Source organism: Metopolophium dirhodum, chromosome 5, assembly GCF_019925205.1.
Source record: "Metopolophium dirhodum isolate CAU chromosome 5, ASM1992520v1, whole genome shotgun sequence".
NCBI lineage: Eukaryota > Metazoa > Arthropoda > Insecta > Hemiptera > Aphididae > Metopolophium > Metopolophium dirhodum.
The window spans coordinates 16,541,966-16,761,968 of record NC_083564.1 but is presented as its reverse complement, the minus strand read 5'-3'; the positions used below and the strand labels follow the sequence as shown (position 1 = coordinate 16,761,968).

General features: G+C 29.9%; 9 protein-coding genes, 2 long non-coding RNA genes and 1 pseudogene across 17 annotated transcripts; 7 read left to right on the top strand and 5 right to left on the bottom strand.

Moving 5' to 3' along the window:
* Positions 1-5,894: 5,894 nt before the first annotated feature.
* Positions 5,895-8,329, bottom strand: LOC132945508 (uncharacterized). Its single transcript, XM_061015281.1, has 4 exons — positions 8,213-8,329; positions 7,924-8,079; positions 6,421-6,588; positions 5,895-6,146 (listed from the first exon to the last, which is right to left on the bottom strand). Exons 1-4 carry the CDS (start codon positions 8,327-8,329, stop codon positions 5,970-5,972), a joined length of 618 nt encoding a protein of 205 aa, XP_060871264.1. The 3' UTR covers positions 5,895-5,969.
* Positions 8,330-14,483: 6,154 nt separating this feature from the next.
* On the bottom strand, positions 14,484-28,164 carry LOC132944260 (espin-like). Of its 3 annotated transcripts, none has more exons than XM_061013511.1 (3): positions 28,050-28,164; positions 18,337-18,495; positions 14,484-16,733 (listed from the first exon to the last, which is right to left on the bottom strand). In XM_061013511.1, exons 2-3 carry the CDS (start codon positions 18,482-18,484, stop codon positions 15,925-15,927), a joined length of 957 nt encoding a protein of 318 aa, XP_060869494.1. In that variant the 5' UTR covers positions 18,485-18,495; positions 28,050-28,164; the 3' UTR covers positions 14,484-15,924. The 3 variants fall into 3 exon arrangements, with proteins under 3 accessions (XP_060869494.1, XP_060869493.1, XP_060869495.1); XM_061013510.1 differs by lacking the exon at positions 28,050-28,164 and adding an exon at positions 23,786-23,995; XM_061013512.1 differs by lacking the exons at positions 18,337-18,495; positions 28,050-28,164 and adding an exon at positions 23,786-23,995.
* A 1,854-nt stretch (positions 28,165-30,018) lies between these two features.
* LOC132945567 (uncharacterized) lies at positions 30,019-31,307 on the top strand. Its single transcript, XM_061015341.1, has 2 exons — positions 30,019-31,164; positions 31,281-31,307. The coding sequence occupies exons 1-2, from the start codon at positions 30,019-30,021 to the stop codon at positions 31,305-31,307; spliced, it is 1,173 nt and encodes a 390-aa protein (XP_060871324.1).
* Positions 31,308-31,984: 677 nt separating this feature from the next.
* Positions 31,985-45,644, bottom strand: LOC132944262 (kelch-like protein 2; annotated as a pseudogene).
* Positions 34,908-38,026, bottom strand: LOC132944257 (uncharacterized). Its single transcript, XM_061013509.1, has 8 exons — positions 37,702-38,026; positions 37,396-37,618; positions 36,837-37,100; positions 36,391-36,762; positions 35,797-36,327; positions 35,553-35,647; positions 35,240-35,442; positions 34,908-35,167 (listed from the first exon to the last, which is right to left on the bottom strand). Exons 1-8 carry the CDS (start codon positions 37,846-37,848, stop codon positions 35,056-35,058), a joined length of 1,947 nt encoding a protein of 648 aa, XP_060869492.1. The 5' UTR covers positions 37,849-38,026; the 3' UTR covers positions 34,908-35,055.
* A 12,637-nt stretch (positions 45,645-58,281) lies between the features above and the next one.
* Positions 58,282-78,531, top strand: LOC132944256 (uncharacterized). The gene is made up of 3 exons (XM_061013508.1): positions 58,282-58,781; positions 72,176-72,367; positions 75,107-78,531. Exons 2-3 carry the CDS (start codon positions 72,176-72,178, stop codon positions 78,248-78,250), a joined length of 3,336 nt encoding a protein of 1,111 aa, XP_060869491.1. The 5' UTR covers positions 58,282-58,781; the 3' UTR covers positions 78,251-78,531.
* LOC132945339 (uncharacterized) lies at positions 64,172-66,648 on the top strand. Its single transcript, XR_009664550.1, has 3 exons — positions 64,172-65,643; positions 65,775-66,026; positions 66,103-66,648. It is a non-coding gene; the product is annotated as an uncharacterized LOC132945339 (long non-coding RNA).
* A 7,919-nt stretch (positions 78,532-86,450) lies between the features above and the next one.
* Positions 86,451-92,137, top strand: LOC132945475 (probable vesicular glutamate transporter eat-4). 3 transcript variants are annotated; one of them, XM_061015232.1, is made up of 11 exons: positions 86,451-86,559; positions 86,659-86,693; positions 88,095-88,230; positions 89,635-89,708; positions 89,827-89,903; positions 90,327-90,438; positions 90,522-90,675; positions 90,755-91,032; positions 91,139-91,394; positions 91,470-91,597; positions 91,672-92,137. In XM_061015232.1, exons 6-11 carry the CDS (start codon positions 90,370-90,372, stop codon positions 91,837-91,839), a joined length of 1,053 nt encoding a protein of 350 aa, XP_060871215.1. In that variant the 5' UTR covers positions 86,451-86,559; positions 86,659-86,693; positions 88,095-88,230; positions 89,635-89,708; positions 89,827-89,903; positions 90,327-90,369; the 3' UTR covers positions 91,840-92,137. The 3 variants fall into 3 exon arrangements, with proteins under 3 accessions (XP_060871215.1, XP_060871214.1, XP_060871213.1); XM_061015231.1 differs by having other exon boundaries at positions 88,095-88,307; XM_061015230.1 differs by lacking the exons at positions 86,451-86,559; positions 86,659-86,693; positions 88,095-88,230 and adding an exon at positions 88,394-88,477.
* A 2,802-nt stretch (positions 92,138-94,939) lies between these two features.
* LOC132944261 (kelch-like protein 38) lies at positions 94,940-98,441 on the top strand. The gene is given in 5 exon segments (XM_061013513.1): positions 94,940-97,414; positions 97,478-97,494; positions 97,497-97,699; positions 97,776-97,955; positions 98,031-98,441. Coding segments are annotated over 4 exon segments (396 nt in total). The 5' UTR covers positions 94,940-97,265; the 3' UTR covers positions 97,803-97,955; positions 98,031-98,441.
* A 652-nt stretch (positions 98,442-99,093) lies between these two features.
* Positions 99,094-149,428, top strand: LOC132945483 (uncharacterized). Of its 3 annotated transcripts, none has more exons than XM_061015241.1 (10): positions 99,094-99,331; positions 145,872-146,008; positions 146,090-146,173; positions 146,245-146,355; positions 146,814-146,968; positions 147,073-147,234; positions 147,365-147,480; positions 147,977-148,088; positions 148,953-149,080; positions 149,169-149,428. In XM_061015241.1, the coding sequence occupies exons 2-10, from the start codon at positions 145,907-145,909 to the stop codon at positions 149,366-149,368; spliced, it is 1,170 nt and encodes a 389-aa protein (XP_060871224.1). In that variant the 5' UTR covers positions 99,094-99,331; positions 145,872-145,906; the 3' UTR covers positions 149,369-149,428. The 3 variants fall into 3 exon arrangements, with proteins under 3 accessions (XP_060871224.1, XP_060871226.1, XP_060871225.1); XM_061015243.1 differs by lacking the exon at positions 99,094-99,331 and adding an exon at positions 145,225-145,432; XM_061015242.1 differs by lacking the exon at positions 99,094-99,331 and having other exon boundaries at positions 145,716-146,008.
* LOC132945482 (vesicular glutamate transporter 1-like) lies at positions 100,579-193,751 on the bottom strand. Its single transcript, XM_061015240.1, has 14 exons — positions 193,596-193,751; positions 189,593-189,708; positions 122,362-122,430; positions 121,982-122,145; positions 119,737-119,807; positions 116,121-116,201; positions 115,875-115,984; positions 115,332-115,449; positions 114,646-114,820; positions 110,878-111,164; positions 109,700-109,943; positions 108,869-108,996; positions 108,064-108,204; positions 100,579-106,829 (listed from the first exon to the last, which is right to left on the bottom strand). Exons 2-14 carry the CDS (start codon positions 189,655-189,657, stop codon positions 106,629-106,631), a joined length of 1,854 nt encoding a protein of 617 aa, XP_060871223.1. The 5' UTR covers positions 189,658-189,708; positions 193,596-193,751; the 3' UTR covers positions 100,579-106,628.
* On the top strand, positions 175,729-180,064 carry LOC132945494 (uncharacterized). The gene is made up of 2 exons (XR_009664574.1): positions 175,729-175,910; positions 177,456-180,064. It is a non-coding gene; the product is annotated as an uncharacterized LOC132945494 (long non-coding RNA).
* Positions 193,752-220,003: the final 26,252 nt, after the last annotated feature.

Sequence of the window (220,003 nt, the reverse complement as noted above, 5' to 3'; positions counted from 1 at the left end):
AAAATGGAAAAGACGTAATGGCTTATTCAACCCGCATCGAACAATAACACAACTTAATCTTGGAACAGGAAAAAAGTGGCAAATCAGTGGAGGTGTCGAAAGCACTTGAAGCTAGTCTAAAGGCCCAGACTGTCCAAGTGTTTATTGAAGGGTTGGGGGCATTAAAAGACTTCATAAAAACCCGTAATCCTCCGACTCTCGATAAGGCGATACAAGCCGCTAGAGAAGAAGAAAGAGTCAGAAGATCTAACACTGATTCAAAGAAACTCTACATTGGAACCCCGAAAGCAAAAAATTTCCCGAAAGTCAAGTTAACGTGTTTTAACTGAGGAAAAATTGGACATTCAGCTAAAGAATGTCGCAGCACTAAAGATCAGAAATCTTCAAAACCACCTAACGGACCATCTGAGAGTGGTAGTAGAACAATGATCATATGCAATTATTGTAAGAAGCCTGGACACCTACTCATAGAATGTAGGAAGCGTCAGTATGCAAATTCAAAGAAAACAGAGAATCAGGGAAAACAGCAACCACCGGCAGTCAACGGGAGACGTCCGGTTGGCGAAATCCGAATAGCCATTCCAACCAAATCCTCTACTTCCAGTCAGAATTAGAACGAGACCATGTAACATGCCATATTTCTCAGACTATCCACGGGGAACCTCAATGTTACTTCTGGACTGAGGGAGTGAACTGAACCTCATAAAAATATCATCGTGTTTGAAGATACAGTATTCCAACTTAAAAACATCAATTACTCACTGGTGTCTACAATTGGACTCACCCATCTATATGTTAAATTAGGAGAAAATATAATCGTGACAGATTTCCAAGTGGTACACTCCGATTTTCCAATACCACATGATGGTATTCTCGGACGGCCGTTCTTAGCATCAAATCGGATCATCATAAACTATGAAACAAACAAGGTAACCATTCCTAACAAATCAGACATAGTTCTTAAGCCACGTACAGAAATATTGGTCAAAGTTAGAGCTGAAGATCGGTTAGAAGGTGAAGAAGTAGTAATAACAAACCAAGAATTAGCTGACTCAACCATTTGTTGCAACATAGTCACTAGGATCCAGAACAAGGATGCCTTGGTACTACTCGTCAATCCAACAGAACAAGCTGTTAGATTCCAAGTTCCAAGTCTCAAAAATCTCGAATACGAACCGTATCATGAAGCGTTGGTGCACACAATACTACCCCAACAGCAATCAGAATCTCAGATTAACGGGAACCGAATCTCCCTGTGGAACGAAGCCCTTCGCACAACGCATTTAAATTCCGAAGAAAAGGTTTCATTAGAAGATGTCTATCACGAATTCTCAGACGTATTCTTCTTGGAAGGAGACAAGGTCACAGCAACTTCTGCCGTATCCCATGAAATACGGACTCCAACGACGATTCCCCCAATTCATGTGAAACCATATCAGTTACCCCAACGGCATCGTCAAGAAATCACAGACCAAATGGAAGATCTTAAACGTGAAGACATAATAGCACATAGTGAGAACTAACGCGCCCCTACCGGTCGTCCCAAAGAAGCCGGACATAAACGGGAAAATAAAATATCGAGTTTGTGTTGACTTTCGTCGCTTAAACGAAGTCACCGTAGGAGATGCATTTCCGCTTCCGAACATCGTAGACATATTGGACCAGCTAGGTAGGTCCAAATAATACACTACGCTGGATTTAGCACATGGATACCATCAGGTACCAATGAATCCATCAGACTGTGAGAAAACGGCTTTTTCCACAAACAAAGGTCATTTCAAGTTTTTAAGGATGTCATTTGGTTTGAAAGGAGCACCAGGGACATTTCAAAGACTAATGAATAAGGTTCTGACTGGTTTAAATGGACTCAGGGCCTTCGTCTATTTGGACGATATCATAATCTATGCAAAAGACCTCAAAGATCATTCTCAGAAACTCTCAGAAATCTTTAACAGACTTCGTTGGTATAATGTGAAATTACAACCACTTTAGTGCGAATTTCTTAGGAAAGAGGTCACTTACCTAGGTCACAAAATAACTGATGAAGGGGTTCAACCAGATCCTCAAAAGATTGAATGTGTTCAGTCCTTTCCAGTTCCAAAGAATGTCAAGGAAGTGAAGTCGTTCCTTGGACTATCAGGCTATTACAGACGATTTATACACAACTATGGACAACTTTCTAAACCATTAACGACGTTACTCAAGAAGGACGATCCTTATAGGTGGAGCGATTTATGTCAGACGTCGTTTGAAACATTGAAGAACCTCCTAACTCAAGCTCCGATTCTATAATACCCAGACTTCCAGAAGCCATTTAATCTAACATGTGATGCAAGCAAGGATTTACCAATAGATTTCGCATCACGGACACTAAACAATTCTGAAATCAATTTCAATACTACGGAAAAAGAATTGACCAGTGTTGTATGGTTAATAAAAGTATTTAGGCCGTACCTATTTTGACAACATTTTAACATAATGACGGACCATCGTGCATTAGTTTGCTTATTCAACATAACAGATCACGTTTAACTCGATGACGTTTGAAGTTAGAAAAGTACCAGTATACTATTCATTTCAAACACGGAGTAAATAACACGAACGCAGATGCACTGAGTCGTATACATGTTGTCTCTACTAGGGGGCATACCAGGTCATCAGAATTACCAGAAACTCAAGAACCATCAGATTTACCAGAAAGTCAAGAACCTACAGTTTCTCAAGAAAATCAAACACATCTAGAAGAAACAGAGTTTCCAGAGACTTGCCCAGAATTTCTGAAAGCCGACACAGCACAGCTACGCCCGACGCCGAACGTTGTTGAGCTGATAGGAGACATATTCGAAACGGAGTTAGGAACTTCTTTAGCTCATTGCGTGTCAGTTGACATTAAAATGAAAAAGGGAATAGCTTTGGAATTCAGTTGCAAATATGGATGACACGACGAACTCTGGCTCCAAACCATTCAGTCATGGATATCGCTTCCATACGGGAAAGAAACCGGTACATCTTCTATTTGTAGACCAAAGAACTTCAATGGCAAAGACCATCGTATGAAAACCTGTTTAAAAGTCTTCAGAATCTCAAGGTACGTTGCAAAGAACTTCAAGTAACCAAACTCGCTTGTCTTCGTTTAGGCTGTGGCTTAGATAGACTTAAGTGGGAAACAGTACGAAAAATTATGAGATTCATCTTCCATGATTCTTCTGTGTATATTCAAGTATAGACCAAGAACGAGTTAACCGAAGACAACAATGAGCAGATCATCAAAGAGTTTCATGAGAATCCTCTTGAAGGACATCAAGGAAACACCCGTACTTACAACATAATATCGCAACAGTACCAATGGCAAGGCATGAGAGCTCAGATCAGGCAGTACATCCAAAAATGTCCGACTTGCCAAGTAAATAAGACACCCCCCAACCGTACTATCAAGGAACCAATGGTTATAACGACCACAGCGTCGAAACCTTTTGAAAAGGTATTTATGGATATAGTTGGACCACTACCTCAATCTTACAGTGGAAATTCATATATCTTGACCTTGTAAGATGATTTCTCTAAGTTTGCATGGGCTTCACCTATGAAGGACCACGAAGCCAATAATGTGTCACAGCATTTTGTAACGTAATTCGTATGCCTGCATGGGCAACCAGAATCACTAGTAATAGACTGCGGAACGGAATTCCTCAACAAAATTTTTAAAGAAGTTTGCAAAATTCTCAAAATCTCACAAACATCTACTACACCATATCACCCACAGAGCAACGGAAGCATAGAACGTAGTATTAACAATATAACAATTACGTATTGTGTCATCAGTTGTATAAGCCTTACATCTGTCCGACCACTAAACTTGTTGTTCGCGCCGCCGTCACCGCCAGGCGCATGTACGCAATAGTATATTTCACTGACCGGATCACACACACACACAACACATCTTTATGTTTATATTTGTATTATTTTATATCTGTTTAATTGTGTCAGTTGTTTATTGTGAGTTATATAATATGTAGATTGTGCGCGACTCGATACCAGCCGTCACCGTCTAGCTGGAACGAGAGCAATTATCACGGCCGCCTATACAACCAGCTCGTTGAACACAGTTATACCTATTAATTGTACGCGAGCGCATATCGTCAGTATTTTATTATTATTTACCATTCTTGGCTCGAATAGCCATCAATTGTTATACCATTCTGTGGGCGCTAATCGCCACCTTTAAGTATCATTGTAAAGTGTGAATCACCACAAATTATATTTTTAATTTAACTAAGCATTTTGTTAATTGTGGGCGCAGAGCGCCAGAAATTATATTGTATTGTTTTACCTATTATTTTATTATATTGTTGTTTTTTCTTATATACTGTTAGTGTGCGCTAATCACCTCCACCACTAGTATTATTATTATAGGATAGGAGCAGCTGGCCAGCCGTGCTCCGTCTAAATTGTGAGTTTTTATTATTTTTATTATATTGTTGTGTTGTTGTGCATATATATACATTTGTCCGTTTACCAAAAATACAGAAATTTAATATCATTATAATTTTAGTTACCATTATTTTGAGTTACCTTTATTTCTATAGTTTTAGGTCTACGCACAAACACCTTTACACACATTTACACAACCACCCAGACTCTAGCACTCACATGATTTGCTCTGCGACCCTGTCCACTTTCTGTTGAGTGCTATACATAGATACACACATCATAAAACAGGCCGGTCGGTGTGTACAGAGTGCGTGCGAAGTATTTAGGTGACCGGGCATCATGAACTATTTCTGTTCGTACCCGGCCCGTACACTTGTTGTAAGGGTCGACTTTTTTTAAAATTTGAATGTTTATAATATTATGTACAATATGTCCTAGTTTGAATAATTTGCCTTTAATATCACAAGGGTCGGTTTCAGGTTGTAATTCACAAATTACCACCCAAACTTTTTTCTGTTCTAAGTTGGTTTCTGTGATACTCAATTCTCTTCTATTACTTTTATAGGTCGTCAAAACTGTCAAACCACCAAAACCGGATGGGTAAATTTTCATCCAAAAATGAGACACATTTTTCCTCCACTGTCCATTTTTCTCCAAAAAAAGTTTGGATTCTATTTTCCTCCAAATTTTTATTGGACCATTTTCGATAACAGTAACTGATTTCATTAAGTTTAATTAATATACGTACAAACAGGTATTTTATGTCCATTGTACCTAAATATAAGATAGTGCTATGTTTATGTATATTGACTATTTATGAGATACGTAGATTTCCGAAAACGCTGCATTTTCACCACTTATTTTGGCAGAATCATCATCTTCGTTATTAGGAACTAGTGAACTACCAATGCATGTGAATCATTTAATTCACATTTTAAAAAAAAAATTTTATAAAGAAAAACCAAATATATTTTTGTGGATAAATATTGTGAAAAAAGTTCAAACTGATATTTAATGTAAAATAAAAATCATACATCTTACAAAAAAATCTAATGATTAGGTATCAAGGAAATAAACGGCGTATAGCAAGTAGCAACCGACAATGAAATTAGTAAATTATAAAACGAAGAAATTACTTGCTAATACAATATAACTTGTATTATTTACTATGTATCAAATTTACCTATTGTTTTAGTTAACAGATTCAAAAAAAAAAAAACTTTATTTTTAAAACAAACAATCTGTAATTTATTTTTACAATAAGCCTGTATGCAGGTTTTTATATTTAATACGTGAGGCATATGAGAAAAGTAGTCACACAAGAGCAACACATTACATAAGGATTTGTATATAAATAACAACCAAATAACGAATTCAATTTAATCAAAAACTGATTACAAAATGTATTAGTTTGATTATAATATGTATAATTTATGAGTATAATAATATTTATTATCGCTAAAGAAAAGAATAAATGTTGTATATTTTATGGTTCTAAAATAAGTCAATAACTTTAATTATTATTTAGAATAATTTAATCAAATTGGTGTTTCCCACGGTCGTATCAAATTAACCTCCGCAACTGTGCAGCCAACTACTTCATTTTCTACATTTTTAAAGCTAATCGAAATCTTATATTTTCCATAAAAATATACTTTGGGAAAGTTATTATCTTCTAATTTCTTAAAGTCAACCCCTGATGTAATATATGTACCCTGGAAAAATTTATAAAAAAAATCGTTACAAATACATAATAATTTGATAGCGAAGCACACACATTGTTAATTTTATAATTATTATATTTTAATGCTTAATAAAATGATCTCACATAATAGCATATCAATATTTAATGCATTTGTATTATTAGTACTTAATACTAACTTAACAATTTCAAGTCATAAAATAATATTATATACCTAATACAAATCCAATTGTAGTTATTATATAATTATAGGTACAATAGGTTTTAATGTGTTTATAATATATTACCACTGGTACTGGACAGCTATCTGATGTCATATTAAAACCCTTGGCAAGTATAATCCAACCATTACCAAACAAATATTTTACACTACTAAATGCTTTTTTTGATTTGATGATATTTGAATTTGGTATCCAACCACCAGTTGAACCCCAAGATGCAAAGTTAATATCAAGCTGCAATTAAATATTATATCACTAAGCTGACTATAAACATCAACAATTCAAGGGAAAATTAAAATAACAAACTCATAGACTATACCTTATTAGTTATTACTATAGTATTATGCAATATATAATATTTCTATACTTAAATAAAAGCATGGGATAACTACGAGCCTTATGGAGTGTGGGGTGATTCATTATACATATACATCATACTAGTCATATATGTGCATTCCTTATATACACATGCGACACATTCAACACATAAAATATAATATTTAACACCTCTCTGATCAGACGTTTAGTAAAAACAACACAATCAATAATTATCAGCGGCTCTAGATGACATTCACATTATAAAATTGTTGAATGCATTGTAATTTGTAAATCATATTATATATTATACTTCAAGACCCCTCCGAACATACGTTTAACAAAAATAACACAATACATTTAACACATTTATCACACCGCACAAAAGTAGTAGAATAATTATTATACGCGTACCCTTTAAACTAATGAAATAAAATCACTATTCAACGTTGAATAATATCAGAACACGTAGTATACCCATAATATATACACCATTTTAATATAATATTTTTACCATTTTTACATTTAATCCTTACTTTTCATTTTCTCCTTTATCTTTTTGTATTTTTCTCTACTACAGTTATGTTTACCAAGACTTTCCACTTCAGTTAAAGCGGGTAATCATTTTATGATAATTTATTATAATCACAGTAATGACTAATATAATTTATGTGTTTCGATAAAAAATAACAAAGTTTTTAGACATTTAATAGTTAGTACCTAGGTAGTTAATTCCAATCGATTGATGATAGATAAAAATAAGTGACGTGGGTCATTTCATAGAAATGAAATATGCACTCTATATGATCTAACTAATGGAGTTGGTATTGTAATGTATTTATGGTACAAACATAGTAATACATTGAAACCTCTATATAACGAACTTCCAATTATTTCGTCAGTAAAAATATTTTTTAAAACCATAATCAGGTACATATGCAACTAACTAAGCCTGCCCAGGCGTCCCCCGAAAATGCAAATATTTCAAAATCCATTATTATACATTATGGTAATAATAGTACCTACATCTCCTCAAAATCTCAAATGAATCAGTTCGGTAGAATTGGCGGTACGTTGGTTACAAGTCAGTCAGGGCTTCTCATATCTATTATAACATTTTATACAGATTAAATTTAATAAATTTCTCTAAATAGTTATAATTTATATTTTGCTTACGAGATATCATAATCTGGAAGTTTCAATGTATTAAAAAAATCTAAAATTAATGATTATAATATGTACTTACTATAAGACTATAAGAGTATCGTCAAGAGGTCTCATAAATGTTAGATTCCCTTTTAACTCCGTTATGCTAGATGTCTTTTTACTAATAAACCAATTCAATTGAATTGGATTGTTTTTTTTTGGTTCACAATGATATAGTTTATTATACACCAATTTATATTCTCCCTGTAATTAGAGTAATATATTATATAGTTATCCTTACTAAGACATGTCAAATATCAATTATGCACATAAATGTTATTCATAGGGAAAATTTATCATGTAATATGTTTAATAAATAAAGCAGATTATTGCTAACCATAGGCAAGTTTGGCCTAAAAAGGTATTCGGATTGAGACAATGAGAAAAACAAAATAAGTCCGAACGTTTTCATCATAATTTTTCCTGTGATTTCAACAATTATAGAGTGTTTCATACGTTTTCAACAATAAGAATAAATAACAGCCATGAGTTATAAAATATATTTATATATTATAGGTATGGATAGACACGCTTGAGCTGTAACCTCTAAATATTGCTGGAAATATTTATATAAATATATTTAATAGGAAAAATGTGATTAATTTGTCACGGAAATTATAAATTTACATATTTAAATAAATGGCACAAGAGTTTTAAAAAAAGTTACCGGTGATTCAATGTTCACAATATTAAAATCATTGTAAAATGAATAAAAACAAAAATTATACCTATCCTATATATCAGGGGTGGCCAAATCATGACTAAGTTAAAATAGAATATTGATATATTTAGAGGGACTGACATACTTGGAGCTGAAACCTCCAAAAAATTATGAAAATATAATCATGATAATTTATTATAATCACAGTAGTGATTAATATAATTTATGTTTTTCGATAAAAAATAACAAAGCTTTTAGACATTTAATAGGCAGTACCTAGGTAGTTAATTCCACTCCTTCTACCATTGATGATAGTTTAGTGAATCACATAATATGTGTGACACCGTTACATGATATACTGTTAAGTATAAATAATAATAAGGAAGAAGGCTTGTATACACAGTATAGTTATCCGGGTAAACATATATACACATACAATTGTTAATATATAAAATAGACACACAATGTTAAGTTAGCCTAGTGATGATCAAAACAAGACCAACACCAAGACTTTCAAAATCTTGGTCTTGGTCTTGCGCAAGGCTCTTGCAAGACTCTTGCTATTGTAATATATTATATTTATATTTAAAATAAAACACGAGATAACTTATAATGACTGACTATTTTATGAAATGTGGAGTGACGCATTAGGTATATATATACATACATTATTCGCACTCCTCAGTCCTCTTACACATACGCGACACATGCAACACATAAAAAATATTCAACACCTATCCGATCAGACGTTTAGTGGAGACAACACAATCAATTATCAGCGGCGCCAGTAAAACACCGTATATTATAAAACTATGAACGTATTCTTACACATATACATACGTATATATATTATATACTTCAAGACCCCTTCGATAATTCTCTGATTATGACGTTCGGTCAAAACAACACAATAAATTATTAGCGGTAGCTTTGTCGCACTGCACAAAATAAGAAAATATATCAATACTATAATATCACGTATTAATCGATGCACATCAAAAGAAAGGATCACACAAAGTCATATTATATAAGGACCATAAGGAATCGACTCGTCGTCAATGTTATTCCAGAGAAGTCTCAATACACATTGTCCATGCCAGTCAACATCGCGATACACCTACAATGATTATTCGTATATGCTCATACATTACTTTTTGTGTTATGAACTTATATGTATATTGTATCATTCGAATATTCAGGCATTGTCACTAAGTTATTTGTCTCGTATCGCTGATCAAATACACCTTGTTAATTATTATCCTCTATCATCATATCTCCAATATAAATAATCGATTGCTAGTGGTAGTGTGATTAGAATATTATAATTGTAATTATACTATGTTAAATTGATGCTATAACAGTTCATAGGTTAGGTTGTATTCGGGTCGTTATCAATGTCCGTAAGAGGTCCTATATGGTGACGGCGAATAAAATAAACCTCTAGGTGTAAAATCATAGTATATTAGCAGTTCATAGGATAGATTACGTTCGAGTAGTTATTAATGTCCACAAAAGGTCTTATATATGGTGACTTCGGACGTAATGGATTTAAAAGAGAACTAGGCTTAACTTCCACAATTAAGGTAATTACATAATAATCACATTACACTGCGATTTACGAATAAAGTTAAGGAATGTACCGTAGAAACTATATAACTGAGTAATATTCAAATTATATAAATATCATCAAACGAGATATAAATTAAAAGAAAATCATCTTAGCTCATTGGTATAATTAAAATCACGCGGTACATACCTAGCATATATAAGTCAAAGTGATATCGATCGTCAAACACCGCCCCGAAGAAATACAATTAAATCGCAGAAGGCAATCATCACAACCCACGCACGAGGTAAGTGATTTCACATATATTATAATAACGTAGATAATATAAATATCATTAGGTAAGTATAACACAGTAGTAGAAAGATCTTACGTGGATAAACGAGCAATATAATCACGTAATTTTACACGAGGTTAGGTTGATAGATATACCCTAACGATTATATTCCTTTTTGCATTTTGCTCCAAATTTGTAAAGTGTTTTATTATATTTTTTGTCGTGTCAATAACTTATACTTTTTTACCATTGTGAGCCATAGAGGCCTTTTAGTTAATCATTTTTGTTCGAGTGTGCGTTAAGCGCCGAGTATATAGCTCGTATGGACACTACCGTATTAGCAGATCCGCGCATCAACTTATCTATTATTATTGTAAGCCATAAGGGTAATTTATACTTATATTATTGTTATTATTATTATCTTTTTTATTTGGGTGTACAATTCGTCATTGTGTAAACCACATACTATTATTTATTTATTTTATATCATTCATTATAATTGTATATTATAACAAACTCCCAATTATTTCATCAATAGAAATATTTTTTAAAACCATAAGCAGGTACATATGCAACTAACTAAAACTGGCTAGGCATCACCCGAAAATGCAAATATTTTAAAATCCATTCTTAATTTACTTATAAGTTAAAGTAATATAATAGTACCTACATTCCCTCAAAATCTCAAGTGATTCAGTTCAGTAGATTTGGCGGTACGTTGGTTACGAATCATTCAGGGCTTATCCTATCTATATATTATAATATATTATACAGATTCAATTTAATTTGCCTACGAGATATCATAACCTGAAAGTTTCAATGTAATTAAATAATCTACAATTAATGATTAATGATTATAATATGTACTTACTGTAAGAGTATCGTCAAAAGGTATCATAGATGTTATATTCCCTTTTAACTCTGTTATGCTAGATGTCTTTTTACCACGAATACAGGATGCCAAACGACAGCCCGTTATCAGTATTTTTGCGAAGTCGAAAGTTTTCAGGTTCTTGAAGGTTTCAGGCAAAAAGCGATATAAGTCATTCTGGATTTTTGGAAACTTCCGTCTTAACCTGATAAGCTCTCGTTCGGCATCCTATATATCTTAATTCGTGCTTTTTACTTATAAACCAATTCAAGTTTTCGGATTGAGACAATGAGAAAAACAAAATAAGTCCGAACGTTTTCATCATCATTTTGCCTGTGATTTCAACAATTATAGAGTGTTTCATACGTTTTCAACAGTAAGAATAAATAATAGCCATGAGTTATAAGATGTATTTATATATTATATGGATGTCGAGCTGTAACCTCTAAATATTGCCGGAAATATTCAAATAAATATATTTAACAGAAAAAATGTGATTAAGTTGTCAAGGAAATTATAAATTTACATATTTAAATAAATGTTACAAAAGTTTTTAAAAAACTTACCAGTGATTCAATTTTCACAAAGGAAACCGTTGTTAATTGAATAAAAACAAAAATTATACCTATTTTATATATCAGGGGTGGCCAAATCATGACTAAGTTAAAAAAGAATATTGATATATTTAGAGCGATTGACATGCTTGAGCTGTAACCTCTAAAAAAATATGAAAATATAATATATACAATTTTATTGAAAAAACATATCAAATAATGTGCGGAAACGATAAATATCCAAATGTTTATTAAACCGTAAAAAAATAAACCAATATATGGGGTCATAAAGCATATATGAAATGTGAATGATTTTAAGAGAGCGTCACAGGCTCATTGGTCGTCTTACACATGTACAATACAGACAAAACTTGTTTACGCAGCCCGAGTATTATCACTCAATTTTGGTTCTAAAGTAAAAATAGGTGCCTATTACAAAATTGAATTGTGGCAATATTTCTAAGGGCCAGTCGTTTTTTTTCAATTATACCCAATATAACGTTCATTATGTCGTTTAGAAATACCAACAATTTCAAAATTTTGAAAATACCTACTTATAACTTTTCAAAATTTAAATTTTTTAAAAAACCTTCTATCTTACCCTCTAAAATATTGTTATCTTTTAATTTTGTGATAAATGTTTTTATTCTAACACCAAAATTGAGCAAGTTATACTCAAACTGCGTAAACGCGTTTTGTCTATGTCGTACGTGTGTAAAATGGAGACAACACATGCGTGTGTGACGTCCTCTGATTAAAGATATCGTGCATTAAACTAACTATCTATTTATATAACAATATAACACCTATGCAATGTTATATTTTTTGATAAAAAATTAACGTTAAAAAATAAAAATCCAAGTTTTGTAGAACTATGTAAGTTGTAAGTATTTATTATTAACTAATATTCATAAATTATCATTAGTGATTTAATTTTTACCTGGTGCCAAAATCTTAAATGTAGCCCTGCGTTTTGGTATAATTTACTACTTATGGGTAGGTACCTTCATAATGAAGTGTTTAAACTTCAAAGTATTTAGGAAATAGACTGTTTATTATACACCATAATTATATGGGTACCTACAATTTATTTTAAAGGTCATACCGTGTGATGGTGACAAAAAAAAATTACGTTAGGTAATAATATATTAATATTATGTGTTAAAAAAGTTCTAGAAATAAGCAAAATAATAGAATTTACATAAAAAGGTTAACAACTTTTTAGAGACTTGTCTAGACACTTGTTGCTCTTAATTTTAAATTAAGTAAATTTCGGAACATGAGATGAATCAAAAATGTTATAAATTATTGACGTAAGAAACGATGGTATATGAATGCTAAATCATGTGAAAACAGTACAAATCCTATGTAGTAATGACATATGGAAAAAATAAGGTTCAAAACTGAAAATAAAAGTTTAAGTTAAGTTAGGTTAGTAACCTTAATCAATTTTTTAATATAATATTTCTTCGGAAATTAGAAGTCTAATCTAACTATGTAGTATCTACCTAACCAATGAATTTTTATTTATTTATTTAGTGCTGTGTATTAATTTTTATGATTTGAGGTGGTTGTTTACAAATTACAATAAGATAAGAAGTTATAAGTAATATATTTATATACATATTTTATTTTTTATTCTAGAAAAACTGTTGCTAATTAAAAATCAGTTTTATAAAGAAATAGACTAAGTACAAAAAAACCTAACAGTATATTAATTATTATATTTAATTTTAAATGTATATAGTATATATTTATGGTTTTTCGTTGTTTTTAAATGGTAAGGTAAGAAATCATACGTCTAGAGTGGAAACAGGCAACAGCAGATGCTACACGTAGAATAAGGGATTTTATCAATATATTAAATGAGGGTGGGAACATCTTAATTCAAAGAGCAGGCCATATGATGGACAGTTATCTCCATGGACAAGTTGGGCCACAATCATGGTTCACCTAATAAATTATTTATTTTATATTGATAAATAAATTATTTATATTCACATTTTTTGACAATTTAATTGTTTATTTTGTATTATTAGATTTTTAAATATTCACGTTGTACAAATTATAAGTTGTATTTTAGATTCATGGTGTAGTGACTGTTTTTTTAACTGGATAAAAAGGGGGTAATCTTATTTTTTATCTAGATACATTTTTCGCACAATTAACTGTTATCTTATCTAGAAAATTTTAAAGTTATCTGCAGTGCACAACACTGGTCATAGATACTTATATTGGTGCAAATTATAAGTAGATCAAATGATTCAAAACATTTTAAACACTATTTTTGGCTTACGAATGCAGCGAATGCTAATATAAATAATATTTGTTAAAAAATGAACGTTATTACAATTATAAATTTTTTATTTAATAATTTAGGTTTTTTAATTGTTTTTAGATTATTATTTTCAAAACAGCGCTTCTCTATAATAAACACATTTTGTTGTGGTAATAATTAGATGAATTTAAATTTTAAATCCCCCTTAGTATATACTATTGTTTATTATAGGTACTGTTTATTATGCACGTACTGCTTCTAATAAATATTATGTGAAATTATTAAGAAAATAAAAACCATTCCACTAATAATATTGATTCATAGACCTTATACTGGTTAGGTACTGGTACAGTGTACTCTCGGTAACTCAAAGCTCTCGGGGGAAAAAATAATTTGACGTGTTAAAAATTTCGAGTTATCAAAATCTTAATGTTTGATTGTTATTTGAAGGGGAATTTTATTAGTTCGAGATTTCGAGAATTTCGAGTTATCGAGGTTCGAGTTACCGAGAGTACACTGTATACGATCTATGCATTAATTATAAATAGTTCAATAAATATACATACTTATAGGTATAATAATACCTAGTGCGCGCATGCGTTTTTTATTATCAATACAGTAGTACAATACTGTGTTTTGACCTATATAATATAAAATGAAATAATGATACCAAACACGGTTTTATTATTATAATAAATCAATAGGTAGTTAGATTTTAGGTACAACAATAAGTAGTCGACGTGTAATAGAAGCACAAATGTCAAACATATATATTATTATAATTGTTATTAAGTGATGGCAATTAACAAATTAAAAACAAAATTCAAATGTAAATAGCATTTTTAATTATCGACGCATAATTATATAACATATGACCCTTCAAAATTCATAAAATATAAAGCCTATATGAATCATATTTTAAACGTTACCCTTAAAATATCCCCTTTTTAATAAATAATAAAAATAATTAATATCAAATTAGTTTAAAATATAATATGAATCAATAAGGTTTTGACTGCAGAGGTAATTTTTTTCTAATAATTTAAATATGTCATATTAATAAAATAAGAATAATAATATCAAAATAATATCAGTACCTATATCATGTTTGAAAATTCCTAATCATACTTTTATTTTTGCAGAGGTCGACTATGCGGATGTAAGCTGCGGGGGCTGCGACTATTCATCGCACTGACATGTTCGCGGGCATACAGTAGAGTTCAAGAATTTAAACGTTTTCTTTTAATTTAACAAGGCCATGTCTAATTAACAACATGATTGGTGATAAAAAATGGGAAATATTATTTTTGTATTCAATTTTATAAACCTTACAATCTGAATTTAATTTTTTTTTCAATTTCGATTTTCATTTTAAGACACGTTGCACAGAAATTTGTTGTCTTCGTCTTACAAGTTCGTGACATAGGAAACTTTCCGCTGAGTAGATCACGTATAACTCCGTTAGTTTACAAATTAAAGTGAATTGACATCTTCAATCTTGTACATTTTAAAGGTAAGTTTATTATCTAGGCAATGCCGTAGGCTTTTTATTATATTTTAATTTTAAAATTGAGTATTTTAAAATTATAAATTGTTTGTAGTTTGTTAATATTTATAGCTCTCAATAAAATTAAAATATAATAAATAGCCTATGATATTGTCTAGGTAATAATCTTACTTTTAAATTGTATATAAGACATTCACTCCAATTTTTAAACTAACGGAACTTAACGTAAATTGCTGAGCGTAAAATTTGATATGGTACACACTAGGAAGACGGCGAAAACAAATGTTAGTGTAAAGTCCTCTTAATTATTCTTTGTCCGGCCAGATTTGGTACTTGGTCACCACCACTCTAGACAGTCGAAGTGGCCTCCAGCCGCAGCTGCGTCACACAGACATCCATTGTCATGGGCGTACTGCAGACAGTCCAGGTGGCCACCAGCTGCAGCTGCCTCGCACGTCGTGTAGGCCCACAGACAGCCGTTTTTGTGGGCATACTGTAAACAGTCAAAGTGGCCTCCAGCTGCAGCCACCTCGCACGTCTTATAATCCCACGGACAGCCATTGTCGTGGGCGTACTTCAAACATTCGAGATGGCCGCTAGCTGCAGCCGCCTCGCACGTCGTGAAGTTCCACTGACATCCGTTGTCGTGGGCGTACTGTAAACAGTTGAGGTGGCCACCAGCTGCAGCCGCCTCGCACGTCGTGTAGGCCCACAGACAGCTGTTTTCGTGGGCGTACTGTAGACAGTCGAGGTGGCCACCACCTGCAGCCACCTCACATGTTATGTAATCCCACGGACTTCCGTTGTCGTGGGCGTACTGTAGACAGTCGAGGTGGCCACCAGCCGCAGCCGCTTCGCACGTCGTGTAGTCCCACGGACATCCGTTTTCGTGGGCGTAGCGCAGGCATGCTAGCTGACCGTTGGCCGCGGCTTTGCAACACACCTCAACATCCCACGGACAGCCACGGTCACATGCGTATTGCAGACAGTCCAGCTGTCCGTGGGCTGCGGACAGGACACATATCGCACGTGTCCATGGGAACCCGCGGCCTTCCGCAAACGTCAAACACCGAACATGTCCACTGGCTGCGGCCTCTTCACTGATTGATTGATGGGCCGCAATAAACATTTGATCGTCATTGGAAACTGTGGAATGGAAAACAAGCAAAACAAAATTATAATATTATATTAAACGATGTAGTGATATTATGTGGTACCTAATCGGAAAATCAGTCCAACACTAGGAAAATAATTTACCAAAATTCTTATTCTTGTACAGTTATACAGTACTGTAGTTTTAGTGGGTATTGTATGAAAGGCTTGTGCATATAATATATTTGCTATCCAAAGGTGGGCATTAACTTAACTAGTTATTCATTTTTGTTTTTGACTTATTAACTTATTCAATTAAAATTTGTAGTGTTCTAACTTAACTTTTTATAGTTAATTATCATTGCCGTGCAGTTTAGTTAATTATATTTTTGTGTCATGCAAAATCAACTAAACAATACTGATTCATTGACTCTTTTTCAATTTTAGTAATTTATTTTATAATTATCTATTATAATAATCTAATTTTTTACACATTGCAGCTAAACGTATTGGTAAATATATGTGTAAATCAACATACTAGGGCAGTTTAATACTTATATTGTAACTGAAAAATAAATTTACTTCTTTTAACTGAATTAAGTTTATTTAATTTTCTATCTTAGTAATTTATCTAGTTAATTTATTTATGTTAACTTTTAACGTTTAACTGGAGGCAGTTGAACTGCATTAGCTTAACTTGTCACAGTTAATTATTTTCATTAACTTAAATATTTTTATTGTTATCTACCACAATTCATAAGAAGAAAGAGGTGTAATTAAAATATTAGGATATTGTTAATAGCATTATTATAATAATTATTAATTATATAAGTACTATCCTACTATTGTATTTGTTGTTTTAGACTTTTTTAATTAATTTACTTTTTTTTATAATGTGACACCTTTGGCTTTTACAGTGTTGAACTAGTTTTCCTAGTGTAAGATTTTTTTTACTGGGACTCTTTTCCCTCGATTCGTTATAATATGAGTGCATTGTACATGCACTATACATAAGTAACGGAGGTTGGGGTTAGATACCCCATCCGTAGTTTCTGAGTTATTAAAATGTTTGTACTAAGGATAATAATCCTTAAATATGGTTTTAAAAAAATATAAGCAATATTATGTAATATTAGATGTAGTATTCATTATACTTGAATAATTTTTACAAATTATTTATATTTATAGAACAATAGTATAATTATTAAAATTTTCAAATCATCTAAGCCCCAAATCTACTTGATCCATTACTACATAGACATATTATCATTAATATACAAAGTTACATAACTCAAAAACTACTCGTTCTAATTTTGATTTAGGTACATCAAAATTCTCAACAAAAATATTTGCTGAATAATTAAAAGTGAAAAAGAGAGGTTTCTATTTGAAAAACAGAAATTTGTATTGTCGTGGTATCATCTTTAAATGGTGCAAAAAAATTTAAGTACTCGAAAAACATAATATGGTCTCTATGTGTATTTAAAAATTCTGAAAATCAGAATTTGAATATAATTTTAAGCATAAAAGTTGGGGGAGCATGCTAAAAAAATCACCTTGTGTATTCGAATATAAGATATTTCCTTACAGCCACTTTATATTGATTCAGTCCATATCATGTACGGTGTGCCTACGATGTCTTATGTCTAATATTTACCGTCATAGTCAGCATTTTCTGCCCTAAGGTAGAGTATCAACAATAGGCAACATGGTCTAACGCTTATTTCCAACGTCTCCAACTCGTCGTAAGCAGACCTTTCTTCCCCATTGCACCAATTATACGCCAGCTTTGTTAAAGAAAACATTTTTAGTTTAACTGAAAAAATTCAATATATTTTATACTCAAATTATAATAGGATTTATGCCCATAAATAGAACATTCAAAATATTTTAAAAATTGAATGATTTATAAAACAGAAAAATAAACATCCAAATTTAAAATATTTACGGTTATTGGTTTACTAGTTACAAAAAACTAAATTGATTTTGTCGAAAACGGGATTTCCTTATTTTTTTTTAATATTCCTAACGTTTTTAAAACCACTGGGAAATTTTAACATTTGACCCCCAAAAGTACCAACTAGAATCAATTTCCTATCAAAAAAGATGCTGAAGTTAAAAATTAAAGCATTATTTCTAATAGAAAAAATATTTACATACAACATAAACACACATCATTGTAAAATCATTACATTAAACGCTCCTCTTAGAATCTAACATTACAAACAATTGCAAAACTAGGTAGATAATAATAATATTGTTGAAATATACAAATAATACTATAGTATTCTATCATTATAAAGTATAAACAGTAACACGTGTGTGCACGTAATAATATTTTATTTCCTATTAACTTACTACATACTCAGTGACGTAGCCAGGGGGTATCAGGTGTTCAAATCCTCCCCCTTAAAATCCCCCCCCCCCCAAAATAAATATATTATTTATGTATGAAAACTGTAAAAAACTTGGTTTAATACTTTAATTTATACTTAAACACCTCTCCTCCATTTCATAATCCTGGCTACGTCACCCTACCTACTTATTAGGACTTAAATGTCCATTCTGTTATTTGGATATAACATGGCCTCAATGATGACACATAAATATAAAATATATATCGCACTCCTAGAACAAGACTGCCACAACTCAAAATTTATAGTTTTGAGAAAAATTAATTTGAAGTTTGGACCTAAGATATTTTAATGAGTTTTTTACTTATGCGTTTGAAATTGAACACTTAAATACTTACAATCACATTTTACAATATTATTTTTTCAAATATTTTGAAATTCACTCTTAAACCCAAAAATTTAGGCTTGATCTCTATAGTGGCTAAATGAAAAATGATATTGAATGTGGCGTTCTTGCATTTAATAGAGCTTATTTTTCTCTATCCAAAAGTAGTCATAACTCAAAATTCATGAATTTTGAGTTGTGGCAGTCTTGTTCTAGGAGTGCGAATTATCTTCGATTTACGTACAGACAGTAAACGGAATAAAAATCACGGAGAAAAACTCCCCGACCCAAGGAAAAAAATCTCCAGACTACAATATTACTCACAACCACATGAAAATGATTGAACAAATATTTTTTAAACGCTAATTAGTGTAATTAGGTACCAGTGTATCACATTATTAATATTTAATTACAAATATATACTTATATCATTAAAAAAATTAAAAATCAAGTACATATATGTATATAATTAAAAAACCAATCTACGTTCAAAGTTTAAAATATATACCTATTGAATATAATTTAACTTACTTTTATAGATATTTATATTATAATTTTCAAATATTAACAATAATATTTTATATTATATAAGAGATATTATGTAGATATAATTCAATAAAAACTAAATCCCTGAAATAAAATATTACGTTTTCTAATAATATTTTTACGATACCACTGCAAATATTAATAAATAAAATTATTAGAAGTTATTTGAGTTTTACTAATAGATACAATATTATTTAAAATATTATAAATATAAAATACAAATATTTCGATTGATCGATACGTTAAATAATACAAATAATAATTATTAAAAATAGTTAATGAATGCAGGTACTTATTCTTTTAAAAAAACCATTAACATATGTTGTTTCAAATCGTAATATAAAACAAAATAATATTAGGTATTGGTAATGTTCGAAAATTATTTAGTGTATTATATTAATATTTTAAATGATAATTATACCTATCTATATACTATATATTTGTAATTAAATATTAATAATGTGGTAATTACACTAATTATCTATTAAAATTCTCTAGTATTCGAAGTAATCCGAGTAATTAATCTAGTAAAATCAATGTCTTGTTGTTGTGAGTAATATTGTAGTTTGGGGACTTTTTTCCGCAATTCGTACAAGCAAACGCGCTCACAAACGGTCAGTCTACCCAAGCTTCAATTTCAACAATTAATATAATAATTTGTTTTATTTTTTAAGTAAAAAACAAAAACTACCAGGAAATTATATACCTGACGAGATTTTCCGAAGTAGTACTAAAGTACTTACACACATTTTAATATCAGAATAATAATTAACAATATTAAAATACGCTTGGATATAAATGGAATATTAATCTCCTAAAACTGTTCAAATATGTAAACAAGTTTAATGATCAAAATTAATAGTACACTATTAAAACATTTATAACTATTGAACGAACATTTGGTATGTTATACGTGAGTAAAGGTCCCTACACACTGCACTAAGCCGGACACAATTTTACCAAGTACATATTGTACAAAAAATTAATGGTTAGCGTCCTCTTAATTACCTACTGATAATATCACTTTTGAGTTTTTGGTAGAAATGTAGAAATGTTTAAAGTGGAATCCGGTAGGTTAGAAACCTCAATCAGCAAAAATAAAAAAGGTGGGTAAGTGGATGTCGCTCTGCTGTACATTAGGTTACAAGAGGGTCACTGTAATGGATGGTGTTAAATTTGAATTTAATGATATGATATCATTGTATAAGAAAAACGATTCTGAGCGAAAACGGTCAGTCAGCCTATGATATTACCAAGTATATTTGATGATATTATTGTGAATAAATTAATTTATATATAACCTATTTACGTGGAGCCTTGTTTTAAATTTTCAATCCTTAGCCATAAAAGTTAAACATTTTATACATTTTTAACTACAAAATAATTAATAAATTATAAATTTGATAAATGTTGTCAAAATTTGAACTTTAAATGCTTATAAAAAAAAATTGTGCCCATGTATTTTCTACTGCTATTGTAACTTTATATCAGGAGCCTCGAATTAAATTTTCACGCTTTTTTACCCAACAAATAAAATTTTAATGATATTTATAGAAAAAAAAACTAAAAATATTGAAAACTGACAATGTCCGTAAACAGCTCAAAAAGAGTCAAATTATTTTCAAAATTTTATCGTGTATAGAAAATGCTAATACAAACATTCAGTGAAATTTTCAAGTATCTACAGTCATACGTTTTTTAATTACAACAAAATAAGAAAATCGTTACATGAGATATCGAGTGAATATCAAATGTTGTAAAAATATGAATTTCAAACGCTCATAAAAATTTAATTTGACTTTCTTGTAGACATTTTTTTTTTGATAAAGTTAGACTAACTTATGGATAATCTTGTATTATATTTTCAAATCTTTGATTTAAAAAGAAAAATTTTAATGAATTCTCAACTCAAAATAACTTTAAATGCTTATAAATAAAAACTGTGACTAAGAATTTTTAATTTTTTTCATCTGCCTTTGAAACAATAATCTAGGAGCCTTCTATTAAATTTTCAAGCTTTTTTACTCAACAGATAAAATTTTATTGATATTTATAGAAAAAAAAACTAAAAAAAATGGAAATTGACAATGTCCCGTAAACAGCTCAAAATAAGTCAAAATATTTGGAAAATGTTACGGTGTATAGGAAATGCAATTATAAACATTCAGTAAAAATTTCATGTCCCTACGATCATTTGTTTTAGAGTTACACCAAAAACCAAAATCAATTTTCTCAAAAACAGATTTTGCGTAAAATTCCCGGTTTTCCTTAATTTTTCTTTTGTTTTTCACATCGCTTTTGAAAACTACTTGAAAATGTTTACTTTTGACACCCCAAAGTACCAACTAGATTTCCTATCAGAAAAGTTATTGTTGAATAAAATCCAAGCACTTTTACTGTCCTAAAAGGTAATGACAGACACAAAAATAAAAAATAAAAATAAATTTAAAAAAAAAACACACATCATTGTAAAATCAATACATTCATCGTTCCACTCAGAATCTAATATTTAAAAAGGATTTTCATTTGAATGAATTAAAAATCGTTTATGTTCCTTAAAATTATGACGTTTACGTACTTTTTAGAGAGAATGTCGTTCATGTCCATATTTAGTAACGATACGTGAACGTCACTCATCATTTTCAAATAAATCGTAAACGTGAACGACGTTTATATATTTAATGCATTTGAACGATTTTTAAGACGTTCAAATGTATTTATTGTTTAATAATTAATATTGTTTGATAATAATACTATTATGATATATATAATATGTTATTACGAATTATAAAAATAAAATACATGAAATTCCAGTGGCTGGACATAAAACAACAATAATATCATCTAATAAAGTCTTAGTCTATACCTAAGTATAGTATTATCAATAAGTCGTAGTAAATTGTGCATAATATGCGTCATTGCGTCAAAAACTCTTTGGAAACTTATTTAAGATAAATAAATGTATGTACACGCATACATTATTTGGGTTAAAGTTTTAAATGTTAGACAACTTCGTAAAATATTTTGTTAGTATATTGACCATATTATAAGTATACGCGCTTGCTGCGGTTGCAACTTACAGCAGTCGTACGAAAAGAAATAAAATGCAGCACACCAAAACAAATATGTTAGGTAAAACCGGTACCATCACGAGAGTATACGAAGGAACTAGTGTTTGGAAAGAACGTCGATCACGCGTTCCCGTTCATATTTAGTGAACGTTACTCTTATTTTTCGAATAAAACGTTAATGTGAACAACGTTTATATATTTAATGAATTTGAACGATTTTTAAGACGTTCAAATGTATTTATTATTTAATAAATATTGATTGATAATAATATTATGATAATATATTATAATATTTTATTACGAATTATAAAAATAAAATACATGCAATTCCAGTGGGCACGCTTGGACATAAAAGATAAAACAACAATATTATTATGATTTCCACGATTTTGTATTCGTATTTAAACGATACATAAAAATTTAATTTAATTAATTAAAAGAATGCATTCTTATTTTCAAAAGACGTGAAACGTGAACGTATTGATTTGAAAAATATATGAATTTGAACGTAAACGAGTTCCTTTTTTAAGCACTGAACGTGAACGAATTCGTTTTTTTAGTGAACGTTCCGAATACTGCGTTTTCCCGTTCTATAATATTATAGGTAGTAGGTACCTAAATTAACGTAATATCCTATAAAATAACCCAACTTTAATGAATGTCGTTCGTAAAATATAAATGTAAACTATATAGCCAAGACGCGTTTTTCCTAATAATGCAGATAATAAATAAACAAATGCGTATACTCACCTAAAAAAATTATATTGGCCTGCTGGTTCGCTGATTTTATTCTTTGAAATATTGAAGACGCGAAATATCGTGTACAGGCGCTGACACTGGCGTGCTGACAGCCTGCGTGCTGTGCTAAAACTGCTTCTCCGACAGTCCGACGGCAAGACGGCAAGGTACTTAGTACCTACCTAGTAGACCAGGGTTGCCAGATGGATAAGTCAGCGTACCACCCAGTGGTGTATATAGGGGGGAGCCCCCCTAGGCCAGAGCCTATAATGAAATTGCAGGTTCAATTAAAGCATTGTATGTACATTGTATATCTACACTATTTAGTATTTACAGTTCACCATGATTAATACATTTAGCCGGTTGATTAAAATCGTTTTTTAACATGGAAATGTTAGATTGTCAGGACTTGCTTTGATGACTTGTTAAATTCATAGTAAGATAACATTAAAATATGTATAAATATATAACTGTCAATATTTTTTAAAAAAGAATTAAAAAATTAATTTTATATAATAATTATAAAATTAAATTGCTCATTTTTATTTGTATTGTATAATATGTCATAATTATAACCATTCAGCTCCCTAAAAAATGTATAGTTATGGCTATGTTAGTCATGCTATGCTTGACTAGTGATAAATTGGCCCATACTGAAAATAATTTGTATATACGCCACTGGTACCACCAATAAAGAGCGTTGAGGTCACCTAAAATAGCAAAGGTACAATATTTCTGAAATGCCCAAAAACACTAAAAATTTTACAACACCACCCAAACATTTGGCAAAAAAAAAAAAGAATGGAAAAATATGGACTGTTTCAATGGCGATAGTTTGATCGTAATCCACAAAATTCGTTAGAATAGATCGGTGACAAATTAAAATAGTGAACGATTACTTGTTAGTAGGTACCTACCTACTTGGGCGTTATAAAACAGAATTTATTTTTTATTGATATCAATCCACATTGCTGATAACCAAAAATCAAACTATACAATTAGAGCAGCTAGCTCAGCTCAGCCAATGAACCGTGGTATCTGGTACCATGGACTATAAATAATTATGACAATTATTAATTAGTTAATAACAAGATAGATTGATTAATAAATAAACTGTGTCACTGTGCCATAACCACGATTAAAGATATATACCCAACTGCAGTGCCGCCGTGGGAGTGATAAGCAAACAGAATGGCATATCCACAGATATATTAAAATACATTTTTATATATCTGTGGGTGTATTAAAATTAATAAAATAATCAAAATCAATTTTTTTTGTGTTTTATACACGGTTATGGAATATAGATTGACAATAGTGATGAGTACATAGCCATATTTTTTAAAAGAAAAAACAAATCAGCATACAATAAATTATTGCTTTAAATTAAAAGTCTAAAACTCTAAACACGCCAATTTGGAATTGTTAAATCACCCAGTAAGCGGTAGGTAACCCGACAAGATATAATTTTTGTTGGTATTTGCCATTTGGTCAATATAAATATAGCCCAATTGGCGATAAACCGCCCAATCCGGCTACCCTGTGGCTAGTACCTATAGTTCCTTCATAAATGTTTATAGTAATTGGGGTTTTAAAATTTCATGAAATTTATTTTCTTGAAATATTTCATGAATTTTTCATAAAATATTTCATAAAAAATTCATGAAATATTTCATTTTTATGAAAAACAAAAATAAAATGCTTATCATACCTAAAAGTTTATAGTCATCAACTTCTAAGTGAATATTTTTAAAAGTTGGTTTATTGTATGAAACAAAAAAAATATGTAACATATTTACATAATTTATAAGTTTTTAACAAATCTATAATAGTTATAACAAACTATATGATCTAAGTATAAAATAATGAGCCCAGAGCACCTTCACATCACTCAGCCACATATTCACACATATTATACGACTTTTGTACACTTTATAATAAATAATTACTGAAAATACAGTATTATTTCATTCATTGTTGGAATTGACTTCAACTTTATTTCAAACCATTATCTTTTGAATCGCTGATATACAACAATGTTTTACAACTCATGTAAAAAAATTTTTTACTCTCAAAATAATGCCAGGAATATTTGTCAGCACTATAAAATATAGAATATACAAATATGAAATAATAAATCAACAAAAATAATATGTTTTTCTTTAATTCTAAGTGTGTAATCAATTTATTGTTTCTAATCATCTATAACCGAACACGTTTAAAAGAAGGAAAAATATTTTTCATAATTTCATTGAAATATTTCAAGAACAGTGAAATTTTCAATTTTGAAATATTTCATGAAATTGCAATTGCAATTGAAAAATTTCAAGTGAAATATTTCAAATTTAGAACCATAATAGTAATATAGTATTAATCATAGACCTATAAACTAAGTATTAATACTCCAGTTACTACGACTTATTTATAATACTATATTTAAATACTATGAATTTATTAGATATTTAAACAAAGTATAAATATGACAATTATTTTGTTATTCAAAAACATTATACGCGCGGGCATACCATATACCTGATTCGGTACAAAAAACTGTAAGATAAACAGAGGTTCGCTACTATTTCAAGAAGCAAACGAAATTTTTGGTACCTATAGTTCCTTTGTATACTCTCGTAATGATACTTATTTTACCTAACATATTTGTTTTGGTCGTGCTGCATTTTATTTATTTTCGTACGACTACAGCTGCAAGTTGAAACCGCAGCTAGCGCAGGCCCGGGTCAAGGGGTAGGCAACATAGGCCTACGCCAAGGGTGGCATTTTCAAAATACTGATAATATTATAATGTTAGGGGCGGCAAAATTTGATTTTAAATTTCAATATTTTCCAGTGTTGGGTAGTAACGTAACGCAAATTACAAATTACTGTAACGCAATTACTTTTTCAGTAACGCAGTAGTAATTACTAATTTCATTACATTTTACTTAAAGTAACGCAATTGTAACAAAATTATTACTTTTGAAAAATAATTTCTATGAAGTAACGCACTAACACGTTATTTTCCACGTTATTAAAATAATAGTTTTGAATGTATTACAAAAATAAGTCGATAGGATATACCAGAAAAATTTTAAATCAATTATATTTATTTTTGATCCCGATAAGTAATATTTTAACAATATTACTAGACTTTCCAGGAATAAATGTCATCACTTTATTAGCAGAAAGAAAATAGTTCGGTTTAAAAATAAAAATAAATTATGATTTATGACTTATGATATACATGATATACTTATGTATACCTACTACATAATATGGTCAATATACTAACAAAATATTTGATTAAGTTGTCCAACATTTAAAACTTTAACCCAAATAATGTACACTTGTACACAAACATATTTATCTTAGAATATTATAATATTTTTCAAAGAGTTTTTGACGCAGTGACGCATATTATGCACAATTTACTACGACTTATTTATAATAGGTACTATACAGTCTATACTTATACTATACTTATACTATACCTACCTAGGTACGACTTTATTAGATATTTAAACAAAATATAAATATGTTAGTTATTTCGTTATTTTGTCAGGTATTCAAAAACATTATTCGCGGGGGTTTGAGAATTTGACGTATATAAACATTTTACAATAAGGCTATAAGCAATACATTTTAAGTTATTAGCTAGTACCTATTCACACTGTTATACGGTAAGTTGGTATTGACTCAAAAGTCAATATCGATAATATGATATAAATATATAATAGCTATATACATAATGGTATAATAATTAATGCAATGATTTCGATAATAATTAAATAAACCTATTGTAACACTAATGGTAAAATAAGTTAGCTTAATAGCAATATCAAAGAACATATAATTATTATCATAAAATATACATTAGGCTGTCTCCGCTCAGAATCGTTTTTTTGTATACAATGACATTCCTAAAATTGAATTCAAATTTAACACACCCATAACACTCACTCCGGTCACTCGAAACCTACTGTACCCACTTCCCACTTTTTATTATATTGTATTTTGTTAAAATAATTATTTTACTTAATATTTAAAATGAGCGTTATAAAAGGTTATGAAAAGTTTAATATTTTTTTGAGATTGAAAATAACTCAAATAGTTTAGTTATTTCATATAATACCTATACAAGTTAAATTGTTCAAATAGGTACAACGAAGTATTATTGTATACCTGATATAGTAGTAACACGTTTTATTATTATTTTATATTAATACTATACTAATGAACTACATTTAAATATTTAATTATCCTGAATAAATATGTTTACCTTTCCATACGGCACACACCGATCCGTAGGTGGTTCAAATACGATAATATGCCATATGCGCCACAATGCGTATACCTCCTCGCCACCACTGCAGGGCCCAACACACCGATTATCGTAATATGATTTTTCCGAGAATACTAAGTAGGACATCACATTTATGGTTTCGTGTAGTCACACAATATCATAAATGTTTTTTTCTTTGTCTTGCCTCGTACTGCAGCCGATGGCTCGGTCCACGGGGAAGGGAATTTCGGCCGAAGAGAAATAATATATTGCTACTTTGATCAGAATTCAACAGCTGCTATAATACTATCTGTTCAAGAGTCGGCGGCGATCAGTTTTCGTCGGGCAGGACCGCAAGAGTTGGGCAACACACATTTGTCATAAATTATAAGTTGTTTGAACCTAGGCATTTAAATGTTTTAATTTTTAGTTATTATAACTATACACGCTGCATGGTTAATCATAATTTAAGGTGTTCTCGCAGAAAACTAAAAAATCCACATTTTTATTTTCATATAATATATTTATTAAGTTTAAATTATGACAAAATTGGATATTTAACTGAAAAATAATGGTTTTAGTTATGTATTATGTTACAATTCCAAGGACTTGAAACTTTTCGCCGCTACGTATACACTACTTTTATGCACAACGAAATAATCAAATATTGATTTTGAGTTTAAGCTATTTATGTAACAAACTTATTCACACACAGTGGCGGCGCTAGGCGTGGGCGAAGTGGGCCATTGCCCACGGCCTCGCACCTCAAAGGGCCTCGCGTTTTATAGGGACTTATAATTAACCATAGAAAAATATGGGAGAAGTATCTATACAAAAATTTTTGTATCCATGAAATTATTTTATTAAAAAAAAAATCATAACCATAAATGTTATATTTCGTCATATTTAGTCATTACTAAAAGTACCAGATCACACTATGCGTTTTGTCGGTTGCCGATCGGCAAACGACCGCGACTATTCTATAATTAACATATAAACCGCGTTATCGGGGCCAGACTGACCGATTCGGCGAACCGATTTTATCTAAACTCGATAACGTAATTTCATTTTGACAGTTGTTGTTAGTTCAATTGGTTGTGTTTTATCCTCGTTTCTGTATCGATCGATTACCGAAAATTATATTCAATTTAATAATATTTAACGAAGCAAAAATCATACCACACGTACCTAAGTTGTAAGTATAAAACTTTATTAATTGTGTTTACATTTTCCATTGTTTTTTTTTTGTTTTATGATATTAGTTATAAAATTATTTTATTATAATATGAAAATAACATAATCAGTATGGAAAACGATTTATTGTGACAGAATAGATATACCTATAATAATAATTTTTTATAATAGGGAAGTATGGAAATAATATATTTTAGTATGTTGTATTGGAAATGTTAGTTAAAACTTTAAGAACTAATAAATAATTGTAATTTGTAATAGAATATTATTTGTATTATAAATATAATTTAATAAATAATAAAATAATAATTTTATAAATATTACATAATAATTTATTATTAAAATATAATTAACTATCCATATGTAGGTATCATGTCTGGATCTAGTAGAGACAGAGATACTGGTCGGAAATGGGAATCTGGTGCTTCCAAAAGAAAGAGAAAAGCTGAAATGATGCAAGTGAACCAAGCTATGAGTACTAGTATGATGAAATTTCTAAACAAAACCAGTACATCAACAACTACAGACTTAGACGAACCTAATGCCAAAATGGATTTAAATGAAGGAATTTCAAAATACAATGAAGAATTGACAAAAGAAGTTGAAACTAAGTCTGATCTTGAAACTTAAACTCGGGAAAACAATAGATCAAGAAAATGAAAAACGGATTCGTGAATCACAAAAGCATTGGTACAATTTGTTTGAAAAATTAATTAATGTAATAAATTTCTTAGCCTCACATAATCTATCATTTAGAGGTCATCGAGAATCAATGAAGTTAGATGATAGCAATAACTCTGGAAACTTTATTGATTTATTAAAATTATTGTCCAAATATGATCATTCATTACAGAACCATTTTCAACTAATTAATGAAAAACAACTGGCACAACATTATTTGAGTCATGATATCCAAAATGAATTAATTAAACTTATGTCTAAAAAAGTAATTGAAGAGATTATTAGTAAAGTAAAACTAGTGAAATATTATGCTTTCATGCTCGACTGCACTAGAGACATAAGTCGCGTTGAACAGATGTCCATTATTTTAAGATTTTGTAATACGTCAACCGGTGATATAGAAGAACATTTTATTGGATTTATTGCTGTTGATTCCACAACAGGGGAACATTTAACAAACATTATTCTACACGAGCTAAAAAGTAATGGTTTAGATATTCAAGACTGTCGTGGACAAGGTTTTGATAATGGCGCGAATATGGTAGGAATAAACAAGGGTGTTAAAACACGAATATTAAATATTAATCCAAAAGCATTCTTTGCGCCTTGTGGTTGTCACAGCTGGAATTTGATTTTAGTAGATGCTGCTAAGTCTTCCATTACAGCTACAACATTTTTTGGCTTTATTCAAAAAATTTATTTGCTCTTTTCAAAATCTAGTAAACGATGGGATCTTATTAAAGATAAATTAAAACTAACATTAAAGTCTTTATCTGAAACAAGGTGGGAAAGTAGAATTGCTGCAGTCAAAGCAATATTATTTCAATTTGACGATATCATTGATTGTATAAATATACTTAAAATGCAAATAGTAGACGCAGAAACTCTATGTGATTGTGAAGCCATTTTAAAAGAAATGTTAACATTTGAATTTATTGTTGCAATACATGTGTGGTATGAAATTTTACTTCGTGTAAATAATATAAGTAAAATCTGGCAATCAGTTCAAGTTAATTTAAAAATGGCTGTTGATTCTTTAAATAATTTTTGCAATTGGATTCAAGAATATCGTGATATAGGATTCAATAAAAGTATTATAGAATCTCGCCAGTTCATAGAAAAAAGTAGTTATGAAATAGAATTAAATTTTAAAAACAAGAGAATAGCAAAGAAGAAAAAAATGTTTAGTTATGAACACACTGATGAACCTATAGAGAATGGTGAAAAAAAGTTTAGAGTTGACTTTTTTAACAGCATGATTGATGGAATTCTACATGACATTAAATGGAGATTTAAATCATTGAATGAATACTTTGAATATTTTGGTTTTATTTATGATATGAATATTTTAAGATCCATTTCCAAAGAAGATCTTTATAAGCATTGTTGTGATTTAGGTACAGTTCTTCAAGAAGGTGAAAAGAGCGACATTCAATCATTTGAATTATACGAAGAATTACAACTCATAATTTCAAGTCTACCAGACTTTATTAAGGATGCAAAACAACTCATCAAATACATAATAGAAAATAATTTACAAGAAATATATCCAAATGTTTATATAACAGTCAGAATTATGCTCACTATTCCTGTCAGTACAGCTTCAGCAGAGAGAAGTTTTTCGAAGCTTAAAATAATTAAAAATTACCTACGAAATACGATGACACAAGAAAGACTCTCAGCATTAGCAGTTTTGTCCATTGAAACGAAAATTGCAAATAATTTAAATTACGAAGATATACTTAAAACATTTAGTGAAGCAAAAAGCCGAAAAGTCCATTTCTTGTAAATAAAAAAAATGAAACTTCTAACAGTATTATTAATTTAAAAAAATATGTATTTAATTTTATAATTATGTTTAAATAAAATTATATTGACTACTTTGCAAATAAAAGGTTAATAATTAGAGTTTATTGTTTTAAAAAATTGTAAATCTTAATATTTATTAAATAACTATTGTTACCTACTTAAATGTTTATTAAAAAAATTTTAAAAAAGGGCCTCTTTAAGTCTACTTCGCCCACATATTAATTTTACCTCGCGCCGCCACTGACTGTACTGAGGACTGAGGCACTGATTCATATTCAACGCAGAGCCAAACCTATTAGAGTTATCGATTTGAAATTTTGAAGGTAGATTAATATTTTAATTTCACCGTGCACTCAGAAAGGATTTTTTTAAATTTTGATTTTAGGGGGTTAAAATCGGCAAAAAACAAAATTATATTTATAAATTGTATACCTAAATACAATTGCTGATATTGGTAGCATATAGAAGAAATAATTTGTAGAAATAGTATTTATTTATTATTGGTTGCCATTGGTTATTCGGGCAGATTAGGTACAAGCTTGCATCAAATCGAATTTTCAAACATTGCCGAACAAGGTGACTGAGTTGCACTTATTGCAGTGAATTACACTCAAAAGAAGTTGAACAATCATAATTTTTTTAAGAGTTGCCATTTTTATGAGCAACAACGTGCACGGGATCAGCTAGTCCATAATATATTAACAATGGGTAGACTAATTATGAAATTTGGTGACTACTGATTTATCAACGATTACTCCACCAAAAAAATTACTGTTACTTTCCGTCTTTTTTTCCATGGACCAGGTATTGGTGTTGGGGTTATATATTTCTATAGAATCCAACTGCTATTCTGACAGATTACTATTAAATCCAGACACAACATACAACAAACCATCTAATGTTAATACACCTAGATAAAAAATTAATTTTAATTCAATACAGTTAAAAGATTTTCTTAAAAAAAATATTGATTCTAATTACTACAACTGCTTCGATGCAAATGCATATCAGCAATATATGTCCAAACTCCAGAACTTGGTTTGTAAAATTCCACACTTTTAAGATATCCTGATTCATTTGTACCTCCAACAGCATACATTAAATCATCCATAACTCCCACACCAACATAACTGTGACATACTGACATTTCAGCAACTGGTGTCCATGTGTCAAGAATAGGATTATAACATTCAACAGATTTCAAATGTGAATCATCATAACATCCTCCTACCTATACACAATTGAATAATATAAAATGTAATAAGAACTTAAAACAAAATATGTGGTAAAATATTAATCTACCACATATAAAAGATCATTGAGTGCTCCGACACCCATATCATATCTTTTAGTAGCCATATTAGATATCATTCTCCATTCTTGATAATTCATATCGAAGACTACTGCACTATTCAAACATTCAAGAATACCACCTCTAGCGACTCTGCCAACCTAACATTTTATGTTATAATATATATTTAAAATATAAAATGAGTTGATTACATGTAACACTTACTACCTATAAAAGGTCGTCTATAACACCAAATCAGAAAGAATTTCTGTAGACTACATGTGAATTAAAGATACCAAACTGGAGAATTGTAACGATAAATCAAGCATTGAAACACATGAGTCATCTATAAAAAACACAATTTTTTGTTTAATTAAGGCTAGACCAAAACAAAAATCACCTTTCAAACTAAATTTTGTTAAAATTTGCCACAAATTAGTTGTTGGGTCATACCAGTGGATTTCTAATAAATCATTTTTAGAATCACGACTGAACCACAGAATAACCTGATAAGATTAAATAGATAACATTATTGCAAAGTTAAATTAATCAAAATAGAATCATACCTTTTGTCCAGACTTTCTATATAGGTGTATTTTGAATAGTTTGTGGAATAGTTATAAGCTGCTGTGTCTTAAGAGGACGCCACACCGAAAGCGAAACGTATACAATGACCGAGAGAACGCGCTGTTAGGTGTTTTCGCGATGCGCAAGCACGCGACATTTAAGCCGCGCCCACCACTCGTCGTCGGCGGCCGGCCGACGATTGTGCTCATTCAGAGCGGTGATTATTATATTCTCAACCTTCGTCTGTGGAGGATCGCGTAAATATAAAATGCATGGGTACACGTTACACGTACATTATGCCGCATTGCCGCCGTAATATTTTTAATAATCGCGCGTACTTACGCGACCTGTATTTATTGCATTTTTAGATACTTACTCAATAATAAATATATACAATATACTAATACAGTAAATAATATCTAATTTATAACAGTAACCTTTTTAGTAAGTAAATAAGGTAATATTTAATTGAATATATTATTTTACGTTATACTGCTACCACATAGGTATACTTTTTAAACGACAGTTTTTGGGGATTTTTTTAAACATAATACAGTAGCACTTATCAAAGCTATCTATTATTATTTATAAGATCCTAAGTTTTTACAAAGATACGATTCAGATATGAATTTGATAATAAAGAAAATAATATTTACTGTTTAGTTTTTTCTACCATATTATTTATCCAAAACTCTTCATCAAATTGTATTTGTTGGATTTTTGTCCAATTTGTAGTGTGAATTATAAAATAGCATAACTTTTATTGCGTTATAAGTATTTAAATTATTTAAAACAAAATACAAATTTTAGCATTTGGTAAAAGTTTTAAGCTTCTACAACTAGTATAGGTACTTACCTATTATTTTAATTATAACAAAATTCAAAATTGTATTTTTGATTTCGTGAAAATAAAACTTCAGCCATTCGTAACATTTTTAAATGGTATTATCCTCGTATTTTTTAGTAATTATTGTAAACAGAATTTATGGACAATCTTCTTGTACCTATTCAATTTTCAAATCTTAGCTATAGATATGAACTTTTTCCTACATTTTTACTACAAAATAATTTCCAAATATTCGTGAATTTGAACCTTCCCAATGTACCAACGATATTCACTTTCCCATCAAACAAGATACTGAAGTCGAAAATCGAAGCATTATTTCGACTACTTATCATGTACCTATCGTGTTATCGTTATGCCGCATAAATGTACGTGTCCGCACGCCGTATTCACGAGAGAGGCACATTATTATGCTACCGACGGTTGTTTTTGTAACATAAATTCAGTTTATTATGAGAATGTGATATTTTTAATGAGTAAATTAATATGTATAAAGATTTTAATTAGAAGGATACCTAATAATAGTATAGGTATTTACAATATAATGTATTATATTACATAGTATACTTAGTCTATTTAGGTATATAGGTACATTTATATACTATTTAAATTGTTAGTCACTTGTTTATTTTTTCTTTTATATAAGTGGGTTCTCTTATGTCTGATATAAGAAGTCTTTTCCCGTATAGCGGATCAACAATTTCTGGTAAAATACACTCTGTATAAAACCTAAAAAACATACATTCATAATTTATTCATTATACAAATATATTTAACTCGATAAAACTTTAAATTCCTTACAAATTCAACTTTTGGACCATTTTTTCTTCCCAAAATGTTTTATTGTAATAAATATGTTCTACACTTGTCCATTTTTTAGTATAAACAACAAAATAACAAACATTTCTACGTGTTATATGAAGTTGACCCATAACTTGATAATAGTATTGATGATCATTTTTTAACTTGAGTGTATTTTCTTGTGTTATATAACAATATGACAACTAAATAAAAAAAGGTTCATTCTTATAATACATATAAATATTAAATATATACATGATTATATATTATATATATATATATATAATAGTATTATAGTTAAAACACAGCTTACAAGTTTATTATTTACGGCATCAATACTGTTTTCGCTATCTTTTGCTGTGTATGGACATTTGATTTCTACAATAGCTTGATCTCCAACCAAACCATCTATAAACAAATAAATGAAAAATATTATTATATAATGTTATTCATTATTATTATTAATTAAATATAAATGTGTAATTTTTATCGGTACTAAATGAATAGGTACTAAATTAATTTATGACATAGACACATAGTCAATAACAAAAAATAACCTGGACTTGCTGCTAAGTATGGAAAAATAGTATCTATAACAAGACCACATAATTGAACATCAAGCTTAATGATTTCCTTCAGTTTTTGTCTAGCTTCATGTTCCATATTATGTCCATAAGTCATTTGTTTTGATGTAACTGGAGGCTTATAAAGTATACTATGGACTTTGGTCTTGCAGCTGGTGTTTGGTCGCATTTTGCAAATTTCACCAAACCGTGAAGCTGTCAACCTGATTTTTCGTTCTTGAAACCAATTGGGATTCAAGTTTTGGTCCCTCGTATCAATTTCTATTTGTTTTGTGTCAACTGTATGCAGATATTGAATAAATGTATTTTTCTTTTCCTGTAGTTCATCTTCGTCTATAGTATCCATAAGGGGTTCAGCTAACCCATAATGACTGTCAGGACCTTTTGATCGGGCACTAACCATTTTTTTCCTATACCTTTTTTGATTATTATTTAATATCCGTCGGTTTACAGTATTCAACCTTATACGATCGGTATTTTTTATAAACTTTTTACCTATTTTTCCTGAAATTGATGTGAAAATTAATAGCATATAGAGTATACTAGTATGTATCTATTTTTAATTACCTGGACTAAAATTCATAATTTTCTTATGTATTGTGCGTAAATATGTTCTGGAATTAAAGGAAATAATAGCTGCTTTTACCCGGGTCGAATAATTATTACTTTGCGAAAAATTAATTCTTTTTCCGCCCACGTATTTATTGATAATTGAGTTAAATTGTTCGCATATATTATTATCTAGATCTTCAATTAAACTGGAGCTATTATTTACTAAACGAGATGTAATTTTGTCTATTTCTAGTAAAATACCACATCGTAATGCTTCTGGTACCATGTTGATTTCACCTATTTTTGGCCCTTTACAAAAATAAGAATTACATTCTTGGTGTTGTCCAAATCTATGATAAGGTGCATTCTTCAAATCGTATTTAAGATCTGAAAACATTTTTATAACGTTAGTAAGATTAATTTTAAAAACGTACACAAAAATATTATATTATACAAATTACCTGCAATTTTCTGATTTTTTGATTTATCCAATATATTTTTTTGATAAGTTATTGCTTTAGTAACATCAGACCGAAATCTTAAAATATTAGTCACTATAAACTTCCGTATTGTTACTGGATACTCAGTTTTTGTAGCGAGCATTTTAAGTTTACTTATATAATTGCGCAGTAAGTGATTTCGACATTCGATTTTTTCTATCACGAATCTGGGGCCATATGGTAAAATCTCATTTAGACGTTTCACAACACTACTGTCTCCGTCACCTATTACAAAAATCATAAAATATTGTTTAAAATGTCAGTGTACTAACCAATATCTATTGTATAGAATCAAAAACGATTTCTGAGCGGAGACTGAGCTACTAGCCTATTTTGATTTAGTTTATAACAATTTGAACTTTAAACACTTATACACAAACTAGTAATAACAGTTATAAATAATTTTATAAAAACCCATACATCATTGTAAAACCAATAAATTGCTGAGCTCAGAGTTTAACAGCTTAGGAAAATAATTGTAATTCATTATTTGGTAAGTTAATATAACATATAATATTACCAATAAGCTTATTAAATTTGAGTCCATGCATTTCAATGCTTTTTGAAAAACCTTCCGTTATACCATCGGCCTCCATTGCAGTGGACGCTTGTTTCCAATTAAGAAAGCAATTATGTTTTGGAATTTCTTGGCTTATAGATTTCGATCTCTGGCACACTGCACAGTACCGATTTTTAATGCCGACAAATAAAACTTTACCAGTTTTGTACCCAATTATTGTAGCCTAAATAAACAATTTTAATTTTCGAATTTTGTATAATATATTATTCTTTAATATCATTGAACAAACTATGGTAATTATCTTACCGCTCCTGATAATGCATCGTATTTAGTTTTGTAGCTCCGTTTAGACCACTGGCCATCCGCAACAACAGTACACATTGGTGTACCATCAACGTCAGTATTTCCAAATTCTAAAGCTAATTGTCTCTCTTCGTTCCCAGCTATAATCATTTCATCCCATGCTGTATCCTGAACAGCATTTCCAACTTCTACGAGATATTTTGAAAAAGAAGTAGCTGAGAGGCAAGGTATTTCGAGCGAAGCCGAAAGTTCGTTTAATTGAGTAAATCCAATTCCTATTTATTAAATATTTTAGTAGAATTATTCAAATACTATGTACCATAGTACATGTATGTACTACTTGTCGAAAACTAAACAACAACAAAAAGGTGGGGTAAGTGGATGTACAGTAGGTTACTGGGAGTCACTGTATAATGGAAGGTATTAATTTTGAATTCAATGATATAATATAATATTTTTTTTTTTTTCTATAAATATCAATAAAATTTTATTTGTTGGTTAAAAAAGCTTGAAAATTTAATAGAAGGCTCCTGGGTTATTGTTTCAAAGGCAGATGAAAAAAATTAAAAATCCTTAGTCACAGTTTTTTTGTATACGCGTTTACATTTCTAATCTTGAAAAAATACGGAAAAATCGCGAAAATTTGCAATTTATTTTGAGTTAGAAATTCATAAAAAATTTTCTTTTTAAATCTAAGATTTGATAATCTAATACACGATTCCTCATAAGTTTGTCTACCTTTATCAAAAAAAAAATGTCTACAAGAAAGTCAAATTAAATTTTTATGAGCGTTTAAAATTTATATTTTTACAACATTTGATATTCACTCGATTTCTCGTGTAACGATTTTCTTATTTTGTTATAATTAAAAAACTAATGACTGTAGATACTTGAAAATTTCACCTAATATTTATATTAGCATTTTCTATACACGATAAAATTTTGAAAATAATTTGACCTTTTTTGAGCTGTTTACGGACATTGTCAGTTTTCAATTTTTTTAGTTCTTTTTCCTATAAATATCAATACAATTTTATTTGTTAGGTAAAAAAGCGTGAAAATGTAATGCAAGGCTCCTGATATAATGTTACAATAGCAGTTGAAAAATATTAAAAATACAAAGGCACAACTTTTTTTTATAAGCATTTAAAATTCAAATTTTGACAAAATTTATAAAATTTAAAATGTAATAATTATTTTGTAGTTAATAATTTATAAAATGTTCAACTTTTATAGCTAAGGATTGAAAATTTAAAACTAGGTTCCGCGTAGGTAGTTACTTATGTTACCAAATAATCTAAAAAATACATAAACACAGTTTATTTTTATAGTCATTTTAAGTTCAAATTTGGACGAAATTACAACTTAAAAAACCCTTGAATATTTTTTTTAGTTATTTTGTTGTGATTGTATAATATTATTCGTGGGTACTTGAAACTTCTAAAGTAAACTATTATATATCTATGATAGTATCACGGTTTGTTGTTGATGTATAACGCGTTATAAGTACCTAAGGAATATTGTGATTTGATTAATTTGGAATTTATTATAGGTGAATTATTTTTTTAATACCATAGATAAGTATATAATATGTCTTAAACCTAGACTGACATACGGTCTCCGCTCAGAATCGTTTCCTTATACAATGATATTATATCATTGAATTAAAATTTAATACCATCCATTATACAGTGACCCACGTCCTACTTGTAACCTACTGTACAGCAGAGCGACATCCACTTGACCAGCTTTTTTAATTACAGCGATAATAATGTAATATAATATTATGTAGATTAGATAAATTATGTTAGATAAAATTAAAACGTCAACTGAAAAATATTGATAAAATGATAAACTATTTAATATATACATCTAATATTATAAAATCGAAGAAATATGCCCTAAAACCAAAAAAAAACTCGAAATATTCTTAAATATGCAAAATAATTATAAAATTACTATAAGTCCTCAACCCTAGTAATAATATTTAAATAATTTACATTTTCTTTACATACCAATAGATAAACTTCCACTAACAACCGCTTTATTTATGGGTAAGTAATTATTTTCTGGTACATCTTTTTCCGTAGTAATTGAACTACTTTTACAACACATTTTACATTTAAATAAAAAAACTGATGTATATCCTCTTCTACATTCCGACTGAAATTGCATATCTATAAACGTACAGCCAAATGCTGAATCGTGAACTGTGTTTTTAATTTGATCGAATAAGTGAGATATGTCTACTATTCTTCTGCCTTCAAGAGCGCTACAAAGTAATTATATACGTTAATAATAGAAAAAAAAATATTAATTTGTTATTTATTATAAATAGTGATGATAGTGTACACAGTACACAACATAAATTAATATACTTAGAAATCACTGTATCAGCATCAGATGACGAATCTACACATAATTGATGATTTTCGACATCAGTCACATTACATAAAGGTACACCGAACACTAAGCTACTTCCTGCTTCTGTATCTAACGAAGACGTTTTAGGGCAATGTGTCGTAGAATCAATTTTTGGCGTACTAGTTAGCATAGGTTCTCTATAGATAAATAATAAAACGTAATGTTTTTTTATTTTTTTTAAATAAAAATACACGTAGTTAATCCATTTTAACTTGCATAAACGATGGTGAAGATTCTATTTCATCAGTTCCTAATAAATGAATATTCGACGGTGTGCTAGGTTCCGCTTCCCTATTTAAAATATACCTACGTATTTCAACTGTACTAAAATATGATAATTAAATTATACTTACCATGTCACTGTTTTTTTCTTAAAGTTATTAAGTCTAACTAAATTTTTTTTATTTATACTTGGACATCTTGAAGGTGCTAGCCGCTTCTTTTTGTCATTCCGACGGTCATCCATTTTTTAAATTCACCAAAATCAAATAAGTAATAACTAATTTTAGGTATAACCAATAAACGCTGGTGACAGATTGAAAGTTGAAACTAAACTGATCAGTGATTACTATTTACTAAAGTCTGGATAAAGACATAGTGTTCCCCCCGGTCCCAGCAGTCTAACAAAACTATTTTGATTCAAAAATATTTAAATATATACCTATATTTATAATTTATATATATTAGTAGTAGACGATTCATAGAATTCGTCGTATATACGACCGATATGACTGTATAGTTTTTATAACTCTTGAAAATACAATAATTGTATTATTGTCGACGTAGTGGGTATACGACATACGTATTTTCATAATTGCAAGTAAGCCACCGCGCGTGTAGAATATACACAAAGGAGTTCAAAAACAAATTATAATATTAAATAATTACATTATTATTATTGCTCGACCCGATACGGGATCGTAGAGCCGACGTTATCGCTAATTTATATTTCGGCAGTGCTATTTTTATCAGTACCACAGCAGACGGAACCGACTGGTTGTGTCGTAGAGTGGGACGGGACAGCGCCGCCGCCGTTAGAATTAACTGCAATGAAACAGCCGCTAGGTGCGCCAGTAGACGGTGCAATCTGTGCATAGAACTAAACATTTTTTTCGGAAACCCTTCTACGTATTTCAAATGCTACGAAGTCTTCAACGATCGTAGACTCATAAAAAATATACTCTTAGAAAGGCCATAATTTTTACTATGTTTTGTTGGAAACCGATTTCTGAAAATTGTATTAACAAGCAAGCATTACGGCATAACAAAAGATCGTTTTATAAAAACTAATTGGCTTATATTTTAGAAAATAAATTACATTTCAAATATCTGATTCCAACAAAACATAGTAAAAACTATCACCTTTCAAACAGTGTATTACTTATGGGTCTACGACCATTATTGACTTCGTAGCATTTGAAATACGAATGCATTATTTTTGATGCAGAAAGACGGGTGTGGCGTCCTCTTAAGTGCATGCAATTGATAAGATTCTATTATATAATCTTTACCTAAAAATATTGTAATGATATGCTCACACACCATTATAATAAACTAAAATTGTACAGAATAATAAACAACGGCCAGACTGTCGTTTGTAGAAATCGGTAGCATCAAATAAAACCATTAACAACGGCAATTAAGATATTGTCACGCACTTATAACAGTATTACGTAGGATGTATGTGACTTTATTTTATGCTGACGCCAAAGAATAATCTAGTTCCCAGGCTCACGATAACTTTTTGATAAAGCTGCCTACCACTCTCTGATCAGCATCCTCGCGTCGTCCCTTAAACCAGTGCATGAGCACCAACCACCAGAGTAACAACCTCTCAAGTCCCAAAAAACCGATTTCAACGAGCGACAACTGGACTCCTTATGTGAGCAATAATCAGTGCGTTATTTAATTCAATTTGTGTATTTGAAGTATTACTTTGTTTTATCTAAAACCTAAAACTCCTACAATATTATCTACAAACAACTACGAATCAGGTAAGGCATATAATATAATATTTTATGTTGATTGCAGTTAATACATTCGATGTGCTTTTTTCCATAAAATTATATTGTACGGTGTATTTGATCTAATTCTCGAATACACGAACTCGAGAGCCCTCCGAACACCTGGAAGAAGGTAATAGCGTAATTTTACTACTCTAACTTAGTAACTTTTACTATTTTAATATAACTATCGACAGGAGTCGTATTTATATTTTATCTTATTTCTACGTTATTACAATATTATAATTAGATATATAAGATTAAATTTATAATAAACCCATATTTATGGAAAAAAAACATACATTTAGGACTGTTTTTAAGAAGAAGTTCTACAACAATATTTGTTGATAAGTAGTCTAAGGACGCTTATGGCAAACGTACATGTTCCATTAATTTAGGCAAACTATCATATTATATAACATTTAATTTATGTTTTGACCATTTGATAACACATTCATATACCTAAAACAAATAAATACAATTAAATTCAAATTAAGTTATATGACTTTTACAAAGTGAAAAAGATTTTATCTAGAACAATCAAAATTTATTTTTACAAAATTCGAAACATTTTTTCTAGACTATAATAATCTCAAAAACTCAAAATATTTCGAAAATGTTACCATGTAAGTAAAGTGCTATTATAAAATAATATTCGTTTTTGAGTTTCACAAAAAAAATTAAATAGATTTTTTCAAAAATTGTGTCGCAAAATAACCACTTTATTTTTATTTTTTCTTACGCTTTCTAAAATTATTGGGAATTTTCAACTTAAACATCTCAAAAGTACCAATTAGATTTCTATCAGAAAGGATGCTGATGTCAAATCATTTTTAGAACCCCAAACCTGTCATCAAGACAGACAAAAAAAAAACTTAAGTATAGTATATAAACTATAGTTTTTAAATACTTTCTAGTTTTTTTATAGTAAATAAAACCATTATATTGAATTTTGTATAATTTAGTTTACACAGCAATACAACGTGATTCATGAACTCAATAATTTTACTTAATTATAATTTATAATATGTATACAATAACAAGATATATTAAATTTTAAATCATACCATCGTCTTAAGAACATAAATATACTAAGAATAATAGAAAAAAAATTCTAAAATACTATTGTAAGTCATTTAAGTCATTGTGTAAATCAAACTACTTTTACATGTAAAACATGGGTGGCTGCTCACTTGTTGGCTCTTTGACGTCACAAGGCTATTCGTGAACTTTCATTGTTGAAAAATCATTATTTTAATTTCAAATTTTAACAAAAGTTTTTCATTATTTGGACTACTATAATACACCAATAAACTTAAAATCAAAAAATGTAGTCTTGTTATATCCTTTAAAATGAAGTTAAATGACATCAGGCAGCTTAATCTTTTTTTGCCAAGTCTTGTTTATATTATTTATTTATTATACCACTCAAAAATAGATATTTCACTGTTCAAAATTTGATGATAACTTAACCAATACCATTATTTTGACCTGGTATATTAAACAGCTATTTAAATGCTCTTTGTATAATAAGACAAAAAAGAATTTTTTTTTAAGGTTTTAAATCAATTTTAAATATAATATATTGATAACATCCTATTGTAATTTTTTTTAAATTACAATATAGTTAAGAGGACGCTACACAGACATTTGTTGTCTCCGTCTTACAAGTAGCATAAGTATTAGTATACAAACATAGCACATTTTAGCTCAGCAGATCCGTTTAGTTTCGTTAGTTTAAAAATTAAAGTGGAATGTCCTCTTATAAAATATAAAGGTAAAATTATGATCTATTCTCTGTTCAAAATAAGACAATGACCCGGCGGCCGAGTTGTACGCATGAGCGTGGCTTTGTTCCGTGGCAGCGCCTGATGCGTCGCTGTAATGGAGACGGCGTCTGACTGTCGCGGACAAAAACTGGTCGCTACCAGGTCATCATATTATTTTGAACAGAGTATAGGGAGTCTCATAGGCTTTTTGTTTTAGTTTAATTTTAAAGTGAGTTATGAGTTATTTAAATTTAAAATATAATAAAACCTAATATACCCTAGATAATAATCTTACCTTTAAATTTTATAAGAGGTCAATTCACTCTAGCTTTTAAACTAACGGAACTAAACGTGATCTGCTGAGCGTAAAATTTGCTATGTTATGCACTAGGAAGACGGAGACAGCAAGTGTCTGTGTAGCGTCCTCTTAATAAATAATAATTGTTATTGGTGGTTTAATTTTATTTAGTTTTATAATTTGTTATTCAGTTATCTATTGTAGGTTATTGTAAGAAATAAAAATATTATAGGTATGATATACATTGTGGTTAATAGAGATTTAATACACAATCTTTAAGGATGAAAGAATGTACATAGATTGTTTTTTTTTTTTAATTGTGTGATTTCAAGTCTCTATTTATTATTTATGGTGTTCAGTTTATCATATTTTCTAACATGGTACAAGTGTACAACCACCAATACATATATTTCTTGTAAAACACGAGATAAAAATATCCAACCCACCACTGAACAGGTTTATATAATATGTAAGTAAATTGATATACCATTGAATATAATAAAGTACTATACACAATATACTATTATGAATTTTAGTTTACTTACTTTTTCTTCAGATGGGGCATTAAGAACATTACTGGAAATAAGCTAAATCACTTCTTCAGTAGATAAAGATAGAAATTCTTTACCTTTAACCACATTTCTGAAAATAATAACCATTAATTTTAATATACTATTAATTATACAAATTAATAACAAAACTAGATAATCAAATTAAATTTATCATACAGAAACTTTCTTCTAATGTATGCTTCAGAACTTGACAATTCTAAACAGTTATGTAAGTCAGCAAATGCTTTAATACCAAGACAATTTTGAGGATCTAGTTGTGTTTGTAAAAACTCAATACACACACTTTTTATAAAGCCTAACTGAAAGAGATTTGCTACTGGTAACAAAACCTTGAAAATACAACAATGCATTTCAATGATATTGATGAATGTCTACCACAAATCAAATATTTGTTATTACCTGTACATTTTCTTTGCTTATCATGATTTGGCCAGTGTAAATATAATGTACCAACAGTTGTAAAACGGTTGAATCTAACTCTTTTATATTAACGACATCTTTTTTTCTTTCATTAAAATTAGTGAACATTGCCAGGAAATATTGACTGGCAGACATTAATACAACCCTATGTCCAAGTATTGTTGTACCATCACCTATTTTCAATGTAATATCACACAAAACTTCATTTCTAAAAGAAATATTTGTTATTAATATTTATTCTACTAACATTGAATGTGCCACAGGTCACAACATACGTGCGTAAAGATTGTAGGACTTCAAATACTTTAATAATGTGAGAGCAATTTGTATAGTTTGTTGATTCACATTCGCTGGATTTCGAAACACCCATTTGATAATAAGATAAACTGTGTACGCCGTACGGCATCCGCCATTTCATCGATATTTATTTTGAAATATTATAAAAAAAGGAAGTGGCTATTTCCGCGTCCGACACGTATTTACCTATTTTCGCGTCCTATGCTGTGATTGGTCCAAATATTGATAATATCTTATCATTACCGAATATCGAAAATTCAAATTTTAACTTATTTTTAATTAAAACATAATTTGGTGATAATAAATAATTAACTCAGAAATGTTTCAGTATTATCTAGTATAAATACTAGTATTTATAATAAATGGTATTAATGTATTATATTAGTATATATACTATATTACAAATAATGTAAATCAGTCGTTCTTATATTATTATTAATATTTAAAAGCAAAAAGTATAAAATTCTAAAAATGTGAATAATTGTATATATTATAATATATTTTATTGTGTGAAATTAATAGTTATAAAATTAAATTTGAACTTTGAAATGAGGAATGCGCGCATTTTATATCACCGCAAGTTAAGTGATAATTATGATAATTATGCGACGAGTACTGAAACGCATGCGCAATAGAAATCAGTTCCCTGACCCTAATCAACGGATTAATCCCTGATCCAGTCTTTTAAATTTTAATCCGTGCCCTATCCCTTGCGAGTTAGACCTCGACCTAACCTAAATGATTTCTTCAACACGTCGTTTATAAATACGCAGGTGTGTGGATTGTACAGAGTACAGACCAATAGTATGTATTCCACGGTCCACGGTTAAGGTCGTGTTTACGCGTGCTCTTGTGTACAGCCTAGGATTGTTATCATCAGATAGATTTTATTCGTGGGGATATCACATAGAGTAATAATATCACTACTGAGATAGATAACGTTGTGCTCCAATAATAATTATTAACTCCTAATCTGTATCTATGTGCGACAAGTTGACGCCGACATTCGACAATCACTTTTCGATTTTCATATTTGATTTGTCTTTTTGTTTGCGTTTGATCTTTTAAAATTTCAGACGCACAAATTGTTGTGTCTTACTACTGTCACTAAGTATAAATCAATAGTTCTTTAATTGAAATAGTTTTCTACAATGTTTTCGGGTGGCTGTAAATGTTGTTTGTCGAATTGCACCAGTATTACCTTTGCTAAAAAACAAATTCAAACCAAGTTTCATCGATTTCCCAAAGATCATGTAAGGTAAGAAATACCAAATAGGTACCTTTCTATTGTCCATATGCTATATGCATAGTAAATTGATGTGTCATATAAGCCATAGTTTAACATTAATATGTCTTAAATAACACATTTCACATACTTAACTATGCATATGGGTATATCTCTTCCATAGACAAAAAAAAATAAATCCAATAAATCCCCTTTTATGTGTCTTTTGTACTAGGAGTGTTTAGAACAACAATTTATTTAAATGTACTATTACCAGGGTTGGGATTTTATATAACATTTTCAAATTTCATATTTCATAAGTTATGAAATAACATTCAACATGTTTAATAATTGTCTAATTTTAAAGGCAAAAGACTGTAAGGAGTAAGGACCTGCATCGGGGGGGACGAGAGTGTCATCTCCCACCGTGGAACTAAAAAAAAAAATCATTAACCATTTTACGATAATATATATATTATATAATAACATCTATATTGTTATTTGCTTAGATCTTATCATACTATATCAAAATATTATAGAAAATTGACTGAATTTCGCAATTTTTAGAAAATATGCCTCTCCCCCTACCACAATAGAAAAAGCTGTGCATGCCACTGGGCTGACACATCATTTCGTATTAGATATTTGTTTTTAATTTTAAATTTATCTGCTGATTTTGATGGGCCCCTTTTCTGTCATTACGGCTTCGATTATTATCGAACGAGTGTTGAAAGCGTTATATATATACTATATTAATATAGCTGACTAGTGTCATTGTACCTACTATACTAGTTGTGTTTTTAGTTGAACTTGTTGTGATCATTCTTTGCTGTACCTTAACTTATGTTAACTTTCATTTAAAATTCCTGTTTTTTACATATTTTGTCGTTTTTTTAGCATATATTTATTGATATTTAAGGTAATATTAGAGCACATACCTTTGTAAATTAAATGTTATAAAATCTCTACTCTCCCCATTGAAAATTCCTGAGAACTTGCAACTTAATTATTGAATAATTATATGATAGTGACTATAATATATTGTATGTTGTTAATAAGCAACCTTTTCAAATGCTTTGATTTTTATTTTATATCATACATTACAATTAATAACTTTATTAGTACCTACCAACTATAATAGCTTAAATTAATCTAGGTGTGCCGTCTGGATTGAATATTGTAAACCAATCAATTTACCATCTATTGACCCTGATATTCTATGTAGAAATCACAGATTATGTTCACTTCATTTTGAAGATAAAATGTACACCAATTTAAAAAAAACTAGATTGTCATATCAAGCAATACCAACATTATTTAAAAGTAAGTTAGATATGTAAATAAAATATCTTCATTAGGTATTATTGTAAAAAAATATTTTGTTCTTTTAGATAACATTGTCGTTACAGAAGACCAAACATCACAACATGGTAAGATTCCATCTGAATGTTTTAATGAAAATATAATCCTAACTGAAAATGTTATAATTGACAGTCCACTGAGATGTTCAACTCCTGGTATGTTAATTTAAATAATTAGATTTTATTGTTCAATATGAGAATTAGTATTACTTAAATTATTAATTTATTATTTTAATATATTATAAATACATTATTAGTGTCATTTACTCATAACTCATCGACATGTTCAACTTCTACATCAATAGACACATATTCCATAAGTATTCAAACTCCAAACTCATTAACTGGCAAAACTTCTAGGAAACGCGTACGTCAAGGAGGACTCTCCAATGCTATGGGCTCAATTAAGGAACTAGAACAACAATTAGAACACACTACCACTATTAAATATTGTATGAAAATGTGTGAACAATATTTATCGCCATCAGTCAACCTTCTGGTTAAAAATAATATTATAAATAAAGAAAAGTTAAAAAGTAGACAACGCTATTCTAAAAAATTTGCTTTAACAATATATTTTCTTGGCCCTGATGTATTTAATTTTCTTCAAAAATTTTTTTTCTCTTCCTTCTATTTGCACTTTAAAAAGATTAACTTCGCAATATGATTTAAAACATGGCTTAAATGATTTTCTATTTAACTTTTTAGAGTTTAAAATGAGTAATTTTCATGCTGATGCTTTGGACTGCTTTTTATGTGCTGATGAAATATTGTTAAAACCAAATTTATATTATAATATTACTAAAGATGAGATAATAGGTTTTAACCAATCAAACTCTTTTAGAACATATGAACCTGCTAAATATGCTCTTGTCCTTATGATCAGAGGAATCAAATATAATTGGAAACAACTTATTGCCTATTATCTTTTTTCCAACAACTGTTCTGGTCCAGATCTTAATTTCATTATATTTTCAACAATTCGCCGATTAAGAAATATAAATCTTAATGTTAGATGCTTAGTTACAGATCAAGGGTCAAATTTCATTCGCTTTTCTAATGTTAATCATGTTTCTCCTAAGGAATCATTTTTTGAAGTTGATGGACAGCAAGTAATATATATATTTGATCCTCCTCACCTGCTTAAATCAACACGTAACATGTTTTTTAAAAATGTATTCAAAATAAATGAAGATTTAGTAGACAAAAAACATTTAGATCATTTTTACAACCATTTTAACAAACATAATCTCCCTTTGGCACATAAATTAACATATTTACATATTCATCCAGGTCCTTTTGATAAAACAAAAGTTCATTTAGCAGCTCAAGTCTTTAGTGCCACTGTTGCGGCTGGTATGTCAACAGCATTAAGTTTTGGATTATTACCAGTTGAATCTCAAAGAACAATATATTTTATTAATGACATGGACAAATTATTTGACATTTTTAATTCTAGAGAAATTCATAACGGTAACATTTTTAATAGTCCTTTTAATAATGCATCACCTCAGATAGATCATTTAATAAAAATGACTGAAATATTTATAAACTTAAAAGTTATAGACAAAAAGAATAATACTGATGTTACTAAACGTACACATTTTATAAATGGTTGGTTAGTCTCTATTTCTGGACTAAAAATGCTTTGGAAATCTTTAAATCCTACCCAAAACAAAACATATAACATTTCTACTGGCCGCTTAAATCAAAATTATCTTGAGAATTTATTTAAAAATTTTAGTAAGCAATACAGTTCGAATCCTACTCCTATTCAATTAATTCAATCTTTTAAAAAAATATTTTGGCTTCAGTATTTTAAACATATCCCAGGAGCTAACTGTTTAAAAGACCTTGATCAAGTACTTACTCATATCAAAAAACAACCAACAACTAATAAAATGACTAAATTATTTGCTTCTGAAGAACAAAATCGCCTTTTTAATTTCAAATCAATAAAAACTGGTACTGTTGACTACAGAAAATTAAATATTCCTGAGAGAAATGCATACACACTTGTATCTGGATATATTATGAAGAAATGTATGGAGAAACATTTATGCCCGGTTTGTGTAGACTATGCAAATCATCAAAAAACATTAGATCAGTCCTTTCTCTTAGCTTTCTTTAAAATTTATTCTGCAAATGATTCTTCCAATTTTAGTAAACAATTAATGCCTAATGATGAGTTCTATAATTATATTATTCAATTAGAAGAAGCTTTTATTGACAATTTCCCTTCTATTGCAATTTATGATAATATCGGGTCCACTTTAAAAGATTTACTTTGTAATATACGTTTCAATCATCCTTGTGTATTATTTAACAAACAATTTTTAATCGATTTATTTATACGCTTTAGAATTTTTACTACAATTAAATTTTTAAATAGGTCTATGTTGTCTGAAACAAAACGAAAAAATAGAAAACTATCTAGTTTAAAACATTTGTAAATAGGTAATTAGTAATATTTAATTAGATTTTATTATGATATTGAATTCTTAATCAAAGTATTAAACACAATATTGACATTTTTAAATTATTTTTTAAGTACTTGAAGATTGTTATTACTTATTAGGTACAAAATAAATTTATCTATACTATGATATTTGTATCGATAAGTTGTACAATGATATAAAGAAATTGCTTGTACATTTAAGAAATGTAAAATGAGCATAACTCCCATCATAATTAAAATGTAAAAAAACATGAGATTCGCTAGATAATATTCTTATTTAAAAATTTGATAATATGACAATTCACTCTAATATTAAACATAATAATTGGAGTTCAATGGATTATTCAGAATGAACATGTTGTTATGTTACCCATGTGTTTGTAAAATGGGTGACAAGTGATAATGCATGCCATAGTAGCGTCCTCTTAGCAATATCATGACAAATACCTTGATCCTTGATATAGGCTCACCGACTCCATGTAGAATCGTATTATGTATACGATGGTCAATGACATGTCATAGAATTAAAATTGAACCCATCCATTACAATTTACAGCAGTACGGTACCCACTTATCCTGAACATTTTTTCAATACCTTTCTATCTACAGTCTACATTAGTCACTAGGTACTAGGTAGGTACAGGCTGACTATATTTTGCACCAAAATTGTCACAAAGTAATATACCTATTCAGTTATACAAGTGTAATTTGCACCATCATTTTTGAAATGCGTTTGTAACTTGCACCAAAATTCAAATTGGTTATTCGTTCGATAAAACGTAAACGTTTCGAATCTTAGTAGCAGTGGCGTATTTACGGGGGGTTCCGGACCCCCCCCCCCCCTCCCATTGACTCGTGTCTCGTACATGTTAAATGGGAACAAATTCACTTTAGCTACCTAGCACATTTTTGGAATTTTTTTTCGAAATATACGTATTTCAATGAATTAAAAACGATGGTGCAAAAAAAAAATTCCAAAAATGTGCTTGGTAGCTAGAATGAATTTATGCCGTTAAATGTTGTGTTTTTACATATTAACATGAAAAACAAATTTTATCAAACGATAGGTACGAAGGATTTTGTAAAAAAATTTCGAAGCTCCAGTTATCAACATTTTCAATTAATATCGTTAAATTTTTTTGTTATCAGTTTGGTACCGAAAATTGTTGAAAAATACCGAGTTCATTTTTTAATTAAAATATTTTGTAGTTTTGTACATTGTCAGTATCTACAGCCACTCCAGAGAGAAAGGTTGAAAAGTTATCTAGGATCAACAATGAATGAAGTAGATAATGTATTTTGGGAAATATTTTTATAAAAGTTATAAGTTATAACATAACTATATTAATATTATATTCTGAGCGGAGCGATGAAGCAAGTGGTTATACAATTTTTTTTTTTCATCCTGTATACAAAATTTCTACCAGAAGGAGTGCTTCGATTTAAATATATAATATCTTATCTTTTAGTAAATTGGATCAAGATGGTACTTTAAGGAGGTCATTAATTGTTTTTCTCAATAGTTATATAATGCCACGGGAAAAACCACCGACAAATTATAAAAAAACGCTAAAAATGGGATTTTAATTTCTAACAATTTGTATATCACCATAGAAACAAATAAAAAAATAAATAATATATGTCAATACTAATTCAACTTACAGGCTATAATAAATAATAACAATCTAAAATATCCATACTGACAAAGCGTCTCCGCTCAGAATCGTTTTTTTTTATACAATGATATTAGGTATATCATTGAATTCAAGTTTAATACAGTCCATTATACATTGATCCACTTGTAACCTACTGTACAGCAGAGCGACATCCACTTTCCGTTTTTTTAAATTTGTTTTGTACATAATATTATTATTTAATAATTAAAAACTCAAACATTTTAAATCGTTTTATAAAGAGTAATTGGGTGGTGTGAGGGCTTTGCCCCCCGTGGCTCTGTTTTCTGAAAATTATCTAGACCCTCCCCAGGACAAATTCCTAAATACGCCACTGGTTGGTAATTGCCTATAAGATATTGATGAGATATAAAAGTAACTATAATAACAATATTAAGATAATATATTAATATGAATAATATATTTAAGTAATATTATTATAATAAATAATTAAATAAATGCATTATTTTTTTCAACAATTAATAAATGTAAGGACCCGATTACAACAAATCGCGGTAAAAAAAGTCCGGTATATTATATTATATACATAACAATATTTAAAAAAATTTATTAAAAAAATTCAATGATTATGATTTTGTAGATATACCTACCTACTAAGTATTATTATGCTTTATAAAAAAATCGAAATAATTATTACATACAAATAAAATATTCATAATATTATATCATAATAAATTCTAAATTAAATTGAGTAACTATATTAACTATCGTCGTATAAAATATAATATTTAAAAAAAAAATTAATTTCGTCAGGTAAATAATTTAGTCACAATTTATATTAATACTAATTGGAAATTTGATTGTACATCACATGGTGATATGGTATTTTTCCCTTTACCTAATTATATGTAGGTACCGGACTTTTTCACCGTTGACTTTTATACCTCATACTTTTTATCCACGAACTTTTTGGTAGTATACCTACCGATTACGACTGATCGGACATTAAACTGTAATGATAGCTACTCTTCATAATTAGATTATTCAAAAAAGAGCGTCATCATCATAACCTTTAACATTGGTATATATTATAATATTGTATATTTACAGTCACACAGATGTTTATATTATTATAGTATAAACATCTGTGGTCATATATTATAATACCCTTTTTTAAATAAACTGTTTCATCGACTCTAACGATACCCATCGGCCATCGGTCCGATCCACACAACAGCACTCTCCCTGCGTACGCCCTTGCCCCTTGGTGACAGCCATACGTGATAAGCTATATAATACCTATATAACTTCCATATGTCAACTGTTAGAACTATTGTAACTATCCTACCTTCAGGCCACTTGTGGTCAGACAGTAAATTGGCCTCTATTGCCAGCTATTGTAATCACGACACTTACATTTTTGACGAGAATTCAAAAACAGCCGTTACATACGGTAATAAAAATAACAAAAGACCCCCGATTATTCTATATAAATATAATACAGATGAAAACACACACTGGGTCCCAGGCACTAAATCTATAAATCCATCACTCAAGATACCGCACAATTATATTGAAGTAAACAACTTTACACCCTTAAAAAAAATAACTACAGAGATAAATAATAAATACCAAAATACCAAGAAACCCATTACCCATAACGAATTCAAAGGAAATATAAATGTATTATTATACTCTTTTAAATTGTTTCGTCGGCTCGGACGACACCCATCGACTATCGGTCCGATCCACACAACAGCACTCTCCCTGCGTACGCCCTTGCCCCTTAGTGACAGTCATACGTGATGAGCTATATAATATAATATGTTCAGTATAATATTTTTGTGTCTTAAATAATACATGTACTTTTTCAAATACCTCTAATAAATCAATTGTGTTCTTGATTAATATTAAATTATAAGTAAAACAATATTAAACCTGTTTCTTCTTCCTTCGTTCATCGACCAAGTCCCTAGCAAGTTCGACTGCAGACTTATTAGGGTAAGTTAATTTACTATATTATATAATTAAATCCTTATATATATACTTATGTGTGTGTACATAATACATAAATATACATATATATATATATATATAAGAAGGTAGTAATTTAGAGTGAGTACGCAATATATTTAAATAGTAAATCATATATAAGTAAATACTTATATTATATTGAGTACCTACACATCCTATTTTCACATTTCTACAAAACTTTACTTTAGAGATGATAATATATTGTATAATAATTATATCTGAGTTGATATTCACTCGTGTTCGTAATAATCATATTACCTAAAATAATATATAATTTTATGGTACCTTTTACACAGTGACGTAGTCAAGGAGGGGTGACGTGGGAGTCAGATCCCCCCTCCATTGACTTTTTATTACTTTAGTAAAAAGTTTTGAGAGGGTGGGGGATTTTCCAATTTTCCCCTCCCATTTTGCTATATCATTTTTTTTTTTTGATCCCTCCTTTCAGAAATCATGTATTCATGTCTACGCCACTGCTTTTACATACCTATCTACCACCTAACTATATGAAAGGATAAATAAGTTTTGAATTTTCGAGTGACGGTCGACGTAGAATATAGGTATTATGATATAGTATTGGACCTTCTTAACACAAATACCTATAATGTTATAAATGTATAATATTATGTTATTATGTTGTCCTATCTTCGACGAGATAACATTTAATATACAGTAGGTATAATAGGTATCTATACGCGTAAAGGATGGGGTATGCCACTTGACGTAACACGTAAGACAATCCATATTTCCGAAAACTCAAAACGTTTTTTAAATTATTTTTTTTACGTAATTTTAATCCTTTGTAAAACAACACTTTTGGAAGAAATTTATATTTTTAATGTTATAATTTTAAAGTGTTTTTTTTTTCAGTGTCTCACTAGCTCTTTACTCTATGGTGTATCTTCAATGCAGTAGATATACCAGCTGGTTTTTATTTTTTTGATAGCATTTACCAATAATTTTTAATAATTAAATGAAAAAAACAAAATCCTAATGTTCTCAAACTGATAACTTTAATTTTATTTATGTTATCCAAATAATAAAAACGCTACGACACAGATAAAGTTGTTCCCTATACGTTGTGGAATTTTGGTAATTCTACTATAAATACCGAGGGAGTGATTCTATACCACGCAAAACAGTTATTTGTTATGTTGTACATTTGTAAGACGGATACAACGTATGCGGGTATAGCGTCCTCTTAAAATGAACACGAGTATATTATGTATAATATAATATTATGCTATACATATAATACAAAATTATAAACATATTATAATAATTCAGGGCTTGCAAACGTTATACTAACGTTATATTTGACAAAAAATGATTGGAATTGTAAACGTTATTATAACGGAAAGCGATAACCAAAAATAATTAAATACCGCAAAACAAAACATAACGATTAACAAAATATAATATATATATCATTAAACAAAACATAACGCAAAATGTAATTTATAGAATATCATTAAACGAAATATAACGCAAAACGTAATTTATAGAATATCATCAAACAAAAATTAACGCACAACGAAATATTTTTAAATTTATTTATTTAAAAGGTCTATTGGTTTCATAAAAACATTTATTTTATGCAAACAATCTAGAAATTTAAGAATTGATTATATTATATTCCGTATCCGGGCCATTAGCAAAGCTGTCATTACCTACCCGCATTAGTTATTATTTTTATATGTAATAGGTATTATTGTATTAACACTATTTTAAATAACGGTAAACGCAAAACTTGTGTAACGATAAACGCAAGACTTGGATAACGTTTAAATTCTGTATAACGATAAGCGCAAAACTTGGATATCGTTTTAATTTTGAATAACGATAAACGCAAAACTTGGATAACATTTTAATTCTAAATAACGATAAACGCAAAAAATGTGTAACGTTTTAATTGTAAATAACATACAACGAAATTTTTTTTTCAAATGAAAGCCCTGTATAATATTATAATTTTGTACCTAAATAATAACCTAATAATATGATACTATTAGGTATGTACTAGTGTAATACTTTACTACGTAAGTATACCTACCTATGAAATATTATCCTTAGTAAATATGTTTACCTTTTCAAGCGGCACACATCTACCGGCTACCAAACATTTTAGTTAGTTCAAATGCAATATTAATAATATTATGCTATAGTGCTATACAGTCCAGAGTGCGTCCCTCTTCGCCGCCATTGTCTGGCCAACAAATACCGATTATCATAATATTCTATTATTTTGTAGAATACTGAGTAGGACATCACATTTATGGTTTCATGTAGCCACACAACGATATATTATGTCTTCTCTTTGTCCTGCCTCGTACATTGCCGCTGGACTATAGATGGCTGTGACGTGCCGTCGCTGGGAAGGGCATTTCGGCAGAAGAGAATTATAGGTAGGTACCTACTTAATATAATATATTGTCATTGTCTACTCCACCAGCGGTCCTTACCAGGGCGTGCACAAGAAAAATCTGATCAGCCGGGGGGTTACCGACTCCAAATGGCAAATACCATAGTTACCGACTATGTGGGAAAAATAATAATAATCAGATCAATAATAATGACGAGTTCTAAAATAACTTCATAGTATACATATTATGTTAATTTAGTCTAAAAACAAATCTATTAGATATCCGTATTTTATCATTATCATAATCATCAAATCAGGTACCTAAATGATTTGTTAAAATTACAGTAAAGGTAGAAAGTAAATAAAGAAAAGTAATAATTTCAATGAAATTCCACCAATTTCTTTAAAATGAATTCTCCGTTTAAATATCTAATTTTGTCAAAACTTGAATTTAAAATATCTATTAAAAAACCTGTGTTGATATTTAGTTTTATGATTTTATGGATACAGTATGAAGTACCTACTTATAAAAACCCTAAAAAATAATCAATCCTTAACAATAAAAAGCGTTTAAGTGGAAGTCGCTCTACTGTACAGTAGGTTACAAGTAAGTGACCGTAATGGCTGGTATTAAATTTGAAATATAATATAGATATAATAGAATAACATTTTATTGATATTTATAGAAAATTTTTGAATTTTACTTACCCAAAATTATATACTTACCAACTAGATTCACTTTCCTATCAAAAAAGTTGCTGTTGAGGAAATTCTAAGCATTTTTAGTGTCCCAAAAGGTAATGATGGACACAAAAATATATATAAAAAACATACATCATTGTAATATCAATAAATTGATCACTGCGCACAGGATCTAAAAATTTAAAATTTAATACATTTTTTTACTACAAAATAATTTTGCAAATTGTTGATGAATTTTTTCAAATTGTGAACATTAAATGATTATAAAAAACATAGTGGCCATGTATTTTTTATATTTTTGAACAAATATTATAGAAACTAACAAGGATTCTTGTATTCAATTTTCAACCTATTTGACACATTAAAGAATTTTTTACTAACAATAATTAAAAAATACATTTCCTTATGCCTATAAATTGCTTAAGAAGAGTAAAAATGTTTTTATAATTGTATGGTGATTAAAAAATACTAATTTAAATATTCGATGAAAAAAACATGCAACTACGATTATTTTTTTCAGGTACACCAAAAAACAAGATCAATTTTTTTAAAATATGGTTTGCGTAAGAATCCCAATAAAATAAATTATTTTTTTGTTTTTCAAATGTATTTGAAAACTACTGGTAATTTTTAATTTTTAGCCGTTAAAATATTAAATGCATCTAACTATAATTTCACTTTCCCACCAGAAAAGATACTGAAGTTAAAAATTGAAGCATTATTTCGACTACTTATCGCGTACACAGTCACACACCAAAAAACACACATCTTTGTAAAATCTATAGGTACGTCTAAAATGTTTTTACAACAATAAATTGTTGTTTGACTACATATTTATACGGCGTGCTTTAAGACTTTAAGAGTTGCCCAACGCTCTATAATCGGTTGCCCATTGATATCATAAATTCGGAATTATTCATAATAATACAACATTTTTTTGTTAATCAAAAAAAATTCGTTCCCCTGAAATTCCGACTATATCTATTTACGATGACCGCGGGGCGTCACGACCCCCTATACAGCTATACCCCACTTCCCTCAGGTCCTGGTCCTTTTTCAGCAGGCTATAAAACAGCTATACTCTGTTCAAAAGTCGGCGGCGACCAGTTTTCGTCGGTCAGGAGTTAGGCACTTGCGCAACATCCATTTGTCAACCCTCTCTCCACACAGACATGTTTCTGCACTCGGCAGTGCCAGTGCGTGCGCAACAACCACCTGCAGTATTCGAGTAACGCATCCCAGTGAGCACTGAGCGCAGTGAACGGTTTCTTTTTTTTTTGATTGCACTCAGAGGCTTTTGTGTATTTAATATTTAAATTTATACTTTTGTATACGTCGTGTACTATCGTCTTGCATCCATTCCTGTCATCATATCACGCTCATATAGAGGCACATAACTCAATTGATAAGCCAGGATAACTTGTAAGATTTTTGTAATTTATATGAGCATTATTGTGTACAGTGTGGTGTTTGCTCAGTTCTCAAATACACGACCTCGAGAATCATCAAAACATTTAGAAGAAGGTAATTGTATATTATTATTATCCAACCTTATTATTCAGCTCTTACTAGTGTAGTGAATCATTAAGATATTATCAGTGGCGGTTTTGGGGGTGAGGCAAGTGAGGCGCCGCCTAACCTAAAATGTTAAGTAAAAAATACTATTAAAGTTTTTTTGGCCCACCGATAGCATATGCATATATTGATATTAATTTTTAACGTTTTTATGATTTTATTTGAGAAAAAAATCTTCTTTGCCAAGTTTAACAATATAAATTATTATTTATTATATTGTAAATGGTAAATCATTATATTATTTAGTGTTTATTACCAAAAATATTGATAAACCGATAAGAAATGTATGAAATAATTATTACGTAAACAAACGCTAGTGTTTCAACCGGCGGCAATGTTCCGATGACGTCAGTAAGCACCGTTTAATTCCGCCTCAGAGTATGTACTATTGTGTACATGAATTACACACACAAGCGTATGTACGCGAATGCACGCAACTATTAAATAACTAGAGTTGCGCATGCGCAATGATCATTGTGAGGCTCAACTAATATCGCCTTATGTACTAAAAATAGACTAGGTATACAGGAATATATAATCAGCCGGCATTTCAACGTAAAAACACATTATCAGTAATGATGTTATTGTTACAATCGAGACTCGGGACAGTTTTCCGTTGTAATATCTATTGATAATAATTTTATATTTATCATTAGTGATTTCTGTCTTGACGTCTTGTACGAATGGTCGCTTGTGTCTTACACTTTTTCGGTGATTCCGGTTCGTCTTAACGTCTACGTTAAAATATATGTGGGAGTGCTGCAGTTTTTTGTAATAAACATTATTAAATTAATTACTGTTGGAGTTATGACGTACCCAGTGACAGACGTGGTAGTTATGTTGTTGGAGACGCCGTTTCGACGATGGAATTCTGATAGTAAAAATGATTTAGTAAAAGTGGGTAAGCCTATTCCGATTTTGTCAGCTTTGGCTCCTGACAAGAAACTAAGTAAGGTATTCTGTAGGTCATTTAATCCAAATTTTTATCAACAACACTTGGTTATGCGGAAGTCATTATATACAAAAATTGTTTTGTTGGCCATGTTTGTTGTTGGGTAAAGTGAAGTCTGTGTGGATTTTTTTTATGTTTTTAAATTAGATTTATTGTGAATTCTAATTTTGTATGGGGGGGGGGGGGGGTGATACATAGGTTGCCTCACCAAAAAAATACTACCAGAACCGCCACTGGATATTATACTATAGTCTATAACTAGTGTTTGAAGTATAAAATATTTCATTTTAAAATATTTCACTACATGGTGAAATATTTCACAAAAACGTGAAACATTGTATTTTTTTTTGAAAACAAATTATAATGATTGTTTTTTATCAATTATTAATAGTACAGTCCATGAGTTCATGGTATAATCATTGATATTAACAATATTAATGCAATGAGTGCCGTGGTTGACATAATATACTATTTATACTATATTAAAAGTCTTGTTTTTGGCTCTTTATAGCAAAAATTGGTTTTTTCCTCAGGAATTGCTTATCGTCGACGACGATGCAAGGATGGTTCTATTATTGTGAATTGTGACTAAATATTATTATTATTGTTTATTAAACGCCGAAACGGCACTTTTACATATTATTACAAATATGTATGGTGTAATATGCTTGGCTGCTTGGTACCTACTATCGTAGTACTAATAAGTAATAGTAGATAAGTGGCTGCCAAGATATTATAGATGCAGGTCGCAGACACTTTATTTGATGTTGAAGTCGTGGTTGTTGAATAAATAAAAGACAGATGTTGTTTATTGTGAATTTTATTATATTGTTCGATAATTTTCCAAGTCCAAAATAATGTTGTACAGAGTGACGTGAAGGTGCTTGCACTAATGGGTGGTAGTACACGTCTGAAAACAGGCCGATTCGGGCTCCCTTTTATATGAAGTTCCCCGTTCCCCTATAGATACTGTATCTCGGCTCACGGATGTGATTTGTGTGACCATCGTTCCAGCCCACGCATTTTATGACTTCCCAGTATAATTCTGTGTATTAAATTTAAAATAATCATTTTAATATCATTTTAATATTTTTATAATGAATATCGTCGCGTACAGCGTTGTAATAAAAATAATCATTCTATTGTTTCATATTTTAGATTCTGAGCGAAGCGATGAATGTATTGATTCTACAATGATGTGTGTTTTTTTTTTATTTTTTTTTTTTATTTTTTTATTTTTTTATTTATTTTTTTATTTTTGTGTCTGTCATCACCTTTTAGGACAGTAAAAGTGCTTGGATTTTTTTCAATAGTAACTTTTCTGATAGGAAAGTGAATCTAGTTGGTACTTTGGGGGATCAAAAGTAAAAATTTCCCAGTAGTTTTCACAAGCGACGTGAAAAATTAAGGAAAAACGGGAATTTTTACGCAAAATCTGTTTTCGAGAAAATCGATTTTGGTTTTTGGTGTAACTCTAAAACAAATTACCGTAGGGACATGAAATTTTGAGTGAATGTTTATATTAGCATTTTCTATACACCATAAAATTTTGAAAATATTTTGACTCTTTTTGAGCTGTTTACGGTCATTGTCAGTTTTCAATTTTTTTAGTTTTTTTTTCTATAAATATCAATAAAATTTTATCTGTTGAGTAAAAAAGCTTGAAAATTTAATAGAAGGCTCTTAGGTTATTGTTTCAAAGGCAGATGAAAAAAATTAAAAATCCTTAGTCACAGTTTTTAATTATAAGCATTTAAAGTTAAAATTTTGACAAAATACGGAAAAATCACGAAAAATAGCAAATTATTTTGATGAGAATTCATAAAAATTTTTCTTTTTAAATCTAAGATTTGAAAATGTAATATAAGATTACTCATAAGTTTGTCTACCTTTATCAAAAAAAAAATGTCTAGAAGAAACTTAAATTAAATTTTTATGAGCGTCTGAAATTTATATTTTTACAACATTTGATATTCACTCGATTTCTCATGTAACAATTTTCTTATTTTATTGTAATTAAAAAACGAATGACTGTAGATACTTGAAAATTTCACTGAATGTTTATATTAGCATTTTCTATACACCATAACATTTTGAAAATATTTTGACTCTTTTTGAGCTGTTTACGGACATTGTCAGTTTTCAATTTTTTTAGTTTTTTTTTCTATGAATATCAATAAATTTTTATTTGTTGGGTAAAAAAGCGTGAAAATTTAATATAAGGCTCCTTTTATATCGTTCTAATAGCAGTTGAAAAATATTAAAAATACATAGGCACAATTTTTTTTTATAAGCATTTAAAGTTCAAATTTTGACAACATTTATCAAATTTATAATTTATTAATTATTTTGTGGTTAAAAAAGTATAAAATGTTTAACTTTTATGGCTAAAGATTGAAAATTTAAAACAAGGCTCCGAGTAAATAGGTTATATATAAATTACTTTATTCACAATAATATCATCAAATATACTTGGTAAAATCATTGGCTGACTGACCGTTTTCGCTCAGAATCGTTTTTCTTATACAATGATATTATATCATTGAATTCAAATTTAACACCATCCATTACAGTGACCCACTTGTAACCTACTGTACAGCAGAGCGACATCCACTTATCCACCTTTTAGATTCTGAGCCAACTGATTTTCGAAATCGGTTCAGTAGCTTCGAAGTGTATCCCGAACATACTAACAAACGCTATCATTTTATAGTATAGATAAAAATGAATATTTGTATGTAGATTAGACCTCTGGGAAGAAGATAGGCTAATTTAAAAAGTGTTAAATTTGTTTTTTTTTTATTCATTGGATTTTAGTACGGTTGCGTTAGGTTTTTGTATTAATTGATCATATTAATCCTCCGAAGGTGGAATTAAGTAAAAATGACAAACTTTGTACAATTTTCATACTTTAGAGTTAAATCATACACTTACGTACAAACAGCACGGGGTCCGGGATCTACCACAGGTAGATTGCCTACCTGATAATACACTGCTGCGAATCAGAATTTTTATTCCGGGCAACAGAAAAGTTAAGATAAATTTTGAACACCATACACCATACACCGAATATTAAATAACGAATTGAACAAAGTTTGAGTCATATAGAATTGGTACATTTAACGGGCAACGAAGTTGGTAACGAAGCTAGTAACTTTTATATTATAGTTTCTAACTAGAAAAATATGCATGGTTTATTATCATAAAATTATTATTATTATAGTGAATAGACGTCTGACGACAATAGTGTACCTATAGATATTTAATATTTATCATATAATCTTTTAATTTTTATAATAATTATTAGTGTACGAACGTTTATCGACATAGTACGTGCTATATGCCTATGTAGTATAGACGTATAGTATAGCATATGTAATCATGGGAAAACATAGTGCAAAAATACATAAAGTGTTTAGAGAATTGAGCGACAAAAAACAAAATAATACTATTAAAAAAACTTGTAATTATTGCAATTGGACCACAGTTAAAAACGCAACTCGTCAGTTAAACCACATTTTAAAGTGTAATAAATGCCCAAAAAATATAAAAGACGCCTTTCAATCGGATTCAGGTATGTATAAATATTATTTTTTAAATCTATCAGTTAACGTTAAAACGTTTTTGAATCCATGAATACCACTTTCTTACTGATAGTTAATAGTTTTAGTGTTTTTATTTAATGGAAAAATATATAATGTTATTCGTAGATTTAAAACCGTTGAACGTCACGACTCACCATGTAAAATCGTACAAGTAGACATTATAGTGGCTATAGCCTATAGGTACGGTGATTAGATGTCCAGATATTTTTTTTTTTTAAGTACATAATATTATAATTTATATTATATAAAATATATTACCTACATTAATAAATTATTAACCTTTATTTATTTTGAAACTTAACATATTGACTTAATATAGTTTTTAATCTTACTTTTCAATAAATCATGTGAGTTTCATGACTAAAAACATAACTTCACTAATAATAAAATTTAATCAACTTACAATCAACACCTTAAGTAGGTACCTATTTAGTTATTAGATTGAATTTACATTTATATTTTTAGACCACACATTACATAAATCAATACAAATATTAGTTATTTAGTATTAATAACAAAAATTAGTCATAACTCATAATAATATAAATTATAATACATATATTTACCAATTATCATATTTTGTTATTGTCTTATTGATAAAAACTAAAAATGTCTACAAATTTATCAATTCGGGCCATTTAAATCGTTTTTCCATTTGCAATTTTTTTACAAATCAATACATTTTTATGTACTGAAGTGCTAAGGCTCTTATTCAGGACAGTAGTACAAGTTTTCAAAAGCAAATTGGTATTGTCTTTATAAAGTCACTAACAGCCAATAGGTATATCTAGTCACCGTAAAGCCTATTGTAAATTGTAATCCTGATAATATAATGATATATTCTTTGTAATTAATAGGATCTTTCCAATCAGTGAATGATGTAGAAAATACTGATGATACCATTGAAAACAATATATGTGATGAACCTGAGCCAACTTCAAGTTCAAATAACTGCAATACGTTGTACTCTTGGATCACTAATATCAGTACCACGTCCACCCCTAATAAAGAATTTTAACGAATAAGGGATAGTACTTTATCTGATACAAAATGCTTGTCTGCAAGTTCTTTTAAATCATCTACTTTGAGTAATATTTCCACGATGCAAACATTTGTTGATAAAGTAACTAAGGATGAAAAATTAAAACTAGACTCAATGTTAGCAAAAGCTATCTATCCAAGTAGATCACCTTTATCACTTCTTGATAATATTTATTGGAAGAAACTGTTTGAAAAAATAAGGCCAGCTTATGTATTACCTTCTTCTTATCAACTATCGAATACACTTTTGGACAGTGAAGTTAATGGTATAAAATGTTTTGTTGAGAAACTTATTGTTGGATCACTGTCTAGGGTTGATGTGGGTGTGATGGTTGGTCGAATATTAGAAATGAAAGCATTATTAATTTTGTAATAACAACACCCAAACCTGTGTTTTATAAATCTCTACCCACTTTAACTGAAAGACATGCAGGTAATTATATGGCAAAAGTAATGATAGAAATTATTGAAGAAGTTGGACCAGGAAAAGTATTTGGAATAGTAACTGACAATGCTGCTAATATGAAAAAAGCTTGGCGAGAAATAAATAATAAGTATGAGCATATTATTACAACATATGGTTAACATATAGGTGGAGTTGCAGTTGTCAATAACATTAGAAGACGACACGTGTTACACGCAATATTTAATGAAAAACAAAAAGAATCGAGTATAAATAAAAAAAAATCGCTGATGTTGCCTGTTCAAACCAGATGTGGTTCAGTAGTAGTTTTTCTTAAGTCTTTTAGCTAATAAACAAATAATACAACTCTTAAACATAGATGAGCGGTGTGAAGAAGACATTATACCAAGCGTGAAACAATTTTGGGACCGTATAAAAAATTTACACAATTTTTTAAAGCCCATAGCATACTGGATTACAAGAATAGAAAGTGATTTACCAAAACTCAGTATTGTTCCAGAGATATTTGTTGAAATTAAAAAACAATATGATACTTGTATAAAAAATGTTTCTTGTTTTGAGACTGAAAAAAATATAATTAAAAATAAAATTCAATCAAGAAAAGAATTTAGAGTTCAACAAATTCATTTAGCTGCAAATATACTACATCCAAAGTATCGTGGAAATAATTTGACTGCAGATGAAAATATTGAGGCTGCTACATTCATTCATAGACTATCTACAATATGTTTGGATCGAGGTTTGGATATTGATGAACAGAAAGTCATGTATGATTTCGCTCAGTATAAGGTAATATTAAAAAATGATAGTTTTTTCAATGAATCTTTATTTCTTCAAAGAGATAAAATAATAAATAAGTAAAATATAAATTGTAGTAAATAACATTTTCCATTTTGTTAATAATTTATTTTTTAATGTAGGTTAAAGAAGGGATTTTTTCAAATACCTATGTATAGGAGGCGTTTGTCAATTTAGAACCAATTGTGTGGTAGAATGCTTACTGTTCATCTACTGAACTTTCAAAGTTAGCCTCAAAGATTTTGTCACTACCTGCTACATCAGCTGCTTGCGAAAGAACATTCAGTACATATAAAGATGTGCATTCGTCCAAAAGAAATAGACTTACCAACAGCAGAGCAGGAAAATTAGTTTATGTTAAACACAATTTAAAGGTGAGATTAATCAAACATAGTTTGTATTTTCATTTTTATTTACAGTATTCAATTTAAAATATATTTTTGTTGGTAGTTGAAGGAAGAACAGGAAAAACAAGTAAATCCACCGCTTGCCCAGCAAGATTATTATGAAAAATTGTTAAGAATTTGAAGAAGACAGTAATAATGAGCTACAACTAGAAGAAATTGAAGAAGACAGTAATAATGAGCTACTAGAAGAAATTGAATGTGAAGACAATACTAAAGAGAGTGACTGTAGTGTTATAAGTGTTAATTTGGAAAATGAAGAAGAACAGAACTCAGACATTTATATAGATAGTACTGAAATAGATGAACTTATGAATATGATAAATTCATAAAATAATATTATGATAACTAATTATATTATGTTTATGGTTTTTATTTATAAAAATTATTATATTATAATAATTTATCAATTCCTTTTAGGCTTTAGGTATATCTACTAAACTAAACTATATTCAGTAGTTATCTACTAGTTATCACTAGTATTACTATCAAAAACTTGGCCATTTACCTGCACACCACATTTATATTTGTATATATAAATCTATAATAAGTATTTAATTTTATAAAAGTGTATGGTACACTAATGTAAGCATTCGGTATACTTAATATAGACATATAGTATCATTTAAACATTTTTGTATGTTTTTTTATCAATTTAAAAATGTTGAATACTATTTTAAATGTATAATACCAAAAAAACCATCACTAATGAGTAGGTAATGGGTAATTAGTGATTGGTTTCAGTAGTATAAAATTATAAAAGTAATTTATGACAACTACATACATAAAAATAAAACTTTTTAAAAAAAAAACAAAATGTATTAAAATACTGTAATATTTCAGACATTTGAAATATTTCATTTTTTAAATTTCATGAAATTTTCAAACACTATCTATAACTAATTTAAATTCGTTTTTGTTTATAATTTTATTTTACGATATTACAATATTCAGACGTACAATAACGATTGACCCACAAATAATTTTCGTTACTATTCAAAGAATATTTACTGTGGAAAATTAAACTGTTCACTATTATTATACCTACTTAACTTAACTTTTTATGTACAACTATACTCAAAATTGATCATAATTTAAGGTATTCTTATAGAAACCTAAAAATCTAAAAATTTTACATGTGCATTCTTATTTTTATAGGCATTTATTAAGTTTAAATTTTGACATAATTGGATATTTAACTTAAAAATAATGGTTAGTTATTTTGTTGTAATTCAAAAAATATTAAGGACTTGGAACTTCTTGTCACTACTAGTAATTAATAATTATAAACAATGGTAATATATATATATATATATATATGTAATGGGCAAAGTAGACTTTCAAGCAATGTTTACATTGCCCGGGCATTATGGTACTGCCCGATTATGACGGGCAATGTAGGCAAAATTATACATTGCCCGGACTGTATAGTATTGCCCAGTAAAGCTTGGGCAATATAAACCAAAATTTTTCATTTTATAATTATAAACCTTTCTAATCTTATCAATCTTGTTAATTACCTTTTAATTGAATATTATTACCTTAATATTATTTTTTTTATTTACTATTACATTTTTGATCACAATTACATTGAACAATACATAAATAGGGGGACGGAGTGGCCGACACGAGTTCAAATCCTCGGCCATGGGCGGCATTTTTCTTCGGACAAGTCACGGTGTCCGGAGAATGAGTGCTGCCATCCCCCACCCGGGCATGGCAGATACCTATAGGTACCTAACCTAACCGTATACGGGTGCCCACTTGAAAATCTGCCAAAAACTACACACACGTGTTTACCAACCAACAGTATCCTCCCCTACAAATAAACAAACAAACAGCTAATGGCCATAGTTGCTGGGCTTAAATGATCAATTAAAAAAAAAAAAAAATACATAAATATCATGACTTAAATTATTTATTTTTACAAGTATTATTAGAATGACATTTTGAATTGCATTTTTTCCCTGATGCCTTACATTTACATTTTTTGTTTAAACATTGTTGAGTACAATTACATCTATCATAACCCTGTCCTCCTAAATTTGAATATTTCCTCGCTGCTTCTCTCAGTGTAATATGTAGTTAGATCAGGCACCTCCTCTACAGAAACCAATTTTTCTTTGCACGTAATAAACTGGTTACGACTATATGTGTGTTTCAACTTTCCTTCGGTGGTTCCTATCTTATACTTATCATCATGAACTATAGTCTATAACCATAAATTAAAATATTAAAATTATATGTATTATTATACTTAAATTTATAGTAAAATTCGTGTTTTACCTGATAGGATAACTCCAAGAATACAACGAAGGTCGCTTCGAGCTTGTAGACAGACTACATCAGGTATTTTGATTTTGACGGTTTTACCCACTTTTCCTTCACAAAATCTTTTTTTCGGATGCTTCATTCTTTCGTTTCGCTTGAATTTTTAAGTTTACGACTGACTGTTCTTACAGCAGTTATTTATTTATTCTATTATCTATTTTTTTCTTCATTATTTCTTCATTAATTTTCTCCAAACATTGCTTCATGTGGGCTGCATTTTATTCCATGATGTAAGGATCGATTTTTCATGAATTGAAAAATGCTGTCTGGGTGGTTTCATAATATTATACTATGAGTTCTATACTCTCATACCTATTGGCTATTACTATACCTCAAACCTGTCCTCGCTATACTTCTTCTTAACTAATTAACACAATAAAAAAAAATAAATTCACTTAGCAAATATTAAGTTAATAGCTCAAGTTACAATGTCCAATTTACTATGGGCAAAGTGTACTTGGACCGGTCAAAGTGTAACCCTGCCCGGCCAAAATAGTATTTTAATGCATTGCCCAAAAACATCGGGCAAAGTTTACATAGACCGGGCAATGTAAACATTGCCCGAAAGTCTACTTTGTCCGTAACATATATACATATATATTACTTTACACAAAAACATTTTCAAATATTGATTTTGATTTTATGCTATTTATGCTACGAACCTATTCACACATGTCTACGACAATATTGTCATATTCCTACTTTATTATCTATAAATATTGCATATACAGTCACACAGATGTTTATATTATAATATAGACAATATTCATTGTTATGTCCTTTCAAAATAAACTGTTTCATTGGCTCGGACGACACCCATCGACCATCGGCCCGATCTCGACAAAAGCATTCTCCCTGCGTACGCTTTAGGTGATATTCATACAATCATACGTAATGAGCTATATAATATTTGTGTGTCTTTAAATAATAAATGTAATTTTTGAATATCTCTGATATATAAATATTAATTGTATTCTTAATTAGTATTAAGTTATAAGTAATTCAATATTAAACCTATTTCTTCTTCTTTGGTTTATCGAATATCTGACAAGTGTTGAATTAGGGTGAGTTAATTAATTATACAAATAATTAAATCCTTATATGTATTATAATATATTATGTGTATATGTATTTACGTGTGTGTACACACATATTATACATAGATAAGAAGGTAGTAACTTAAAATGTGTGTACGCAATATACATAAATATTAAAACATAATATTATATGAGTAAAAAGAGGTAAATACGTACATATTTATTAATATTAAAATTTGGACATTATGGGCCAGATGAAAAATATTTCTCAAAATTCCGAGACTACCCAATCCGGCCCTGTTAAGACTTATCCTAAAGAAACAGTTCAAATAATAATTATTAAAATAATCACATTAACAAATTACTTAAAATATTACTTTTAGATATTACTTCATGAATTATTATATCATTATCTATTTCCATCAAAATTGATTTTTCTATAGACTTTAACGTCAATGATTTTAGATCATCGTTAGTCATAGAGTTTTTCAATCTATTTTTTTTTAGATATTTAATACAGTGTTTGGAACGTTCACTCAAAAAATAAATTCGTTCACGTTCACATTCTTTGAAAATATGAATGCATTCATTTTGTCGGTCATTTAATTTATTTTATTTTATTTTTATGTATCGGTTAAATACGAATAAAAAATCGTGGAAATCATAATAATATTAATGTTGTTTTATGTCCAGACGTGCCCACTAGAATTTCATGAATTTTATTTTAGATTCTGAGCGAAGCGATGGATGTATTGATTTTACAATGATGTGTGTTTTTTTTTTATTTTTATATTATTTTATATTAGCATTTTCTATACACGATAACATTTGAAAATAATTTGACTCTTTTGAGCTGTTTACGGACATTGTAAGTTCTCAATTTTTTTAGTTTTTTTTTCTATAAATATCAATGAAATTTTATTTGTTGGGTAGAAAAGCGTGAAAACCTTATGCAAGACTTCTGATATATTGTTACAATAGCAGTTGAAAAATATTGAAAATACATAGGCACAATTTTTTTTTAGAAGCATTTAAAGTTCAAATTTATAATTTAATAATTATTTTGTAGTTAAAAATGTATAAAATGTTCAACTTTTATAGCTAAGAATTGAAAATTTAAAACAAGGCTCCACGTAAATAGGTTATATATATAAATTACTTTATTCACAATATTATCATCAAATATACTTGTTAGTATCATAGGCTGACTGACCGTTTTCGCTCAGAATCGTTTTTTTTTATACATTGATATTATATATTTATATCATTGAATTCAAATTTAACACCATCCATTACAGTGACCCACTTGTAACCTACTGTACAGCAGAGCGACATCCACTTACTCATCTTTTTATAATTCGTAATATATTATATACCATAATAGTATTATTAATCAATATTTCTTAAATAATAAATAAATTTGAACGTCTTAAAAATTGTTCAAATTCATTGATTATATAAACGTCGTTCACGTTCACGTTCACGTTCACGTTCTATATGAAAAAAAAAATGAGTGACGTTCACGTATCGTTCACTAAATATGATTTTCAACAAATTCGATTTTGGTTTTTAGTGTCTAAAACAAATGACCATAGATACATGCAATTTTGACTGAATGTTTATAAAAGTATTTTCTATACACCATTGTCAAAATATTTTGACTTTTTTATTATAAATATTTAAACGTTTGTTTAATATATATATATATATATATATTCCAGGCACGCACCCAGAATTTTTGATTGGGGGGGGGGGGGGGCTTAATAATTTTTCTTTTTCCCTTACACGCAAGTAAACAATTAAAACTAATTTTTAAATAACCACTTTTGTTTATTATTATCATATGTTATATGATATGTTATATTATTATGTATTTAATATTTATAACTAAATATTATGACAAATGAATTTAAAATTTAAGTTTCCTGGGTCCATTTTCAGAAAGAATTTTTAATACTTTGGATTCTTTAATTTGTATTTCTCGATGTATGTGGAGATTTGCCAGACCATTAAACGTGACTGTCCCATTGTGTTCCGGAGATAGGTTTTAATTCGCCGTAGTGTGGAAAACGATCTCTCAGCCGTACTTGTACTTACGGGTAACGTTGCAATTATTTTCAAAAGTGTAAATACTGATTCAAATATTTTAATATCACATAAATTTAAACCATCAATTGCGTTTAGCGGTAAAGTATAACCACAGTTTTTATTATCATTGTTATCGTAGTTAAGAATCAAAGTCGACCGTACGTAATCGTTATAGTATCTATAAATCTAAAAATAATTTTTAACGAAATAAAAATCGACGATAGCCACCATAGAGTACCTATATTGATTGTCACAAACCTTATCGCGTAGTATTGAACTATTATGTATATATTATATGTGTATCTAACATAATAACAACATTTTAAAATAAAACATTATCATTTATCATTGTTATACTATATTTTCTATAATAATGTGTAATTTAATGAAAAAAAAAATTTTGGCGGGGGGGGGGGCTTAAGCCCCAAAGCCCCCCCCCCCCTTGGGTGTGCCACTGAATTATATTCTGTATCTACACCGTTTGAAATATCGAATTAAACTACGTAAATAAGTCCTAAACTGTAGCCACAAGTCCACAATATACCATACCAGTTTTTCATTAACGTATTCAAAATGTTTTCCATAGGATATTCTAAGGAATTGAAAAAATAATAGTTTTATAATACAATTAAATCGAATTTTTTTTTTTGCTACCTAATATAGATGCTTCAAAATATTCCCAATACTGAAACGTCGAGAGACAAACAAGCGAAAACAAATCTGAGGCCAGTGCATAGACATAATCTACGGTCTATGGTGTCAATTTTGAGCGACGAAGACGATGACAGTAATTCTAATTTGGACATTCACGATGGCAAATTGGATGATTTAACGAAATCAGTCGTCAATTCAAACGTAAGCTATTATTAATATACACTGCTATTATATAAAAGTAATAATTTTCACTTTTCCAATGGTGTACCCGGCAAGATTATTCAATTGTTATAAACGTAATAATAATTATTAATTAATAAATTAGTAAAATTAAAACTAGGAAGGTATTGTAACAAACTTTATTTAATTTTAAGCTATTATACAATATATAGTAATACCTATACATAATGGTAGTCGGAAAAAAAAATCCCGGAAAAAAAATACAAAATCCCCTACTTATATACCTAATATAATTGTACATCATAAAATACTCATAACTCGCTTTAAATTTAAAATATAATATAAAGCCTATAACATTGTCTAGATAATAATCTTAACTTTAAATTTTATAAGAAGTCAATTCACTCCAGTGGCGTATATAGAAATACTTTTTGGGGTGGGTTATATTATAATATGATTGACTATTAAATGATACGTTAATTTTACAATAAAATCTAAACAAGTTTGTTACATGTAATTATTATAGTCGTTGAAATTACCTCCTACTAAATATAAATAATTGTGGTGTTATTACTTTTTTCGTCTAGATAATATTATTTGTTATTACTTTTAATTATAAAATTGATAATTGTAGTATATTACATGCTCGATTACATATTTTTACTTGAGTTATAAAATCATTTTATGATTCATAAATAGGAATACGATTAATTTTAAAAATATTAACTCATTTATAATAGGTAGGTATGATATTATTTAATTTCAGTATATAATATTTGTCAAATTGAAATTCAACTTACTGTACTTTTAATTTTTATTACCAAAGGGTATACTTATCCGTTTATCAATAAATAAATAAATATTTATATAGCAATATCTTATAATATAATATGTACCTATTTATCAATATTATAGTAATAAATTAATATTATAATTCAAATTTTATATATTTTTATTATTATTAATTATTATTTTTGACAGCTTTACCCAACAGTACAGGTCAGGTATAAGGATTTTTTCCAGGGATTTTTTTCCAGGTATTTTTTTTCCTAGATTCTACATAATACCATCGATTAAAATATATACTTTATGATAATACAAATACATTAAACTATATTATATACTATGAATCATAAATGACATTTTGTAGGTGCCTATTATAGTGTATATACAAATATATACATATAATAATATATTATAATGTAGAACATGAACATGTCCTGAGTCGTGACTGATCAACGTAGAGCCTAAACTATGATAGCTATTTTGATAGTAGGTACACCATTATCAGTGGTGCATTAAGAAATGGTTTTCAAAAATTCGCATTTTAAAGATGTGCTCACATAGTCACACAATGATTTTGATATAACTCACAAAGTAAATTGTATATTTTTTATATAAATGATTGCCACTGCAGATTACATAAAACGGGCCATAGCAAATACGGGGTCAGCTAGTATAAATGTAAAATATAATATGATATAATACATATTAAATTATATAAATAATTAACAATGTTAATAATTATAAATAATAACATATGTTTGCTCGAAGCAATAAAAATAATAATCTACACACTGTGATTTTTTACAGTATTGCACTCATTATTTCGAAACCAATTTTTATAATTTCACAAAATACGCATCGGTATTCGGTGTGTTTCAAACTTAGTCCATATATATATATCAAGATATCTTTATTTTTTTATGTATATGATTGCAATTTGAAAATACTTATTACTTATTAGTTATTACTATGGCCAACACTTGTATGCATTTCATATTTTTATTGTTTGGTAAAAAAAATAGCTAGTTTATACCAAAATTTGTTTTATAACCTAACGATACTGTATACGAAATTTTATTTTGCATATTTTTGCATATTATGGTATTTTTGCATTTTTAGGGTATATTTTAGCATTTAGTATATTTTTGGAGCATATTTAAGATATTAAAAACTCGGGAATAACAAAATATTAATTTGTTTCACTCATATACCTTATTATGGGTATTTCAACTCATTTATGAAAAGAAGTAAAAGTGAAAACTTTTAACACTAGTCGTGTCAATAGTTACATCTCTCATGTTTTTATTTAACTTATTATTTATTAATTATTACTTTAATTTTAATTTTTTAGTTTTTAATATTTTTTAATACCACACATTTTTGTAAATCATTATTCATTGGCAATAATTGTATTATAGTATAAATTGTATAATACATAAAAAAAATAAATATTTAATCATTTTTTACAATTACATTTTTTTTAGAGCATATTTTGGTAATTTTTAGAGTATAACTGTATACATATTTTATAGATTTTTAGGGCATATAATTGTTGGTCTTAGTTATTAGTGGTTATTATCTATTTTATACCTAGAGCTGTAATTTTCATAACATTTTTCAACTTCTTTCAATTTTTCATATATTTTTTTTCTCTACGACTTAAGTACTTATTATACCTACACACATAATTTGGTATCTGGGATATCAAAAGAGATTGGTAAAATCTTGGTAATCAATTGTACGTGCGAGAACACAAAGTTAATTTTTATACAATATGTTTTAAAGTTTCACTATTGGTTACTTTCATTTTTTTGAATACATTATAATAATAACAATTAGCGAAAATTGCTAATTACTTTGTACACAATAAGGGAAACTTATCATGAAGGCAATAATAATGAGCGCGTTGTCATATATATCTATAATAATATTGTAATTATTGTTCTTAACTGATATTATTTATGTATTTAACAGAAATCTAAAGAAATTACAAAATGTCCGTTACAAGTCAACAACAATAATAACGACGTCAATGACGATGACGACGACGACTACGAAACGGCTGAATCATACAACTCTACAAAGTCGAGTCAAAAGCTTAAAAAAGTCAACTATACGAAAAAACGTCGGGAAATTTCTGTGAAATATTGTACCAGCGATAGTGATGATGATTCAGAATATAAACCGAAAAGGAAGAAATTGATTCTGCAATCAACATTGAAGCCTTCGGTTTCAACGCATCGTAATGATATCGGAGTTGACAAGCGTACATCGAATATTATCAACAACAATAGTAGCAGTAGTTGTAGTATTTGTGATAGCGATACAGACGAAAACGATGAAAAATCAGACCAAAACTTGTCTAATATTTTTAAAGATAAAAATGTAACGGGTTATTTTAATTGCATGAAATCTGAAGATGAAAATGAATTAGAAAAAGAATTAATGGAATTACGCAGACATTCACTTCGCCAAACCTGCGTCAATGTTAACGACAATATATCGACAAAATGCAAATTTTTCATTAAAAATTTAAAAAATTGTCAAACAACAGCTGAAGTTGATACTAACCATATGCCACGCAATTCTGATTTATTGAACCATATCAAAAACATGAAAAACCAATTTAAATCTGTATACGAACCAAAACGGACACGACTCTATAAAAAATTAGTCAAAACTCCTGAACATTTAAAAGTTTTTAATCTCAAAGAAGGATATTCCAAAATTACAGCCGATGAGGGTATGGTAAATTTGTTCAACGCATTAAATTCGTTTGAAAAAAAGTATCAATACAAAATCAAATTTGTAAAATCTAAATTGGGCGATGCACTGCAACGTTATACTGCCAATCGTGATATATGCATGGATGTGGTTCATTTAGAATCAAATTGCGAAGAAGATTTGTTAAAATATAGATTGTGTTATGGTGCTATTCCGAAAACGTATATTTTGGAATTAGAAATTATCGTTTGCCGTCTTTTAATGGACAAATTATACGACGAAAGCAAAATATTAACCGACAATTTAAAGCAATCGGAAAACATGGATTACGATTTACTAGAAGGGGAATTGGAATTGCTGATTTTCAATTATTGGCAAAAGTCTACCTGTGACATGTTCACGTACAAGGAACATTTAAGTCGTGAAATGAATAAAAAGGTGTTCTATTATATGTACAAACAATTAGAAACCACTATTACACGCAACGATTTCGGTAAAGATGAAAATCGAAGAATTATGTTTATAAATATTTTGAAACTTTATAAATCGTACGCTGCTTTTGAAAACCATACAATATTGACTGCTGCGGGTTTGGCTTTTGTGAAAAATTTTGCGAGTAAATTGTTACCATTTATATGGAATCAATATGAGTTGTGGTCAATATTTTTCCAAAAATTCAATATGCACAGCATGGCTTTTGAACATACTATAAAAGATTTGTTAGAGAACCGAGACAGTATATTTCAATACCTTTTCACTCGGGTGTCGGAAATCGATCAATTTAATATCTATAGATCTACGAAAAGCTTATGGTATTATGGTATTGAACAAAAGATTAACTCCTCTGTAGAAGTGGAAGATACAATTATTTCCAAAACCGATGTTGTTAATTGTTTAAGTTATTATTTCACTACACCAGCACATGTGCCTCGATCTCTTTGCGTAAAATTGGATAATTATTATTTTCTTTACATCGATTTATTCGTATCGTTCATTATCAACAGCAATTTGTATAAATATCAAAAAAAATTAACGGCCGAAAATTGTAAGCATTTTTTCATTTTAAACGACAGAAAGTATCACGATTATTATTTGCAAAATTTCATTCCTACTTTTGAAACTACGCGCATGGTAACCGCTATGAAGACCATGCTCAAAAATCAGCTAAACACCCGTCTAGACGGTAACCTTACATGTAACATGAAGATGAAAGCGGAGGTGACGTATATGTTTTTTGAATTGGTCCATCTACATTTAAACTATACCCTGACGCCCGCGATGCTACGTGAAGGTCCCGCTCTCACGGGCATACAGTGGGCAAGTATATTTATATCAGATTTAGATAAAATGGAAAGATTTTATCTAGAAGGGTTGCGATGGGAAGAAAAACCGTGGATGTTGGGCGGTACGACTGATGATTTCAATTACGATCCGGAAACCGATGATGTGGACGACCCACTAAAAAATCTGTGCAGTGCTGAGCTTTCGATCGATGATGAATCCGACGACGAGGAGTACGGGTACGAGTATAGTACCAAATTCAGCGCATCGACAGACGAGCAGACTGATTTCAATTCGGACAATAGTGAAGCCGAAGGTTCAGCAATGGTGAACAATAAGACTTTAATCAAAAAGAAGTTAAAACGACTGATGGACGAATGTCAGCATCTCGGACAAGGCAACGATCATAAAATATTTAATCGGAAATTATCAAAAAAAATACCGGACCATATTAATAAAAAAGATTATCCTTATAAATCAACACAAATAAAACTAGAAAAACCCGATATGAAGAGAAATGATGTTAGGCCATTCCAAGTCAAAGTGAAAAAACCGCCAGTAAAAAAGTTAAAAAGTGTACAGACATTAAAATCAGCACGCGGCATGGTCGAGGATGGTGTTTTTGACGTGTACAAGTTGAAAAACGACGAAACGCACGTGATTACTCCAGAAGGAGTCAAAGTGTTTGGACTGTTTTCTAAAAGTAAAATTAATTCCGGTCATCGTTCCTGCAGAGGTTGTACCCTTTGCCCAGACAGAAAAACCGCGAAGTATAATATATTGGTTTCGGAAAATGTAGCCGTGGCGTGTTGTTTGACGTGCATTGAAGTCGTGGCCGGTATCATTAAGACAACCAGATACACTTTTGAAAAATTACAAAACGTAATGAAAAAACGCATAGATTTTAGGTTTAAGTCACCAATATTGTTCGACAAACACCGTCAAATTTTGACCAAAATCCCTCCAATGTTGTCGCATAAAGATATGAACACTCATACGTACAACAAATTTGATCCTAAATATGGGAGACGTTTGCCTACAGTAGACACCTACAACGATTATTGTAAATTTGAAGATCGGCAATATTTAGTGTCTACTGTAAATAAAAAATAATAAAAAAGTGTAATTAATTTTAAAATGTAAGTACCAATTTTAAATCCTTTTTATATAGGTACCTATGTTTTTTTTATTTTGATATAATCACTTTTTTGTTTGTGTAGTATTCATAAATTTTTTGTAACAACTAATAACAACTACAACGAAAAAAAATAAAAGCAATCTATAAGTATAATATTACTAAAACATATTAGGGATCTATTCTTATTCCAAGTCTTGAATGACTTTTTTTTTATCTGTCTATATTATTATTTTAGGTGTATGATTTATAGTAGTACAGTAGTAGGTACCTATATAATTATGCTATATTATAGTGTACACTCATATTAGTGTAGATTTATATAAAATAATTAAATATGAAAATATGAACATTGTATATTAATACATACATTTTGTATACAAATATACATATCTTAATATTTAATTATTTTATATAAATCTACACTAATATGAGTGTACACTATAATATAGCATAATTATATAGGTACCTACTACTGTATTACTATAAATCATACACATGAAATAATAATATAGATAGATAAAAAAAAAGTCATTCAGGACTTGAACACATTTTATACAAATATACAATACATACAACCTACCTATGTCAATGTGGGTGTACAATATAATAAACTTCTTATATTAAGTATACCTACTCTTTTTATTTGTTATTTCTTAACCTTTTGGTAACTAAATATAAGATGTTTTTTTTTTTTTTTTTACTGTAAAAGCATCAATATTTTACAAATTATTTATGTTAATTGGATCATCATATTATGATTATAATTATTAATTATAATGACGATTTATAAAATATAAAGATATATAAAAATATGTTTTTGTTACAAAAAACACCTTGTATCAATATAATTTATCCATTTCTATAATATTATTTTTTTCTTGTAATTTATTTAAGAACTTATAACATTAATTACGACAAAATATAAATAGGTAACAACATTACAGCAATCAGTCGTGGCGATAAATCCTTGGTGACTAAACGGCTTTGACCTTTGATAGTGAATCTAACTAAAATTACCAAATAATTATTTTAATAATAATATTAAAATGTCATATAATGTTGTTTTTTCCAAATATTTAAAAAAATAATTAAGTATATAAATTATCGTATGCCTATAAAAATCTTAAATTAGTTTAAATTTTTTTGAAAATGTTTTTGTACCTAGGTATTGAGAAAGTTATATTTTAAGTAACTATCTACAACAGTAGAAAGTTTCAATTTTCCACTGTTATTTAAACAAAATAATAAAGTAATCACATACTAGTATACTATTGTCAAACGATACGACACAGTATAACATGAATATTGAATTGTGAGTACACTTTTTATTCGTACATCTAATAGCGTTTTCCACCACACTGCACCGACTGCACTGTTGGCGTCTGGTGCACATAATGTATGTTCCATCTGGAATACTGGTGCGCACTGGTTGACATTTTTTATGTTTCACCTCACTACACTCGGCCAGTTTTTTGCTCTGAGTGCATTGATAGTTGCACGAGCTCCAGTCGACGGTGGGCTTTATCATTTTCCTGATAAGTACCAAAGTACCCATCAAATATTTTACTATCCTTATATATCGGTGATAAGTATTGATTTTATGTTCCATCTACACTTGCACCAGCCTACACCCAGGGGCCAGGACGATTATCAGTGACCTATATCAGTGCAACTTAGGTGCAACAGTGCGGTATGGTGGAAAACGCTATAAGTTAACCTAACATTTGATCACTTGAATCTTCGCCATCCAAATAATTATTACAGTTAAAATAAAATACCGAAAAGGAACGGTGTTTTTCATGATAATACTTATCCATCATCCGGTCATTCCAGAGTCCAGACTAGTTACATTCCAGGAAAATGCAACCAACCTGTTGTAGGAAAACATATTTACGTAGAATTACTTTAAGACGTAGATTGACTGTTTCTTTATTTTGATTACATAATTTTTTGGAAATATCAATTGTTTCCAAAAAAGTTTTTTAAAAAAAGACTATTGTAACGATATATTAGGAACCTTATATTAATTTTTCACGCTTTTTTACCCAACAAATAACACATTTATTGACATTTATAGAAAAAAAAATTGAAAAATCAGTAACTGAAAATGTCCGTAAAGAGCTCAAAACAAGTCAAAATAGTTTGAAAATTGTATGGTGTATAGAAAATACTAATATAAACATTACCTACGATAATTATATGTATAGATTATTCAGTTGTATAGTTAGACGATTATTACATAATTTACCTAAATAGATAATAATAGTAATAATCGTACAATAAATGTAATAATAATAATAATAATAATATATATCAGCTTACGTATTACACTCTTACTGTATGTATATTGTATGTACCTATATTAAAACAACACTCCTCACTATTCGACACTAATTAGTAATTGTTAAAATATATCTAAATAGATAAAAATAATAATAATTGGTTTTATGTGATTTATATTTTGTTTATTTTTCGTCTTCATGGAAATTAGCATAATTTTGTTCCAAATTTTTCGGCGATGTATATACCTGCAACCAGTGGCGTCATTTGGGGGGGGGGCAAGGTGGGCATTTGCCCCTGTCTGATTTTAAAAGCAGCCCTATGGGCCGGTGTCCAGTTGTTGCCGTTTTACCATTATTATATTTTATTAGTGCAAAAACGTGCCTATAATAATGTTATAATAATATTTTTAGTCAAACATTTGCTGTCTGGGAATTTTATAATATTTTCAGAAAATATTATAGTATGTACTAAGAAATTATTGTCACAATGATACATTTTTACTAATTGATAGTTGGAATATATTTAGACGTATGCGAGGAGTGAGGACGTACACATTGTATGTATGGGTATGTATTTATGTATGTTTGTTTGTGTGAGTGTGTTTTGTGAAGGAAAATGAACAGTTAGTATCATAATCTCGTATAGTTTAATTTCTAAAATCTAAAATGATTACAAATTCTAAAAACAACAACCGATTGACGCTCTTATTATTTATCATTGATCACGGACTTCATAACTTGCGACAGTCGTGTATGATTCAACTATTATGCGTATTGTGTTAATTTAGTTGAGTACCTAAATTAAAATTAATTTTTTTCGTGACGCATGTTTACATTAATCTTTTAATTTGGGCAAAATATGATCTAAAAAAAATAGATGGGTGGTTAGGTGGTGCGACTAAAAATATAAAATTACCGCAAACTGCTCGAAAAGTATCGAAAATAATTTCTAGCATGTTAATAAACAGACAAAACTTGAGCTGGTAAGCAAGCAATAAAAAAAAATATATTATAATTTAAGATAATATTAATTTGTAAACATATCATATACTTATAAAAGATATATATATATATATATACTTATATACTTATATACTTATAATGAATCAGGTAAAATTGATTTATAGATAATGCAGTTAATAGATTTTCAAAAATAAAAAAAAGAAGATATCTTAATAAACTACTTATATTTTTGCGGTTTTTTTACCCATTCGGGCCGGTCTAAACCTTTGCCCCCCTCTATTGAAAACTGAAATGACGCCACTGCCTGCAACTAATAGTGTTAAAATCAGTATGACTCACATTTAATGGAATTTAAGAAGGTGTAAGTCCACGATTATTAATTATTAATTGGTCAAGGAAACTAAAGTATAAATACTTAAATATATAACTGACTGATAAAAATGACGTTCAGTTAATCAGTATTGAAGCAATTTAATTTTTAAGTTCCTATTGTTCTATATTAAATAATATACCGACATTTTTATCTTATTAGTTAGACTATTAGTTTGATAACAATTCTAGGTACTGCGCTTATATTTTTCGAACTTCGATATCAGTTGTATTTTTATTTTTCTACCACTCTATTATAAAACTAACGGTTTTTGTACATGTTTATAGTGTTTTATTTTACAATTATTGATATACTTTATATTGTGTTTTGACGTTTTTATTTTTTCAGAAATAGAAATATTATAAACACGCAGTGCTTTAACTGTAAGTAATACCACCCAAATAACTAAGGTTGGTTGAGAAATGTACTAAGTACACTATAATATAACAGAAGCTAGGTTAATAAGTGGATTTTTAAAACTTTTTTACTAGCTTTTTTTTAATGTATAAAAATTTTCCTCTTAACTGCATAATATTACAATCAATAATAAAATTTCTGATAAGTATACTGTCACTATAGGCAACTTGTTAGACAGGCAGTCCACAGTCCGTTATGTATTTTATAAATAAAAGTTTTTCTCTCTCTCTCTTATGTGTTAATTTTCTAAATTTCTAATTGACTTAAACTTGTCCAGATGAAATTATTCTCAATTATATTAAATTATTTTTAAATTTTGACAGGAGATTCGGTTATTATTTTAGATTTCGAGCGGGACGATACATGTATTGATTTTACAATGATGTGTGTTTTATTTATTTTCTGTCGTGCTTTGATTTTTTGCAACAGTATCTTGTTCGATGGGAAAGTTAATCTAGTTGGTTTAGTTGGTCTAGTCAGGGTGTACCAAGACGTGTTTATTTATTTTTAACAGACAATTTTTTTATAACAATCTCAAAATGTTTAAACACGCACCAATAGCAAAATTAACTTTATTTTTTCAAATGGTAACTACTTTATTTTTTAATGGATTCTGTTAAAGCTTTTTTTTCTGAAAATGTTGATAGTCAAATCATCAATTTTGGTTCGCCAGTTTATTAACTATGGTCCTCTAAAATTTAGTAAAATATGCATTAATACTTTTAATTGAAATAATTGGTAGGTATAGGTTTAATTTACAAGAGCTAAATAATTTTTTCTTAACTAACTTTTATAACTTGAAATTTGAACCAGAAGTTCCTTATATTGGTAGGTATCGCATGCAAAGTATGAATTTAGCAGTTGAAATTCTTTTAGAATTATTTAATATAATTGTGATTTGAAATAAACTATTTGCAAGATATTTAGATAAATAGTCAATCTCATTATATAGGTTTGTACCTAACTTAGTCATACTTTTAATCTGATTTAATTACAGGTTTCCAATATTATTATAACGAGAATCAAATAATATAAGGTATTACCTTAGCCACCCAATAAAGAATCCAAATTAATGCTACTGTAAGATAAGTATGAAAGAAATTTATGATAGGAAAAGTCCAAAATAAAATGTAAATGTCCAAAACTAAAAAATATGAAGGGTTATGCATTTCAACTCCTAAATTCATGCTTTGCATGCGATACCTACCAATATAGGGAACTTATATGGTTCAAATTTCAAGATTATCCCACTACGAGAAGAGCACCACAAAACATTACACTTTTTTCATTACACATTTTTTTTAACACCCATACATACCTAAGAGTGCTATTGCTATACCAGTTATTTCAATTAAAAGTACTGATACATATTTTACTAAACTTTAGAGGACCATAGTTAATAAACTAGCGAACTAAAATTGATGATTTGACTAACAAAATTGTCAGAAAAAAAAGCTTTACCGGAATCCATAAAAATATAGAAGTTATCATTTGAAAAGTTGATTTTGCTATTGGTACACCTGCGTGATTCAAAATTTTGAAATTGTTATAAAAAATTGCCTGTTAAAAATAAAGAAACACGTCTTTTTTCGTTTTAACGAAATTCTATGTCATCGATCCATAATCGTTACAAAACCCCGCGTACAATGACATAAGATACACACTGTATAATGTATATATATATATTTAACACTGACTAAGATATCTTAGTCCATGACATTTAATAATGAATTCAACAATTTGAATATAGGCATTTTTTATAACGGGCAATAAGTACATGGGTCAGCTATATGACAGCTATACGGTCTACAAATATGATATCTATAGACTATAATAAAATATCAAAGGCCTAAAACTGATGACCCTGAGAACTTGATGCGTACTTGCGTACCTGTATTAACATAATTTATCATATTTAAATTAATGTAGAACATTTTATATCTCATATACGATATACAAATCCTAACCCTATATATCGTACTTATATAGTATATATTATGTCACTGAATTACTTGTGAGCCGGAATAAACAGTTGCTAAAATACCACCAGGTATTAAACCGATACAAAATCCATAATAAGTGTAATTCAAGTAATCATATATCTGTAATTATAACACAACATAATTCGATTTGATAAATATAAAATTAGATATTTTAGAATTTCCTTTATACACCCAGTGATATATATTCAGTGAAATGTAAACATTTTGAAAAATACTATATTTTTGTATAAGGTCTCAGTCGATAGTATTAATTCTTTTCGAAAAAAATGTCTCTATTTACCTATAAACACGAGAAAAACTCTAGCATATCCTCTGTTCCAATAAATAGTTTTCAACCGGATAAGCCTATCAATGAATCTGAACGTTGTTCTGGTAATTGGATTAGAGGTGAAAAATAGAAATCTACTGGTCAGTGGTCACGGTGTCTTCGAGCTCCATACCATACATTTTCACGCTTTTTTACCAAACTAATAACATATTTATTGACATTTATAAAAAAAAAACCTAAACAAATTGGTAACTATCAAAATGTCTGTAAACAGCTCAAAACAAGTCAAAATATTTTAAAAATTGGATGGTGTATAGAAAATACTAATTATACCTATAAATATTTAGTTAAAATTGCATGTATTGTAATTTGTTTTAGAGTAACACTAAAAACCATAATCGTTTATGTCAAAAACTAATTTTGTGTAAAATTGTCTTTAATTTTATTTTTATTTTCCTTGCTCTTTTGAAAATTACTGGAAATTTTAACCTTCCCAATGCACCAACTAGATTTACTTTACCATCAAACAAGATACTAAAGTTTAAAATCGAAGCATTATTTTGATAACTTAGGGTGTACATAGACACAAAAAATTAAAAAAACACACACCATTGTAAAATCAATACTTTTATCGCTCCGATCATAATCTAAAAATTACCCGCAGAGCAGAAAGAATTCATAGATTATTTTAATTTAAAATTTACTAAAAATATTACATTAAACACTCGTTTTTTTATTGATGTTTAAAACATGTGTTTTAAACGTTTAAAACAAAATCAATATTATGTTTTATTTTTGATGGTTTAAACGTGTTTTAAACAAACTTTTCAAAAAAATGTTTAAACATAACAACCCTGCTCCTTAGATAGAATACTATTAGATAAAAAATTCCAAGTCACAACGGACCTGGTTTTTACATTTTCACTATATGAAATGAAATACTAGATAATAATAAAATTACTATGAATCAAATTAATTAGCAAATGAAAAACAAAAAAAAATTCTTGATCCGGTTAGGTTAGTTTAGGTTATAATTTTTACGGCACTTTTACTGGCACAAACATTCATTTTTCTATATATAGATTATTCAATTGTATAATTACATGATTATTTTATCATTTATTATTCAATATCTAAATAGATAATAATACTAATAATCGTACATACAATAAATCTAATAATAATAATATATAATATTATGTAGCTAAATAAATCAAATCAGCTTACGCCTTACACTGCTTTTATTTATTTTTCAACATTGTAAATACCTGTATTTTATAATTGATCAAAACAAAGCAGTTAATTGTGTTAAAAATCAGAGCAGCTCACATTTAACTGAATTTTTTTAATCCACGGGCATTTAATTGGTCGAGGGAAACGCTTAAACGCCGTGCAGGATCATCTAGTATAAAAAATATAATAATAATTGTTTGTTTTTTAAGGAAAGTAATCCTTTGTATGTAGTAACTAGTAAGTCCACATATCTTTGACTTAAAAAAAAATGTAATAAGTCGTTAGGATTTAAGAACAGCAGGAAAATTAACGTCAAACACAAATCATTAACCACGCATATTATAATATAATAATTAAATCATATTAATGAAAATGCGTTTTTGATAAGTATCTATAGATATGATAATAATATTTGCATATAGTATAATAATTTATAATGATCGACCTTGTTGTTGAATAAATAAAATACTACCAACTAAGACATTTTTATGGTAGGTATACCATAAAAATATATATATATATATATATATCAGGCTCCTAAAAAACAAAACATTATTCCCGGAAGTGCAGTTAATCAGAATTGAAACAATTTAATAGTTGAGTTTCTATTGGTGCTATATATATCAAAATTGTTATCTTATTAATTATACTATCAAATCGATGATAACTCTAGGTATTGCATTCATTTTTTCGAACTTCGATGTGAGTTGCATTTAAATTTTTCTACCACTCGATTAAAAACCTATAGGTAGGTATAGTACATTTTCATAGTATTTTATTTTACATTTATTGATATGCTTCATAGTGTGTTTTGACGTACAAAAGATTATTTTTTTTCTCTTTTCAGAATTAGAAATCTTATAAACACGCAGCGCGTTAATTGTAAGTAATACCATTCAAATTACCAAGTGAACTTTTAAAAGCTTTTTTACTATAGACTTAAATATAAATTTTCTAATTGGTTGTATAACTTTTTCACATAAAATTATTGTCAATTATATTAAATTAATTTTTGAATTTGAGATTAGGTTATTATTTGAGATTCTGAGCGACGAAAATGTTATGTTTTTTACTTTTTTTATTTTTGTATCCATCATCATCAATGATTCATCACCTTTCAGTATCTTGTTCGTTGGGAAAATGAATCTAGTTGGTGCATTGTGGATAAAATTGTTTATATTAGCATTTTCTTTACACCATACAATTTTCAAACTATTTTGACTTGTTTTGAGCTGTTTACGGACATTTTCAGTTCCCAATTTTTTTGGTTTTTTTCCTAAAAATGTCAATAAAAAAGTTATTTGTCCGACCAAAAAGCGTGAAAACGTTTAATTGAAGGCTCCTGATGTATTATTACAATAGCAGTTGAAAAATATCAAAAATACAATTTTTTTTATAAGCATTTAAAGTTCGATTTCTAAAAAATGTTTTTATATTTAAAATGTATAAATTATTTTTAGTAATTAAAAATTTAAAAATGGTCAACTTGTAAAGCTAAAGTTTGAAAATTTAATCCAAGGTTTCTCATAAATTGTTATGATAGAAACTGAGAAATAATATTGATACAAAGTCAAGGTTTTTTCGAAGTATTCAAATTTTGACAAAATTCATCATTTCCTTGAAAATATGCAAATTTATTTGTAGTTGAAAATGTATAAAATATACAATTTTTTATCTAAGAATTGAAAAATTAAAGCTTCTCACAAATAGTCAATATACTATAACCAAAAAATCTAAAAAAAAAGTACATAGACAACGTTTTTTTAATAGAAATTTTAAGGTCAAGTTTTTCAAACGAAAAATAACGAATTAGTGTAATACAAAAATATTATTCGTGGGTACCTACAACTTTTATAAAGTATTATTAATATTTCTACAAACAATGACATTTTAAAATAAAACTTTTTTGGCAATCATGAATTTAATCTACTTTAATACAAATAGCTATTACTAAAATAAATTACTTTAATCACCAAAATATCAAAAATTATAGCGACTTATAGTAATTTGTATATAACAGTCATCTATCAGAATAGTTTTGTGTATGCAATGGTTTTATATCATTAATTCAAAATTTAACTCGTTCATTACAGTGACTACTATAGAAAACTACTGTACAGCAGAGTGTTACCCACTTATTATTTTATTTGATACTTATATTTTAACAGGATATTATGACCAGAGTCATTTTTATTGTAGTTTATAGTAATGTCAAATGTGTAATGTAAATGTTATAATCTAACAGAATTAATATTCATAACTCAGTTTTTACTTTTTTTTTAGTCATCGCAGCTGGTTTTTATTACAACGGTAGACAACTGATTTGTTGTAATTCGTGGAGGATGGAGTTCGAGGACATCGCGAACAGTAGATTAAATTGTCCACCTCAAATCCAACCACCGGATCAAACGTCATCAAGGTTCATCGACAGGTTTATCCGTTTAAAAACTAGATATTGAAATAGAGGATTTTTAATTGTTTTGCTCACGTTTATAGGTAAATCATAAAATCATTTGATAAAAATGTACCCCACTAACTACAGTCTAAAGGCTTATAAAATATAATATTTCATAAAATATACACTGTATCTTGTGCAGAGAGGCTGCAGTTGTAAAAAATGTTGTTAAATTTCAACTAACGTCACCATGTAAATTTACCCATGATATGTAAGTTAATTAATTTTGCATATAAAAGTAGGTAAATTTATCACAAGTATTGAAGTACATAATATTCACGCTCATTTCTGTGTAAATTTCGACTGAAAGTGTTATGTAAATATACAGGGGTTATCAAAATAAATTCATTCTGTGTGTAAAATGTTAGTAAATTTGTTACAACTACATATGTTAATGATATTTGTATAAATTTTTGTGTACATTTCAACTAGAAGTGCCATTAAATTTACACAGGTAATCAATGTAAATAATTTATACGTAAAAACATTAGTAAATTTATCATAACTATATATATAAGTAAATAATGTTTACATACACTTCTGTGTTAATTTTAACTTCTGAAATACAGTGAAACCTCACCTAACAAAACCTATAAATAGCGGACACTTCCAAATAGTGGACTAAATGACAGCATCCTAGTGTCCGATATTTAGAAGTTTTACTGTATATGCTACGTAATACATAATATTCAGGCTTGATTATATGCGTCGGAGGGTTTGATTTTTTTCGCGAATTTGGCATATTCGACGACGAGAGTTTTTTCGGAAATCGTCGGGACGGCAAAACGGTTTAAGAGTCATAGATTTGACTTCAATCCTCAAATCGATAGGTAGGTAGGTAGGTAAGGCGGCAGTACGGATGACCGCTGCAGGTGGAAGGTTCGATTTTGGCCGCCGGTATTTCGTTTTTTTCTTTTGTTATTTACCTTTCGTTATTTTATAAATTTCAACCAATATTAGTTGTTAAATTTACAAAATAGTATGGATAAATTTCAACTTTAAAAGAATGTAAATTTACAAGTTGTATGTTGTAAATTTACACACATGGTGTTATTAATGTGTGTTGCCACACATTTTGTGTAAATTTTCACATAACATTTTTACAGTGTGGATAAACTTTATATGTTTAGGTTTTAGGTAAATCGTTCTCTTTGAACAAAAAATACTCTATAAAATCCAAACTCTATATGTTTTATAAACCTAGGTACATAAACAAGTTACTAATTTGTTACATATATAAAAGTGATGAAAATGATTATTATATAGTTAAAATCTATAATTGTATTTATGTATATTATATTGCTGTATTAGTATATTGTGAATTCAAAATTAGTCATAGAAAATATGTAAAATGATTGTCTTATATAGGTTTAACCATTCAATGGGTTCAAAATCAATTATTTACGATAAGTTTATTTGAATCTCATAAAGGATTAAATAGCGTAAGTGCCTATATTATATCAAATAATATACTTTTTAAAATTTAATATTTTCAGCTGACTTACTGCTCAGCATATCAAACAATTGTAAAATAACTTATTTAACATTAATGTTATACAGGTTCGTTATATTAGTTATGGGACGTGTATCGGATATATACCGGGTGGTGTCTTAGCCACCGTTTTTTCAGCTCACAGGTAATAAAGTGATATCAATTCAATAATAATATCATATTATACATTAAAAAAAAATAATAATACTAGGATAATAGGGCTAGGATTTATAACATCATACAATATTTATAATGAATATAATTTTATAATAATATTAATTTGAAAATGTTAAATATTGTCAGTTCCTAGTCCTGGCAATACATTTACCGGATATCATGTACAATCTTTTTCAAAATTCGAAAATATGTAAAATAACAATATGATATGATACCTCCAAGTACTTAGTACTTACCGTATACACTTAGATGTAAGACGATTATTTTTGAACATCGAAAACTATATTTCAATGTCAGTTATGCAAACATTAACATATTAATGTATATTTCCTAGCCCTACCAAATCTGAAAATTATTATAATGCAGTGTAATTTTATTCATTTATGTTCAGAGTTTTCGGAATTTCGTTCATCATATCGTTCATATTGCATATTATGGAAGCTATGAATTACTTGAAAGCGTATCTGCATATTTTATCACTTTTTTGTATAGGAATGACCCTGGTAATAATAATATTCTTTAATCATATGCACTTTAATTTCACAGGACAGAGTTATAATATAGATTATTATTATTATTGTCCTAGGCCATAGCGATGTTGGCATCTCACAGGATTTATACATTTTGGGTTCCACTGAATAAAAAGTCATTACGTCATCTTCCAATAATATTGTGGATGATGATAATTAATTATTTAATACAAATAGATTATGGATTTGACTACATACGTGAACCAATAAGTAAACTATACTTAAATCGTCAAACTGAAAGATGAAATAGATAATAATCACTTAAATCGCTATTAATATACTTTATTAGGTATTGTTGTGATACCATGGTTTGTTTTGTGGTTGATCGTGGTCAGTGGAGTTCGTTCTCAGATCCTGAATCGTGGTCTTTTATTGTTCAGACTATTTAGAGGTTCAAACACTCTTTCTACTGGAACCCATGTTGTTTCCATAAGACGGCCAACCATATCGGACATTCCTTGGAAGTCGTTTTGTACTTCAATGCCCTTCATAGCGCTTATTTTATCATATATGTGTTATGCTAATTTAGTTCTTTTATACCGTTCATATGATTCATTTCAATATTTTGTACGTATTTTTTTTAATTTACATTAGTACTTTACGATGTATTTTATTTCCAATTTAGCAAAATCTTCATACAATATTTTACTTATACAAATATTTGTCAAAATAGTTACAAACCGATCAGTCCTTGAATGGACACATAACCATTTTGTTGTTACTCGCCTTTGTCATGGTCGAATTAATTCCGGAAATAACAGTGTGCTTTTCTGTCACCAACGTCAGAAAGATTTTTAGTTGCTTGTTTTTCGTTTCAATGGGCATAATATATTATCTGGAAGCTTTTCCGGACAACATTTTTTTGTTTTTAGACAACAAGAAATTCGTGAATTTAATTTATAATTTTATGCCATATTTTAGTATTTTCGGTAAGTATAAGAACACATAAAACGTACAAAATTAATAACCATTTTTTATAGTGTTATAATCTATATTGTTCATAGGTTTCGAAATTAACCATTTGGATATTGCACCACAGTACTCTAGTGTACTTTATGGTATGCTGATGACCATATATTACATAACTTGGTTATTTTCACCAAGTATCTTAAAATATAGTTTGATTTTTGAAGTAAATACGATTTATATAATGTAAAACGTCTTCATATTATAAAAGAAAGTTCATCATTTTTTTTTTGATAATAGAAACTTAATCAAGTCCAATTTTGTTTACTGGTGACGGTAATAAGTTTAGCGGTGGCAGCATTCTATGCCATTTTCGCTTCGGCAGAACTACAACCATGGGCTGTGGATAAACCAGTAAAAGAAAATCAACGAAATATGCAAGAAGAGGTAAATTTAACGGCTGTGTAACGGATTCATAAAATTATGTTCGAGTATCACACTAGCACAATATGCCCATAACTTAATCAAATAATCACATTATTTTTTATAATAATTTACATTATTTATTGTTGAATAATTTTTAAAATATCTTAATGTTTTTTAATTTAATTCGAAATTGACCTAACCATACCTAACCTGCACAAGTAGAAAAGTCGGTTAATTTATGTTTCAGAATATTAATATTAGTAACATGAAAAAAATTAAATTATACAATATTATAATATACAAAATAAATAATATACACACATTGTCAAGCTAAACTCAATTTTGTATCTCATTTATGTCGATTAATAATATGTATTATGCCTACGTGGCTACGTACAACATTATACTTTGCTTTAACCAAATATTTCTTTAGGTATATAATACATTTTATCACTCCAGGACAAAGGTAGTGGCATTTTTAATTTTGACGAATTTTTAAGAATTATAAACATTATAAGTATTATCAGCTTGTAAAATATAATGTGAATTAATTTTTGATATTTTTTAATTACGGTAAGAATAATTTATAAGGAATCTTGAGTTAAGTTTTCAATATTATTATTTACAAATAAAAATGTAATATTTCATAAATCATAAAAATTATTTAACAAATAACATTTTGAAAATTGAAAAACGTCTAGAAATGTTGAATTTTAAAATCTTGTAGATACGATACTTCGGTATTGACTTTTAATAATAATAATATAGTTTAATGTACAGCTATACATTAGTACTATATACTATCATATAAAATAATATTATGATATATATGAAATCTGTTTTAAACAGGGCTTGCATTTGAAAAAAAAATTCCGTTTTACGTTATTTACAATTAAAACGTTACACAATTTTTGCGTTTATCGTTATTCAGAATTAAAACGTTACACAATTTTCGCGTTTATTGTTATTCAGAATTAAAACGTTATCCAAGTTTTGAATTTATCATTATTAAGAATAAAATCGTTATTTTACCCAACATTTTCCAACAATCAAGTAAATAATTTACTACTTAATTTTTTTCAACATCGTTACCAGAAAATTATAATTTATTATTTTATTAATATTCAATATTGGTATAAATGGTATTCTATATACCAAACACCTATGTATTTTATATAATTACGTTGGTACCTATACTATACCAATTATTATTTAATATTTTAATTTAATAAATTACCTAGGAATTATATAAAATCACTACACATTATATTACCTATAATAGCAAAAATAAAACCATTAATTATTATTGTTTTAAATGTATTATACATTTATACATTATACCTAATTGATCATCAATCATTATTATTTATTTATAGTTTTATAAGTGTTAGAATTATATAGTCATTTTTACAACATTTCATATTATGTAAATATCATTTAAAATTAGATAGTAATTTATGTTTTACACATTAATTGCACTGATTAGTTTGACATATACCTGAAATGTACATGAAATACATTACCTGAAATGTATTTATACCTTGCTACAATTGCCTAATAAATTATAGAAATATTGAGTATAGACTATAATATTATAGTATTCCTATTACTATATACACAAATATTGGAATAAATACTAACACCAATATGTAAGTAAATAGTAATGTATTCAAGTATATATATGATACTACCCATGATAGCGTTTTTGTTTTAATATTTAGCTAGGTAATATAAATAAAACGGATGTTTTAATAACAGTATACTAAGAGGATCGCAGTAGTACAGACTACAGAGTAGACAAAGTACAGTCGTACAGAGTGAACAGTGAATACAAAATAAGTCTATACTCTATACTTCTACAGCGCAATTATCGGGGCATTATTAATCATTATTATTATACTAGGTATTAGCTATTGACAATTCAGTTTAAAAGTTATCAATAACTCCAAAAAAATGCGGGTAGGTAATGTCCCAGATACGGAATATAATATAATCAATTCTTAGATTTTTTTCTAAGACAAAAATAAATAGCATGAAATAAAATATATTTCTACGAAACCAATATATCTTAAATACCTTTAAATAAATGGATTTTAAATTTTCAAATAATTTTGTTTTGCGTTATTTTTCGTAATGATATTCAATAAATTACGTTTTGCGATATTTTTTGTTTAATGATATATTATATATATTGTTAATCGTTATGTTTTGTTTTGCGGTATTTAATTATTTTTGATTATCGTTTTCCGTTATAATTACGTTTACAAATTTCAATCGTTATTTGTCAAATATAACGTTATAATCATATCGTTATTATAACGTTTGCAAGCCCTGGTTTTAAACAAAATTAGTTCTACTTAGCGTATAACTGATAGAAATAAAAATGACTAATTGCATTCAAATATTAAGTAGGTACCTAGTAAAATATCCTTAAAATATAATGTCAGATTACACTTTAACGTTGAACATGAGTTTATATCACATACATTATAGTGACCTATAAATGCAGATGTAGGGAAATACTAAGCACTTTTTATCAGTGGCGTATTTAGAAATTTGTCATGGGGAGGGTTCAGATAATTTTCAGAAAACAGCGCTGCCACCACACCACCCAATTACTCTTTATTAAATAAATAAACCATATTTATAAGACGATTTAAAATTGTTGAGTTTTTAATTATTAAATATTAATATTATGTACAAAACAAATTAAAAAAAGCTGGTAAGTGGATGTCACTCTGCTGTACAGTAGGTTACAAGTGGATAAATGTATAATAGATTGTATTAAATTTGAATTCAATGATATAATATCATTGTATTAGAAAAACGATTCAGAGCGGAGACGGTTCGTCAGTTTGGATATTTTATATTGTTATTATTTATTATAACCTGTAAGTTGAATTAATATTGAAATTTTTTTTATTATTCGTTTCTATGATGATAAACAAAGCGTTAGTAATTAAAATCTCATTTTTAGTGGTTTTTTGTAATTTGTTGGTGGTTTTTCCGTGGCATTAAATAACTATTAAGAAAATCAAAAAATGACCTGCTTAAAGTACCATCTTGATCCAATTTTCTAAAATACTATGTATTGAAATCGAAGCACTCCTTCTTTTAGAAATTGTGTATACAGGATAAAAAAAATAAAACAATAATCACCATTGTAAAACTATTAGCTTTATCGCTCCTCTCAGAATCTTATATAGTTTGATATTTATGTTATAAGTTATAAGTTATGAGTTATAACATAACTTTTAAACTATATTAGAGTTATAACTTTTCTAAAAATATTTCCTGAAATACATTATTTTATTAATTGTTGATCTTAGATAACTTTTCAACCTTTTTAAGGTTAAAAAAGATCTCTGTGGAATGGCCGTAGATACTGGCAATGTACAAAACTACAAAATATTTGAATTAAAAAATGAACTCAGTATTTTTCAAACATTTTAGGTACCAAACTGATGACAAAAAAAATCACGATATACTAATTAAAAATGTTGATAACTGAGACTTCGAAAATTTTATGATTTTTACCTAATCGTGAATCAGCCTAATCAGGCATCATCGTATTGTTTCGTACCCGTAGATATTTTGTAGTGGGGACAAGAGGATTACACGCAAGTATGCGTCATATGACAAGTGACAGTAATGGTCCAATTACTTATAATAAGTTATTGTTGTGAGTAGGTACAACGGTTATCATCGATATACCTTGAGGTCGAACAATATCGAATTTATTACTTATAGCTTCTGGTCTTTGTAATTGATAAGTATTATTATGACAAGTGCCGCAAACACCTTCAGTGAGGCGAACTGCGCGAACCTTGCTAATGGGAATTATAAAATACTTAAGTTAAACCTAACTTAAGTTTACGGTACTTCCTGAATTGATCTGAAAAATGTAATATCTTTTACCCTAGGGCATAAAAATCCTAATTGTTGCGGTATCTACCGACTAGGTATAACACATAAACACACAAACACTTTCCAAAACTACCCACATTTGAGGAGTGATATCGCATCAATGGATTAATGAAAAATGAAAATGAAAATGTAATAATTAATAAAAAAAAAATAGCCTTATTAATTTATGAAATTAAAAGTATAGGTTACCATATTAAAATCCAAAGTTGATAGTGTTTTTCCTCATAAATATAAGGGTAAAAAATATAAAAAAATTATACAATTCTAGTACAGTGTAAATCTATAATTTTGAAAAAAAAAAATTGAAAAAAGTCAATACTTTTTGAGATAATGAGTGTTTTACGCTTAGTGAATCACTCTGTAGATAGTTATTAATATGGGAATTTGGTCACTGCTGTATATTTGTGGGATGACTTGCCATCTAAGTTGATGCGAGAACGATGTGTTTGAAAAAGTTAGATCAATAACGGAGAACCTACCGTTTCCTGGGTTAAATCTTGTGGGATGACCATTGTTGAGGATAATAATTATATAATTATTATATTGTTATTATCTAATACTTTTCCTATGATTTTCCCTCTGTTATCTGTTTTGTCTGAACCCCATAGCTCACTATGGCAGTTAAAGTCACCGGTTTTAAACTTATAACAAAAAATGGTGATGGCAGTTGTTTGAATATATTGTCAATGTCTTCGAGAAATAAATCTGTCTGATTTGGAATATAGATATTGCATAATGTGGTTATTGTGTTATGGGTTAAAAAGGTTGCGGCAACTGCTTCCAAATTTGTTGTAAGAGGGATTTCTTTACTGGGAATTGATGCTTCAATGAACATGGAAACTCCGCCAGATGCCCGGACTATAGTCAGTGCGATTTTTGTTGTAACACTTATAACCATGAATGTGAGGAGTATGCTTTTTTGTGAAATTTGTCTCTTGTAAACAAAAAATGTTAAGAATATATTCCCGGATAATAAGTTCATTGCGTTTTTTAAATAACCGATTAAGGTTCCATTGAATTATATTTCTATCTTGATTATTCATTATGATATTTTGTGTGAGTTTATTGAGGAGTAGTTGCTTTGTGATTGGTTACTGTAGTGAAAGGGATTGGAATAAAAAGTTTAATAGTTTGGTGAGCTTGGATTTTATATATCTATCGTTTATCAATGGTTTGACTTATTCAGTAATTTTTGGAAGTGTGAGGATGTCTACACTGACTTCCTCGCACAGAGAATGGATATTGATGGATTTATTAGTGAAGTTCACCATTATGTATAAGTATTGAGAATATAATATAATATAATATAATTTCTGTATTATTTGAAAAAAAACTTTCGGCTGGTTTGAGTCCATTATTAAGTTTTGTGTGAATATTTTCGAGTGAGCTGCTTTTTTTAAGTTTTTTGGATGAAAAGTTAATAATTTCTTGAGAGCAGTATTTTGTTGGTTTTTATTTTTTACCTACTTAAATTTAGTATTACGTTCGAACACGATGACATTAAAATAAATCACAATTTTTAAATTAATTTCATAAGTGTTATGTCAGTAAAAGAAATGGATGTCTCACGGACTTCATCTTGTGAAAATAATCTAAAGCAAGCTCTGAATTCAAATGGATGCGAACCAACTAAATTTAGAAATGACTCTCACTCAGTAAAAATACTAGAAGATTTACAATGTCTACACCAGTATGTTGACAGTGATTTTACCTCCATTCAAAATAAATATCACTTGCACATTTTTGTTTTTAGGAATGAAGTTTTATGTGATTTGAAGCAGATGATGGTAAAATTGTTATTGGGCATACAAATGTTTTAATAGCAGCTAGTCCATATTTCCGTTCAATGTTTAGTAATTTTAATGAAAGTAATAAAGATCTTATTTATATAAGAGAATTAGATTCCACCATTTTACAACTATTAGTAGATTATATTTATACCGGAGAAATAATGGTCACAAATGAAAATGTACAGGTATAATAAAATATTTGATTTAATATATATATACAAACAACATATAATTTTATGTGAATTATTGTTCATTCCTAAGGTGTTGTTACAAGCTGCAAATGTATAACAATTAGATTATGTAAATGGTGCATGTGCTGAGTTTTTACAAAAACAACTAGATCTTTCAAATTGTCTTGTAATCAAAGCATTAGCCGACTTACACAACTGTACGGAATTGTTGTCAAGAACTGAATCATAATATAGTCATACAACACTTTTTGTATGATAAACATAATTTAATTCTGTATAATATCAATCAGTAATTAATTATAAAAATAATGATTAATATTTTCAGAGAAGTGGTTAAGGATATGATTTTCTATCTTTACCTTCTGAAGATTTATTGAAGCTTATTTCCTGTAATGATTTTGCTGTTCCATTCGAAGAAAAAGTAAGCAAACTTAACTACATTATTGGTTATTTGTGTTTTAATATTTTGAAAAATCAACTTAAAAAAGGTGGGAAAGTGGGTATCGCTCTATTGTACAGTAGGTTACAATAGTAAGTCACTGTATAATGTATGGTATACAATTTGAATTTAATGATATAATATCATTATATATGAAAAACGATTCTGAGCGGAAACTGTTTGTCAGTCTAGGATATTTTATATTATATTTATATTGTCATTATTATTTACGGTACCTAAATAATATTTTTTAATTACAGCAAAATAACTAAAATTGTCATCGTTCAAACTTTTTGACCAAACGAAATAACTTTTACTGACAATTATACAAAAAAAAATTGTATGACTAAGTTTTAAAAGGTTCTTAATATACTAATATTTCTAATTATTTAATTACTAAATTAATCTCCGTTGCTCCATCATTCGTGTTTATCCTTACTTAGCTTAACAGTGTTATACCTATGTCCTATACCTAACCTACCTATGCAAGTTACCCTTTTTTTGTAGGTTTTTCCTAATAATGTTAAAAAGTAGTAAGTAAGTACCTTACTGGGTATTTTATTTTTTTGACCTCCACGACACACCCTCTACTACTGAGTATTGAGCAACAATTAAATCCAGTTTGTTTCTAGATATCAAAGTTAATAATTATTGAAGTATTTTTTTAGCTTCAAACATGTTTACAGATATACAAAACAAACAACAATAAACATCATTATAAAATAAATACATTCATTGCTACGTTCAAAGTCTAAAATTAATTTGTGAAAAGTGTGATAATTATATACTACCTACCTAACTATTAAAATATATATCGATATTGATTAAAATATATTATCGACCATTTATGAATAAAAGTACGCATAAACCAAATGATAAGCAATAATTGATAAAAAAAAAAACAAAATAATAAAAAACAATATTCACATTTTACGGACGTTTAGTTTATAAGAATTAAACCGATTTGGCTAACCTACACTGCAGTCTTAATTTTTATAGTAAATTCTTATCGATATAATACAGAAGTATTACAATTTATCTACGGAGTTCGATTATAAAGGTGTAATACATTTTGTGAAGCGTTTCGTGATAAATTTATTTATACTTATATTATGTTTGTTATGAGGTAAAAGTACTTATTTTTTATCGTTTCGATATTCGAGAACTCGTGAACGCGCATTTACGCAGTAAGTACCTAATAATATATTAATTATCACCCAAATAAATAATTTTAATAGGTAAATAAAATCACCCAGTATAATATTATGGATATATGACATAGCGCTAAAGGTACAAAAATGACATAACATTTGCGTCAAAATGTATAGGACATGACATAAGCGCCAAAATTAATATTTCATATAAGTTGTTATTTAAAAATGTCGATCTTATAAAAAATGGTCAATAAATAAAATAGCAATTAATTAATTATAAATATAAAATTTTAATTTTAATAAATCGTTGAATTTTTCGATCTTATCAAAATTAGTCAATAATAAATTGTTAAAATATAATATATAGTTCTAAATTTAATATCTATTAACCGTGGCACATAGGTTACAGGTATCTAGGATTTTGGCGCTTTCGTAAGATACAACTTTTTTTTTCGTATCTCATTTTCACGCTTATGTCTTCTACCGAATATTATAGCATCGAAACCGATGGTCAATCCGGTTTCTCATTGGGAATTGTCGAACACGTCTTGAACTGTACTTGACTAAACTGATGTTTATTGACAAATAGGTTTTATGAAACGATCGAACGAGTGTTATATAATTCGAATATTGCGATTTTTTAAACCCAGTGTGATCCAACCATTATATGTTTAAAACCTGAATGCAATTATTATACAAACCTAAGCTTTTTCTGACCCGAGTGCAATTCGACCTTACCATTCTTATTAATATTATGCTACACGCAACCTGCAGTGAATAGACGTCCGCTGTACCTACGCCTTGACGACTATAGGCAGTGAATCTCCACATGATGTCATGATTAACCTTACGATTTTTTGGAAAAATCGACATTGATCAAGACGTATAATATTATATATAGATACCTAAAATATATTAGTAGTTACAGATAAAAATAAAAAATAAAGTAAAATTTAAAGTCGAAATTGTTTAATGTTTTATGTGTTGGAACAAAATGTTTAAAATGTTACACATTATGACTAAATGTAAATGAATTGTATATCGTTAATGGCATTTCTTAAATATGTTATATTAAATTTTATAAATATGACTGAAAACGTATATATATAACACTAGAATAAATTGATCGAATTATTAAATCAATAGAAATACAATATTACGTTGGGTACAATATTATATTGATATATTGAAATCTATAATAAACTAATAATACAATATAGACTATAGTGTGTAAACGGGTAATGTCCGTCAACGAAAAGGGACAAAGGTTAACAACAATAAAATATTACGACCATTTTATTATTATGATGATCCAAGAACAATGAATAAGTACATAATAGTTATAATAATCTCGAAACGCTAAAATACATTTAAAGTTATATCGAACGGATATGGCTAAGTGGTAAGAATGGTTAAACATTTTTTAGGTAGGTAGGTACTATAAGTAGGTATATAATATAACAAAACTTTTACGTAGATACACATTAAATTGTATATTATTATGTCTGTGTCGTATAATAATAATTGTTATTTTTTTCTTAAGCACAATAATTGTATTATAATGGTAAAATTCCTTAAGACGTATACAATTAATATTCGACTCGAAAACAACAGTGCTCCGCTATTATGAACAGTTTGAAACGGAACGGATTATAAAATATTGTTTTTATAATATTATGTTACCTATGCGTAACACAATGTCATATTTATACCAATTACGATAATATATCTTAGAACGATAAGTACACAAAACTTATCGGAGTCGAATTAACCAATATTTTCACCTAATGATTATAATATTATAGTAAAATGTATTTGTTTTTTTTTTCGATCAGTTTTTTATCGCGATATCCACGATAATTATTATTCCGTCAACGTAGAATAAAAAAAAAACATAATATTATAATAAAGTAACTAATATTATTTATTTGTCGTCTTATTAAATTATAGTACGATGATAAATATTATGGTTTTATACTCGGGGACGTAATTATTCGGATGGTGAGGTGCTGGGGGCAAAGATTCCCTTTGTTTAAGAAAAAAAAATGGTTATCCAATATTTTAAGTTTAACAGATAAGTATAATATAAAATTCGTATGGAAAATTCAAATCTCAAAGGCGCTATCGTCTAAAGCGGATAACTATACGGACGGTGCATTGTCAGTCGATCGTCTACAAAGGTATTCCCACTAATAAGCGTAGGTACGAAATATTATTTCAGACAATGGAGAATAAATGACAGGTTTTGTGCTATGAAATTAAGTAAGTCTTCGCTAATGTACGAATCTATAATATTACGAGTATAATATAATGTTATTGAATGTATTTCTGTCGCGAAAATGTAATTAAAACGAGTTATCCGACGATTGTCGTACTATCATTAAAATACTGGCGTTGTTTAAAATTATTATTTAAATATTATTAGTAGGTATTTAGCTTAGAATGAAAAATAAGTTGTTACCATATAGTTTGTTTAAATATTATATTATTTGACTTTTTGATGCAATAAATATAATATTTTAAATTTTAATAACTATTATAGAAAAAAAAAACTTTTTGTCGCGAAACAATTAATAGTAAATAAATAATTATTTTATGGAGCATCTAACGCGTTTACGTTTAAGCGATAACGAAAATTATTGTGATTAGCCTAAAATACAATAATAATAATTATTATATTATAAGACATGATTAAATATTTATTTAGTCATGTTATTGGGAATATACGTCTTACAAGCTAAATTACGGTTATATCGTCTAAACGCGAATAGTGTTCTATACATAGTATAACCGACTTAAAATCTTAAAACATTACATTTTTATATTATTATTATTTACACTTAAATAGGTTACCTATATTAAATATATAACAAAAAATTACGTCTATCATAAAATATTACATAACATATTATTATTATATATTTTCGTTCAAAGTTTTCATTGAAGTGCCTTATTCGTATATTGTGCTTTTCGAGTAACTAGTGCAGTGTGAAAATATTATTAGTTTTTCTTTTAGTGCGAATTATTATATTTATTTAGGTAATGTATTGTAATATTTTTTTTTTATCTTGTGTGGGTGATTTTGACTTATTTTTTGTGTATATAACGAGTGCCATTTAAATTCGTCCGTATCGTTTAATTATTATCATTTTATTATCGACTTATTATTGTCAGAATTAAGGCATATCGTTGTGTTCAGAGTATTGAGAGTAATATAATTTGTGTAATCGAACACTGTTTGAACCGAAAAGCATAACAAAACAAAATACAATACTTAACCAATCAACGAAAAATAATTAATAATAAAACACAAAAACAATGAAATTTACTATAACATAATAAACTGAAAAAAAGTTAAAATTAAAATAACGAATAAAAACAAATTCCTTAACACATAACTTAATCCTAATTTATTGTCGTGTCAGCCTTGAGATAACTACCGAAATAGTTATCTCATGTCTTAATCGTATATTATTAATATTAATTCTTAACCGTTTTAAATAAATATAATATTATTGATACATTATAAAATAATTACAAATTCTGTTTAATAAACAACAAATTTTATGTCAATATATAATAATTATTATTAATACATACATATTATATATCTATAATAAGCATAATAATATTGGTAAGAATTGAAATTTATAATTTTTCATAAAATAATTAAAACAACAGGGGTGAATAGATAACGATTTAAGAACGGAAAATTTACATAAATGAATAGTAAAAATTTATTAAATTGAACGATCTTAGCTGTTTTTAAGACGTGTTTAAACTAGTTGGAGGTCCATTAACTTTTTATTCCGCAACTGTATTTATAGCTTTTCGTAAACGATTGTGCATACAATACAATACGAATAATGATTAATTTTTTAAAGGACAAAATTGACAATATGGTTTTAACGTTAGGTGTTTATAAAAGCTATAATGACCTTAAACATTTGAAACGTTCGCTGGTTCTTTATACATATTTCTAAAATATATTATTACACCGTGGCCGTGGACGCGAAAAGTATTTGCCGTACATTTGTACGGTAAAGTTTACATACTATGTAAAGGCAAATTCACCAAAAACGGAAATACGATTTATGGTAAAGTAGCAATTTAGTTTATTAATTTATGGGCATTTGAAAAGAAACCCGTTTTTTTAAAGACAATGTCAGCGCAGCACATTCTACTTTCATGTATTTTTGCACTTGCTATACATGTGACATGTCCAAACTGTTCTTCGGATTTTTGGTTTTACTTGAGTTCGAACATTGAGTAAGCTATATCATTGGTTTTTAATTTTTATTGAAGCGCATGGAATTTATATGACGATAAACAATATTAATATGTATGTCTTATATTAGGGTGTAAGTTCGTGTGATTGATCGTTTTCCTATTTCACCGAGAGGAAAAGTGAAATCTGAAGAATTATTGGTATGGTATATTTGTGTGCGCGACCTCAACAGTTTTTTTTTTGTTTTGTTTCAGTGTAACTAAACACTCGTCTACGGAAATTATATTTTAATACATATTAGTTATTTAGTTTACAAAAGAAAACATTAATTAATATTCGACGAAGAAATCAACAGAACAGTATTTCATATTTATGTGTTTTAATTGACATTATTCAAAAAACTTCTTAAAAGTATCTTATCGTTTACGCGATTTCAAATCGAACCAACAGAACAAACTGTAAAGAATTATATTATGCGTAAATAAAAACGTTTAATACAACTACTAGAAAAAAATCAACTTGTTGCGACGTTTGACTTCATCCCGACACGGCGGGTCGTCGAGTCGTTTGGGGGAGCAATACAATATCATAATATTTTTACTGTTATCCGTCGTATACAGAGGTACTATTATAACATAATTATCGTCGTATTTTAAGCCCAACATTTTGGTTATATCGGAACAACGAAAATATATAGCCCGACCAGCCCAGTTACAGGCGTGCATAATAATAAAATAATATTATGTTATATTGTATCACAGTAGGACGAATTTCGAAAAGGCATTCATCGCATACGAAATATGCAATGGACATAATAACATATAACTACATAATATAGTGACTATATTATAATATTATATTCTATATCATATTTTCTATATTTTGTATTTCAATCGTTTACTAATTTACGCGCTAAAAAAACATAACACTTCTTACTCTAAACCACGCTGGCCATAATATGGGTAAGCGTCGGACAAGGGACGTTATATTATTATTATCATCCCATCAACGTCATCAGCTCCCATACAACCGTTTTATTTAGTATTATGCATTCATGTACCTAATATATATATTTATTACGAATCACGCGACGAGTGTCGGTTAAGAATCGTGTCACACGCAATGGTCACGGTGGACAAAAAATCTCAGCTAAAAAACAAAATCGCAGGTGACGGTTCGATATTTTATAACTATTTATTTTCAACGCATATTATGCGTATACGCCGAGATAGTTTATATACATATAATATGACTACTAGGTATATCTACTGAATCACATTTCAACACACGTTCGATTCTGACCGAGAATAAGCATTATCTTAATACAATATAATAATATTGTGTTGGACAAAAAAACTGTACATTATAATAGTAATAAAACAATCGTTCGGAAAAGTCTAACCTAATCTAAACCACTATAACCTAATCCCTATAATATAGTACCTACCTATAATATTATTATTATATGAAACGCGGCCGAACGCATTATTTGAGCCAACGAAGCTTATTAAAACATTAATACATAATATTATAATTATATAACATTATAATTATTTAACATGTAATCTATTATTACATTGTATAAAAAGAAATTGACAGAATACATTATTATGCGATCATCGCGTCATCGTAATTTATGGCACTTACGTATAATTACATAATGTCCGCAGACCGTAATGTGGTACCTGTATCGATTTGTAAATCATAATTTTAAGTTGTTACAAAACAAAATTTTTGGAAAATATTATCTTTGTTGATTTTGAATTTTTTTTACTCTTTTGAATGACTAAATTTTGCGGGGTACCTACCCCTGTGCCACTCCGCTCCGTTAATACAAACTTTAAATACTTAATCATAAATAAATTGCTCGTTTATTATAATATAGTTACAATAGATGATGACATGATAGTGTGTAAAAGCACTTTTTTACTAATAAAACGTTAAATGGCACAGGGTCGACAATTGTATGGACATAATATTATAGTTAACACTTTGTGTAACGTCAGAATCCCGCTGATGTGAACAATTGATTTGATTTAATTTCAAAAGATACAGATAAGTACTGCACTATTATTGTTGTCCCTCCAACACACAACTTTCTTGATCAACAAATACATAAATAACTTAAGATTACTATATTCTCACACGTAAGAACTAAACGTAAGAAACTATCAACCAAGTGTTTTATTCGTACCAAATATAGTAATAATAATATTAGGATTATTATTTTTTAAAAACAAACTTTTTTATTATTTTTTGTACGACTGTACTAATATTGTACTTTTTCAGTTCATAATTATGATTATTATATTTTATTCGAGTATTCTTGATATTAATATTTTTGAGTTTTAAAACAGTGGGAAATCAAGTACCGGGTAATACGTAAGTACCATAAGTTCAGATACGATTGAAATTACCTACCTACATAGTAAGGTTAAGTAATAAATATCTATAAAATATATTATAATATTACACATTATTATAACGCTGTGGCCGTGCGCTTTCGAGCCGACCAAGCTATATAAATATTATAATGCATAATATTATTATATTATATTTTTCATCCGTTACAAGACGGAATCTATATTATTCGGTATTGTATAAAAACAAATTGACAGTATATTATAATTAATAATTATTAATTTGGAAAAATCGATAAACGCGAAATTCATGTTCTAGGTTCTATTATATTATAATAATATTATTATTCAATATATAGATGAGACGAGTGTGTACGATAATACTATTATAATGTTATTGTAATAATTACTATATAATATATAATTACCAAAATCGTATAATTGAGAGAAAATCGATTTTAGTAATATTATCTACCTAAAAATTATTATTTTAATACCTACGAAACAACTACGCGATAGAAACACACAATCGAGACTACGCAATTAACGGTATTATTGCTCGCGAAGTACCTACTGGCCTTTACAATGTAACAATAATAATAATAATTTGTATTATTATCATTATATTATAATATAATCCGTGTAGTAATGATCGACGCCAGGACAGTGTGATCCGAACTCGAATTATCCGTTACATCAATAATTTATTATTAATATAACATATTAATGTGATATCAGATTATCACTCGGACGTAGCGAACGGATTGGTAGTGGTTGCGGTGGGCTTGGCCAGGAACGGATTTGTCGGGTTGTCGGTCGGCGGCGCTGGTTCGGTTTCACCGACGATGCAGTTGGTGTTGAGGCCAGCGTTCACGAACCCTTTGCCCGAAGACTGTTCGACCGAACCGTACGACGAGAGCTTACTCTTCTTGTCAACGCTCACCTGTTGGGCATTTTTCGTATTAATATAATATATTACAACCGACAAGTTTGAGACGTCCCAACCGTCTGATTACTAATAAAAAAATTCAGCTAATGTTCACCACGGGTGATTCATTTAACGTAAAGCACTCGTTCTTTTAAAAACTATTGATGTTTTTGATAATATTTATTAATAGTTAAAACATTTTTTGAAAATAGAAATACATTTTAACTTCTTTTATCGTTATGATTTTTTAATGACAACATTAGTTTTTATATGCCTTATTCCAAATCAGAATATTTTTTGGAGTACCTACTTTGGAATATACAAAATCGAATCTTGGACTTGTAGTTTATAAGTTACAAGTACATACTTAAAATTAGATGTATGGAATAGAGTAGAACAGGGCTGGCGCCGGGCACACACAATAGTTTTGATCTAACTACTCCGGTCATCTATAAACTTAAAATAATTGTTCCAAATTTGATTTTTATAGATCGAAAAATCAAATAATTAAATAATATTCTGCTTTGGAATATGAAATTAAAATTCATGTTGTCATTCAAAAGAGTAAAACCTCAAAAAATAAAACAATAAATAATAGTAAACAATATAACTTTTTTCCAAAAATGTTTTTTAGTAACAAATTAAAATTATCTAAAAGAAATAATTTAAAAAATATAAGTATTTTCTGAAATAAAGAGTGTTAACTTTAACTGGACATTGTAAGAACGGTCCTTAGTATAATAAATAATAATATAATAGGTATTTCAAAGCCAGACCGGCTTAAGGGACAATTTTTCCGCTAGATGGCAGAACTTATTTTATTAATTATATTTTATTTTGCATAGAAATTTTAAATATTATAATTTATTTAAAAACCCGAGTAGCTTAACTCCTTGATAGTTGCCTGTTGGTTAAGTCATTTTGGTTAACTACTTAAGGAATAAATACGTTTTAGTACATTCACCATATACCAACCATTTCGGCCTAATCACCATAATATATTATTATTATTAAGTTAAAAAAATATAGCTTAAATAAAAATAAATTTAATTAGTCAAAAATAAACTTCTATTGAAATTATATAATTTGCTACGTACTATTGTTTCACGAATATTGTAATTGAAAAAAATAGAAAAACCTTAAAATATGCAAAACAATATTATTGATATTTCTCAAAATAATGAATTTTTGGAGTAAGCCGTTCTGGGGATATTTTTTGCCTTAATGATACTGCTCAGGTCAAACCTACCTCATCCATTTGTTGATCTTCTTCGACCTTGGGCTCGGCCCACGGTTGCAATTCTCCCGAGGCGAATATTCCGTAGAACACCACCCCAATGTAGTGAATGACGGCGGCCAGTATGAATACCTCGCTCCAGCTCTGCCTCGTCTACAACAATTACAAAACCAATCTCGGTGAGAACGTCTTTACTGTATTAATACGTCATATTATTACATTTAATAAAAAAAGGTTTATCGGGGTAGCTGCGCCAACAAGATCTCAATCAGAGTTCAGGACTTAAAACACTACACAAAAATATTGCTATTTATAATTTAATATGCTATTAAATATTAATAACCTAAAAATATGCACTTAAACATTTAAAAAACGTACTACAAAGTTCTAAAAATATTTTAAAACTTCATTTTTTCAAAACATGAACTTTTGATGAATACGAATCTTCCTAACATGTGATGGGTACATCAGATTATAAACCGTGGCGGATGGCGCATAGCCTAACCTAACCGTAGCGCTCGTGGGGATTATCACTATTAATAAAAGGGAAACAAAATATGTATTGATTAATATATTAAACAAAAACTTCGAAAATAATAAGTAAAATAACTAATAAGCATAACATTTGAGTAACATAATATAATAAAATCATCGAAATATACAATTTCAAATTTCAATTATCATCCATAGGTAGGTAGGTACTCTAACACATTTATTCACTCATAATTCTGCTATGATTTTCTACGTTCGATATGGGTATTAGTTACGCAAATACTTAAATTCGCGAACTCTGGCCATGGTATAATAGTATACGTGCCTTGTGCCTGATGATGATGTTGATCGCGACCGGACACAGAAGACCGGCTATCGTACCAATTCCGTTCGATATGCCCATCAGTATACTAGCGTATCTCGGCGCAATGTCCAAATGGTTAACGTTGAACCCTGTAAGTTAAAATAATAATACATAATATTTTAACAGCAGTTTTCGGTTTACCGCCACATTGGGACCCTGTATAAAACACGGCCATGTACAATTCAAAGTAATGTCTAGGTCAACAAATCTGAATAAAATTATAATATTATGTGGAACGCAAACAAACAAAATTCCATTTTTCACAAATCTGACTTTACATTATGTATTGTTACTTCTTATAAACAACAAAAACCTTATAAACAGTTAAAATATAAAATATTATCATTATAGGTACTTTCGTTTTTATTTTGATTTAATAAACGAGTGCTGAAATTTGCTTCAGTTAGAACCTATATTGAATTTGTTAATGAATCAAAAATTGTTTTCAAAATTAAAATATTTTAAGCTCAAGTTCTATACCAATCACATCATACTTTTATATCTTTTTGATTGGCTTGAAATAAGTGGTGACTTTAATATTAAACCAGGAACTAGAAAAGAACAGTCCCTGGAACCCCAAAACGCTTAAAATACTGTGAGCCGGAACCAATACCAAAAAATGTTAATTTTGCTTAACTGTGCAGCATCCATGTAGGAGGTGTGTATAATTTGATCCAAACGGGTTATATCGGTCAATATAATATTGTACATCGATTGATCCCCTCACGGTTTCTCTGCTAACTGTTAGGTCAGAATTGTGTGACACTGAGATATAGGGTTCACTGTGCTTACCGGAAATGGCGAACCCGCTGAACGCCACACCGCAGGTCAGGGCGATGGTGGCCATGAGCGGCGTGCGGGCGTTGGCCAACACGAGGAAAAACGTGGCTTCCATGCCAAAACCACCGCAGTTGAAAATCTTCCTGACGCTGGTCGTGGACAGGATACCGTTTTTCCGTATGTGATCGGCCAGCAGACCTCCAAGGGGCACCACTATGGTCATCAGCAGATGAGGCAAAGCGCCGATGTAACCGGTCTGCGGAAGTGAAAACACAAACAAAGTTAATCTACAGGGTGGATTTTGTGCAAAAAAAATTGTTAAATAAGCATTTATAAATGCCAAAACATATCATTTATTTAAGCTTAAAAAATACAAAAAAAATATAGTTAAATTATATTTACCCTGTGCGATTTAAAATTATTTAACAATATTAGTAATTACTAATTAATATATTCATTTATCAACATTTATGTAATTTTTTTTTCGGAAATTTCCTATCAACATCATTATAAAATCAGTAATTTTATTTTAGCAATCACTAATAAGGAACGTATAATAATATTATTAATACTGAAGGTTTGGAAAATAATATTATTTTCTCCGACGCTGGTACACCTATATTGCCTACACATTACGCCGTTCAACGCGTAGGTATTGAATCAAATAAATAATACCATCAAAAACGCTATACCGCAAAAATCAAAAACATTAAAAACTTGTAGAACAAAAATACATCGCTACACGAAAATTTTTGTAATTATGAAATTTATTTAAGAAGAAAAAGTAAATTCATTCGCGCATAACCCGTGAAAATTTGAAATAGACCGTCTAAAATATTGCTGATACACGTGTTTTTTATCACTTAATTTTGTGTTAAGTAACTTTGTACATGAAAGTTGAAACTGTTTTCAAAATATATTTCGATAATCAAAATTGGTATTTTTAAAATTACAAATATAGGCAAGCCTATATTATAAGGCCTGCTTATCCGTATGGACGTGTCATAGTGGCAATATAAACATATAATTCGATGCGTATAAGATTAAAAGAGCCAAGTGACATAAGTATATTATTTAAGTTTATTTAAATATTCAAAAAATAGGATTGAAGAATTAAAAAGGGCTGGGCATGTTTACTGCTTAGTGAATCATCATGTGTATAATATGAGATAATAATGTGTATAACTCACTGCAGACACTTCGAAGTTGAACGAGTGCAGGTACGATGCCTGGAACAGCACGAGGAGGTAAAAGTTCCATGACCGGCAGAAATTGGCGACTATGATGGCGTACACAGGCATGGAAGTGAAAAATTCTTTCCAAGGCGTGTTGAGGATTGTCGGCGCGGCAGACTGTTTGGCGGCACCCAACGACGATTCGATGTAGTTCAACTCTCTGGCCGATATGGTAGGATGGAGGCTCGGCTTCTCGAAGCACAGCCACAGCCAAAATACATACCATATCAGCCCCAATACTCCTAAAGTGCAGAATAATATGGTACATTGATGAACACATACACACAGTAAAATATTATATGAGGTGACTAGCGCTAAAACATTTTATCGCACAAAACTATTATTTTAAGAGAACTTATATTTAAAAGAGCTATTTTAATAATTTTTTTAATACAAGAATGTTTAAGCATTATTGTTTAGAAATAACCGTAAATACCTACATATTATAACTTTAATAATATCATTAAATTTCGTATTTTTTTGACAATTTGTATCACAAATTGTATATCTTTTTTAGTTTTAGTTAGTTTTTCAAATAGGTACCTAATGTTTGTTAGAACACTATGGTAATGAAATGAATAATAAGACATATTACTTCACAGGAGGTTGTCTCAACTAAATAATATCAGTTAATACCTACATGACGACATGGCGTTAATAATGTATTAAATCTTAATTTATTATCATAGAGTTGTGTTCTGAAATAAACTATATAAATGACAATGCCAAAAAAAAATAATGAGCTCTGTCTTCTGATAACTAGTCAAGTGTTTGAAAGACGTGTGTCATAAAGTTGAATCTCTTAAAATGAAGTCTCGTAATAACCATTTGATATAAAAGTTTCTTTTTATAAGAAATATTTATTGTAAAAGTTACGTGTTATAAAAGTGTTTCTTACTTATTAGTTATTACACCTTCACAACCACAAAACAATTACATAGTAAATGTCTATATAGGTTAAGCAGGTTATACAAAAATATTATGTTGATTTAAAAAATGTCCTCTTGCATACGTAGTACATATATGCAGATATAGTTAAAAATCAAAACTAATGGATTTTATTTCTTATATATTAATAAAATGAAAATAAATTTTGAGTTAAAGATAAAAATCTTATCTCACCCTTACACTTATACTCGATGGGGCGAAGGGGCATTGATACGTATATTTCTCTTGAATGTATAACTCAAGGTAATACCATATTTAACAAAAATAAATGTAGCATACTCCTAGATAATATTTTTCCTCTGCAACGAAAATTGAGGAATCATAGATACGTCCAGTGGAAAAGTATCTAGTAACACGGTATATTTTATTAGGAATTTAATAAATTTATTGATGGATTTATAGATATATTTTTAATATAATATATAATAATTATGTTTTTTTTTTTATTGATTTATGTTTCTATGGTGAAAAACTTACTAAGTGTAACGCAAAAAAAGTCATTTGGAAAAAAATTTTGTATATAGTTCAAAACATAATATTATCTATGTTGATATTTTATAAGATATAAATTATAAAACAAAACTTTTAAAAGAAACAATTTTTATAATAATTGATTTTTATTAGACTTAATAAATTTTATTAGACTCAACTTTATGACAATTTTAGAACACATGATTCATGTAATCCTGTGCCATTGAGCCTTGTAGTGAACAATATTATTTTTTATAGGTTTGAGATTGTTTAGCTTTGAATTAGTTAGTATATTAATCGTAAATGTTGAATGTACCAAATTAATTACACAAAATATATTGCTCATTAAGCAGTTATCATTCGTGAACTTTTAACATTCGGACTTATCACATACGCTGAAACGATTTATAACGACAAGTAGGCAAGTATTTATAAGTTATAATATAACAGACAACAGTGGCTGTGAAATAGATTAATTTCATTCGGTAATAAAACATTAAAAACTAAACTTATTACTGATAGTATAAAAATATTTGATTCAGTCGTTTTACCGTTCATATTACAATAAGTATACCTGCGACGTTTTATTTGACCTACCTACATAAATGTGTTTAACATGTCTTATATTTCTATTCCATATTTATTTTGTAACCATCCAATAGAGGTATTATACAGTAATTAGTTTTAAAAATAAGTATTATTCTTTATCACGTATAGTAACCGGAAATATTATCATAATATACAACGGGTGTTAGGTATTGAATTTTCATGGATTACATTTGACAATTACAATTATATTTTATAATTACAATGTATGCATTTGAAATACTTTATTCATATTATATTATCATACCTTTATATTGACAGTGAAGTTGTGCTCAGATAATATTTTTTTTATCTAGATAATATATATTTAAACTCAGCAATTATCAAGATATAGATAGATCAAGAAGAAATTAATTAACAGAAATGAGATAACATTTTTTACATATTAATCTCACAAGTCACCGAGTCACAACATAATTAAGTTATATTATACTACTATATAATATTAGTTATACGCCAGGGGTATACCCGTATACCCGTCAGCAGATTTTCGTTTTTCGGCGTATAGTAACCTAACCTAACCTAACCTAACCAATGTACAATCTCATTTTACGGGTATACACTCCTAAAATAATCCGAGTAAAAGTTAAAACTTATTTATTAAATATTAGTTCATACGAAAAAATTGTTATGATGTTTTAATGAATTATTTATCTATTGAAGTATTGAATATAACAATATGCGTTGTGTTTAATGTATTTTAAGTTCAATTTAAACGCGGAAAACGTGTTTCTTACGGTGTTGTATATTGGTAAGTGGTAACCGCTGACGCTATTAAGTGTTTATCAGGCATGGGCCAATTGAATGGCTTATTATTTTTGGCATTTTTATGTATTTATTTATAAATTATTGTTACTGCAATAATGGGTATTTTCCCTAAAATGTAAGAATTAAACAATTTAAACTTTCAAGAAACTACAAGTGTGTAAAATGTATAACCCGTAAGATGTATTGACCACTGGTGTCCGTTTTAATTTTTAACTTCAAAGAATTTGACTTATTAGTTTTTAAATACCATAAACGGTCCACCTCTTTTTTGACATTCAAGTTGATTTTGTTTTATTTTCTATTGTTATATTATTAAAAAAATTAATAAAATACCTAATGTTAAAAGCTATGTACCTACTAATTGAATTGCAATAACGTTATTTACGATAGTATAATTTGAATATAATATTAGAAGTTCTAAACGTATTACGGATTGAATGGAATGGATGTTTTAGGTTACATACATATTTTATTAGTGCGTATACCCATAAATATATTTACCAATACATCACTGGTTATACCTATGTGTTTTTCTTGCTACATAGAAAATATGAATACTAATATAAGTTTAGTTTAAATAACCACCTAATATTTATTGCCTACCTAATAAATGTTAAATTATTTTATTGCCCCATCAAATGTATCTAGATTGCTAAATTTTCTATCCTCAGTAGCAGTTATAATTAAATACCTTTTTCGTAATACCTATATATACTATCTACATATTATCATTTCTAGATGAATTGTATCCAACTAAACTTAACTATTTCGAAATACTGTTTATCGGCGCCTTTCAAGCGACTATAACATATAATAATATTGTGAATTTATTATTATTATTTCACATAATATTGCGTATCGACCTATTTTTATCGGGTTTTTTCGATTCGAATAATTTTGAGCCCTATTAATGTAAAACTATAGGGTTACCGTATACGTAAAACGGCGCTTCCCAGCTGAACCAGTCGATCAGAGTACCAGACAGCGGCATGCCGACCACCACACCCGCGTACGATCCGCATAGGGCTATGGTGGCCAGACGCGATCTTTCCAACGGCGGCGCCCAATGTCTCCAAATTCCGTGACAAGCCGGATACGTGACGCCCTGCGATTATCACACAACGGTTATTGAATAATTTATCAAAACCACTCAGAGGGAGGATCAGGAGATTTTATACTTCAGAAATAGACTTCATATTTTTATTACAGTAATAGAAATAAAAATCAAATATTTCTACAAAATCCGAAAACCAAACTCTAGCATAATAGAGTTGTTGGTAAATTTAACAGTATCATTTATGTGAAACCGGTAACATTTTAGCCGTATTATTTAAAATATCAATATAATATAATAACATTGTAGGTAGTTGGTAATAATACAATTCTAACCAAAATAGGTCAATATAATTTAACATATAAATTAAATATTTGTTTCATATATAATTATAAACCAGTCATTAAACAATTGTTCCATTAAATGTATTGTGTTTCATACAATTTTTGTCTGTGCTTATTACCCTTATTGAACTAAAAACAATGCAGTTTCATCGATATCGACGCTGCTTGAGCAATGTCCATATTTAATTTTGTATAAAAGTCTGTGATATATGTATTACCTCGACCAGTCCTTGGCACATCCTGATGATTATCACGTATAATGATTTCTCGATCTCCGTCGCCGAAGGCACCAACAGATTCAGACAGGATGACATGGCGATAGCGATCCCGAACACTCTAAAAAACCGACTCAAACGTTAAAATATAATAATATATAGTGAATAACCTCCCATAACAGAATATCTAAATAGTGGACTTTTTTTTTGAAGCAAAATTTATTTATAGGTCTGTGAAACAGTACAATAGGATTACTACCATAATAATATGTTCTAAAAATAAAAACAAGACAAACAAATAGTGATTTGATCCAACAGAATATAACTAAAAGAAAAAATATTTTTTTTTAAAATTGTTTTATCTTTTAAACTATAATCTATAATATTACATGACTCATGCTCACTGAAAATATTGTTCGTTGGTACATGGTGATTGAAAAAAAATAGTCCGAAAATAAAAATTTTAATACGGGACCAATTAGTATATACGGTAATTTTGTTCATTACCTTACAGTATTATTATTAATCATATTAAACATTTTATACCTGTTTGCCGGATACATGGACGCCAAAAACCCACCGGGCACTTGAGTTATCAGATATCCGCAAAAGAACGACATCTCGATGGCGACAAACGACCCAAGGGACCAATTGATCTGAAAAAAAAAAAATGTTATTATCGTTTACGCGCACCATCACAAGCATACGGAATAACATTCGTAATTTATTAATTTATTATAATAATAACTATTATGTCCATTACGTATCAAAACGTCAACATAATATACTTACCGGCCGTTCGTGAATGGGAGTGTTTCCCAAAGGCGTGTGCGGTGTGGTCGTGGTAATATTTTCGCTAGAGACATCATCGTCCTGCAATGTATGTAAGATTTTAGAACTTTAAAAAACGGATCATACATTAAAATGTGGTTTATTAACTTATTCAACCAATTTTTCTTAACCTTTTAAGTGATATACTAAATGCATCCGTTGTAACAACTTAGTTTTTTCCAGTTCATTTTAAAAATAATACGTTAAATATAAATCATGTTTACATACATAATAATGATAATAATATTTTCTATATGGTGTGGTAGTTAGAACTTAAAATTAATTAATCAATTATTTTTTGTTTAACTACTTTGTAAATTATTCAATGATAATAAATTCAAATAAATAATTAAATATTTTTAGATTAAATTATTTAATTGACACAAATGTATAATTATCGCCTAAGCCACACCACATATCCACATATTATAATAATGTTAAGTGTTCACTGTTCAGTAACAAATAATATTATAATACCTATGCATTTTTAACAAACTAAAAATTGCACAATCACCATTATACCGACGTGGACCCTTAGGTGATAACTTTTTTTTTTTAAATTGAACGAACTCCTTTTTAACTGAGTTGAGTTTATTATTCTCGGTAATAATTTTAAGCTTTAATAATTAATAGGTAGGTAGGTATTTTGTTTTTTTTTTAACTAATAACTTATAGATTAACGTTTTAAAGTTGACTTAATTTAACTATCTACCTCAAGTTAATTTTATGATTTGTCTAGCCTTTGCTTATATTAGATATTATATAAAATCACGTATTCTCGTTATGTACTACACAATATTTTGTAAACACATTAATAGTACTCGATTAACTGGCAGAAATGTTTGCGCGTACATTCGTCGAGAGTATAACATATAATATTATAATACTATCGTATTCTATAATATAGTGTTTGTGAACAGTTTTGATTAGGTCGTACAAGTTTGGAATGTTAAATCGTAGTTGCTTATCAAAAACTGCGCACTATATTATATGGAATCGCATCGTCGTATGCACAAACGTAGTAGTTTTCATCCGTTGCTATTCGAATCTCGATTTGAAGAACAAAGTTTTGCACAGCTTTCAGCCGCCATAGCGTCGTCGCCGTCACTATCCAAACCGAAATTAACCACTATTATACGGGGTGTTGTATATCTGGAGGATTATGCCTCTACTGTCTTACACGGAAACATAATCTCAAATTTAAATATATTTTGTTTATCTTCCAGAATTTAGATACACTATGTGCATTGTGCACACGCCGAGTTAATGCGCCAAAGTAACGACTTCAGAATTGTGTCAAAAATATGATAATTAATTAATATTAAAACGTACTTTATCGTGGGTAATTATTATTTAAAACCAGACGTAACTAAAGACTAGTATCTTTTTTGTGGGAAAGACAATGTTGTAAGGGCTATAAAATATATATATTATTTGGTTTACGAGTTTCTTGAAAGGTTAGAGCCACTGTGGTTTTCAAGGAAAAACAAGTAAAACAAAGCGGTAAGATGACTTGATTAACCGACATTTTTCAACAAATTTGTGTCACGTCTTTCCCAGTGATTACACTATATATTATGCTTAGAACGCTGAATTTTCGCGTCGCACGTACAAGTCTGTAAGCCGAATGGCTGAATTGGACGTCGCTGTTAGTTGTCACGTCAAAAATCGATAGAAATAATAACTATTTGCGTATTTGAACTCGCCCTGCGGCTATTTATATAATATTGTTATTATTATTGTTGACGCGAAGTCTGGACGGCGGAGAGCTAATAATAAAATATAACCGTGGTATCTATACGACGTTCGAGGAGATTTGGCTCGACGCTCTGCAAAAGTCGTGTCATCTCCAGACCGATCGTCGGGTGCTGGGTGGAGGGTACAGTGGGTATAGTGTCTCGTGACGTTTTCAATTATACGCAGCCCGGGAACCACGCAAAGGCCCTCCGCGACGGCATTCCGACTCGTAAATATATTATAATATTATACCTACCACACACAATGTCTCGACGTACGATTATTATTATTATCGTCATCGTCGAGATCGTAATATACTGTCTACGCCATTGACCCGACAGCGGTCAATAATGTTAGTGACATATATAATATATACATCACCACGACCGTTGTATGTGTAATATATTATTATATTATACGAATTCCGTTTGGCGAGCAGCTCTCGACCCCCACCGCGCCGATGGTAGGCGATGACAGAAGTAGTCGATATCCGAGTCAAGGGCGAGTTTTGTGGCGAGTTCGTCCACTGTTGCAGGGGAGAGATTGGGCGAGGGATGTTTTTGGCGAGCATTTGGCGAAAAGGCTGCGATATATATTATTATTATTATTATTATATGGTGGCAATGGACAAACGAAATGCGATTGCTTTTGCCTTCGTCGTCGTCGGACACGCATAAGCGCTCCGGCGTATCTGAGTTCTGGGCGAGGGGAACTATTCGCATATAATAAATATATATAAACGTTATATGTGCGACGAGTTTCAACCGGATTCACGGTACATTAAGCGCGCCGCGACCGAGGGTGCAACCGTGAAAACTCGGAAAAGTTCGCCGCACCGTCAGTCCCCGTGGGCGATTGCGGGCGGGCGATAATCGACCGAAAACTCGATCCGCGACACGATAGTAATCGCATAACTACAGACCATATTATATAATCAAAGCTGGGCATTATCGAGTTAAAAAATTAGTCTAGTTTCATTTAATAAGTCCTACAAACAAATGTAGGTACCTACTTTTTTACACTATACCTACTAAATTAAATATTCCCCATAATACTATGAAGTATGAAGTTATTACTAACCATTTTATTCGTTTTATAGTCGCATTAAGTTATTTTTTTTTTTTTACTCAAACAAACCTATATTGATTAAAAATATATTTTCTTATGTACAAATTATGGTTTTCATAAAACAAGCGAATAAACAATAATTAATAATCCTAAAATAGTATTTATAATGTTAAAAATACTAAATTGTAGACTGTCGAAGTGTTGAATTCACTATTTCTTGATTTCAATGAGGATCAAAATTATTTAAAATAACACATCGTTAAAAAAAATAATATAAAATTACAGTATTGGCCCAATTTAATTACAATCAACAATAACACTATCATAATACATTATAGGTATTTATAGGTACTGTTTAAAGAGACGATTTATTTTAATAACATCTGTTAACATAGTGTCTATCATTGAACTATCTCCTTTTCTATTAGTTACCTTATTTACTATGTATTATTTTATATTTTTGTTCTTGTGTAAATATATTTTTAGTAAATTTACTGATTGTAATTCGTAAATATAAAATATTTAAAAAAAAAATGTATCTGATCTTTAACTAAATTAACTATAAAGTAACTTTAAACTTAAGTTACTTAACTTACATTTGTCTATATAAATTAACTCAACCTAATGAGTTGGATCAATTAATTAATTAATTTCCCTAGCCTAACTATAATATAACATAATATTATCATTTAATAATATAATAGGTACACACGACGGATTGGAAATCATCCAAAGAACAAAAACCCAATATTTTTTATGCGTTGTTACTCACATCGGATCCTATATGAAATTTCAGTTTTGCCATCGACATATTGCACCGCATTCCAAATGAGATCATAAAACCTATATCAGATAAAAACAAAAATTGTCGTTATAATTAGAGAAACAATTTTAATGACTTTTGCAATTTATATTTTCATAAGCTCTATGCAGTGTTAACCAAGGCTATCTACATATTTGTTTCGTAGTTATACGATTAAGAATATGTAATTTGAAGTTTTTATATCATTATGCATTTTTTTTACATATATTTTGTACCTACCTTTTGTACATATTTAAACTACAAAAGTGGGCGAGTGAGTATCGCTCTGCTGTACAGTAGGTTACAATTGGGTCACTGAATTGGATGGTGTTGAATTTGAATTCAATGATATAATATCATTGTATAAGAAAAAAGATTCTGAGCAAAAACGGTCAGTCAGCCTATGATATTACCAAGTATATTTGATGATATTATTGTGAATAAAGTAATTTATATATAACCTATTTACGTGGAGCCTTGTTTTAAATTTTCAATTCTTAGCTATAAAAGTTGAACATTTTATAAATTTTTAACTACAAAATAATTATTAAATTATAAATTTGATAAATGTTGTCAAAATTTGAACTTTAAATGTTTATAAAAAAAAATAGTGCCTATGTATTTTTAATATTTTTCAACTGAAATTGTAACATTATACTAGGAGCCTTGCATTACATTTTCACGCTTTTTTACACAACAAATAAAATTTTATTGATATTTATAGAAAAAAAACTAAAAAAATTGAAAACTGACTATGTCCGTAAACAGTTCAAAAAGAGTCAAATTATTTTCAAAATTTTATGGTGTATAGAAAATGCTAATATAAACATTCACTGAAATTTTCAAGTATCTACAGTCATTTGTTTTTTAATTACAATAAATAAGAAAATTGTTACATGAGAAATCGAGTGAATATCAAATGTTGTAAAAATATAAATTTCAGACGCTCATAAAAATTTAATTTAAGTTTCTTGTAGACATTTTTTTTTTTGATAAAGGTAGACAAACTTATGAGTAATCTTATATTACATTTTCAAATCTTAGAAAAAATTTTTATGAATTCTCAACTCAAAATAATTTGCTATTTTTCGTGATTTTTTCGTATTTTGTCAAAATTTGAACTTTAAATGCTTATAAAAACTGTGACTAAGGATTTTTAATTTTTTTCATCTGCCTTTGAAACAATAACCTAGGAGCCTTCTATTAAATGTTTAAGCTTTTTTACCCAGCAGATAAAATTTTATTGATATTTATTAAAAAAAAAATAAAAAAAAAATGGAAACTGAAAATGTCTGTAAACAGCTCAAAATAAGTCAAAATATTTGGAAAATGTTATGGTGTATAGAAAATGCTAATATAAACATTCAGTCAAAATTTCATGTCCCTACGGTAATTTGTTTTAGAGTTACACCAAAAACCAAAATCGATTTTCTCGAAAACAGATTTTGCGAAAAAATTCCCGTTTTTCCTTAATTTTCCTTATGTTTTTCACGTCGCTTTTGAAAACTACTGGGAAATTTTTACTTTTTACCCCCCCCCCCCCTTCCCCTTCCCTCAAAGCACCAACCAGATTCACTTTCCTATCAGAAAATTTATTGTTGAAGAAAATCCAAGCACTTTTACTGTCCTAAAAGGTGATGACAGACACAAAAATAAAAAAAAAAAATAAAAAAAACACACATCATTGTAAAATTAATACATTCATCGCTTCGCTCAGAATTTAAAATAGAAACTATATGTACAAACAATTTACAATTTCAAAATGCTCGTAACTCGCGATAATAATCTCACCTTTAGATTTTATTAGATGTCAATTTGCTCCAATTTATAAACTAACAATGCTACACGTGTACAAATAATTTGCAAATTTTCGTCATTTTTACGTATATTTTGTCAATATTTGACTTTAAATGCTTATACTTAAAAAAAAATTGTGACTATGGATTTTTAATATCTGCCTTAACCAACAAATAAAAAACTAAAAAAAATGGAAACTGAAAATGTCCGTAAACAGCTCAAAATAAGTATAATTTACCATTATAGTTTTCAAGATATTTAAGCAGGGGGAATATACTTTTGTTTTTAGATGACCAATATCCTATCTCTATTAAATTTTAATATACAAACAGTTAAATTGATAACGGTATTTTTCATATTATTATTAAAATGCCATCCATATCGTTTAACTGTAATGTCACACAAAATCCATATTTACCGACGCATGTTAGTATAGCTATTGTATATCTCTTGCTGAGATTCGGTATTTCCGGTTTAATGTATTTATCGATGTGTCTGAGCGGCGGACGAACTGGCGAAGGAAGCGACTCGGTCGGACTTTGTAGACCGAATTCACCACTACCCGAATAATCTTCAGTGTAGCTGAAAACGAATAATATTTCCCATCGACATGTTACTTATAATCAATTATTATTTATTATAGGTATTATTTTAAGCATAATACACTGTCGTTCGCATAATAATTTTTATTATATGAATTTTACGCAAAGTATAATGTATAATAATTATAATAATAATAAAAAATAATAATAGTAACAAGAATAATTATTAAATATTATATATATTGGTAATAATTACGGAATGGAAGACTTTTCTAAATGTGATTTGTTTGCGAATTCGAACTCGTCGTATTGTTGTTGATTCGGGCTGGAAAAAAAAACAAAAATTCAAAAATCAATAATTATTTCCGTCAGTAATAATAATAAATAATATAACAGCGCGAAATTGTTTATCAGACGATCATTTTGTTTAATACACAATTATAATCGTATATCTTTTATACAAAAGTTTCATATATTTTATCTTCCATATAATATAATTTCCATGGCAACCAAAGAATAAATAAATAATTATTATTAATTAAATATGAAGGTAGGTACGTCTTATAACTCTCTATTATTTAAAAAAAATGTTAGAATTTATATAATGCACAGTTTGTATCAGTGGCGTACGCAGAATTTTTTAATGGGGGGGGGGGGGGGCTTGAAAATTAGTTACAATTTTATTTTTGTCTTGTCCAGTCTTATAATTTCAGACGTTTAATAATTGGAGAAAAAAAAATGAAAATTTATTAAAATTGCTTAATAACCAACTTGATTATACCATCCTCACTTGGATTGTATTTGATTAGTTTAAATTTATTTTCTAAAAATGTCAATAAAAAATTATTTATCCGGTCAAAAAGCTTAAAAATGTAATACGTACCTAAGTTTTTATTATAGGTAAAATATTAACGATACATAGGCATCATATGACCCATATGGTTATTTTTTTATAAGCATTTAAAGTTCAAATTTCGTCAAAACCACAGTTAATTTGTATGGATAGACAATTTAATACAAGGTCTTTCATACAAATAGTTCATACTTTTACCGAAAAATTACAGATAATTTTAGGAAAATTGGTATACAAATACTACAAGGTTTTTTTCAAAAATGAATTCATTCTGGTCAGATGTACATGAATTTTACGTCTTGCTTGCTATAGTTGACAGTTGAAACTTGATAAATATTTTTTTATAAAGTAATATTATACGAGCAATGGGGGGGGGGGGGGCTTCAGCCCGTTAACCCCCCACCTGCGGACACCACTGGTTTGTATATTTTATATTCTAGATATTGATGCAAAAGGGGTGCAAGCCCCCTAGAGTGGGAGGATGTCTGGGGTTGGTGAGCTGAGCGTTTCTTTAGTTCAATATTCCAAAGCAAGTTATAGTTAGTTACCTTTATTATAATAATTCATTCAAAATTCAATTTTATTTACAGAAATTCCCAAAAAAAATCTATTCGGAATTTTTAATTAAAAATGTATCCTGTTATTCCATAAGCTGATTAAAAAAAAAAATTAACTAAAAATAAATAAAACTATCATTTCATATTTTTATTAGACATTTTGAATTTTTAATCACTGGAAATTGTATAAACAAAATTCCAAAATTTTTAAAACTTTTCGAATAATTGATTGTTATTTACAAATCACTGTACATAATATATGTTTATATAAATATTTTTTTATCAAAACAATGTTTTAAAAAGAAACCTATATGAAAACCTATATCAATGAATTGTTTTAGAAATATTCAGTGTATTGAGTTTTATCTTGAGCGGCTGCATTGCAGGGCTAATAGATTTTGCGAATTAAAATGTCTCTCCAAACGCAATCAACGTGATTTGAACTAAAATACTTGAAACTAATTCACAAGAATGCAGCGGGATCAAATACGATGATACTGACGAAGATAAAATAAATGAAATCGAAAACAGATTCCGTTGTTATTAAAATAGGTGTATAGGCATAGGAAATAATGGTTGAAGGACCATTATTTTTTCGACATTAAATGAGTTTAATTTATTGATATCGGAAAAATCTCCAGTGGAAAAAATATTATATTATTGTAAGAATACAGTCGTCAAACCATGCTAGAGCGAAGAGCTCACCTATACTTTTATACTTAAATATATATAAATATTGAATTTCAAATGAGTAGTTAATTACCTAGTTATGAATAATAATTGTTTACTTATTACTTAATGTAAGTATATTGATGAGCGTAGTAGGGAGGTATCAGTTTTCTGGAACCTATGTGCCTCTCCACTTATCTCATCAACACTTTAAATAAAATATAAATACTTAGAAGTTATAACTGAACTATACTAGAATTCAATAGATTTTGAACATTGAAAGTCTCAGAAAAATAATTTTATGGTGATTACTGATGAGTGATGAGTAATATTTGGGAATTACTCTATTCTCAGGAACATATTTGTCAGGAATGCTTTTATGATGGCAGCAAATAATATGATCTGGAAAATAATTAGTAGGATAATATAACTGATGAATGTTTATTTTAGGAAAACATTTTAGGGGAAAAAATTCTCAGAAATTAAAAATTGAGAAAAATATAAATGTGAAATATGGGAAAGTATAAGTACAGAAATTATTAAAAACCAGGAAAATAATAAATTACACAGGAAAATATTTTACTGGAAAGTAATATTCAGGATTCTTACAATATTAGATGTATAGAATAAGATGTATTCCTGAATATTACTTAACTGTGTAGATATTTTTCTGGTTTTGAAATTCCAGTGTATTATTTTCCTGATTTGTTATTTATCCCTTATAATATTCTCGTATATTTTGTTTTCCTGCTTTTATGGATTTTCTAACCACTCAAAAATAGTCTACTTCAAAGCATGAAATTAAAATTGTATGTTGTGATATAACTATATAAGAAAAAAAAATGATAAAAATGTTGAAAAAAAAATGGTTAGTACCTAAATAGTAAGTATGAATAGTTTAAATTATAATGTTTATTGTTCAAAAAATGTTGAAACCAATGACTTCCGATCACATATCATCATAATATTATATATAATATATATAATAATATATACTTTCGAAAACGTTGTAATACTTTTCAAGGAAATGAGTGTTGACAAAAAAATCGTTCTGACTCGGCTATTATAGGTGTCACGATAATATTACCTACAGAAGACGCGCCAGCTAGTCTACCGACGTCGGGACTTGAGATAATAATATGGAGCGAGAGAGAGTGAGACAGAAGACAAGAGCCCACTCGACGTCGGGACCAGATACGAACGCCGCCGCCGCCACGGAATCGCGTCCCCCGTGTATTCGCGCCACGAGTGATTAAAACCGAATGGGGCGCGTCGGCGGCGGCACAATGGTTATACGGCAATTCAATTAATTTCCGCAAACGGCAAGTCGACTCACACTATAATATAATAAACATATATAGGTATATTATTATCGTGTTATATATACACGCGTACTTGCATTCTTATACCCGGCATTCTTTGCCCGGAAACTTTCCCTCCACGCGAAAACACGCTGAACTCGAGACCATACACTCTTTAACCGTACAAAATATCAAAAATAATAATCGACGGTAAATAGGCCAATATCATTGGTTAGGTTAGGTTATTATATTATAATATGGTGTAATGACCGGAAAAATATGACATTTTTTAGAAGTGACTAAAATGTTGAAATATTTGTTACGTAATATGACTATTAATTATTATTATTATTATTTAAGGAAAGTATTAAATCGTTTCGTTCCGATTTACCACATAAAATGTAATTTGAGCGTTACGTCACTAGAAGAAAAATTTGTAGGTATATAATGTCTTTACCACCATCCAGTTAAAATATCTATGTGATTGGAGGTGTGGTTATCAGTGCCACAACAAGGTTTTTTGGGGCCCCCCTCGCCTCTATAGCCTATACTTGTACTCCAATAAAATGAAAAAAAGTTAATGCCGCAACTAACCTTTGGTAGACCTCTAATGCAAGACAATATTTATGGCCCCCAAATTTTTACATTTTTTCAAGCAGTATAGTATTAATGTTGGTTATATTAAGAGGACGTTATACTCGCATGTGTTGTCTCCGTCTTACAAGTGCGTTTTGAATTTTACGAAAAAACGAAATCATAACATGACTCTTTATTTCTGTAGTAAACTTAAATTTCCAAACACTGTATTTAGCATTTGGATAGTCGGATTTGACTCCCTTCGGCAATAAACGATGTATTTACGCGTGCTTAATGAAAAATGATAACAAAATCGTAATTGATAAAAATGGACTTGTCCCTTTTTTACAGTTAGCGATTCATATATGATCGTTATGGATATTCAGTGAACTAGTGCATACTTATTATAAACTTATTAGTCGTTACTTTTCTTACAATAGTTACAATGGTATTATTGGTATTTCGTGTTTAATCAATACTTTCATAATGTAAAATATCATAAATTATATCACCACTTATCACCCAATATTTAACTTACGATTTATTCAGTGGTCAGTGGTCACCCGGAAAAAAAAAACCCCTTTTCCACCGCATAAATAAAATTATATAACTATACCCCACGGACTTATATATAATACCGTGAACCACCCTTTACATATCACCATCAATTTCAAAATGTCTGCTTGATTATTATTGTATTATGGCAGAGACTTGTCAGTGACTAAACGACGACCTATGGACGTCATCATTTATTAGAGTAAATTCTAGTCTATAGACTTATAGACATTTATTTCAAAATGTTAAATAGAATTATAAATAATATCTTTTCCTGAGTTACTGCGGCTAATAAATGTTCAAATCACTCAATACCTGTATCGTTCTTGTCCTATTCATTCTCTATAAAAAGTCACTTCACTTCATATTGTATGGTTATATAATTACCCCATGGATCGTATCTCCCGAGAACAATAATATATTAAATACCGTCGATTTATTCGATAAAAAATTCCTGTTATCACTTAAAATATTATATTTAAATTTCCCTCTGTCAGTACATGTATTGAACTATATAACTCTTTTTATTTCTATTGTTGAAATATTTAATTAAGGTTTTTTAAATAGTATTTATTACGTACCTAGTATCTATATACCTACTCTTAACTCGTAAGTATAATATAATATGAACATGTACTCATTTTTATATTATCATAATACCTATATATTGTATACATACTTCAGTAGTATATGTACTTACTGTACTTGAGCCCATCCACAGTTTTAAATTAATAAATTAATAGATAAAATAATTTAGGTTAACCTCTAAATATTGGAAAGTGCACAATCAATTGGGGTGGGGTGGGGCAATGCCTAATTCGAAATCATATTACTTCATATCTGCAGCGTGTTGCTCATCTGACACCTACATCAATAGGTACATAAGCTATATTATGCTTTAGTCTGAATACAATATTAATCAGTTTTTGTTTATGGCACACTATCTACTAGTTCTAATACAAATTCAACATTTTTAAGTGTCTATATTATGATGAAAAGCCTGCAATAATTAGGAATATAATATTGAATCGATATTCTGTGGATGTGTGAATGTTATCAAATAATACAAAACATATTTGAATTCGTTAAGTTGATAAAAAATAGGTATACCAAATTGAAATAAATTCATTATCGCTGCGCTGCGTAGTTACTATTTTAATTGTTCAATCATATAGAAATCAATATAGCCCTAATATAGGTCGCCGTATTTATATTTAATAATTTTCTGGTTTTATAAATAAAATGTACAAACATTTAAAAATAAAAACTATTGGTAATAATCGACTTCGTCGAAATTATTAGAGCCCCTAATATAATATATATTACGGAAAATGTACAAAACAATTTAATCCTACCCGGGCGACATGTGCATTTCGAATAAAATAAATACCATTTAAGTTTTTTTTTATAATTTTTTATTAAACTGCCACTTTAATATTAAATTGGTTGTACAAAAAATATTAATACTCAAATAATAATTGTTTGAATTTTACGGAGGGTGCCTACAATGAAAAGGCAATACCTACTAATATTTTATATTTCTATATAATAAAAACAAAATATGACTATTTGTTTTATTGCAATATTATTATTTAATAAACTATTTATTTTATTAACCAGTAGTGTGGAATTTTCACCGTATTTAACTATTACAAAGTTAATTAATTTAACCATATTTTGTTTTTAAATGATACTTCGATACAGAAAATACAATTATTTAACAATTCATTGCTGTATAGTCATTTCAATATTATAACTCAACTTCACTCAATATTTCAAGTATCTTTATGGTACGAATAATTATTGTATTATTATTATGTTCAACTTTAAAAGGTATAAAAACAAATTTAATTCTGTATCGGAATAATAATATGTCGAATGAAATTTACAATAATACTATCTAAACAGTAAACAGTATTGATGCCTTGCAATAATAAAATTGGTTTCAAAACTGTTTTGATATATCCGCTGTTTTTTTTTTCTCTCTCTCTCCTTTTCCTCTAAATACTCATGTAACTTTCTTGTATATTTAAAATGTAATTGGAATTTATTCCGTAATAAACAATATTATTATTATAAGTACAACATTATAGAACATAATAATACTATGATATTCTGCAGGTACACTCATAATATAGACTTATACACAGAACCAGAACAGCTTAACCAAATAGTAAACTATTAACGTTTTTGAATATATTTGTTATACATAATTTTAAGTAAGTTGTTAAAAAACAAAATGTTTGTATCGTTTGTGTAATGTCTGTGCGTTGCGCACGTAACTAGTAACTACGTAAGTAATCTATTTATTATATGTTTGGTAATTGGTTTATTTGTAAGGATAAATTGTGTGTTATCGATTTTATAATTTTACTATCGGTGATCACCGACAGGCGACAATATTGACTTCGTCTCTTTATATTTTGAAAAAGTGTTGACGTATTTTCTCAATTATTTTTTTAAATACAGTACTTATAATTCTGAAAGAGGGTGTCTAAGGGCCATCACAATGTCCCGTTATGTTACACAAAATTACACTTGTGTAATTGGAATAAATCCTTACAATAAAGCCTGGATAAACGCAAAAGTTATCAAACGTTTTAGGTAGGTATAGGTAGTTAAAAATCCAACGATATAAATTATAAACTCGTGGTTTTTTTCTTAAAGTCGTTTCATGACGTTTTAATTCTAAATAAAGATTAAAGCGAAAGCTGTACAACGTTAAATTAATTCTAAATAACTTAAAACAAAATTTTTTTACAAATGCAAGCCACGATTCTAATGTCGCATATTACCTGATGAAAAAAAGTAATACCATACTAAATTTTCGACTAAACACGTGTCTGATTCATACGTCGTGTACCCTGTTCATCGGTCCTCTCTTATGACTTATTTTTTACCACGTATAAAACGATGACTTTTAATATCGATGGCACGTATAGCTGTGGTCTTCGTCATCGTTGCAAGAAGGATTTTACAGATCGAGTGGAGAGTGCGCCGGTATATTATATAAACGAGGTACCTATAATATATAAACTGTCGTCGTCGCCTATAATCGAAATTCGATCCCGTGGCCGGAAGGGATTCTGCAAGAGCGGTGCGGCGTGGGTAAAATCGACACGGCTCTGCAGCAACACTGCAGCTCCCTCTCGGCAGCGTCCAAGTCGTCCGCGATAACGACAGTTTGATTGATGACGACCGGACCGACTTCGGACTTATAAATATAATAAATCGCGCGTGCGGTCCGAATCGCCGGCGGAAAGCAAAACAAAAACTCGCGCCCGTAGGCACCACCACCGCCGCCGCCGTCTCGGTTTGAGAGAGAGAGAGGAGACCCGACGACGTCTGTCACGCGCTATACTCTATTAATCCCCCGACTTGTCGCTGATTTCTCTTTGTTATCCTCCACACACAGACGACACACATATATATTATATACCGTGGTTATGGGCAAGATGTTTTGGACGGAGCGAAAACTGCAGCAGCACGCCCGCCAGACCCACTCGCTATCCATCCGTCAGCTCCTCGACGGCGATGTGTTTATTACGACGAATATATCACCACAGCGAGTGCGACGACGGCGTTCGACGCGTAAATGGCTTTTATAAACAAACCCCTATACGTTATATACCTACATGTATATAATACGTGTGCGTGCCACTCTTCCGGGTCACCCCCACCCACCCTTAACCTAACCTACCCACCACACAACTGACCCATTTCCCCCACCCTCGCCAAACAGCCGATGGCGGTGTTCGGTACTAGTCGACTGGCCCGGCCTCGGGTCCCCGCTGAAAGCCTCGTCGGAGAAAAACACATATTGCACCCTACACATACCGCGATGACACGTGCGATTGTTATTGATTGAGTATTATAGGTAGGTATAAATGTATAATGTACATATAACTGCCACTGCATATCAATAAGCATTTTATTGACGGAGCGGAATGAACACCGTTTTTTGTTCTTTAAATTACGTTATGAATATAATAGTCTTTTCTATTTTGTAGTCAACCTCTGCTCTGCTCTCCCCAACATCAACGCATCAATCGATACATGTACACCTACTTATAAGTTAGCTTACTAATAGGTAGTACAACAACTGGTTAAAAATGTGATTCTATGCGTGGGTTATAGGGACAGACACAATTGCAGTGACACGAATAAGTTAGCAGGTGTTCAAGTTGCAAACATAGTCTACCGTAAAAGCTATATAATGATATTATGTTATATCACTGTTGTAACTTGGAGGTCTCGAGAGAGTGCAGTAAATTAATTTAGGACGGGGAGACAGGGGTGCTGAACCTATTGGCAGGTTAGACAAATTATTTATTTGTTAAATTGGCAGGTAGGCACTTTGTCGAAATTTAGCACTCAAAAATATTTTTACTTCATTGCTAAATCTTCCATTTAATGCAAAAGAAAATGAGTGAACAAATATTTCTACATAGGTATTTTCTAAATAATGAATTCACCAATTATAAAATCTTAATAATTATTTGAAACTCACTTCAAGGCATATTTTGTACTTTGAAAAAAGTAGGATCATTTCGTTGAATCCCACAATATTAACGGCAAAATTATTAACTATTATAAATCTGTGCATTTTTCAAATTATTATTATTTTTTTTTGTATCATTACAATTTTCATCCTATAGATTTGTATGATACAATCACATACAATCATTTCTCAATATTATAAATATGACGTGTTTATAGTGTCACCTGCTATAAACGCACTTAATTAATACCAACGTTATTGTGACGATTTTGTGCGGTGTAACTCCTCGGTGGTAAAATTATGAATCTCCCTGCGGTGTAGTATAAACTTCAGCTATAATCTCGAATTGTTATGTGATTCTAAAAATGAGAATGAATAAAATGTACTAGATATGTTAGGTATCCAATGATCACTAGTCTTATTATGACTTTTGTCCAAACGATAAACATATAAATATAATCTCATCCTAAACGATGTATTAGACATATATAATATGTATATAACCTAGTCCATATACATTTCGACCAAATGAAAACCACCTGTGCTCAGTGCTGGTTAGTTTGCGTGTACTGGTTTGGTGGCCAAATCTTACCCAGTAGGGGGTACGCCGCACGTCGCATGTCCATGGGTGTATTTGTGTTAACCCACATAAAAAAAAATTGTCTCTTTGAAACAAGCTGCAGCAGAAGCCGAGTCGAGTCAGCGAGTGTCTATATATTATATCGTTAACGCAGTCTCTTGAGCGCGTCTAGAGATTTTTTAACGATTCGCGACTACACGACGTATAATAATATTTATCAAGTGTTAAAAATTCATCATATAATATTATACGACGTTCGTTATAAAAGAATCTCGTAAAACCAGACGTTCGATTACAACGCGTCGGCGATCTCGTAAACAAGCCGATGGTATACTATAATATTATTTATTAGAAGTAGTTATAGCAGTTATAGGTCGTGTTACTGATTATATTACGCCGTGGAAGTTGTATTGTGTTATGCGTAGGTATACTACCGAAAATAACGACGACGCGGCCGGCTAGCGTACAATACGTGAGGACATGAAAAATTCATCGCGTCACCTCGTCGCAGGTTTCGAGTGAAAAAAAATTGATAGTAATAATAATAAAGATAATAATAACCGCTAACAATCTGTGCGGCGTCCGGCCTCAGCACGCGCGCCTGTCCCCGGCGGCCGACTAAACCACCCTCGGGAATATTTCTACACGCTGGAGGGTACGCGAAACACCCATATATGTATAAAAATCTCTCTAAAAGTGCGTATACATATTATATATTATTATATTGTACGGGGGTGAGTATCCCCTTACGCTGACTGCTGCTTCTTTATTACCTTTCGAGTACCTGCCACGCGCACCACTCCAAATTTGATATCTGATACAACATAATATATATTATATATAATATTATTATCGAGTCCCGTTCAAAATTAGCGCAAAACGTTCAATGTAACAACGCGATAATGTGCTCATCGTGTATAGTAGTAGGTAGGTATATTATATTATTATTATTGTTATTTCGTTTTATACATTTATAATATTATACATCGCTGCAGAGGTTTAATAACTATTGCCTATTATACGAAATACACGCAATATTGTTACGAGCACTCCGTCGAGAATCATCAACAGTTATACCGCATATACCTAGATATTATACAGTATACACAGTCGATTAACACTAATTAATACTAATTTAGTGTGTTTTGGGTAAATAATATTATAACAATGATAATAGTATAGAACCTAACCCATAGTTTGTACTAAGTTATAATGATATTTAAATGTGACATTACAATTTAATAAGTAAAATTAAAAAATACTCGAAAAACACTAAAATACATGCCAATTATGAATAGGTATTTTTTCTTAAATACTTTTGCTTAAAAGTACCTACTTATAATGCGGTATGTATTTTAAACACTTTTTGGATGTATGTTATTAAATACAACTTTCAAAGTATTATTTTACAAGACTTATATTATTACCTATACTTTTAGTGGCCAGTTTATTGTTATTATCCGTGGGAAACATGAGTTCTCTGCAATTAATATAATATAATGATAATAATAATATTTTATCGTATAATGAATAGCGATATTATTATTATAATCTGCAGCAGCTGATTACCGTAATCGTAGCGGAATAATTGCATATCAGTATTGGTTCGAATTGGAACATTTTACCGCACTAAGTTATTTTTAATTGCTCTTGGTTTTGATTTTAGTTTTAAATAAACTTCACCAAAAATATTCAACCTTAAATATACCTCTGCAAACTAATCATATATTCATACCATATGGTAGGTAGGTATTGGGATATCCAAATCCGGATTTGTCAGCTTTTAATTATTTTGTATCATAAATAATTTATTCTTAATGATGAATTTGGACAAAACGGTTGTTAATTTATTTTATATAGGTCCAAATAGCTGTATTCGTTGACAAGAAAAATATTTTTTGTGCATTAATTGAAACGTGCACCAGGCACCTACTTTGGTAAATTATATAAATCCAAAAATCCAGATATTCCCGGGATGTGTACGATAGCCTCGAGTATACAAATATATAACATGCAATATTTTTTCATATTAGTTTAGAGCAAAATGGTGCGTTCGTGTTTATAATATTTTATTGATTTATTCAGAATATTATGCAGCTGCGTGCCTGGATAAAATAAATACTGTCGAAAATTAAATATTATTATTTCAAATTGCACGGATTAATTAAAAATTAAAGTTGTCTTTAGCTCGAATGTAGAAAAAGTGGTATATATTATTATATTATTAGATCATTATGCCGCAAACAGTTGTTGTTGAGGAAAAGAATAGCTTTTCAGCAGATAGACTTTATTAGATATGGTTTTTTATTTGCGTATTGTATAATGTAAATTATACTTTGTTCTTCCTATTAAAGTTCAAAAATTAATATTACAAGCTTACCTATCTGGAGAAACTACGGGTTGGACCAGTTAGGCCATGGCCTAAAAATACTGACTTAAGAAAATGTAATACTTATTTTGTAATTTGGTACATTTTTTTCACATTTATTATTTGGCATAGTCTAATAAAATTGTCTAGTTTCGCTTATGCCTGTGCATTTTAAATCGTCCTCGTTTAACGTCGCTTTTAATGCATTATGTATTACACGTTTAATATAAATAATATTTTTAATTATTTTATATTATAAACGTTATGGATTTCATCAGATATTTTAGCGGGAAATAATACGAATCCCTCCTAACCGTCGTGACTTAATTATATATATTAATACATAGCGATGGAAAATAAAATAATAATAATAATATTAAATCAAATAGTCGGTCGATGTTATGTGTACACACGCCGAGAGTACAATAACGTGCTATAATATTATATTGTTACACACAATGCGAGCGGGAAAACACGACGTTAGTGTATTATATTATTATTATTATATTCTAGTCTACTCGCCGCGAAAGAAGACATTATTATATAATATTTTATATCGCCGCGGAGAGCATAAAATAGGATTAAGAGGGTCGTCGGGTGAGGAATACAAAATATTTTTGTGCTGCAGCTAAAGGGCAATTTTGTTTGTTAAAGTCTCAAATATCCGTCACCGTACGAGCGTTGCCTATTGTGAGCGCAGCGAGTGGATTTCCGATATAATATATCATTATTCCATCGATCAATTGTATACGCACCGGCCGTATATTATTTATATTGAACATGCGATATAAATATATAATATAATACAATAATAATAATGTGTGTTGTCATTTGGAACTTACATCATATTATATAGTATATAAATGCCGGTGATACATTTAATGTAAGACACTCGGAGTTTTTTTGAAAAATGTTATTTTTAATACTAGCTATATAGTATGAATAAATTTACTTTTAATAGAACCGCGGTTATAAAATCTTAATACAAACAATCGTAACTATATAGGTATTGGTAACTAACGTACGAATAACGCAGACGCAACGGGGATATTATAAGGTGTTCAAACTTATGTTGATAGAAACCTATAACAATGCGTTTATTATTTGAAAGACAATTAATTTGTATCGATCTGGTATTTTGTTTAATTTTCAAAATAGGTTTTATCATAATATAGGTATAATATATTATGTAGGTATAGTTCATATTATTACGAATATATTAATAACTTATATAAAGAATTTTTCTATTTTGCACTATTGAGATTTCATTGGAAACCGATAATATTGCTGTATAATAGACGTTATAAGTATTACAAGAACTTTTGGAGCACTGCTCTTATCCTACATATTCATAAGACGCTATACATATAGTATCTACATATTGTGTAAAATAAAACTATACGTCGATGAGACAAATGCACATCGCGAGGGGTGCTACAAGGGTGCTTGACGCCATGAATCCTATATTAGCTATCACCTCGAACCGCATACCCACCATCCAAGTGCACCTAAGAATAACGGTTGTTACTATTCAACAGTCAATTATTAAAACAAATTAGTATATTTATTTTGATTTATGATAATAATGCACATAAAATGATAACGGTGGTGTTTGACGCGTTTGGGGGTGTGGCCCGTAACTCAATTACACCCTTATATACACGTAGACGATTTAAGCCGGTAAAGTATTATTGTCGAACAACATGTACCATGTACCTATACATTTTTCAACACACTTAGTACGGGTCTTGACCAGTTACCCTCGACTTCTTGGAATTTAAAAAATTTACAAATTGCCCAGATTGCCCACAACGTAAAAATGTAAAATAGCGCACCTGGTACAAAGAGTGAAATTTTACCAACATGGGTTATTAAATGGGTCTTTCATTTAAGACCCATTTAATGTGAACCATCTTTTTGTCTGTTGCATCTTCCCATCGAATTCTAACGGATAATTTACAAATTAGAAATGCGTTGCTGCCAAATTTGTTCCACGGTTGTTGGTCTCAACCTCAAGGCTGCCGATTCATGCATTTTTGGCTGATAAAAGATTCTTGTGATCCCGCGCGTACCCTCGCTATTCACCTGATCCGGCACCTTATGATTTTTTTTTCTTGTTCCTAGACTAAAATCAATGCTTAAAGGATAACGATTTCAATACACTGCAGATGAAATAAGAGTGAATACAAAACTTAAAGCCTTATATTATAACTCCGGATTAGTTCCTGAGGGATTTAGAAAAGTGGCAAGGTCATCGCTTGGACCACTGAATTTTGTCTGCAGGAGGATATATTTCGAATAAGATATCTTAAAAAATAATGCACAACACAATGTATATAATTACCATATTATTTATTAAAAATATAAAATCTCAGTACTTTTTGAAATGACAACCGTAAAATAGGTAATACCTATGCATCTATGAACTAGTTAGTCTGTTGTCTGTTTTATCAAACGAAATCTCCGAGGTCTGAGTATATTATTATTATTATTATTATTATTTATTAGACACTATATTATGTATACCTGACGAACGTAGACGTCTTCGCGATCGCCTTTATTAGGGACGACGCGCGCTCGTCATTCCCCTCGTCGTAAATCACGACGAAAAGAAAAAAAAATGAAAACGACATAATAAACCTCCACCCCATCCCACCCCAACCCACCAATACTGTACCGACCCGCCACTTGCAGTGTTCGCGGCCTGCAAACTCGCACTTCAAACGATATCAGTTTTACCCGGCAATTTGTGAAAGGCAAATATACACGCGAAACGATGACGGCGGCGGCGGCCGGAATACATATTATTATTATTATTATTATTATATATATACCAGACGGGGTTGGGGGGTGGTTTACGGTGAACGGCGTATATATATATTGCAGCTCGGCGTGTCCCTTTGCCGTGTGCGCGGCGCGGGGTGAAGTTTATTAAATCTTTGCCGAGTCTATTGACTGAGCGAGCGAGCGAACCGCCGCCGCCGTTCAGGGAATGTTGCCGAATATTAAAACGGCACAAAAGGAAGCCGCGCGCAATACACTCGACGACTATACGTGCGGTTTATATTGGTTTCGGTTCCCTAAATACATGTATATAATATATACATAATAGTATTATTGCTGTGCGTGTATATAGGTTGTATGAGTATTTATAAATTATAATAGGAAGAAACTTTTCGACCACCTAACAACGAATAATGAAATGATGACGATGATGATGATATTATGCATGACAACATAGAGTCTATGTCACAGACATATTATTCCATATTTGATAGTGTGCTTGATACGCGTCGATGTAGGTACCTTCAGAATCGCCTCGCAACCCCGTTGTTTGTATATAAAGTCTATCGAAAAGGTTTAGGAGTTGGTGTATTCGATGATTAAATAATATTATATTATATCGTGTAGGTATAGTAAGTTATACCAATATTTCACTCAAGTCATATTATAATTAATATAATATGTACCTATATATTATAAGAAACTCTGTATAGGTGGAAATTATAGAGTAATATAGTGGTTTAAACTTAAAACTTTTAAAGAGTGCAGAGGTTTTTACGTCATGTCAGCATTCATAAATGGAAAATAATTATGTGTATCATCACCTCGGTCTTTTTTTTATACGCACACCCCGCTCAAATATTACATCACTTCACAGTTCACGTATATCACTTCTGGTTTAAAAGTTACAGATCAATCACAAGATCATAATGATTTAGGGAGTGGATTTAATTTCTCTAAAAAACAAGAAAAATGCCTTTAACAATTGGGTTTATACAATTTAATGCACTTATAAAAAAATAGTTACAAAATGCTTAAGAAAAAATTATTTTGCGCAATTAATCGACTTGTTTCTGAAGATAGGTTGCTGTGTAAGCCACTTAATACATTTTAAAAATTGAAATATAATTTTTTCTTTTTTTAGAGGAAATCAAAATAATTTTAACAAATTTTCTGATAACATTATAAAGTAGGTATGTAAAAATAAAAATAATAAAGCCTTAAAACCTAAAAATGCACTCAAAATATCAAAAAACATTCTAACAAAAACAAAAGTTTTAAAAATGCAAAATTGAATTGTAGTTTTTTAATTTTCTAGTAATATATGAAATGAATTTTTTGTCACGCCTGCATCGAATGTTTGGTATTCGATATAGCAGTTGAAGCGTTGGAAAACGTAATTTTTCCGTCCAGCGGGCGGTAAAGTGGGAATCCCTAATAGTGCTGGGCGGTAAAGTGGAAATCCAAAAAAGTGCCGGGCGGTAAAGTGGAAATCCCCAAAAGTGCCGGGTGGTAAAGTGGAAATCCCCAAAAGTGCTGCTCGCACATTTGACGCGCGACGCGCGTATACCCTGCACAAACAGTCACTGAAATCTATACCACGGTCGTCGGTTTCTTACAAATTATAAACTTTTGGTTACATCTCATAATCATAATATAACCTCCATGCGTAACGCTTAAAATAAATTAAACCAAATCGTTTCTCGTCTTTCGAAATATTACAGTTGTCGTATAAATTATAGTCTAGTTGTTGCATAGATCCCTGCATTACCTTTGCCGTGATCGATGCATGCAGAGGCATGACAAAAAAATAGTATGTGTGGCTCATGCAGGAAGGTAATTACCACCCTTGCCACACAATATACTATTATGCTTAGAAACCATTTTTTTAGAATATTCTGAAAAAAATGCAATTTGCATTGAAATCCACTCCCTAAAATGAATGATCATTAGAATTAATTATGCATTACCACATCATCGTGTACAATAAAATATTATGATCATTGTACCTATCATTACAAATTAGGTACTTATGTACAAAAATTACAATATTAAAATCTATAATTCAAAAACTCAAAAATTGTACTTGTTAATATTTTCTTTAGCTTATTCTTTTGTCTTGCATTAATGTTCTTTTTTCTTACCTTGTAATATTATGAAATATCTATTATTATAATCTGTACTATACTAATGCCCCTGAGGCGTCGATAAAAAAATAAATAAAAAATAATAACGACTACCGTAGAATGATATACGAAACAATGATTGTGATTGCCGAGACAAATTCTCGATTAAAAACGTAAAACTTTTACGGCATTGCAAATTTCTATCCACTTACAGACCCAACGACTGCAGAACAATGCGATTATGCGTATCCATAGTTGTGCAAACGACGATCACTACAGTATCTAAACATAATATTATATTGGATATTATAGACTTTCGAGTCCGTAACTATTTTAATTGTTCTGCGCAAAAGTCTTGATAACCATTAAAGATCGATATGGCCTGTGGCGGCGTACTACTCACCACGGATACCAAAACGGAGACAAATATTCAATTAAAAACGTAGAACTTTTAGACAAACCTACTCGTGCCACTTCGACGAATAAATAAGGCGATTAAGCGTATCCATCATGTAATATATTATAAATGTGTTTTTATGACTTTGATAGGTACATATAGGTGTACGACGATCGATTGCATCCTAACCCATACATATTATATTGGACGTGTAGACTTTTAAGGCGGCCGGGCCGTAACAATTTTCACTGTTCTGCGCAAAAGTCTTAATAACCATTAAAGATCACTATGGTGGCTGACTACGTGCACGGCAGGATACAAAAGCGGTACAAAGGCGAGTGTATAGACATACGCGCGTCACTAAAAATCGTGGGGATACGCGTGTGTGTGCGAACGCCAGACTAGGACGGAGGGAACGCGGGTGTGGAGGTACAAATCCTTTTATGAAGCCTATGTATACAGACAGTCGTGCACGGGCCGGTTCTCATGGAGGCTTTGCGTGGTTTTTATTCGCCCCTCCGCGACCGCGGCTAAGGACCGTCGTCGTCCATTGTCAGTCGCCCGTCGGTTTGTACACATATCTATATTATATTGTGTGAGTGTGTATATGGGTGTGTGGGTGTATCTGTGTGCAATGCTTGCAGGCGTCTCATTCTTTCGAAATCGCATCCGCAAAGACATTCTTCATCCCGCTCGTCCGGTTCCGGTCGTTTTCCATTATTTGATTAGCTCCTCGGCGCACGCTTTATCCGTCGTAAAATCACGATTCCGAAAGACTTATATATATATATATCTGTATTTAGTATGCAACATTTTGCTCGTGGGGGGGGGGGTGAGCTAGGTCAGTATATACGACGTATATATATATTGGCGGTTAGAATCGCATATAAGAATTTGTCAATATTTGTCCTGTATTTCTGTTTTAAAAATCTCAGCACCCTATAAGTTTTCATGAAAACATAGTATAACTTACGACTACTATATATTATTATTTTTCCAGGCCGTGTATAGGACAAAAAGCGTAATAAAGAACGTACAATTTAAACCAAAGATCGTAGGAAAATAGCTATTTTTTGGGCGACGTGAAAGGCGAGAAATAAAAAAGTGCTATCACAATTTTTCTAACTTTTCAGGGAAGAAGTTTCAAGCTTTTAGATACACAAATAAATTGAGTTTTTCAATAACACTCATACCAAAGTCTTTATAAAATATTAAAATGTATACATCATGTTTAGGGTAATAAATTATTAATATTTCAATCCTATGTTCTATATGGTAATATTATTTTGCACACCGTAATCGTTATGAAAAAAAAAACAAAAATACGTTCTTCGCATCTGATAATAAGCATTCGACGGTACCTATATAAAATATAAATATAGGTACATTTTCGCATAGGTACTATATCAATTAGAATTATTTTATTCCAGCGAAGTTTTCAGTAACAATCAACGAATATAATTAGTTATAGCTATGCTTGACAATTTTGTTAATTTACAAAAAATAATTCATATTAATATTAACTGACAGAGGAACTTTTCAACATTCAGATCAAATTTTTTACATTTAATTTACGTTATTTGAAAGTATATTATAACTCCCCACTCCACCGTTCCCACCACAAGCACAGTTCGAAGGGGTAGGTAATTTTGTTATACATATATTAGAAAATCGTATTGTATTTTAATATTTAGTAAAAAAAATAATTGAATAATATTAGTATAGTAGTCGATGGACAGCGAGCGTTTTCGGCACCGTGCGCAGTACCCATCGACTGTGTTCGTTTCGGTTTTGAATTAAAATCGTTACCACACGATTCGAAGACGGAGCCGTCTTAACGCTATTGTTTTTATGTTTATTCGACGGAAAACTTTTTTTAATGCGACGCCGGTCGAACGACTTTAAACAGGAGATTATTATCGTTTATAAAATACGACCCACCCTTTTGTATATTATATGATATATCTCGTAGCTGTAATCTCGGAAATTCGAAAATGATATTATATCGAGAAAAACTCCAACGCACGCAAAGCTTAATAAATATAATATAATATTATTTTCTCTCGACGTCGTACGGGTGGGGGAAGACTTCCATACAAACCGCGACGCCAGCGGAATTACCGCTGTATAAAACGCATAGGTATTATACCTAGGTATAATATAAATACATTTCAAAGAGATATATTTTGTCTTTGAACATGTTTGATGGAGCAAAAGAAGAAAAAAATGAACGTATACGGACGAACCTCGATGACGAGATCGCTTGGGCCGAGTTTATGCCACGCGCGAAATCCTATTTGTTGTGCCGATGCGCTGACAAGACGCTCAGTGCTCGGTCTTTTCAATGTTTGGGGATTACAAGCGTGGGGTAATAATAATGCCCTTCTGCTCCTTTTTTCCTTCTTTTTCGTCACCGAAAGATTATGTATGTCAATGATTTCCCCCGGGACGACCGAGGCGGATGATAATTGATTTCGTAGTATTTCAGCTCATTTATCCGCGAAAACTTTCTCGTGCTTCTGCTAGCTCTCTCCCACGCCCCTCGACTCCCCCCCGCAATAGCCCACCCTTCACCTCCAATCAAGCGACGTTATAATATTATATATATATATACGGGTCCACTAAGAGATGATAATAATAATAATATATAAAAGTCGTTATCCGCGTTCTTTTCTCATTTCCATTTAAATCCGTTTGATATATCGTCGCAGTTAATTACTCCGCGAGACATTTTGTTTTTGTCCGACCGGATTTAATTAACATATTATACATATTATATTATATTTTTATCTTATTTTTCTCCGCGACGATCTGTCGCTTGGACCAGCTCGTTATACGAGATAATAAACACATTTGTTTTTCTTTACGCTTCGTAAAACAACGCTACGCTCTGAGTAAACCGTCGCTCGTCGAGAATAAGAAATAAAATAGTTTTAGAAGTTTAACTGAAATAATAATATAATATATAGGGGTAATTACAGGTAAACGAATTTAGTTTATTTTTCTATACACATATTTATATAAGTGAAAAACGATTGTTATACATTTTTAATAATTAATGTTTTGCGAGATATATCTATTTCACCGAAAAATTCGATGAATTCTATATGCTCAGGAGTTTTCAATCGGGAGGGGGTGAAGGGGAGGATATTTGTGTTGAAAAAATGTTGAGAATGAAAATTACAAAATATATAAATAATATTTATGGTTATTTATTTTACATGATTTATTATGAACTAAGTCTGGGGCATGGTACGATTTTGTTACGAGCAATAAGCTTATTGTGTGGAAAACACATAATTTTTACACATTTTTTTCATAAAATTTGTAATTTTAATTTTTTAATCATATTTTGATGGAAACTTTTTTTATTTTAGGAAAATCACTAAAATACTAGACAATACATACGTTCATTTTATCTATAGTTAGCAAGTACCTTAATATATTAAAAATGTGCAAAATAAAATTTTGGATAATACGTTACATTATAATATAATATATTATCTATATTATAAATTCTATGAACTATCGAAAAAAAAAACGTTGAAACGCTAGAAGACCCTAAGACCGAGATAATGTGTATAATGTATGTATATAATATATTTATATCATACCCACAGCCCGCAAACGGCGTAGCGACCGTGGTATAAGAACAAAAACCACACACCATATACAAATACCTAACCCTCTTGACGGCGTGCGATACGCGACACTGCGATTCAAACATTTTTTACTCCTATACCTGTCTCCGTATACACAAACACCCAACACACCCACACACAGACATATTATATTTTATGTATCATAGTCGCCTGCGCCGGTCGACTCTTTCGAAACCGAATCGAAGTCTTGACTTTTACATCACGCGCGCGGACCATTGTCAACGACCCCACCGCCACGCCACGCCGCATCCGCATCCGCAGCAGCACCAGCAGCAGCAGGTCCACGGGAAACAACCCTTCTGCATACCGTTTTATTGTCATCGGCACGAGGAATTGTTTTCCGACTCATCGGCTGCGAAGAGGGTCCTGCATTCGCGTATATGTATATAATGACGTCGGGCCCATTAGCGTGATTAATTCCGGTCGTTCCTTACGTTACGTAGCGGCGGCGGCGGCGGCGTTAGGGTTGCAGGCACACACGTATAGAGTCATACACATAACATAAATATAATAATACGTTTGTGTATATACATGTTGATGGTATATAATATGTACTCGTTTATCGATTAGAAATCGCGTCCACCGCGGCAAGACATCATGGTAAGTACATATTGTAATAATAGTGCGTATCGCCCGCGCTGGTTATAGTGGTAGTGGTGAGGGATAGGGGGGAGTTGATTTTTTAGTAGACTTTGATAGTTCCGCTTCACAGACCTCACATAAGCAAGGGAGTCTACTGGGATCCGGAAGTATCTATTGACCTATCTCCCCGACGGCTAAGATTGTGGATAATAATAATTGTTTAACACATCGAGCATTGGTTTAACCGTGCTCCGCATCTAACCAAATTTGGATTTTAGCATTTTTAATACGTGTACATAATATAATACGCTTATTTTTGTTTTGCCGAATTAAAATAATATTTTTAAGACGACTTATAATTCATTAGTAGGAATTATTTTTCCCATACGCCTCTTATCGATTCGTTTATGCACGTGCACACTCACACACACACACACACACACATACACTGCAGCTATCGATAAAAGTATTATTTTATCGCCGCCTGCGTATAAAATGCAAATCGGACCGCGCGGAGAACAGACGAGAATATATTTACTGCAAGACTGGTTTCATTCAATTGTTTATCAAACGATTTTGTTTTTATTTGTACAGAGTGGTGGTGGCGGTGGGAAAAAAAGAAAATATTGAATTAGACCAACGAATGCGGTGACGAGAGAGGGTGTGGAGGAAAAAAAGTATATATTGCCGCGTCTTCATCCTCGCCGGCTCGTCGTGATCACGTTTCTTTTCCAGAAATAAGCCACTTAAGCCACGCACGGACGAAAATACTATTTCTCATTCTTTATTTCGGAATCGTCGCGTTTTGTCGAAATCGGTTTTTCTTTTGTGTGCGCGATGTGTACTCAAAAAAAATATGTATATCATATTTATATATAAAAATACGCAGAACTCAGTGTATAACAATACTAACGAAATAAACACAAATGCTGTTGTTGGCCGACGATCAACTGCGGCTATGGTTCGACACCGAATGATTGACTTTACGTACGTCCGTCAAACCATGATTATTTCATGTACATGGCATATATTTTGTCGCCGAACGCACAACGATGATCTCTCTAAGAGTGAATGCGATTGCTATGATATCTGTGGCCTATTGTGTGATAAAAAATACACTCATGGTTTTATTCCGTTGACCTTATATATTATTATAATATTATGTTTATATTCTAACTTTTATCCGTGTCTTTGAGAGGTCTTGTTGATATTATTTCAATTAATACTAGCACTTATATTTACATTAAAAGGTAAAATCATGGAATCATACGTACTTTACACGTCTCTAATATACACAACAATAATCTGCATATCATATAAAAGACAATGAGTGCGTATGGTTGTGGTTTATATAGGCTCAAAAACTACTTGACCGATGTTTTGACAGAAATTATTCAGAGATTGTTATTGGAGATACCAGAAAGAGATTTAGAGAGTATTAGTTTGAATCACGTCCGATAGGTGGCGCTAAATAAACGTTGTTTTATATTTTTGTTGATTAATTGTATAAACTACCTAATATAATATACTTACTACTGCAACACTACCTAATGACAATAACAAGTGCCGTGTTTCAAAATCGTTTATATTTTTGCGGACGGAGGTGTACCTGAACGTCCGAAGCCCGTGATTAGCTGATGACTATCCGAATTCCGAGGATTGACCACTTCGGTCAGATTTTACCACAACGCGGGGATACATAACACTGACATGTTCGCTAACTGACGTACACCAAAACCAAAATATGCTGAGTGCTGCGGTATTGCGATATTGTTCATTTTTCTCAGACAAAGACTACATGTAGCTATTATAAAAGGTATTTTATAAGTTAGTATAATACTATAATTTATTTTTTCATTTACGAGACGTCATATTCAAGACCTGGATCCCTAGGCCTTTTTAAAAAAATCTCGAGGTTCCCCGCTAAGCTAAATCCGGTACTGTTAAATCTGAGGTACTTATAGGTACCTATACTGTGTGCGTTTACTGTTATCTAACGACAACGCACTGTTATAATAATCGACTCAAGTGCATCGTGACGGAGAAGGTTATGCGATAATATAATATTAAATATAATAATATACTTAATACATATTGTTATTTATCGCGCAGAGAGGAATTTGTACAGTGGCGAGTAGCGACTATGACGATACTGTCACGTTACGTCGATAAAAGCGGGCGTTGTAGCAATACGCATAACAATACATAGGTAGGTAATATTAAATTATTAAATTATTATTATTATCATATTACAGCCAAGTGAAGTTCACTCAAAATTTGTTTGTCGAAAATGACCAATCCACCGGAGACTTTTTTCGACTACTATAAACTACCAGGACCTTGGTACAACGTCAAATACACGATTTATTACTGGTTTTTCACCGCGATTAAGGTATAAATCAATAGTATTATAATACCATTGCATATTTGTACAATTATATACAGTAATATTCCATTGGTTTTCTTTTTTTAGACAATTTTGCGTTTCTTTGATGTCCATACGAAGCACGGTAAACCGGAAGACAACGACGGGCCACACGAACTTAACGACAATATTGTAAGCATAATAATCGCTTATGATAATATATTTTTCATATGAATATCGCATTATGTATATAACTTTCCCAGGGCTATGACGCCACTTGGATTGGAGGCACCACGCCCGACGGTAAATGGATCATATTAGCACTTGATAGACGAAATGAAAGTAAAATGTCCATAGGATACGCATGTTTAAAGGTAAATTGTAGTACATAATATAATGATGAATTGAACGGTGAAGTTACGTTGGTATAGACGTGTGTGAAAAAAGCTCCACTTCGCTGACCCCTTTTGTCCTAAATTACCCACCAAAATACACGTCCAATTAAAGTTAATTTTTGGAATTTATAAGTCCATCGACTCGAAGTAAGGTCGAAGCAGGATGAAGGAGAATCTTCACACTAACACCACCTTCCCCCACACTTTGTCGAAATTACACCAGAAAAATCGTAACTTGTAGAGCTTAATTGAAAGAAATTATAAGTTAATTATTGGATTTGTAGGTTGGCCGCTGTACTTAGTAGTTCATTTCGGTCACAACTTATCTATGAGAAACCTATAAATTCCGAAATCCAACTTATCACAATTACTTACAAATTGAGCTCTACGACTTAACAACTATACCATCACACACATCGTTTGTACGGCTTTTGCAGATTCCAGGAATCGGACACCTGTCTACTCCGATGTATCCAAATTCCATGGATAACTCGTTGGAAAACAGCGACGATGGTTTCACTTTGGACAAATTTACTTTGACGGTGATCGAACCTCTCCGACGATGGAAAGTCAATTTTGAAGGTAAAATGACGTAAGTACCTTTACATAATAATATACATTGTGAAGTCGACCCTATAACACGATCCCTATAACAACCTCCGACGGTTGTATACATATATATTCATGTATATATAGATTTGTGGACGATCCGGACGCCTCGGCCCACGTAAAGATAACAGCTGAATGGACGAGCCAACGTGACGTGTGGTTACTGAATCGGGACTTGAGTAGCGAATCGTTCGCCGACTCTTTTGCACTGGAAAACTGGAACATGTTCTCCGCCACCCTATTCGACCGGTACATACATGCCCGACAAAGATAATATTATGAACTACTGTAGAGCCTTAAAGCTTTATATATTATTCTATTCTATGACACACTTTATAAAGTAATAATATCGTCACGTGTGTATATCGTTTCGTTACAGTTCCAAAGACGATGTGGTGCATTGGGAGCAGTTCGGTCGATTGGACGCGGACATCGAGATAGACAGGATAGGAATTGAAATTCGCAACGCGGCTACCGTCAGGGACAGGAGCTTTGGTATATTTAATACCTATAATTAACTGTAACCCAAAAGCTAAGACAAAAACCCCTCTAAAAGCTATACATGAATACTTTTTTAATAACCCTGCATAGGTGCAATTAAAATGTTTTACCAAAATATAAATTTATAAAAATCAAAGTCATAGTTAATTGATCTTTTATAATAACTAAATTAACCACTATCTATACAATAAAGATAAACATAACTCTACTAAACTCGATAATATTTTTTTACATCTAAAACAGAAATACATTACATTTAAAATTGTGATATGCTATGAGCGTCAAATTGGTATTATAGATAATATATTATGTTATATCATATTATTTTATTATTTTAGGTTTTAATCATATCAGATAATAAAATTGGATTTGGTTCTTTTGGACTTTCTAAAAAATCGTAAAATGTGCGCTTTTTGGAACCACCACCGATAATATATTATACAATCGTAATAATATGATGAGGAGCTCATTCAAACGGTGTTTTTTACAGGTAAAATTAGAGATTTTACAGCGTTGCACAGATATTTCTACATAACCATGTTCATGGAAGACGATCAGTCCCTGGTGATTACGGTGGTTTGTCACAAAAAGACGTTTTCACGGTGAGTCACGTACCATATAATTACTATAGGGCTCTATCGCATAAAATAGATAAAAAAATATTCACCTATGAATGGTAAAAATTAAGATATTCGAAAACTTTTAACTACATATTTTATTTCACCTACCTATGTACATTTGTATCATAAAATAGATACAACGAAGTTTAAAATTAAATTATTAAATAGGTTAAAATTAGATACTAATGTATTTAATTAATTAGTTTATTACTTAAAAATTGTTTGTATTTTATATTATTGTCTACTAAATCTCTCATTTTATTTTATACTGGTATATGACTCATACAGTATGAGTATGTAAGACTTATTAAAAACACTATTTATACGTAAATAAAAATAAATCACTTTAGGTTAGGTATATATTTAATAAAATGTAATTAAAGTGTGAAGAAACAATTTGTTTAAAATTAATTTTAAAAAGCCGTCAAGTAGGTATAACAGTTGTGCTTTACAGTAAATGTTGAGTGTTGATACCTATCTCGTCATTGAGTATATAGAAGGGTTAGGTTAGAGGTTGAGTTTATAAGTTACTAGACTAATGCTCTCTAAGAATCACTTTTTTGATTTAAAATCATATGTCCCAGAATAAATACAAATGTAATGCAATTATTTTATGGGATTTTTGAAAAAATCTAAGTTTTAAGGTCTTTTAAATTATAAATTAAAAATCGACTTCCTAAAAAGCCTAGATATTTTGTCAAAGAGTTCATACATGTATCAAAAATTAAAATCGGACATTCCGAAGTAGGTATGTGTAATTTACCACCGCTTATCGGTCTAAAACTTATGAAAAATATGTGTGCTGTGCTAACGATCTGAAGACCGTTTTTTTATTTGCTTTACAAGGCTGTTTTTCGGATTTATCAGCAACGATGACGGTACCAACAGCAATATAGACTGGACCGATTTGAACATACATCAATTCGGCGAAAACGGCAGAGTTACCGAAGAACTGTGTTTTTTAATAAGAATCGGTACTTCCGTCATTTATCTTTATGTCATTAAGCTTAGCAGTATTACCAATTTAATATTAATCAACAACAAATTTCCATTTTTCTGCAGGTAAAGTCGTCCACACCGTGCAAGTCGTATGCGACAGCCAACACTGGTATCGACTGGAAAAGGGCGTAGTGAGATGCGAACAGATCGGCGACTGCTTGGTCGACAACGTGCCAGGCAAGTGTATGATCCAGTCGCTGTACAGCGAGACGTCACTGAGGTCGAAAACTTTTTGCAAGCCTCTGAGTTATTTGAACTATTAGTTATATTTTGACAATTTATTAAAGCCTTTTTCAAAACGATATTATAATATAGTTAACGGACTGCGTTTTTTTTTCTTTTGCTCCCGGCCAAGACAAATTGAATTTATTATCCCACTCCGCAATAACAGACAGTCGGGCGTGCATCGTGAACCTAATTATTAATTCTGGTTTTATGTTTCATTTTTTGGTTATTTTTTAATGGTATTCTGTAAATTATATTTCCGAAAATCGTACTTTCGTAACCAATAGTGTGGTCCGATTCCAGTGATAATATATACAGAACAAAAAATAATTCTATCCACATTTCAAAAAACCCCATCGTACCATTAATATATTTTTAAAAACATTAAATTGTATTGGGCGCAATATATTTACTGCATAGAAATAATATGTAAGTTTAACTGAAATAATAATATATTGGTCGCTATTTACAATATATAGTTGTCGATTCTTCGGACGGTGCAATTTTCGTTCGGCTTATTAATATTTAATAATATAAATATATAATATTATATTATAACTATATTTTATGATAAAACGGTTAAGTTCGCGGTCCACTCCCGCGCGATGTCCCCACGATTGCAAAAGACGCTCTCCAAACTACCGCAATCGTCGCACGCGGACGCGGACGCAGATGACTGTCTGCGGCAGTTGACAAAACGAGCTCGTTATAATAATCGTCGTAAATAATGTATACAAATAATAAATGTATATTATTATACGAATATATACGCGAAGGCGAGATGGCTATAATATATAATATCTAAAATATAAGTATATTATTATGTACAACGCTACTTCGAGTACGACATCGTTCTTCATTATGACATCGGTAGGTATATATAATAATAATAATAATAATACACACAATATTTGGTATAGCAGTGGCGCTTACACGACCGATTTTCATCAGCCTAATTGCGTCGCCACTCGGTCGGGCCCCGCACCACTGCCGTCCTATTATAATAGCTGCTGTGTACACTCGAGGCGGCGGCGGTGATTAATGCGTTTAATATTCATAAAAATCGCTAGCGGAAAAGTCGTCGCGGCGCTTATCAATCATTGTCCGCCGCGCGCGTAATTCGATTACGCTTGTTATTCGCTAGCGCGCGCGTAATATCGTATAATAATTATCATTACGACGGCACGACTACGATTTATATCCTCTGATGACGATGAGGGACGTCGTGGAAATATAAACGACAATTTTAAGATTAAACGAGAAAAATCGGGAAAAATCGAGAGTACTATATCCGCGAAGATACAGAGGTAAGGCGAGAAACACGGGGGGGGGGGCGTGGATGATTCTGAGAGACGTCTGAGGGGCTAGTAGATAAGGTTATCGACGATGGTTACACAGCAGAAAAAGAGTCATTGGGTAAGCTATAAGAGAGCCAAAAAACATTTTGTTGTGATTTAATGTTATTTTTTTATTTTTTTGATAAACAATAACTTTTTTTAAGTAAGATTTGGTATTTTTTTCGTAAAATACATTTTTTTATTTTTAAAAACGTTTTTGATTATTTTTTACGTGAATACAAAAATTTGAATACACATATTTTGTCAAATAATTTTGGCGTTATTCTGCCCTACATATTTAGTTTTACAAAACTATGTATGTACATGTTGGTATTGTATTATTATCTATGACCTATAGGTATGGCTATATATTATTATAGTACCTTATTTTCATCAAAATAATTTGTAGACAAATATTTTATGAAAATAAAATATTCAAAAATCAATTTTGATAAACGTCGCTATTGCGTCCCTTAAAAATTCGTGATAATGTAGTTTATTCCCTATAATAGTTTTCGTTTAAACCCTTTTTTGAAGCTAACAAAATATTTAAAGTTTCGTTTATACCGTACACTTAAAATTCAAATTGTTAGTTTGGTAAATGGATTATTGTTCATAGTTGTTTTTGCACGTGTGCATTGGAAAACACATATTTGTCTCTATCCTGAAATAGTGTAAGCCACGTTGCTTAGACCCTTATAGTGACGCTTCAACCCTTTTTATGTGTAACCATCGATATAGTGGCGAAGACGAACGTGATGTGAGCTCGTCGACTGGTGATATTCCGTGGCAACTCGATATCGTTGCACGGCAGCGGCGGTTTAATTATGCGATAGGATGCGTGTACAGATGCTGTGGAAAACGGCAACGGGTGGTCCCGACGTGCAAAGGGTGGGTGAGGACGTGCATATCAAAGGCATAAAGCACCCACGTGGGTCCCGTGACGGGTGGTCAGCGGCCAGCTCAGTGGCGTGGCCCGATTATTACGACATGCAGGAATTCACCTTTTGAACGCCGTCGAAACGAGGTATCATGAATGCAACCCACCCCTAGTATTCCGTCCGTCTTACGTCCACCCCAAACCCACCGAATAATGATGTAATAATTATTATGCACATTGTTCATCTTTATACAGTGACACAGTGTTCAGAGTTGTAAGGTACCTACTGAGATTTTTATTATTTTATGAATATTGGCAATTCACTGAAATATATTGAAATAAATTAGTAAGTATACATATAAGTAAGAATAATTGCTTTTAAATAAAAGGTCTACTCAACTGAAATCGGTTTTAAGGTCCCCTCGGTCAACACTAGGTACAAAAAATCACCTATTATTTACCACATTTAGTAATCGTATTTCGTTGTTCTAAATAGCCACATTAAACGATAAAAATTGTTTACATGTAATTTCAGTGTGCGGTGTAGACTAACGGTTCTCATTAAATGGATTATTATGAGCGGTAGTGACATTATAATAATAGTTGTAATAACAAACAAAATTATATTTAAGGAATGCACACAATTTTATCAACACAGAAATTAACTTAAAATAAGTCATATTATTATTGCTGAAAGCTTAGGTCTAGATCCGGACAATGAAAGGAATACGATTCTGAAGTTTTTAAGTAAAATAATATACAATTTCTTGATAAATTATAAATATCGAAAAATTATTATCTTTAATTATTATTATTATGTCATAATATAACATCGATGATCGTAAGCTGAAAGAAGACTTGCGGGAGTACGCAGGAAATCGAAAATATCGTGAAGCCAATTATTATTCTCGTAGTGAAATCGATTTCGCGATACAATTTAAATTCGGTGTGATTATATCTCCACAGGCGCGCTTCTGTATAAAGGTAAGCTACCGCGTGAAAGTATAATCTTATAAAAGGCCGATTTCGATTCCGTTTGGCTGCACTCGAAAGCCGTTCACAGAGTTTGGTCGTCAAAACCTGGTACGCATTTTAGGCTTGCACGGTCGGCTCCGATAATACGTTTTCTGAGTTTTCAAATCATCATCTTCTCTATCATGTTCCCGCCAGTGGATTGAGAATGTTACTAATCGTATTATATTATTGTAATATATTGATTTTGAGCAGAGAATTAAATGCTATAAATACCAATCCATAATAATATGTTCATATAAATAAATTGAGTTGTAATAATGTAGGTACCTAGTATTATGTTTTAAAATAAAAGCTTAATATGATTTATTTTATACTAATAAATAACAATATGCACTATAAATATAATTTTTAAATTAAAAACATTAAAAATGTGGGTATAATCACTATAATGTCAAAAATTATAAATATTTCCTTCATAAGCGGCAAGTTGAAAACGTTTTTCAATTGTTCGATGACCATTGAACAAAATATTTAATAGTTTTTTAAAATATAAAAATCTTAGAACTTTTATTATATTTCTACCTATTTCGGAGAAACTTAATATTCTTAAAAATTCAAAATATGTATTGATTATGAGGAAAATCCTAAAAATATATGCTTTGTAAAATCGAAAACCCTTATCATAACCTATTTATAATTTATAATATTCAAAATTTTACGAACAAGATCAGTACCTAGGTATTTCATAAAACAATATTTTGGTTAATAGTCACAGTTATAGTAAATACTATTTTTCTTACAACTGCTTTTAGATCGAAGAGCAATTACATTTTTGTTATGTAATACGCTCCATTGATTTCAATGAACATGCTATGGAAAATGATGGGCATATGGGGCTATAGTTTATCGGCCTGTAAAAATATTTTCACTGTGATTGTCAGTCTTGAAGATAATAAAATATCAAAGTCGATTCAAACTCGTATATATAATATTCTAGTTTTACTTCTCTCAAAGTTATTTTACTAGTTATTATGGCACAAAATGATCTACCAAATCACGCGATTGTCGTACCTATAATAGATCCCCAAAAACAGTAAATTTTGTTGATCAAAGCAATAAGTATATAGTATACCGGTACCTATAAATACGATATATAGTCAAAGGCATGTGTATATTTGCATCACATAGGTGCTCATTTTTCTACTTTACAGGTTTGCTATTTAAATTGACGCTTTTCTAATACCAATAGGTAATAATTATTTGTATTATGTACCTAATGATAAAAGTGATCATTTATAAATTTCAATTCTTCTTATTTATATATTTTATATTTACTGAACTTTTAAGTATATAAATACTTTGATATCAACCAGCTGTCTTAAATTATATCTTCTGAATTTTTGTTCGAAAGTCCACCGTTGTTGTGATGTCGCGTCGATTTAAGAGTCGTCCGTACGCAAAATAATATATTCGGCCGTATTTATTATACATCCGATCGAAGTGTAACGTGTGTCCGGACGATACAGTTTCCGGATTGCTTAATGCACGGGAAATGAAAATAACGCCAATCGGAGCGCAGTTCCCGCGGGACAGTGTCCCCGCACAGCACTCTTGTCCACTCGCTAGCACACACACGCACACACACACACACTGTACAAAACGATTTACGTAGGTGACGATATTTTATTCGTGTCCTCGTTGACGTGATTTACCGCGCTCCATCCTAACATTGTATAGACTTTTTTACTGCACCAATGCATCATGCGTAGGTACAGTGAGTATCGACTTTCGACAACATTTTCCCACCAAAAGAATATTTTTATTTTTTTTTGTTCCAATAATCACTTGTTATTTAGATCGTTTTGAAGTTTATTTGAAATAGCATTGAACTAATGACTTGAGTGCGTTACCCTGCACCCTAACTCCTAAGGTATGACTACCATACGCATAATGTTCACAAAACTACTCTATATATTATCAAGTTGAAACCCACCAAAAAAAAAATTGATGGATAGTTTTATATATACTTATATTTATTCCTCCTTGGACAATTGTTCGTAACTAAATACTTGTATATACATTTTTTAATTTTTAGATACTTTTAAACTGCAAATAAATATCTAACATTTTAGGCTGAAAACCGGATGCATAGATTGGCGCGCATTAATTCGTTTGAAATTCGCATCTCGCAGGTGAATTAGGACGCGTACGACGACGAGCAAAAGATTATAATGCGCCCAGAGAGATACTGCAGGAATATACGATTATCCCTTTATTTTTATTTCCCGCAGGGGATGCGAGTCGCCCAAATAAGACTATTAATAATATCGAACCCCTTATATTTCTAAGACCGGAACTGCCGAGCCGCCCGATTTTTTTCCTATAAATATTTTTGTATTTCTTTACGGCAAAAACATATACATATAATAAAACCATCGTGCTTGCCGAACCGTAGAAACCGAACGGCTTCGGGACGGGCTGCTGAATTTGAAACGGCGCACTGCGCCGACGATCGATCGATCGGAAAAATTGCTGAGGGTATATTATAAAAACTTATAAATATTCACGGTCGCCGTTGTTGCGGAACGTCATCTCTGATCGCAAACACTCGTCGATAGGATGTGCTATATAATAATAAGCTATATATATGATGGTATAATACCAAGCACGCACGCGCACACTTTTTAAACTTTTTCCTAATTTATTCAAATTCTGATTACTGCATTTAACGACGAAGAGTTCCATTATAGCGATACAAAAATCTAAGTAATAAAAAATATGGTCTTTAAGATGACGCTACACACTTTAAAATTAAAATATTAAAAAAAAAACTTTGAGATTCTCTATAGATAATATTCTTATTTCTACATTTTATAATTAGTCAATTCACTATAATATTAAACATAACTGAGTTAAAGAAATTATTCAGAACGTACAATTTGCTATATTATGTTGTGATAAAATGTTCAATACAACGCATGCTCAGGAGAACGCGTTTAGAACGCATTTAAAAATTAGAGTGAATAAACCTATTATGAAACTTTATGGTATGTAAATTATCTATATTTGTATCATGATTTGCTGAGCGTAAATTTTCTATGTTGTGCACTTGTAAGACGGCGACAACAAATATCTTTATAGCGTCCTCTTAAGTGGTCAGTGTACATAAGAATTCACATTTAAAGGGAAAAAATGTCGGTTGAGCACGCTTAGTGAACCACTCTGTATAATAGTGTAAGATATTTTTTTCCTATGTGCATAATCATCATCATGCGAATATATAGATACCATGTGTCTGTGTTTAAATAGATTAATAAATTACGAACGCGACGAGCGTGTTATTCGCTGCGACTCTAATCGAATGTGATGGCCAGGGCGATATAATAGTATTTATAAATAATGACTGCGTAACGTTTTTAGACAAACAGTGACCGTGACGTTTAGTGCTCTTTGGTCTTATAATCCGCATTTTATAATCGCGTTATTGTTAAGTCGATTTTACCATTAACGCGTCGTCGAATATCGCGTCCGATAGGATATCCGTCGTTTCGAATTTTAAAATTGCTCATAATGCGCGGGGGTCTATCTGCTTGTCGGGTCGTGGCGATAGTCACGGAGGGAAAGAGCTGAACCCTTCCCTTACAACATGAAAAGTATATGAATGTATTTACAACCATTTAAAACTACTAACATAATATGAATAAGAAATTAAAAAATATGCTGTCATTCAAAAAATAAAAAATTAAATCAATAAAAAAATATTAATTTTCAGTCACTTAAAATCGTGCATTTAAAAAAAAACACTCAAAAACTTTCATATTTTTGTGAGTATTCCTTTAAAAGTTATTAAAATAATTTGCACATAGGCATTAGGTACACTTTATATTATATTGTACAACAACCGATTTCCACTAAATTATCATTATAAAAAAATATTCTTTATATGAACTATTATAGTTATAGACATTTGAAATTGTGTATAATATACAGGCGCAAGCGCATGATCCTTAAATTTCATCAGAGACCAGAGTATTATTAAATTATATTACAGTAGGTATCTATACCACATGATAATATGTATATTTTTGTATACATGTATATATTCCATTACCGCCCACTCGGGTCCGCACCCCTTCTAACCCCCCCTGGTCTACCCATAAAATGTTTCATAACCTCATTTGCATTCGGGTTTGCCGCCCACTGTTTAAGCGGCCGCCTGCCTATCGAACAAAGCGGTAATTTTAACTCGATTTGCATCAACCACTGCCGCCGCCGCGTCGTGTTTTTCGCTGACGTCGACGGTTTTCACGTCGACGGCACTCGCGAGAGGGTGGAAACCAAACGGTATGTATATAGTTTACATGCACATTTACATACTATATATAGTATATATACAATATACTCAACCGGGATGTGTATTAGTACATTTTGTTGTTGAGTATATGTATATAAGCAATTTTTTCCAATTAATGTATCCAATAAATCATCCCTTTACAGTACTGTAGTTTGTATTCACTAAAACTTCTCTAAAAGTCTAAAAAAAACTCGCATTACTTTATAATTACTTAACATTATTTACATACATTTTATAAAAGTTATTTATTCGATTTGGTACAATAACTAATAAGTTCAAATAACTGAAAAAAAAAACGATTAGCATAGTAAATATTATTAACAAACCATATATCACTATAATAAGAAGTTAAGTACTGAAAACAACCGGGAAACCCACACAATTACTATAACCACAGACTATATGAAAATATTATTAAGTCTGTGCTATAACTACTTTCATGATTTACGTCTATTATACCTAATAGGTACTGCAATAGTGCAATTATTTTTGTGATAATTCAATTGTTCAGCTAAAAACTATATGTGTAGAGTGATTGGGATTAACACTTTAATAATTTATAAATATATATTGTATTATATAATAATATTTTTAACTGGCTCAAGACCAAGTTTTCAAATTCTTAAGTTTTATTTAACTATTTAAGGAGTGTCCTGTGGAGAACTATAAAGTTCTGTTTTTTAAATAAGAACACTACTTTTTTTCTAAATAAATTATTTAAATTAATATAATTATGTTTATTTACCTAATTCAAAATTCTAATTAGTAGTTTCTCAGTTATTAAAATATTGCTGTAATTTAAAAATAACATTATAGGTAATATTCATTATTTTATTAACCTATCCAAATTGTTATTTATAAAAAATGTTACATGTATTATAAATATTAAAACCAATATTATATCTGTTTTATGGTTTATGTAAAACCATTTTTAAGGACTATTTTCCTTATTAGGTATAAACGACACTATCCTTATTCAGAACAAAATATCTCAAGTATTTTAAAATATGGTCTCTAAGTAGATTTAAAGATTCCAAAAACCAGGATTTAAATAAATTCATAATTAAACGAAAAAATAATGGAGTTAAGCTTGCTTAATAATCTAGAATACGGAAAAATTTCATAAAGAACCATAATAGAATATTATACAATTTATTATTGTCATATTATTATATGGACGACGGGTGAGACGAGCATAATTATTCGTTCGATCCTCGTAAAAAAACATAAACTTCATATTATTATACAACGACACATTGAAATATATTATTTTATCGCTCGCGCGTCATACCGTGGAAAATAAATCAAAATATTATTCCTAGACAAAACTGAACGCCTGCTGAACACATGATGTGACTATCATATAATAATTTAGTCTAAAATCGAATATCGATCGTAGCGGAACGAAGCAGCAAACGTTTTTCAACTCTTCGTAGAAATATATCGTCAAAAGTTTATTATATTTTAATCGTTAATATTGTTATCATTTCGTTATAATATAATATATTGCAAACCGTCCGTTTATCTCCATGCGCGCGCCACGACTTCGGACTTATCGTAGGTACTTCGAACCGCGGCGGAGTCGTCTCGTCGCGCGGAACGAGAACTGTTCCATTACACAATAATAATAATAACATTATATTATATTGTATAATATAATGCACGCGCCCTGTGCCCCGAGGCAGACGACGTCAGTGGCGACAACAAGAGGGTGTTCGGTGGAAATCGTCGTCATGATCCACTTCACACCCCTGTAAACCGATTTGCAAGATTAAATGGATACGGCGTCGGGGACTTTCATCCGCTCGCCGCTTTTCGCCACCGCCACCTCCCGTCTCGCCATCGGTTTTAAAGTCGCCCGCCATAAAGCTCGGTCGACGACCATAATATATTATATCGTCGTGATGTAATATTATACGAGTGGTGTATAGCATTATTACTATTATTATTATTATTACGTGTTTGTCACGGGGTTTATGATGCGAACGAATCGCGCACGGTCGCCGAGCCGACTGCTGCTGCTGGTGCGCGCCGTTTTGACGTTATCGTTTCGGATTAAACGCAACCGACTATACGCTTTACGACTGGTCCTGGACAAACCACGGCCACCGACTGGCGTCAGGGCCATAATGTTATTATTTTACGTACATTATTATACTATGTGCCGTACACACAGATGTGACACGACATAATATTATAACAATGGTACTATTACTTGCTACTTTATTGTATTAAATATAGGTATACGAGTAAACGTGTTAGGCGAATATATATCTAGGTACTGATGTAGTGTTGTTTTGCTCGAAATTAAAACAACGACGACGGTGAAAATCGGTTTTTCTTTTAAATAATCGATAAACAAGTCGTTATCTCAGCGAGACTCGGTTAAATATACTATGCAACTAGGGAAACGATTTGAATGTATACGACTACATCATTAGCGAAATTATCACGCATAAGACCGCCAAAAAGTATAGAATGATAGTTTTAAAAATGCGATTCTATTGGCTGTTCGAATATATTATCGCTACAAAAATAAAACAATAAAAAATAAACATCGATGGGGAAAATAAGTTTTTAAATAATCAATTAAGAAATAGAAAAAATCATTCTGACCGAAATTCATTAAGAGACGCTTGCAGGGAAACGATTTCAATGGTTCGAATATCATTTGCAAAAAGGTCATGCACAAGACCGCCAAAAATGATCGAATAATAGTTTTAAAAATGTATAATCCTATTTGAATATTATATTCTCAAAGAGAAAATCAAACGATGTATCCTAATTAAAGATGTGAGCTCGGTAAATTTACAAGGTAAATTCCACATTTCTACTCCTGCTGAATCCTAATTAAGTACTCCTACGCACAATATTATTACATGGAAAAAATAAAACAGTTGTTTGTACTATAAAAATAGTAGGATTGACTGTACATTATAATTATTGCTATAGGGATAGCTATAAGATTAATCAGATTTACTAAAATTTTATAGTCAAGTTATTATAGTTATTCGAACTGAAATATGCTATTTTAACTATATTTTTTAGTTAATTGAAACATTAAAAACTCCATTAACTATAAAATATTATAGTAAACCTAACCATAACTAATAACTATATTTATTAAGTAAATCATTTTAGTTATTTTACCTATTAAATAGTTATATTTACTATAATATTATAGTAATTTTTTTTCCGTGTATAATTGTATTGTTATACGATAAAATGAGTATAGTGTACTGCAGTGTTATCGAAAATAAAAAAAAAACGACTATAAAATCTGATTTTTAAATAATCGATGAAGAAAAAAAAATCATTCCGAGCGAAACTCATTAAAAGACGCTATGTGGAGAAACGATTTCATTGGTTCGAACATCATTCGCAAAAAGGTCGTGCATAATAACATCAAAAATGCTCAAATGGTTTTCAAAAATATGTAATCCTATTGCGCCGTTTGAACATAATATTATATCGCTGTCGTAAGACATTTTCCTAGAGTCATATAATACTCTTTATAGATTATAGCGTTTTATGAAATTAAAGCGTTATGCATGAAAACTCAAACCTTGATGACGTCTTATTTAAAGTATGATTTACATCCGATCTTCTATAATACTGGAAGTCGATGGGAGGCAGGAGTGGTGGTCGGATCACCACAGCTTCTAACCAAAGAAAATTATCACAACATAACAATATATTATACGGAAAACAAAACAGAATAATAATATGTAATATTTATTATAGTTGTAAACCGATACGTTTTTCGATTGATCCGCTCGAAATCTATATGACACATTTAACGATATATTTTATACATAACATTATTTAATACTACAGGCGCCAATGTTATAAAATACGATTTTTTTTTTTTGTACGCTTGACGAGTCGTGTACAGGCTATATTAATATATGAATCGTGTATAATAAAATACGTATACGAAAGCAATTATGTTTAGAAATTTGATCTGCCGACTACGCGACGGCGACGGTACGCCGTATTTACCGTTCTGCACACCCACACACCTACACACTTATCCACCCACGCGGGAAGACCATAACATATACGTATATATCATACACTGTGCACTGAGCACACAAGCAATATAATATATCTGCGAATCGGTTCGTCGAAAAGTTGTCTGTCGGCGGGGGGTGAGGTGGGGCGACAAACGGTGTGTAAACACGATTTTCCTACCCTAATAATCTATACCCCTTTTTCGGGTAAACATGGCCTCTCCGATCTTTAATATCGGACTACTTAGAACGGCGGCGGCGGCGCTCCGCTCCCGCGATCCACACCGCCGACGCCGACGCCGCTCGGCACTCCGCGCTGCTACTCCCGCCCGACGGCTGTGTAATTGTCCTGTCGATCAACACACAGAATCCATCATAAACCGACCGACTGTAAAGGGATATCGTCCCACGGCGCACGCGCGCGCCCCGCTGCAATACCTACCACCACGTGTATAATAATATGATACATACTCTTTTTTTCTCACTCTGTCTTACTCTCCTCCACATCTCTACCTCTCTTTTTATCCTCCCGTCCGTGCTGCTTTATATCGTAATATACCACCCTAAGAATTGTACATATAAGGTTTGTGTGTATATATATTTATATAGTTTACAAACGAACGGATATTTTATATAGCTTCTCCCGCGATTACAATCATCAATGGATACAATACAATATGTATATATGACTTCTCTACAACTGTATACAACACAACCATTGTGGAGGCGAATCGATTCGTCTACTGCGCGATATATACGCACCATATATATAAACTGGTACAACACAACGTTCACGTTTTTGGACAGTTGTATTTATATATATTAAACTGTACACCGTATACACGCTGTGTTAAAAGTTAGACGTTTCTCGCTGATTTTCCAATTAAACACCCGCTATACGCAAATAAACTATATACATTTGAAACGTTTCCCTTTTCAATAAACCCAATATATTTCGTATGGGCGTACATAATATTATAATTATTATTGTTGTCACCTCCTAAATATTGTAGTCTGGCATTTATTATTCATAACGAGTTCAAATGACGACAGTAATAGATTCCAGAGAAAAGCTATTAGTCTGCATATAAAACACAATATGAACTTTTAACAGTACTTCGTTCTATTGTATAATTCACTCTCATTTAATCGAACTATATAAGTTTATAATATACCTATAACCAATCTAAGCAATTTATCAGCAAATTATTTAACATATTTATCAGTGTTATCACATATTTTCGTTATTTACAATAATAATATAGACTGGAATATTATACATATTTTTCGCGTATTATTCGTATTCATACTAATTGTATTGCACAATGATAAGGGCTTAAAATGTCAGAATTCTGAATTCAAAAAACTGATTCCAAATACGCTTTTTTATCTTGAAATAATTAAATTAATAAATAATACAAATAATCTAGCATATTTTATATACCTACTATATTGTATATTTGCAGTCTATTGGTAAACAATTTAATGTTTGATTTTTTGTTGGATGGATTTTAAAAAAGTTATTATTATTAAAATATCGTAGAGCGTCTTTGTTCTATATGGATCATTGCATCGTTTTTAACACATTCATCTTTAGTCTAACTCCGATTGTAAAAATGTAATTAATATTATAAAGCTATAACATCGTAGGCACACGTATCATAATGACCTCATAGGAACGCGAGTATGGTGCGGTAATATGCCGGTTCGCTTATGTTTCTTGTACGACGTTTTGTCGTGAGAGGGTTAAAATAAAAATTCCGAGTAAAGGGAAAAACGTCAGCATAGTGTACACTGTACGCTATATAATAAAGTATGTGTGTGTGTCGCTGTGAAAATAAAAATATAAAAATGAAAAGGGTTCCAGGGTTTTCACATACACACACACACGACGTTGTCGAATACGCACTGGTAATACCACTACTACCATACACGCTGTACCATTGTATACCACTACCTCGGTGCTGCGGGGCCTGACCATTAGCGATGCACGCGTAATCCCATTCATCCCGTCAGATTATATCTAATTCCGGTTTAATTCGATTCAACGGCGGCGGCGGCGGCAACTTCCCCCTTACGCGCGCCCGCGTCTCTCGTCGTGTTTATTACGACGACGACGACGCGCCTATTATATTCCACGTCCGGATGAGCAGACGCCGATTCTTTTCAACAGTGAAAAAACATTTTCTGTTGTTCTGTCATAAAATACACCAAAACCGGATGATAATACCAAATGCACGACCGAAACGGCTGCAGCCTATCTGCTGTCCACGACCATAGTTTGTCGCGATTTTCTTATTTGTCGATCACATTATTATCATACCTACTGCCTGTATGTACTTATACGGCTAAACCGCTGTACTATTAACACAATATGGTAATTAACTAATTAAAAATTTAATAAAAACATATTATATAAGTAATATGTTTTTGGGATGGGAACAATATTTTTTTGCTTACCAAATTTTTCTAACCAAATAATAACAAAGAAACAAATAATAATTTTATTACCTATTCAAAAAACAGTGTCCACCAAAAACATATTATATATTTATATATGATGAAAATATGAAATGCCCTTATTTATAAGATACTAACAATAAAAAATAAAAATGTTTTTGAAATTTGTTTTTAATGGTATAAAGTGTACAACTGCACAATGTACATTAATTATTGCAGGGAATCTCCTAAACGGTTTTAAATAATCCATTACTACAATAATAGTAATAATTTCTTATTATTATGTTTCCCGATAAAATAATATTATAAATATATTGATAGGCGAAAAATACTCTTTATGTAATCCACATACCAATTAAAAAATTATGATCAACTTTTTTAAAGCATGACGTGAAAAATTAATATTTTTTTCCATAGGTATTACTTAAGTTTGATTAGTTAAATTTACTATTCGTTAAGTTCTATCAAATTCTAATGTGATGATCTTATATGATCACTTAACTTTATATTACTTGGGTTAATTATTTTCATTAACTTTCCCACCTTTGTCAATTATAATATCCAGCATCGTTATTGGTTTCTACCGTAACTCCGGTTGCGTTATACACACATATTAAATTAATACCACAGATAAACGAACCTGCAGCAGCAATTTCATGTATACGATTATATTTGTTTTTAGAGTAACCCCCGAAATCGGGTTTTGGATAAAACAACAATGACATTTTATCAAAGTAAACACACTATGGCCGCACAGCCGACAGCGTATTGCAGTCGAAAGTCATTGCATTTTAATATATAATATCATATAGTTCTGGGCCAGAGAGTTTAAAATAACAAAATGTCATTAAAAAATATGACCAAAACGACTGTATATACTGACGAGTTTAATTATAAATATTTTATAAGTCGATATCGAAAAAAAAGATTATTATTTTCAGGTATTCGTATCAATAATTGCCGCTTTTAAGTTTTAACCCTCGACTGTTGTAAAACTGTAGCGTTATCGTCGTCAGCCGTCGCGCAGGCTTAATTGAATGCTTTATCCACCCGCTTCAAATAATGTAATTTAATGTAGGGAATAGAGGGTGGAAAATCTGGGAATTTTCCACGTCTAATTTTAAAAGCAGACTGATGACGATCCGCCCGATCTGGTTGTCGGTGGATAGACCATACTTAGATACTTATTGGTGTTTACTTAATGCACATATTATACTCATAATATTATGCACTTTTTTTGTTGTATGTAGTATGTACCTTTTAGAATATTTTTTTTTATACTTTATAGTATTATGCATTTTACTATTAGCATAAACTCATCAGGCAACAGGTGGTTTATCTTACCCCCTCAATTAATCAGTGTCGAAAAAAATTACAAGTATCTATGACAAACTTGTATTTTTTTCAAGGCCAATTACAATTTCACCTACCTTAATTTAATTTAAAAAAAAAACTCTCCACCACCTCACGGTTTTCTTCCGATCCACAGTAAACATTACACAATATATTATTACTATTATAAATCCGGCCAATTATAAAATATGATTTTCGTGGTGAAAAGTCGACGTCCGTGAAAAACGATGACGGGGAGAAATAAAAACCAAAACAGAAATTGAGCCGCCTTGACATGCTGCCGCGCAGTGACGACGGGGTCGAATTACGCGTCGTCGAGAGAGCAGCGTCGATTTATGTTATTATTTTATATATTATTATACGCTGATTCACCGCGTCCCGAGAAGAGGGCGAGAGCCGCAAGGAGTCCAAACGACACGCGCGTGGCGATGACATTGCGACAACTTTGGACCACGACGATGACGAACACATCGTTCGTCCGGCTCTAATGAGAAAGCGGCCTTCGGGCTTTTTCGTTATTATATTAATATTATAACATTATATTGCAACGACGGCAACCACGTCCAACATCCGATACCGTTGCACGACAGCAGAGTACGATATTAATATGTCATTATGATATTATAATTATATTATGTTAAATGATTTAAATGATTTAATGATTAAAATGTATAATCTACCATAATATTACGAAGTCTCAAACGATTATATAATCAGCCACAGCGAAGGAAATAGCGTATCACAAAGATCGTTATTGTCTATAATAATGTTACCTTATTACAAAGGTGCGGACAAGTTAATCTAGATAAATAACTCAAATCGAAATAAGTTAGTAGTTAATAGTTAACAAACAATACATTTAAATTGCCAAGTTTTTAGTTAATATTACGGAAAAAAATATTAACTTCTCTAGCTCAGTTCAAAAAAAGTTAATCTAATTAATTAATGAATGTATTGGTTTTACAAAGAGGTGTTTTTTTTTATTTGTGTCTATCATCAATTTTTATGACCTTTAGGACGGTAAAAAATGCTTAAATTGTCTTTGACAGCATCTTTTCTGATAGGAAAGTGAATCTAGTTGGTACTTTTTGGGGGGGGGGGGGGGGTCAAAAAAGGGGGGTCCAGTAGGTAGTTTTTAAAAACGCCGGAAAATACAAAAAAAAAAATTAAGGGAAAACGGGATTTTTCACGTAAAATCGATTTTGGTTTTTGGTGTAACTCTAAAACAAATTACCATAGATATATGACATTTTGACTGGTTGTTTATTTTAGAATTTTCTATACACGATAAAATTTTCAAATTTGTTTTGAACTGTTTACAGACATTTCTAATTTCTTTAGTTTTTTTTCTATGAATATCAATAAATTAGACTACGGCTTTTGATTGTTATTGTCTACCTATATAATTAGCGGATAAGTGATAACACTGATAACATTGTAACATTTTTAGTTATTTTTTAGCAAAATGCCAAAATATATGATTAAAACTAAAATAGTATATTCCATACTTACAACATAATTATATTTATTATATTTAAAATTATTATTGATGTTATCAATGAAAAATATATGAATATGTTATAGTAGATAGTATTTATAAAATAAAAAATGCTCGTTGATTATCTGCCTAAATATAATATTATTGATCTATTTATAATTCAACGTAACTGGTCCTTTTATAGTATAGAATGTGGTATTATGACGTTGTAGTCATCCGTATATCATTGTTTAATTAATTCAGCTCCACGCCTATATGGTATTAAGTTTGTACGATTTCATTTTTAATCAACCAGAGATAATTCTAAAACACGATTTATCCACGCAAGTACACTTTGAGTTCTAATCGAACGAGGAGTTAACGACTGCTGCAGGTTATTATATTATACCCTGCACACGCTTTGTTTTATACGAGGCCAGTCTCGGGTATATAATTCTATGGGTAAATCGCAACCTAAGTACCTAATGATAATAATTTATATTTTTTTTTGACAGAGATGATAATAATATGTACATTTATCCAGACGAAAAATCTCTTTGCCGACGTCACGGTATTTATTTCATCCCCAAGCCACGACACCCCTCCACCGACATCACTCTGTCCTGCAATAATAAGGTGATTCGCCCAAAACATTGTCGAGGTCTTTCATTTTTTTCCACCCTGACTTCTAGAGATATCACGACGGCGATACAACCAAGGGTGTATCCGCCTTTACCGTGTCACCAGTATAAATAGACAAATTATTTCGATCTCGGCGGTATTTATGTAAATTTCCCCGAAAACACGGCCACCCCCCGCCCCCAATCTATAACATCCAGTCGAGACACGCTTTTCACATGTGCATAAATCACTACATTGAAAAGGGTAGTAAAAGTTTGAAAACACACACACACAAATTTCCCGTTCAGAAATAAGAGAAATCGAATAAAATCAAACAAGAGATTTTTTATACTCCACTCCATCTGCTTTTCTCCATTTCCTGTCTAATACAATACGTCGCAATCAAGTGCCGCGAACTGATCGATCGATATTCGATACATATATATATATATTATATGTACATCTAGAACCGGTGAGTGAGAGAGAGAGAGAGTTTAACGGTTAAGGGCGGCTTTATGTATATATATATATACAATGAACGATAGTGGTTCGGCAGCGGTCCCCGTCGGTCATTAAATTTTCTCCGCTGCCTCTGACGAACAAACGGAGACAATAGGACTAAAAGCTCTTTTCGAGAGACTGAGAGAGAGAGAGAGAGAGAGAGAGAGAGAGAAAGAGAGCAAAAGAGCTGACTTAAAACAATTACAAAGAGATTTGCTCTGCCGTATTAGCGTGTCGACTACATACGCCACCGCCACAGCCCGTGAACGAGTCAATGCTAATACCCCTTTTGTACTGCTTCTCCGCCAACCAACCCCGCACTCGATCGGCGGCGGCGTCCTTATCAGGTGCGCACACAAAATCCGATCCGATCAGTTTTCCCATTTCACGCTCAACAGATTATAATATGCAAGAGACTGAACGATGACGACTATATTAGTGCCTATATACTATACACTATACACGTATACGATAATATTATAATATAATACTATACGGCCGGACAGAGCGTGGTGTAATGACGTAAACGCAAGTAAATATATAAGTACGTGTGTGCATAAGGGGAAATTAAAACATGGACAAGCGGAGCGGTAATGATGGTGGAAGGGGTGAGGGCTAAAGTCGAAATCCTTCAAAAGGATTCGAACGGATATTTTCGTTGAAATTATACAGTGATATTATTATTATACATGCAGTATACGCACGTGCATAATTATCTACGATTTAGTATAAACATCATCATATATGCTCGAACCTATGTAGATAATACTATATTATAATATGCAAGTACTTTTGCAGGTACCTAAATAAATATGTTTTAAAAACGATTACAGTTTTGAATATCATGCGCCTCGTATAATATTTACACTGTCTATCACTATTCACTACATACGCGATTCTCATTAGACTGCAGCTGGCTATACACGAACTGTCTAAATCAATTTATGTGTATGTATTCAAAAAATGTTCAAGCTATAATAATATTATTTTAAATCAATTTTTTCCAAATCAAGAAAATTGCATGATATTACTTTTTTATTTGATATAAATTAATTTAATACTAATAGTATAATAATAATAATATATAACAATTACTATAGGTGCAAATATGATATTGTTAATTATCACAGAGAACGTAAATCATTCAATATTTAAATCACTCGCTTTATCAACACTGAAAATACATCAAATAAATACAAATTTGCAGTCAACGTTTTAGTCTTGTATTTTTTTTTTATGGCTACAGCGCACATGTAGACCGTGTACTCGATAAAAAAACTCATTATCTGAATAATTTGTACAACGCACGCCACGATTTATATTTTTAAAAAAATTTCGAAAAGAACAAATTTTTTTTATGCCTATACATACCCTATAGTTATGTATATACAGTGAGTTCCACTTAATATGATCACTGCTTTATAGAATCAACCGTTCATTGGAATCAAAAATCAAAATCCCAAATCAAATATTATATTGAAAAAAAAGATGCTTTATGAAATCAACTGGTTAATAGAATCAAAATGGCCTGAACCAATGTGATCACATTAAGCGGTACTTATTGTATTAAGTAAAATATAACTAAATGCTTTCAAACGAGACCTATACAAAACCCGGTGCGGGGACGGGTTCATTTGCCTGTGCAAACACGTCAAAGCTCAATTATTGTAACCTATCTATAAACACGCGCGCGCGTATACTTTCTGCAGCTGCAGTACTCGCCGGAATACTGATTCGGGATTTCACCATTTAGAATGGTGGGAGGGGGGAAGGAAGGGTCGAGATGGAAATGATAATGTATATAATATACTACCATGGTATGCGTTATGCCGGAGGTGAATATCCTGGCGTAGAAACAATCACACACATAACACCGTAGGTACGTGCATATTATACAGAGTGATTCAAAGTTTGAATTTCAAACTCTTAAATTTGGCATTCAAAAAATATACTCAGACCGTATTTTCAAATTCTTGAGATTTTTTTGTACCTACTATTCAAAAAGTATCTTATGCGATACAAACTATTCTGTTTTTCAAATGAACCCCCCCCCCCCCTTTTTATTGTTAATTATTTAGTGGATAATTTAGTTTCTAGTTTAAAATTCTAATGAGTAGCTTATACAATGTTATTAAAATATTTGTACTAAAGAAAATTGTCTTTAAAAACGGGGTATTTATATCTAGTTTAAATTAATAAATTACTACAGTTAAATTAATTTACAGTGTGACGGGGAGGGGGTTGTAGTTTGAAAAACCGAAGCTTGTGCCCCCATGGTTGAAGGGACACTCCATAATAAAAATAAAATCTCAAGAATTTCGAAAACATGGACTTTAACAGTATGATATTTAAAAGTTCTAAAATTCTGATTTTCAATAACTACCACATTATCGGCGAATAAAAATGGGGTGATCAGGGTGTATATATTATAAACGCGAGTACATAAATTTCGTTGTGTGTTTTGTTAATGTTATACGATGACGGGTACCACGCCATATATATGCGTATGCGGAGAGAAGGGTAGAGAGATCGAGAGAGATCTATACGCGGGCCCGGACGAGCATTTGCATGAACAAACATCGCGGGCGGGGTGGCGGGCCCGCGGCCATCAACTTGTTGATTAAACATTGGCCAATGGTGTACACATATATAGAGAGTGTTGCGATCTGAGTACAGTGTATATAGATATATTTTATATATAATAATATACGCGTTTATATAATATGGTGGCAGTATATAACAGCAGTGCTTAAGCACTCGAGTTCCGATTGAAATCGCTACTATATATATTATTATACTCGCAATCCCTAAAGACTTGGGTCGCTGTTCAGCGTGTTTTCATATATACGACCGTGTATATATATTAACGTCGGCGGCGGTGGCGGAACTGAACGACCGCGGTCCCTATTATTTTATCACGTATATGCAAAGCGTTTATTGCCGGTCGACCGTTCGTACGTATTATAATATATTGGTAGTTTTTTTTTTCACTACACCGCGAAAAGTTGTTAAAAATAACAAAACAAAGATCGGACATTGCGCTCATAGTTTTCTGCCCAGTTTTTAGAAATCAGACTTCCAGTTGACAAAAATATACCTATATAAATATATAAATAGGTAGCAATACTAGTGATGGGCATAACCGAGGGAAAACTATCGAGGTATTCGATAGTTTTAACTATCTATAATTATTCGATTGTTTTATAGAACTATCGAATAATTTTGGTTTAAAAATGCACGACCAATATAAATCAACCATCGAGAAAAACTATCAAACTATCAAAAAACTATCGAAGTATCGAAAAAGTATCGAATTATTGAAAGCTAATCGAACCATCGACATTTTTTTTTTACCATCGCTCATACGACGAACATGTGAAATTTTGAACCAGATTGCACACAGTTAGCACTTATCAATTATTATTTATCAATTGTCAAATATTATCAATAATTAATTCATTCGATGGGTTAATCGAAAAATCACTCGGTAGTTTTTTAAACTATCGATAGACAATCGATAGTCAAAACTAGTCGGTTGCGCCCATCACTATGCAGTACAACTATTTTCTTACAAAAGTACAACATTTAACCATCGATATTTATTTTTCGTCAATTTGACGCCTCTTAAAATATGCTTATAACGGTCGATCACAAAAACTAGAATCTCTGCAAGTGGAATAAAAATAAATCCGGGTTGTTCGTTTTAAGTAACTAGAAAAAAATCTATTTACTTACATCAAATATAACTTATAACTTCAAGGGGCAAGAAAAAACTTTAAACTGTGAAAGTTTTCGAGTTATCGTGACTCAACTGTATTATGAGATAATATACGAAACACTCGTGGATAAGGAGTGGCGACGGTGGCGCATGATGTCTATTTGACGTTAGGATACTGATTTCACATCCAATTATTCTATTCATCATAATATCTGTATAATATACAACTATACAAGGTATAACAGGAAAACTGACAACTGTAATTAACTAACTAGGTGTGTCGTGTGTAATACATTTAGCTTTTATTATTAAATAATATTTTTTTGAATTATATTCATAATTAATAATAATTTTCATTACAATTAAATTTAAAAAAAATAGATCAGAATAACCAGCCATTACAATAAGAGGCTTTATTCAATACAAGTTAAAGTATGTTAATATGTACCTAATATCGATGTATCTTTTAGATTCTGAGGGGAGCGAGGAATAGCTAGTGAGTTTACAATGGTGTTTATTTATTTATTTTTTTTTTTTTATATCCTGTATACAAAATTTCTACCAGAAGGAGTGTTTTGATTTCAACATATAGTGCCTTATCTTTTAACAAATTGGATCAAAAAGGTACTTTAGAGAGGTCATTTTTCGATTTTCTCAATAGTTATTTAATGCCACGGGAAAAACTACTGACAAATTACGAAAACCGCTTAAAATGGGATTTTAATTTCTAACCATTTGTTTATCACCGTAGCAACGAATAAAAAATTATAATATTATAATTAATTCAACTTAAAGACTATAATAAATAATAAAAATTTAAAAAATCCAGACTGATAAACCGTCTCCGCTCAGAATCGTTTTTCTTATACAATGATATTATATCATTGAATTCAAGTTTAATACAATCCATTATACATTGACCTACTTGTATTTTGTAACCTACTGTACAGCAGAGCGACATCCATTTACCCGTTTTTTTTTTTAAATTTGGTAAATAATACAACATCTGACTTCAAATTTGTTAAGGACAATTGAAACAAGTCTTGAACACCTTTATTAATAATGATAAAAGATAGAGGTATTTTAGCATTCGATTGTCAATTATTAATAACGATAGTTCACAATACACGTTCAAGTCTTGTTGAAATAAAATAACATTATCATTAGTTTAAAGGAAAAGGACTGTTGATAAAAAATTGTCTAGAATATTTTATTTTAACGAATGACAAAAAGAGCTTACACTGCAACAATACAAAAAATAGCTGTCACGAAATCGTCAGTTGTCAGGAAGACAAGATGACGGTTAGACATTGAAGCAGACGTTAATGAAGACGTCCAGACACAATTACTGTGTCATCATTATATTATACTCGTACACTATTTGGAGAGCAAAAAATTATGGTTTTACGAAACGGAATATTATATAAAACGACAAACACTGTTTAAAATAGTTTAAAAATTCGATCGTCTGAGACCAAAGTATATATATTATGTAAGTACTGCGGCGCGCATTATTATGTTATCGTGAACAAACACGCGTACATTATATTATTATTATTATTATTATTATTATTATTAAATACGGAACGGTCCAGACGGTAAGTCTGCTTAAATTACAGACTTAACCACAGTTCAGCATCTATTTCACAGCGCAGTTATTTTAACTACACATCAAATAACTGTTTTAGTAACTGTTTTAGCAACAAGTTTTTTTTGTATATATCAGTTATTCCAATTCCAAGGAATAATATAATGGACGGCTATTTTAAAACTTAACTAATAAAACTGCATAAGTTCATAGAATGTATTTGTGAAATTTCTATTAAATATAATAGTCATTCGTGGAAATGAATAATAAATATGTATACCATTTTCCGACCGTAGTACTCGTCTAAACTTTAAACTATAATAATATAATTTGTTACAAAATAAAACGATAAACGCATATATATATATTTCGATTACAACTAAAATGTTTGTCAGAAGTATTTTTGATTTAAATCCAAAACTATTACTATAATATGCAGGGTGAATGACCAAGCATGCTCACCCTCTGTTTTCTTCAATGATCCAGTATTCATGTTAACAGAATTTTGGACTATATTATGAACATACTTAAAGACCATATTTTCAAATTCTTGTGTTTTTTTTTGTGCCACAGTAGTCAGTAGTATTCTGTAGAAGTACAATATTCTGTTTTTCAATTGACCTTTTCTACAATTACTTAATTGACTTATTTACTTAATTGACAAAATGTTGTCAAAATTTGAACTTTAAATGCTTATAAAAAAAAATTGTGCCTATGTATTTTTAATATTTTTTAACTGCTATTAGAACGATATATCAGGAGCCTTATATTAAATTTTCACGCTTTTTTACCCAACAAATAAAAATTTATTGATATTTATAGAAAAAAAAACTAAAAAAATTGAAAACTGACAACGTCCGTAAACAGCTCAAAAAGAGTCAAAATATTTTCAACATTTTATGGTGTATAGAAAATGCTAATATAAACATTCAGTGAAATTTTCAAGTATCTACAGTCATTCGTTTTTTAATTACAATAAAATAAGAAAATTGTTACATAAGAAATCGAGTAAATATCAAATGTTGTAAAAATATAAATTTCAGACGCTCATAAAAATTTAATTTAAGTTTCTTGTAGACATTTTTTTTTTGATAAAGGTAGACAAACTTATGAGTAATCTTATATTACATTTTCAAATCTTAGATTTAAAAAGAAAAATTTTTATGAATTCTCAACTCAAAATAATTTGCTATTTTTCGTGATTTTTCCGAATTTTGTCAAAATTTGAACTTTAAATGCTTATAAATAATAACTGTGACTAAGGATTTTTAATTTTTTTCATCTGCCTTTGAAACAATAACCTAGGAGCCTTCTATTAAATTTTCAAGCTTTTTTACTCAACAGATAAAATTTTATTGATATTTATAGAAAAAAAAACTAAAAAAATTGAAAACTGACAATGGCCGTAAACAGCTCAAAAAGAGTCAAAATATTTTCAACATTTTATGGTGTATAGAAAATGCTAATATAAACATTCAGTCAAAATTTCATGTCCCTACGATCATTTGTTTTAGAGTTACACCAAAAACCAAAATCGATTTTCTCGAAAACAGATTTTGCGTAAAAATTCCCGTTTTTCCTTAATTTTTCTTTTGTTTTGCACGTCGCTTTTGAAAACTACTGGGAAATTTTTACTTTTGACCCCCCCCAAAGTACCAACTAGATTCACTTTCCTATCAGAAAAGTTACTATTGAAGAAAATCCAAGCACTTTTACTGTCCTAAAAGGTGATGACAGACACAAAAATAAAAAAAAAATAAAAAAAAAAACATACATCATTGTAGAATCAATACATTCATCGCTTCGCTCAGAATCTAAAACACACATCATTGTAAAATCAATACATTCATCGCTTCGCTCAGAATCTAAAATATTAATGTATTATACATTATTACAGGTTTTCAGTACGCGCGCATTTTAACGCCCATTTATGTCTCAGTGACAAAAACATAATGTTTGGCAAGCTTCCATTTATTGGTTATATAGGTAATGCTAAGGAACTTTTTTTTTTCTTATTTAAAAATTAAAATTGTAATAATTAAATTTTTTAAGAAGTATAAAAAAAATTGTTCTAATTTATTGATGTGTTAAATAATATTTCCTAACTGTACTCCTAAGCCCCAATCGTAGATAGCTGACGTGGCTCTGAAGTTCATGACTGAGATAAGATCAAGAACTAAAAACGCGATTTCATTTTTCATTTTTTTCGACAAGAAAAGTGAAGGGGAAAAAGAAAACAACTTTTAGGTTTTAAATTTGTTCGATGAGTCGTCTAGAAAGACTTGTTCAAATATCTAATATATCGTCATAATAAAATAATTTAAATTGAAGAGCGTTTTATAAATACTTCTGCAGAAAGTTCTATAATATTATTATAAGAACATTTTTATTCGAGAACACAAAAATCAATTTCGAAAAATTAGTGTTGCCGCATTTAAATGGATAACCCGCCAAGTATATATATTTAGAAATAACTTCCGACAAAAAGTTCCGACAGACAGTAGACAATATTTCTTGTAGGGCATAATATTATTTTCCTATATACACAGACACAGCGAGTGACACACACACACACATATATATATATATATATATATATATATATATGTGTATTTTAAGCGCGTATACAGCACTACGATTCGAATGTAAATGTATATACACACTCATATATATATATAGATATAATATTTTATTCGATGCCGAATGCGCGCAAAAGCGGTGACGGTGGCGGTGAAACCGAAGGGTAGAAGGGTCGTCCGCTTTTATATACGGACCTCTTTCTTGGCGCCCAGTCCGAATATCTGTCTGGCGCCAAACGTCCGCCGCCGTCGCCGTCGCTGCCTCCGCATCTCGTCCGTTTCACGGCGTCTACATTATTATTATCTTCGCAGAAGCGTACGCATTTTTATGTAGGACAAAAACGCGAAAATCGGGTCGACGTCTTTAGGTGGCGTTTTTTGTAATCGTAACGTGAATCTAAGTCTGCGCGACGAGACCGTTTTAAAAATATTTTACTTCTCCGGAAACCCCTCCCCCCTCCATCATAATAGACGCAACATAAAATATCCTATAATGTTTGTGTTTTGTGAAGCAGTATTATAGCAATCAGTAGTGCCGAATCTTGAACTCTGCAGGGTACCCCGTGGTGCAAAAAAAAATGCTGAGGCTTCTTCTTCGAAAGAAACTCTATTGCTAGGTATCTACCTACTTACTTATTTATATTCAAAAACAGATTCATTGTTGTGATTATAATATACGATAAAATTTCAAATACGTCTTTAGCTGTCCAAACATGGTTTTTGTGTGAGTATCATTATAATATACTATGTCTAGGGCGCAGCGGTCTAGTTGAATTATAATACTTATGTATTAAAATTGCGATTTTTATTGCTAAAGTTAATGCAAAAGTTGAAAATACTACATACCCACAGCATCAGCATACCAAATTTATGAATGATCCTAGTTATAAGTCTCTCCTTAATATAACAAATTATCAGCCCACGCATACGCCCCAAAGAAAAATCCTGGCTACAATCTTTATGCCATATTGCTATTTTTGATACTTTAATAACTATAATATCGGAGGCCCCAACTATATTTTAAAGTAATGCGGTTCAGGTGGAAGCTAAATTTGAATAGGTGGTTTATACGGCATTGGACGGTAAGGGTCCATTGCATGGTGCACATAGATGTAAAGAAAATACTAGCTGCACATAACTGCAGACTTCGGAATGAGCTAAGATGACGTAATATATTTAATATGAATTACCATATAATAATTGCTCGTGTTCCAGATAAACTTGAACTTTATTTTGGAAGTTAATTTAACTTCAAAAATAATAGTATATAGGTTTCTACAACGGGGACAATATAGGAATAGACCAACAATTTATTTTAAAATAAAGTTAAAATTTGAGGTATTTTTTCATTTTGAATTAAGACTTTTATTATTTATAACATCGGTTAGTGAAATAATAGTTACAATGTCCAATCATCTATTTTTTATGGCCCCAAAGGTATTTATATTATTTAGACCAAATACATATAGTCAAGATACTTCTAAAAAGAAAATTTTTTACACATTTACTATGTGAAATTCTAAGGGCTAGAAAGTGATAAATTAGTTCTCACGTCTACACTAGGTTTTTATTTCTTTATAATGTGAGTATCCTGTAACTGATATTATTTCAGTTATTTATTAAATATTTTAATAGAATCATGAAGTTACTATGTAGAATCACTGATATATATATAACTCATCGTCCAAAATGCAATTTTTATGTATCAAAATACTTCAAGAGATATTATGCTTTGGAATAAGGAATTAAACATGCATTAAAAATTTATTTCGATAAGAAATTTTAAAAATACATTATATTAAAATAATGTTTTTTTTAACGACTTAAAATTGTAAAAAAAAATATGTTTTCAAAAACATTAATTGTTTTAAAAAAAATGAGTGTCTGACTACGGTAAATGATGGATCGCCCGGTAAATAATGAAAAATTAATAAAAACTGAAAAATATTTTTTACTACCGCCTATTGTCGTCTTTCTATGAGAAACGGATTACGATAAAACACGAAACAAACGCAGCGCGTATTTCATTTCGTTCGGTCGCTATAATAATAATTAATTACAATGAAGAATTTAAGCGCCGAGATCGGTTAATTCGGCGTGTATATACTATATAATATATTATATGTATAGTAATTTCCTTATTTATATGGCTTATAATATATCGAGTAATATATGTATATATAGTGTATAATATATATGTGGCGTCGGAGAGGGTCCGTTGATGTTATTGTCGTCATCAGTGCTTTGCAAGTATTTTCTTTTTTTTTAGGGTGCGTTCCAGTGGAGCAGCTACAACGGCGGCAGTCCATTAAACGCCTGTATCTCTTAATCAAAACTCCTCCTTCGGTGACAATGAGTTATAGCCCCGGCAGTGATGACTTGAATATTAAACGAAACCGGAGAATATTTGTGGATAACGAAGGGCAGAAAATAATAATAATAACGTATTAAAAAGATACACTCCCCTGTAGCAGGGCGTACGATTTGGCTGAATTTTTTTTTTTAAATCACGATGCAACGCCGAATATTGTTTTTCAGCCTACGGCGATACACAAAGACGGCTGAATTACCCACTCCAAAATATGCGACCACCATAAATTAATGACGGTTATATATATTATACAGCATCGGACACGAAATCGTAGGTATATATAGTTTAAATAGATTTAATAATGTTTATACTTAAAATCGTATTAGTTATATTATCAATTATGTACATTGTATATACACTTATACGCGGAAGGTAATTCCATCTACAGTCATGCTACAACGATATTTGTTTTTAATATTATATTATATAACCTCTCTTTGTCGTGTGCGACGCTCAGTCGTATATTTTGTAGTACTATAATGTACATTGTACACACTTCAAAGTGAATAATAATACTCGAATATCCTATCAGATATATATATACACGATGCATTGTAAATATTTACAAAGATTACTGTTTCAATAACAAAATATTAAATAATATTATCGTTTCTATTTCATTTTTACCTGCTTGCTGCAGTTCTAACCGAGTAAATAATATAATCGATATTTACTTAAACCGTTCGAGTGCGTAAATACAAACAATCTGAACACAATCAATTCATATTTTCCTATTCCTATTTCCTACAAATGCAAGTTTTATTGTCTTCCTCAAATCATTCTGTTTTTGTGTCTACACATATCAGACTAATCTATCACATTGATGAACTACGCTTGTTACAGAAAATTCGCATTCGTCTTCCAGTAAAACTCGCACATGCTTCAAAAGTTGTTTTACTTGCCAGCGATTGGTCCAATCTCACGAAAAAAATGTCCCAAATAAGAATGATGTCCTTAACCAATATCAAGCAATAACCATTTGTATCAAGGCCACACTATATTTTAATCATGTAAATAACGTTTCTATACAATATGTGTACCTACTGTTAAATGTGTTATATTTATTATATGGTCATACAGGAAATGTTTTGCAAAATTCTGAGAGGCTGTAATTAATATTGATTAATTAAAGTAAATGTGTATATGTGGTATATAAGTGATCAAAAACCAAGTCTATCACACATAATTCTGAAATTTTGTATATTATAGTGTTAATCCTATACCTAAATATGTGCACCTCGAAGCCATTATTTAAAATATGGACTCACACAGAGATTTATTGGCTGACGAAAAACGAATATTTTTTGTTTATACAGGGTTGCCGTATTGTTTACAGAAAATAAAATAGTTATTATACATAGAATTTAGATTTAGAATTTTAAGTTTGGTCCATACAACCCAAATAAATGTGTTCAAAATCTGTGCGGTTTACGTTTAACGGAGTTAGTTTAAGAAGGGAAATCAACGGGCATTAATTATTTTTTTACGAGCAACTCCATGCAGGATCTAAATTATAAAATTTTTTTTTTTTATACAACTATTAAGTTCTTATTTTTACATTATAGTCTTAAGAATAAGAATATTCTGCGAAAAACCATACAAATGATTTTAAAAACTCGACATAAAAAACTGAATTGTTAAATAATTACGTAAGTTTAAGATAATAATAATAATAATAATATATTGTTATTGTATTATTTTATTTTTTTTTATTATTTTAGAAAATTTACAATCTATATATTACATGACACAATAAGTAAAATAGATGACTGGCATAACAGTATATACATAATAAAAATAACACATGAAGCACAAGATGAAGGAAATCATCCAGCGATGGTACCCTCCATTTATGTTATAATATTATTAAAATAATATCCACAAAATTACGTCATCGAACCTTTGATATCGAACTGCTCGCTTTAAGAGTATTCATATTATTTTTGTGAACTCGTGGGAGTTTATTGGCTTTTGTTAGTTTTTACCAACGATGGCGCGAAGAGTATATAGTGGGCAAAGGTTTGCGGCGTCGGGACAAAGGTTGCGTCAACTATATATAAAAGGGTTTTCTTTCTGTCCTTTTCTTTTTTTTTTCATCTGCACAGCATAAATCTATTTCACAGATTGTACCGATAAGTTTAGTGTATATATATATTATATTATTAAATGGCGCGAAAGAGGGCTTGCAGGGAAACGACGACGACAGCAGCAGCGGTAGAATCCTTTATACAGGAACGTTTAATTACTCGGAGCAACAGGGAAAATAAATGACAATAAAGGCGATCGAATCCCCGTGAGTATACACTCCATATATATATATATAATATTCAAGCGACGGGCCCTAATGCCGGGGATTTGCGTGTAACGGCGATTTATATTGTTTTTACTTTCAATGCGAGCACTTGGGCTCTACACACTTATCGAGATTAACCTCGACAGTGCGGCCCTGGCACAGCGGAGGTATAAAAAGCGTCGGTAGTCGTTTGTTTTTCGTATTTCAATCATTACGATAATCTCGAGCTGTTGTTCTCGGAAGATGTTCGACGCATTCGAAACGATTTCATTATAATAATTTACACATTATAGGTACAATGCGCGGATCCCCGTTTTTCCCGTTCTTTCAATGCATATACATTAGCGCTGTTTATCAATATAGCAGGGTTATTATTTACATCCAAATATAGTACGTCATATTATCATAACTTTGGTATAATTATGTGTTTATTATTTGCCACCTGTCGAATTTATTAAATATAATATACCACATTACTCGTGTATAGTAAATCGTAATTATTTCCGTCGATAAAATGCAATCACAATCACTCGTATTAAAAGCTCTTTTAAATTTTCGTAAATTAATATTCAAATTGACTATATGACGTGCGTCAACAGTTGTTTGTAACAATTAGAACATAAAATATTATATAGTATATATAGCAGTATAGATTTGTACTACAAATACACGTATTATAGGTGCAATACATTTTTTACCTTTCATTTCGTCTGTAATATTGTCATTATTGTTAGTGCAGTATATACTCGCCACTCACGTCAATTTGTTTTACAGGGTAGTTTCTAGTGTCAGCAGACCATATTATAGACATATAGGTAGGGACTATGTAATTTGTGTTTCGTGTACGACATTGATATTTTTAAAATCCATTAAAACGACGGTGAAATTATTATTATTATAACGCGAATGGGGACGCTGACCAATACACGTGTAGGATAATAGCCAATATATAGAACGTGTGTCACTGTGTGTGTCGGTTAAACGTCGAAAAGCGTCGAAAAATTATATTCGTGTTATAATAATATACTTTATTATACAGTATTATACAACAGTGTCACCGATATTAAAATTATATTATTATTATACAGTTTAATAATATAAAATTTAATGGTAACCATTATTATTATTAAACGGAGCTATATATATACGTTTGTTGCCGACACGTGGCCGTGAGGTCGTGTATCTATATACTACTAGGTATAATATTATATACAACGTGACATCCAAAAAGGGAGTATTTACCTATATACAGTACTGCTGTAACTTCTATAAATATAATAATATAATATAATATATCGTATATTGCTCTACGCACCACCGGGCGGCCGCTGTACCTTTTGTGCGGACGTTATCTCGAATTTCTAGATGAGTTAACACCACCCTACATTTCACGGACCGATATTAAAAGTCTCCGCCGCCGCCCGTGGTACGCATATATAAAGAGGCACCTACGCTTACTTTTCGCACCGATTTGTACTTTTTTTTATATATATATTCTCTTTCTCGTTTTACCGTCATATAAATTAAATGAAGTTTGCCGCCCGACAAAAGCGAGTTAAGTTGTATTATATATATATATATTATACAAATTATTTTTTTCATTACGCGCGTTTTGCACTATATACGTGTATAATATGTATTGTTACGCTGTAGGTACAAAAAGAAGACCTTCGAATGTTTGACGGTGCGAAACTTTTTCAACTATAAAGCGCTTGACGCGCATATTATATAATATACATACCACCAGCTCCTATTGAGCGCGATTGACGACCGTATAATTATAATACGCGTAGTACAATGTGCCTTTTTTTTACCAAGTATCAATATACAACCTCCTCACTCCTTCAATATAGGTACATTTTTACAATACAGGTCGATTCCCAGGCCATGTTCACCCACTTTTTTCCTTCAAATTTAAATTTTCAAACAGGTATAGATACTTAAAGACCATATTTTCAAAATTCTTGAGATTTGTTTGTACTGCTTAAGAAGAGTCCTATATGTATACAAGCTTCTGTTTTAAATTGATAACCACCATTTTCTACTGTAAATTATCAAGCGGATAACTTTTCTGAACATTTTTACGTATCAGAATCAAAATTCGAATGAGTAGTTTTTGAGTTATTTGACTATATGTAGGTATACTAACTATAATAGATGATAATGGGTTTGGAAGCTATTGTGTGGGAAATGGTAATTTGAAAACTTTAGTGATTAATATTAATCTATCAAAATTAATATTTTTTAAAAATGGTCCAAGTCTAATAAATACTAGATCCGATGTATATAGTATATATCTACTTTATATTTTTGTTAAACTATTTTTATATATTTTATAACGGAGTAAATAGGCGTTTGAATTTCGAATTAGGAATACATCAAGATTTTCAAACAAATTATCCATTTAATAATTTACTATAAAAACAGGGTGTTCTCAATTTCTCATTTGAAAAGCAGAAGTTTGTATCACCACAGGACACTCCTTAAGTAGTACAAAAAATATCAAGAATTTGAAATTAATAGTCTTTGGGTATATTTAACATTTTCATTAGTCAGAATTTAAATGAATGAATTATTAAACTAAAAATGGGGGTGAGCATATGTCTGGTGAATAATATCATCATAATCAAAAGTCTTAGCCGTTAGTGAAATTTCAATTAAACCTTAAAATCTGGTATGCCATCATCGGTATATCAATCTCTATAAACCAGATTTTTACACGCTGCATGTGACACTCCTCAAATTGCTTAGCAAATCTTAGACCTTAGTAAATCAAAATACTATAGTCACTATAGTATAGTGTTTAAAAGTATACTAAATATAAAATAAACTGAACGTACTAAATTTACAATAAAATAATGATAAAATTAAGGGTAAGCTCATTCTTGGTAAACTATACTCTGCAGGATTTATATCAATACAAACTCTATATTTTCTTTACTACATTGGTACATTTGACACACTATTATATTATATTATACGAACGCGTGAATACAATTTTGACGGAAATGCACATGCGAATCGTGTGTATTCATTTCGACGTCCTAGAGTCACATACTGTCTTAAACGGTGTTTTCCTGTTATTATTATTATTATTATTATTAATATATATCATTTGATTTTTATGTCGACGTCAAATGGCATAAAAGTTGTACGGAATGACACTAATGGCGTGGATATGAAAAGTTTGTCGAGACACTAATGGCCGTCAGCTAAAAGCATCCACGGAAAAGCAATAAACGTAATTGACGATTGTAAAGGGTTTTTTTCATATATTATATTAATGATTTTGCGGCAGTGGCGGGGAAGGATGTATACAGCAGTCACTATATTATGAGTGTGTCGTGGTTAAATCGTGCGTGTCGTCACGCAAAAGTACAATAAGTTCTGTGGAGTAACGTGGTTTTTTTCAGTAAAAACGTGTCGATTTTGAAAACAATTATAAAAGCTTAAAAACAACAGCAAAAAAATCTATAAAGGTAATTAATTCATCAAAGCAAAAGCTATATATATATGGCATATAGGCATAATCACAGCAATCGACTCAAAGATGCAAACAAATTCGTTGTTTTTATTATGATTTATAGTCTTTTTTAGATTCTGAGCGAAGCAATGAATGTATTGATTTTACAATGATGTGTGTTTTTTTTTATTTTTTTATTTTTTTTATTTTTTTTTTTTTGTGTCTGTCATCACCTTTTAGGACAGTAAAAGTGATTGGATTTTCTTCAACAGTAACTTTTAAGATAGGAAAGTGAATCTAGTTGGTACTTTGGGGGGTCAAAAGTAAAAATTTCCCAGTAGTTTTCAAAAGTGACGTGAAAAACAAAAGAAAAATTAAGAAAAAACGGGAATTTTTACGTAAAATTTGTTTTCGAGAAAATGTTGACTGAATGTTTATAATTGCATTTCCTATACACCATAACATTTTCCAAATATTTTGACTTATGTTGAGCTGTTTACGGACATTGTCAATTTCCAATTTTTTTAGTTTTTTTTTCTATAAATATCAATAAAATTTTATCTGTTGAGTAAAATAGCTTGAAAATGTAATAGAAGGCTCCTAGGTTATTGTTTCAATGGCAGATGAAAAAAATTAAAAATCCTTAGTCACAGTTTTTATAAGCATTTAAAGTTCAAATTTTGACAAAATACGAAAAAATCACGAAAAATAGCAAATTATTTTGAGTTGAGAATTCATAAAAATTTTTTCTAAGATTTGAAAATGTAATATAAGATTACTCATAAGTTTGTCTACCTTTATCAAAAAATAAATGTCTACAAGAAACTTAAATTACATTTTTATGAGCACCTGCAATTTATATTTTTACAACATTTGATATTCACTCGATTTCTCATGTAACAATTTTCTTATTTTATTGTAATTAAAAAACGAATGACTGTAAATACTTGAAAATTTCACTGAATGTTTGTATTAGCATTTTCTATACACGATACAATTTTGAAAATAATTTGACTCTTCTTGAACTGTTTACGAACATTGTAAGTTTTTAATTTTTTTAGTTTTTTTTTCTATAATTATTAATAAAATTTTATTATATGATATATCATTCTAATAGCAGTTGAAAAATATTGAAAATACATATGCACAATTTTTTTTGATAAGCATTTAAAGTTCAAATTTTGACAAAATTTATCAAATTTATAATTTAATAATTATTTTGTAGTTAAAAATTTATAAAATGTTCAACTTTTGTAGCTAAGGATTGAAAATTTAAAACAAGGTTCCACATAAATAAGTAAATATATAAATTACTTTATTCACAATAATATCTACAAATATACTTGGTAATATCATAGGCTGACTGACCGTTTTCGATCAGAATCATTTTTCTTATACAATGATATTATATCATTGAATTCAAATTTAACACCATCCATTACAGTGACCCACTTGTAACCTACTGTACAGCAGAGCGACATCCACTTACCCACCTTTTTTGTTTTTAAATGCATTACTGCATACATACTTTGAGGTTTTTAAGTACTAGAAGTTCCTCAGCTATAATTATTATATTATTTGGTACATTTAGAATATAAGCTAATAACTAAGATACCTATAGGTACCGTTGATTCATGATTATTTAATTAGATAAACGGTGATAGTTTTCAATACCACTGCTGTTACTTATACGCATATTATACGAGTATACGGCTGTAACCCGCGATTGAGCACAGTTTACCTTTTTTATACAACCCTTTGGGCACAGATGCAATCAAACAATAGGAATCCAAAAAAAATCCAAAATACGACACGGCGGAGCATAGAAATACGCTTGCCGTATTCATTTATATTTTTTGTACATCAAAGTAAACTATTATATTATGTTAGAATGAATATTTTTGAAAAAAATCAAATTTTGTACATTTCAACATTAGGAACCTATATTATTGTCGGTTTTTTGTATATAATAATGTCAGATACGTTGAGTATACCAGTATACGACAAGTTTATTGTGTGGTAAATGGTAATGACTGATAGTTATGTTTGAATTACACTAAGCTGACCCTGAAAAAATCCAATTCAACGTTGACCACGGCGTACTAGTTCATCTCAAAAAACACAAAAATATAATATAATAATATGTGGCTACTATTATGTAGAGATAACAAAATATAATAATCGTACAAATAATGAATGCGTATGATACTCGAAATATACGATTATTTCATAAGTCGCGAACATTTAAACTAACTTATATAGACGGACCACCAAAAAATTGACAACGTTGCACGAAATTAGAATATTTTTCCTGCGCTCAATCAGGTAGTTGTAAAAAAAATTGACCTTTCTCAATCGGATATTACCGATTATAATATTATTATTGTATCACATAAATTATTATACAGGTATACGATGCAGGACGATACAAGTAATATTTTTTTACGAAGGTTTTTCATATTTGATTAAATTCAAATATTTAGAAAACAGAGAACATAAACGCAACTAAAGTATAAAACCGATTAAAGTTAATGTGTTTAAACTATATAACGTCTTTGTCGTCGTTTTCGTTGTCTAAAAACAAGTGATACTGTCTTATAAAGTAAAAGGGACCGGCTCGGATTACAAAGATAAAAATAAAAGCTTTTTTCCAAATAATGTGTATATGTAGGATGACTGGGCCGTTTTTCTAGACGACTTTTCCGTCGCCGCCACAGCTATATAAATTACTGCAAAGGGACATTGCTTTGACAATATTATTACGGTCCGTATAATAAATATGAGTTTCTGAGAATATATCCGTCTTCTATTGAATCGTTCATTAATACAATGAAATAAAAACCGTTATTCTATAAACACAATGCAATAATAATAATCGGTTTTCTTGAAAAATAAGCAGTGAGAGGAAATCTTATACGGTTGGTTTTTCGATGGTAAACGATGAAACTCAATATTATTATAAATAATTTATAGATAGGTACAATAATTAATCATTCCCAAACATATGACCTATAATTTTATATTTATTAGAAAATCGAGGATTCCAAAGTCGAAAATTGATTCATATTATAAAAACATTAAATAAGCACAAAAAAACATAACATTAATTTTTTTAATCTTTTTTTTAGATTTACACATTGTTTATACAACATAATAATCTGTAAAAAATACATGATATTAAATTTTATGCTTGACGGTTAAAAAAAAATTGTGACATTAATAGAGTGAACGATAAAGAGAGAAACGATGCAGTAACGAACTCGAAAGGGCCAATATTGAATGTATTGCATAATATTTATACTTTTATAGTCATTTTTATAAAAACATCATTTCCCTATATTGCACATAATGGAATTGTGTTTGTGTGTTAGAGTTAGGGTCGTAATAAATGGGGTGCAATTGTGCATGGTAAATTTTATGGGGACAGCATTATTTTATATAATATTCATTTCATTTTTATATAAATGTCATTCAATTATTTTGGTTCAATTAAGTCGCGTTCTGCAATACTTTATTACATCATCTGTAGAGATAAAATTATTATTTTCTAAACTTATTATTATTATAGGTGTACAACGTACATCTTAACTATTAATGTATATTATTTAATAATTGTATTTTAAATTATTCGAAAACGATCAATATTGTTTTGTTTTATATTAACAAAATTGTTTACAGATAAAATCATATACACACTCCATATAGCTGCTTATTTATGCTTATTTATAATAATATAATGTCATATACGATAAATGATAAATAATTAATAACATATTATTATAAATGTGTATATTTTAAAATTCAAATAAATTCAATAAAAATGAAAAATTGTTCTCTCACATCCGTTACCAATTATTAAGAACGATAGGTAGGTAGGTACTCTAAAGATATTTCCAACAAACCAAAAATATTTTATTGGAATAACTATAAAATCTATAAAATATAAACTATAAAATCAATCACACGTACGATACCACCCTTCAGTATTCGCGCGTGTTGATAACATGACTACTTGACTTTTGGGTGCAGGACAATCGTATATGAAATCCTCGTTTTATTGCAATAAGCCTCAAGGGGAGAACATGGCTGCATTCCACTGATAATGCAATTTTCCTCAATACACTGTTCCGGTGGATTAAAGTGGAAATAAAATATTACTTTTTACACTACACGGTCGATAAATAAAGAGACTTTTTAAAATTCAAATTGATTTATACAAATTAATTGTCGACAAATATTTTCAACACCAAATAGTCTAATTTGAAATTAAGTCGATGTCCTGACTGTTAAATATAATTAGAAGGCTATTATATAAAAATGTTCAAATATCCCCAAAGTACAATACGTTTAAATAAATAAGTGGTTAGAAATCAAAATTTCTAGAGGCTTCTAATTGTAAATATAATTGATTTTAATATAAACTTTACACAATAATTGCAACCGTTATTTCTTCAGTTTCGAAATTATTCTTCACGCATATAATACGATAATATTCTGAAAGGACTTTAATAAAACAGCAAGATTTCAAAAGAAATGATTTAATATCCTTTTAACTTCTAATATTGGTAGTATTAATTTCTATAGGTATAGGTATATATTTTTATTCTATTATAGTTTATAACGAAATGTAATATTATTGTTTTGTATACCTAACAAGAATATTATAAATAATGGCAGTTATTGACATATTTTTAATGTTTTTCCCATAGTAAATTTGTTTGATATAATTAAAACAACAAAGTTCAATTTCAATGAATAAAATAATTTTAAGAGTTCACTTTTATACCCAAATCAAATGAGCTATTTCTAAAATTAAATAATACTTGGTGTGCATTAAATGAGCTTAATTTTATACAAAACTGACCAATATTATAATGTTAGATAGTCAACTCACATTTTACAGGCAACTATAAAACACTAAATTGTTCTTATCATACATTTTTGTTCCATTTGTAGTTTACCATTATTGCTATTACTAAATTTTAATCTATAGACAAGGACGAACCAAAGGCTGGTCATGAGGGGGGGGGGGTGTTACACCCCCTACTGCTGAGTATATTGCTGAATATTTGATTTTCAGTCGGCAAAATTGAATTTATTTTCACCTGAATTAAAACAATTTTTTTAAGACTAGGAAAGAAAATTAAATAAATTGTTTAAATGTTAATATTGTTTTAACTCAATATTTTCGTAATGGTTTATGAGCGGATTCGCAAAAGTTCTGCGAGAATCGGCAGTCGGCACAAGATAAAAACCTAATGTACGGCACATAACATAACACGCATACTTACAACGATATATATATAGGTACCTAATAATATTATATCATGCACATAATATACGGTAGAAAATCGATAAACAGTCTATTTCTGTCATCCGTCATCGCATTTAAGCAATGCAGATCATTATATGGAGTCACAGCGTATTAAATCAATAAAAAAAACGTTTCTGATATAGCGAGGAGTCATCGAATTAGGTGGTCAATATACGCATTAATATAATAAGCTAGTGGTTTTACAAAGGTGATTTTTATTTTTTTATTCTGTATACAAAATGTCTAGCAGGAGGAGTGCTTCGATTTCAACATATAGTACCTTTTCTTATAGAAAATTGTCAAGATAGTACTTTAGGGAAGTTTTTTGGATTTTCTCAATAATTATTTAATGCCGCGGGAAAAAACACCGACAAATTACGAAAAACCGCTAAAAATGGGATTTTAATTTCTAACGCTTTGTTTATCACCATAAAAACGAAAAAAAAAAATAAATATTTTAATAATAATTCAACTTACAGGTTATAATAAATAATAACAATATAAAAAATATCCAGACTGACAAACCATCTCCGCTCAGAATCGTTTTTCTTATACAATGATATTATATCATTGAATTCAAGTTAAATACAATCCATTATACATTGACCCACTTGTAACCTACTGTACAGCAGAGCGACATCCACTTACCCACTTTTTTTTAAATAATTTTAAATTTGTTTTTAGTAATACCTTGAGGTAAATGCTTAGCTGAAAAATATTTAAAGTGCAAATGACTTTCAACTTAAGACAACGATCCTTATCGCCCGTAAAAAAAAACGTTACATTATTCTCAAGTCTATGTTGCGAGTTTGTTATACACTTATACCTATACCTAAATAATTCAATTTGTAGAAGCTTTCTCATAGGATATTCATTACATTAGATTTCTTTATATATTATAATGTATCCACGTTTTATTGCTAGCACGAAAACTTTTCGTTAGTAAATTGAAACAATAAACTTACCCCTGAAAAATTCGTAGAACTTTGTTCTTGACAATGCTAGCCCACTCTGGCAGTGTTGGTGCCATAGCGATGTTTTCTGGGCTGTACCGCTTGTAGGTATTATGATGTTATCCATACTATAACATTTCAATTTTCATAAGAATTAAAACATTTTGTATACGCTTTTTAATACAAAATATATATTGTATAACTTATAATTCTATAACTGTATAACTTTTAAAAACGAAAAATAAAACAATTCAATTTCTATATAATAGTATTTATTAAAATATTCAATAAATTAACCAATTAATTAAGTGCATAATTTAGGTACACATAATGGTAAAAAAAAGACGTTGAGACATGAAAAATTTGGGTCTCACCAAACTTTGTCCTCACCGCCACGGGTTTTTTCATAGGTTTACTAAAATACAGTTTTGACAATTTAAACAAATATTGATTTAAAAAAAATGAATTATCATATTTGCAAGCTTGTAACACCTACTGAAAGTGGCAACACTGTAGATTTTAAATCAGACGAGAAACTTTTGGTAATTTGTCGAGACTCAGAATTGGGTCTGATAGCGGATAGCCATATTTCGTGAAAAACACCGTAGCGCTCAACGTGTTAAAAATGTACTAGAAAATCCAGAAAATATGCATGATATTTTTTTATAAAAAAAATTAATTATTCATACTTAAATATACTATTATATTATAGTATAGTATAGTATTATAGTATAGTATTACTACTATAATAAGTAATAACTAAAAGGATTGTATCACTTATGTAATTATGTCTAAAATAAGGTAAATGTTAAAGATGCCATTAATCATTTTTAAATGTTTTTTTTTCCAAATAACAATGCATATTTCAAAAATTAGATAAACAATATCTATAAAATACAATTTTCATTCGACTGTAAGTAAATTTGAAACATATTACTTAAAGCTTTAAATAGTAATATTAGTAGGTAAGTACAATATTTAATCATAATAATTATGAATAAATCTGCAATGATTAGTATTTAGTACATATTATATTTTTTGGTAGATAGTTTTATTAATTTAAATAAAATATAACACAATGTTTAAAACTGAATTTTGTGTTACATAATAATAATAATACAAATATTTATATAAAATTAAAATGTTAATGTTGGTACCTTCAAGCCTTTTTACTGATAAAATAAAAAAATTCTTTCACAGAGTACCTATACCTATTTTATTATAATTGTGCGCATGTATTGTAAACAACAAATACCTATAGATAAGACACAAACACACCTAATATTATGTAACACGCATTTTTAATTTGTATGCAAGTATCTTAAAGTTCAAATACATCTAGTTTTTTCGCTAAATAAAGTTCTGTGTACAATGGAAATACACCACCTTTATTGTCTACATACAATATGTATGAAACCCGAACAAGAAAAATAATCCCTACCATTAAGATATTAACCACATTTGGCACAGATTCAATTCAATCGGTTATATACAGTAGAGCAAAACAACTGAACGAGCTACAAACATAATAATATAATATAGGTATAGGTACTCTGTTCTCAAAAACAAATAAATTATAATTATAAAATACTTTATACAATTAAATGTTCCTACTTTTTTTATTTTATAAATCAAACAAAAATGTAATATTAAATTAATTATGATTTCCAAAGAATAATCTAAATTATTTTTTATAATATTGTATTATAAGAGGTACTATAGGTAGTATAACTATAACTATTATAAAAAATATGCAACATAAATGTTATTTTATATTTATTTATTTCTACTTATTGATGCTTAATGCAGTATGCATAACTACATTACTGAAAATAGTGGATATTTCACAGTTGGTAAGTGTATACGTGTATGTATAGTGTAATACATATTATAAATTATACACTTCCACATTTTTTATATTTTTTTTTATTTATTTTAACTCGTATACAAATCATAATAATAATGCATTAAACACTTAACAACGTTTAATAATAGAATATATTAGTAGGTATTAACTACTACTACTTCCTACTATGAAATACTGTAGGTACTATATTCTGTGTAGGTACAACAGTTCTCGACAAATCAGAACTGAAATATGGAGGCCAATTAATATTTATGTATATTTAAAAAGTGTGAATAATATTATGTGTGAATAAAATATAATTTTGAAGATATCTACTAAGTATTAAATACCACTATATTATACAATAGGTACTCTGGTTCCTGATATTATGTTCTACGCAGAATTTTATATCATACAACTATAAACTAGGTGCTTTACAAGATTTATTTAAAAATATATAATAAACAGTATATTTTGAAATTTGAAATTATTACGTTAGATATATAATCACCTATTTAAATTATTGTAATATTGTATGTTTTATAAGAAAAAAATAATTAGCCCTAGGGTAATCAAAAACAATAAGTAATCAACATTTACAAATAAACATTTATACTTTTTTAAATTTTAAATTTAATTATAAAAAAAAACTTAAAACACATGTGATATTATTTAAAGATAGTATATTTGTCCATCCACCATTTAATAGTATATGATAACACTATATATGTGTATTGATATACTACGTATACAGTATTATTTTATAATTATAATTGAATACAAATACTATTAATTGTGTAACGTATTATTATGAATATACTCGTATTATATCTAAATATTTAATATAATGTTGGATAATAACGTGATAAAAGCAACACGATATGTAATTTCAATAGAATTTTTTCCAAGTAACTAAAATTTAAAGCACTCTTTTATATAAGTATTATTCCTTCAAGGATTTCATAGAAACGCGCATGATCCCTCCCTTGATTTCCTTCCAAAAACGCTAGTAGGAAAACCTACCCACACAAATACACAACTATATTCATGGACACAATCATCCCAATCATACAGATTATAGAATACTACCTACGTCAATAGGACCCTTAATACGGATAATATGTTAGGTATTATATATGTAATTAAACTTTAATTTGATTCTGAGACTTTTTTTCTTATTGTATTTTAATTTATTCTAAACTTATCTGTTACACTCATTGCTTCTAAATTTGATTTTTTAATAAATTGTATATTATAATATTATAAACCTTGAACAATTTTCATCTGTCGCAAATATGATGAGTTACGATAGCTGTTTTGAAGTTATCAAAAATTAAAAAAAAAAATTAAATTCAACTAAAAATGTAATTCTATTTAATGGATAGGAGGTACCTTATACATTTTTTCAAATTTCAACTCGTTACATTTAAGTTCTCAATTTGGTAGATAATATTCATTTATAATTGCACTATATTTGCACTGTATAATGTTTTATAGGTGCCTACCAAAACTCATAGGTAATACATGCTTGATTTAACTAAGTTTTCTTAAACAGTTGTAATGTTTTGATTTCTTGTTAGAATTAAACCTATATAATATTTGCTAGGTATTTTTATTCTGACGTGGGTTGTTGACTGACAATTATCAAAACTTGACAAATTAGAGAATATACCTGCATGTGTACTGTTTATTTTTTAATGAAAAGTAAATTATAATTTTGTTAAGTATCTACTATTTTATTTGAGTAACGATTAAAGTAACATACCCAACACTGGCCCTACATAAGTATTGTGAATAATGAATGGATTATATTGTATAATATGTACTACCTATTATACCAGATATATTCTAAATAAATAGTTTATAACGATTTTCCAACTACCACCCATTTGGGCAATAAACTTTTTTTTCAGAAATTTATGCTGGATCGATAAAATAATAACATAATTATAGGTATAATGCATACCCCGAGTGCCATAATATATCTATTATTGACCTGCAGAAACTGCTGTTATGTGTGAAATACAATATATATTATAATATGGCGATACATGCAATAGATTATACAACGACAAGATTTGAAAAAATAATATGTATCATATTTTATACATTATTATTGAAAAAAATAGGTAGGTAGGTACCATAATATAATAATAATATTATACGTACCATGTCTGCGGCCCGGCAGCGACGACGGCGACGGCGAAGACGACGACGACGACGGCGGCGGCGGCGGCGGCAGCGGCAGCGGCAGCGGAAAAGCGCGTGTCAGTTCGATTGGTGAAACGTTGGCCGAGCGGCGGACAACCGGGCGGACGCGGAAAATCCCCGGGAAAGCCGATGAGCCGGGTCGGACGGGCGGTCTCGGCATTGCGCCGGCGCCCGTTAGGTCACTCGTGGTTGGCTGACGGAAAGGGTGGTCGACCAATGACGCGAGCCAAAGTTCGCCCACGGCCCGGGGTCCCCCCGCGGCGGGAGTCGTCCACCCACCGGGTCGTCGCGCTTCACGCACCTGACAGGTGTGCCTCGGAAAATGGCTACACGTCGGCGGCTGGAACGGCGGGTGGGTGGGCTGGCTGGCTGGCTGCCAGGAAAAACGTTCGTGCGGAAAACGGGTCGTGCCGCCGCCGATACATTAAATTTTATTTTTCAAATAGTTCCGCTGAAAATATCGCATCTCATCGTGGCGTACACATAGATATATATAGGCATAAGTACCATATATATATATATATATTTAAAATATATAATGAAAGTATATAGGTACATAGCAGGGGCAGCCAAACCGCGGTCGATCCCGGACGATTTCAAAGTCGATCCACTTTTGTTATATAACTTATTATTATTATACGCAGTTGTTACCATACATATTTTAGATTAACTTGCAGTTTGTGTAAATTGGCATTTTATCACATAAAAGTTATGAAATCTGAATACCGAGCTCTATACTTTCTATATTATAATGATCATTTAGAGCAGTGCCTTCCTTTAGCAGTCAGCGGCTACTTTCCAGATTATATTATATATAAGTTTAAATCGATTTAATCAACTGCAGGCCAACGATTTACCATGACGCGCTAATACGCTAACTGTTTATTTTGAAATTTAAAATGGAACACTAATTTTTATATAACTTAACATTTAATGTTATATTATTTATATAAGTATGTTTATTAATATAATATTAGTTATAAAGGCTTGAAAATAAAAATAGTATTTTTTCGTCGATCCTCAAAGGAAAAATAGGTACTATATAATCAAAAAAAATTATGGCCATCGCTGCTACAGGGTGATTTTTAAGCATTCTCGTTCCAATACTATGTCTATAGCAATGGATTAAGTAGCCTAACCTAACCTAACATTTTACTAATTACTATTGATGCACTAATATAAATAATTTGAAAAAATATCCAAGAGTAGGTACCTACCTTATAATGAATATCGAATACAACATCTAACATTACATATTATATAGGTACTTACTATTTATCTTATATTTTTATAAAACCACATTTAAGGATTATATTATACTTAGTACAAACATTTTAATAACTCAGAAACTACTTATTAGAATTTTAATTTACATACAGTTTTTGTAAATTTTCATTATTACCACCCAAAAAAATGTCTGCATGTATCACACAAAAACCTCTGCAAATTGCAATACATCCATTGTAATATGTAGGTATATAATATAATTCATATAGGTAGGTAGGTTAGGTGTGTATTCATGTATATTATAAATGTATGCACACATGGAAACAAATAACTTACACATAATATTCATAATTGTTCACATACAATTGACAATTTATGTAATATAAGACGTTGCTGGGATGTGCGTTTTAAAATAATATTCGACCGTTCAATGGTTAAGTTTTGTAGCACAATACAATAATTATATAATATTGTGCAATATAGTGTTTAATACGAAGTATAACGGAAAGCGATGATTATTGATGAAAAGCTTAAATGTTAAATTATTGCCACATAAAACACAATACAACAATAGTTCATAAGTTATTTTATACATTTTAGAATTTAAACTTTAAAGTCAGTACATTAATTTAAATCGACAATTTGTAATAATAGTTTATATTTTCTTGCTCGACCATTAATGAGTTATTCACTTATAGTATATAGCGATCCGGGGTGGAACAACATGCATTTAAAAATTCTATAAAATAGAAGTTACAATGAATACAATAAATAATTTTTAAAAAGCCAATTTTTTTTATTTATTTGCGTGTTTAACGCTCTTAATGTTTTAACTAAAAATCTCTTTATACAATTATACTATACTATATTAGAAGTTTAACTTTTAAACCACTAGATTGCAGCTGATTATTATATTATATGTACTCGTCTAAAAACTCTTAGTAATTTGAATTATGTACAGGTAAATAAGCAATATTTAAAAAAATTAATAGGTTCACCTATGTCCTATTATAATTTAAGCAACATATTGATTTTGTGTAAATCCGATTTCGTATAGGTATCTAAAAAGTTGTGAAACAATATTCTTATAATAAAATGATTACTAATTTATATTGTACAACGCTATTTCCAGTGTTCGGATTAGATAATTATTTTTTTATCTAGATACAGATAAAGATAATGCAACTCAAATGCATCTAGATAGATATAAAAGATAACTTAACTCATATTTATCTAGATAAAGATAAAGATAAATACTTTTTTATCTAGATGAAAAATAGATAACATTTTTTTTTTTAATGGGTTTTAAATTTAGGTATATTTTAGTTGGGCACTAGGAACATAATAATAATAATGATATAAATAAAAATAATTACATTATTTATAAGCCATAAACTGTAAACCAGAATCTGTATAAATATTTGAAATGCGTTTGTACAATTTCGCGATTTTTATCAATAAAAAATGTATCTAGATGAATTTATTTAGATTAGTAAAAAAATTATCTAAGATGAACGTTTAGATACCTTGTAATTATTTATCTAGATAAGATAAAAGATGAACAAATAATTATCTAGATAAGTCCGAACACTGGCTATTTCAATGTATTATTTGTTATGAATTCACATAATCTCAGCTGTTATATATTTAATTTTTTTGTCCTATAATTTTGATTTGTACAATCTGAAAAAAATTGTTTTGCATTAAGCACAATAAATGGAGGGATATATAAGAGGGCTTGATTAGTTTTATTGATGAAACTATTCAATAATAGTACTTCATGACGTGGGTATAGTAACTAGTAGTGGTCAATCGACTATAGTCGACTATAAGTAAGTACTAGTAAGCTACGCATTAAACGTCAGCCACGGTCACCTGGAATTGTTCGGGAAGAGAGATTTTGAATGAAAGAGTTTTCTGTGATTTGCTAGTTAAAGGTGGAAGCGTTTATATTGAGTTTTATCAACGTTTTTGAATGTCAGATTAAGCTTTAGTTATCTGCCGCGGAGGCATTTGGTAGATCTCCAGAGTTGAATTCCGTATACCCAGATATGTTTGAGGAGTAGCTTGTTGATAAGAATTTTATTATGTAGTGTGCCATGTTTGGACAAAGAAGGAGGTGAAGCTGTCTTTGACGATTGTTGAGAACTAGTCGTTGCGTATGAGGGCAGCCCATGTTAGACGGCGAATCTAGGTATAGACCTAGGTAAAGAACATTTTTAGGAGTTGGGAGAGATTTATTTTTGAGTGTGATAGGGGGGGGGGGGGAAACTTATGGGTCTGAGTGTAAACTGTGAATGTACAGTGCGATGGATGGATTTGGATTCTTTGAGTTTGAATCCCCCCTACTCTTTGTACCACGCAGAGAGCATGTCAAGGTGGGTTTGGATTCTGTTGGATGACTTGGATGCTTCGAGAGGTTTGTGGTGGAGGGCTTGGATAGCTTTATCATCAGTGAAGTTACCAGTGGTGGTAATGTTGGTAATGGGTTGGTCTAATGTGTACAGGTTGCACAAAAGAGGTGCCGCTACAGTTCTTTGCGGTACTCCTCAGCTGTTTAATGATGAAATAAATATATTGCCACTACAAAAAGTTTAATTTAGGATTGTAAGGAACCTATACAATATGTATAATATAATATGCTATGTTAAATATATCATATACTACCCATATTTATTTATTTATTTATTTAATATTTATGTTATGTATTAACGCCTAACGGGCATCTATCCTTTTACAAAGCATAGGTATGTAATAAAAGATATTCAGACAAATAACTAATTAATTAAGTGTAGTATATTATAACAATATGTAGAACAACACCCATATTGCCCGAAGTTATCTACATTTATTGAAATCTAAAAATACATTTTATAATGTTTGTTATAATATTCAAATTAATTGAATCTGCTATTTTAGTTATATTTTGATGCATAGTAATTCACAACAAAATGTTGAAATAAATTAAATCTAAAAACTAAAACAGTGCAATGTAAAAGTATACTTTTTAGAAAATGTACATTAACCTGCAGCTTGTCTACTATCTACGAGTAAATGTTGTTGCAAGATGTAATAACAATATTATAATAATTAAAATAAAACATAAAACTTAGCTATAGTTTTTGCATTTAACCTAATATTGCAAATTATTTTTTTTTGTAATTTTTATGTATACTAGGTAATATACATAATGCCATAACTATAGTTCATTATAGTACAGTATATATTATTATATTTTTATTTATAATAGTTTACCTGATACCATTGCATTACAATAGACAAACTTTATTATAACGATGTTTTTATAATAATATTTATTATAAGATCCATTATCCTGCAGTGCGCGTAAATTATATAATACGGCTGGTATAGAGGTGTATAACATTGACGAGGTACCTAGCTGGTATCCCCGCAGCTTTATAATAGTGATTGCGCAAAACGGTGTCTGTGTGTGAATGTGTTCTATATATTATTTCCTATTCGATATCGTCTCCATGGAAAACGCATCGATCTGCAGCAGAACTCAAACAGCAACACGCGCTACCATTTTACATAACATGCATAATATTACATTGGTATTTACATAGGTACACACATAAATATATATAAAATATACATAGGTACAAATAACACATTACACATGTACATAATATTATGTATATAGTACCTTTACCTACATGCAATTTGGAATATGCGTAGCACATAAAAAAAATAATATGAATAAATATATTATAATGTATGTATTATTTGCCACGTGTTATACAAACGAAATTTATTTGTAAGTACATAATAGGTAGTATATAAGATATAAATACGACTGTACGAGAAATATACTTTTACACAATTTTGCTAACTGCTCTGCTACTGATAGAAGCAGTAAGTACAAAAATACAATTTTTGAGAAAATTAAGTTTTGTGTTGGTGTATTTTTTCTAAATGAATTACATATTATTTTAAGTATACATGTTTACTAAGATAGATGGAAATTATGCTAGAAATTGAAAAAATAGGTATTAAATTTGAGATGAATAAATTATTTTTGACAATATTCTCATAAAAAGTTACTAACTCTAGCATTAACCGTACACATTAAATACTATAGCTGTGTACAATTATTATGAAATTCTGTATCATCAATATATATCATTTAGCATTACTAGTAGAAAATGCAGTAATCAAATAAAGGATAAATAAAAATATATTTACGAATCATTAATAATTATTTGGATATTTTTTTATAAATCACTTCATGACAACTAAATAACTATCTATGTTAAATTAAGTTGGGTTAGGATTAAAAAATATATTTTTTTTAACGTTTTATCTTTTTAAGGTTTTTTTACTTTTTTATAATAGCGTACTTACATTTTTAATTTTATACTCCGAACCAGAATATTATCCGGAGAGTTTCGATATTTAAGAATATAATTTGGGACAAGTATATAATTAGTTATAACTTAAAAGTATTTAAAGTTTAAATGAGCGGAGTATAGTGGACCAACATTTGATGGGGTATCCTTGTGCCATACAACACTGCAGCTCATCTAACCTTTAAAAATCTATAGCTCTTAAACATCTCGTGCAAATTTTCTTTTATATGCATCGGAGTCCTCCAAAATTAATTCTGCTGTGTGATATTCCATCCAAAATATATTTTGTCATTAAAAACATGAAAAAAACTTTTTTCTTTAAAATGATAATGATAAAAAATTGCAAAAATGTTAATAAGATTTTTTTTTTATTACTTACAATTATGTAAAAGAAATATTTTCAAAAACGATATTAATTTTTGAAATAATGAGTGGTCCGTGATAAAAGAATCATTTGGAATATATACATATATATATGGATGAGGGGAAGCAGAACAGCACCATTAAACTGCACCAGGGTAACCGGGTCTAAAAAAAACTTTGCTTGGCATCCTTTACAGAAATCAATACAGAGTTTATACTAACGTAGATGCTCTTATACACTTCTCCTCGCCCACTTCCAAAAGTGAAACAATTTATTGTTGCACACAAGTACGTGGAGATAATAATAGGTACTATATAATATTTTATAATATAATATATAGATTACGATATTGTGTATCACATATATTATTACGACCATTCTGCAGCATAAGATAAAATATATTTTAGTTTTGAATTATAATAAATTGTCCTCAATCCACGTAATGTCATAAATTATATTATAAAAGTAAAACAATATAAATTGACAATGCTGGGCAAGTTAATGATTTTTTTTAACTCAGTTAAGTTAAGTTAATAACAAAAAGTTAAAAGTTAAAAGTTAATTTAACTATAGGTTAACTCAGTTAAGTTAAAAGTTAATACACACTTTTTGTTAACTTTTTATCAAGTTAAAAAAAAAGTTAATTTGTTTATACAACGTAGCGTATTTAATTTTTTTCCAACCCAAAACTAAATTATAGGATATAGTGTTAATACTTCATACAGTATTTCCATATAAGTTAGATTCGAATGATATACATTTTTAACTTTAAACAATTTACGATACATATTTTTTGACATGAAAACGAAATAGACTGAAATAGTAAAATATTATAAAATTAAAAACAAAATAAATTAACTTAACTTACTTCTTAAAATGAAACATTAACTCGTTAATTTTACGTTAATTAAGAAAGACATTTAGTAAGTTAACAGTTAAGTTAATGAAAAGCCAAAAGTAACTAATTAAGTTAAAAAGTTAAAATAAAATTAACTTTTTAACTTAACTTTAACTCGTTAATGCCCAGCCTTGTAAATTGATACATATTATCATCCTGATAAAATCATATACTTATCATAATATATTATGTTATATATGAATCATATATTATTAAAGTCATCTCAAAATTATTTTTTAAGACTCTAACAGATATACCAATAGGTATATGCTACATTGCTAGACTAACTATATATCGTGTATTACTATAAATTATCCTTATTATTACTTAATATACTTTCATATATAAAAGCTAGTTATGGATGTTAACGTGAATATTTTAGTATTTAATTTTTTAGCTACATATTATATTACATTTTGTTTTAAATGTAAAAACTGATTACATTAAATTTAATAAGACCAATGGCCAGAGCCACCACAAAATTTATGTTTAGTAAAAAAAAAAAATTCAATAAATAAAAAAATACATGTATAAATGGTTATTTACAACTGTAAGTTATGCGATTATAAGTTGGCATTCTATTTCACGCTTGTTCATGGGCGTATATAGCTATATTATGAAATTTCAAAGAATATTGATTATTGGAGAATGGAATAATTCAGTTCAGAGATTTACAAAAAATTATAAGTCACTCGTCTGGATTAAAAAATATTATAACTTATAAATATACAAGTTGCCGTGGTCACATGAAATAACTACACAATGTTTAAATTTAAAATTAGTATGGGTGATACTAAAATTGAACGAACTTAATATTTTTAATATTTTAAGGAAAATTAAATATTAATGTCTTCCTGCAACTCGGTATCTCTCCTTCTAATAAATTAATAAATAATAATTATAAAAACAATGTTAAAAGTAATAAATCGTTTAAAATAATATGTGGGTGTATGATGGCGAATTAAAAACGAAGCGTCATTTTTCCCGGTTAAAAATTCGTCATCTTCCCCTCATGCTATTTTTATTAACAGAACGTTTATCATTCACCAAAACTGTTGTAAAAAAAATAGGTCGCCGATGAATTAGTAGGAACTTATTGAGTTGTACTTTCAGAATATTATAGTAAAGAAGTTGAAAAACTTACCCAGGTCAGATAATCTGCGTTTTGACGCTAAAAATTACACTTTTTTTTTATAATTATTATTATTATAAGACATTCCTAGCCTAACGGCTAGCTACATCTATGGAAAATTAGTAATATTAATTTTTGACTATTTTAATATGATAATAATAAAAAAGGTGGGTAAGTGGATGTCGCTCGGATGTACAGTAGGTTACAAGTGGGTCACTGTAATGGATGGTGTTAAATTTGAATTCAATGATATAATATCATTGTATAAGAAAAACGATTCTGAGCAAAAACTGTCAGTCAGCCTATGATATTACCAAATATATTTGATGATATTATTGTGAATAAAGTAATTTATATGTAACCTATTTACGTGGAGCCTTGTTTTAAATTTTCAATCCTTAGCCATAAAAGTTAAACATTTTATACATTTTTAACTACAAAATAATTAATAATTTATAAATTTGATAAATGTTGTCAAAATTTGAACTTTAAATGCTTATAAAAAAAATTGTGCCTATGTATTTTTAATATTTTTCAACTGCTATTACAACGATATATTCTAGCCTTATATTAAATTTTCACGCTTTTTTACCCAACAAATAAAATTTTATTGATATTTATAGAAAATAAAACTAAAAAAATTGAAACTGACAATGTCCGTAAACAGCTCAAAAAGAGTCAAAATATTTTCAAAATTTAATGGTGTATAGACAATGCTAATATAAACATTCAGTGAAATTTACAAGTATCTACAGTCATTCGTTTTTTAATTACAATAAAATAAGAAAATTGTTACATGAGAAATTGAGTGAATATCAAATGTTGTAAAAATATAAATTTCAGACGCTCATAAAAATTTAATTTAAGTTTCTTGTAGACATTTTTTTTTTGATAAAGGTAGACAAACTTATGAGTAATCTTATATTACATTATCAAATCTTAGAAAAAATTTTTATGAATTCCCAACTCAAAATAATTTGCTAATTTTTGTGATTTTTCCGTATTTTGTCAAAATTTGAACTTTAAATGTTTATAAATAAAAACTGTGACTAAGGATTTTTAATTTTTTTCATCTGCCTTTAAAACAATAACCTAGGAGCCTTCTATTAAATTTTCAAGCTTTTTTACTCAACAGATAAAATGTTATTGATATTTATAGAAAAAAAAACTAAAAAAATTGAAAACTGAAAATGTCCGTAAACTGCTCAAAAAGAGTCAAAATATTTTCCCTACGGTCATTTGTTTTAAAGTTACACCAAAAACCAAAATCGATTTTCTCGAAAACAGATTTTGCGTAAAAATTCCCGTTTTTCCTTAATTTTTCTTTTGTTTTGCACGTCGCTTTTGAAAACTACTGGGAAATTTTTACTTTTGACCCCCCCAAAGTACCAACTAGATTCACTTTCCTATCAGAAAAGTTACTGTCGAAGAAAATCCAAGCACTTTTACTGTCCTAAAAGGTGATGACAGACACAAAAATAAAAATAAAACACACATCATTGTAAAATCAATACATTCATTGCTTCGCTCAGAATCTAAACTTATACACTAAAATAGGTACACTGTACACACATATATAGATAATAAACTAAACATTTATATCTGTGACTGTACATGATATTTTTATCATAGTTCACTTCAACGTCAATATACGACTAATATATAATTATACCATAGAGTAACATATTAAAATCACATGGAGTTAGGTATATTGGGACGTGCCGCTATCTGTGATAAACTGTGAGGAATACTGAATTCATCATCTTTCTCCATTCGTCATCTTATCCCGCTTTCCCCTACTATCGATACTGTTAGGTTATCGTCAATACAAAATATAAATGAATAATTATTTAATACCTACTAAATTTTAATTTGTTTTTTGGTGAATTAGGTTCCTATATTATCTGAATAACTAAAATTTATGTTTATATTATTTATGCACACATAAGTGGATTAAATTAGTACATTAAGGTTTAGTGCAAGGTGGATTTTATAATTCGGCAAAATCCATTCCGTGCCTTCGCAGTATTTTGATAACAATTATTTACTTTACACTACCCACACAGATATATACTATAGTATAGTAGTATATTGTATATATCTGTGACTACCCATTAACGCAGCTCATTTTCACGTCGACCAAGCAGCTGTATGTCACGTGCTTCACTGGCAAAGGGGCTCTATGGTCTCGTACCGAAAAAAAACGATCAAATAAAACAGCATATTTTATTGTTGTTTCTATCGGCCATTTGTGATTTTTCACTTAGACGGTATTGTCATCATCCTTGTTATTATTTATAAAATGTAAGTATAAACAATATTATAAAATATTTTTTAAACATGTCGTATTCCATCGGAATATTAATACCTAATTACTAATTAGTTCATATTGTAGTACCTTATTAGTAATAAATTGTTGATTATTATAAACAGTCTATAAACTGCGAATAGCGCATGTGTGGAATCGGGTTTATATAGTAATTTATTATATCAATAAAATTAAACTAGTAAAAATTAAACAAAAAAAAAATATGAAGGTACTTATTTATTTACAATGAATTATAGGGACTAATCTCTTTTGTAGTTTTGTACAAATTATTCTAACCATTAATGGCGACCGATATAGAAAACACGGTATGGATAAAAATGAATAACATTTTTTAATAAGAATGAAAAACAAAAAAACAGTTAAAAATGAAAGGCTTGGAGACCGTATTAACATAAGACGATATCAAACTTTTATGGATTCATTACGCTCGTGTATTTGGTGATTTGCTTATACGAGGAAAAAAAATCGTTGGGGATTTTAAGATTAATTAAAAGGAATGTAACATCGCCTGTTAATAGGCCTTTTAAAAATGTGGTCACAAAAAAGTATCAACGCTCTATGCCAATGAAACTAATCCAAGATAATTGGCAAACGAATAATAATCGTGTGGTGGGCTCGTGGACAAGCGATACTCATGAAGAAGCTTGTAAATCTCATATAACCTTCACTGAACCTTTTGAAGTTGGTGAACGTTATCAGCAATACGCGGGTCCCAAATTAAAGTACCATATTCGAATATATATAGGCTGAACGATAGTTCAATAGAGAACCTTAAATGACGATTTAAGCCTAAAATAAAGATTTGATTTAGCCAACCTCATAACAGAGCCTACCGATTTTAGGATTATAATTATAATCATACATTCACGGTACCTAGGTATAGCTAAAAAATACATAAATGTTAAAATAGTTGGAACTAGGTATGACTATACAATAATGTTGTGAATTGTAACTAGAGGACAAACAAACAAAATATAAACTTTACTTTGTATATCCAGGGTGATTTACCAAGCATGATCACTCTCATTTTTTCCTTTAAATATACTCAAAGACCATATTTTCAAATTCTCTTTTTGTTTTTTGTACTACTTAAGGAGTGTTTTGTGGTGATACAAACTTCTGTTTTTCAAATGATAACCGCCTTTTTTACTGTAAATTATTTAGTGGATAATTTTTCATTTTGATGTAAGTACCTAATTCAAAATTCGAATGAGTAGTCTCTTAGTTATTAAAATGTTTGTACTAAGGATAATATTCCTTAAAAATGGTTCACAAAAGTATAAAATAAACGTAAAATTGTATATAGTATTTACTATAGGTACTTGGGCCATAGATACAAACTATTAATATTAATGACTAAAATTGACAATCATATCTAATAAACTCATTACTATCATGGACCTTTTATTCTTAGAACACAAAATGAAATAACTCAAAAACTACTGTCTATACGTACGAATTTTGATTCTGATACGTAAAAACTTTTAGAAAAATTATTCACTGTAAATAATTTACATAATATACAGTTGAAAAGGGATGTTTTCATTTGAAACACAGAAGTTTGTATCTCCACAGTACACTCCTTTAGTAGTAAATAAAATATCAAGAATTTGAAAATATGATCTTAAAGTATATTTAAAAATTCCAAAAATCGGATTTTTCACAACTGTATTATTGAAGAAAATAAAGGGGTCTTATTAAATACAAAAATTAAGAAGAGGATGGAAGCCACCTTATTTGAGCCAATTTATTTGATCAGTAGCGTACTATGATTTTTCAACAGGGGATGGCTTGAAAACTAATAACAAATCACAGTTGTCTCACAATATTAGGTTTGAAAAATTAAGTAGTTTCTTTCTTAGCTAAGAGCTCCTACTGATATCATATCAGTGATATGAAACATAGAATATATTAAAATAAAAACTTTTAACCATACAAATAATGGGCAATAATAATATACATATTTATTTTTAATTTTCTTCAGTTCTAATATTTTCAAACGTTTATGTGAGGTATTTGAAGATTGTACTATAATTTAAACTTCAGCTGTCAATTCTTCTTTTAACATAAATATGTGATTTTAGATTCTGAGTGAAACGATGAATGTATTCAATATCTGTTTTCGAGAAAATCGATTATGGTTTTTGGTGCAACTCTTAAACAAATGACCGTAGGTACATGAAATTTTGACTGAATATTTATATTAGCATTTTCTATACACCATAACATTTACAAATATTTTGACTTATTTTGAACTGTTTACGGACATTCTCAGTTTCCATTTTTTTTTAGTTTTTTTTTTATAAATATCAATAAAATTTGATTTGTTTGGTTTTTTTATAAATTGGTTAAAAAAGCTTGAAAATTTAATAGAAAGCTCCTAGTATGTTGTTTAGAAAAAAATTAAATATCCATAGTCACAATTTTTTTTATAAGCATTTAAAGTTCAAATATTGACAAAATACGTAAAATTGACGAAAATTTTCAAAAAATGTTGAGTTAGAAATTCATAAAAAATTTTCTTTTTAAATCTAAGATTTTAAAATGTAATACAAGATTCCTCATCAGTTTGACAAACTATCAAAAAAAAATTTCTAGAAGAAAGTCAGATTACATTTTTATTAGCGTTTGAAATTATTCATATTTTTAAAACATTTAATAATCACTCGATTTCTTATGTAACGATTTTCTTATTTTGTCGTAATTAAAAAACGAATGACTGTAGATACTTGAAAAGTTTACTTAATGTTTATATTAGCATTTTCTATACACGATAAAATGAAAATAATTTGACTTTTTTGAGCTGTATACAGACATAGTCAGTTTTCAAATTGTTTAGTTTTTTTTTTCTATAAATATCAATAAAATTGTATGTGTCGAGTAAAAAAGCGTGAAAATGTAATGCGAAGCTCCTGATATATTTTAAAAATACATAGGCACAATTTTTTTTTATAAGCATTTAAATTTTGACAAAAATGATCACATTTAAAATTTAATAATTATTCTGTAGTTAAAAATTTATAAAATATTCAACTTTTATAGCTAAGGATTGAAAATTCAAAATAAGATTCCACGTAAATAGCTTTTATATAAATAACTTTATTCACCCTAATACCATCAAGCACTCATAGGCTGAGTGACCGTTTTTGCTCAGAATCGTTTTTCATATACAATGATATTACATCATTGAATTCAAATTTAACACCATCCATTACAGTGACCCACTTCTAACGTTCTGTACAGTTCCCACCTTTTTTGAATTTAATTCATTAACTTAGTTTTTAACTTAACTGGTTTTTATTTATATAAACTTAATAAATAACATATCCAAGTTACGTTAATTTATAAATAATTAAATAACAATTATAATTAAATTATTATACATCATAATAATAATAGGGGGGGGCGGAGTGGCCAAGAGGGCTAAGGCGTCGGCTGTGACGCACACCGGCGCTGGTTAAAATCTCGGTCCATGGGTGGCATTTTTCTTCGGGCAAGTCACGGTGTCCGGATAACAAGTGCCGCCATCCCCTACTCGGGGGCATGGCAGATACCTACGGGTACCCATTAGAAAATTTGCCAAAACTACACACACGACACACGTATTTACACCTATTATTCCTTCCCCTACAGTTTATAAACCACCCAATGGCCTAAGTTGCCGCGGGTTAACTGATAAAAAAATAAAAAATAATAATAATAATAATAGGTATTTAATTACAATATCACGAATATCCGTAACGTAAAAATATATCAATAAAATAATTATAAAAATATATAACAACCCAATCATGTATATATAATAAATGAAACCGCAGATGTAAACAACAATAACAAAAAATGACATTTTAACTTTTTTAGAAATACTTCGAACACTAGCGTTATATATCATAAGCACCCTCATTCAAACGTGCCGCGACATGGGTGATAAGAAAACCATTTACACGTTTCCCATACATTTCGGAGAAAATTGTTACATCGGTGACGAAGTGTTTCGTCGTCAATACACGGACCGATCAGCTGCTGCGGCAACCGAGGTCGCGGTAACGCAGTGCACCGATCGGCGGTGTTCGTACTGGACCCCGTTTAACTCGGCGCCTGCAGACGAATCGGCCGGAAATGGCGACGAAAACGACGCAAACATCGAACTCGGCACTACAGTAGGACCCACAAAATGTGAGCTCGGCGGAGGCAATTCGGTAGGACCCGCGAAAAGCGAGCTCGGCGGTGGAAATCCGGTAGGATCCGTGGATGCGATGGGTCCACTAAACATAATGGCTGCCATAATACCGTTTGAGTCCACGTTTTCTACAGCCGCTGCAGCTGACGTCGATCAACTTAGCTTGAAGTCGTCTTCGGGAAGTTCGTTCGAGATTCAATTCGATGATGATGACGATGAAAATGGTGAATCTGATAAGTGAGATCTATACCTACGGAAAAAAACTATGAGAGAAACTATAAATCCGAAATGCAGACGAAAACGACGCAGTAGGTACCGAAGAGGAGTATACTTAACCCATAGCGACTATTATTCAATAATATATTATAAGTTAGGTTCTGAATATAATTTCGTTGTGCTTTATTTGGGATTTTAAATTTATTTTATCGAGATAGCAGCGCGTTAAATTTTCTTCAACCACACACATGTGACATGTCATCTATACACGACTACGGTTAGTCCCATGACGAAATAACAAGGTACACGGAAAAAACAAAACAGTTGTTTGTACTATAAAAATAGTAGGATTGACTGACTGTACATTATAATTGCTATAGGGATGGCTATAAGGTTAATCAGATTTACTAAAATATTATAATCAAGTTATTATAGTTATTCGAACTGAAATATGTTATTTTGACTATATTTTTTAGTTAATTCGAACATTAAAAACTGCATTAATTATAAAATATAGTAAACATTACCATAATTATTAACTATATTTATATAGTAATAATAAGAAAATCATTTTAGTTACTCTACCTATTAAATAGTTATATTTACTATAATTTGTTTAACTATATAATATTATAGTAATTTTTTTTTTCTGTGTATGATCACAATTTTGTGATACGCATTATATCATTTATATCTCTATTATAATAGAAATAGGAGTATAGGATTGGGAGTCTTCTTCGGCTTTTCATTGGTCCTTGATAATATTATATTATATATATTATTAACTCATATAAAGCGCGCGATAAATATAAGCCAATCAAATGACGAGGATGACTCCCACCCTATTCTGCGTTGACCGAACGAAATTCAATTTATTGTGAAATGTGATCATACCTTGTTATTTCACCATGATCGTATCTATATTATAATGCAAGGGTATTATTATATAAGCGATGTCAGACGTCAGTGGCGTAGACGCGATTTCTAAAAGGAGGGGAAAATTGGAAAATCCCCCACCCTCTCAAAACTTTTTACTAAGGAAATAAAAAGCTAATGGGGGGGGGGGATCTGACCCCCCACGTCCTCCCCTTGTCTACGCCACTGAACGATGTTATTCCTAATATATTTTTTATAGGTAATGAATGAAATGTTTTGCCAACAGACAAAATGGCACACATCCACAACTGAGCTTCACTTGTAACAATGTAAATTATATAGGAATTCCTTATCTAGTGTATAGTATGTGTGTACGGTGTACCTAGTGTAGTACCTATAGTATTCTAGTGTAATATCTAGAAGTCTATTGGTATAAATGTTGCTATAATAACTAATAAGACACCATAAAAAAAAATGTTGATAATCATACAATTACAGTGCTATGGACTATACTACCATAGTGATAACGCGAAAAGTCCATCTAACTGTACCAAGTTGAATACATGTCCCAAGTATACGAAGTACTTTTTTTTACATAATTGTTATAATGACAACATGCATTTTTAATTCCTTATGTGAAAGCAGAATAATGTTTAGGGTACCTACTTGATACTTCGATGTATACAAATCGATTTTTGGATGAGTAGGAGGTACGTATAGTTTATTGACTATACCTAACTAGATATCTTTATATATATAATTATACTGTACGTGTGTTGTGATTGAACTCCTCCTCAACGGTTGGACCGATTTGAATGAATTTTTTTGTATGCGTTTGGGTGACGCCCAGGATTGTTTAGATTCACAATCATCCCCCTAGGTCCAACCAGGGGATGTGCTCAAAAGGGGATTTAGAGATTTACGGTGGAAATTTTTGATTATAAATGGTCGCCATGGGTTTTAAAACTATTAATAATTATTAGTCGTCGTGAAATCAGTGTATTCATTCAATGCATTTAATTTTTTTGTACGCTATGTTTTGATATTATATATTAATTACATGTATCGCAATGAAGTAAATATTGAGCGTATTATACTCACATATAAGTTACGTACATAAATCAATGTCACGTCTTCGTGGACGAGGAGGAAATATTGGTCGACAGACTACTCGGCATACACAATTAGTCCAGCCGTTTAGGAGGATTTCAGTGACATACTTGGTATAACTTTGATACTTTAGAGTTAAATTATAAAGTTACGTACGGGGCCCGCGATCTACCGCAGGTAGATTACTTACCTGATAATATACTGCTGCGAATCAGAATTTTTATTCCAGACGATAGAAAAGTTAAGATAAACTTTGAACACCATACACCGAATATTAAATAACGAATTGAACAAAGTTTGAGTCATACAGAGTTGGTACATTCAACGGGAAACGAAGTGCACGGGATCAGCTAGTATTATATATTAATACAATATATAACTATAAGACGTATTTCAAGTTTAGATGAGGGAAGCGGGCTGGTACAGGACCACAGAGGCGTATCTTGCCAAATGTTGGTACACTACTTCTCTACACTTTAAATATTTATACGTTATAACTTATAATTTATAATTAATAAAATACTAATTTTCAGTTGTGTCAGTTGTCCTAAATTAATTAATTTTTATAGATCGAAATACTCCGAATAATATTTTGCTCCAGAATATGAAATTAAAAATGTATGTTGTCATTCGAAAGACTAAAAAATTCTAACAATAAAAAATGTAAAAATATAATTTTTTTTCCAAAAACGTTGTTTTGTAATGACTAATGACTTAAAATTATGTAAAAGAAATATTTTCGAAAACGTGTTTTCCGAAATAATGAGTGAGTTTTACGGTAAATTGATCACCCCATATACCTACAGCCATATAAGCGTGCATTTGATTATTTTATATTCGACAGGATACGATTAAATGATTTGTTTGTCCATCCAGCATACTAATATAATATTATAAAATATTATCAGCTTTATTATTATATTAGTGTCAAATTACAACCATAGTCTTACACAAGTACATAATATAGGTATTTGCTATAAATATAAGTATGCATATGTTTATAATAAATATTATGTATAAACACGAGTCTAAAATAATCAGGTAAAATAAAAACTAAACAAAACGGTTAAAATGTATACTGCAGTTCCTATATAATATATAAATCATAGGTGAGTTGACTATTCTAAAACTATGGATATAAATGAGGTGATATTTGCAGGTTGTGTTGGTTATGATTTAAAAATTAAATTTCTCCTTGCCAGTATTTCACCACTTTAGCTAACAGCTGAACTACATTCGATATAAATATATAATAATATACAGGGATGATTTGCCAACCGGACGCACGACGGTGTTTGGAAAAAGGATAAAGATCGAGTGCATCATATTATATACTTTGTGTGCGTGTGTACCTACATTATACATAAAACATGATATAAATTATATAATATAATATGTATATAGTATATATTATTATTATTATAATGCGTCATTCGCTTGTAGATTAAGTGCTCTTCTCCGTTGCCGCCGAGTCAGCGGTATTGCAGCGGCCGCTGCCGGGGCGGAACGTCGTGGGGAACTGCGAGGTCGTTGATATAGTGTGAGGGGGGGTGGCTGGGCAAAGACTTTATTAAAAAACGCGGTCACGTGTGCTTCAGTGTACGCTGCGATGGTGGTAGTAGGGGGTGGTGGTGGAGGTGTCGTGGAGGTGTTGGTGGCGCGGTGGTTGTGACGGTGGAGAAAGTGGTGGAGGAGGTAGTGTGTGTGTGCGCATCCGCCGAGAAGACAATGGCGGGTAATAATTAAACAGCTTCTATACACGTAAATCTATTCTTTTTTTCACCCCTCTATTCGACCGTGACAAAATGATACGGCTAACGTAATACCAAGTATTATAATATAGTTATAAATGTATTAATCGTGTGCTTCAAGTGCGCTGCAGTGTGTCTGTACCGAAACATACTATTATTAATACATGCGTGATGTGTCTCAAATTTATAAGAACAGGTTACTCACGTCTACACATTTCAGACGCAAGTAGGTATTAGCCCCTATTACCTACCAGCCGTTATAGTTATTGCAAGTGCTCAGTGGTAAGTAGTTACGTCCAAAACAATATTCAGACGCAATTTACTGACGGGTTGTTTGCGTCCAAAACTACTATCTAGGTAATAATTTTGTATCACTATAATTTGATAGTTTAGTACAGTGGTTTTCAAACTGGGTGCCGCAAGCATTCACTGAGTGTACCGCGGTCTTTCGGAAAGTTCAACTATTCGACCTAGAATAAAATTATAAAAATATAATTAATAAAAATTTGTTAGCCCCTCAAGCACACATTTTAAATCAAATGTACTTATATAATTATAATTCAAAGCAATATTGTTCATCTAATTAATTAGTGCAAAAAAAAAAAGGTCAGTCTGCCGTGAAAATTTTTTGAGGAGCACGGTGAACGCGTTCAATAAAGTTTGAAAATCACTGGTTTAGTAGGTACATAAGAAAAAAATATTTAGGTAGGCACATTATTTTTGAAATATATAATTAAAATAATAATTAATAATATCTTTATTCGTAAAAAAACATATACCTAGGTATAGCTATATCATATTTGATAGTAAAAAGAAAACTTATAATAATATGTAGCTCCAGAAACATGGTTGAAGGGCGGGGGAAGTCATCATTTTCTAGAAATTTCGATGATTTTTTTTGTAATTTTGTTTTTAACAGTATAAAATTGTTTAGAAATACAGCTTGGGGGGGGGGGGGGGCTATACAATCTTAGAATAATTACTTGGTAACTTTAATATTTTGATATAGCTGGTACCTAGTTTTTATTATTGGCTACTATGAATCTATTACTCGTGTTTTGATATTTTTTAATATTGGCTAGTATGAATTTATGTATTTAATAGAAGACAGAACCACAATTCACAAGTATAAAACCTTAATAGTTAATACCTACAAACAATCGTAACTATGTACTGGTAACTAATGGACGGACATAACGGGGATAATATACAAGGTGTTATCTAAACTTGGTCGTAACAATTTTCCTCCAAAAATGAAATTAATTAAATCAAGTTTTTTACAGTTTCCGTATATAAATAATACATTTATTAGGGGAGGAAACGTCAACGAGGTTAATACCCAAAAATCCCCCTGGCTACGCCACTGCTGATAACCGATCGGCCGCTTTGTCCGAGTTGAGCAGTGGGTAACTGCTGGGCACTCACACCTTTAGATTTTAGACACAACTACACAGACAAGACCTATTTGCTTAATATAACATATAATATATAAATAACTATGTTTCATTTCCATTATTAGTTGTTTTTCACTATATAAAGTTATATTTTGTATTCTAAATCTGGAATTCTAAATACTTCGAAATCTGGTGTGTGACGTTCAAATACCCGAATATTTACAATTTACCCCTCCGTCCCTTTTATCACTATGACAGTATGGAGTATGGTACTATGCTATTTGAATCAGTGTGAAAAAATGTTGAGTTGGCAAATCAGTGAGTGGTTGGCGGTTGCCTATAGTCTAACAAAAACTGAAATTACGCCACTGCAGTACTTACTGCTACAATATATTGTATTGCTAAGTAAGTCTTAAATGCGTTTCACTTTAGTATGAATTAAAATCTAAAATTTTTAAGTTCAAATTTTTGCAATTATTGGATTTTTTCAATTTGTTGAATTTACTCTTTTATATATGTTAATATAAAACTAAAATTAACAATAATTACCAAAGTCGTACAACTAATATGATAAATAATGCAGTAATCCTATACGTTTGTTATGACTCTGTCTATATTTTGTTCTTGTAATAGCTAAAGTGTAATTTTTTTTTAAGAATCTTAAAAGAGTTGCTGTATTTAATTTCTAATTGTAGTATATTGTAAATGTTTGGATCAATATATAAATATGTGTATTGTGTTAATTTTTTGTGCCTAGTATGGTACTTTAGTATTGGATATTTGTCTAGTATTATGTCCGTGTTTAGTTTTAAAAGTAAGGTTATTTATAATTATGTAAATTACTGACGCTTTATAAAATATTTTTTTTATTGATAGTATACATTCATGTTATTGTATAAATATTTTGTGTGTAATCTTTTTTTAGGATAATTTTTAGTATTTTGTTTTGTATTTTTTTTTAATAGATCTTAAGTTGTATCATACGTACCTCCCCATATAGAAATACCATAATTAATTATGGATTCTATTAATGCTTGATACATTACTCTAATTCTCTTAAGTTCTAAGATTTCTGTTAAATTTTTAAATGCATCATACATAAGTTTTCTTCATTTATTTGCTAAACATTTTATGTGGTCATTCCATTTAAGATTATGACATATTTCTATACCTAAATATTTACAGTTTTTAACTATTTTTACAAAGATTTATACATATATTTTGATTTAAACAGTCATTCTCATATATAGGTACATAGATTTGTTTTATTTGTTTGATTTGAATTAACTATATAATGTGGTAATATGTAGGTTTTATAAAATGAAAACAAAGGGCTATAATTTTTCTAATAGGTAATTTTGGTGTAAAACTAAAAATGTTGACTAAAAAAAAAATTCAGTTTTAAAAAAGTTTACTTAAAATTACCACATTAAAAGATTAAGGTATTAATAGTGATTAAAATATTATATTCATATTGTAAATTTCACGGTCTTTAATTTTAGTCCTATACTTTTTTGTCGTGAGTTCAACGGTTAATGAGTTATAAGAAAAATATTGGTAGAGTAAATTTCACCTCTTTTTTTTTGTGGTGGGGGGGGGGGGGGGGTGTGGAGAGATACGCACAAGTGTTAGGCGTCAGAACTTTTAGTATGTTAATTGGGAAGGTACATTTTAAGTGTGTATCAAAATTCAGTCGGGGGCGAATTTTTTCCGATCTTTGTCGATTTTTAATCTAATTTGACTCGACTATTAAATATTCTAGTATCGCAAATAAGTAATAACTAAAGCGCACCGCCTCAAATATCAAAACATTTGAGAATACGGAAATGTATATAAAAAAAATAAAAATCGGAATCTTATGTAGAATTATCAGGTTTTAAATTTTTCAAATAGGTCATTTTGACGTACGAATAGTAGTTTTGGCTAAAAACTAAAATAAAAAATAAAATTTATTTACCGCAATTTCGTGACAATTTTAGTATGCGAAGTGACATATTTCTATGGACAATTTTATGGCCTTTAATTTTTGTTCCATACTTTTTAGCCATAAGTCCAAAATTAAACAGGTTATAGTTTAAAATTGAAAAGAGGGTACGCACCCCTTTTTTAAGGGACGGAGAGCTATGCACAAGGCCACAAGGGGTATGTCTGGGGACTTTAAGTTTATGTCAATCAGTGAGCTATGGATTGTTTATGTACCAAAATTCAGCTTTCGAGGAATTAGTTCCAATCTTTTTCCTAATTTGACTGGACTATAGTTGGTTATTCTTTATAAGAATATCAGCTAAACATTTTAATATTCGGTGGAAAATGGAATCCAACCTTTTTTATTTTGGTGAAAAATTACCGTTGGAAGAAACGGTATCTCATTTTTGGAGGATAATGGATCCGTCCCTAAACATATGTTTAGAAACCTAAAATTATATGGCCCCTGTTTTGAATGGTTTTCAATTTTCATACTATAGCTAGTGAGTAATGACATTATGTTAAATTTTAGTCATACCTAAATGGTTTCAATTATGACAATATCAATTTTAATCATATTTTTACGATACCTAATAAATAATCCAATAGATATTTTGTCAATTTTGAAACTTGACCGTTTATCCTACCTTTAAATCTACCTATCTACTTTCGGAAAACGTAGGATTTGTGATATATATTAATCATAGAGTCCGATATTTTATAAGTGTGTATACTGTGTACTATATAATTAAAATAACATACCAACTCATACAAATATAAATAATAACAATATTTTAGCTGTTGAACAAATAAACTATGATGATATTCATGATTGTTTAATTTGTTGACTTGCAACATAGTAGGACATCTCAAATGTCTTATTTTCTAGGCGGTTTCTCCTGTGTGTTATTACTTGGATTGCTTCACTTCAAACTATAACGGGGAAACAGCCCAACAAATTTTATTATTTTGTACTCAATTACATCATGCTATAGGTTAGGTTAGTCACCTAGGTATATAGTGTTGTGGTAATATTATATTTGATGTAAAATAACTAATTAGTAAATGATTATTGAAAATAATACACGTGCGTCACACAACGAGATTTATCTAGATAGGGGAACATGGGGTAAAGTGGGGTACCGGGACAAAGTGGGGACATTGTATTATCCGGTGGAGAACGATTCCGCAAATTTCATAAATACATGCACGATTCCGCATAATATTAAATGCAACGTTGCCATTCCGAAAACAAAATATATATTATTGTAACCGATAATTATAAACCATTTTGAGGGTCTGGGCAAGTTAACGATTTTTTTTAACTCGTTAAGTAAGTTATTTTTAAAAAAACTAAGTTAAAAGTTACTCGTATATTTTTCGATTTGCGCTCGCTTTTGAAAATAAAACTTTGGGAAAACATGATTTTAGTTTACATTTTAGACGTTATATTGTAACTTGGGCTTATGGTTAATATTGTTTCCTTATGATGATATATATAGATAAATTTCATAAGCATTAATTTGATACAAAAACTGGTTTTTTTCATATGACATCCACATTATCAAATACCAATTGTTAAAAGTTCATCATTGTAACAAGTCCCTTCAGCAATTAAATGTCCAGATATTACATCAATAAGAAAGGCTATGTATGACAAACGAAGAAAAAAAATGCCCACACTACCCAAATCATTAGATGAAGCTTTAGAACAATTAAGACATTTGCAATTAGACAATACCTTTATGCCTTTATGTATAAAAACCAGCAATTTATTCATGCTCCACCAAATGAAAAATTTGTTTGTATAACAACGGCTTATAATATTTCATTTTTAACAAAAAATTGCTCAGAATTATTCGGTGATGGTACATTTGCAGAGTATTGCCCTAAATATTTTTTGCAGTTACAATACATGGGTTAAAAAGTGGATTCTATTTTCCATTAATATATTTTTTTTTTAAAGATAAAAGCCAAAGTAATTACATTAAAATGTGGGGATTTATGAAAATACTAAAATACTATAATATATATTAAATATTTCAAATAATTTTTTTTAATGTTGATAACTTTGAATAACATATCTATTTGACAAGTGACAACTATAATATTTCAAATAATTTTTTTTAATTTTGATAACTTTCTATAACAGTATAACATATCTATTTCACAAGTGACAACTATAATATATTTATATTTTTTATATTTAATGATATTTTTGTTTAATATTAATAATATTATTTTATACATTATAGCATCATAATATCATGTACTTTATAATATTGAACAATTGATTAAGTAACCCGCTAGATGGAAGCACTAGGACTTTTAACTAACCAACCAAATAAAATTAAAGAAAAAATTTTAAATGATTTGTTATAATATGATATTATGTTACAATAATATTATATATTTTGTTTTCGGAATGTCAACGTTGCATTTAATATTATGCGGAATCGTGTATGTATATCAATGGCTATTAAAATCAACACGATTCCGTCAATTTTCGGGATCGTGTTATAGCCGTATTATCTATTTATTGAATGTAAAAAATGTATAATATTATTAGATTTATGGCTTCCTTGGTCATCTGAGATTGTGTTGTAGAAGTTTTGAATCAAACTATCGATTTTTTGCAAAGTATCAATGAAAAACTGGACATATGCCTATTATAATTTACTTGATAATAGAATTGCATAATTTGTTACTTATATATTCAATTATTTTGCTGTTTGTTATTAATAATTTTTTTTTTTATTAATAACAAAAATTTAATTATTTGGGGCAAAGTGGTCTATACCTGCCTGGGGCAATGTGGGAACAACCCAAATATTCTTAAAATAAAGGAAAAACTTCCGTTGATGGGTAGATTCAGTGTCTATTATGTAAAAAAAGGCTTCATTGTCTTTGTGCTGAGTTTGAAGAAAAAGATTAAAAAACTATGTTCAAATGTGAACTTTGTTCCTAAAATTATTTTTATGTTTTATAACATTTAAAAAGTTACAATTTAAAATTTTATTTCTTTCAAGTTAAGCTATACATTTAAGTATATAAACAATTTTTATGAATAATTTGTTGTGTTTATAAAATTAATTAAAATATATGGAATTTTTTCGCATGTCCCCACTTTGCCCCATACGTAAACTGTACTTTTTTAACATCCTTTTAAACTTACATAGAAAAAAAAAAATCAAATTTTCATAAAAAATTTATTATCAATCACCATAACCTACAGATTGTGTGAACAAAATTTGAAAGGAAAAAGTTGATTTTTAAGTGAATTAGGTACAGGTCTTCAGATATTAGTGTCCTCACTTTGCCCCATGTTCCCCTATTTATGTAGATTTCCGTAGGTAATTTAAATACTAGATAGGTACCAATTAGATACAAATTTATTTATTTATCTAGATAAGATGTAGGTATCTACTTAATTTGTATTTAGACAATTTATCAAGATTTTTCTATGTTATTCACACGGTGCGTTTTTAGTCTTAGCCATAGATATCAGTACTGTTGGTTTCATTTGTGAAGACTTTGTAGAATTAGTTAATAATAAAAAAAATTGATTGCATTTCTGTCAGAGACTGGCTTTTAATTAAAATTACCATTACACAAAGAATGACTTGTCAAACTCTTCGTACAACAGATTTTAATGGTATCCATTTGCTGACTTCTAAAATGTGGAATATCTACTCATACAAAGCATCTGGGGACTCAATAAGATTGTAATGCAACACCTCCATTGAGTAGACTTGCACATGCTCCAACATAATCTTGAAGCGTAGTGTATCAAGTAAAACTTTTTACAATGGCAGATAAAAGGGTTAGAGTTTGATCACAAAAACTGTCTGTTTTGGAACAGGTACATCACAAATCACAATCAACCAATTTTAAATTTGTAAAGTTTGTATGCCTTACGCTCAATATATTTGTTGCAGTAAAACTATATTTTTTTAGTTCGTCATAAACAAGATCTTCATACAGAAATATAGTATTCATTTTTTCAGAATTAAATTTCTTAAATGGTTTTACTTACTTTCTAAATCTATGATTAATTTTGGATAATTCAGACTGTGGTAATATTGTCTGTAAATATTAATTTGTTCGGAACAGCAGTAATGCAAAAAAATGGATTACATATTTACATATTTACATATCCAATATCATGTAAAACATTTTTGTTATCTTTTTATTTTTGCATAAGAACTAAGGAAGTTTAAGTATTTTCATGTTTTCGTTCAGATGCTAACTTTCTGGACTTCAAAGCCCTCAATGAATTTCCACTAGGAATAATAATAAGATTGGTGGTTCATAATCACCTACAAATATTTAAAAGTATACAGTATAATATATGTATATTATAATACAAATTATCATTTTTACTTCATACTTTATACTTTTTAGCTAATTTTAAAGAATAATTTCAGTATTGATTTATTTGTAATAAAATTGAAAAAAATTCCAACATGTTTAGTTTAGTAATCACTAATCAATAATGTACCAATAATATTATACATTTATTATAATTATGAAAAAATTATATTCAAGGTAAAT

What these genes read in the sequence shown, in the direction of transcription:
- LOC132945483 (XM_061015241.1), top strand. Translation starts at nt 145,907, where the DNA reads ATGACCAATCCACCGGAGACTTTTTTCGACTACTATAAACTACCAGGA. An exon ending in TAGGATACGCATGTTTAAAG is followed by an intron (nt 146,356 to 146,813) that starts GTAAATTGTAGT and finishes CGGCTTTTGCAG; the next exon opens with ATTCCAGGAATCGGACACCT. An exon ending in TCCGCCACCCTATTCGACCG is followed by an intron (nt 147,235 to 147,364) that starts GTACATACATGC and finishes GTTTCGTTACAG; the next exon opens with TTCCAAAGACGATGTGGTGC.
- LOC132944257 (XM_061013509.1), bottom strand. Translation starts at nt 37,848, where the DNA reads ATGATTATAGCTGGGAACGAAGAGAGACAATTAGCTTTAGAATTTGGA. An exon ending in CAAATTTAATAAGCTTATTG is followed by an intron (nt 37,101 to 37,395) that starts GTAATATTATAT and finishes TTTTTGTAATAG; the next exon opens with GTGACGGAGACAGTAGTGTT. An exon ending in ATACTTAGCAGCAAGTCCAG is followed by an intron (nt 35,648 to 35,796) that starts GTTATTTTTTGT and finishes ATTTGTTTATAG; the next exon opens with ATGGTTTGGTTGGAGATCAA.
- LOC132945482 (XM_061015240.1), bottom strand. Translation starts at nt 189,657, where the DNA reads ATGGCACCAACACTGCCAGAGTGGGCTAGCATTGTCAAGAACAAAGTT. An exon ending in AGCGCCGTTTTACGTATACG is followed by an intron (nt 111,165 to 114,645) that starts GTAACCCTATAG and finishes TCTGCACTTTAG; the next exon opens with GAGTATTGGGGCTGATATGG. An exon ending in TCAACTTCGAAGTGTCTGCA is followed by an intron (nt 109,944 to 110,877) that starts GTGAGTTATACA and finishes TCACTTCCGCAG; the next exon opens with ACCGGTTACATCGGCGCTTT.
- LOC132944256 (XM_061013508.1), top strand. Translation starts at nt 72,176, where the DNA reads ATGCTTCAAAATATTCCCAATACTGAAACGTCGAGAGACAAACAAGCG. An exon ending in AATCAGTCGTCAATTCAAAC is followed by an intron (nt 72,368 to 75,106) that starts GTAAGCTATTAT and finishes TGTATTTAACAG; the next exon opens with AAATCTAAAGAAATTACAAA.
- LOC132945567 (XM_061015341.1), top strand. Translation starts at nt 30,019, where the DNA reads ATGAAGTTAGATGATAGCAATAACTCTGGAAACTTTATTGATTTATTA. An exon ending in ATGGTGAAAAAAAGTTTAGA is followed by an intron (nt 31,165 to 31,280) that starts GTTGACTTTTTT and finishes GAATATTTTAAG; the next exon opens with ATCCATTTCCAAAGAAGATC.
- LOC132945508 (XM_061015281.1), bottom strand. Translation starts at nt 8,329, where the DNA reads ATGAAACACTCTATAATTGTTGAAATCACAGGAAAAATTATGATGAAA. An exon ending in CTCTTGACGATACTCTTATA is followed by an intron (nt 6,589 to 7,923) that starts GTCTTATAGTAA and finishes ATTTAATTGCAG; the next exon opens with CTTGATATTAACTTTGCATC. An exon ending in ATAGCTGTCCAGTACCAGTG is followed by an intron (nt 6,147 to 6,420) that starts GTAATATATTAT and finishes AAATTTTTCCAG; the next exon opens with GGTACATATATTACATCAGG.
- LOC132945475 (XM_061015230.1), top strand. An exon ending in CTCATAAAGGATTAAATAGC is followed by an intron (nt 89,709 to 89,826) that starts GTAAGTGCCTAT and finishes AATGTTATACAG; the next exon opens with GTTCGTTATATTAGTTATGG. An exon ending in ATGATTCATTTCAATATTTT is followed by an intron (nt 91,033 to 91,138) that starts GTACGTATTTTT and finishes TTGTCAAAATAG; the next exon opens with TTACAAACCGATCAGTCCTT.
- LOC132944260 (XM_061013511.1), bottom strand. Translation starts at nt 18,484, where the DNA reads ATGTTTTCTTTAACAAAGCTGGCGTATAATTGGTGCAATGGGGAAGAA. An exon ending in AGAAAATGCTGACTATGACG is followed by an intron (nt 16,734 to 18,336) that starts GTAAATATTAGA and finishes TCCATTCCACAG; the next exon opens with TTTCCAATGACGATCAAATG.